This window comes from Typopeltis vanoorti, chromosome 14, assembly GCF_054136105.1.
Source record: "Typopeltis vanoorti isolate ZY-2024b chromosome 14, IOZ_Tvanoo_1.0, whole genome shotgun sequence".
Taxonomy (NCBI): Eukaryota; Metazoa; Arthropoda; class Arachnida; order Uropygi; family Thelyphonidae; genus Typopeltis; species Typopeltis vanoorti.
The window spans coordinates 66071977-66303970 of record NC_143562.1 but is presented as its reverse complement, the minus strand read 5'-3'; the positions used below and the strand labels follow the sequence as shown (position 1 = coordinate 66303970).

Here is a 231994-nt window from a genome sequence, read left to right as displayed (position 1 = left end):
CACCTGGTTTTTTCAGTGTTTGATATGACGGTTTTGGTGGATGTAGGAATCTTTTACAAAAATCTACCTATATAAAAATTATTAAAATTCCTATATCTTTAATTTTCACCCATATAAAAATGACACCTCTGTTTCAAAAAAAAAAAAGATTTTATTCCATCTGGGAAATACATTTTATGCCAGACTGTTGTGACAAATGTGATAAAAAGTTTGGATACTGGTCTAACCCATGGGTTCACAGTGGAGTATCTCCTCTAGGAAAGCCTACTTTGATAATTCAAGGCAGCTTTCATAATTGGGTAAATTTATTAAAACTTTTTTAAATTGATATGTACATGACTTCTGCATATGAGTGGTTGTATACCTAAAGTGCAGTAGTAATATAGGTGGACTAAGAGATATTGAGGTATTTTTAAGCAGGGCCAGTTTGATGATAGATTGAGGTAGCTGCCTCAGTGTTATTTTTTAAGTGCCTAAAACCACGCTCTGCTACTAATTTTTCCAGCAGGGTTGGCTGAGTGGTTAGCGTATCTGCTCTCCAGTCAAAAGGATGTGGATTCGAATCCAGCCATGGGCATGGATGTTTGTGAAGGTCATTGAGTGGGCAGTAGATGATGATGATAGTTGCAGTTCACTGTAGTTGGTGGATTGAGTGGTGGAGACAGAGAGTTGTGGAGTAGGTGCCCTCCTTCGATAAGCCTTTGGACTCCTTGGAGGTGTCACATAATAATAATATTAACATTAATGGTATTTTATCCTGATTTTAATAACAATGATGATAAAATCAGAATAAAATACCATTAAAATTTTCATTAACACCATTGCTACATTTTGTAATACTCTTCTGCCTTCTTCCCAAAATAAATAAATCAATACGAGGGTAACACATTTGGGAACTAGGATAAAATTAATATCAAAAGAGATTGTCGTTGTTGTTTTACCTCTATACCAAAAAAATATGACTTGGCTAGATTTTAAAATTTTCTATTCATTTCCGGTTACTATTTGTGCAACAACATAAATATTATTATTATTATTATTATTACGGGCGATTCCAGGGAGTCCTTAGACTCATCGAGGGAGGCCCTAAACATCATGTCCACACAACTATATGACATTCTCACAGTATCTATCATGCCTTGCCTTGAACTCACTCACCATCATAGCACCCACAACAGACCCTGGCAGCTTATTCCACTCATTTACCACTCTAAAAGTAAAGAACCCAGCTCTTACACCCCTGCTAACCACACTTTTGCCCAGCTTCCATAGGTGTCCCCTAGTTCTCCCACCACCAGTCCTGATCTCAAAAATATCCTCTGAATTAATCCTATAGAAATCCTTTAGCAATTTGAATGTCTCAATCATATCGCCCCCTTTTCCGCCTATCAACCAATTTCTGCAACCCACAAATCTTCAACCTGTTCTCATATGGTTCATTCCATAGACCTGCTGTCATATTAGTCACCCACCTCTGGAACCTCTCCACCTCCTCCCCATCAAGAAGGAACCTAGGTGACCAAATCTGGGCACAGTAGTCGAGATGAGGTCTTATCAAGGCTCGGTACAGAGGTACAATAACTTGCTTGTCTCTGCTCGTCAAGTTATTTTTCAACAACAAAGTAAGTTGATGAGCTGATTTAGCTACTTTTGCAATGTTCCCCTAAACTTCATCTCCCTATCCACCAACACTCCCAAGTTCCTGGCCTCATCAATCTCCTGGAGTACAGTTCCACCAATGTGGTATATTGCTGCTAAATATTTCACCCCAAAATGCATAACATTACATTTTGTCATATTAAATTGACATCCATTCTCCTTAGCCCAGAACTCCGATCTATTCAAGTCGTGCTGCAAAATTTTGCAGGATGACTTGGATAGATTGCATTAACCATTGGCCTAGGTAGGGCAATGGTGAATGCAGAAGATTCATCTTCTGCATTCACCATTGCATCATCAGCGAACAAATGAACTGTTTCTCTTAGAACCTTTCCTATATCGTTAATGAACAAATTAAACAGCAGTGGTTCAAGAACAGAACCCTGTGGCACACCACTACTCACAGGCCGTCTTTTGGACTCTACCCATCAATAAGCTACTCTTTGATATCTCTCCATCACCCACCCACCTATCCATCTCACCAACCCTATATCCATTCCCACATGTTGTAGTTTACGGATTAGAATTCCATGTCGTATCCTGTCAAATGCCTTAGCTAGGTCCAGCAGTATCACTGTAAACCATTACCCTTATCCAGTTCAGCTGTCACTGTGTTATAAAACTTAAGCAAGTTACTGAGGCATGATCTACTCATCACAAAGCCATGCTGTTCCCAGTACAGTATCTCATTTTCATCAATCCATTCCTGTATTTTTCCCTTGACTACTTTCTCAAAGACCTTGACAACGACTCCTGATATGCTGATCGGTCGGTAATTTGCAACCGTAGTATTGGATCCTCCTTTATGCAGTTCAACTATTTTCCCCTCTTTCCACACCTTCGGGACTAAACCAGACCCGAGACTCAGATTAAACAACATAGTCAAGGGCACTGATAATTCTTTAGCCGCTTCACGCAAGACCCGTGCCGGTATACCATCCAATCCCACAGATGTATTCAGATTAAGGTTCTGTAATAGACTATTTACCTCCACTTCATTCATCACAATTCCTGCATAAACTAATCGTTCCTTCATTTTTTCAATGTCACCGCCTGGATGATATACTAATTGAGGAGTGGCTGCTTTTGCAATAAGCTATTTCTACATTTATACAGATTTTCAATACTCTATAGGCAGTTTTTTGCTCTCCCAGATGGAAGTAAAACTCTCCACTTTCTCTAAACATTTATAGTGAAAAGTGCAAACACATCACCTTTTAATAATTTACATTTCATTTGGACTTCTTTGTGGTATTTTAATGTACGCACACACTTCGTAGAGCTGACCTTGGCTTTGTGCCAAGAATAGTCAATTCATGCTGAAGGGAGAAAGAAATAAAGGATGTACGAATTGGTCACCAACACGCGAAATCACGTGCTTTATTCGTAAATTTTCCAACTGTTATACAAGCTGGATAGTTACCACTTTAAAAATTAGAATTTTCATAAAAGAAAAGCCAATTTTCCGACGTATAGTAATAAACAATCATCGCACGAAACGCATTGATTACCCTAATATCGGAATGGATTCTTCTTCTTTTGACATGTGCAGAAGTGTCGAAGGGTCTCGCATCTGTGGGCGTACAGTACTGTTGTTAATATTTTCTCCTGGATACCAGGTAAAGTCATATTCTGAATGTGCTAAAGCTTTGAGGTCTGCTTTGTTGTATAATTTTTACATGTTTTTTTTCTTCTTCTTCTTCTCTCTCTCTCTCTCTCTCAAAAAAAAAAAAAAAAAAGCCTACCGGTACTTATTTTATTTTTTTATTGGTTTTGGTTTTTCATTGGTATTCACACTGATTTGAAGCCGTTTCAGTTGCTTTATTTTGTTCTTCCATTATTGTAAATTAAGTATGCAAAATAAATACATAATGATAATAATTATTACAAAATGTAGTAAATAAACTGTGATAAAAAGTTTGGGGAGCCTGTGTAGCTCAGTGGATGTGGCGTTTGCACTCCACCGCGCTAGGCCGCACGAAGGAAGTCTTGGTTTCGAGTCTAGTCGGCGACTAGAGGAAATTTTTCTAAGCCTTTTTTCGACCGGTTCCCGAGTTAGTCGATCTCTGGCACGGGCAAGCAGGTTTTTCCTCCCGGAAACTCGGGTTTTTCGTCCTGTAAACTCAAGAAAATCGACCGTAGAACCCACATTATTTCAGACATTAAATATATTGTGTTAGGGTTAGAGACCACGAGATGGCGGCACATTTGAGCCGTCTCTCTTCACTGCGTACTGCTTAATTAGTGATAGCCTTGGGCCATCTGTCTCTGATTGGGTACCAGTGGAGATTGAACTGCCCACTCAGTCTCCAAAAGTTAGATAGGGATAAATGGCCTCGCCTACTCCCGTATATACGGGAATAAAAAGGCGTTAGCTGATTTTTTTTTTTTTAAAAAAAGTTTGGATACTGGTCTAACCCATGAGTTCACAGTGGAGAATCTCTTCTAAGAAAGCCTACTTGATAATTCAACGCAGCTTTCATAATTGGGTAAATTTATTCAATTTTTTTTTAAATTGATATATACATGACTTCTGCATATGAGTGGCTGTATTCCTAAAGTACAGTAGTAATGTAGGTGGGCTAAGAAATGTTGAGATATTTTTAAACAGGGCAAGTTTGATGATAGATTGAAGTAGCTACCTCAGTGTTATTTTTTTAAGTACCCAAAACCACATTCTGCTACTACTTTTTCCAGCAAAAAAGATAAAATATATCGTCATAGCAGGATTCGAACCCACAGCCTTTTGGCTGGTGAGCAGATACCAATTCTGCTGTGACTATATATTTATATATATATTATCTTTCTTGACATGGTATTTATTTGTTTGGATAACATCAGAAGTTGAGATTAGTGGCATGCATTTGATAAGTTTTTGAGATGCACATTAAGGTCTTCTTCAAGCTAGCCTTATAGTCTTTATAATGGTCACCAAAAGAGATTGCCATGTGAGAATACATCTAGGAGCATACATAATTAGGCTGTAGCTTTATATATATATATATATATTGGACCTCAAATTGGGCAGGCATTGTGCAATATACAGCCTCTCCCTGGTACTTATCCCAACACTTGGAAGTAAGTACATGTATCCAGCCTTTTTCAAAAAAGGAGATAAAAATACACTGTCAGATTTCTGACCAGTCATCATCGTCTCAGTCATTCACAGAATGATGGAGAAAATCATCAATAGTCAATATTGCCACTTACTAGATGCGCATCACTATGGATTCTGCCATTGAAGGGCCATGGCTGATCTCTTAGACCACATCAACCACTACTGAAGAAAGACATGCATTGGAAAGATTTGGAGAAATATGGGCTTTTGATCATCCATTATGCATTAATGCCTGAAGGCTCAGTTCTAGCATCTACCTGATTTCTTTTTTCCTATTTGCACTTTTGCAGATGATAATACATAGAACAAACTATGCAATGCAGATAATCCAAACTTCATCAGTACAGTGGTACAGAGATCAGTGCCTTAAACACTGATCTCTATACCATCCTTCAATGAGGCAAGGACAATCTGGTTACTTTTAATATCACCAAAATGTGGTGTTGCCTTTTCTCTCTCAAAATAGATCTCAGCTCACCTACACTTATCTTCAGTAATTTACATATCACCACACGGGATGAGACATCTCTGCTTGGACTAACATTTCCCTCCAGTCTCTTCTTGCTTAAAGCTATCTCATCAATCTACTGAGGAAGCTCATCTGTAGCTTTCACAGCACAAACCACAAGGCAATATCTTCTGCTAAAGGTGCTCTCTTACACCCACTCAGCTACTAACGCTATACAAATCCTAAATCTGCCCATCTTTAGAATACTGCCCACCTAAAATCTTCCAAAAAATTCTTGATGCTAAGAGCAATTCGTAGCATCAAGAATTTCAAGGATGATCATTCTTTTTCTCACGGTTCATTTCAACATCAACCTCAGATGTAATGTTTCACCTGTGTCTGTTCTACAGGTACGTACATGGTCGATCTTCCACCGAACTGGCAAAAATCATTCCTCCACTTTCTGGTGAGCCTGTTAAAACAAGAGCAGCAGCTGCTCAGCATCCTTTTTCATTGCAACTGCAAACACACTGAACCTACTTCTTGTTGTCTTTTATTTCATCTACCCTGTCTTCTGTAATAGCCTTCTTCATGATCTGTTGTGAAACAGCTACAACGCACAAGTCTCCAAGAAAAATGTCAATAGACGTCTTTCTCACTCCTCACATACGCTTTACACACGGCTCTGGTTTGTTGTGTATGGGATTAAATATGTATACTGTATATGACAATCCCATTCATGAAACTAAACCTTTAGTATATATATATATATGTATATATATATATATATATATATATATATATATATATATATATATATATATATATATATATATATATATATATACTAAAGTTTGTACACACACACACACACACACACACACACACACACACACACACACACACACACACACACACACACACACAATAACCAGGCCAGGCAAAATGGATTGAACAAATTACGAATGAATCTCAAGAACGAAAAATGGACCAACTGAAAATAGCAACGGAAATGGTTCAAAAGCAAGCTTAAAAAAATAAAAAATTTGTCAACATCCGGGAAGGATGAATTACGTGGTTACTGGTTGAAATATCTAACAGCCTTACATGAAAGACTTGCTAACCAATTTTATGATGTTTTAGAAGGAAAAAGCAAATAAAAGTGGCTCACAGCAGGGAAAACGTTTTTAATCATAAAGGATAAAGAAAAAGGTCCAAACCCAGAAAACTTCCGACCAATAACCTGCCTGTCAACAACTTTTAAGCAACTCACAGGCATACTAGCTGATAAAATATACATCTATCTTAAAGCAAATTCTCTTCTCCCGATTGAACAAAAAGGTAACAGCAAAAATTCAAGAGGCACAAAAAACCAATTGCTGATTGATAAAATGATTCTTAAAAATTGCAAACGTAGAAAAACCAACTTCCATAATATGGCTTGGATAGATTTTAAAAAAGCGTTTGATTCAGTGCCTCATAGCTGGATTTTAAAATGCACAGAACTATTCGGTATTAGCGAAAACGTGCAAAACGTTTTGCAATCCAGCATGAAAAACTGGAAAACAATGTTGGTTATAAATAGAGAAGAAATTGGAGAGGTAAACATAAAAAGGGGCATCTTTCAAGGAGACTCATTATCTCCTCTATTGTTTATATTGTCATTGATCCCCTTAACTAGAATTTTAAATAAAACTGCTCATGGTTATCAAACTGCGCAGAGTGCAAAGATATCTCACCTTTTATACATGGACGATCTGAAGTTGTATGTGCAAAATCAGAGAATGAACTCGGATCGTTGCTTAACACTGTACACATATTCAGTCATGATATATCAATGGATTTTGGCTTAGACAAATGTGCAATTGCTGGAATAACAAGAGGAAAGTTTGAAGATATGAACGAAATCGTGCTGCTCAATGGTGAAATAATCAAGGCAATAAAATTCGAAGACAGCTATAAATATTTGGGGATTTTAGAAACATCACAAATTCTGCACAATAAGATCAAAGAAAGAACTAGAGCAGAATACATAAGACGATTAATAAAACTCCTTAAGTCAATGCTTAATGATGGAAATTTGATAAAAGCAATTAATACCTAGGCCATACCTGTTCTGAGATATTTAGCAGGCATTGTTGAATGGACCCAGCTAGAGATGGAAGATTTAGATCGAAAAACTCGAAAATTAATGACAATACACTATGCCCTCAATCCTCGCAATGACATTGATAGGCTATATCTACCACGCAAAAAAGGAGGTAGAGGATTATTATAAGTGAAGCAAGTTATTGAAGAAGAAAAACGAAATTTGAATGATTACCTGCAGCAAACAACGGAAAATTTTATAATTGAGGTAAGGAAAGAGGGTTTATTTAAGCCCATGCAGACAAAATTGGAATATAGAACCAACCAAGTAAAAGTGAGAACTGAAAGATGGAAAAATAAGGCATTGCATAGAAAATACCTTCACAGCATAGAGGACAGCGCTGACAGCAACTTGACCTGGCAATGATTGAGAAATGGAGCACTAAAGAAAGAAACAGAATCGGTAATTTTTGCAGCACAAGAACAGGCCATTAAAACCAACGTTATGAAGGCAAAAACATAAAAAAATTCAAGAAGACAGTAAATGTAGATTGTACAAAGAAAAGGAAGAAACGGTAGACCACATTATAAGTGGATGCAGCAAAATCGCACAAATTGAGCACCGTAAAAGTCATGATAACGTAGCTAAGATAATCCACTGGCATTTATGTAAAAAGTATGGGTTTGAAGTATCTAAATACTATTGGAAGCATAAAGTTCACCAAGAAAGTGGTTGAGAATATAAAAAGCTAAAATACTCTGGGATTTCAAAATCCAGACTGACAAAAGCTTTTAATGTAATACACCCGATATCACAGTGGTTGAAAGAAGTGTAAACAAGGGTGTTACGTTTATCGATATATCAGTACCAGGAGATAGTCGCATTGACAACAAAGAAAATGAAAAAATTACAAAACATCGCGATTTCCAAATCGAAGTTGAACGATTTTGGCAAAAGAAAACGAAAGTTGTTCCCATAATAATAGGTGCTTTTGGCGCCATCCCTAAAACATTGAAAAAACATCTAGAAGCACTCGAGTTAGATGGATTAAAAATTGGACAGCTGCAAAAGCCCGCTTTGTTCAGCACAGCTTTCATTTTCAGAAAGTATTTCCACAACTTATAGGCCCTTAGGTAGGGCTCGAATTAGTGCAATATGACCAGCCTTTTCTTAAGACCGAGGAATATATATATATATATATATATATATATATATATATATATATATATATATATATATATATATATATATATATATATATATATATATATATATATACATATATATATGTTATTCCCATTCACGAAGCTAAACCTTTAGTACATAAGTGAATTTTCGATTAGATAATTTGAGAATCTGATAGACAAACAACAAAGAGCAATATAGTGTCATGAAAACCTTAGCAAATCATGCTGGAAACATTTGCTGTGACCACACTTCTCTCCACAGAAATCAACAGAACTCTTTGCTCATCTTCTAAAGACAATCCTCTCCTCCCAAAAATTTAGAATACAAAAATTCTATTGTCATTCTCTATATCTGGAACACCTCAGAAAGAATTTCATCTAAAAACCATAATATATACAGACCTCGTTCAAGCCTTACCAAAAACTACTCGTATCTGCTCACCAAAATATCATATTCTTCTAGACTGTTTTGGGTTTTACTCTATCCCTTGCTCCTGCAAACTATCTTTGGACTGACACGAAGAACAGCTATTATCTACCTAGAACAGAATGTACATTACCTACACTTCAGGATTTGGATTACCAAATTTTTTTGGATAAAAAAGCTCTCTCCAGAGCCTGTGTGGCTCAGTGGATGTGGCGTTTGCCAACCACGGCGTTTGGCCGCACGAAGGGAGACTTGGTTTCGAGTCTAGTCGGCGACTAGAGGAAATTTTTCTAAGCCTTTTTTCGACCGGTTCCCGAGTTAGTCGATCTCTGGCACGGGCAAGCAGGTTTTACCTCCCGGAAACTAGGGTTTTTCGTCCTGTAAATTCAAGAAAATCGACCGTAGAACCCACATTATTTCAGACATTAAATATATTGTGTTAGGGTTAGGGACCACGAGATGGCGGCACATTTGAGCCCTCTCTCTTCACTGAGAACAGCTTAATTAGTGATAGCCTTGGGCCATCTATCTCTGATTGTTACCAGTGGAGATTGAACTGCCCACTCAGTCTCCAAAAGTTAGATAGGGCTAAATGGCCTCGCCTACTCCCCGTATACGGGAATAAAAAGGCGTTAGCTGATTTTTTTTTGATTAGCTGAAAAGCTCTCTCCTGGAGAAGATATAAATCTGGGAGACTTTTCCTATAATCTGCTTCAGCGTTACAATATTTGCCAAGCCTTAAGAAATTCAACCTTCTCACTGTACCAAAAATCTGAAGACTGTCATCATGAGATTTTCAGCAAGTTTATATCATCACTAATTAGGACTGTAGAATCTGGTCATTCATTCTCTGTATTTGCTTTCTTGTCAGTGTCCCTGCATGCACAGGCTTAATTTATCTCGTTGTGTCCATCACTTCTTGACCAAAGTGATATATTTGTGTAATAATTTATTAACTAAATGAATTTAGTTCTGATTGTATATAGATGTGAGTTTATTCCACTAAACATTAACAGGACTGATAATCAACATCCAAACATCCACACAAGATGGATGACATCCTAGCTGATATAATATTTTACCAGGGCATGCTTTGATTTTTTGCTTATGGTTTAAACCATTGCAGAATGCAGTGTCCCAAATTGCCAGTCGATTTTTTCAACATTCAGGTAGATACCTCATAACAGAGCATGTTACAAGAAAGTGAGGTGATATTGGGCCAAACTCTTGGTTGGTTCTCTACATTTCTTACAGTCTATTTCGTGGTTTCCTCTTAATTATCTAGCATTGACCCCCTAAATGACCTAAAACCTATTAAATAAACTAGATATTTGCACAGGATTCATTGACAAGGTATATTGCAGTAGTCAAATTTCTACAATTGCATAGTGTACACATATACACTGAGCAGCCACTTTATCAAGAACAGCATTTAATAATGAGTGGCGATTTTTGGTCGATCTCTTGTATATTCCTCCTTACTTACAAATTTGTTTAAAACTGAAAACATAATATTTTATTTATCATTATTTTGTATTATTTTTAATTCGCTTTAAGTGTATTGCTATTGTTTATTTTTCGTTAAAATTGTCAAATCAGTAATTTTCTTATAAGTCCGGGTAAATGAATTAATTTGGATCAGTGGAAGTCAAACAGCGAGCTGAGTGAATACGATTTTAAGCAAAGTGTAAAAACTCGATTGTAGTTTATACTTAGGTTAAGTCCCATGTGAATATTGTAAAAAAATAAACTTTGTTTCTCTCGGTATAGTTTGTATTAGATGTTTTTGTAAATAACTCCTTTGAAGCTAAATGTATATACTGCTTTAATAAGAATATGTAAGAGTAAGAACTTTTATTGTTAAAAGACCATAAGATTTAATGATTAAAAATACAAAGAGCCAACAAGTTTCACTAGCCACTGTCTAACATTTTCAAGCCTGTACTGATGTGAAAAAAATGCATCAAGTTACATGAAAACATACACTTTAGTAACTGCTTGTCCGTTATATTCAGGGCCGCATTTAGACTTGCTGAGACCCTAAGCTATACAAAACCCAGAGGCACCCTACTGTTTTAAATTACATCAGCTGGTCTCTGAAAAATTTAAAATATATACGCTTTTTAATATATGAAAATATATTGTTTTTTAATTTTTATTAAAAAAATAATAAATTATGCGTTTACAAAATCACAGAAATAATTATATTATTAAAGGGTATTAAAAACTACAAATAAGGCTCATAGAACAGAAAGTTTTCAATTAAAATAGGAAAATAAAAAGTAAAAATTAAATTAATATAACAACATAATTGGTAGTATATAAAAAATTAATCTTTTATTCAGGTGAAAATTTGACAGTAGACATTATAGAATTGGGTACCCAAAATTCCAAATAATACAGGTACATATATATATATATATATATATATATATATATATATATATATATATATATATATATATATATATATATATATATATATATATATATATATATATATATATATATATATATAAATTAATATTGAAAATATGGAGTGGATAAATTGTTATAATACAACAATATTTAATAGAAATAATTATATTATATAATTCTCTAAAAGGCTCTAAGATATAACTTAAAACATTTTCTTTCTTGATTTCCCAAAAGCAAAATTATTAATTATGTCATCAAAAGATATGCTATGTAACTTATTGCTTTCTATACAGATGATGCTAAGTGCAGACAATATTTCTTGAGACATAGTTGCCCTCAGTTCATTTTTTATTCTCTTTAGCTGTGAAAATGAACTTTCTCCTGAACAATTTATTACCATTAAATACAGGAATAGTCGTAATATTGCTTCCACATTAGGGAAAACTAACTCAATCTTATCTTGAAAAATGATTTGATACAAATCTTTGTGTTGAAAATGTTCTTTTTCGGGATAATTCTGCTTGACATACTCATGGAAGTGCCTCAGTTCACTCATGAGATTAATATCAATATTACTATTATTATCACTATTATTACGGCGACTCCAGGGAGTCCTTAGACTCATCGAGGGAGGCCCTAAACATCATGTCTACACAACTATACGACATTCTCACAGTATCTGTCATACCTTGCCTTGAACTCGCTCACCGTCATGCATCCACAACAGACTCTGGCAGCTTATTCCACTCATTTACCACTCTAAAAGTAAAGAACCCAGCTCTAACACCCCTGCTAACCACACTCTTGCCCAGCTTCCATAGGTGTCCCCTAGTTCTCCCACCACCAGTCCTGATCTCAAAAATATCCTCTGAATTAATCCTATAGAAATCCTTTAGCAATTTGAATGTCTCAACCATATCCCCCCCTTTTCCGCCTATCAACTAATTTCTGCAACCCACAAATCTTCAACCTGTTCTCATATGGTTCATTCCATAGACCTGCTATCATCTTAGTCACTTGCCTCTGGATCCTCTCCACCTCCTTCCCATCAAGAAGGAACCTAGGTGACCAAATATGGGCACAGTAGTCGAGATGAGGTCTTATCAAGGCTCGGTACAGATGTACAATAACTTGCTTGTCTCTGCTCGTCAAAGCATTCTTCATTATCCAAGTGATTTGATGAGCTGATTTAGCCACTTTTGCAATCTGCCCCTTAAACTCCATCTCCCTGTCCACCAACACTCCCAAGTCCCTGGTCTCATCAATCTCCTGGAGTACAGTTCGATCAATGGGGTATACTGCTGCTAATCTTTCCACCCCAAAATGCATAACCTTACATTTTGTCACATTAAATTGACATCCATTCTCCTTAGCCCTGAACTTTAATCTATCCAAGTCGTCCTGTGGATATCGTGTGGATACTCTTATTAACGTATCTACTGCTTTTCGTAGCTGTACCTCTGAAACTTCTAAATCAACTAAAGATGAAAATTTATTTGCAGCATAATTGTAGACTGTTGTTTTTCTCGTGAAATTTGCTTCAATGATGTCTATGATATGAATGAAGGAATTCACTCGAAATTTGTCTCTTGGAGAAAGCTGTTCATTAGCATCAGGTGCATCTCCATCATTGGCTTGTTTGTTTCTCATCCTCTTTCTTTTTAGTGTAGACTTATATTCTACATGAGGCAATCTAGATTTAACTTCTTCAAAATCATCAAAATTTTCTCGAATGTTTTTAACATTGTCAGAAAATTATTTGTACAGATTTTCACATGTGGTAAGTGCAATCTTTCGATCCTGGACAGCCATACTGGTTTTGTGAAACTCTGCCAGCAAATTATTCCATAAATGTAGCATAAAAACAAACTCTAGTTCCTCCATTGTTTCTAGAAGAGTACCAGCTTCTAGTCTTTTAGCTCCGTTTTCATTCTTATCATCATAAATGTGACTTAGAGCACCTATGAAAGGCTTATAACTCACATTTATGGCTGACATTTGCTTTGACATTTGCTTCCCACCTAGTGTAAGACAGTCTTTTTAGTACTCTCGTATCTCAGTCTGTTTTCAAGGAAGATAACATCACAGACCAACTCTTTGTAGAAGATGAAAAGAAAGTGTATATTTCTTGAACAACAGAAAAAAAGTTTACTGCATCTAACCAGCAATCTACAGCAGCACGGCCGACAAGATTTAGTATATGACCGAGACACAGAATATATATAGCATGCTTGTTTAACTCAAGTATTTTTTATTGCATTCCCTTCTATTTGCCAGCCATATTCGCTGCATTATTATATGACTGTCCTCGGCATTTGCTGAAATCAACTTTGCAGTCCTTACTTAGATAATCCACCACCATACCTGCCATACATTCACCACTGTGATTTTCCAACTCCAGGAAAGTCAGAAAACGTTCAACAGGTAAACCATCACCAGGTGATACATACCTTACTTAGTTGATCCACATGGGAAAGATTTGGCGTAGAGTCCACTGACAAAGTGAAGTTACCTGCCTTTCTCAGAACATCCAAAATTGATTTTCTTACTTTATTAGACATAAGCTGGATCAATTCATCAGATACTGTGTTTGACAAATAAGGAGTCCCAGATCATCTGTTTCCATGTTGTTTTATGTGATTGGAAAGAAATGGATCAAACTTAGCAATCAATTCTAACAAACCAAGGTAGTTGCCATTATTTCGCGATTCAAAAGTTTCATTGTCTCCCCTAAAATTCAGACCACGTTCTGCTAATGTGCATATCATTCAACAACACGCTCAAGCACATTCCTTCAATTAAGCTGTTCTTCTTTTATTTGTTTTGCTAGTTCCGAATCTAAGGTTTGACCACGCTTTCTTGTCAAGTATGTAAGCAAAGCTCTTCTATGATTTTCAGAGTGTTCATGACTTTGAATTGCAATGGGATTTCGCCAGTCAGAAAATCCATCAGAAGCTAGTGCTGCAGTTGATGTTGAAAACAGTTTGCAGACAAAGCAATAAATACAACCTGTTGTTGGCGAGTACACAAGCCATTCCCGATCGTCTACTTCACCATTAACCTTCCTATTCTGAAAAAGACCTTTTGAACAATATCTAACCTGATTTTTGAATGAACGCTTAGAGTTTTCAAATGGACCATTCCAGTGCGGACACTCTGATGGACCTTATAAGATCCAGTATGAGAGTTCATCCTGTGTGAGGACACCCCATTGACCAATATCACTGAGTTTCGTGAATTTTTTTTGTTTCAACTGTAGATGTCGGTTCTCCAACAGCAGCAACGCTCACACTGGGATCAGTTACAATATTTCCATCAGCTGAGATTCCAGACTCTATGATCTCAGAGACAATAGGCTGTTGTTGTGGAATTGGCTGCTCTCCCTAGATCTGTGGATCATTTTTCGTTGCTGCGGTGAAATATATATCAAATTTTGTTGCTTTTTTGAATTCGTCTTCAAGCTGCTGCTTTCTTTTTCTTTTCTGGCATCCAATTACAAATGTTCGCTTCATTGTATGGTTGGAAATGGAATAGCAAAAGTAAATGCTAGAAAATAAAAGATTACAAACATTTTCTAAATAATGATTTTAAAAATTATTTAGGTATTGAAGATAAAAAATTTTAATTAATACGTTTTGAGAGGGGAAAATACTTCCTGAACAAGATCTCTTCCGTGCAATCAGCCAGATTTTTTATCAATCAACTCTACATGTCTCGCCCCCAAGATTAGGGCCACCCCCTGGCTAGGGGAGAGCATGCCAAACCTTTGTTAGTAATTATAAATGCATATTTTTATTTCATATCGATTTTAATGATGTTTCATTCTTGGGGTGGGGGAGGGAGTAAAATAATATTACATACACATACACTTACCTTTTCAAAATGTATTTTTCTTTTTCAATTTGTTTTTTTAATAAATTTTAACTTCTCTTGAGAAGACACAGAGAAACAGAGAGGAAAAGAATTAGTTGTCGTTCACAACAGAATTTAACATTTTAAACTTTTAAAATGTATTATATTTATTTTTCTGTTTTGGAACTTTGCAGTTTTAATGTTAAAAAGAATGTAATCTTTAATTCTTTTGTATTGTTCTATTATTCCCCTGGGGGATTTTCTCAGTTAAAGTAGGGAAAGCGGAAATGAACTTGGGGCAACCCTACTTGGAAGGACTATTTAAGATTAAGAGTGGTCAAAAATTATTAGATAGATACCCTTTGAAGTAAGCCGACATTTTAAAAACTCTCAAATAAATGCTTTTGAAAAAAAAGAAAGAAAATATCTCAATCACTTTTACAATGCGCCAAAATTATTTTAACGTTATATTTTATGTATTTAAAATGATTTAGAAATTATCATCGTGATATGTCTGACTTCATTTCAGTGATTTTTCTACGAATCTTTTTTTTTTTATCAATTTTTATATTTTTTGTTTTTTTTATTTGAGGCCCCGGCAGATTGCGAGGTCCTAAGCTGTAGCTTTTTTAGCTTATACGTAAATCCGGCACTGGTTATATTTCATAATTCGTGTTTGATGGCGTGCATGCGTTCGATTGCTTCAGTCAGAATCCGGTACATGACCACGTGTTGTGTGAAAGTGGCTAGTGAAACTTGTTGGCTCTTAGTATTTTTAATCATTTAAATCTTATGGTCTTTTAACAACAAAAGTTATTAGTTTTAACAATTTAGACCAAATATGAACAATTTAACTTCAAGTATGTTAATGTTAAAAACAAAGGCAATGTTTTTGTCGCTGAAGAAATGCCCTGCAACGGCGGTTATTTGAATTACAAGCAGATGATGATAGGGAACTTCTGTTGTACAATAATGTTCGCTGGCTCAGCAGAAGTCAATTTTTAGAAAGATTTGTTGTATTAATTAACGATATAAAATTTTTTCTTGATGAAAAAGGAGATATTTATCCACAATTGAGTGATGAAAGATGGTTGCTACACTTATCATTTTTAGTAGATTTCTGTACGAAATTAAGCAATTTAAATTTAGAGTTACAAGATAGAGATAAAAATTTAATTGACATGTTAAGTTCAATAAATTTAATTGACATGTTAAGTTCAATAAATTTAATTGACATGTTAAGTTCAATAAATTTAATTGACATGTTAAGTTCAATAAATTTAATTGACATGTTAAGTTCAATAAAAACTTTCCAACAATACTTACTTTTATTAAAGAAAAATATAAATGACCGCGAATTTAGACATCTCACATATTTATTAAAATTTTTTGAACAAAATCAAGAAATGCTTCGCTATGATTTAAAAGAATTTATTCGTGAAATAGAATTAGTTGAGGAAGAAATAAATTCAAGATTTAAAGATTTTAATAAAACAGAAATGATTGTATTTTTTATCAATAATCCATTTCAAGAAGACTTGAACATCACAGAAATTTCAAATAAAATTAGTGGGCTGTTTGATATATATCAAGCTGAAGTAGAACTTGAGATAATAAACATTCAGAATAATTTACATTTAAAATCAATAAACAATGAAGTCATTTGGGAAGTTAATATTGGGAAATCAATAAACAATGAAGTTAATATTGGGAATTTTTCAATGAACTCATGAAAAATTCCCAATATTAACTGATATTGCGCGAAAAATTCTGTCGTGTTTCGGATCGACATATTGTCAGAATCTGCTTTTTCAAATATGACCGTCATAAAAAATCAATTAAGTAACCACATTACAAATCATCATTTGGATGATTGTCTGCTATTGGCCACTTCTTTATATCAGCTTGACTATGAAAATATTGCAAGGTCCAAACAATGCCAAATATCACATTAACATTTTTTTTTTTAATCAACCAGCATTTCCTGTAACGTGTGAGTTTCTAATCAATCTGTTGTTTTTTCTAACTTTGCTTTTCCAAAATAGAGAAATAAATATTTAAATAAATAAATAAATCAGCTAACGCCTTTTATTCCCTTATAGGGAGTAGGCGAGGCCTTTTAACCCTATCTAGCTTTGTTGTATTAAAATAATTAAAAGTGATAAATAAATTTTTAAATACACAAATAAAGTTTTTAGTTGTGTATTTTTTTTTTAGTTGTTTATTTGTGCGTAATCAGATATCATGTTTGGGGAAGGTGATCTATATAAGAAAGTAGATCGCCGAATAACTGATATATGAGAGTAGATTGCCGAATAACTTATATATGAGAGTAGATTGCCGAATAACTTTTTATAGAAAAGTTGCTCGCGTAGTAAAAAAGGTTGAACACCACTGCTCTATGGCATTGATTCAACTAATTGTCCAAAATGTTCCTCTGGTTGGGATAGTGACATGTTGCTGCTAAAAACTGCTCGTTCTACCTCATCCCTTAGATGCCCTAGTGGGTTCAGATCTGGGGACTAAGCTGGCCATTAAAGTAAAGGAAACTCACTGTCATGTACTTCAAACTACTTCAACATGCTATGTGCTTTGTGGCATGGCACATTGTTTTGCTGGAAGCACCCATTTGACAATGGCTTAACTTCAGCCATGAATGGGTGAACATGATCAGCCACGATGTGAAGAATGGCTGTGGCATTGAGGATGTGTTCAACTGGTATCAGAGAACCTAACATGTGCAAAAAAAAAAAAATTTCCTGCCCCATTACACCATCAGCCTGATCTGTTGCTACTTGGCAAGAAGGGTCCATGGCTTCATGTTGTTGCCACTATATTTTCCGCCATCAGCATAATACAGTACAAACCAGGACTTTTCAGACCAAGTGACATTTTTTTCAGCTGTCCATGTCCGTGATCACGTACCCACTGAAGCTACATATTTCTGTTTTTAGCTGATGGTTGTTTGTTCCTATATCTCATTTGTGAGAGCATGAAACAAACTGTGCACTCTGAGATGATGTTCTGACCATCACTGCTATATTGACCTGTGATTTGACTGGGTTGCCCTCCTGTCATGTTTCAAAATAATCATTACAATTCTTCTCCGACCTTGTATGTCAATGAACTGTTTCTGTTCACAGCACTGCCATTGGCTCGAAGTTGTTTGATTACTACACCACTCCTGGTACATCTCTAAGCACTGTTGTGCATTGATACACTATGCACAACAAGTAGGCATTTGTGTGATACTGGCACCAACAATCATACCACACTCATTTGCTTAAGGCATGCTTTCTAACCATTCTGATTCACCAAACAGAAGTTTTTGATGCCTGTCTACCTGATTTATATAGCATACTGTGGCCACATGAATCAAAACTCTTGAGGAATGATCTATTTTCCTAAATGGGAAGATGTTTTTAATAAAGTGTTCAGTGTATAACACCAAGGAATTCCACTATAATTAAATGAAAAAGAATATGGAAATCATCCTTCAGTGAATTCAAAATTAGAAAAAAAAATTTCCTCAAACCTTACAAGTATTACAGCCCACATTCTATAGCTTCTTTCCTCTCTTTGGGCAAATCAAATTTCACAAACCTTTTTCCAGATTAGGGTTTCCAGATTATCTAACCTGGAAATTCTACTCGAGAGCCCAAACATAGCACTTTTCTTTTTCAAGCCACTTCAGGTCTCCAGTAAGCCGGATAGTAATTTCACCAAGTCATGAACTTCACCTTCCAGCTAGAGATGCATACAGCCTGTGATGGGATTTAGATCCCTTACAAATCTCAAGAGATTATGTACCATTTATATTTGACTCCCTCTCTCTCTCTCTCTCTCTTTCTCTCTCACAATTTATCCATGTGTGTGTGTGTGTGTATATATATATATATATATATATAATTAGTACTATTAACTCGGGGTTGGGATATGTTCATTTTTCTAAATTAACTGACTTAAAACCCGAGAATTATAACACAATGACATTTATTTGAAAAAACGCAACATGTTTCGTCAAGAACGACTTCATCAGGCGATAAGACCATAGAAAGATATTAAAAGACACGAAATTAACATTGAAACACTCTAAAGCTATACAATTATAAAGCCATAATATTCGACTGTAAATTACAGTTATTATGAGCTTGAACTACAGTCCGAGCATGGTACTGAGAATCTTCACAAGTTTCTCGACCACTTAAACAACCGCCATCAAGATATAAAATTGACTATGGAGATTGAAGAAAATAGTTCCATCTGTTTCCTAGATGTTAAACTCACCAAGACGCCTGAATCAATTAAAGTCTCTATATTTAGAAAGCCAACTCATACAGACAGATGTTTGCATGCGTCGTCCCATCACCATCCAGCCCAAAAGTTGGGTATTATATCAACTCTAGCGAATCGTGCAAGATCTGTACTGTCAGATGAAGAAGAACTGAAAAAGGAACTACAACATCTTAAATGGACCTTTAAAAACAATGGCTACTCTCTAAAAAATATTAACAACCAATTATCCCACCGTCAACGTAGCAACGTAGAGACACAGGACGACTCCAAAGGTCATATCATCTTGCCATATATCAGCACACTATCCAAAAAGCTGAGTGGAATTCTAAAGAAGTTTAACATAAAAACGTGCTTCTCGACTATGCCAAAAATAAGATCACGCTTCAACAACTATAAACAACCTCACAACCTTCTACAATTCCCAGGTGTATACAAGGTCACTTGTGAATGCGGAAAGCCTTACTATGGGCAGACAGAGAAATCTATCTTACAACGTCTCAAAGAGCACCAGCGAGACATTGCTTATAAAAGAACCAGAGCAACTGCTCTGTCAAGCCATGTCCTGTTTTCAATAAACACGAACAACGAAAGCCACCAACATGAAATAAACTGGACATCAACTTCAAACCTACACATCTGCCATGATGAAGTAGAGCGCCGCATTGTCGAGTCAAAAGAAATCACCTTGGACCCTTTTCACATGAATAACATGTGAAATTTGCCTGACTCTTTCAACTCTACTATTAGATACTGAGATCGCGTGATTCCACACACGCACAGATGTACAACAATAGAACTTTAACTCGGACTGTAGTTCAAGCTCATAATAACTGTAATTTACAGTCGAATATTATGGCTTTATAATTGTATAGCTTTAGAGTGTGCCAATGTTCATTTCGTGTCTTTTAATATCTTTCTATGTTCTTATCGCCTGATGAAGTCGTTCTTGACGAAACATGTTGCGTTTTTTCAAATAAATGTCATTGTGTTATAATTCTCGGGTTTTAAGTCAGTTAATTTAGAAAAATGTATATATATATATATATATATATATATATATACATTGCTTGGAAAAAAAAGTCAACAGACACCTTAGTGTAGGACCTATTTTCACTGCATTGACTGCAGCAATACTAAGGGGCATACTTTCCACGAGCATACAAACGCGATCAATGGGAATTTTGGGCCATTCTTCTTGTAGGTATGCCAACCAGGCCAGCAGTAAGCGGGGAAACCCCATACGAATAAATAAAAATATAACTTGACCTGCACTCAATGTACTAATTTACCTGTGCATGTTTTCCAGATCAATCCTGGAACTCCCTAGCCTATAACAACTGCGAACTGTATATTCTGTCTTACTGGCCTTGATCTCACACTAGTCTGCTTCAAATGAACAGCCACTCTCCTATCTCCTATTGTTGTTGGCTGCAATTCATCTGCTATCATCAGCAGTACCCCTCCCCCATCCTATCTTCCCTGAAAATACTAAACCACCTAACATTCTATCCCTAACTATATCTGCTGTTATCCAAGTCTCACTAATGCCTATAATTTTTGGAGAGATGTAGAAAGTTTTTTACTTGGGTATATACTATGTTAATGATACCAAGCAATTTTACTAATAAAAATGCCAAAGATAAAGTAATGCAGAGCTTATAAATTTTACCTAAACAAGTTGCCACAAGGTGCTTTGACCTTATTAACTAAAAATCTCAGGATAAGAGTAAGAAGTAGAATGTTTTTTTTATCTTGGGTGTATACCATGTTAAAGATACCAAGTAATTTTATAACCTAGGTTTTAATCCTTTTTCCCAAGTAAGCAAACAGACAAGTAAGTCAAGTTTGCCCTGCACATAGTGCAAGTCTGAACAACTCGTGGTAAAGGTGGAGTAAACTCCGATCACTTTCCTTAGTATTTTCCCCTAATGCAAAGCACATCCCCTTGCGGAGATGTATAATGCTATGCATTAAAGGCAAGGGCCACTCAGACCGGTTTCGACCTTTATTGAGGTATCATCAGTGGGAGCCAGAACTAAAAATATCTTACCTTGGCATTTTTATGTTAGGCTCCCACTGACGAGACCACAATACAGATCGAAACCGGTATGGGTAGTGGCCCTTGCCTTTAATGCAAAGCATCATGCATCTCTGCAAGGGGATGTGCTTTGCATTAGGGGAAAATACTAAATAAAGTGATCTGAGCTTACTCCACCTTTACCACGAGTTGCCTCAGACTTGCGCTAGTGCATGCACAAACTTGACTTACTTGGGAAAAAAGTATTAAAAATTAGCTTATAAAATTGCTTGGTATCTTTAACTTTTGGAGAGGTTGCATTAACCAATGTCAAAAACTCCTCTCTCTTGTTCCTTTAAGATTCCAATCATCCTTAATTCTGGAATTTACTACCTATTTAATATATTTGCTTGAAAGACTAGATTCTGCACTCGGTCATTCTCACACTCACTTTCCTCATGGGTGCCTTCACGCACGCACACACATTTCCCTGATTTTGCACTTTAGCATGTTTGGTGAACAAAGCTCTCTAGACACCTAACGCCAAAATCATTTAGTTGAAGTCCATCAGTATCATATAAATCCTTTCCATCAAAATAAACCACAGATCCACAAATTCTGCATTATTCTTTCTGCACAACTTATATATTAATTTATTGATTATGAATGCCTTCCTCCTCAGTTATCCTCTATCATAGCATGGTAGGAGACTTACAATCGTCACATTCTCAATCTTCATGTTTGCTTCCTCTAACAACACCTTTACATCTCCCCTCATAGAGTAATCCTCGCCTCTCTAATCATTAGTGCCAAACAAAACAATTCATTTTTTCGCCTTCCATTTTTTACATCCGATTGGCATAACTCGCTCCAGGAAACACGATTTTGCTACACTTTCATTAAGTACCCCCCCCCCTCCGATCATTGAGTCTCCCTACATAACTTTCTCGTTTAGTTCGCCCACCGATTTGAGGTCCCTCGAAACTACTGCGCATGTCAGAAAAAGGAGAATCCATTCTGATAATAGGGTAATCAGTCTGTCTTATGGGATGTAATAATAAACAAACTGAGTTTGTTTATTATTACAGGTCGGAAAATTTAGCTTTTCTTTTACGAACATTGCTGTTTTTAAAGTGTAACTATTTTGCTTGTATAACAGTTGGAAAAATGTACGTAGAATGTTAATACGTGCAAATACTGCGTTCTACATAAAACAATGTCACTTCGCTCCATGATAAGTTTCCTTTTATTCTGGGACTTTTTAAAACAAAATCCGATTTCATGAAGTATTTTCCTTAAAGTTTCTATTTTCCAAGGAAAATTAATTTTTTCTTTAAGCACAGGAATCAATTTCGGAACAGTTGGCACTCTTTTCTCGAATACGTAAAATTCGTGAATAGTTCTTCTTATAACGTCTACATCAAAATCATTCAAAGCTACGTTTCGATGGTTTTCTTTACTCTGTGGTATTTTTTTTTTTTAGGAGATTTAAATTTTGGCTTACCTTCACCTTTTGATTCCCTACGAATTCTTTTAACAGTCGACCCCGATACGCCCGCAATTGCACTTTTTATGACTTGAGAAAGGGGAACAAGAAGACGGCCTTCTGACGATTCTTTTTCTCAGAATGTCAGCACATTATTCAATATTCTTTTGCAAGAGCTACTGAAACGTGTAACAATAGAACTTCTTGACTGTACTGGATCCATCATACAAATTAATAATAAAAAAATAATGCAAAAAGAGAACAAAAATCAAGCTAGTACTAGTGCAGCGACAGACAAGAAAGCACGTGATTTCGCATGTTGGCGACCAATTCGTACATCCTTCATTTCTTTCTCCCCTTCAGCATGAATCGACTATTCTTGGCAAAATTCCAAGGAGAGACCTGAAAACGGTGGGCGAACTATACTTGCATGCTTCCGATTCTTATTTCGGGCCACCTGCTTCTTTCTCTTCTCAGCATTGCTAATCTCTTGCCGCTTTGTCCTGTGAAGGAAATCATTCGAGCATGCCATTTCTTTATGACCATTTCCTTCTGTATTTCCACCGCCACACGTTCGACATTTTAATTATCATTTAATTTAATTTGAAATGCATTTTTATCGTTTGCTGTGGTCAGCTATTTTAGCATTTTAAACATATAAAATTCGTTTCGCATATAAATATTATTATTAGAAGACCTGTATAGGTCAGTGGAAGTGTCGTTTGCGTCCTATGCGCATGGCCGCTCGAAGTTAGACCTAGGTTCAAGTCTAATCGCCAACTAGAGGAACTTTTTCTAAGCCTCTCTTCGACCGATCTCTGGCACTGGCAAATGGGTTTTTCCTCAAGAAAATTGACCGTAGTACCCACATTATTTCAGACAATAACATATCCTGTTAGCGTTAGGCACCAGGAGATGGCAGCACTTGTTTACTGGTCTCTTCATCATTAGCTGTTTATAATTAGTGATAGACATGGGCCAGCTATCTTTGACTGGCTACCGGTGGAGATTGAACTGCCCACTCAGTCTCCAAAAAGCTAGACAGAGTATAAAGACCTCGGCTACTCCCTATTATGGAATAAGAGGCGTTAGGTGATTTATTGATATTATTATTATTATTATTATTATTATGATTATTATAATAACGGTGTTTCCAAGTTGTAAAACGACGCTAGAGACCCTACATTGACATTAACAGAAGCATTCACAACCACTGGTAAATTTATTAATTATTATTATTATTATTATTATTATTAAAAGAGACCTCCAGGGAGTCAGGGACTCATCAAGGTAGGCCACATCCCACACGCACTAGCTACCACACTTATTCTCGAATTCATTCATACTGTTTGCACTTACAACATCCAATCTCAATCCATTCCAATCATGCACCACCCCCCTGTCAGAATATAATCTAGCCCTCACCTGTCTTCTTAGTGGCATTCATTCTTAGCTTTCAAGGATGCCCTCTCGTTCTTTCCCCACCCTCCATAAATTGAAAATTTTCATCATTTTAAATCCTGTATGACCTTTTCAGAAGTTTTTAGGCCTCAATCATATCACGCCTCTTTCTCCTGTTTGCTAGTGTCTACAACTTCTCAATCTAACTTCATAATTAGTATTCCACAATCCTGATATCATTTTTCACCAGTGGCGGTTCGTGGCTTGAAATCGTCGGGGGGGGGGGTACTGCAACTTTCGAAATATACATACACACTGTAAGTACAGTGTACATGTTTGGATAAAATAACCAAATTATGGCAAAAATTAAAAAAAAAAAATTAAACATGAAACAATATTGTTTATTATCGATAAAATTGTACAGTTTACTATAATTCAAAATTACTTAAAAATAAAATATATTCTTCTTGTTTTGTTTCATGAAAAAATATTGTTTATTATTGATAATATTAAACAGTTTAGTATAATTCAAAATTAATTAAAAATTAAAGCCATTATCATAACCCAAATAATGTTCTAAAAGAAAAACTATAACAAATGTTATGTCTTTAATTGTCATGTCCAAATATTTAAAGAGACGGAGTAAACACTATAAGCACTACGAACACGCTACTCTTTGTGCAAACAGCATACGAACAACAGTGGAACTGCGCGACGGACAGTGCCGCATTACGCTAATAGATCGCATCTCACTATGACGAGCATATGCTTGCGCGCTCGTAACACAGTGCTGCTAGCGTCCTTCGCCCTCCTAAGTGCTCCAAGATGGATTTTTTATTTTTTATATAAGAGAATTGTAAAGGATTGGTGATGAAAGAGCCTGTGTATGTGTCGTTTACACACCACGGCGCTTAACCGCACGAAGGAAGACTTGCTTTTGAATCTAGTCAGCGACTAGAGGAAGTTTTTATGTCTTTTTTCGACCGAATCCCGAGTTAGTCGATTTCTGGCATGGCAAGTGAATGTTTTCTCCTGGAAACTCAAGAAAATGGAACATAGAACCCACATTATTTCAGACATTAAAGATATCGTGTTAGGGACCACGAGATGGCGATACTTGTTGAGCTGTCTCTCTTTACTGTGTGCTGCTTAATTAGTGATAGCTTTGGGCCAGCTATCTCTGATTGGGTATCAGTGGAGAGTGAACTGGTACCCAATCAGTCTCCAAAAGTTAGATAGGGCTAAAAACGGCCTCTCTTACTCCCTATACGGGAATAAAAAGGCGTTCGCTGATTTTTTTTTATTATTGTTGATGATAAAATTAAATATTACAGGCAAATATAAATAATTAATAAATATATTTATATATCGAGAAAAGTTCGGGATGCTGCAGTTCCGCAGTGCCTATGCACGAGCCTCCCCTGTTTTTAACACTCTCCTTTGCACTCGCTCCAGTATATGAGAATCACAACGGAAGCCAGGAGACCAGACCTGTGCACAACAGTCCAAGTGAGGTCTTATCGAGGCCTTGTAAAGGAACAAAATAGCATCCTTGTCTTTACATGTGAATATTCGTTTCAGCATTGCAATTATCTTTTCAGTTGTATTTCCAATCTTTGCTACCTGACCACTAAACTTCAACTTCCTATCTGCTAACACTCCAAGATACTTAGCCTCGTCAGTTTCTTCTAACAAAATCCGAGCAATATAATACAGCATTGGATATCTTTTCACGCCGAAGAGAATGACTTTACATTTACTGACATCCATTTCCCAATTTCCCACATTTCCAGCCTATTCAAATCATTCTGCTGGTACTCCATATCAGAAGCATTCCTGATTACCCTTCCTATATTTGCATCATCAAATAGCTGTATGTCGCTTGTCAAATCCTTCCCAATATCATTAACGTACAGAAAGAATAACAGTGGACCAAGCACTGATCCTTGTCATACACCAGATATTACCATAAACCTTGCAGACTGACATCTCCCACATACCACTTTTTGATATCTGTTGGTCAGCCGTCTTCTTATCCATGCTAATATTCTGTAATCCAAACCCATATTCTCCAATTTTTGCAACAGTCTATCAAGCTGTATTCTGTCAAAAGCCTTAGCAAAATTCAATAATATCATGGTGTATGAATTCCCCTTGTGTAGTTCAATGGTAACATTGTTATAAGATGTTAGCAAGTTGCTAGAACATGATCTTCCCTTAATAAACCCATGTTGCTCATTGTAAGGTAGAGATTCTCTATCAACTCATTTCTGAATGTGAGTCCTAATTTCGAAAATCTTCACCATCAAATCTGATATACTGATTGATCATTTGCTGGTTACCTCGGTCTTTGTACCACCCTTGTGCAATGGAATTACCATACATTCTTACCATTCCTGCGGAATCTTTCCTGTACTGAGACTTATATTAAACAGCCTGATGAAAGGAATAGCCAGTTCAGCGAACACTGTTTTAGCACACGTGCTGAAATTCCATCAGTCCCTGTTGTTGAATTCTTATTGAGATTGTGCCACAGCTCTAATACCTCATCCTCATACATTTGAGTTTCTTCATCCAGTGAAGAGGTAGCAGTGAGCTCAATCGCATCGTGTACACCAAGTTGATAGCTTTTAACAAAATGGGTACTCATTAGTTGAACAACCTCTTCTGCTTCTGCAACCCTCATGCCATCTGCATTTAGAAGAGTTATTCTTTCATGTTTGTGATTGTCTGTGAAAAATACTAGTAATGGGGGGGGTGGAAGGTAGATGGCGTTGGTGTAGTTTGTGGACTGAGTGGTGGAAACAGAGAGCTGTAGAATAGGTGACCTACCTCGATGAGTCTTTGGACTCCCTGGAGGTGTCAGTAATAATAATAGTAATAATAATAATAATAGTAATGTTCATTCTTTCTTTTACTTGCAGCATATCGATAAAATTCTTTTGGGTTGTCTTTATCATGCAGAGCCAGTTTCCTTTCATACTCAGACTTTGCTTTCCATACAACAGTTGTGACTATCCAGGCCTGCTGCTTATAATTTTCGTAGCGGACATCATCCTTATGCAGACGGTATTCCTTCCATATCATCCTTTTCTTACGAATCTCTTGATTTATACGATTAGACATTCATTTAACTCCTGCCCTATTTATTCTTCGAACCCTCGGGACACATTCTGATATCGCATCAGTTAAGTATTGTTTAACTGCTTCCCATGCAGTGTCGATATTTTTCCCATCCAGCAGCCGATCCTATTCCACTGAACTCGGTATACTCCTCAGTTGGTCATAATTTCCTGCTTTGTGGTTCATCGTGTAACCTATTCTGAATGGAAATTATTTATATATACTATTAACTCTTTATTTACTTCTGGTAAATAAAGAGTAACCTTTCCTAAATGGATTAAACATGAATTAATCTCGCTGAGGTATTGGCGCGCCTGTGGTGATTCATTATCTCCGTGATTAGAGGCTGATGAAGCAGGTGTCGGACCTGGCGACCGCCGGGGACTCCGAACTGTGTGGAAAAATTAAAAGAGATCTACAAGAACGATATAGATATTACGGATTTTGATGATGAATTGGAACAGTTTCTACTATTTTTAAAAGAAGATGAAGACAAATTCAACACTGCCAGATAAGTATACTAGGCTGCAAGAGAAATGTCAGCATTTCCAAATGTAGAAATTTTGGGGGTTCCGTAAATTTTCCACCAGAGGTCTTTAGCCCGCTTAATGCGCCCCTGTTCATGATATTCCCACTTTGACGCTTCCTGCTTTCTAAGATATCTCTTTATACTATGTAAGTGTGCAATACATTGCCCATGTTTCGATTAGCATTTAATAAAGCAATTTATGAGACCCTAGGTAACATTTCTAAACCATCTACCCACGAAACCATTTCGGAAGCTGGTAACCAAAACAGGAAATTTGAAATTTGCTGGCTTAATAATAGAAAATGAAAAATGTATCCGTAATATCACTAATTCGTTTAAAAGTTTTAATATCAATGAATAGAACTGAAAATTTTCTGTAAATAGGCTTCGCTGTAATTCAACATATTTTATTAAAATTTTAATTAAAAATATAATTAACAATTTTCTGTAAATCACGGTTTAAAAATATTCTTATTGCGTCCATGTTAGATATCCTCGCACCGCTGTTTTTTTGACACGGTAGTGGTACATGTGTAGTAAGTATCGTTTGTGTTAAGATAGGTATGTGATTTCATTGAGTTGTGCTAACGACAGTAGTTAACAAGGAAAACTTAACTTTAGAAAGCTTACACTTATTTGTTCAGAAACTTGGAATGTAGGGCCAGTGTTATGTAAAAAATAATGGTGTTAAATGCAAGAATACGCGAGTGCCTATTTTCTGTTATGTTTTCAAGATTGTCTATATACGTGTAGGTTATATACTACTATATACATAAATATGTATCCTATGTTAACGCTGAAACGTGTCTCTGAAAACAGGAGGGAGCGTGATCATTGACCGGAGTATTGGTTGCGCATACTTTTGCTCGGTATGCTGAAGATACCCCCCCCCCCCCCCACACACATGATATGGGTTTACTACATCTTCACATGAAATTCTGGGTACGAATCCCAGGAGTCGTCCCCAGTTCTTTCCAAACGAAGGGTATTGTCATTACTGACTGAGCTACCGCTGAAGTGTAGTAGAGAACCAGCTATTAACTTTCTGACGAATACCGGCTTAACAGTTTTTACAGAATGGAGTGACCAGAGATCACAGATTTCGTTCCTTGCCTTGCAATTTGCCCGGTTTTTTTTTTTTTTTTTTTTTTTTTTTTTTTTTTTTTTTTTTTTTTTTTAATGCAGCCGATACCAAAATTTTGATATATCTGTTTTAATCATCAACTTAAGTTATTGACATGTGTGTGGTTTTTGGTTGTTAATGAAAAAGAATTAGCAACTACTATACAATAGTATAACATATGGGTTCACAGGATTGCCTTCTCTATGGAAGCTTGCTGGATAATTCAGGGAATCTTTCTAAAGGTCAGTTTTATATATATGAATCTTGCACATGAAAGGTCATAAGCCTGTAATACATTAATAATGTGGAGGTGGGCTAAGAGACTCTGAGAGGTATTTTTAATCAGGGCAAGTGATAGGGTGAAGCAGTTGGTTCAGCGGTGTTTTTTAGAGGCATTTAAAATTAGGATAAAATTCCATTGAAATTTTAGTTGCATAATCTCCATTTATAGTTTTGCAAGTCTTCCCTTTCCTCCCTAAAATAAATCTATAAAGAGAAATAAGGTGACGCAATTGAGAACGATGAAAATGAATACCAAAGCAGTTGTTGCTTTACCTTGCCTTATGTGTCCCCCCCCCCCCCCCCAAAAAAATGGCTCAACTAGGATTTAAACTTTCCATTTATTTCCAGTTAGTATTTTGTATCAACATAAACAACAAAATATGATATGCAGTATCATATTTTGCAATAAAATTTGTAATAAGATATGCAGATGACAAGGCATTATTATCAAATACCAAAACAGGACTACAACATCTGTTGAACAGATTACTGGAATCCTGTATCAATTATGGAATGAAAATTAACATAAGAAAAACAAAGGTAATGAAAATAGCTAGGAAAGAGGCAAATGTGGATATCAGAATAAATGGGGGAAAATTGAATCAAGTAAAGACATTTAAATATCTAGGAAGTGTTATTAGCAGTGATGGAAGATGTAAAAGTGGCATAAAAGCAAGAATAGCGATGGGAAGAGATGCCTTTAATAGAAAAGGGAATTTATTCAGAAGTAAAATGGATAGAAACTTAAAGAAAAGACTAATAAAATGTTATGTGTGGAGTGTTGCCCTCTATGCAGCTGAAATTGGACATTGAAGAAAGCAGAAATTAAGATTTTTAAAAGCTTTGAGATGTGGATTTGGAGAAGGATGGAAAAAGCCAAATGGACAGATAAAATAACTAATGAAGAGGTCTTAAAAAGAGTAGAAGAAGAAAGAAGTCTGTTAATGAGGATAAAAAGAAGCAAGGGAAACTGAATCGGACATATTCTGAGAGGGAATGGAATCGTCGGAGATGCCATCGAAGGAAAAATAGACGAAAAAAGACCCAGAGGAAGAGTAAGAAAAACAATGCCAGATGACATGCTGAATGGAGCCAGGTACACAACCTTAAAAGAGAAGGCTCAGAACAGAAGAGAGTGGAAGGAAAGTTTCTGCTACTAAAAGAAGAACCTGCTCAATTGCAGAATACTCAAGAGAGAAGAGAGAAACAACAAAATACTAATAATTATCATTATATATTTAAATCTTCCTAAAATAAATCTGAAGTGACTATATATTTATTATTTATGTATATTTTATATCCCTCCCCTGATTTTTATTCTCTGGATAATTTGAGCAGTTGAATTTTGTGGCATATATTTGAAAATTTGAAGAGTGCATTAGGTTTTAAGTTTTTCTTCAAGCCATCCTTAACATTATAGTCTTTATTATGGTCACCACCAAAAGATATTGCCATGAGAGAAAATATACAGATTCAGCTTCAGTTTTTATGTGTGTGTTGCATGTAAACTCTGCCAGTACATGGGTAAATATAACAGTTTATAATGCATGAAACTAGAATTCGATAGAAATAATTACCTTAATCAAAAACACAGTGTTTTTGTCTTACTGGGTGAATTGATATAGTAAGAAGTACCTTCAGAAATATAACATCTCATAACATTGGAGTTTTGACAGATGACATTTGGAGGAAAATTGTCGATAGGAAGTTAGTAATATGTCACTTTTTGATATGTACCTGTGAGGATACATATCAGGAATTTGATGATAATGATGCAAGTTGAATAAATGTAAATATTCATTTTAACCAACTTTTTTTTATTTTTATTTTTTTTTAATTTTATATTCATTTATTAAAAGGCCTAGTGAAATGAATGCAGTAAGTTTTTCTGGAAGTTTTTTGTATACACTAACTTATTATGCATATGTGAATGCTTTTATTTCATTTTTATTTTATTATGATTATCATTATTTGCAAGTAAAAGGAAAAATGCTCATGGTAGAATGATCTTAAAAAATGCTGAGGGTAGGGAGGTAACCGAATCAGTCGATATTGTGGAATTACTGAGCGAGCACTTTGCAAGAGTATATCATCCAGGTGGTGACTTTGCAGGAATGGAAGAACCAACAGCTTATACTGGAATTGTGATGAATGAAGTAGAGGTAACTAGTCTATTACAGAACCTCAATGTCAATACATCTGTGGGATTGGATGGTATACCAGCTCGTGTCGTACGTGAAGCAGCCAAAGAATTGTCAATGCCCTTGACCATTTTGTTTAATTTGAGCCTCAGGACTGGGTCAGTCCCAAGGGGGTGGAAAGAGGGGAAAATAGTTCCACTGCACAAAGGTGGTTCCAAGGCTGCTGTTGAAAATTACCGGCCAATCAGCATAACAGGAATCATTATCAAGGTCTTAGAGAAAATAGTCGAGGAAAATACAAGATTGGATAGAAGAAAATGGGATACTGTATCGGGGACAGCATGGTTTTGTGAAGGGTAGGTCATGCCTCAGTAACTTGCTCACATATTCAGTAACCGTCACATACAGTGACGGCTGAACTGGATAAGGGTATTGGGTTTACAGTGATTCTACTGGACCTTGCTAAGGCCTTTGACAGGATACCACATGGAATTCAAATCAGTAAATTGCAGCATATGGGAATGGACATAGGGTTGGTGAGATGGATAGGAGAGTGGTTGACGGAGAGATATCAGAGAGTGGTTTACTCAGGAGTAGAGTCCACAAGACGGCCTGTGACTAGTGGTGTGCCGCAAGGATCTGTTCTTGGACCACTGCTGTTTAATTTGTTCATAAATGATATAGGAAAGGATCTGAGAGGAACAGTTCATTTGTTTGCGGATGATGCGAAGTTGGGTAGGGCAATAGTGAATGCAGATGACGTCAAAATTTTGCAGGATGATTTGGATAGATTGGAGGTCTGGGCTAAGGAGAATGGATGTCAATTTAATGTGGCAAAATGTAAGGTTATGCATTTTGGGGTGAAAAGATTGGCGGCAGTTTTTACTGCATTGGTGGAGCCGTGCTCCAGGAAATTGATGAGGCATGAGATTTAGGAGTGCTGGTGGATAAGGAATTGAAATTTAGGGGTCACATTGCAAAAGTGGCCAAATCAGCTCATCAAATCACTTGGTTGCTGAAGAATACGTTGACAAGCAGGTTATTGTTCCTCTGTATCGAGCCTTGATAAGACCCCATCTCGACTACTGTGCTCAGATTTGGTCACCTAGGTTTCTTCTTGATGGGGAGGAGGTGGAGAGGATCCAGAGGCGGGTGACTAATGTGATAGCAGGTCTATGGAATGAACCATATGAGAACAGGTTGAGGATTTGTGGGTTGCAAAAATTGGTTGATAGGCGGAGGAGGGGAGATATGATTGAGACATTCAAATTACTGAAGGGTTTCTATAAAATTAATTCAGAAGATATTTTTGAGAACAGGGCTGGTTGTGGGAGGACTAGGGGACATCCATGGAAACCTGGCAAAAGTGTGGTTAGTAAAGGTGTTAGAGCTGGGTTGTTTACTTTTAGAGTAGTGAATGAGTGGAATGCGCTCCCTGAGTCTGTGGTGGATGCTGTTACAGTGAATGAGTTTAAGGCGAGGTATGATAGATACTGTATGAATGTCGAATAGTTGTGATGAATATGATTTGGGGCCTCCCTCGATGAGTCTAATGACTCCCTGGAGTAGCCTGTAGTAATAGTAATAATAATAGTAATTATGTGATATCTCCACTCTACTTGTCCCACCATATACTACTTTAAATCTCTGTCTACAATGTATCATTTATACACAGCGTCACTAACAGTATTTTTGTATGTGAATTTCATGTATTCTAGGTCTGATTTTCATGAATGTAAATGCGTGATGCAAATGCCAAGTTTCCAGTAGGGAAAAAACCCTGCTACCTCCATACGATCAGCTGACTTACCTTTAATTGAAAAAGTTCATTAAAATATTCCTCTCATCATGGTGAGAATTAAACCCAGGGCTTTCTGCTCAAAGAATGTCCTGTTGTCCTCCCAGCAGAAATTCTTATTTACTTTTGAACATTTGAAGTTGGTTCAGCGATATTTTTTTTAGAGGTATTCAAAATTGGGATAAAATTCCATTGAAATTTTAGTTGCATTATCTCCATTTATAGTTTTTCAAGTCTTCTCTCTCCTCTCTAAAATCTATAAAGAGAAGTTCCTTTCTACTCCATAATTTATTTCATGAAATTGTCGAGTGAATTTGTGTATGTGTACTAGGATTGCATTTCGGCAGCCAACTTTAGTCGCCAACCCCCCCACTGCTCGGTGTATGCACCAGTAGGATGTCCACACACACTTGCCATTAGCAGCTGAAAAAGTATATGTGGAAAACTTATGTTTTTTGGTAGTGAAGGAAATTATAAGTTTAGTGATTATTTAAAAATCAAATTTCTATGATGCAGGTTATATAAATTTTTCAACAATTGATGGAGTAGAAAGGAACTCCAGGTTCTTTGTTAGCCCATAAAGCCCAGGTTGGTCACGTGGCTAGTTTTCTTAATTCAACATGTGTTATTTTTTTCCAGAAAACATCAACATTAATGACATAAATGTGGTTGTTGTCATCATGTGAGAAGATTTACTTGAAATAGCATACATCACTTTTATTTTATCAATACTTTAGAAAACTAATAATTTATTTCTATTTTATTTTTAGTATTGACTTTGTGGTCTGTGCCTTATGATCAGATGTTAGGATCAGTAGTGTATAGTTCATCTTCTGATGATCATTCCATAGATAGTAACGAGGAAGAAGATGATGAAGATGTGGTTGATAGTGAAACAGAAAATTTACTATACAGTCAGCTGCATCACCAAGAGCATTCATGGTATGAACATAGTAATGAAGAATCAATACCTATTGAATCCACGAATGGCAGAAGTTCTGTGAATCATAATTATTCCATAGAAACAACGTATATTGATGATGGTAATCAAAAACATGAAATTGTTTCATTATCACAAACTGATAATTCTACTTGTCACTCAGAACATTCAAGTGTGAGAAATTTAGGAAAAAATAAAAATAAGCCAAACAAAATTTCTGATTATTTACCAGCATTTTTAGATAGAACCATATCTGAACTGATTCCATCAAACTCTCCCGCTTTCAAATTAAAGAAACCTTTTATTTCAGTAACCAAAGAGAATGATGTGCCGAGTACATTGTTATTAACAAAAAATAAAATAACAGAATCTTTCTTGCCATTTAAGGAGTTAACTAGTAAAGAAGAACTGCTTACTCATTCACAAACTGCTTTAACAAGTAATTTCATTGAGCTTGTCAAGAAATGTGAAAGGAAACAGACAAATGTAAATAGTCACTCTAATTGCAGCAGTAGCAGTGAAGAAAGTGTAATTTGCCTTAATACCACCTCAGATCTTTTATTGAATGTAAAGAAAAATTTGTTACCATCAGAAACAAACTCAGAAAAAATCAAAATAAAATCCAAATCATCTTATATGAAATCTAGCTCACCTTTTATAGAGGATCAAGATGAGAGCATTGATTCTTTTAATCTACCCGCAGATCTGAAAAGGAAGCTGGCAAAATCTGATGGCAGTATTTCTTCCAAAATTCAGAATGGGCAAGAGAAAGGTAAGATAATTTTTTTTAAAATTAAAAATAAGACTTTGTTTAGAATATCAAATGTTTAGCCTTCATTGCAAAAAAAAAAGGAAATATGACTCAATTCAGAATATATATCTTTGAATTCAGTTATTTCCTTTTTTTTTATAATGGCAATATTGCATTCATTAACATATTTGTCTGTTAGTCAGAATAAAATCGGAATAAGTGAAACATGGTTGAATAAATATAATAACCTAATGGGAATAGAAATGGAAGGGTATAGTGTTTTTTGCGAGGATAGGAATGACAAGAAGGAAAGGAGAGTGCTGCCGATGATAGCAATGGAAATTTGTCCACATAAGGTAGACATGAAAGAGGGAAATAGTGGCAATGGTTTTGAGGCAGCGAGGTGGACATTGACAGGAAGACAATTGGATATTGCTACAGGCCAGGGAATGTGGAGGATGGTGATGATGATGTATAAACAACTTGGGTTAGTGAACAAAGTTAATTATGACAGCATAGATTGGAATGAAGAGATAGCATTTGGGAATAAGGAAAATAATTTTCTTGAGTTCTGTATTTATTTATTGATTTGTGTGGGATTTCTCCCCCATTCATCGACTGTCCCTTAGGACTGGTTGAGTCCTTCTCCTAGTGAGGGATTAAGTATGTATTTTTTTTATAACTGTAACTCCATGTGTGTTTACAGGCTGGTTTGTCTGTTCTGTGGGATGAAAAACCAGAGTTTCCAGGTGAAAAAACTCTGTCTCCATATTAAATCAGCTAACTCACCTTTAGTCAAAAGAAATCGGATAAAGGTTCCTCGCAGGAATTGATCCAGTTTTTTCTACCAGAGGGCTTCGTCTATACCGACTGAGCTATGGAGGCTTTCTTGAGAGACAACTATCTCAGACAGCATCTAAAGGAGGACATGTGAGGATCAAGAGGTGTAGATTTTATCATTTTATCAGAGGATGTAATTGTGAGGGGGGGGGGTTTCACTTCCCTCTAGTTGGTGAGGGTAATCACCTAGGTCAGTGGTTCCCAAACTGTGCACCACAGTGCCCTTGGTTGCTGTGAAATATTTCAATATTTTCACTGAAATGACACTTAGCCCACGTGGTTTTAGAATCGGACCATCAATGTGTTGATGTGATGATAGGAAGGACATCTAATGGACACTGTACAAACCATTAACTGTTTTACTTTTAGTAATATTAGATGGTTCACTATCTTAATTTTTAATCTTAATACCATTTATGACATCATATTTGTGTGAAGCTGGGTTTTTAGCAGTCACTGTGATAAAAAGTAAGTATTATGCGAAAATGAACATGCAACAGGAAATGAGGTTGGCTGTGTCCAGTTCGATTCCAAGATTTAAGATGTGCATTGAACAACAGGCTCACCCATCGCACTAATTACAATTTATTTATTCAGTGATAGGCAAAAAAAAAATGTGCCTTGGAAGATAGAAATGTAAGATCTGATAATGTTAGAGTCAGGTAACAGACTGATTTGGAGGAAAATTAGATAGATAGGAAGTTAGTAATGATGTAAATTTTTCATATAGTACTATCATATCTTGTACCCCTTGAGGGTACATGGCAGGAATTTGATGATGATTATTCAATGATTTGATTGTTTCAAAATATGCACTTATTTAATACTTTTTACATAAATTGTTTATGAATTTGAAATATGCGTTTCATTTATTTTTTTAATTTAACCAGCTGAACCACGCTAACTGCACACTGCAGCTGTTAGGTAGGCCTATTTTCTGACTTTCGGCGCCATGGAAAAATCCTGATGCACTAAGGGCACTGTTAACTGAAAAAGTTTGGGAACCACTGATCCAGGTTATGTGATCACTTTTGTGAGGAAAGAGTATATGTTGAAGTACAAGGCTAGTGATTATGACAGGTATAGGAGATAGCTTGAAGCTATAGCATGGAATGAAGAGTTGAGCAGTAAGGAAATAAATGCTGCTTTGGAATTGATGAAGAAATACATAACAACATCAATACCACATGCACCAGCTATCATACTTATTCTTGAATTCATTCACATTGCTTGCACTCATAACATCCAATGGCAATCCATTCTAATCACGCACCACCCTCTGAGAGAAAAATCTAGTCACCTTCATTCTCAGCTTCCAAGGATGCCCTCTTGTCCTTTCCTCACCCTCCATAAATTGAAAATTTTCATCAGTTTAAATCCTGTATGACCTTTTCAGAAGTTTGTTAGTCTCAATCATATCTTCCCCTCTTTCTCCTGTTTGCTAGTGTCTGCAGTCTACAAATTCTCAATCTGTGTTCATAATCAGTATTCCACAATCCTGATATCATTTTTAACACTCTCTTCACTATCAGAATCACAACGGAGACCAGACCTGCACACAATAGTCCAAGTGAGATCTTATCAAGGCCTTGTAAAGAGGCAAAATATCATCCTTATCTTTACATGTGAACGTTTGTTTCAGCATTGCAATTATCTTTTGAGTTGTATTTGCAATCTTTGCCACATAACCCATGAACTTCAACTTCCTATCTATTGACATTCCAAGATTCCTAGCATCATCAGTTTCTTCTAGCCTAATCCCACCAATGTAATACGACATTGGATATCTAATCATGCCAAAGTGAATGACTTTACATTTACTGACATTGAACTGATACCCATTTTCCCAGCCCACAATTCCAGCCTATTCAAATCATTCTGCAAGTACTGCATATCAGCAGCATTTCTGATTACCCTGCCTATCTTTGTATCTTCAGCAAATAGCTGTATGTTGCTTGTCAAATCCTTCCCAATAACATTGATGTACAGATTGAATAACAGTGGACCAAGCACTGATCCTTGTGGTATACCACTAGTTACTTTAAATCTTGCAAACTCACATACCCCATATATAGGCTGACCATAATAAATTTAGTTTAATCCTTTATCCAAGTGTATGCAAACAAAGTTTGCACCTGAAGTATCTTCAGGACTGAGGCAACTCATAGTAAAGGTGGACCAAGCTCTCATCACTCCTTGTCTCAGTATCTCCCATAATGCAAAGCACATCTCCTTGCAGACATGTATACTGCTATGCATTAAGGGAAGGGCCACTATCCAGACCGGTTTCGATTTTTATTGAGGTCTCGTCAGTGGGAGGCAGACCCAAACGTGAAGATACTAAGGCAGAAGCAATAGGAGAGGTCATATTTACCTATACGAGTTGCCAATAGGTGTACCACCTTATTATTGAATTACTCTGGATTTAGAGAGAGATGTTGGAAGTTTATTTTGTTTGGGGTAACGTAGTACAACACCGGCAACTCGTAGCAAAGGTGGACCAAACTAACATCACTCCTATCTGAGTATCTCCCATAATGCAAAACACATCTCCTTGCGGATATGTATAATGTTATGCATTAAGGGAAGGGCCACTACCCAGTCACTTGGTTAGACTATAATAAATTTAGTTTAATCCTTTATCCAAGTGTAAGCAAACAAAGTTTGTGTCTAAAGTATCTTCAGGATTGAAGCAACTCGTAGTAAAGGTGGACCAAGCTCTCATCACTCCTTGTCTCAGTATCTCCCATAATGCAAAGCACATCTCTTTGCAGACATGTATGATGCTATGCATTAAGGGAAGGGCCACTACCCAGACCGGTTTCGACTTTTATTGGGGTCTTGTCAGTGGGAGTCCTGAAGATTCTTTGTGCAAACTTTGTTTGCTTACACTTGGATAAAGGATTAAACTAAGTTTATTATAGTCTAACCAAGTGGAAAATAAACTTCCAATATAGGCTGACCATATTTCCTTGAGACAAAAACGGGACATTGGGATGGCAAAAACAGGACGGGGTTATGTAATATTCTGCTTTCATGAAAAAGTAAGATGATAAAAAAAGTTTTATTACATAAACATATTGAGCTTACCATTATTCTTCAGTGACAGAACCCATACAAAAATTTAGATAGACGTGGATGGAGACTGTATTTTATCATGATTTTACCATGAATATTTCTCCGATGAAGTGATCTTACTCAGCAAATTTCGGTCTTTCAACATCTTATCATAAACTTCTCGGACTCCATGACACAATTTTGTCTTACAACTAACATAGCCCTCGTTGTCTCAACACTTAATCTAGATTTCTCCTTTGACCACATACTGTTCATAACAGAAAATATTCTTTCAACAGGTGCTGTGCTTCCTGGAAGACAAAGAATAAACTACAATATTACAAAAGTCTTGAAAGTGTAGGTGTTTTTCGCTCATTTCAGAAACAATCTGTACTTTTGTTCCATCACTTGTACACTGCTTGTCCAGTTAAATGAATTTGAATTCTTTGTGGAGATCGTCATTAAAACTGCAGTTTCGCCTCTTGAACATTGCAAGGATAGACCTAAAGCTTTAAAAAATATGAAATTTAAACTATCAGCATTGAATAACCGGTTAGCATACAGGCAAAACAAAAACTAAAACACAGCAGAACAGACACCGTGTCTGAGATGCACAAGTGTTACCAACATGTATTTTTTATTTTCTCTGAATAAATCACTGCAGATATCGATGTTTAGTATCTAATAATGCGACTCCATGGTTATACAAATTACTGGTATCGATGATATTGATATGCAATTGTAGGTTATGAATAATAATTTATGATTATTATTCTTAAATTCATATTGTCCTGTACATTATGAAAGTATGGGACAAATTGACATTTTTAATAAAACAGCCAGAAAATATGAAAAAAAAAAGGTACTGTCCTATTCGAAACGGTACTTATGGTCAGCCTACCCATATACCACTTTTTGATATCTGTCAGTCAGCCATCCTCTTATCCATGCTCATATTCTATAACCCAAACCCATTTTCTCCAATTTTTGCAAAAGTCTGCCATGCTGTATTCTGTCAAAAGCCTTAGCAAAATTCAAAAGTATCATGGTGTATCCATTCACCTTGTCTAGTTCAATGGTAAGATTGTTATAGAATGTGAGCAAGTTGCTAAAACATGACCTTCCCTTAGTGAGACAGATATATGAAGAATATATAGGAAGAATAATTCAGACATACATTTATAGGATGTTGCTGGTTTCTTCTTATTCAGTGACATATGGTGATATACATTTATCTGCTGTTGAAGTATGACTGAATGGAATGGGGGAGGGGGGGTTGGAAATGTGGGAATAGAGAGATGTGGGAGAATTATTAGTGAGGCAAGAGGTATGTGAATTTTAAAAACCTGGGTTTTTAAAATGTAAAATATTCTTCTCCTTCCCCAAAAATTTCTATTTTTGAGTATGATGGAATAAGATCAAGGATAAGATCCCATCATATCCTTCTCCTTCCCCAAATTTTATCTTTCACCTCCTGCCCAAAGAATTCTCTGCCCACCCTTAAAAAACCTGGGTGTTTAAAATTCACACACCTCTTGCCTCACCAATAATTCTTCCACATATTCCCCCTTCCTTTCAGTCATACTTCAACAGCAGATAAATGTATACTGCCATATGCCGGATGCCACTGAATAAGAAGACAACCAGCAAAGGTATGTCGAATTTATTCTTTCATATATTCTTCATATATCTGCCTTTAAAACATCAGCAATGCCCTAAAAATTGAGTAAAAAGCCAATGACATTATTAAAAAGGGGTACTACTTCTAAACAAAAATAGACTAAATAGCCATAAAAATAATATTTACTTAGAGGAGTAACATGGGAATTTTTCTAGAAATGATACCTATAGAGTAGAGATTTTTCCCAACAGACTAGGAAAGAGAGAGAGGAGGCACGATTAGTGCATTTTGCTGTTAACAAAGTCTGCTCTAGATTTACTTTTTTTGCATTATAAACTGAGTGAGAAGTTGGAGTTTTTAACTTGAGCCATTGAGTGTATGCTGCATTTTTTAGCTTGGACTGCTTTGGTACATATGTTGGAAAACTAACAAACAAGACAAAACATGTTGGTAAAGGATCTTTTGATCCTTTACCTACACTATAAAATGTAGACATAAATGAAATTTTTCAGCTCTCATGGTAGGTGATAATATTGATAGTATATACACATGAGAACAGACTTATGCCCATGTGGAGAATTCATGGTTATTTCTGAAAACCGAGTAAGATTGGTTAGAAAACATAAGGTCCAGATTCTTTTCATAACACGTGGTGGACTACCAATGTATGTTTTGAATGCATCTTTGGTGAATGCTTTTAAATTAAGATTTGGAAGGTATTTAGCCATATAGAGGTCATCTCAGGAAGAGCTTGCATAATAAAGTTTGATTTTTTTGATAAAATTACTCCAAAAAAAAAATTGTTTTATATTTACATAGAATTTTTCCTTTATTTTCTTGTTTTATTCCAAATTGTTTAAATATCTGTAATGTATCATTAGCAATCCTGATAACCTAAGAAATTTTTTTAACAGTCCCATGGCATATTGATATTAGAGATGCCTATGCCCATTTAGACAAAGGATTACGTTATCATCGAAATAACTCAATGAGAATTGTCTGTAACAACTGTCAAGGAAATGGCCATATAGCAAAAGAATGCACACAGCCCCGAGTAAGTATTATTGTGCACTTTTTTTTATTTTTGTCACTCATTATGTGAGAAACATAATATTTTTTTATAAATTATTTAAAACATTTTTAGTTTTTAAGAAATATGTAATTTACTTTTACATTTATGTCATCTTAATAATCAGATGACAGTAAAGAGCTGGTGACTAGATATAACTCGTGAGTTTAGTTGATGTGTAGATTGCTCTGGCCACATAGATCAGAATTATAGATTAAATGTTAGCTGCTACTGCCTCTTCCCCAGATTCTATCGGGACCATCAAGAGTCTGTAAATGCTTTCAGTTGGTTTTCCTTATCCTTGCTATTAGTTATAGTTCAGCAAAACTTCTCACATTCCATTAAAGTCAATCTCCTCCATGTATTTTTAGAATAGCCAGGTGTTCTCTTTCCTTATGGATTCTATTCCAGAGTTGCATGACAGATTTCTTGATGATCTTTCCTAAGTATATGTCCAATCCATCTAAATTTTCGTTTTCTGATTTCAAGTTTCTTTTTTGCAAATTAGTTATTTTCTGGAAGTCTTCAGTAGCAATAATTTGTGTCCACCAAATTCGAAGTATACTTTGCAGACATCAGTTTATGAATGTTTGTAGCTTTCTTTGTGTTTCCTTTGAAACAGCCATGTTTTGCATCCATATAAAAACTGATTTAATGCATGCATTAAATAATTTTTGTATCCATGTGAATATTTTTCATTTTCTATACTCTACTAAAAGGGTGCTTAAGGGTCAAAACTGTATAACTGAGAGGAGACCTCCACATAGCCTTTAAAGGAATGCGGAGAACCGACCAGGGCTTCTGACCTAATGTCCACTCCTCACCTTCTTGTGGTGCACCCTGTTGGGTATCTGCTTGGATACCGAACGAACGAGGATGGGCTGGCAATTTGGGATTTAGCCGACCAAATTGTATTTTCTTATTGGTTAAACCAAAATAAAAAAATGATGGTATGACATGACAAAATTTCATGCCGGCTGGGGCGTCGGCCGGTTAAACAAGGCCCCCGTTGTTTTCATCAGGGAACCAGGGCGAACAGCGAAAAGTCAGCTAGTGGAACAAATCTGAAAACAAACCCCAACTCAACATCACCAGAGTTAAAGATCGGTACTATCAACATAAGAAACCTGAATGGCAAAGAAATGGAGCTAGCGGAGGAATTAGATAAGTACCAGATCGACATAATAGGGGTGACTGAAACAAAAAAGACCAAAACTGGTGAGATCTTTCTGAGCAATAAATACAAAATGTTATATTCAGGAAATGACAAACAAGGAAAAGAAGGAGTAGCCATAGTATTCAACACAAAATACAACGCTAATCTTCTTGAATGGCAGTCAGTCTCAAGTAGGGTAATGTGGGCAAATATGAGAATGGGGAACTGGACAATGAGACTTATTTGTGCCTATGGTCCGACAGAAGGTAGAAGTGGATGAATTTTTTGAGGCTTTAGAAAAAGCAACTGACACAATGAAAAAGGAAAAGTTGGTTCTTGTTGGGGATCTAAATAGCAGAGTAGGAAATGATTGTGAGACATACAAAAATATTTTGGGAAAATTTGGAGAAAAGAGCAAAGCTAATAATAATGGCAAATATCTGTTGGATTTCTGCTCAAGACATGGACTGGTTATTACTAACACCATGTTCCAACATAAAAATGTGTGCAAATTTACATGGAGAGAAGAGGCTAGGAATAAGAAAAGTCTCATTGACTATGTTATTGTTGATAGATGTTTTTTCCCTGGTGCAGGACACCAGAGTGTACAGAGGATTTGAAATTGGAAGTGATCACTATTTAGTCTTGAGCAGGATAAAATTGAATTTCATATTGAAAAGAATAACATGTAAGAAAGTTTTAAAGCGAATAAAAGTTGAGCAGCTCTCAGATGTGAACTGTAGACTAAAATACACAAAGATTATTGAAGAAAAAATGAAAGAGTTTGAGAAGAGGAATCAAACCTTGTAGATTCAGTGGCAAACTCTGAATAAAACATTGATTGATTCTGCCAGAGAGGCATGTGGTGAATTTGTCTGTAAGGATAAAAAAATCAGAACTCCCTGGTGGACACAGGAAGTTAAAGAGGCAGTGAAGGAAAAGAAGAAAGCTATCAAATGTTCCTGTCAAATAAGTCAGCTTGTGCTCTTAGAGAACACAGAGACAAATGCAAGAATGTTAAACATTGTGTAAAACTAGCTAAACAAAACTCATGGGAGAACTTTGGCAAGAATATAGAAAATAAATATCAAGAAGGTGGCATAATATTCTGGAGGTTGTTGAAGAAGCTTAGGAATGGGGGAACAAGTGCTGTAAAAGGAGTTAGAGATGATAAAGGTGACATGAAAATGGGAGAAAAAGATATCCATGAAGTATAGAGTAATTACTTTGAAAAACTGCTAAATGAAATAAGCAGTGATGAGAGCACAGTGGTTAGAAACACTGACCAGGCATGCAGTCAGGAATACATATCCATACTTGAAGTAGAAAAAGCCATCAAAGGCTTGAAATGTGGAAAGGCAGCAGGAGTAGATGATATTTGACCAGAAATGCTGAAGTATGGTGGTATAAGAGTCTTATAGTGGCTGCACTGCATAGTTCAGAAAGCCTGGACAGAGGGACGAATTCCCGATGATTGGAGTAGAGCTCTCATAGTACCCATATATAAAAAGGGAAATAAAACTGAATGTGAGAATTACAGAGGTATTTCCCTACTGAGTGTTCCTGGCAAGATATATGCAAGTATACTTGAGAAACGGTCGAGAACAATTGTGGAAGAAAGCTTGGTAAAGAACAAGCTGGATTCAGGCCAAATAGAGGCTGTCAGGATCAGATCTTCACTTTATGACAAATAGTTGAGAAAGCATGGGAACATAACAGAGATCTGTATTTAAGTTTTGTCGATTTGGAAAAGGCATATGACAAGATGCCAAGAGAGAAGCTATTCAATACGCTACAGTTATATGGTGTCAATGGGGCATTATATCAAGCAATACTTAGTCTTTATTTGAGTTGTAAATCAGCAGTTAGAATTGAAGGATGTAAAAAAAGATGATTTAATGTTAATTCTGGAGTGAGACAAGGATGTACATTATTCCCTCTGTTATTCATTATCTATATGGACCACATTATGAAGGAAAGTGGTATTAAATATGATATCAGAATTGGAGATGTTAATGTCAGCTCTTTGCTTAATGCGGACGATGTTATACTTCTAAATAAATCCGCTACAAGTTTGCAAGATTCCCTGACTAAATTGAATAGATGTTGTAATAGATATGGTATGAAGGTCAGCAATAAAAAGACAAAGACAATGAAAATTGGCAGAATCATTGAAAATGTCAACTGTGTTGTGAATGGAGAACCTGTTGAACAAGTGAAACATTTCAGCTACTTAGGCACGATTTTTAGTGAAGATGGTAAATTAAATATGGAAATAGACAACAGAATCAATAAAGCTGGTATGGTAGGAAGTCAATTGAATAAATTCATATGGAATAAGAGAGAAATTAGTTGGAACACTAAATTAGCTGTATACAAGACAGTGTTCAAACCAGTTATAACTTATAGATCTGAGAGCTGGGTCAGAAGTAAAACACTTGATCAAAGACTAGAGACCGCAGATATGAGAGTCCTGAGAAAGATTAGAGGCGTGAACAGATGGCATCAATGGCAATATCATATTAAAAACGAGGATATTAGGAAAGAATTTGACATTGTCATCATCCAGGAATGCATTAGCAGAGCTAATGTCAGGTGGTATGGTCACTTAAACAGAATGTGCGAAGAAAGATTAGCAAAACAAGTGTTCTCTGCCAGGTTGGCAGGAAAACGACCCAGAGGAAACCAAGATATAGGTGAATTGATACGGTACAAGTGCCTTAGACGATAGAAATATAAGATCTGATAATGTTGGAGTCTTGACAAGTAACAGACTGATTTGGAGGAAAATTTTAGATGGGAAGTTAGTAATGATGTAATTTTTTTTCATGTAGTACTATCATATTCTGTACACCCCCTTGAGGGTACATGGCAGGAATTTGATGATGATGATGATACTCTACGAAATTTAGCATATGCATTTCTTGCTTTTTTGAATCCTTATATGAACATGTCTGTTACTCCTTCATCTGCAGATAAAACACTGCTGACTTATGTAAAATTTGAAACAATTTTAATTTTTCCATTTTAAATTTCACTTGGTGCCTTATTGTTCACATTACTTCTCATTTCTTTTGTTTGGTTTGTATTTATTTTCAAACTAACTTTTTGTGACTCTTCTTGTAATGGGGGTTAATTTATTTTGTATATCTGCATGTCAGTGTGCAATTAAACATGCATTATCTATATAGTCTAGATCAGGGTTTCTCAAACTTTTCCTATAATGGAACACTTCACAAATCTTGAAATTTTAATGAAACACCTTGGCTATAATTGAGTATCATTGATCTTGTATTCAATGTAAAGCTAAGCACACACTATCGCTGCAGCAGGCTGTATTGCATTGCAAAAATGTAACAGCGTGCCACAGCACACTACAGGCGTGCTGGGCCCCAGCGCATTGCATTGCATTGACCTTGCTTGTGACCGTATGTTTCCTAGAATAGATACTTCCATACTTCACTTGCGCTTGGAGGTGTCGACAACCTCTGGCAGCTGAGTCAAGGCCAGCATGCGCTGGCCTTGACTCAGCTGCCAGTGGTTGTCGACACCTCCACACCTTAATAGAACAATCCACATACAAAGTGAGGAGTGCCTAATTTTCAAACATGTTTGAACTTGTCACAGCATTTAAAACCATTCTAGGCTCATATTAATTTTGATAATTTTTCACGGAACACTTATTCACTTTCTGTAGAACATAGTTTGGGAAACACTGGTCTAGATCATCCAAAGTTTTATTTTCCATGATATTCCTTTGACATGTTTTATTGTGGTTTGTTCTAGAACATGATCTAACACCAGTATAAATAATAAGGGAGATAGTAGACATCCTTGTTGTACTCCAGATACATTTTGAAAGGACTGTGACAAATATCCAACATGTAGCATTGGAATTTGTTATATCCTTCCTTTATGAGGTTATTTATTTATTTAGCGTATGGCTCACACATGGAAAGTTACATTACATTAATCCTTAATATATATGGACATAGTAATATACATATGTACAATAAGAAGACATAATACCGTCATAAAAGAGACACTCAAAAATCAAGAATAGGCTACAACTGAATGTCTAGGTTGATTATCCAATCGACTGCACTTGGTGTAGCATGGATGAAGTCTGACAGGTTTCCACTGTATGCACGTAGGACACATTCTGCTATAATATGATTAATTGTCTGGCAGGGTGATCCACAGTCACACCTGGGTGAGGCAATTATGCCCCATTTGTAAAGGTGGTCTGCACATCTGCCATGGTTGGTGCGGATTCAGTTAAGGGCAGACCAAGTTTTCAGAGGTAGGTCAGAACCTGAAGGTATCTGTGTTGGGTCCACTAATTCATGGAAGATCTCTGTTGAAATGTTACACCAGGACTCTTTCCACTTCTCCTTCATGTTGAAGCTTGTCTCTGCAAGATTTTTTACTGTTAAGATTGGAGGATGTCTTGACTTTAGCCTGTTTATTTCTAGGGGTGGGATGTCTTCATGGATTGGAAGATTTTGGATTTCCATGATTTTGCTGTATTCATGTAGAAGACAGTTGGATCTGCAGATGTGTGGAGGCAGGATGTTGTTTAGCACTGGGAGCCAGTAGGTTGGGGTTGATTTTACAGTTCCAGAAATAAGGCGCATAGTGGTGTTAAGCTGGGCATCAACCAAATACACATGGGTGCTGTTCAGCCATACGGGTGAACAGTATTCAGCTGTAGAGTAAACGAGGCCAAGAGCAGTGCAGTGAAGCGTTGTTGCTGAGGCACCCCAAGTTGTTCCACATAGTTTTTGCAGTATATTGTTTCTTATTTTTAGCTTGGATGCTGTGTTAATGAGATGTGGTTTAAAAGATAGTGTTCTATCTAGAGTGACGCCCAGATATTTCGGGAATCTGTTGTAGTGTAGCAGTTTGTGGTTGAAGTAGACCATGAGTTCTTTGTTAGCCTGGTTATTGTTCAGGTGGAAACATGAAACTTGTCTTTTGTTAGGATTCGGGCATAATCTCCATTTGCTGAAGTATTCATCTAGGACTGCAAGGTCGTTTGTTAGTGTATCTTCCATTGTAATAAAATTGGTGCGTCTGGTGGCTAGAGCAATGCCATCAGCATAGCAAAACTTCTTAGAGGCTGTATGAGGCATAAAGCGATGCATAAGTTAAAAAGGAGGGGAGCCAGAACTGACCCTTGTGGTAATCCATTATCCAGTGTTCTTTGTTTGCTTTTGTTCTCGTCCATACACACTTGGAACAGGCAGTTGCTTAGCATGTTATCAATTAGTTTTGCTACTGTTTTGCATGGGACTGCACAGAGCAACTTGCAGACTGCGCCATGCCTCCAGGTTGTGTCATACGGTGCAGTAAGATCTACAAAAGCTACAGCTTTTCCGGCATTGTTGGTAGCCCTCCTCTATATGTGTGGTGAGTGACAGAACCTGATCACAGCAGCTTCGTTTATGTCTGAATCCAATCTGTTCCACTGGGACTTGTTCTATTATCTTAGGGGCAATTCTATTAAGGATGAGCCTTTCTAGGAGCTTATAGCAGATGCTAAGCAGGGCAATTGGTCGGTAGTTTTCTGGTTTGTTGTTCGTTTTTCATGGTTTTAAGATAGGGATAATTTTTGTCCTCTTAAACTCTTTTGGAAGTCTACCAGTCTGGAGGATGTCAGAGAAAAAGCAAGCCAACCACTGTCAAGCTTTTTGGCCTGTCTTCAACAGGAAATTAGGATGAATTCCATCTAAACCTGGAGCCTTGCCTGGTTTCATATCAATTAGAGCAGTGTTAATATCTTCAAGAGTGAACGGCTGTGAGTATAGAGGGTCTGATGGTCTGTTATTTTTCAAATATGTAAGTTCTATTTTTATTTGAAGAGTGTGTTGTTTGTCCTTGCTGGTATATCTTGACGTGTTGACAATATGTGATGCATATTGGTTAGGAGAAACAGCCGATTGTTCCTGGACAGTCAGGGTGCCACTACCTAGTTTTCTTAGAAGGCTCCACGCTTTTCTACTGGAGTGCCGAAAATCGAGTCTTTCTACTGTTTCAATCCATTTCTTCTGTCGGTTGGTGTCAAGGCTGTGAATGAGTTCATCTGCAATGTCAGGATCGCTACACTCTAGATATTCTTGATACAGTTTATTACTATCATCATCCCATCCAGGGATATACTCCTTCCGGAAGCCTCTTGGTATGGTCTTCTTATCTACAGCTAAGACAGCTCCTGCCAATCTCTTGTAATTACTGCTTGTTGGAGGGATCCAACGGACATATTTGTCAAGACAGGCAGCAAATGTATCCCAGTCAGCTTTCTGGAAGTTCCAATGGGGACGTTGGATGGATCTGACAAGGGGTACCTGCAGACCTACCTCTAATATAATTGGTCTATGTTGGCTTCGTGGAAAGTTGGAGAGAACTCTTCTCGATGTAGGTAACGGTCGTCCACTGTTGTCTTGAGTGATGAAGCAGAGGTTGGGGGTTGTACCCCCCTGTTCCAAGCTGCTGACCTGAAGGAAGATCTATCTTTTGCATCGAAAATTAGGTGCATGTTATGAATTTCTGCCCATTCAGTCAAAGTTTCTCTGCATTCATTGTTGAAAGCATATTTCCATGGGGTGCGGTGGCTGTTAAAGTCGCCTATATGCATTGCAGGGTGGTTGTGCACTGGTAGAACTTGTGGGGGCCACAAGAGGGCAGGGGGTTTATATATGTTATTAATGGTTATGTTCCCTATCATAGTTGTTATCAGATGAATGCCACCGACAATGCTGGTTGTAACGAGGTGGCAATCTTCTAGGGTATTACGTACATAGGTGGCAAGGCCATGTGCATGATGGTAAGTGGCTCCAATGATAATGTAACCAGGAATTCTTTATGAGATATTATCTTCTGTGGCATTCCTTTGTTTTGAAATGCATTCCACACAATCTCTAACATGGAAATGAAGGCTTGTTTTTTTTTTTATAATCCACAGATTCTTGAAAAAATGATTTTGCAGAAAATTTTGCTAATGACACATAGCAGGCATATGCCTCTTCAATTATTACAATTTCCTATTTTTTAGTGTTACATGGTGATTGGCATTTATTTTGGTAAATGATGGAGTCTACAAACGTGTTAGGAATTTCAACCTTCATATTAAGGTCATCATCTGGAGTACACACACACAAAGACAAGCTATGTTACATTTCAAACAGTATGCCAAAGTGACAATGATTTGACCAACCATTATTCTATTGGCCTGACCTCTAGTGGGGGAAAAACTATATCAAAGCTATATTCTATTTATAACATCAGAGAACAAATTCATATAAATTCTATTTAAATTAAGGGGATATTAAATCCCACATTATTTCAAAACCGCTTTGAAATAATTTGAGATTTAATATCCCCTTAATTTAAATAATGTTACATCGCCAAAGTGAAGCCTATTGGCTCTTTATTTTTAGATACAATGAAATTGCTGGCCTATTCAATAATTTGACATAAATGTTTGCTATATTAAAGCTAAGATCCTAGATTACTACAGTCCTAATTATAATTAACTCTTAGCCCAAAGGTAATTAAAAGAAATTCATTATTCCTAACATAGTAATCTCCATAATTTACTGAAAATAATTACAATTTCTTAAGTCTCCTTTCTTGGTATTTTTATTGTTATTCCAATCCCTAGGGAATGTCTCTTTTTCCCAAATATCTTGGAATAATGTCCTGTCACTTTCCCATTTTTCATTTTTTTAACAGCCTTGCATTGTATGCATCCAGAAGTGCGTTAGCAGAGCTTATATCAGGTGGTCATTTAAACAGAATGGGAGAGGAAAGATTAGTAAAACAAGTATTCTCTGTCAGGTTGTCAGAAAAAAGACCTAGAGGAAGGCCAAGATAGGTGGATTGATACAGTAAAATGTGCCTTAGAAGACAGACATTTAAGATCTGATAATTTTGGAGTCTTGACATATAACAGATTGATTTGGAGGAAAATTGTTGATAGCAAGTTAGTAATGATATGTCTTTCATGTAGTACTATCATAATATCCTGTACACTCCTTGAGTGTACATGTCAGGAATTTGATGATGATAATAGCCTTTTTTATCTCTAATTTATTTGGTGGGGTGGTATCAATTTATAATTCATCTCTTTTTTTTTATTTCTGTTTGTATTGTATCATTGCTGTTGTTCAAGATTTGACTAAACAAGATTTGATTTGTCTCTACCTTTCTGGTTGTCAACTAGAATTTTTCCATTTTGATCCTTCACTAGGCATGACTTTTGCATGGCTTCTCCAGAGAGTCTAATTATGATAGTATGTTGTGCAATCAATGCCAGTTCTTCAAGCCATTGCTGTTTATCTTTTTTAGCACTTCTCTTGACTCTTTTTTATTTTAAAATCTTGTATTTATCTTTAAGTTTGTTTTACTTCTTGGGAGTATTTCTTGCACGTTATTTTCAGCTTTATTTTTTTCCTTTTTTCCACTAGTCTCCAAATTTCCACTGATAACCATTCTATCTTTCTTTTAATATATACTAAAGCATGTTCTCTATATCATTAAGGACACTCTTTTTTTTTTTACCTTTTCCCATTTAGGCTCTATATCGTCATCATCATCATCGAATTCCTGCCATGTACACTTAAGGGGTTGTACAGGATATGATAGTACTACATGAAAAATGTACATCATTACTAATTTCCTATCTACAATTTTCCTCCAAATCAGTCTGTTACTTGTCAAGACTCCAACACTATCAAATCTTATATTTCTATCGTCTAAGGCACTTTGTACAATATCAATCCACCTATATCTTGGTCTTCCTCTGGGTCAATTTCCTACCAACTTGGCAGAGAACATTTGTTTTGCTAATCTTTCTTCTCCCATTCTGTTCAGGTGACCATACCACCTGAGATTGGCTCTACTAACACATTCCTGGATGCTGACAAGTTCTTTCCTTCTAATATTCTCGTTTTTAATATGATATTGCCATTGATGCCATCTGTTCACGCCTCCAATCTTTCTCGGGACTCTCATATCTGCGGTCTCTAGTCTTTGGTCAAGTGTTTTACTTCTGACCCAGCTCTCAGATCCATAAGTTAAAACTGGTTTGAACACTGTCTTGTATACAGCTAATTTAGTGTGTCGACTAATTTCTCTCTTATTCCATATGAATTTATTTAATTGACTTCCTACCATACCAGCTTTGTTGATTCTGTTTATTTCCATATTTAATTTACCATCTTCATTAAAAACTGTGCCTAAGTAGCTGTGAAATGTTTTACTTGTTCCACAGCTTCTCCATTCACAACGCACTCTATATTTTCAGTGATTCTGCTTATTTTCATTGTCTTTGTCTTGTTATTGCTGACCTTCGTACCATATCTATTACAACAGTTATTCAATTTAGTCAGGGAATCTTGCAGACTTGTAGCAGATTTATTTAGAAGAATAACATATCTGTATAAAGCAAAGAGCTGACATTAACATCTCCAATTTTGATATCACGTTTAATACCACTTTCCTTCATAATGTGATCCATACAGATAATGAATAACAGAGGGGATAATGCACATCCTTGTCTCACACCAGATTTAACATTAAATCATCTTCCTGTACTTTCTTCAATTCTAACTGCTGATTTGCAACTCAAATAAAGACTAAGTATTGCTTGATATAATGCTCCATTGACACTATATAAGTGTAGCATATTGAATGGCTTTTCTCTTGGCCCCTTGTCATATGCCTTTTCCAGATCTACAGAACTTAAATACAGATCTTTGTTATATTCCCATGATTTCTCCACTATTTCTCGTAAAGTGAAGATCTGATCATGACAGCCTCTATTTGACCTGAATCCAGCTTGTTCTTCACCAAGCTTTGCTTCCACAATTCTTCTCAACCGTTTCTCAAGTATACTTGCATATATCTTGCCAGGAACACTCAATAGGGACACACCTCTGTAATTCTCACATTCAGTTTTATTTCCCTTTTTATATATGGGTACTATGAGAGCTCTACTCCAATCATCGGGAATTCGTTCCTCTGTCCAGGCCTTCTGAACCATGCAGTGCAGCCACTGTAAGACTTTTATACCTCCATAAGTCAGCATTTCTGGTCAAATATCATCTACTCCTGCTGCCTTTCCACATTTCAAGCCTTTGCTTTTTTTACTTCAAGTATGGATATGTATTTCTGACTGTATGCCTGTTGAGTGTTTTTTACTACTGTGTTATCACTGCTTGTTTCATTTAGCAATTTTTTGAAGTAAATTACTCCATACTTCAAGGATATCTTTTTCTCCTGTTTTCATGTCACCTTTATCATCTCTAATTCCTTTTACAACACTCTTTCCTCCATTTCTAAGCTTCTTCAACAACCTCCAGAATATCTTGCCACCTTGATATTTATTTTCTGTGTTCTTACGAAAGTCTTAGTCTTCCCATGACTTTTGTTTAGTTAATTTTGCACGGTGTTTAGCTTTCTTACATTTGTCTCTGTATTCTGTAAGAGTCTTATTTGCCAGGAACTTTTGAAACGCTTTCTTTTTTTCCTTCACTGCCTCTTTAACTTCCTGTGTCCACCATGGAGTTCTGATTTTTCTATCCTTGCAGGCAACCTCACGATATACCTCTCTGGCTGAATCAATCATGGTTTTCTTCAAGGCTTGCCACTTAATCTCCAATGTTTGGTTCCTGTTCTCAAACTCTTTCATTTTTTCTTCAATAAGTTTTGTGTATTTTAGTCTACAGTTCACATCTGAAAGCTGCTCAACTTTTATTTGCTTTAAAACTTTCTTACATGTTATTCTTTTTAATATGAAATTCAGTTTTATCCTGCTCAAGACTAAATAGTGATCACTTTTAATTTAAAATCCTCTGTACACTGGTGTCTTTCACCAGGGAGAAAACATCACTATCGACAATAACATAGTCAATGAGACTTTTCTTATTCCTTGCCTCCTCTCTCCATGTGAATTTGTGCACATTTTTATGTTGGAACATGGTGTTAGTAATAACCAGTCCACATCCCGAGCAGAAATCCAACAGGTATTCGCCATTATTATTAGTTTTGATCTTTTCTCCAAATTTTGCAAAATATTTTTGTATGTCTGACAATCATTTCGTACTCTGCTATTTAGATCCCCAACAAGATCCAACTTTTCCTTTTTCATTTTGTCAGTTGCTTTCTCTAAACCCTCAAAAAAATTCCTCCACTTCTACCTTAGTAGAACCTTCTGTGGGACCATAGGCTCAAATAAGTCTCATTGTCCAGTTCCCCATTCTGATAATTGGCCACATCACTCTACTTGACACTGCCTGCCATTCAAGAAGATTAGCGTTGTATTTTGTGTTGAATACTATGGCTACTCCTTCTTTTCCTTGATTGTCATTGCCCGAATATGACCCGTTGGTCCTTGTTGGGGATCTAAATAGCAGAGTAGGAAATGATTGTCAGACATACAAAAATATTTTGGGAAAATTTGGAGAAAAGAGCAAAGCTAATAATAATGGCAAATACCTGTTGGAATTCTGCTCAGGACATGGACTGGTTATTACTAACACCATGTTCCAGCATAGGTTTATCTATGCCGATGACTATTAGTAGCTTTACTTAAACCAGGAAAGGAAACTACAGAGTCAAAGAATTTTTGCCCTGTTTCTCTCCTCTGCCACTTGTATTATTCTTTCCAGAATCATTGAACGAATGATTCTGGCAAGAATAACAGCAAACATTGACGAGAAACTTATACCCGAACAAGCTGGTTTCCGTCCTGGAAAGTCCTGCTGTGACCAAATTCTGAATCTCGTGCAGCACATCGAAGATGGTTATGAGAAGAAGCTTGTGACTGGAGCAGCTTTTATTGATCTTTCAGCAGCATATGATACTGTTAATCACAAGAAACTGTTGGTCAAGCTGTACCAAATAACGAAAGATTTTCACCTCGTGAATGTAGTTAAAACCATGCTCCAGAATCGACGATTCTATGTGACTTTCCAAGGAAAGAGGAGTAGATGGAGAAATCAGAAGAATGGTTTACCTCAAGGCAACATATTGGCCCTGATGCTGTACAATGTTTATACTAACAATCAGCAACCCACCCACAAGTGAGAAGGTTTATCTGTGCCGACGACACAGCTATATGCATTTAAGCAAGGAGTTTTGAAGAAATTTAGAAGAGGTTGACAGAAGCCTTAGAAATACTCTCCAATTACTATGAGACCAATTGCCTGAAGCCTAACCCAAACAAGACTCAGGTATGCGCTTTCCATCTGCGCAACAGGGAAGCTTAGTGCCAGTTAAACATTGTCTGGAGAGGAAAACGTCTCGAACACTGCAGCAATCCCAAATATCTTGGAGTTAAGCTGGATCATACCTTGTCATATAAGGTACATGCCAGGAACTAAAAGGAAAAATCTATGCAAGAAATAACATCATAAAAAAAAAATGACTGGCGCAACTTGGGGAGCTCAACCAGAGGTACTTCATTCGACGGCTTTGCCATTGTATTTTGCTGCAGGGGAGTATGTTGCCCCAGTGTGGGAGGCATCCGCCCATGCGAAACACGTGGATGTGGCTTTAAATGATACCATTAAGATCATAACCAGATGCATAAGACCAACCCCAGTCAACAAGCTGTATCCCTTAGCAGGCATAGTGCCACTAGGCATAAGACGTCAAGTGGCCGGTGAGATGGAGAAAAAAAAGCAGATGACGGACGAAAGACATCCAATGTACGGCCATATCATCACGGCTTCTCAACTCAAATCAAAGTATAGTTTTATGCAAAGAACTAAACCATTGATCCATAAACCTGAGGAGCGACGCCTTGTTTTATGGAGGGAATCGGTTCAACTTCAAGAAGCCCCCATAATTAAGGAAGAGTTAACGAAGGGATATCACATACCCTATAGCACCTGAAGGACTCTGAATCATCTTAGAGTGGGAGTGTCCAGATGCAGAAGTAACCTGATAAAATGGGGTTATGCAGATGATGACAGCTGTGACTGCAGAGATGTCCAAACTGACGAACATCTTTTATGTTGCCCAGATCTAATCGATGTGTGCTCCACAGATGACATTCTGATGGTCAATGACAAGGCGATACAAGCCGCTGTTTTTTGGATGGATAGGATATGATTTGTGTTCCAGACTCGGAAAGTAAAGTAAGTATTGCCCGAATATAACATTTTGTATTTATTGCTCAGAAAAATCTCACCAGTTTTTGTCTTTTTTGTTTCAGTCACACCTATTATGTCGATCTGGTACTTATCTAATTCCTCAGTAGCTCCATTTCTTTGCCATTCAGGCTTCTTCTTATGTTGATAGTACTGATCTTTAACTCTGGGGATGTTGAGTTGGGGTGTGTTTTAGGATTTGTTCCAGTAGCTGACTTTTCGCTGTTTGCCCTGGTTCCCTGGCGAAAACAACGGGGGCCTTGTTTAACCGGGCAACTGCCCAGCCGTCATGAAATTCTGTCATGTTGTACCCTTAATTTGTAATTTGGTTTAAGCCAATAAGAATACAATTTGGTCGGGTAAATCTCAAACTGCCAGCCCATCCTCGTTTGTTCAGTATTCAGGTAGCTATCCAACAGGGTTCACCACGAGAAGGTGAGGATTGGACATTAGGTCAGATGCCCTGGTCGGTTCTCCGTATTCCTTTAAAGGTTATGTGGAGGTCTCCTCTCAGTTATACAGCTTTGACCCTTAAGCACCCCAGGCTCTATATCATCATTCCTTATATCCTCTTCTCCATCAAAATTACTATCCATATTTTCCCTTAACTGTATTTTAAACTCATTACAGACCAGCATTCAAAGGATGCATTTTCAGTTAGGGCATAGCACTGAACACCTCTTAGCCTCACAAATTTAGTTTTAAGATTTACTGTTGTTATTCATACTGAAATTGGTTCCCACCTAATCATTGCTTGACTAAATCTTTTGCTCATGAGAATTCCAACTCCATTTTAATTTATATCATTATAGTAGGAATTTCCCAATCGGAATGTATTTCTTTATTCCCTGAATAAAGAAATACATTCCTATTGGGAAAATTTATTCTATCAATACCATTCCATCTTATTTTGCTAGCCTTCAATTACTCAGTTGTATATTTTCCATCTCCTTTCTTAGTTGTGCTAGCTTTCCAATTTGATAGTCATTCCATTGGCCAATTAATTTGGGTTATGAGGTAGGGCTGCTACCTCAGCATCCAGATATTCGTTTTATACACAAACATTTACTCTTGTGCAGATGTTATACTGCTGATACCCAGTCACCAGAGCCTTGTTTGTGAGGGTTCTGCCACAAGAAGGCCAGAGTGGGAGATGCTATGTGTTATATATCATAAAGTCAAGGACTTCATGATATTATGCAGTCACCACTTCTTAGAACTCACATGTTAGCTTATAACCCATCAAAAAATGATTAAATTGCTTTTTACAGAATAAAATTAGAAATTCTTGTATTCAGATAACGAAAACATCGTCAATGTATCTGAGCCAAACTGTAGATTTTAGAGTAAAGGAATCAAGAGCATGTTGCCCAAATGCTTTCATATAAAAGTTAGCAATTGGGAGGTGGGGGGGTGAGCCCATGGCCTTACCTTTGTTTTGCAGGTAAAATTTATTTTGCATCACGAAGTAATCGGAACGTAGTACTTGGACAAAGAGAGCTGTAATGTCGGGTGGAAATTTGTTCTGTAGGAGAAGAATTGTGATTGGGACATTTGTTAAAAGGGCAGAAATACATCAAAACTGACTAATAAATCATCTTTGCCGAGTGTTATGTTTTTAATTTTGTTTATTAAGTGTTGTGTATTCTTTATATAGGAGGGGAAATGACCTACATCTCCTTGAGTTTTGACACTAATTTCTTGGCTAGGTGATAATCAGGGCTATCTATTCCCTCATAGTTCCTAATATTGTTTGTAATAACTGTACTGATGATGTCTTAAGATACTTAAAATGAAATATCTACATATTATTAAAATTTAATTACTGTGGTTTATGTGTAAATTTTTAGTTAACACTTACAGATGATCCAGTTGTATTCTTACTTAATTTACCACTACAACGATTATCTCTATTCTCATGAGATTTATCATAGCAAAACCTAGACATATGGTCCAATTTACAACAGCTCTAGCTCAAGTTTTGTTTTATCACAAGCAAAAGAATTTAACAAGTAAGAGTATGATTATCAATGTTTCTGTGTGAAAATTCTTTCCTTCTAATCTCTCTCCACTTTGAGATGCTTAACAGTAAGGAAATAAGATGTTCTTCGTCTAATTAATTCAGCATGCTTTGGTACTCCTAGTGTTTATGCTTGATGCTTTGGTACCGAATCACTAAAGTCCAAATCCTTTATCTTTTTCTGATTAGTTAATGTCAACGTTAGAGGTATAAGGTTCAACTAAGCTGATAACTTTAACTGAAGAAGGATTCACGCTTTGCAATAAACTCTCCTCACTTTGAGCCATTTCTAATGCCTGTGCAATATACAGCACTTCTTTTTCATATACAGATCTCCTAAGTTCTGTATATGTTGTGCAAAATTCAAAGAGAGCTTCCTAGCCCTCTTTTATTTTTGCACAATCCATCCCTGAATTGAAAAAATATATCATCGAAAACTGTATAATTTTCATCAGACTTAATATACACAAGGCTGGCCAATCTGTCATATAGTACTGAGAGTTTTCTTATCATTTTGAATACAAGCATGAAATTTCTGTGAATTGGGTCAAACTTTCTGGAATATTCATTTATCAAAATTTTGATTATGAAGCATAATCAAAGAGAAATCATAATCAACTATGCAAAACTCAAAGAGAGCTTCCCTAGCTCTCTTTGAGTTTTGAACAAAAACACAGCCTTTCCCTGCAATTTAGACCTCAGTAATATCAGCAGATTTTCATCAGACCATCTCCCTAAGTTTTTAATAGCTTCACCTGACCTAAAGAAGATTTCTATATTTTCCAAATTTTCTCCACTAAAATTCTGTATAATATGAGCCAAGTTTATACACTTCATAAATGCTTCATTTTGCAAGCAAGCTGCTGAGTCACCACTACAAGTGGCCATATTAAGTATTTAGGCAAAATACAAAAATAATGATATAAAGAAAAACAGTATGTATTGGAAGTTTATTTTCCACTTGGTTAGACTATAATAAATTGAGTTTAATCCTTTATCCAAGTGTAGGCAAACAAGCTTGCACCTGAAGTAGTTCAGGACTGAAGCAACTCAAAGTAAAGGTGGACCAAGCTCTCATCACTCCTTGTCTCAGTATCCCCCATAATGCAAAGCACATCTCCTTGCAGACATGTATAAAGCTATGCATTAAGAGAAGGGCCGCTACCCAGACTGGTTTCGACCCTTATTGAGGTCTCGTCAGTGGGAGGCAGACCCACAAGTGGTGATACTAAAGCAGAAGCAATGGAGAGGTCATATTTACTTATACGAGTTTCCAAAAGGTTTATCACCTTATTATTAATTTACTCTGGATTTAGAGAAAGATGCTGGAAGTTTATTTTCCACTTGGTTAGACTATAATAAATTTAGTTTAACCTTTACCCAAGTGTAGGCAAACAAAGTTGCGCCTGAAGTAAATATGACCTCTCCATTGCTTCTGCCTTAGTATCACCACTTGTGGGTCTGCCTCCCACTGACGAGACCTCAATAAGGGTCGAAACCGGTCTGGGTAGTGGCCCTTCCCTTAATGTATAGCTTTATACATGTCTGCAAGGAGAGGTGCTTTGCATTATGGGAGATACTGAGACAAGGAGTGATGAGAGCTTGGTCCACCTTTACTACGAGTTGCCTCAGTTCTAAACTACTTCAGGCGCAAACTTTGTTTGCCTGCACTTGGGTAAAGGATTAAACTAAATTTATTAAAAACGGTATGTATGTTTTTTCATTTAAAACAGCGATTCCAAAAATCTTGAGATGTGATTGTGCCGTTGTTAGTAATTAGTCTGTGGCTATATATATATATTCATCGTCCTGATGATTTGCAACATTTGTCTTGGTATCGAAAAAAATAGTATTCTATATAAAATGTTTTCTTCATATCAAATTTCTACAAATGAAGATTCTGTTTAGTAAAATACTGGGGGAAAAAAAAAAGAAATGGTATTCAGAGATACAACTTAGGAACAGTTTATCAAGTGGAAGTTTTTTTTTTTTTTTTACAGGGTAGCCCAAAATCATGAAACGTCATGGAAAGGGCCTATCTTTGTGAAGCCTAAAATGAAGGCATTTATGTGATGTGGTTTTCCATAACTAATAAATAAAAAAAACTGGTGCTAAAAAGTTTATACAGCTACTTCACAAAAACTGCCCATTTCTGTGGCATGTTCCATGACTTATGGGCCATGCTGTACAAATCAAGTCAGAATTCTGTGCCAGGGTTTTTATGAATGCTTCCTGAAGCAAGGAAAATTTGTGGCGAAACCTTTATACTGAAGTTTGTTGAAGTTGATGTTTATACCCCCACCCCAAGTTAAGAGTCTTATTTTGAAGATGGATGCTGGTTTTGAATTAAATGATTCTCGTGTGAAATGACTGTAGTGGAGAACTAAAAAGTTAACAGGCCTAAAAAAAATTTAAAAGGCTTTTGTTAACCAGAAGTTGCATGTGAAAGAGAGAAGATATATTTCTTATGAATTTTTTAAATAAATTTTTATATAAATAATTATATTTGTATAATTATATATTTTAATGTTAATTAAGCAATGTTTAGTTTTCTTTGTATTACAGCCTTATCTTATTTTATTTATTTATTTATTTTTTGCTTTATGTATTTCATTCACTTATCTTAGTAAAAAAAATGATTTGTTTAAGATAGTATACTAATAGCTTAATATTTGTTTATAATAAATAAATTTTTAGATACTGGAAAGAAACTAATTACTCATGGTACAAATCTATTAGGAGCTGTAAGAAAAATAGAAATGTATATAAATATAAATTTTCTTCCTGTATTTTTAAATGCTGTCATCATCGGGAGTATTTCATAACTCCCACCACTTTGTCAGTTGTATGGATTTTTTCTAGCACTTCTTTGATCACTAAGAAATCTAGTCAACCAAATCTATGTGCACAAAGAAATTAAGAGGTATAAGATTAAGGATATGATATGTAAACAGCTAAACTAGTAATGTAGCTCACATGTTCAATGTTTATTTTGGTAAAGAAACAAATTTTTATTCACATTTGTATAAATGGTTCGGTCTTAGTCACATTTTTACACAACTTTGTCTGTAAATAGTGTACAGCATTACTACAGTAACTGTTTTTATAATTTTAGAAACATTTATATTGCTTCCTCTGTGGTGAAATAGGCCACATGGGAAGAAGATGTCAAAGTGCAGTTTGTGCAAAATGCATGAGATATGGACATCATAGTCATATGTGTGGTGCTGGCCAAGGTGAAATACCCCAGGAATGTTCCCTGTGTTTTATGCCAGGACATTATAAAGAGGTAAGTATTTGTTATTATAAATCATCTTGTCTACTTTTATAATTAAAGAATTAATTGCTGCTTGGTCAATAAAGGACTCTTGTACAAAAAAAAAAGCTGTATGATTACAATAGATTGAGAAAATTTCTTTTTCTATTCACTATAAAAGGTTAATAATTAATTGTATTTTAAACAAGACAGTAAATCACAAATGATCTCAGTTATTAATTTTCAGTTGATTGCCTCTTAGAATATGTTCTATTTAAGAGAATATTGATTGCTATTAGCAGCATTCCAAAATCCACTCGCCACAGATGAGTTATCTGAGACAAGAAGTGAATGAATATTCAGCCTCATTCTAAATGTTCAGAATATTCATCATCTTCATCATCAAATTCCTCACATGTACCCTAAAGGGGTGTACAGAATATGATAGTACTACATGAAAAATTTACATCATTACTAACTTCCTATCAACAATTTTCCTCCAAATCAGTCTGCTACTTGTCAAGACTCCAACATTACCAGATCTTATATTTCTATCGTCTAAGGCACTTTGTACCGTATCAATCCACCTATATCTTGGTCTTCCTATGGGTCGTTTTCCTGCCAACTTGGCAGAGAACACTTGTTTTGCTAATCTTTCCTCGCCCATTCTGTTTAAGTGACCATACCACCTAAGATTAGCTCTGCTAACGCATTCCTGGATGCTGACAATGTCAAGTTCTTTTTTAATATGATATTGCCATTAATGCTATCTGTTTACACCTCTAATCTTTCTCAGGACTTCATATCTGCGGTCTCTAGTCTTTGGTCAAGTGTTTTACTTCTGACCGAGCTCTTAAAACTGGTTTGAAAACTGTCTTGTATACAGCTAATTTAGTGTTCCGACTAATTTCTCTCTTATTCCATATGAATTTATTCAATTGACTTCCTACCATACCAGCTTTGTTGATTCTGTTGTCTATTTCCATATTTAATTACCATCTTCACTAAAAATCGTGCCTAAGTAGCTGAAATGTTTTACTTGTTCCACAGGTTCTCCATTCACAACACAGTTGACGTTTTCAATGATTCTGTCTATTTTCATTGTCTTTGTCTTTTTAATGCTGACCTTCATGCCATATCTATTACAACATTTATTCAATTTAGTCAGGGAATCTTGCAAACTTGTAGTGGATTTATTTAGAAGTATAACATCGTCCGCATAAAGCAAAGAGCTGACATTAACATCTCCAATTCCGATATCATTTTTAATACCACTTTCCTTCATAATGTGATCCATATCTTCTTCTTATTATTATTGTGCTATCTTCTATCGAAGGTCAGCGACCATCTTGGCGAACAAACTGCACTCTTGTGCTAATCTGAGCAGTTGTGCACTGCTCTTTCCTGTCCATGTCTTGATGTTTTCAAACCATGATATTCTTTTTCTTCCTCTAGTTCCTTTGCCACCAATTTTTCCTATCAAAATAGTTTGTAGAAGTTGGTATTTGCTGAGCAGTTGTGCACTGCTCTTTCCTGTCCATGTCTTGATGTTTTCAAACCATGATATTCTTTTTCTTCCTCTAGTTCCTTTGCCACCAATTTTTCCTATCAAAATAGTTTGTAGAAGTTGGTATTTGCTGTTTCTCATGATGTGACCAAGATATGATGTTTTTCATTTCTTGATTATTTGTACAAGATGTTTAGCTTTGCCAATGGATTTTAAGACATCTTCATTGATAATTTTTTCTGTCCATGATATCTTTAGCATTCTTCTGTATAGCCACATCTCAAAGGCTTCGATTTTCTTGATGGTTGTCGCCTTCAATGTCCATGTTTCAACTCCATAGAGCAGAATAGACCACACGTAGCATTTCAGCATTTGGCATCTGACTTCCATGTTTAGGTCTTTATTGCAGAATAGTGTTCTCATTTTCATGAAGGACTGCCGTGCAACTTCAATCCTTGTCTTTATATCTATTTCTGGATCCCACCGTTCATTAAGCCAACAACCAAGATATTTATATCTTGACACTTGATCAATATTTTTCCCATTGAGTGTCAGTTTCATTGATGAGGCTGGATGTTTGCTGATGATCATGTATCTTGTCTTGTTGAAGTTTATATTTTTTCCCATTCTTTGGCTTTCTGTGTATACTCTGTCAATGAGTTTTTGGAGTGATCCATATAGATAATGAATAACAGAGGGGATAATGTACATCCTTGTCTCACACCAGATTTAACATTAAATCATCTTCCTGTACTTCCTTCAATTCTAACGGCTGACTTACAACTCAAATAAAGACTAAGTATTGCTTGCTATAATGCCCCATTGACACCATATAACTGTAGCATATTGAATAGCTTCTCTCTCTCTTTGCACCTTGTCATATGCTTTTCCAAGTCAACAAAACTTAAATACAGATTTTTGTTATATTCCCATGCTTTCTCAACTATTTATCGTAAAGTGAAGATCTGATCCTGACAGCCTCTATTTGGCCTGAATCCAACTTGTTCTTCACCAAGCTTTTCTTCCACAATTGTTCTCAACCGTTTCTCAAGTATACTTGCATAGATCTTGCCAGGAACACTCAGTAGGGAAATACCTCTGTAATTCTCACATTCAGTTTTATTTCCCTTTTTATATATGGGTACTATGAGAGCTCTACTCCAATCATCAGGAATTCGTCCTTCTGTCCAGGCTTTCTGAACTATACAGTGCAGCCACTGCAAGACTTTTATACCACCATACTTCAGCATTTCTGGTCAAATATCATCTACTCCTGCTGCCTTTCCACATTTCAAGCCTTTGATGGCTTTTTCTACTTCAAGTATGGATATGAATTCCTGACTGTATGCCTATTGAGTTTTTTTTACCACTGTGCTATCACTGCTTGTTTCATTTAGAAATTTTTCGAAGTAATTACTCCATACTTCAAGGATATCTTTTTCTCCCGTTTTCGTCACACCTTCATCATCTCTAACTCCTTTTACAGCACTCTTTCCTCCATTTCTAAGCTTCTTCAACAACCTCCAGAATATCTTACCACCTTCTTGATATTTATTTTCTATGTTCTTGCCAAAGTCTTCCCATGACTTTTGTTTAGCTATTTTACACAGTGTTTCGCTTTTTTACATTTGTCTCTGTATTCTTTGAGAACACAAGCTGACTTATTTGACAGGAACTTTTGATATGCTTTCTACTTTTCCTTCACTGCCTCTTTAACTTCCTGTGTCCACCATGGAGTTCTGATTTTTGTATCCTTGCAGACAACCTCACCACATGCCTCTCTGACTGAAATAATCAGGATTTTTCTTCAAGGCTTGCCACTAAATTTCGAAGTTTTGGTTCCTGTTCTCAAACTCTTTCCTTTTTTGTTCAATAATCTTTATGTATTTTAGTCTACAGTTCACATCTGAGAGCTGCTCAACTTTTATTCGCTTTAAAACTTTCTTACATGTTATTCTTTATAATATGAAATTCAATTTTATCTTGCTCTAGACTAAATAGTGATCACTTCCAATTTAAAATCCTCTGTGCACTCTGGTGTCCTGCACCAGAGAGAAAACATCATTATCAACAATAACATAGTCAATGAGACTTTTCTTATTCCTTGCCTCTTCTCTCCATGTGAATTTGTGCATATTTTTATGTTGGAACATGGTGTTCAGAATATTTTCTTCATATAATTTACATATTTCTTTTTTCATTTTAAAATATCATCTCATTCATTGGTTAATATCACTTAGTTATTTGATCGTAAGGTGGCTGCCAACAAATTATTAAATAAGTTTTATTTCCAGAGAGTTGGAATAATACTTCTGGATCTGAAATCTTTAATTCAAACATAACAGTGTTACCTTTTAAAGAATCACCAAAACACTTTCAATTTTAATTGCCAGTTTTCTCTAAAAGCCTGAAAGAAAGAATACGAGGAAATGAATAGTCATTAAAAGCTCAGGATTATCATTTCCAATAAATAAATTCTATAATCAAATCAATGCATTCCTTTAGCTGATTATTAACTTTAGATGAATATATACAGTATGCATAACACACACACATATATATATATGTAATAGATGTTTAGCTTAGATTTCTTGATTTAATTAATGTATTACATTGAATACGTGAAGTTTTTTACTTTATTCATGGAAATTAGCGATAATGTTATGCATCATTTTATAAGCTATTCCCCCCCCCCCCAGAACTGGAGTGTTGATAATTATGTATCTATTAAATACTTCAGTTGTAAAAGAAAGTTCAGTTATGATTCTTAAACTAAACTTTTCATGCTTTGGCAAAATCAGTGAGTATTCCTGCTGCAAAGGAATGCTCTGAGATACAGGGTGTCCCATAAGTTCTGAAATATTTCAATAATTCATAAAAATCAGAAAAATTGATATATTAGAGTGTGGTTTGCACAAAAGTGAATCACAAGAAGGGGATTTTTTTTTTTTTTTTTTTTTTTTGGTGGGGAGAAAAAAAATGGTTCAAATTTTCACTAGTAGAGAGTATTGTACCACATGCCTTATTGTGAATACATGCAAATGAGAACTCTATAAAATGTGGTATGTACTGCTGGCAGCTCATAATGAATGCTTGCGAATTCCAAGTCATTCAGGTGAACAGAATTGTTTTTGTGAAAAGAAAAATTTGTTTTATGTAAGTGAGGAATCGGTAGCCAAAGCTTTATGAAAGTTTCGAACACAGAAAAGAATGAACATTATTCTTGTTGAGAGGCTTATACGCTGGTTAGACATGATAACTACTATTTAAGGAATTTACAGCGTATACTGGAAATATAGATTAAATAAACTTTAATATACACTTTCCGATATTTCGGCGAACGTCACGTTGCCATCTTCTTGGGAACTTACTAAAAAGACACGTGCACACAAGTACTAGTAACAGCAAATGAGACTGAAGCTAGGAAGCTAGCGTTTTCCTAAAGTCCTGATGGTGCACCCTGGCGGGCTATTGGTAGTTCTTCGCCTTTGGGCTGAAGTTCTTCTGATAAAAGTTTCCCAAATTTGGGGCAGTTTCATGCATCCAAATTTGTTGAGGTTTGGCATGTTCCTAAGGGCCGAGGCTGATTCCATGAATAGTCTTTCATACTTGAACTTGCTGCGGTGTATTACTGTGGCTTTCTTCCATCTTATTCTGTGGCGAGTATCCAGAGCGTGGTCTGCAAGCCCAGAGTGGCTGTACTGGTGAAATCGGATGTAATCCTTGTGTTCTGAGATTCTGATATTTGCTGTCCTGCCTGTTTGGCCAAAGTAGGACAGTTTACAGCTGCAAGGGACCTGGTATACACCAGGTAGGTCTAGGGGAAGTGGTTGGTCTTTGGTGGAGCGGATAAGGGATGCCAGTTTTCTGTGTGGTTTGTAACAAGTGGTCAAGTCATGTTTTTTTAAGATTTTATTGATTTTTTCCGAGGTGCCTCTGATGTAGGGAATAGTGATGGATTTAGAGTAATCTTTTTTGTGAAGGGGAGGGGGTGGTGGGTTGTGGATAACTGGGTTAAGTATTTTATGGATTTTTTGGAGGGGGTAGCCGTTGGCTGAGAAAGTGTCACGGATGTGATTTAGTTCAGTGGTTAGGGCTTGATCATTAGAACAGATTATTTTTGCCCTGTTGAATAATGTTTTAATAACTCCATATTGTTGTGAGGGGGATTGGTGGGATTGTTGGTGAATGCATCTGCCTGTATGGGTGGGTTTTCTATAAACTGAGAAAACCAAGGTTCCATCAGGTTGGCGGGTGACTAGTGTGTCTAGGAAGGGGAGGTTATTGTTTTCCTCTTTTTCCAGGGTGAATTTGATTCTAGGGTGTTGGTTGTTCAAGTGTGTTAGGAAGGAGAGGAGTGAATCCGGGCCATGTGGCCAAATAGCGAAAACATCATCAACGTAGCGAAGCCATATGGTAGGTTTTTGTGGGGCTGAGTTTAAGGCTTTCTCTTCAAACATCTCCATGAAGAAGTTGGCCAAGGGTGGGGAAAGTGGTGAACCCATGGCTGTCCCCTCTATCTGTTTGTAGAATTTTTCCTGCCAAACGAAATAGCCTGAGTTCATTGTAAACTGAAATAGGGCTGAGATATCGGGAGGAAATTTAGCTTGGATTAGCTCTAAGGTTTCTTTGAGGGGGACATTCGTGAATAGGGAGGAGACATCAAAACTGACCATTATGTCATTATGTTGGAGTGTACGGTTTTCTATACTGGCTTTGAAGTGGCTGAGTTTTTTTATGTGTGATGGTGTATTGCCAGTATAGTGTGAGAGCGCTTTGGCTAAATGCTTGGCTAGTTTGTAAGTGGGGGAATTAATGCCATCCACTATGCGACGTAATGGCACATTTTCTTTGTGTATTTTTGGGAGCCCATATATGCGGGGGGGGTCTAGAGTTGTAGGGTTTTAGTCTGTTGGTAATCTCCACAGGCCAAGAAGTGACCTTCTTAAGGAGCCTATGGAGTTTTCTAATTTGTGAGTTGGTGGGATTGTAATCAATGGGGAGGTAAGTGGAACGATCTAATAATAAAGCCTTGAGCTTACCTGTGTAGTCTTTAAGATTGAGTATCACAGTGGCGTTCCCCTTATCCGTTTTGGTGATCACTATTTTTTTGTTTCTCTTCAATTCTTGTAGTGCCTTGTATTCACTAATGGATATGTTGGATTTTGGAGGTTTTGCTTTATTGAGAACACAGGCTACATCCAATCTAATGTCGTTGGCAAATCCCGCGTTCAATTTGAATCATTAATTCCTCGGCCGGTAATTTCCTAGGAGCAATGGCGAAGTTGTGACCACGTGACAGAGCGTGGAGTGCTTCTGGCTTTAAGGTAGCTGACGATAGGTTAACAACAGTGTTGGTTTGTAGTTTGGACGCCGAGTTCTTTGTTAATTTATCAAACTTGTTGATATGGACATATCAACAAGTTTGATAATATCCTTCCTAACACACTTGAACAACCAACACCCTAGAATCAAATTCATCCTGGAAAAAGAGGAAAACAATAACCTCCCCTTCCTAGACACACTAGTCACCCGCCAACCTGATGGAACCTTGGTTTTCTCAGTTTATAGAAAACCCACCCATACAGGCAGATACATTCACCAACAATCCCCCCCCCCCCCCTCACAACAATATGGAGTTATTAAAACATTATTCAACAGGGCAAAAATAATCTGTTCTAATGATCAAGCCCTAACCACTGAACTAAATCACATCCGTGACACTTTCTCAGCCAACGGCTACCCCCTCCAAAAAATACTTAACCCAGTTATCCACAACCCACCACCCCCTCCCCTTCACAAAAAAGATTACTCTAAATCCATCACTATTCCCTACATCAGAGGCACCTCGGAAAAAATCAATAAAATCTTAAAAAAACATGACTTGACCACTTGTTACAAACCACACAGAAAACTGGCATCCCTTATCTGCTCCACCAAAGACCAACCACTTCCCCTAGACCTACCTGGTGTATACCAGGTCCCTTGCAGCTGTAAACTGTCCTACTTTGGCCAAACAGGCAGGACAGCAAATATCAGAATCTCAGAACACAAGGATTACATCCGATTTCACCAGTACAGCCACTCTGGGCTTGCAGACCACGCTCTGGATACTCGCCACAGAATAAGATGGAAGAAAGCCACAGTAATACACCGCAGCAAGTTCAAGTATGAAAGACTATTCATGGAATCAGCCTCGGCCCTTAGGAACATGCCAAACCTCAACAAATTTGGATGCATGAAACTGCCCCAAATTTGGGAAACTTTTATCAGAAGAACTTCAGCCCAAAGGCCAAGAACTACCAATATAGCCCGCCAGGGGGGCACCATCAGGACTTTAGGAAAACACTAGCTTCCTAGCTTCAGTCTCATTTGCTGTTACTAGTACTTGTGTGCACGTGTCTTTTTAGTAAGTTCCCAAGAAGATGGCAACGTGACGTTCGCTGAAATATCGGAAAGTGTATATTAAAGTTTATTTAATCTATATTTCCAGTATACGCTGTAAATTCCTTAAATAGTAGTTATCAAGAAAAGAATGAAGAAAGGTCTATGTCCTATCACTCCTGCCAGACTACAGTCTCTAACACTCCATTTTGAGGAAACTGGAAATTTGTCAGATCGCCCTTGCACTGGAAAACAAGTTATCCAAAGCCCATATTAGCATTGTGGTATCACAAATGAATTCCCATAGTGGCACAATCAACAAGTGGTGTAAGCAGTGCACGGGAAGCCGCAAGAATCGCCATCACAGTCATAGCGAAAATGTCCTTATTCTGCATTCTTCATGGTGTGTTAAACTTGTATCCATCCAAGCTGCAATCTCTTCACCAGCTGTTACCAAGTAATACCACTAAAAGGGAGGAATTCGCAACGTGGGCTCAGCTAAAAGTCACAGAAGATCCAGGTTTCGTTGTGTACCACACAACGAAAAATGTGCTTGTGATGTTCATTTTTCATTGTGTGGTACAGCTGGTGAAGAGTTTGCGGCTTGCATTGATACTAGTTTAACACACCATGAAAGATGTGGAATACAGATATTTTTGCTATGCCTGTGATTCATGCAGCTTCCCATTTCATTTTCACAGCAGGAGTTCGACTTACTTCTACCCTGCCCCAATTTTCTTCATGCAGTGTATTCTTCAAGGACATCCTAAACTTGCTTTGAGACACAAAACTGTCTTCGTTTCTGGTGGTTATCATGTGGCATCACTACATTTACTGATGTATACCCTCAAAATGGAGAATGTTTTGGATCTCAAAGTGTGTTTAGCATGTCCTTAAAGAGTATACTCATGCTCATTCAGAAGGTTTTCAAGTCAGTTGCCGCATAATTCCAATGTCACATACTCTGCCAGATCATTTCTGGAGAGAAGTTTAAATAGTGGTATGCAGGAGGTATCGTTAAGGTTACATCATAGTATGGTGACTGATCGCTCTCTGTATAAGTGTCATGTCCAAGAGTCTTTCCTCTTATTGCATGTCCCCGCTATATCCTTTCATCTAACCATAACAAACCAATAATGAAATGCTCAAACATTGACAGTGACACTGCAACTAAAACAAATCTCACTCAAAAACCAATCTTCCCAACAAAAGTTGAACTAAGCACAATATACAAAACATGTCAGAATCCCTAGGGAAAAAAATCTCATCTTCACATCCACTTTACACCTATAGAATAAACACCAACATAAATGAATTCAACACTTGCAGTCATCTAAACCAGACCTACTCTCGACAGAGTAGTAGGTCTGAACTGGATGTTGAAAAACATCAACATCCAAAACAAACAGCAACATCAACTACTATCCACCTTCTATATACAAATTACACACCACACTAGTTCTTTGCTTTGAAGTCTCACTTGTGCCTTTGTGAGATCTAACATCGCTTGCCAGAGTTTAGAATCCCCTGCTTTTGACTTCCTGTCACCCAAGGTTTCCCTTGCTCCATTTAATAATATTCATTTGCATTATTTACTCATATCCAAACTCTTGAAACCACTCTGACCTCTTCACCTTCCTCTCTATGAAGCTTGACTTTTTGCAATCCACCTAACCATATAGTGAGGTCATCTTGCCAAGTGATCTTAATGTCAACAATTCCACCTGGCTCTTCCAACTCCATTGACTAAACTGGATAAGATACAGAAGTTCTTTTGTATAAGTAATGATGTAATGTAAATCATATATTACATACCTAAATTTTTGATAATCCCCCCCACTACCTTTTTAACTATAGAAGTTTGCCTTCTATATACATAGTAGAGGTCACCTCTCCTCTTAGTAATTCAGATCACAATCTTGTGCAAGTCTTCCTCCAGCCACTCATCCTTGTGTCCTTTAGCACTACAAAGGTACCATGTGGGATGACATCCGACGCTTCTTTTACATGGTCTGGCAATTGCTTCTGCTCTTCTGACCCAAACATCCAAACTCTTGTTCACTTTCTAAGCCATGGTTTACTGTAGGCAGCTTTCATCAAGAACTCCAGTTTCATACTCAGTCTGTGCCAAAGCACGTAATAAATGCAGACCAACCATTAGCAAATTTAAATTTGACTTCATAAACGCCAACAGCATATGGAGACCTGAAGTGGCTTGAAAAAGTTCTATATTTGGTCTCTAGAGCAGGGTTTCCAGACTATGTAAAAAAAAAGTATAAAATTGATAAAAATAGAAAAAATATCTTTAACTATATCTTCTGGTTATAAAGACAATTGAGTGCAAATTCTGCTCACCATTACTCACCTAAAGATAAATCTGACCCTTCCATACTAGAATCTGAGCAATGTATGCATCGTGGGGTTTTTTAGAAAAAAAATAACAATAGAAGAATACTGACACAAAAAAGTCTTCTGGTCCAGATGACATCTCTCCAATTATTCCCAACCATTGTGCTCTAGACTTAATACTTGTCTCGTACTGTCTCTTCAATCTACTATACATAGCTAGCACTCATCCCAACATATGGAAGCAAGAAGTCGACTGTCAGACTACTAGTCAATCATCATCATCTCAATCCTTTCCAAAATAATGGAAAAAGTCATCAATCATCCTTCTCTGCTTATCTGAAGGCAGAGGTCTTAACTGTGGACCATTTAATCATAGTCCACAGCTGATCTCAGCCTATATCACCTACTACTGGACATGTGATGGAAAATTTTGGGAAAATGTACTGTTGCTCTTGACATCCAGTGCTTTTGGCTACACTTGACATCAGGGCTTGCTAAGCAAATTGTAACTTGGTCTACCTGATGATTTTTGTAATTGGATCAGCTTTCTTCCTGGTTGTTCATTGTTTGTTGTGGTTGATGACTCCATCTCTTTGAGCTTTGTCACCATTTGCAGAAGTGCCTTGGGCCATGTTCTATCTATTTCCTATCCTCCATCCTGCACATAAATGACCTGCTCTCAATCACTACTAATCCTATTCACAGTTTTATTGGCAATAGTACTTCATTCCTCCTACTCATTTGACAAACCATACAGTGTTCAGACATCCTGAACACTGCAGAATTATCTTCAACTGGTGCCTTAAACATTGATCTACATACATCTGACAATGTGGCAAGGACAGTATGGTCACCTCCAATGTCATCAAAATGCAGTCTTGCCTTTTCTCTTGCAAAAGGATCTCAGCTCACTTACTCTTAATAATACACAAATAACCAGATAGGATCACATCTCTATGTTTGGACTGACATTTACCTCTAGCCTCTCCTAGCATAAACACATCAATAACTTCTTCAGCATCTGAAAAAAATTAGGCATGCTCTTTCACTCAAGATGCTATTTTTCACCTATCTTTGAGCAACATTCTAAGGATGGGTAGATTTAAGATTGGTGAAAAATAGTATCTTGAGTGATGAAAGAGTATGCCTAATTTTTTTCAGATGAGTATGCCTAATTCATTCTAAAGAAGCTATTGTTTGGGATGGGTGTTACAGGGCAGACGTTTAACACCCATCTCTTCACATCCTTCCATAACAGCTGCAGCTTAGTGGCATGGGGCATTGTTGTCTTAATAGTAACATGGGTTTGTTCCATAAAAACTCCACAGTCTAGGCAGCACCTGCTTATCCAGAATATCAAGGTACTGAGCTGCCTTCATTGAACCACAGACAACGACTGGTGGCCTCACTCGAAACCAGCTGAATGCACCTCACACCACTATTCCTCCAACCACCAAACTTGACTGTGGATATAACACACTGTGGTAACAAGTGTTCACCAGGTTGCCTCCACACCCACACCCTGCCATCAGACTGGGAAACAGGTGAACCTTGATTCATCACTCCAGAGTACTGTTTTCCACTGGTTAGTTGTCCAGTTCACATACTCTTTGCACTAGTCCAACGAGCCACCTTGTTCATTGTTGTGACGTTTGGCTTGTGTGCCACTGCTCTTCTGTGGTAAACTCATTAAATGGAATTCTATTCTTTTCATGCAGTATTAGCGCTTTGCTATGGTGCTACTAGTGCTCTGGAACTCATCACAGATGGTCTGCTGATTGTAGCCGGTTTTTGCATGCTACCCATTTTAACACCCTCTTGTCTCTGTCAGTCATTTTCAGCAGCCACCTTTGGTGTTTTCCTGCACTAGTGATACCAGAACATCTCCATTTGTTGATCACATTGCCAACTGTTGATTTTGGATTCTCCAGTTGAGTGGCAGTGGCACATATGGACATGCCACTAATGTGACACCTCTCTCGAAGTCACTGAGTTCACATTGTGTTGCCATACCACCTGTATTCAACTGCTACGATGAAATACTGCTTCCTATTATCTGTACATTGGTTTTTATGTTATTAACAAACCTTGAATATTCCATAACTTCAAATAACAAGGGTGTCCGAACAATTATTGGTAGACAGTGTATATTGCTCTGTATAATGTTCCATTTACATTTATATAATTGTAGAATTTTGAAAAGCTTTTCTCTGCACCTTGTCAATATGTCTTTTTTACAGATCTCTAAAACTTTAGATCCTTGTTATATTCTCATGATTTTTCAAGTATTTGTTGTAAAATGAAAATCTGATCTTGAAAACCTCTGTCTTCCCTGAACCCAGCTTGTTCTTCTCCAAGTTTCTGTTCCAAAACAGGTTTAGTTTCCATTGTGATTCTGATACAGTGAAGAGCATACAAAGGAGAGTGTTTAAAAATTATATCAGGATTGTGGAATACTGATTATGAAGATAGATTGAGAATTTGTGGACTGCAGACACTAACAAACTGGAGTAAGTGTGGTTATATGATTGAGTCAAGTTTCTGAAAGGGTCATACAGGATTTCAATTGATGAAATTTTTCATTTCATGGAGGGCAGGGAAAGGATGAGAGGGTATCCTTGCTAGCTGAGAATGAATACCACCAAGAAGGGGGTGAGATCTAGATTTTTGTCTCATAGAGTGGTGCATGATTGAAACGGATTGCCGTTGGATGTTGTGTGTGCAAGCAGTGTCAATAAATTCAGGAACAAGTATGACAGCTGGTGCATGTAGTATGGACTTCTCTCAATGAGTCTCTCTTAATAATAATAATAATTACAGAACTATAATTGAAATCATTACTATGCAGAATATTTATAATACCACTCTGAGATTTAAACTTGCAGATCATTTCTATCTGTGTCTCATAATGCATGGTCTGTTGTCTTTCTTCTTAATATACTTTTACTAAATAAACAGGAGACAGCACTTTTTCCTGCTGTACTGTAAACTTTTATTCAAATATAAAATATTTTATTTATTTTTCAGACCTGTCCTGACATATGGAGAAGATGCCATTTGACAGTATGTAATTTTGACAATTTTTTAAAATAAAAATTGTTATAAAAATTAGTTTCATTAATAATTTCATTAAAATCAATTTAATAGTTTCATTAAATTTATGAATATCATGTAATTCATAAATTTCCCTTATTTCTAGAAAGATTCTGTAAAAACTTGTTTCTGTAATCTGTCCATTTTTTTCTCCTCCACGATGTATTATACCATATTATTGATAATATATTTTATTAATGTTATAGTAATCTCTTTAACTACTCCTATATAAATTAGTGTTGCTATTTCAAGTTGGTGTAGATATCCTCTTCTGTGGAGTCTCTTATAAAAATCATTCCCAACTTACACTCCAGTCTTCTGAATTTAATACTTTCCTAACTCTGAACACTGAAATGATCCTTACTAGAGTGAAATTTTCATTCTATTTGGAACTCTTCCTTTTATCAAAATCTTGCTATGATTTTTTTTTTATGTGGATCCAATCCACAAGATAAGTTCCCACAAAATGGGAACTTATCTTACATTTTAGTACTTTGGTGAGGTAAGGGTGAGATTATCTCAGAACTTTGTGAGACCAAACCTATTGCTTTTCAAGACATTTCAGTCCTCCAATAAATGAAATAGTGGTCTTGCACCAGGTGAAGGGAGCCACGAAGACAAAGAAATCACCCTAAGACTTGCACAAGAAAGCCATATAACAGATACAAACCCATAGCCTGGATTGTAGAGCACATGTCAGCCAACCAGACTAGATTTACTCTTTACCTCATCCTAACCAAGTAGCTAAAATCAATCCACATTCTTATTAGTGAAATAATAATGATTGATTTGCTGTGTACAGTGCTTTTAGCAAGATTTAGGTGTTTACTTTTATTTGTTGCAGGAACCTTTTTCATGGTATTCAGTAGTTTATATAAATGAAGGTTGATTGATTAACATTTCTGCAATAATTTTTGCTAGTTTTTTCAAATATTCTTTTAAGATAATATAGTCAACTCTGACTGTAGCATACTCATAGGTAGCACAGGAATAATTCACTATAGTGATTTTTTTTTTTTTTTTTAGTTAGAAAAATAGTATGTCTGTGGGATTTTACTTAGAACTTTTGTTAGTTTGTTATAGTGGGTGGGGAGTAAATATAATCATTTGAGTAAAATTCATTTAATTTATATTGGAATTTTTAAAAATATAATATAGTAGATGCTTGCTAGAGTGAATCTCTAGTTTATTATAGTGCATGGTGTGGTATAGTGAATTTAGAGAAAAAATACTGACTACATTCTCTTGAAACAAAAGAAAATTGCTAGAAACAGAATTAAAGAAATGCAGGAAAGTCTACATTTATGATAGAACAAAAAGGATTGTCAGGAACAGTATGTAAAGCACACTAAATTGACAATATGAAAAAGTACAAATGTAAACAGTGATGGGAGATATAAGAAAGAATCAAAAGAGGAAGAAACTATAAAAATGAAAATTTCAAATTAATGTTTAAATTTTGAAATGTTATATTAGCTTAAACTGATCAATGGATAAACTTATTTATTTAACATAGCAATTATGATATACATTTCAGGTTTAATAATGCTTAATTTGCATCTTTCAGTAAATGCGCAGTATATTGGAAGTGATTATATAATGACTGTTATACAATAGCACTTATTGTATAACAATCATTATATGATTTTATCCCCTTCTCATGAGATGATATAATGAGTTATACCATTTGAAAACATAGGAAAGAGAATTTTTATTATTTGTTAAGATGAGAAAGGTTTGCCACTGAATCTCCAAACACTTCTAGATTTAGTGGAGATTTCGTGTAGAAGGCAGTGTTCAAGCCAGTTTTAACTTATGGATCTCAGGATTGGTTAGAAATAATTAATGACTAGAGACCACATATATGAGTTCTGAGAAAGATTAGGAGAGTGAACATATGGCATCAATGGTAGTATCATATTGAAAATGAGGATATGAAGAAAGAACTTGACTTGGCATTCAGGAATGTGTTAGGAGAGTTTATCTCAGGTGGTATAATCACTTAAACAGAATGAGAAAGGAAAGGTTAGCAAATGTTCTTTGCCAGGATGACAGGAAAAATACCCAGAAGAAGATCATGATATACAGGGTGTTCGGGATAAATTTGACAGTTTCGTAAGGAAAAAGAAAATCTTCTTTGTATCTATTAAATTTAATGAATTGACACAAAAACATTACAGGCAGAGTTAATTACAATACTATCAACAAGATTTACTCAAAATAACCACCATTAGCATCGATCACAGCTTCAATTCTGCTTCGGAACCTCGAACAAGCTGATGCTACAGTCTCCCTGGGAAGGGCCGCAAAAACTGTTTTAATTTTATCCATTAACTGGGCTTTTGTATTACTGGAAGTGCGATTGGTGTCTTTTTCAACTGCGCCCCATACAAAATAATCCATGGGGTTAAGGTCTGGGGAGTTTGGAGGCCAAACATTTGGACTGGTGAAGTCGTAGAAATTTTCAGACAACCATTTTTGACTTTTCCCAGAGGTGTGGCAAGGGGCCGAATCCTGCTGCCATACATACGGCCTACCATTGGCTACCCTTGTTATCCAGGGCTTGACTACAGTTAGCAACTCCACGAACAAAGCCCGAATTCCAATGCCAGGGTTCTTCAACACCTGTTCCTGCAGATTTGCGAGGAATTCTGCTGTACGAACGCAATCAGATCGTCTGCTAGGGATCTTTCTTCTTGCTACATCCTCGTAGTCACCATTGCAAGTCTCTAGTTCATGCCTGATTGTTTTTACTGTATTCAGGGAGCATTGGGCAGCAGTCGTAATATCCTTATTTTGATGGCGGGCACGAATCATCATGATACAAGTTATTCTCTTCCATGATTCAGGTGGGTTCCAGCTATCCATCCTTTCTGACATCTTGTATATGAATGAAGAAGGGTCCAAACTTTTAAATGAAGAGAAGTGTGTGTTAATACATGTAACTTACGGAAAAATATAATTAATTATAAATATGTCAAATTTATCCCGAACACCCTGTAGATGGATTGAACTAAAAAGTGCTTTAAAAGACAGGGGGTGGGGGAAAGATGACAATAATATTGGCATTTTCACAGATAACAGATTAAGTTGTAGGGAAACTGTTTGGAAGTTAGTGCTGATGTAACTTTTTTTAATACAGTATTATAATATCCTGTGCTCCCCTCCTCTCCAGGATACATATCAGGAATTTGATGATGATAAGATAGATAAAGCAGCACTCACAACATCCTGTCTTGTGACCTTCTTTTTATCTCTTCATAACTCTTAGCACCAGTTAGCATCATTATGTTATTTATATATGAAATTCTTGATCTGCCTTGTGGCCTCTTTCCTACTACAGTCCCCTCCATTATTTCTGTAATCAGTCCCCCATGCCTCAAATGGTGTCCAATTAAGCTTTTTCTTCTCTTATTGATGTGTTTCATTAATGACTGCTCTTGATGAACTATATTTAGAACTTCTTCATTACTTTTCCTTTCTGTGCAATTAATTTTCATCATCTTTCCTCAACACCAAAGTTCAAATGCCTCCAACTTTTTCATGTCTTGTTTTGTTAGAATCCAGGCCTCACAACCATATAATGCAATGCTCCATTGTGAGTTCTGCTATATTTACCAATCTCCGAATTGATGCATCAAAGAGAAGGTAAGATAGATAAATATAAAAACAGTTGCAAAAAAAAAAAAAAAAACTATTTTTTGAGTGCTGTGAAATATGCAAATATATAGTTTCTGTATATTTTGGGTAGTTAACTTTCAGATTTGGTTTGTTGGTTTGCTTTCAGATGGTGGAGAGGTTAGCTGATGATGATCTCTGTGGTTTTTGAAAGGACTGACTGAATTTTTGAATATTGGTTTGTTTCCGTGCAACAGAATACCTGCTGGTTTAATAAGAAAGACTGAAAAGATGACATAATATTAGTTTGAATATAAGATTGAAAAGATGACATAATATAATGTTAGTTTGGGATCTCAAGTTTTTAGCAAAATATTGGAAATACCCTCAGAACCAGATTTTTTGTTAGCATCCAAATTGCTGAAATTTCTTTTGATTTCTTTCTTTTGGAAAACTAGGAGTGGTGTGGAGTGAGCAGTTCTTTGGAAAGTGAGAGAAACTGTGCTTCAGTCATTGGAAGACTGATGCTAATAGGTTTGCCTCATCTTTTGGTGGTGATACTTTAGTAATATTTTGATGTGACATTGGTGGAAACATGATGGACAAAGATTGCTACAAAATTGCTCAGGTGAAGGACCAGAAGGCTTGATTGCCATATGGTCAGGGGATAAATTAGCAGTATTGGGCCTTTTCAAAATCTGATTTGTATTAGTTGATGAGGTTTTTTTGCAGTTGTTACAAAGTGCAATCTAGGCTGAATGTGATGTCGAATTTTTGTTTTCAAGGCACTCTTGGTACATTAAATTGTTTTTTAACACTGCCTTGGTACACCTTTTTTTTGGAGAAAGCAGTTTGGAAGTTTAAGTGGAATGAGAGATGAAAGTCTGGTTATTTTATTTAGCACCTTTTGCCAAAGGACTTAAGACTGAGAATTGTTGGATGAAGGTTGTTCCATGGTGAAGGAAACTTGGGTCAGGTTACAATTGAAGTTACTGAGAGGAAAACTGACATTTATAGTGTATTTGGAAGGAGCTTGATAAGAAGAGGCAAAGAGTGTTAGCAAGATGATATGGGTTATCTATTATTCTGAGATGGGCTGTCTGTGTTAGGTCATTGCTAATAGCGAATACATTGGCATCTCTACCTGCTTGAACAGTGTAGTTGGAGAAGAGAAGCCAGTTTGAGTTGTAAACATTGAAACCTTCAAGGAAAATGGCCTCCATATTTGGGGACTTCATCTGCAGAAAATCGAGCTTTAGAGATAGTCACAGATGTCAGAGCGGTCATAAGAAGTTTTAGCGCAATAGATTTGAATGCAATATTTTGATTTGATATTTTGCATTCTCTGGAATGGGATATAAGTTCAATTGAATGCGCAAGTTGAAGTTTTATGGTTAAGTCTGGTTGTAATAATAAGTTTTGTTAGTTTTTTTTTTTTTTTAAATCTTTGGGAAGCTGCATATGATCTGCAGTAAAACTGTTTCATTAATTTCTCCTTCATTATGTGTGGAAAGGAAGAGATAAATAAAGAATAAGGGAAGGTGAGAAACTTGTTCACCACCCACACAGAGGATACCCAGTCTGTTTGTCATTGTAATTGCATTATAAAGACACCTTTCTTGCCCCCACCCCCCCTTAAAAATTTATAAAACATCTGATAGGTTGAGATGTTTAAAGTGCATTCATATTTTTCAGACCACTGTTGAAGGAATATTTCAAAAATCGTTAGAGAAAAGGAACATAAAAATATACTGTTATAACTGTGGACATAAAGAGCATTATGGGCATGTAAGTTCTTAATTAAAAAATTAAATTAATTTTTTTTATTTAAAATTAATTTTTTAACAATGTGCTATATTGATTTATCTTCAAAGTGTGCATTGTTTAAATGTAGGTTCTTTAAAACCATGCCAATTTCTATTGAAGACAATGATGTCTGTCTTCATACCAGACTTCAATTTTACCAACAATCACTTCCAAACCACCCATGGAGACAGCTGACATGTGCCACACACCACTGTTGCCTTTTTTGATTGTTGCTATTCTAATGGTTTTATTTGAGTATTTATTTATTTATTTTTATTTTTTTATTATTATTTTTTCAACTACTATTCTCCAGAAACCACTCAATGTAAGTTTGCAAAACTATTCAGTGAATTATGTCAATGTAAATTATTATTATTACATGAAACCTCCAGTGACTCATTGCAGGAGGGCACTCTACTCTACTCTGCTACACACATCTCATTGTCTCCCCTACCACTTAATTTTCCAACTACACATGACACACATTTGTGTGTTCATGGCTGATTTGCCTGTACATGGGATGAAAAATCCAAGTTTTTGGGAGAAAAAACCCAGCTACCTCTGTATGAGATTGGCTACTCACATTCAATTGAAAAAGGCCCATTCTATAAGGATTAGAGAATGAACACAGGTCTTTTCAAATCAACGGGTGCAATGTTCCATTGTACTTCCAACTGTGCTATGGAGGTGCTTATTATAATGATTATTTAAAAAAAAAAAGAACTTGTATTTATATATTTAAAATAGATAGGACTTTTTCCTGAATTTCATTTGTGATTATGATTTTGTCAGTTTATGAACAGTTCTTTTTCAGTATGGTTATTCTTTTATTCCTTTTTTGTTTTCAGTTCTGGCATAATCTCCAAGACGTTTGTTCCTCCTTTCATAGCCTGGTTGCTGGAAACAATAATCTGACCATGGAAAGGAGTTTGGGAACATGTTACATAAATTATCCATGTTGGAATTAGAGTTCACGTTACTCTCAGATTTTTCTTCTAATGAAGATGTTCCTCAGAGCTCTGTTACATCACCCCCCCCCCTCCTCATATACAGAAATGACCTTTGTTGTACTGGTTTATCTCTTTCTAATTTTTATCATGTCAATTCTTTATCTAATTTTATAATTCTGTCTATAATTTCTCTTAAACCCTTTTAAAATATTTTACTTTTTTTAGTTTAAAAATCTCCAACCGTCCCTCAGACTTGAAGACATAAGTTGCAGTCAAAACTTATAAAGTGTGAGGATAGACTTATCAGAATTTAGTAAGATAACAGTCATTAATCTTAACTATTGCTCTAGGTTCTCATCAATTACTATAATCCTTTGTCAACATAGAGAAATTTATTTGTCTCTGCACCACTCTATGATTAGAAATTATCAGACATATTTTCTAGGAGTAAGTAACTGCTAAGCACTATTTCACACTGGACAAAGATCTCTTAATTCTCTCTAGACTTCTTTCTTACAGAAGTGACTGAGGTTAATACACTTTTAACTTCAATATTTAGATTTCCCGCTAAGGCTCAAAAATTTTTATGATAGGTACAATGAATAGAATTCAGGCAGGCATTTGAACATATGTATACAAAACATTTATTATTCCAATCAAAATCAAGGTACATGAATTTCACAGCTAATTAAAGGAAAGACAAAAAATATCCAATAATACGTCTTGGTTCTAGGCCAACTTAAGTAAAATATAAGGGAATCTGAATCAATGCAAGTATCTAAAGTTTACCACATTAAAACATACAAAGGTCATATAATACACTGTCTTATATCCATAACACATTAAGAATAAAGTTTATGCCCTTTCACGTAAATTTTTAAGTTCCCTCTTCCTTAGGGCAACCATTTGATCAAAACACAATCTTTTATCTAAACATTTGCAATAAGCCCTTCAATTATTTAATGCAATTATCACGATTTATTCCATTCACATGGAAAATTATGCTCTCTAGTATACAATTCTTAATGACAATCAGAATTCCTTAGCATTTTTATCAAGACATATAATTCTAATTACAGTAATGTCCCATTCCAAGTTAACTTCATGTCAACTTAACTCGTTCATAAGGAACTAACATTTCTTATTTACCCTCCTTTATATAAATTCCTGGGGACCATAAATATTCTAATTTATAAGGCACTGTTTTCTCTACAGATCTCAGTATTACATGGTTTTCAAGATATCTAGTCTTCTGACAAATTCTTTATATATATTTTTTTTTAATAGATACATTTGCATCGAACAAAACTAAGTCTCTTGAAGTCCCCCCTTTTTCTAGAGTCCTAATTCACGGCACATTTTCCCAGTCATGATAACATCAAAGGGAAGGAACAAATTTTTCTTACCATTTGCAGACGACATTCATCAAAATTCGGTAACTAACTGATTCGGTAAATCCGTTCGGACGATTCTATGTCCGAGCGGATTTCATCTGCTCAGACATAGAATCTTTATGTTGAAGAGCTGTTGCAGATGATTCAACACTAAGTCCTGTAGCATGAGATCCCTATCCGAGTTTCTGACATTAGTGACACATCTGGGAAAAAAAATTAGTCAAGAAGTTCTGGAACAAGAGAGTGTGTCTAGAATCAGTAATAATTGTTATATTTCCCTCTCAGTCACTTTCATTGGATCAGTTCACACAACAAATCATCTATCATACCATAAGCCACTAGCACCAAAAGGTACTCTTGCGGTCGGAAATGTAACTGTACTGAAAATAGCGCTACAGATGCGTTTGGCGGACAACTTTATTGTCGGAATCGTGACTTGCACATTTCATTTTATGTGCGTTGCCGAAGGCAGACTTTCATGTTAATAGGATTAAACCCCAGGAAACATGTCTAGACCCAATTGTATTTTACAATATATATGGAAACTTTTATCACACAATTTACAGATTTGACTTACAGGTTGGGGTGCTTAAGGATCAAAGCTGTATAACTGAGAGAAAACCTCTACATAGCCTTTAAAGGAATGTGGAGAACTGACCAGGGCTTCTGACCTAATGTCCAATCCTCACCTTCTCGTGGTGCACCCTGTTGGGTATCTACTTGGATGCTGAACGAACGAGGATGGGCTGGCAATTTGGGATTTAGCCGACCAAATTGTATTCTTATTGGCTTAAACCAGACAAAATGATGGTACAACATGATAAAATTTCATGCCTGCTGGGGCGTTGCCCGGTTAAACAAGCCCCCTGTTGTCTTCGCCAGGGAACCAGGCCAAACAGTGAAAAGTCAGCTACCGGAACAAATCTGAAAGCACACCCCCAACTCAACATCACCAGAGTTAAAGATCGGTATTATTCAACATAAGAAGCCTGAATGGCAAAGAAATGGAGCTAGCGGAGGAATTAGATAAGTAGCAGATCGACATAATAGGGGTGACTGAAACAAAAAAGACAAAAACTGGTGAGATCTTTCTGAGCAAAAAATACAAAATGTTATATTCAGGAAATGATCATCAAGGAATAGCCATAGTTTTCAACACAAAATACAAAGCTAATCTTCTTGAATGGAAGGCAGTCTCAAGTAGAGTGATGTGGGAAAATATCAGACTGAGGAATTGGGCACCGAGACTTATTTATGCCTATGGTCCCACAGAAGGTTCTGCTAAGGTAGAAGTGGAGCAATTTTTCGATGCTTTAGAAAGAGCAACTAACACAATGAAAAAGGAAAAGTTGGTCCTTGTTGGAGATCTAAATAGCAGAGTAGGAAATGATGGTCAGACATACAAAAATATTTTGGGAAAATTTGGAGAAAAGAGCAAAGCTAATAATAATGGCAAATACCTGTTGGATTTCTGCTCAGGACATGGACTGGTTATTACTAACACCATATTCGAACATAAAGATGTGCACAAATTTACATGGAGAGAAGAGGTAAGGAATAAGAAAAGTCTCACTGACTATGTTATTGTTGATAGTGATGTTTTCTCCCTGGTGCAGGACACCAGAGTGCACAGAGGATTTGAAATTGGAAGTGATCACTATTTAGTGTCTTATGCAGGATAAAATTGAATTTCACATTGAAAAGAATAACATGTAAGAAAGTTTTAAAGCGAATAAAAGTTGAGCAGCCTCTCGGATGTGAACTGTAGACTAAAATACACAACGATTATTGAAGAAAAAATGAAAGAATTTGAGAACAGGAACCAAACATTGGAGATTAAGTGGCAAGACTTGAAGAAAACCCTGATTGACTCAGCCAGAGAAGAATGTGGTGAGGTTGTTTGCAAGGATAGAAAAATCAAAACTCCATGGTGGACACAGGAAGTTAAAGAGGCAGTGAAGGAAAAGAAGAAAGCATATCACAAGTTCCTGGCAAATGAGTTAGCTTTTGCTCTTAGATAATAAAGAGACGAATGTAAGAAAGTGAAACGCTGTGTAAAACTAGCTAAACAAAAGTCATGGGAGGACATTGGCAAGAACATAGAAGATAAATATCAAGGTGGTAAGATATTCTGGAGGTTGTTGAAGAAGCTTAGAAATGGAGGAAAATGTGCTATAAAAGGAGTTAGAGATGATAAAGGTGACATGAAAACAGGAGAAAAAGATATCCTTGAAGTATGGAGTAATTACTTTGAAAAATTGCTAAATGAAACAAGCAGTGATAGCACAGTGGTAAAAAACACTCAACAGGCATACAGTCAGGAATACATATCCATACTTGAAGTAGAAAAAGCCATCAAAGGCTTGAAATGTGGAAAGGCAGCAGGAGTAGATGATATTCAACCAGAAATGCTGAAGTATGGTGGCATAAAAGTCTTACAGTGGCTACACTGCATAGTTCAGAAAGCCTGGACACAGGGACGAATTGCCGTTGATTGGAGTAGAGCTCTAATAGTACCCATATATAAAAAGGGAAATAAAACAATGTGAGAATTACAGAGGTATTTCCCTACTGAGTGTTCCTGGCAATATCTATGCAAGTATACTTGAGAAACGGTTGAGAAAGATTGTGGAAGAGAAGCTTGGTGAAGAACAAGCTGGATTCAGGCCAAATAGAGGCTGTCAGGATCAGATCTTCACTTTACGACAAATAGTTGAGAAAGCATGGGAATATAATAAAGATCTGTATTTAAGTTTTGTCGATCTGGAAAAGGCATATGACAAGGTGCCAAGAGAGTGAGAAGCTATTCAATACGCTACAGTTATATGGTGTCAATGGGGCATTATATCAAGCAATACTTAGTCTTTATTTGAGTTGCAAGTCAGCAGTTAGAATTGAAGGAAGTACAGGAAGATGGTTTAATGTTAAATCCTGTGTGAGACAAGGATGTACATTATCCCCTCTGTTATTCATTATCTATATGGATCACATTATGAAGGAAAGTGGTATTAAACATGATATCAGAATTGGAGATGTTAATGTCAGCTCTTTGCTTTATGCGAACGATGTTATACTTCTAAATAAATCCGTAACACGTTTTCAAGATTCCCTGACTAAATTGAATAACTCTTGTAATAGATATAGTATGAAGGTGAGCATTAAAAAGACAATGAAAATAGGTAGGATTGTTGAAAATGTCAAGGGGAACCTGTGGAACGAGTAAAACATTTCAGCTACTTATACACGATTTTTAGTGAAGATGGTAAATTAAATATCGAAATAGACAACGGAATCAACAAAGCTGGTATGGAAGGCAGTCAATTGAATAAATTCACATGGAATAAGAGAGAAATTAGTCGGAACACTAAATTAGCTGTTTACAAGACAGTGTTCAAACCAGTTTTAACTTATGGATCTGAGAGCTGGGTCAGAAGTAAAACACTTGACCAAAGACTAAAGACTGCATATATGAGAGTCCTGAGAAAGATTAGAGGTGTGAACAGTAGGCATCAATGGCAATATCATAATAAAAACGAGGATATTAGGAAAGTACTTGACATTGTCATCATCCAGGAATGTTAGCAGAGCAAATTTCAAGTGGTATTGTCACTTGAACAGAATGGGCGAGGAAAGATTAGCAAAACAAGTGTTCTCTGCCAGGTTGGGAGGAAAACTGCCCAGAGGAAGTCCAAGATATAGGTGGATTGATATGGTACAAAGTGCCTTAGACGATAGAAATATAAGTTCTGATAATGTTGGAGCCTTGACAAGTAATAGACTGATTTGGAAGAAAATTGTAGATAGGAAGTTAGTGATGATGTAAATTTTTCATCTAGTACTATCATATCCTGTACACCCCCCTTGAGGGTACATGTCAGGAATTTGATGATGACGATGCACAGGTTAAATAAACTTAGAATTAGAGTATTTACAACAGTATTTTTCTATAGAAGTATATTTTCTGAATATCACTTTAACCTTGGGGAAATGGTAGATATGTTAAATCCTGATTGAGCATAATTTACTTCAAATTTTTCTCAAACAGAATTTAACACCTTCTCTTGCTAAACTCAGTACATGTTAACAATTTTTCTCCAAACCATCCTTCAGATTGCAGTGATGACACCTTATGAACTTTCAATGCCCCCAAAACACAATTTTTTTTTTTTTTTTTTTTTTTTTTTAATCTTATAAAAAAACACTTTTTTGTGAGACTGACACTCTGGCACTTATATCTAGCCTTTCCTGGCTCCAATATATTACTTATCACAAATCCCAAATCTGTTGACACTGGAAATACTGATTTTGCATTTAGCATGGTGCACCAAAAATGTCTTGGAACATTTTTGATGTTTCCAGAAGAGAGAAGTTTAGTTAATTGAGTCCACTCTTGCAGACTCTCCAGCCACTGTCTCACAGATTATTAGTTTCCGCACTGTCTTTTCTGTGGATGCCATTTGAGAAAACTGTCATCAGTGATTCTCTCATTTCTGCTGAATATACATGTGCAGCTGCTATCTAATATCCCTTTATAGCTGAGTTTCTAACCCACCGGCTACTTCTACCTTATTCATATGGTCTCGCAGTTCTCTGGAATAGAACCTTTTGCATGATGTATTCTCAAAAGACTACAACCTCAGCCTTTCAGAAAGAATATTAACAAATACTTTACTCTTACTTCATGTCTTCTAACCCACCGGCTACTTCTACCATTATTCATATGGTCTCTCAGTTCTCTGGAATAGAACCTTTTGCATGATGTATTCTCAAAAGACTGCAACCTCAGCCTTTCAGAAAGAATATTAACAAATACTTTTCTCTTACTTCATGTCTACACGCACAATGCTGATTTGTTGTAAATTTCAGCCTTTTATGGGCATGCGTGATATTAAAAAAAAATGTGTATGTGTGCGTATACACTTCCACACATTAGAGATTGCATGACCTAGAGCATAGGTTCCCAAACTTTTTCAGGCCACTGCCCACTTTGCAAGACATAAATTTTGTAACCCCCCCCCATTATAACAGTTTTCCGTGTTCAAGCTGTTTGATATTTTTGACGTAAATAGCAACTAATGATACATTACTGCATATGCCATTAAATTTTTAAAAAGAAGTGGGCAATATGTGCTTCATCTTGAACACAGTTATTGCTATACCGATTTTGGTGAAACGTAGCCCATATGTAAAGATTGTAAAATGTATGCTCGAATAACATTATGCACAGTTTCATACAATGGTTTAAATATGAAAATGTGGAATACAATTAAGAGATTGCATTGCATTGCATTAGTAAGAATCTTATTGTAATAATTAAAACACCATTAAATATATTACAAAATTGTTTATTTCTAACTTATAAAATAAAAATACAAAGCAAAAATAACAAATTAATGTGAAGTTTCATACAATGGTTTAAATATGAAAATTCGGAATACATATTAGGAGATTGCATTACATTAGCAAGAATCTTATTGTAATAATTAAAACACCATCAAATGTATTAGATGGTTTATTTCGAACTTACAAAGTAAAAATACAAAGAAAAAATAGCAAATTAATGTGAAGAATATGAGCAGGATAAAATTGAATTTCATATTGAAAAGAATAACATGTAAGAAAGTTCTAAAGCGAATAAAAGTTGAGCAGCTCTCAGATGTGAACTGTAGACTAAAATACAGAAAGATTATTGAAAAGAAAATGAAAGAGTTTGAGAACAGGAATCAAATCTTGGAGATTCAGTGGCAAACTCTGAAGAAAACATTGATTGATTCTGCCAGAGAGGCATGTGGTGAGGTTGTGTGCAAGGATAAAAAAATCGGAACTCCCTGGTGGACACAGGAAGTTAAAGAGGCAGTGAAGGAAAAGAAGAAAGCATATCAAAAGTTCCTGGCAAATAAGTCAGCTTTTAATCTTAGAGAATACAGAGACAAATGTAAGAAAGCTAAACAGTGTGTAAAACTAGCTAAACAAAAGTCATGGGAGGACTTTGGCAAGAATATAGAAAATAAATATCAAGAAGGCGGCAAAATATTCTGGAGGTTGTTGAAGAAGCTTAGGAATGGAGGAAAGAGTGCTGTAAAAGGAGTTAGAGATGATAAAGGTGACATGAAAAGAGGAGAAAAAGATATCCTTGAAGTATGGAGTAATTACTTTGAAAAACTGCTAAATGAAACAAGCAGTGATGACAGCACAGTGATAAAAAAAACACTGACCAGGCATGCAGTCAGGAATACATATCCATACTTGAAGTAGAAAAAGCTATCAAAGGCTTGAAATGTGGAAAAGCAGCAGGAGTAGATGATATTCGACCAGAAATGCTAAAGTATGGTGGTATAAGAGTCTTACAGTGGCTGCACTGCATAGTTCAGAAAGCCTGGACAGAGGGACAAATTCCCGATGATTGGAGTAGAGCTCTCATAGTACCCATATATAAAAAGGGAAATAAAACTGAATGTGAGAATTACAGAGGTATTTCCCTACTGAGTGTTCCTGGCAAGATCTATGCAAGTATACTTGAGAAACGGTTGAGAAGAATTGTGGAAGAAAAGCTTGGTGAAGAACAAGTTGGATTCAGGCCAAATAGAGGCTGTCAGGATCAGATCTTCACTTTACGACAAATAGTTGAGAAAGCATGGGAATATAACAAAGATCTGTATTTAAGTTTTGTCGATCTGGAAAAGGCATATGACAAGGTGCAAAGAGAGAGACAAGCTATTCAATATGCTACAGTTATATGGTGTCAATGGGGCATTATATCAAGCAATACTTAGTCTTTATTTGAGTTGCAAGTCAGCAGTTAGAATTGAAGGAAGTACAGGAAGATGGTTTAATGTTAAATCTGGTGTGAGACAAGGATGTACATTATCCCCTCTGTTATTCATTATCTATATGGATCACATTATGAAGGAAAGTGGTATTAAACCTGATATCAAAATTGGAGATGTTAATGTCAGCTCTTTGCTTTATGCAGATGATGTTATACTTCTAAATAAATCCACTACAAGTCTGCAAGATTCTCTGACTAAATTGAATAGCTGTTGTAATAGATATGATATGAAGGTCAGCAATAAAAAGACAAAGACAATGAAAATAGGCAGAATCATTGAAAATGTCAACTGTGTTGTGAATGGAGAACCTGTGGAACAAGTAAAACATTTCAGCTACTTAGGCACGATTTTTACTGAAGATGGTAAATTAAATATGGAAATAGACAACAGAATCAGCAAAGCTAGTATGGTGGGAAGTCAATTGAATAAATTCATATGGAATAAGAGAGAAATTAGTCGGAACACTAAATTAGCTGTATACAAGATAGTGTTCAAACCAGTTTGAGAGCTGGGTCAGAAGTAAAACATTTGACCAAAGACTAGAGACTACAGATATGAGAGTCCTGAGAAAGATTAGAGGCATGAACAGATGGCATCAATGGCAATATCATATTAAAAATGAGGATATTAGGAAAGAACTTGACATTGTCAGCATCCAGGAATGCGTTAGCAGAGCTAATCTCAGGTGGTATGGTCACTTAAATAGAATGGGAGAGGAAAGATTAGCAAAACAAGTGTTCTCTGCCAGGTTTGCAGGAAAACGACCCAGAGGAAGACCAAGATATAGGTGGATTGATACGATACAAAGTGCGTTAGACGATAGAAATATAAGATCTGATAATGTTGGAGTCTTGACAAGTAACAGACTGATTTGGAGGAAAATTGTAGATAGAAAGTTAGTAATGATGTAAATTTTTCATGTAGTACTGTCATATCCTGTACACCCCTTGAGGATATACATGGCAGGAATTTGATGATGATGTGAAGAATGAGCCTGGTGCATTTTTAAAAGTTTGTTAATATCAGGTTCAACTTTTGTTAAAAACAGTTGTAAATCACCACACTCAGTTATATGCAATTGGTTCCTTTTCTTAGATAGTAAATTCACTACAGCACTAAACCCACGCTCAGCCAAATAAGAAGATGGAAATGCAATTAAAAATTTCTGCACTATTTCCCATAATCCAGGATACAGTGTCAGTATTGATTTTTGAAGCCAGAACTTTTGGTATCCAGTTTTGAATTTTATTTTTAGTTCTTCATTTGTTGAGTTCTATGAGTTCCACTTCTAAATTTGATGATCCTGCTGTGCTTACATGTGAGAAAGGATCTAGAACCCAGTTTGGTATATTCATGTTTAGAATATCCTTGAATCGCTCATTGAAATCAGCATGGAGAACCTCCAAGTGTTGGCAGTATGTAAGTAAATCTTCCTTTTTGAGAGACACTGCTGATAAATTTGAAAAGTGGCTATATTCCCCTCGGTCCATATTCCGCTTGAACATAAGAAGTTTCCCTACAAAAGTGGCAATAACGTTTTTTGTTTTAATTAAATTCAATTCATCACCTTGTAGTTGTAGATTGACTTCATTAAATATTTTATAGCGGTCTGTCAAATAAGCGATGTCATTTTAGGATGTAATCAGGTTGGACCGCAATCCGTCGTCTCTGTTTTCTAGGAACTCTAGTACTGAATCAAACAAATTATAAAATCGATTCAGACAAATACCTTTTGAAAGCCAGCGAACTTCTGTGTGAAGCAGCAGACGATTGAAATCGTCATCGTTTTCACTACAAAGTTGGTTAAACAATCTGTAACTCAGTGAATTGCTTCTAATCTTGTTGACTACTCTAATAACATAATGGAGCGATGTGTGCAGGCATTCACTTAAATTTTTCGCAACCAAATGTTGACAATGAAGAACATAATGTATAGTAAGTAGATTTGGTACTGCTTGTTTCAAATGTGCTATGAAACCCTTGTGGCGCCCTGTCATTGCTGGAGCACCATTAGTAGCAGCAGACAAAATATTACGAATAGGTATGTCTTTCTCTTGAAAAAAACTTTTTCATGATATTAAACATAGATTCTCCCTTTGTATCTGCTTCCAAGTTTTTCGCAAATAATAATTCTTGACAAACTTTTTCTTCTTTTATGAATCGTACGTATGATAAGAGTAGTGGTTTATTATTTGGGAGAGTTGATTCATCGAGTTGAATGGAAAATTGGCATGTCTTCAATAATCGCACAACGTCTTCAGCCATTTCATCGATTCTTCTTTGCACTGAATTATTGCTGAAAGGAATTTTCCTGATGATATCTGACGCTAGCTTATGAAGCACAGTGTTTATTACTTCTTTTACTGCCAGCAAGATTAATTCCTCACCAATTGTGTGTGGTTTTCCCGCTTTTGCGATTAGTAATGAAATATTATAAGAAGCTTGTAGTCTGTCATTATCTTGTTTAGTGGACGACGTAAAAAGTTTTGATATAGTTAGATGTTTAAAACATTTTTCTTCTAGTACTTGAAAATAGAACAAATCTTTATCCTTTTTGTCAGCATGCATTTTAGTCAAATGCTCTTGTAGCCTAGAAGGCTTCATTGCTTCATTTGAAAACACTTTTTGGCAAATCAAGCACATGGGTAATAATTGGTTCGTAAGAGACTGAATAAAACCATATTTCAAATACTTAATACTGTACTGTCGACAATTCTTTTTATATTCAGACATAATGAAGTAATAAAATTTGCAAAAATATTCACAAAATAAATGATTTAATTTACACTTTGTATGACTTCACTTATCTATCACACTTTCGACTGATGATTGTTGGCAAAGCACACAAAAAATAATGAAACTTATTTCTAAACCACTGGTATTTATAGATTTGAAATCTAGCCTGAATCGACTTGCATGCATTGATTTGTTTGCAATACCATCGTACTCGGGCTTTGAACAAGTCACTGCAAGCACCCATATTCCTGTCAAAACATGCTGAATTGAGTGAATTACCTATGTAATAGTTGACTGACATACTGCTAGTTAAGACTCGTCTGCTGCGTGGATAGACTGAAGCCTGTATGTTACGATCAATTTTTGCAATAGCAAAAAATTAATAAATTTTTTAAGTATATAAAAAATAGAAGTTAAAATATCCTGTATGACACGTTCAATTTTTTATTTTGCACGCAAGCTCATTTTGTTCGTCCGACCACAACATTGTCCGAATAATTATAAATAATAATTAATTAATAAAATAATTACACAAGATATAAACAACAAACCTACAAAACGTAACCGCAGAAAACAGTATAATAAGTTTCAAATAATATTTGCTTTGTTTTTTCCCTCTAGTTAGCAATATAAGTTAGTGCTAACTAAAATTTGCGATTTTCTTTCTTTCTTGCCATTATTATTTTTAATAATGTAATATTCGTAATATTAAATTATATAAAATTGGGTTTATTTTTGTACAAATCAATTAGAAAAGTGGTTTTATATATTTTATATATATTTTTAAATGAAATATAATGAATATATTTGCTACTGTAAACATAACCTATTATACACACATATATACATGCTCTATTTTCTTATTGACATAGAAAATTGACATCTATTTCTATCTGACATGGTAAATTTTCAAATGATTAAATAATTGAAATAGAAAATTGATAAAAAAAATTGATCATGTAAGATGGGCATAAGATGAATTAAAATGCAATATTTAAATTTTAAATGATTATCTAATTGCAAAATCAAGAAAATAATTAATTTTTAAATATATATTATTAATTTCTTCTATAAAGAACCACTGACCCCTAGACCGCCTGAACACCCCCAAATGCTTCTGATCCCACTATCTGCGGGCTGTTTTGTTACCTTTCATACATGAGAATAATTGTTGTTTTGTCCCTTGAAGAGTCTTAGATATTTCCATGTGCTCCTTGAACTGCTTTGGCTATGTCGATGATTTTGTTTGTATAGAGCTGTTGTTCAGGATTAGGATCTATTTCTTGCAAGGCTGCTGTAACTGCTGGACAGGTAATGATGAGAGTGGGTGTCAGTTCGGTAGTGGGGCAGTTGTTGCAGTTTCTATATGTTCTCGTATCATCTGTATTGATCTTCATTCCTCTATAATGTCCTGTTCGTAGTCTTGCTATCATGGTGGAGGTCTTTCTGCCAGCATTGATTTCGGGAATTTGATGTTGTGTCACTGATTTCAGTGGAATTAGTTTAGCTTTTGCTAGTGCGTTAGCATCAGCAAGAGTTATCATGTGAGTTTCTTGGTTGAGTTCTTTGGCCTCTTTTGCTAATTTATCAGCTGCTTCATTGCAATCAATGCCTACATGAGCAGGAATCCATTGTAAAATGCAACTTTTTCCTAAACACTTTAGTTGATTTAAGAGTTTATGGATGTCTTGTGTGAGCTTGGTATTGCCATTTTGATTGCCTCCAAAGCTCTGATCTAGAGCCACTGTAAATTATATTTCCCTCAGATTGTTGAGATGATGATAATTTTAAGTAGGCTTCGAGTGCTTTATTGCATAAAGTTGTGGTAAAATTTTCCCAGATCCAACTTTTATTGAAAGTTTTTCACCTTTCGGGAGTAGAAGGAGAACACCAACACCTCCATTAATCATATTGGTGTCTGATGATCCATTGGTATAACAAATAACCTGTTTGGAGGATGAAAGAAGGTTGATAATATTTAGGCCTTTTTCTTTGAGCATTTCTTTTGATTCTTTTTTTGTACAGAGTTTGGTAAGGTTTAGATTTATGGTGATATTTGGAGGAAAAGGACTGGAAAATAGAGGTTCTTTGTTTATGTGTGCATGTAGCTGATCAAGACCTATTTCCTTCCTGATAGTGTCATCATATTGTAAAGTTGATGATCTATGAAGTCTGCATTTTTGATTCCAATGTTCATAAGTTTTTAGGCAGATATGATTGCTTTGGTAGCTTCTGATATTATTATGAATTTTATGGTGGCAAATTTTCATCCCTCCAGCAGGTCAAGCCCACATTCCTGTTGGGCTCTGATGTTGTTAGTGGATGAGACTGCACCAATGATAATCTTTGATGCGTTTGCTTGTATTTTGTCTAATTTTTCCTTTACTGATGAGGCCGAAGGTGACCAGATAGGTGCTACATATTCCATTATCGGTCTTATTAGTGTAGTGTAAGTAGTTTTGAGGATTTCTGGCTTTGTGCCCCAATTTGTTCCACAAAGCCTTTTCAGTATATTTAATTTTTTTAGAGCTCTGTTGGAAGTGTTAGAGATGTGTTGTGCAAAACGTAATTCCTGATCAAGTGTAATACCAAGTTATTTTGAATTTATGACTTTTTCAATTAACTTGTTGTTGATCATGACTTTGGAATTATAGGAATGTCTATTTTTCCTGTCTGTACTAAAGGTGCTTAGTTTAGTTTTGTCTGGGTTGATTTTGAGTTTAAGTTTATCTGACCATTTTTCTAATCCGCTCATGGATTTGTTTAGAATCTCCTCTGATTCTTTGATTTTAGCACTAGTATGCCAGATGGCTATATCATCTGCATATCAAGCTACTTTTGTGTCTTCTGTAAAGTAGGGATGAATGTTATTGACATATAGAAGGAATAGTAAGGTACTGAGCCCTGGGGAACACCAGCCAAGGTTGTCTTCTCTCTTGATATTGCTGACCTTGATCTTGATAATTGTTCACATAAATAATTGCTTCCAAAATAACATAGAATATTTGCTGCAAACTTTTTTATTTCCGAATATTTTTGACCTAAATAAGTATATATTTTTGGAATACTGATTTCTTGGTAGTTTTCTTTTAGAATGGAATTATTTTGCAAATCAGTAAGTTCCATTTGAATACAAATAGGAGCTTTTTAAAAATTAAAGAAAAAAGGGCTTGTAAAAAGCAAAAAAACTTCTTCATGCTCCTTAACATCTATAAATCACTTATCAAATTCTTCTTTAATCTTCTCTAGTTTAGGACAGTATTGAAAAAAGGTAAAACTTTGATTCTTATTGTTCAAGAGAATATCAACATTCTTAGTCGATGTTCTCTTTTAAATGATTTTGAAACAAAACCAATTTACATCTAAAACTTGCCAGTGCATCATACGTATGTGTTATTAACTGATCGTTTCCCTGAAGTTTGACATTTAAATCATTCAAATGTCCTGTAATATCAACTACAAATGCTAAATCTTATGATCAGACATGAGTATAAGAAATGCAACATCATGATTTTTCATTTCTAGGAACAGTTTTATCTCCTCTAAAAGTAGAAAAAAGCTTTTTAGAACCTTATGACAAAATAACAAATGAATCTCTGTGCAATAAGTTAGCCCTTCAAATTCACTCTCCAAGTCTTTAAGAAATTGTGCAAACTGTGAACTTCATCCGATCCAGAATCCTCAATAGGCCTCTGGATTGGATGAAGTTCACAGTATTTGTCACAGGCTTGAGTACGCTTCTCATTTCCAATACTTTGGAGTACAGGACCTGTTGATGAATAATGCAGTGGAAAGATTACAGTTTTGGAATGTCTGAATACATTAACTTTGCTACAAGTTTGTCTGTGAAGTGTTTGGTGTGAAGTTTGTCCACCTTTGCCACGAGTTTCCCTAGTCCTGAAGATACTTCAGGTGCAAACTTTGTTTGCTTACACTTGGATAAAGGATTAAACTAAATATATAATTTATAGTCTAACCAATGAAAAAAACTTCCAACATTGTTCTCTAATCCAGAGTAATTTATTAATAAGGTGTAACACCTTTTGGCAACTCGTATAGGTAAATATGACTTCCTCATTGCTTCAACCTTGGTATCAGCTCTGGGTCTGTCTCCCACTGAAGAGACCTCAATAAAGGCCGAAACCCTTTCCATAATGCATAGCATTATACATGTCTGCAAGGAGATGTGCTTTGCATTATGGGATACTGAGGCAAGTGATGTGAAGTTTGTCCACCTTTGCCACAAGTTGCCCCAGTGCAAACTTTGTTTGCTTTACACTTGGATAAAGGATAAAACTAAACATAACTTAATCTTATCGATGTTGTATAGAACTAAGTGAAGTTCATCTGCATAAAATGTATTTTGTCAGTGATTGGTTCTAATTGAATTCCAGTGTTATATACACCATGCCATTCTTTTAATATATCATTTTTATATATTAAGAAGGACAGACAAGTTATACCACTGCCTTTCTGTAGATGTTTCATTGGTTTTTACTGTTACAGCATTATTTTTGTATATATTGCCAACCAATTTTATTAATTAATGAAAATGATTCGTTTTAACTAATATTTCAAACAGGTTTGTTTACTAAATCAGATTTTTTTTTTTTCATATTCTGTGAATAAGATATGAGTTGTTTATGTTGAATTCTCTTTGTTTTTCAATTAGCTGTTTTAAAGTAAAGGCTGAATCAATACATGAATGACTTTCTAAATTCAATTTGCTCTTCTAATAAACGTTTTTCTATATAGTTTATTATTTTATTTTTCAATATTGTTATACATGTTAAAAGTTTTTTCGCTTGATTATACTATAAATTAAAGATGGCAAGAAATTATATCTTGGTTTAATCCTTTCTCCAAGTGAAAGCAAACAATGTTCGTGTGTGAAGTATCTTCACGACCAGACTACTTGCATATAGAGGTAATGGAGAAATGACTTCACATCACTTGCCTCAGTATCCCATAATGCAATGCACATATCCTTTCAGACGAGTATAATGCTATGCATTATGGGAAGATCCACTACCCAGACCTGTTTCAAACTTTATTCAGGTCTCATCAGTGGGAGCCAGACCAAAAAGAGATCCAACGTTGAAGTAATGCAGAAGTCATTATTATTCATATATGGATAATATATGACTTCTGCATTACTTCAACCTTGGTATCTCTTCTGAGTCTGGCTCCCACTGATAACATTTATTAATGTTTGTCTGTGGGTTTTCTTGCTTCCTGGGGAATAGAGAGACTCCGTGGTGGGTTTTTGCCTGTCACTGAGTGGAATCATCATTGAGTTTCCTGTCTTGGAGTGATTCAGGTCAGGAGTGACAAGTTTAGAGTGATCTGTAGGGCACTCAGTTTGCATAAGTGAGATTAAAAGTGATCTTGTTGATCAGCTTTTTCGGAGAGGTATTCCTGCAGTTTAACATACTCGATAAAGGTCAAAACTGGTCTAAGTATTGGCCCTTCCCATGATGCATAGCATTATACACATCTGAAAGGGTGTATGTGTGTGTTTTGCATTATGGGATACTAAGAAATAGCACATTTATGTTGTGTCCTTCACGGGACAAAATGGGAACTATAGTGACTGGAGAAATGATTGTCATGTGGTACATCAGATGGGAGAATGCAAAAATAAAGAAGTGAATTTGGAAAGTATGAAAGTGTGAGGAACTGCAAATAAGGATACAGTATTGTATGGAGATTTGATGATAAGAGGTATATTTAATGAGCAAGTGATGGAAGCATTTTTCTCAAGTGCAAAAATCAAGGATGTTAGTTTGCAGAAGGAAGAAGTGAAACAGATGATTGTTATGGCAGGAACAAATGACTTGAAAGGGGAGAAATATGCAATGAGGAAAGATATGAAAGAGTTGTTGCAAGTTGAAATTGTGAGTCTTCTGCCTTGATATGATAGGACAGAGTTAAGAAGAGGGGTCATGATTGCTAATAAGTCTATGAGAAGATTGTGTGCAGGAGGAATGCAGTTTTATTGATGTATGGAGTGAATTTGATGGACAAAAGGACTTATATATGCCTGAATGGATTACATTTAAATGGTTGTGGAGTTTGTTGTTTAGTGAGAGATTAGAAGTGTAAAACCTGGGAAGATCCACTTCCCAGGTTTTACTAGATCCTTCCTAATACTAGAGATATTAGGAAGGATGCAATCAAACATGTGTCTGGCAACCCCTGCAATAAATGAGCATGTGTACAGAAATGATTATGTAATGCTGAACGAGATTTCACAGGTTTCCGATTCAAATCAGTTAGTAATGACATTATACAAGGGTAATTGTGGGCACAATGGGATGCTAAAATGCATGTACATGGATGCAAGAAGTATCAGGAATAAGGGAGAATAGTTTTGGGCTTTGGTCAGCTTGACTGGCCAAACATTATACGCATCAGTGAGACCTGTTTGATAGAAAATGATATAGAAAATTTTTTACCTTGGTTATATATTATGTTAAAGATACCAAGCAATTTTATAAGCTAGGTTTTTTAATCCTTTTTCCCAAGTAAGCAAACAGACAAGTAAGTCAAGTTTGCGGCTGCACGTAGTGCAACTCGTTGTAAAGGTGGTGTTAGCTCCGATCACTTTCCTTAGAATTTTCCCCTAATGCAAAGCACATTTCCTTGTGGAGATGTATGATGCTATGCATTAAGGTAATGGTCACTCCCCATACTGGTTTCGACCTTTATTGAGGTCTCGTAAGTGGGAGCCAGAACTAAAAAAAATGGCAAGGGTGAAGTAATACAGAGCTTATAAATATTTTACCTAAACAAGTTGCCATAAGGTACTTTGACCTCATTAAATAAAAATCTCAGGATGAAAGTAAGGTGTGGAAAGTTTTTTACCTTGGTTATATATTATATTAAAGATACCAAGCAATTTTATAAGCTAGGTTTTTTTTAATTCTTTTTCCCAAGTAAGCAAATAGACAAGTAGTGAAGTTTGTGGCTGATAAATTTGCTTGGTATCTTTAACAGAAAATTATATAGTTAGAGGGATAGAATGGGAGACTAACTATAGGACATAGACTGGAAGGAAGAGAGGGGGCATAGCAAGATGGAAGTGGAATTTATACAGTTGCTAAGGGATAATTACAGGAAACAACATATAAAGGGGGACAAGGGGCTTGATAGTGTTAGATCTGATAATAGCATTTGGAGATATGCCCACAACCAAAGTAGAAACGCTGCCTCCAGTTGGAGAGAGAGAGTGACCATGCATTCTTGTTTGCAAACATGTGGAGTTTTCTCTCAAGAAAGGGATTGTTGAACTCTAAAGCTGGTAATTATGACAAACTTAGGAGTCTTCCTGGAGCAGTGCCATGGCTTGATAAGCTACCAAGAAAGAAACAATGTTAGTAGTGCATGAGAAGTGGTCAGAGATTGTTTGAGAGAAGCAGTATGAGACTATATTAGCAATATCATGCTCAAGGTCAGGAGGATAAACCAAGGGGAAATTAAGTGGATGAGTAGCTAAGCAGGCTACTCATCCAAAATAAACCCAAAAGAATTTTTTTATTAATGTAGCAAGTAAGAGGAAAAATGACTATGGTGGGATGAATTTAAACAATGCTGATGGTAGGAAGGTGACAGAGGAGAAAGAAATAGTTGAGTTGCTGAGTGATCATTTTGCAAAGGTGTATTATCCATGTGGAGATTTTGCAGTTCATGTGTAAATGTGCAAGAGAATTGGCATTGCCTCCAGTGAAGTTGTTCAATCTAAGTCTCAGCTCTGCAGGGTTTCAGGGAGTGTTGAAATAGGGTAAGATAGTTCCATTGCATAAAGGTGGCTCCAAGACAGAGGTAGCAAACTACACACCAATTAATATATCAGGAGTAGTTGTTAAATTATTAGAAAAGTTGGTTAAAAGTAAAATCCAACATTGGGTGGATAGGGATGTATTACTCTATAGTAGGCAGCATGACTTTTAAAAGGTAGGCCCTGTCTTAGTAATTCATTCATGCTTTATAATAAAGTGACAGTACAATTGGATAAAGGAAATGGTGTAGCAAGAAATTGGAACAAGCAGAAATGGATATGAACCTTCTAGCCCAGATAAGGGGGTGGCTGAGACAGACACCAGAGGGTAGTGTATGGTGAAGTGGAATCTAGGAGAATGAGGGTGATTAGTGGAGTAACTTAGGGTTCTTTACTAGGGCCACTACTCTAATTTGTTTTATTTTATTTTTTAATTCTGACAGACACCAGGGAGTAGTGTATGGTGAAGTGGAATCTAGGAGAATAATAGTGACTAGCAGAGTACTTCGTTCTTCTGTTTTAGGGCCACTGTTTAATTTGTATATCAGTGATATAGAGAAAGATTTAGGACATATATTCAATTATTGTTTGCTGATGATGCAAAACTAGGGAGAGCAATAGTAGATAAAGGTGATGTAGATTTAAATAAATTGGCATTGTGGGCAAACGATAATGATTGTCAATTTAATTTGCAAAATATAAGGTTATGCACTTTGGAGTTGCATATGGTGTATTGTATTGATGGTAACGATTTGCAGGAAATTTATGAAATTTATGAGGCTAAGGAGTTGGTAGACAAAGAATTTAAGTTCAGAGAGCATTCTTGCAAAAGTTGGTAAAATGGATTACTTGTAAAGATAAAGAAGTTATTATCCCTCTTTATAATGCTGTGATTCAGCTGCATTTTGACTACTATGCACAAATTTGGTCACCTAGATTTCCTGGGACCAGGAAGTGGTAGAGAAGATTCAGAGACAAGTGACTAAGCTGGTGATAGGCCTGTGGAATGCGCCCTATGAGGATAGGTTGAAAGTTAGTGGGTTACAAAGTTTAGTTGATAAGCAGAAAAGAGGGGACATGATAGAAACTTTTAAGATATTAAAGGGGATTTATAAAATTGATGCAAAGGAAATTTTCAATATATGACAAATAGAGAACTAGTGGCCATATATGGAAGTTATGTAAGTGTGATAAGTAGAGGTGTGCATACCAGATTTTTTACATGGAGAATGGTGAATGAGCGGAATGGATTGCCAGAATTAATTGCGAGTTCTCTGAATGATAGGTTTTGTGCATATAATAGTTTGGGTCTCCCCGATCTCCGGACACCACTGAGATATTGTATTATAATAGTAATATGAAGGCAATTGATGCAGTGGTGTAGCTAGAGCGTTTGCCACCCTCTCAATACACACCAAAAATACCACAAAAAGTCAAAATGACATGTAGGGAAATATAAATTAAAACACTGTTTATTTTTGAAGTAAAACTTTAATTCCAACATTCTAAAATGTTATTTTTCTTGCTTTTCTGTTAGCAAAATCATCGATGGCATTAGTGAAGTCTATTTCATAGTGATATAGGTAATTCTTAATCAATTTAGAAAAACTCCTCTCACAACTAGCAACACTTACAGCAATTGTGAAGAAAATTCGCAGTAGCGTTACAATATTTGGAAATGAGTTCTCAAGACAGTATTTTAGAATTAACTACAAAAGTTCAAAAACGTTCAAAGTGCTACCTAGAAAACCGCCCTCCCTCTAGCTACGCCTCTGAATTGATGTGATGTCATTAGCCTCTATATAAAGTAGCCCAATTATGAAGATAATTCATGCACAAACATTATTTGCTTATGCTTGGAGGAGGGATTAAACCAAGAATATAATTTCTTGGCATTAATTTTTTTTTTTGAAAATAAGGCAAAATAATGATTTAATAATGTCTTATGCAATCTGAAGCTAACATTTATATAGTCCCATATTTATTCCTTCATTTTCTGGTTCTCTCTTGTTTGTTCCTTTTTTTTTTTTTTTTTTTAGAATTTGAGTTAATTTTATAGCTTCTAATTTATTTCTATTACTTATTATATGTTAAGAGTGCTAAAATCATTGTCTTTCCATAACTTTTCATAATAATTACTCCATTCCTTCTTGGTCATATTATTTTGTTTTGCAAGAATTTTATATGTAATTTAATTGTGTTCTGTTTAACTCTATTTTTTTTTTTTTTAGCTATAACATTCTTTCTTTTATAATTTAGTTTATTTTCAACAGTATCAGAAGATAACCATTTTCCATATGCTTCATTTTTCTCTTTTATTTCTGCATGTTCGTTCCAGTTTCTGGTGCCCCTTCAGCCCTGCCCTGCCATTTCCCTTAGGCCATCATCAGCTGCTTTATTATCATCATCATCAAATTCCTGCCATGTATCCTCAAGGGAGTGTACAGGATATGATACTACTACATGAAAAAATTAAATCATTACTAACTTCCTATCTACAATTTTCCCCCAAAACAGTCTGTTACTTGTCAAGACTCCAACATTACTAGAACTTATATTTCTGTTATCTAAAGCATTTTGTACCGTATCAATCCACCTATATCTTGGTCTTCCTCTGGGTCGTTTTCCTGCCAACTTGGCAGAGAACACTTGTTTTGCTAATCTTTCCTTGCCCATGCCCATTCTGTGACCATACCACCTGAGATTAGCTCTGCTAACGCATTCCTGGATGCTGACAATATCAAGTTCTTTCCTAATATTCTCTTTTTTAACATGATATTGCCATTGATGCCATCTGTTCACACCTCTAAACTTTCTCAGGACTCTCATATCTGCGGTCTCTAGTCTTTGGTCAAGTGTTTTACTTCTGACCCAGCCCTCAGATCCATAAGTTAAAACTGGTTTGAACACTGTCTTGTATACAGCTAAGTTAGTGTTCCGACTAATTTCTTTCTTATTCCATATGAATTTATTTAATTGACTTCCTAAGATACCAGCTTTTGATTCTGTTGTCTATTTCCATATTTAATTTACCATCATCATCATCATCATCAAATTCCTGCCATGTACCCTCAAGGGGTGTACAGGATATGACAGTACTACATGAAAAAATTACATCATTACTAACTTCCTATCTACAATTTTCCTCCAAATCAGTCTGTTACTTGTCAAGACTCCAACACTATCAGATCTTATATTTCTATCGTCTAAGGCACTTTGTACCGTATCAATCCACCTATATCTTGATCTTCCTCTGGGTCGTTTTCCTGCCAACCTGGCAGAGAACACTTGTTTTGCTAATCTTTCCTCTCCCATTCTATTTAAGTGACCATACCATCTGAGATTAGCTCTGCTAACGCATTCCTGGATGCTGACAATGTCAAGTTCTTTCCTAATATCCTCATTTTTAATATGATATTGCCATTGATGCCATCTGTTCACGCCTCTAATCTTTCTCAGGACTCTCATATCTGCGGTCTCTAGTCTTTGGTCAAGTGTTTTACTTCTGACCCAGCTCTCAGATCCATAAGTTAAAATTGGTTTGAACACAGTCTTGTATACAGCTAATTTAGTGTTCCGACTAATTTCTTTCTTATTCCATATGAATTTATTCAATTGACTTCCCACGATACCAGCTTTGCTGATTCTGTTGTCTATTTCTATATTTAGTTAACCATCTTCACTAAAAATTGTGCCTAAGTAGCTGAAATGCTTTACTTGTTCCACAGGTTCTCCATTCACAACACAGTTGACATTTTCAGTGATTCTGCCTATTTTCATTGTTTTTGTCTTTTTATTGCTGACCTTCATATCATATCTATTACAACAGTTATTCAATTTAGTCAGAGAATCTTGCAGACTTGTGGCGGATTTATTTAGAAGTATAACATCATCTGCATAAAGCAAAGAGCTGACATTAACATCTCCAATTTTGATATCATGTTTAATACCACTTCCCTTCATAATGTGACCCATATAAATAATGAATAACAAAGGGGATAATGTACATCCTTGCCTCACACCAGATTTAACATTAAATCATCTTCCTGTACTTCCTTCAATTCTAACTGCTGACTTGCAACTCAAATAAAGACTAAGTATTGCTTGATATAATGCCCCATTGACACCATATAACTGTAGCGTATTGTATAGCTTCTTTCTTTCTTGGCACCTTGTCATATGCCTTTTCCAAATCGACAAAACTTAAATACAGATCTTTGTTATATTCCCATGATTTCTCGACTATTTGTCGTAAAGTGAAGATCTGATCCTGACAGCCTCTATTTGGCCTGAATCCAGCTTGTTCTTCACCAAGCTTTTCTTCCACAATTGTTCTCAACCGTTTCTCAAGTATACTTGCATATATCTTGCCAGGAAAACTCAGTAGGGAAATACCTCTGTAATTCTCACATTCAGTTTTATTTCCCTTTTTATATATGGGTACTATTAGAGCTCTACTCCAATCATCGGGAATTCGTCCCTCTGTCCAGACTTTCTGAACTATGCAGTGCAGCCACAGTAAGACTCTTATACCACCATACTTAAGCATTTCTGGTCGAATATCATCTACTCCTGCCGCCTTTCCACATTTCAAGGTTCTTTGATGGCTTTTTCTACTTCAAGTATGGATATGTATTCCTGACTGTATGCCTGTGGAGTGTTTTTTTACCACTGTGCTATCACTGCTTGTTTCATTTAGCAATTTTTCAAAGTAATTACTCCATACTTCAAGGATATCTTTTTCTCCTGTTTGCATGTCACCTTTATCATCTCTAACTCCTTTAATAGCACACTTTCCTCCATTTCTAAGCTACTTCAACAACCTCCATAATATCTTACCACCTTCTTGATATTTATTTTTTATGTTCTTGCCAAAGTCCACCCATGACTTTTGTTTAGCTAATTTTACACACTGTTTAGCTTTCTTACATTTGTCTCTGTATTCTCTAAGAGCACAAGCTGACTTATTTGTCAAGAACTTTTGATATGCTTTCTTCTTTTCCTTCACTGCCTCTTTAACTTCCTGTGTCCACCATGGAGTTCTAATTTTTCTATCCTTGCTGACAACTTCACTACATGCCTCTGTAGCTGAATCAATCAAGGTTTTCTTCAAGGCTTGCCACTGAATCTCCAAGGTTTGGTTCCTGTTCTCAAACTCTTTTATTTTTCCTTCAATAATCTTTCTGTATTTTAGTCTACAGTTCACATCTGAGAGCTGCTGAACTTTTATTCGCTTTAAAACTTTCTTACATGTTATTCTTTTCAATATGAAATTCAATTTTATCCTGCTCAAGACTAAATAGTGATCACTTCCAATTTCAAATCCTCTGTACACTCTGGTGTCCTGCACCAGGGAGAAAACATCACTATCAACAATAACATAGTCAATGAGACTTTTCTTATTCCTAGCCTCTTCTCTCCATGTGAATTTGTGCACATTTTTATGTTGGAACATGGTGATAGTAATAACCAGTCCATGTCCTGAGCAGAAATCCAACAGATATTTGCCATTATTATTAGCTTTGCTCTTTTCTCCAAATTTTCCCAAAATATTTTTGTATGTCTCACAATCACTTCCTACTCTGCTATTTAGAACCCCAACAAGGACGAACTTTTCCTCTTTCATTGTGTCAGTAGCTTTCTCTAGAGCCTCAAAAAATTCCTCCACTTCTACCTTAGTAGAACCTTCTGTGGGGACATCGGCACAAATAAGTCTCATTGTTCAGTTCCCCATTCTGATATTTGCCCAAATCACTCTACTTGACACTGCCTGCCATTCAATAAGATTAGCCTCGTATTTTATGTTGAATACTATGGCTTTTCCTTCTTTTCCTTGATTGTGATTGCCTGAATATAACGTTTTGTATTTTTTGCTCAGAAAGATCTCACCAGTTTTTGTCTTTTTTGTTTCAGTCACCCTTATTATGTCGATCTGGTACTTATCTAATTCCTCCGCTAGCTCCATTTCTTTGCCATTCAGGCTTCTTATGTTGATAGTACCGATCTTTAACTGTGGTGATATTGAGTTGGGGTGTGTTTTCAGATTTGTTCCAGTAGCTGACTTTTTGCTGTTCACCCTGGTTCCCTGGCAAAAAGAATGGGGCCTTGTTTAACCGGGCGACGCTCCAGCATACATGAAATTTTGTCATGTTGTACCATCATTTTGTATTTTGGTTTAACCAATAGGAATACAATTTGGTTGGCTAAATCCCAAATTGCCAGCCCATCCTCGTTCGTTCAGTATCCTGGTAGATACCGAACAGGGTGCACAATGAGAAGATGAGGATTGGACATTAGGTCAGAACCCCTGGTTAGTTCTCTGCATTCCTTTAAAGGCTATGTGGAGGTCTCCTCTCAGTTATACAGCTTTGACCCTTAAGCATCTCCCACTTGTTTTCATTATTTTCATTTACCTCTATCTCTAGTAAATTCTCTTCTGATCTTCTCTGTATGGTTTTCTGATATTTTCTTTATGTAAGAATTTCATTCTAAAGACAATTTTTTTTTTTAATTATTTTTTTAGCCATTTTAGAAGTATTGATATGTTTTCAATAACTGAACAATCTGTGTCTAATGTTAAGCTTCTTTAAACTCTTGCATCTGTAATGGCTACTTATTATTTTTTAAATTTCTTTGTTATGAAATCTAAATTTAAAATCTCTTGCTTCCTACGTGTATTTGTGTGTGCTTCTTTATGCCTATAAAAGGAATTTGTTATTTTCAAATTATTGATTAAGACAAAATTAATTAATCTTATTTTGATAGGGTAGTTCCTCATTATATCTGACAGTCTTTTATTTTTATTTTTTTACTCACTCTTGCATTTAGAACACTTATGTAGTCCTTTCATGAAATTTTTCATAAAATTCCTCTGATTCTTTTTCTTTATTTTCTTCAGCAGCATAAATACTGACTATTGTCATGTTTTCTCTTTATATTTTTAACTTTGCTTCTGTTTTCTTTCATCATCATCATTCGTATCAAGGATTTAGACCTAGCATGGCCTGTTCTGGCCTTAGAAGTCATCATTGAATCATTTAAGAGGACGTCCTGGTTTTCTTTTTCCTAATGGCTTGTACTTTAAGGCTTGTTTTGGTAATCTTTCTGTTTTCATTCTTTTAATGTGTTCCTTCCATTTATGTTTATATTTTTCAATTTTTTTCTATTACTGGTTCTTGGTTTAATTCTTTCATAATTTCTTCATTTCTACTGTTGTTAATCTTTGTCTTTTTGTTTTATTTTCCAGATTTTGCTTCCATACATTAAGACTGGTAAGGCTAATGTATTGTATACTTTTAGTCTGGTTTGTTTTTGAACTAGGTTTGGTTTAAATATAGAGTTAATTACATCTGTTATTTTTAAATATTTTGCAATTTTTGCATTTATATCTTTTTCATTTTCATATGTGATCATGCATTCTAGGTAGTTAAATGAATTCACCTGTTCTAAGATCTTGTTATCTATTACTATTTTAGTTCTTACTGGATCTTGTCCTTTAAAGGCCATAGTTTTCGATTTTTTTTGTTGATATTATCATACCATAATCTTTGGCTTCTTATTTAGATCTAAAATAGCTTTCTGTAAGTTATCTTATCTTCAGAATTTGTAATTATTATTTGGTCTTCGGCAAAGAGGAGAGTGTTTAAGTTTACTGTAGGAGAAAATTTAATTTCTTAATGTAAATTTTTATTCCATTTTATTATTATTTCATTTAAGTAGATATTAAAAAGAGTTGCTGAGAGGGGACATCCCTGTTGGACCCCTTGGTTTATCTCTCTCGTATATTATAGCTCGTGATTTAATCTTATTTGTATTTGATTATTTTTATATATACTTGTGATCAATGGTGAACTATGGAAATTTTAAGAAATGGCTTGCATCGTCGAGCAAAAAAAAAAAAAAAAAAATAAAAAATGCCATATTTCACACAAAAACTTTTATTAATGCAGCTTGTGTGTACAAATTCCAATCAAAAAGTATGAGAGGACATTCAACCTTTAAAGACTATAATTTTTAAACAAATATTTCATGATCTAAACATGAAAGATTTGCATACGATCAACTGTGTTAATTTATCTTACATAAGAAAAACGTTTTTTAACTATCAAAATATAATAAGAATGAAAACTTTTATAATCTTTTATAAAACATTTGATTGGCTACTGGTTTTACCATACGATTGACTATCAGAAGGGAGAAGGATAAAGTTAGCACATGCACTTATATTATTTTTAAAATTCGGCACATTCATTATAGAGGAGTTGAAACAATAATATATATTAATATATATATAATATATGTTTATATATATATTACTGAAAAAAAAAAAAACCCGGATTTTTCTAATTTAATTCTCCCAAATTGCCTCCGCCCCCCCCCCCCCCCCCACACACACACTCAGTAGTTTTCGGACATCGCAGAAAGAAGAAAAGCCGCAACACCCAGAAAAAGGTATGTGTAAATTTCTCTTCCTTATGCTACATATACTTTTTGGTAAATTTACATCTACAATGCCCGAATAATACAAGAATATTTTGGGAAAATTTGGAGAAAAGAGCAAAGCTAATAATAATGGCAAATATCTGTTGGATTTCTGCTCAGGACATGGACTGGTTATTACTAACACCATGTTCCAACATAAAAATGTGCACAAATTCACATGGAGAGAAGAGGCTAGGAATAAGAAAAGTCTCATTGACTATGTTATTGTTGATAGTGATGTTTTCTCCCTGGTGCAGGACACCAGAGTGTACAGAGGATTTGAAATTGGAAGTGATCACTATTTAGTCTTGAGCAGGATAAAATTGAATTTCATATTGAAAAGAATAACATGTAAGAAAGTTTTAAAGCGAATAAAAGTTGAGCAGCTCTCAGATGTGAACTGTAGACTAAAATACAGAAATATTATTGAAAAGAAAATGAAAGAGTTTGAGAACAGGAATCAAACCTTGGAGATTCAGTGGCAAACTCTGAAGGAAACATTGATTGATTCTGCCAGAGAGGCATGTGGTGAGGTTGTGTGCAAAGATAAAAAAATCAGAACTCCCTGGTGGACACAGGAAGTTAAAGAGGCAGTGAAGGAAAAGAAGAAAGCATATCAAAAGTTCCTGGCAAATAAGTCAGCTTTTACTCTTACAGAATACAGAGACAAATGTAAGAAAGCTAAACAGTGTGTAAAACTAGCTAAACAAAAGTCATGGGAGGACTTTGGCAAGAATATAGAAAATAAATATCAAGAAGGTGACAAAATATTCTGGAGGTTGTTGAAGAAGCTTAGGAATGGAGGAAAGAGTGCTGTAAAAGGAATTAGAGATGATAAAGGTGAAATGAAAACAGGAGAAAAAGATATCCTTGAAGTATGGAGTAATTACTTTGAAAAACTGCTAAATGAAACAAGCAGTGATGACAGCACAGTGATAAAAAACACCGACCAGGCATGCAGTCAGGAATACATATCCATACTTGAAGTAGAAAAAGCCATCAAAGGCTTGAAATGTGGAAAGGCAGCAGGAGTAGATGATATTCGACCAGAAATGCTAAAGTATGGTGGTATAAGAGTCTTACAGTGGCTGCACTGCATAGTTCAGAAAGCATGGACAGAGGGACGAATTCCCGATGATTGGAGTAGAGCTCTCATAGTACCCATATATAAAAAGGGAAATAAAACTGCATGTGAGAATTACAGAGGTATTTCCCTACTGAGTGTTCCTGGCAAGATCTATGCAAGTATACTTGAGAAACGGTTGAGAAGAATTGTGGAAGAAAAGCTTGGTGAAGAACAAGCGGGATTCAGGCCAAATAGAGGCTGTCAGGATCAGATCTTCACTTTACGACAAATAGTCGAGAAAGCATGGGAATATAACAAAGATCTGTATTTAAGTTTTGTCGATTTTGAAAAGGCATATGACAAGGTGCCAAGAGAGAAGCTATTCAATACGCTGCAGTTATATGGTGTCAATGGGGCATTATATCAAGCAATACTTAGTCTTTATTTGAGTTGTGAGTCAGCAGTTAGAATTGAAGGAAGTACAGGAAGATGGTTTAATGTTAAATCTGGTGTGAGACAAGGATGTACATTATCCCCTCTGTTATTCATTATCTATATGGATCACATTATGAAGGAATGTGCTATTAAACCTGATATCAAAATTGGAGATGTTAATGTCAGCTCTTTGCTTTATGCGGATGATGTTATACTTCTAAATAAATCCGCTACAAGTCTGCAAGATTCTCTGACTAAATTGAATAGCTGTTGTAATAGATATGGTATGAAGGTCAGCAATAAAAAGACAAAGACAATGAAAATAGGCAGAATCATTGAAAATGTCAACTGTGTTGTGAATGGAGAACCTGTGGAACAAGTAAAACATTTCAGCTACTTAGGCACAATTTTTACTGAAGATGGTAAACTAAATATAGAAATTGACAACAGAATCAGCAAAGCTGGTATCGTGGGAAGTCAATTGAATAAATTCATATGGAATAAGAAAGAAATTAGTCGGAACACTAAATTAGCTGTATACAAGACTGTGTTCAAACCAATTTTAACTTATGGATCTGAGAGCTATGTCAGAGGTAAAACACTTGACCAAAGACTAGAGACCGCAGATATGAGAGTCCTGAGAAAGATTAGAGGGGTGAACAGATGGCATCAATGGCAATATCATATTAAAAATGAGGATATTAGGACAGAACTTGACATTGTCATCCAGGAATGCGTTAGCAGAGCTAATCTCAGATGGTATGGTCACTTAAATAGAATGGGAGAGGAAAGATCAGGAAAACGACCCAGAGGAAGACCAAGATATAGGTGGATTGATACGGTTCAAAGTGCCTTAGACAATAGAAATATAAGATCTGATAATGTTGGAGTCTTGCAAGTAACAGACTGATTTGGAGGAAAATTGTAGATAGGAAGTTAGTAACGATGTAATTTTTTCATGTAGTACTGTCATATCCTGTACAACCCTTGAGGGTACATGGCAGGAATTTGATGATGATGCCCGAATAATCCATGAGTAAATAGCCAATGACATTTAAACAGGGGCACTCCTAAACTGAAGCAGGCAAAATAGCCGTAATTATAATAGTTTATTAAGAGGAGTAACATGGGAGTTTTCCCAGAAATAATATACATAGTTAAATAATGTTTCTTTTAACTTTGTCAAATGCTTTTTCAAAGTCAATAAATGCAATATGTATTTCTGAATTGTATTCTCTTCTTTTCTCTATTATTAATTTTAGGCAGAAGGTCAGGTCTATATATGATCGTCCTTTTCTAAATTTTTCTATTTTCTTTCATTTCAGTATTTATAGCTAATAATTTTATTTTTCCAATCTTTAGATATCCGTAGTATTTTTCTTGTATTTGCTTTTTCAGATTTCTTTCTTCCACTGTATGTTTCAGTTTAGTTTTTTAATCCCCCTTTTTTCTTTATTTTTTCTATGGCGGCTATCGTACTGTTTTAGTATTTGAAAATTTTATAGTGATAAATATTTTTTTCACATAATTTATCCATTTCATTAGTTTAATTCTTCTATGTCTACTTATATTGTTACTCTTAAACAGATGTAAGAAAATTGCATGAGATAGCTTGAGCAAACAGAAGATTTGAAGATCCGATTAGAAAAATAAGAGTTAAAGCACACAATGATCTGAAATAGCTGGAATAAGGCTCAGCATTTTTTTTTTTTTAAATAACGAAACCTGTGGTGCGTTCATAATTAGAAGAAACACACGTATAACCAACAGTGAAAATTATTTAATTGTAAATATTTCATCCTAAGTATCTTAGGACATCATCATCAGTACAGTATTTAAACAAAAATTAGGAATAACATACAGTTAGGGCGCATGATTACAATAGAATCTCATGAAAACATGCATAACGTGCTAAAGTAGTACAAAATAAAAAAAAAAACGTTAATTATTTAACACAGTTTTGTATGATAATTTCCCATACTTTAGGAATAGTAAGAACGTCGTTGCGGTTTAGGTTTGGTCTGTGTAATAGGGCTTCAGAACTTTCTTTGTATAAACGTTCATGTTTAAATAAAGATCTATGTAAAAGTTTAGCCTTTTCCCAATGGATCCTATGGTTTGGATTTTCAATTCCGTGTTGAGAGAGGCCAGATTTCTGCGGTTTAAGAAGACGAATGTGGTCTTGATGTTCCGAGACGTGTTTCTGAACAGACCTACCTGTCTGTCCAAAGTAAGATAATTTGCATGAGCATGGAATCTCAAATACCAGGTAACATCAAGGGTGAGAATTTGTCCTTAGGAGAAGGTAATAAGTTGTAAATTTGGTTGATAGGTTTGTAAGTAGTGGCAAAATTGTATTTCTTCATAATTTTAGAAACACGTTCTGAGATGTCTTGAACGTAAGGTATGGGAATCCTATGCATTTCTTCCTGTCTGGTTTGATGTATGCAGAAGTGACTGATGATTTTTTGAGTTGTTTTGGAATTATATCCATTTAGGATGGCTGTATTTTTGATAACTTCTAATTCCTGGTTTAAAGATTCTTCAGAGGAGCAGAATTTGTGTGCTCTGGAAACTAGTGATTTAATAATGCCAGATTTCTGAGATGGATGATGAGCAGAAGAATTGTGAATGTGAATGTAATTAAATCACTAGTTTCCAGATCACACAAATTCTATAAAGATTCTATGCATCCTAGGCAGGATTCAAATCTTTCCAATCACAGAGCATCTTTCCAAGATGCCCTGTGATTGGAAAGACTTAGATTTGAATCCTGCCTAGAAGGACGTAACAGAACAAATTTTATTGTACAGTATTGCTTAAACTACACATACAGTACAGTAGTATAGAATAATTAAATGGCATGCTAGCTCAGACACAGGCCAATTAAAGGTTCAACAATATTTTTGAATGGAACAGCAATTATAGAAATAGCAGGTTGATATAATTACTATTTCTGAAACGGAGAAGACTAAAATGTGTAAGATTCTTCTAAATAATAATAATTATAGAATTACTTCTCTGAAACAGAGGAGACTAAAATGTGTAAGATTCTTCTAAATAATAACCATGAGGTGATATATTACAGAAACCAAACTAGCTTAACAACATATTCTAAATACAGATTTTCAACAAGAAAAAAAATATGGTAATGCATTCTTGCTGACCAATGACCTTTTTAATATGACTAGTTTTAAGATACCTTTCATTGGAATCTAACTCCATCAATGAAATTTCATTAATGATTTTTTTAGATATAAACAACGCTGTCATGAGTTATTTTATATTCATAACAGTGAATATTTTTTTTATTAATAGCATTTGATATTTATTAAGAAATGGTTAATAATATGTAGTTTTTCCTCTAGGATTGTAAAGAACACAGAATGAATGCCTATTCTTATCCAACTTGGCCTTTTATTGTCAGTTATAATGATTTCTCTGCCTCTGAACCCAAAAAGAAGTCAAAAAAGAGTATGTATTTTTATTGTTCATTTTGGTAAAAAAAAAAATAAATAAAAAAAATTAGACACCAAAGATTTATTTATTTTTTAATAAATAAATCTTTGGTGACAATGTAATGACAGTATCTGTCATTACATTACTGATTAGTTGCTGCAATGTAGATGCTTTTATTTATCGTTTTTATTTTTAATTCCTCAGATTAAACAAAGTACAAAGAAAGATAAAATTGCTTTTTATCTTTTCTCATTATCATCATCAAATTCCTGCTATGTACTGCTGTATTCCTGCCTCAGGGAGTGTCAAGGATATTATGATGGTAGTACATGGAAGTTTAAATCATTACTAACTTTTTTATCATCAGTTTTCCTGCATTTAATCTGTCAGGAATCCAGTATTCTCAGATCTCATATTTCAGTCTTCTAAAGTACTTCTTACTACATTAATCCACTTAGATCTTGGTAGATTCCTTCCCTCTCCCATTCTATTTAATTATACCACCCATGATTTGCTCTGCTTACATATTCCTGAATACTAACAACATCAAGTTCTTTCCTGATATCCTCATTTTTAATATGATACTGCTGTGGATGCCATCTGTGGACTCCCCTAATCTTTCTCAGAACTAATTTCTGTGGTCTCTAGTCTTTGATGGAGTGTTTTATTTCTAACCTAGCTCTCAGATCGATAAGTTAAAATTTATTTGAACACTCTCTTGCATACAGCTAGGCATTTTGACTAATTTCTCTCTTATTCCATATAAATTTATTTAGTTGACTTCTTACTATATGAACTTTATTATTTCTGCTGTCTATTTCCAAATTAATTGCCATTTTCACTAAAAAATTCTGCCTAAAACACTGAAATGTTTTATTTGTTCTATCGGTTATCCATTCGGGATGCAGTTTATGTTTTCGATGTTTCTGCCTATTTTCATTGCTGATTTTCATACCAAATTTATTACAACAGTTATTCGGTTTAGTCAGGATATCTTGCAGACTTGTACTGGATTTATTTAGAAGTGTAACATCTTCTGCAATAAAGTAAAGAGCTGAGACCAACATCTCCAATCTTGATATCATGATTTTTAATATCACTTTCCTTCATAATGTGATCAATATAGATGATGAATCACAGTGGAGATAATGCCACCCTTGTCTCACATCTGAATTAACACTGAATCATCTTCCTGTACCTCCTTCAATTCTAACTGCTGACTTACAACTGAAATGTAGATATAATGTCCCATTTACACAGTGTAATCGTGGTGTTTTTGAAAGGCTTTTTTCTTAGCACCTTTTCCAGATCTACAAGTCTTAAATACAGATCCCTTTTATATTCTTCTGATTCAGACAACCTCTATTTGGCCTTCTGAATTATGCATATAGCCACTGTAAAACTTTTATACTTCCATATTGGAGTATTTCTTGTCACATAACTCCAGCTGTCTTTCTACGTTTCAGGTTTTTGATGGCTTTTCTACCACCATGTTGATGCTCCTTGTTTCATTTAATAACTGTTCAAAGTAATTACTCTAGACACCTAGAATATCTATAGCCACTGTAAAACTTTTATACTTCCATATTGGAGTATTTCTTGTCACATAACTCCAGCTGTCTTTCTACGTTTCAGGTTTTTGATGGCTTTTCTACCACCATGTTGATGCTCCTTGTTTCATTTAATAACTGTTCAAAGTAATTACTCTAGACACCTAGAATATCTATCTTCAGTTTTTCTATCACCTTTATCATCTCGTATTCCTTTTAAAGTCTTCCTTTCTTGTTTCTAAACTTTTTTTGCTAGCCTCCAGAATATTGTGCCACCTTCCTGATATTTATTTTTTATATTATTAAAATCTTGCATGACTCAGTTAGCTTGTTTTGCATAGTGCTTCGCTTTCTTACATTTTCTCTCTCTCTGTATTTTCTCAGAGCACAAGCTGACTTACTTGCCAGGAACTTTTGATGCACTTTCTCCTTTTTCTTGACTACCTCTTTAACTTCATGAGTCAACTATGGCGATGTGATTTTTCTATCTTTGCAGACACTCTTAGCACATGCCTCTCTGGATTAATCAATGTTTTCTTTAGTTTGCCATCAAGACTCCAAAGTTTGGTTTTTGTTTTCAAACTTTTTCATTTTTCTTGAGTCTACAGTTCATCTATACAAGCTGTTGAAGTTTTATTCTTTTAAAACTTACACAGTTTCCTTTTCAATATGATATTCAGTTTTATCCTGCTCAAAACTAAATAATAATCGCTTACTGTTTCAAAAATCCTCTTTATAATCCTGTATCCTGAACCAGTTCAAACAATAACAAAGTTATTGAAAATTTTCTTATTTCTTGTGTCTTCTCTCCATGTGAATTTGTGCATATCCTTATGTCAGAATGTGTTAGTAAAGACTATTCCATGTCCTGAACAGAAATCCATAAGGTACTTACAATTATTATTAGCTTTGCTAATTTTTTTAGAAATTTTCCTTTTGTTTATGTGTGATTATCATTTTAGAAAAGGATCAACTTTTCCTTTGTGTCAGCTGCCTTCTCTGATTCCTCAGAAAATTCCTCTACTTCTTCCTTGGTCTCACAGAGCTCTTTTGTGAACTCAATGCACAAATTAGTGTTGTTCAATTCCCCATTTTGATATTTGCCTATATCACTCTACTTGATATTGCCTGCCATTCAAGATTTTCCCTCATATTTAGTGTTGATTACCATAGGTAATCCTTCTTTTCCCTGATCATCATTGCTAATTATAACATCTTGTGTTATCGCTTAGAAGAGTCTCATCTGTTTTTGTCTTTTTTTGGTAACTTACTCCTATTATGTCAATTTAGTACTTATCCATTTCTTCTACTAGTTCTAGTTCTTTTCCAGTGCTTCTTATGTTAATTCAGTATCAGCACAGGCTGATATTGAATTGGGGTTTGTTCCAGTAGCTGACTGTTTTGCTGATTACCCTGGTTCCTGACAAAAATAGTAGGGGATCTTGTTTAATGACACACTGCCTGAGCCAACATAAAATTCTCTCATGTTGTACCATTTTATTTTGGTTTAAGCCAATAAGAATACGATTTGGCTGGCTAAATCCCAAATACCTACTACCGGAAAACCTTGTTTAATGCGATTAATTAATCCATCAATTAATGTGGGCTAAGCGAATGCAATAAACAATAAGAATAATTATAATTCATCCATCAGTTTGCGTATATCTGAAAAAAAAATTAGTGTAATTTATAGTGAAAAATTAAATTTGAGGATAAAATCATCAAATTTGATAAAAAATCAATTGCTTAAATTTTTATTTCATGTCTAAACATTTGATTGAGCTACTTTTTTTTACCAAAAAAAAATTAAGTAAAGATATTTGAATAGTGCTTGACTTTTTCATCTGGTGATCACTTCATCAAGATTTCAGCAGACTTTGAAGCTTCATTCCATATCAGGATCAGCATCAAACAAAATTTCCTTAGCATGCTCAATGTGATGGAAATCTAGCTAAAGTTCTTTTAAAGTTAGCTTCTTAGTCGTAACATTCTCTTCTTGTTTGCACTCCTTATTTTCTTCTTCATACACATGCTGTTTTTCTAGTTGAGGGAGATCATTCTTGCTAACTATTCTAAATAGGAATCGAGCAAGTTTATCACATCTTTATTATCTAGGTCATTAAATCCATGTTCTTTTCACATTTGTGCTGGTTTCTTCAATAATATTAGATCTTGATTTTGGCAATAATGATAAACTAATATAGGCTTCAGTTCAAAGTCGCCTTCAGCATTGCCTCCTAATAAAAATGTAAGACAATCTGTAGGTACTTTGTATCCTGGTTGAGATACTTCAGTTTTAGCTAGGAAAGTTTTTGGTTGTATATGCTTCCAAAAAAAGACCAATTTCGTCAACGTTGAATATTTGCCAATCGTCATAATCGCCCTCCTTCATTACTTTGCAATTCTTCAGGAAACTTGGCTGCAGAATCTTTATTAGCACTAGCAGATTCCCAATTATTCTTATGTTTTGCAGTCCAGCTCGATTTTTAAAATGGTCAAATCATCCTAAACTTGCAGTAAAACTTTCACATTCTTCTTGAAATTAGGTCTCTTTCAATGATGTACAAATATTGAGAGCTTTTTTGACTGCATATTCCTTGTACTTTTAGCAGTAGCAACTTTTCATTGTTCTTTGTATTCTTTGCTTTAATTTAATATAGTCCAAACTGTAGACTTGCTTTTTTTTAGATGTTCGCCTTAAGCATGAAAAAAGGTTTTCCTTCCATTATTGTAAACCAAGTTTCACTCAACAACATATAATATATATGTATACACACATATATCAATTTTCAGCTTGTCATCAGTCCCAAAAATATGAAATAATTAAATCCCTGGTGTCAGGAGTCCACAAGAAATAGAAATTATCAAGCAAACACCTTTCTCAATGGTTATATCCCAAACAATTATTGACAATTTCTCTCCAGATGAAGAGAAAATAATCACAGTTTGATTTTGAATATGTTTGCTGAGATTCTCAGGAAATTTCAGTTACTGCAACCTTCAAACCTATCAACCAAATCTGCAAACTGTTATCTTCTCCTAAAGACAAAGTCCTTTACTATAACCTAGTATATCTTCTCCTAAAGACAAAGTCCTTTACTATAACCTAGTATATATCAGTATCAAATTCCAGTATTTTGCAACTAGTTTTACTTTGGTTAAACAGGCATATAAGATAAATTAAAGATGCCAAGAAATTATATTCTTGTTTAATCCTTTATTCAAGTATAAGCAAACAAAGTTTGCACATAAAGTAATAAAGGTCTGGTCTGGGTAGTGGCCCTTCCCATAATAATTGCATTAAACACACCTGAAAGGATGTGTGTTTTGCATTGTGGGATACTATGGAAATTAATGTGAAGTCATTGGCCTCTATATACAAGTAGCCTAATCATACTCAAGCTTTGTTTGCTTACACTTGAGCAGATCATGTGAAAAACATTTCTGAACATCAGAGCTGTATTTCAGAAATCTAGACTTCATGGAATTGACACTACCCATGGGCTCCATTAGAGCAACATAAAATTACTGCATTTATAAATATGAAAGCTTATTTAAAGGTGATGTTGGGGCCCTACCACATTGCCCGACCTCACTTACAGTGTTAGTCTATCCATTCCCATAGTTTGGGAAATTGGGATTTGTAACTATATTAAATAATTTGTGTGTACCCAGTGTAATATATGAGAAAAATTGTTTGTATAACTTGCTTGATATAGTAGTGATTTATTTTTGACTTCTGTTTTAAATTTATTATTTATTTTATTTTTTTTTGAATTCTTGCAGAGAAAAAAGCAGTGAAATACAATCACAGGCAAGGTTTTATCCAAGCAAAGAAGGTTGCAGCAGACGAGGATGAAATACAAATTGTATATGAAGCACTTTCTTCCAAAAGTAAATCTAAAAGACTTAAAAATTATAAAAATAAAAGGTCACAATTTAAGGAAAAACAGTTAATCAAAAAGAAAGATATTCAAGTAAAGCAAAGTATTCGTAAAAAGAAAAGAAGACGAAAGAAGAAACAAAACAAAGAATTAGTTTAGATAAAACTTGTCTTAAGCAGGATTTTGAAACGCCTACTGTACTTTAATCTGATTACTAGCAAAAATTATTAAAACACATCATGCATTTTGCATGCAAGATATTTGACTGCATCTTGTGGTTTGTTTTAAAAAAAAAAAAAAAAGAAAGAAACCACATTTCAAAGGTAAGAAATTGACATAAATGGCCTGTTTCCATGCAACATTACAAAAGCATTAATCAGAAAAGGATAAGAGTAGTAACTATTAGAGAACTTTTCTCTAATAGTTACTACTCTTATCCTTTTCAGTGATACATTTGGAAATTATTTGTTACATCTTAAAAAGTTGCATTTTGCAGCTTTCATATAATGACGTTGACCATTGGATTATTTTTTTTATGGAATCGATATTTAAAAATATTTATTCAAAATATTTTTAAATTATTTTCTTTCAATGGGGTGTGTGGCTCAATCTTCATTCAGCCAGAAAATTTGTCTGTTACGTAATACTTTGTTGGAGATCCAGGATTTTTACAAGAAGCCACTCTTGCCTACATAATTTGCTAACTGTGCTATATTTATGTGTGTTAATTCCATTCTCTGACCAGTTGGCCATAAATTCTGTGTGTGGCATTTTAGTAAGTTGCCAACTAACTTAATGTTTTTCATTGCTGGTGTGAAAAGCTATTCCATATTTATATGCCCATTTTTTCTCTATATCTCTGACATGTTCTTTTTGTTGGATTTCTCCAGATTTTCCTGTCCATTGAACGTAACAAATTCCACAATTACAAAAGATTTTGCATACTCCTGGTCGCTTCATATTTTTAAGTTATGTTGTTGTTGTTGTAGGATTTTTGCTGTTTTCTCTGTAACATTCTTGATATAAGGTAAGGAAACTGTGCCTTTTTAGTCATGCTGTCTTGGAGCATGACTGGTTCATTCAAGATGCTATTGACAGTTCTGATGTAAAAATTTTTATTATTACATTTGATAGGGATGTGAGGAACAATCAATTTGTTAATATTTTTTTTTTTTGTCATTGTAACCATCAGGCAGAAAGTGCTTGCAAATAAAGGAGAGCTTAGCTGAAAGAAAACTAGGTAGGACAGAGGTTGGACGATCTGTTCAGAGTTTTGACAACATTGTATTGGGGGGGGGGGGATTGATTGAAAGTTTATATAATATATATGTAACTATTTGTATGGGTCGGTTTTCTGTAAACTGAGAAAAAGGATGTCATCCGGAAGATGTGATTTAGAGGACTAGAAAAAAGTAGGCTATTATATTATTTTCTTTTTCTGTAGTGTATGATTCTGGGGTGCTGGCTGTAGAGGTGGAAGGAGTCTATGTCTGAGCCATATGGCCACATCGGTTTGAGAACTTTTCAAAATGTTACATATAGAAATTCCCTAGAGGATGAGAGTCCACAGTTGTCCTGTTTATATTTATTATAAGTAGCCAATATGGATGGCAGAATTTGAAAATGATATAAAGGGAGAGACATTTTTAAGCAAAGCTAAAGTATCAGAAAGGAAATATTGGTAAATAATGAGCTGACATCAAAGTTCACTATATTATTTAAAATTGAATTTTGGATTAAAGATTTATATTAAAAATTCCACTTATTTTAAGACAAAGTATCAGTAAGTGGGGTTAAAAGATTTAGGTGTTAGGCTAACTTAAGAGGTGGAGTCGGTATAATCCACTATGGAACAGAGGAATATTAGGTTTCTCTTCCTCCCTCTCAAATAATATGGTATTTTCAAAACCTTTGTCAACAAAGCCTCAACTTCTGTGACTTCAAAGAATCCACTTCCTCTCCTTTGTTCTAAGTGTTTTCAAGGTTCCTTGTTCTGCAAAATTATCTTATGGCCAAATTATTGGGAGATCTGCTTAAAAGAATATAAGAAATACATCAGCTCTTATAGCTATAGTCAGTCAGATGTAGCTGACCATGCCTTGGATACCTTATATTAATCAAATGTAAGGCAAGAAAAACGCTACTATGCTTCACTGTAACAAATATAAACTTGAAAGATTTTTTCTTTTAATCAGCAGCAGGTTTCAGAAATCATCCTAATCTTAATATGGTTTTGTTAAACTTCCCAAACTTTGAGAAACTAATTCTTAGGCTAGCTAACACACTCAGAGAGTACCCCCCCCCCCCCTCACAGGACTTCATCCGGGATGGAATCTTATAAACCCTGATATGTCGGTAACTGAAATGGATCCATTCCATTGAACCTAATATTAGTTTAAACCAGCACATAAGCTTAAATACTCAACTTTAAATTAATCATAGCTTATTTCGTTCTGGATTGTCCTATTTCTGATTTTATTTATTTTTACTGCCACTTTTAATGTTAAGATGGCAACAACCTAATTTATGCATTTTTGAGTATTTTACCTTGTAGATCCAAAATCATCTTGAAGCATTTCTTTAATGCAAAAAAATTGACACCTTTGAGGTATTAGTTTGAATCTAATCATTCAAACTATTTTCTTTTCACCCAACCCTACAGTATATAGTAGTTTGATTTTTTTTTTTTTTTTTGTTCGTTTGTGTTATTACCAAATGAATTCTTGTCATCTTTACTTCTGTGTCAAGCCTTTTGTGGATCATCAAAAATTAAAAGTTACATTGAAACTGTATAATTTTGTATTTTGATGAAAGTGAGTTTAGTTACCTTATCTTTCAGATAGAAAATATTTTTTAAAGATATTTTTCTGGCATCTTGTTAATTACTAGTGATCATTTTGTTTGATGGATACACAGAATATCTATAATTGCAGTTTTTTTTTTTTAATTTAATCTGCTTATTTCCAGATTGTCCAGTTTGTGATTTCTTTACTGCAATTTTAATATTCAAGGTGTGGGTGTGTAAATATGGATGTTGCTTACGTTAATTTACTTTCACAAAATTTTCAGCCAAATTTCATAACCATTTTCAGTACAGTAGAAAAAGATAATCTGTATTTATTGTTATTCTAATGTCTTATACTTGCATTTCAAAATTCATGTGTGTGTACTTTGATTTCTTTTTTTGCATTTTCAAGATGGCAGGTACTTGCTTTCAGTGAAAAGTGCTCTTTTCCCCATTTTGTACTCTACCCCATCGGCAGGCTGAATCTACAAGTCTGATTTTTGTTTCATTTATACATGTAGTGAAATATGAATGCCCCAAATCACCTTGACTGCAGTTTTCTTGTATGAAAATTAATTTCCTTAAGTTTTTAAAAAATTAAAAACAGCTGACTTTGAGAACAAATAAAAATCTGAATTTTTTTGAGAGACTTGATAGCTGGAAGAAAATGTTTTTATCCCTTTTGAAAATGGAACAAAAGTATTGCAGTTTTCTTAATCTCTCAGCATAATTTAGTACATCCACTTATCAAGGGATTACTTAAATGTCAAAGCCAAATAACTGGGAAGAGATCTCCACATCACCTTCAAGAACTGCAGAGAACCAAGTAGGGCTTCTGAACTAATGTCCAATCCACACTTTCATTTAGTGCACCCCATTAGCGAATGCAGTGGGCTAGTAATTTGGGAATTAGTCCATCAAATTGTACTCTCTATTGGCTTAAACCAGAAATACATATGATAGTACAACATGAGATTTTGTAGCTGCTGGACTGTCGTCTAGTTAAACAAGTCTATAATCAGTTATCAATATCCATCAACTTTGACATGGAGACATTCAGATATTTACAAAAAGAAATTTTCCTTTGTTAAAAATAAGTGGTTCTAAATTCCTGTAAATACAGATGGTAATTGATAATTATTTGAAGACAAATTTTCTGGCTATGTTAATACCAGACATCCAAAATTTCGGAATATATATATAAAAAGTATGATATATAGAGGAACAAAATAAATACAGGAACAGTCTTGTTCCTCTATTTCCAGTGTATCTAGAATACACTGCTGCGCATTTGTTTGGGAGAGGTGGTGTAGCTTGGGTCCCAGCATACTCTTTGGGTACTGCATGCTTTGTTTACATCTGCTCTCTCACTTTTGTGTTTGTGTTTTTTTTTTTACCCTTCAATATGGCTCCCAAACGTAAGGCAGACTCTTCCGATGGCAGTGTGTCAAAGAAAAGGAAAGCCATTACATTAGAAATGAAATTAGACATTATTAAAAGGGAGAAACGCCAACGAACATCGGCCGCACGTTGAACTTAAGTCGTACCACAGTCGGGACTATTATCAAGGATAAAGTTCGCATCCTTGAACACATGAAAGGATTGGTGCCCATGAAATCGACTGTGATTACAAAAAAATGTAGTAGGCTCATGATTGAGATGGAAAGGCTTCTTGTTCTTTGCTGGAAGACCAGCATCAACGCCATATCTCAATCAGGTGCTGGTACCTCAACTGTCTCTTCAGTTCCTCTTCCAGCCTCTCCATCTTCTTCAGTTGCACCTTCTGCAGCCTGTCCTAACTCTCCAGCCTCCTCCTTCCATTAAGACAACTCTCCCTTCTTGCAACGCCCCTTCTAGTGTGCAAGCCAACCACAAGATAAAAGGTAAAGAATTGTTTTCATTTTTGTTTTTTTAATCACCTGTACAGAATGTACAGTTTCATTTGTCATTTTTATGTTTGTTTTTTTTTATTAGTTTCATTTTTCTGTACTATGCAGTAATTATGTTCTCCCTTTCATTTTCCTATGGCCTAGTTCTGTTTCTTGATATATACGTATGACTTTAGGGTGTTTTAGGTTAGGTAAGTAACTTAAGTTATGGTAATTCCGACTTGCGTCAAAAATTGCCTTGCGTCGGTCCGTAGGAACGGATCTCCGACGTAACTTGAGAATCCCTTGTATTGCACTTTATTCTGTGTAAATAAATGTTTCTATCAGGTAAACAAAAAAGTTCATTCAGTTTTCAGTGAAGTTTGCTGCAATGACTTGTTTTGTTTTGTAGTGGTTTGCAGGCAGAGTGCAATTTTTAATGTGTGTCATAAGATTCAGATATGTATCAGCACTCTAACTTGGTATGTACTCTTTTTCTGTAAGTTTTAACCCTTTTAAAAGGTGTTAAACCTAGTGCAATTTTGGTTTACAAATTTACACTCAGTTCAAAGGCTTCAGCAGTGTTCCGTAAGATATGTGCGACGTTTGGAAAAGATGAGCCTACTGCACCAAAATAGTTTTAAAAATTTGTTTCTGGTGATGAATCACTTGAAGATGCACTGCGTTCAGGAAGATCCTCCATTATTGATAATGAAGAATTACGTGCCACTGTTGAAAATAATTCTACGTTAACATGTCAAGAACTTTCACAAATGTTTAACGTGAGTGGTAAACAATTAGTTTGCACGTGCATCAACTGGGAAAATCATGGAAGTTAAGCAAATGGGTCCCACATGCATTATCAGATGACAAACTTCAAAGGGTAGCAGTTCTTCACTTCTTTCACATCATAAAAACGAGCCGTTTTTGAATTACTTGCTTGTGATGAAAAAATGGATCTTGTACTCAACAGGAAGCAAACCTATCATTGATTGTCACCAAACAATCCAGTACTGCACACTTCAAAGGCACTGCTTCACCCCCAGAAGACTATGCTTTGTGTGTAGTAGACTGGAGCCGGTATTGTCCACCGAGTTTCTCACTGCAGGCCAAACAATTACAGCCGAGATCTACTTGATGCAACTCGAGCGTGTGCAAGATGCATTGCTTCTGAAAGAGCCAGGATAAATCAGAAAAAAAGTGCTATTCTTACAGGACAATGCAAAACTTACCCGTGAGAAAATTTGTGCTTTAGGATAGGAGATACTCCCTCATCCTCCTGACATTTCTCCAAGCGATTATATATATATATATATATTTTTTTTTTTTTTGGTGCTTGACAATCACATGCAAAATAGACAGTTCCACAATAAAACAGATGTTCCTAGGTTTATTACTTCTAAAGACAAAACGTTTTATAAAAGGGGAATTGGGAAAGAGTCATAGGTTGTGAAACATTTTATGAAAATTTCTGCAGTTTAATTTTTATTATGAAAAACTGCATGAACTTTTTTTGGTTACCTGATAATTTATTTTATTTATTATTATTTTTTTCATTTAATGAGGCAGCTGTAAAAATAAACAGATCATGTTCTTCCCAGGATGTGTCTTGTGCTGCACCAGGTGTGAGAGAGAGCCCAGCAAGAACATGTTAACATATGAGATTGTTTGATAATAATAATAAAAAAAAAACTATTCAAGTTCTTTCTCATTCCATTTTACAGTTTCATTAAACCTGTTTGCGAGCAGAATGAATCATTGGTTGTTTATGCACAACTCGTTTTGTGTGTATGTGAGAATTATGCATAACACACACACACTTCCTCTTCCCTTCTGAGAGGAACTGTCTTTCACGGAAGAACTACACATTAATATAAACTGAATCTTTCATTACTCTTCTTTACAGTATTCTTTCTCATCTTAATATTTTTATATTGTCTCATCTCTACAACAGTTTTTCATATAGACTTCATGGAAGCAGATGTTAAGTTCTTTGTTTGTGTCCCTATTTGGTTTTATTCCCTATCTAACCTTAAAAAAGCATTATTAAAACTTCATAACTGATTCAAAGTGAACTTTCCTGACTGACTAAGAGAAGATCAACAAAAGTAACTAGCTTTTTGTTGATTAGCTGTATAGATGATTGGTTGTATTTAGTTAGTGGGATTTTTGTGAAGTCGACTTTAGGTGACTAACAGTCTGTGTGTCCCTATCCCCATGCCACAGGGAAGAGCATTTAAAATGGGCTATGTTCTATTTTAATTGAACAAGTAGCAGGGCTTGGTAATGCTACAGACAAGTTCTGATTTGTTCTAAAAAGTGATACCAAGCATGCTCTGATCTAGAGAAAACCAGGGATATTTATTATTTCTTGACATCTCCAAGGAGTCCAAAGACTCATCTCATCGAGGGAGGGCACCTACTCAAATCTCTGTCTCCACCAAACCACCAATAGCATCTACTGCCCACAACAACTACTAGCATTTTTTCTCTTAAATTGCATGTTTGGAAGGCCAATTTGTCTATGTGGGATGAAATACAGAGTTTCTGGGGGGGGGGGGGTAAAACTCTGCTATCTCTGTATAAGATCAGCTAACTCACCTTCAATTGAAAAATACCCAAATAAAGATTCCCCTTATCGTGGCAAGAATTGAACTCAGGCCTTTAATCAATTGAAGGGCACAAACCAATTGCGCTAGGGTGGAGGCATCCTCATTAAGTAGATGCCTCAACCTGTATGTGCTTCCTTGCACAACCATGAGTGCTCGAAATAGAAATGAAGTGCTCGATCTCTGTTTGTCCATATGTAGGGGAGATATTTAACCTACAAGATGATAATGCTTTTTCTCATTGAGAAAAGCTTATGGATTAGTATCTTCAAGAAGAGACTATGCACATAGACTGACCAGCCAGGTCTCCCGACCTTAATGCTAATGACCCTGTTTGGCCAACCTTTTATAGTTCGTGCATCAATTTTTTTCATTTTTTAGTTAAGATGCACCATACAAACTTAAACCACTGTTCAGGCCTTTTAAAATATGGTAATATGGATATATTTAACAGTTACGCATAAAATGATTTATTATATATATATGGTAATATAGACACTTAACAGTTTTAAATAAAATGATTTCATATAAAGACAAGATAAACATTATTTTATTGAGGCTTTTGCTAAGCATGTAATGTTTGGAGTTAAATCAGTCAGACGCAACCATAGTTTGTTCTTAATCATTTTCATTGATGAAAATGCTCGTTCATATCTGTATGTAGTAATGAAACGGACATTTACTCAGTTCTGGAAAATGTTCACGGGCAATGATCACCAGAAATTAATTATATCAGAAGCATCTGTGAGTGATGGAAGTTCATTAAATTTCATTTTCAATGAGGAATTGGTTTTGAGATCAATAATCTGAGTTTCTCAGTATATTCTGTAAAGGTGCCATTATCTTCAACAGATTCACTATGTTCTTTTAAATGTGGAAATTGACTTAAATCCCCATTTTCTAACTGGTAGATGAACAGTTTTAATTTCATTTTGAATGCACTGATGTCATTTATTAAGCTAGAAAACAATTTGCTCTTGCCCTGCAGTTTCAAATTTAGATCACTGAGGTGGCTGCTAACATCAACTAAAAATGCTAAATCAAATAGCCATTTCTCATCACGCAACAGGGCTTTTTTCTCATGCAGCTCATCCTTCTCTTCCAGAAAATTGCGAACACTTTCTTTCAGTTTCCACAATCTACTGAGAACTTGTCCTTTACTTGCTATTGCCTTCTGCTTTTCTTTTGCAAAGTAATGGGTAACTGACTGTAAAAAAAAAAATTATTTCAAAAAGTAAAGCTTATTATTTAAATAATTTATGGAAATTATTTTATCGTTTTAAACATTATGACATTCAAAAACAGTTCTACAAGTTTAAGATAAGATTCCTGTTTTCATGAAGGCCTAATACAGTTCTATAAGTTTAAAAATCATATAGATATTTTTTTTCATAGAGAGTTTTCGTCTCTCTCGTAATATATTATGTCCAATGAAATAAGAGATTGCCTCCTGCCATAAAACAGTCGATCAGCTGGCAATCACACGCACAACCCAAACATCCTCATTATGAAAGCTTTGCTGATGATCAGTTAAATTTTAGGAATAAACCCTATACGTAAATAAAAAGGAAAGATACTGTATGAGAAAACATACAAATACACCAAATAATTGCAGGTTTCAGTAATCAGCAAATTGGGGGGGGGGGAGGCAGGCAAGAACTTGACATACGCGTTCAAAATGCAAAAATTTATTTTTAAATTTACAGAACTATATTAAGCCTTCATGAGAACAGAAATCTTATCTTAAACTTAAAGAACTGTTAATGAAAACACAGAATTTTTCACTCGCATCGAATCAGAAGTTCATCAAACGTTATGACATGAGAGTTAGCTGTAACCTGATTGAGTAACTGGTGACACATGCCAGCATTTGCCAGTGCCTTCAAGATCAAACAAGTATAATAAGTGAGCACTTTAGAATTCAGTGGTAGGTTAATTGTTTATATATATATATATATAAACAGTATACAAAATTTTTTTAAATTTTTCTCTGGGGTTCAGTGCGCCACTTCTAATCATGCAATGCACCACTTTTGGCGCATGTGCCATAGGTTGCCAAACTTTTTTGGGCCACCGCCCACTTTGCAAGACAAATTTTGTAACGCCCCCATTATAACAGTTTGAATAAAACCATATTTCAAATACTCAATACTGTACTGTCGACATTTCTTCTTATATTCAGACATAATGAAGTAATAAAATTTGCAAAAATATTCACAAAATAAAAGATTTAATTTACACTTTGTATGACTCCACTTATCTATCACACTTTCAACTGATGATTGTTGGCAAAGCACTAAAAAAAATAATGAAACTTATTCCTAAACCACTGGTATTCATAGATTTGAAATCTAGCCTGAATTGACTTGTTTGCGATACCATCGTGCTTGTGCTTTGAACAAGTCACTGCAAGCACCCATATTCCTGTAAAAACATGCTGAATTGAGTGAATTACCTACGTAATAGTTGACCAATGTACTACTAGTTAAGACTCGTCTGCTGCATGGATAGACTAAAGCCTGTATGGCACGTTCAATTTTCTCATTGACATCTATTTCTATCTGACATGGTAAATTTTCAAATGAATAGAAAATTGATCGTGTAAGACGGGCATAAGATGAATTAAAATTCAATATTTAAATGATTATCTAATCGCAAAATCACGAAATAGTTAATTTTTAAATATATATTAATTTCTTCTATAAAGAGCCCTAGACCGCCTGAACACCCCCAAATGCTTCTGATCCCACTTCTCCCTAAAACCTTAAGAAACTTAGAACTCTGCAGAAGCAATGGTTGTTATTACCAACTGAACTCCTGGACACCATTATAAACAGTATGAAACATCATTGTGCTGTATTGTGAAGAGTGACCACATGAGGCACTTAGATAATTTCATTTTGATCTTGTTTCTAACTATTGTCTTCATGTACCCATTTGATATTGAATTTAACTATTTACTTACAATTTTTTGGGGAGATACTGCTTTTCACCAAATTGCATAAGAATTCATCATATGATTTTTGTGTCTGTTCCTTAATTTATGCACACACAATATTCTATTCTATTCCCTCAGCCATACGGCTGGTGGGACTATATGCTACCATATTAGGGAAATAATTATGAGCAAGGTGGTTTCCCGTTGCTTCCTTGCCGTACTATATATCTTATGACTAATCTGTGTGTTCATGGGGCCGGTTTGCCTGCTTGTGGAATGGAAAAAACCCTGCTGTCCATGGCCAAGACGGCTAACTTGGCTGTCTGAGAAAGATCCTAAGCTCCTCATGTCAGCGACGGGAATCAAACCCAGGACACTCCTTTCCCAGGCATATGGTTGTGAAGCGCATAGCCACTCAGCTAACCACATGGACTGTACTTCACCTGGACATTTCCAAAAATGCTTACAAGAATCCATTAACTAATGGAAGGGTCACTGAAACTGCCACATAGAATCAGTGGATTGTACTTTTGAAAGAGATAACTCAATAATTTGTACGTGCCTTAATTTCTCTACATAAACTTCTATCCCAGTTTTCATATGCACAAACCCCAGATAATGTGAGCTTAACAATGCTTGTTAGGCTTACATCATCTGTGTTAGAAAAAAAAAGTTTTTCAATCACAAAACTTAATATATCTCGAGCACCAATTATTTTTTGCGTGTGTAACAATAAATAAATAATTGTTGCTCAAGATGTATTGATATTGAGTTTTGTGATGGAAAATTTTTTTTTTCTAACATTTCCTGAAAGCAAATGACATTAATGTCGTCATGCTGTTTTGACATCCTCTGAATCATATCAACTACATACATGGTTTGAAAATGACATATCCACACACACATGCAAACAAAGATATTACACAAATTTCAAGAGGTACTACAGCTTGATGTTCAATGTGATTGACTAAAATATCATAACTCGACAATGAAATACAGTAGAAGGCATTCCAAATAAGTCGTCTTTCACCACCCTGATCTGTGCAATAACACATACAGGGACTTTCGCAGCAGTTGTCTTCATTATTTTATAACCCAGGTCTATCTACTGGAGATGTATTATTAATAAATGAACAATTCTCTCTCTCTAAGATAAAAAGCCAAACGGCTATTTTTTCTGACAAAGTTAATTAAATTAAGGGGATAAAAATCCTTTATTGTTTTACAGCCAGTATGCGAAACTCTGAGATAAAAAACTACTATATTAGAGTTTCATGCCGAAGAACTATCAGTGAATCCAAGCGTAAGTGAACACCTGTTAGTACAACACCAAGGCAACTTGAAGCAAAGGTGGAGCAAGCTCCCTCACTATCCTTGATATTTTCTCATAATGTAAAACACAGCTCTTAGGAGATGTAATACTGCCTTACATTATGAGGAGAGGTCACTACCCAGACCGGTTTCAACCTTTTTTGAGGTCTCGTCAGTGAGTAGGTAGACCTGGATGATATCAAAGTTTCAGTGAAAAGATTTAAGTTATAATATAATATATGGTATGGGCATTTCTGGTATTCGTATAGTGAAGGTATGCAAGTTCTTTTCACTCAAATTTTGATATCATCCAGGTCTACCTACTCACTGACGAGACCTCAAAAAAGGTTGAAACCGGTCTGGGTAGTGACCTCTCATAATGTAATGTAAGGCAATATTACGTCTCCTAAGAGCTGTGTTTTACATTATGAGAAAATATCAAGGATAGTGAGGGAGCTTGCTCCACCTTTGCTTCGAGTTGTACTAACAGGTGTTCGTTTACGCTTGGATTCCCCGATAGTTCTTCGGTATGAAACTCTTATATCGTAGTTTTCGATCTCAGAGTTTCACATACTGGCTGTAAAATAATAAGGGATTTTTATCCCTTTAATTTAATTCTCTCTCTCAATGAATAATGTGCATCACAAAATCATTATAGCCAAGCTAGCTTTAGTATATAGATATACATATTTATCTCATGCTTTTGTATCAACACAGTCATTGTTCAAGGTACCCATTCTTTGTTACAGATTTAGTACTATCTTACATGGTTTGGACCAAAACAACTAGCCATTTCAAAAGTGCATGATAAAGGTCACTGAGAGAGAATGAAATTACTTGGCATGTATTTAGGAAAATATATATTCTTAATCAATAAGATAAGTTTCCTAAAAAGGAGTGGAGTTGATGATCTACATAGCAAATAACAGAACTTTGACATTATTTTTCATAAATAATCTTCACACTATATACTGGGATTAAGTTAAAAATTATTTTCCATGAAGAGGTAGTATAGTCCATCCACAGAAACGAGACCTCTCATTGGCAGACTGCCAAGAAGAGTCAATTCATGTTGAAGGGGAGAAAGAAATAAGGCACTGTATGAATTGGTCATCAACACATGAAATCACGTGCTTTATACGTAAAATTTTCCAACTGTTATACAAGCAAAATAGGTATCACTTTAAGAACTACAATGATCATAAAAGAGACATTAATTTTCCGACTAATAATACACACTCATCCTGCAATATGATTGATTATCGGAATGGATTCTCCTTCTTTTGACAAGAACAGAAGTGTCGAGGGGTCTTGTATCTGTAGGCGTACTATAAATTATATAATAAATACCAATGGAAGATATTTGAGATTTTTTTTTTTTCAAAGATAAACTGCTCTGAAAAATATGAAGGTACAAGATTGCATGTGAAATGTTTTGTATGTGAACTGGTTTAAACAGCTAAATGTAAAAAAAATAAATAAAATGTTTGAAAATAAACTATCTACAATGGAAATTGTGCTTTAGTACAGATCTTTTGAATATCAATTCAGGAGAAATTGACATGATACTGCAATAGAGAGCTCAGACATTTTAGCTGATAAACCTTTGACCATACTTCTTTGTTCACTTCAGATGCACATAATGCCACTTATCCACTGAAAAGAAATAAAATCATAATATCAACATGCTAGAAAATGAATTTAAATAGTACATCATATCAATGATTAAACTGCCAGGCTTTATTTTATTATTTTTATCTCATAAAATATAGATTTACATTATGTGTTATGTTTTCAGAAGCACAGTCGAAATTATGCGAACTGGACTTTTTTTTTTTATACCTTGTATGTCCTAAAGTGGAACATAACCAGGGTCCAATTTTTTAACTGAACAAAATGAGTTAACTTCCAAAGTAATACCCTTGTGGTTCTTCTTACCATGTAAGATGAACCACAAGGGTATTCTGATGAACATTTTGTTGTTGTGAAAACAAGGTGTTTAGTCCAGTAGATATGCCAAATATAATCCAATAATAGAATGAGTCAGAAAATGAATGATTTTGATATTTTTGGATAAAAAAAATCTCTGAAGTGTAGATTTATTTTAGAAGGCCTGGGATCCAGTTAGTTTTGTAATTATTTATGTAATGTTATTTAAATGTATATAACTTTTATTTGGTCTTGAGTCAGTGATTTTCTGGATTCTTAAAGAAATAGAGTTAAAAGTCATTGCACCAATCCAAATGAACTTGTAATTACTTAACACTTGGAGTAAAAATATCTTTATAGAGACGAAAAAAAATAACAATAGGTTTCCTGCATATCTTTCATTGGAAAGCTAGTTGTTTCCAATGGAAGATCTGGCTTTCATTCAAATCAACTTGGTTAAATGTTTCATCATTCTTTTAATCACACTATACAGGTGTTGCATATTGTAAGCAATATAAATAAGAATAGTACTATGGAATGTGAAAACAAACAAGATTTTAACAAAAAAAAAAAAAAAAAAAAACACAATGGAAGACTTATTTAATACACATTAGTACCTTAGATGGCTTAGTGTTATACACAGCTAGGTGCTGTGCTATTTGACATAATTCCCCAGAGTCTAAACGGTTGTGATAAGTGTCTCTCTGTTCACACAAAATTAAGCAAATAACATAATTGGAAAAAAAAACTAGCCACTGTTTTTTTTTTTTTTTTTTTTAATTCAAATAAAATTACTGAGTTTAAAAGGTAAATAAGATTGTTATTTACTATATTTAAGAGAGAATCAGTTAAGAAAAAAAAAAAACTTTTTTTTTCTTTACTACAGTGTGTTTCTTTCCATGTTAATAGGAGAAAAAAAGGAAATAATATGTCAGGTATATGATTACCACATGCCATTTGCTTGCAACTGGTGTGTTGTATTTGTACAAATCTTTTTTTTTTTTTTTTGGTGAAAGGGATGGTACACTAATGTGTATCATCCCTTCGGTGGTTCATTGTACCAGCACTTTTATTAATAGTGATGTGTGAGTCATAAGATGTGATACATTTAGAAATTTATCTTTTTTTTTTCTTTTTTTTTTTTTTTTTTTTAACACATTTCAAATAAGCTTGGTTATTTAATGAATTTGCATTTTTCACATCTGCTGGAGATATTTGATATATACAATTTTATAACCATTTTTAGAATTTTAAAGTTTCTTTTTGGATAGAGGGGAAAAAAAAAAGGAATTAACATGTTAGGTATATGATTACCACATGCCATTTGTGTTACTATTGCAACCAGTGTTCTGTATTTGTACAAATACTTGTGTTTGAGCCATTTCAATTACTTTCATGATTATGACTTATAAAATACAGCATTACATTATATACCAGGCTGTGTCTTGTGTGAGTATTGTGTCAGGAAACTTGCCTGATGGCATATCATGTTCCTTCCGCATCAGGCAGACACATTTCTACAAACTGTCAAATATAATACAGGTATCCCTTGCTTAATGCAGGATTTGATTAACGCAGCGAAATTAATTGCGGCACGAGTTTTGATTAATGCGCATTTAACCCTGCATTAATCAAATCAGCCGAAACTTTTGTAGTTTCTGTATTCAGCTATGAAATAATATTGAATTCAATATCCATTTAATTTGTACCATCATGTATTATATTTGCAGTGTTTTTTCTTTGTTTTATTGCTTGTTATCATAGAATTTATGCTGATAAGAAAAAAACAAACTGTTCAAATAAAATCTCAGGATGAGAGATGTAGAAAGTTTTTTACCTTGGGTATAATATGTACTACTTTACGGGTCACCTAGACTTGCAATACATGCAGTCACAAACTTGACTTATTTGTCTGTTTGCTTACTTGGGAAATGGAGTAAAACCAGGTTTAAAATAGCTTGGCATCTTTAACATATATTATACCCAAGGTAAAAAACTTTCTACATCTATCTCTCATCCTGAGATTTTATTTAATAAGGTCAAAGCACCTTATGGTAACTTGTTTTGGTAAATTACTTATAAGCTCCGTATTACTAAACCGTGGTATTTCTAAGCCTAGCTCCCACTGATGAGACCTCAATAAAGGTCGAAACCGGTCTGGGTAGTGGCCCCTTGCCTTTAATGCATAGCATCATACATCTTCTCAAGGAGATGGGCTTTGGATTAAGGGTAAATATTAAGAATAGTGATCAGAGCTTATTCCACCTTTACGATGAGTTGCCTTGATTTGTACTACTTTACGGGTCACCTAGATTTGCAATACTTGCAGGCGCAAACTTGACTTATTTGTCTGTTTGCTTACTTGGGAAATGGAGTAAAACCAGGTTTAAAATAGCTTGGCATCTTTAACATATATTAATATATTATACCCAAGGTAAAAAACTTTCTACATATATATATATAGCATGCCAGTTTATTTTATTTTATTTTTTTGGTAGACTATAAAATTGGTATTTTTGAAATGTCTTAATGTCAAAATCTAGCATTTTTAAACCGTAAAAAATTATTTTCTCTTAAAAATTTGCATTACATAAATTGGTTGGTTTCTGTATCTAGTAAAATACATCAGAATGAATAAATTTCCATTTATATATATACATATATTTTTTTTTTTTGGAAAATTTATTAGCACATTGCTATTGTCTGTTTTATACTTATGGTTCTTATTCTAAAAGCATTATCATACTATATATATATTTTTTGTTTTCATCTCATACACTTAATTTTCAAATTCTCAGCTAATAAAGAATGAGTACTAGCACTCCCCCCTTTTTTTTAATACAAAAAAGCACTGCTTGAGATAAATGAAACAAAAGTAAAACTTATCTACTATACACATACCATTGGAATCGATAGCTGCTGGTGGACCACATTCTGCATTCTTTTTTACAATTATTTCTGCATCAGCAGCTCCTATCTTAAAAGGACTATTCTGCACTGTTACCGAAGAACTAAATAAATTAAAAAAATATATATATATTCAACAAACAATAATAGATACCAACATTATAATAACAGATTTTACAGATTTTATAAATGGTATAATCTTCCAGTAGACTATTTTTTCACAAATATTGTACCAATATTTAAAAATGCTTCAAGGTTTTTAAGGATTACAATCTTTTATACTCAACTAAGATTTTTCTCAATTAGGCATGTTTCACAAAATGTGTTAAGCGGCTTTAAGAATCATTTTATCCATATTAGTGTGTATTTGGGAACACTGAATGGATTTTAATCAAGTTTGGAATATGGAATCCTTCCAAAAACTTGAGCCATTTCAATTCCCTTTTTTTTCTTTAAAATTCAGTATTAGGGTTTCTATTAAAATCTTTTGAATCATTTCACTTTTGCTTGCAGTTGAACTCTAACCATTCGTCATTGCAAAATTAGACAAAAAAATTATAGTATATGTCTGTTTCTCTGGTAACACCACTTGTAATTCTATGAATTAGAAGTAGACAGAAATATCAAAGATCAAAAATTCAATTCTAGCTAATACAATACTGTATTGTATATAAATAATCATTTATAAGGCACGATAACCTCAATGTCAATGCAGCAGAACTGATGTTATGGGGTAGTTTTTTTTATTTTAATCTAGTCCTTGGTGTAGGGCTGCTTAAGTTTCTCCCTGCTCCCCAAATATATTCTATTTTTACTTAAATATAAAGAGCCAACAGACTTTATTTCGGCGATATAAACATTAATTAAATTAAGGGGATATTAGATCCCACATTGTTTTAAAACCGAATAAGAAACTCAAAGATTGGAATCAGAGAATTTCATGTTGACTATAGTATAAAAAACTATAAAAGTATCGGCGAATACTAGCGTGAGCTAAATGCAAGTAGTCCTAGAACGTAGCACAAACACGGGCAACTCGTTGCAAAGGTGGGGAAAGTTCTGATCGCTATTCTTGGTATTTTCCATAATGTAAAAACACATTTCCTAGGAAATGTACGCTGTTATTACATTATGGTGGGAGGTCACTACCCAGACCGGTTTCAGCCTTTATTGAGGCTTCATCAGTGAGTAGCTAGACCAAATTAATACCAAAGGGTATAGCGAAAAGAACTTATATACTCTGCTATATGAGTTGTCCAAAAGGTGCACCCATTAAGTTACTTAAATATAAAGAGCCAACAGGCTTCATTTCGGCAATATAAACATTAATTAAATTACGGGGATATTTGGTTTTAAAACAATGTGGGAGCTAATATCCCCTTAATTTAATTAATTTCTATTTTTACTTTTTTTTTTGTTTTTTAGAGTTATTATCAGAGATCTCTGGAAAGTAGTTGGGAACTCAAAGGTCATACATCAGTAATGGTCAACCTTTTTAACTACACGAGCTACTTTTCTATAAAGTTACTCGCCGATCTACTCTATTATAAGTTATTCGGCAATCTACTCTCTTATATAGATCACGTTCCCCCAACCTGATATACACACAAATAAACAACTAAAAAAAATACACAACTAAAAACTTTGTGTATTTAAAAATGTATTTATCACTTTTAATTATTTTAATACAACAAAAAAAAAAAAAAAATACTTAGTCTTTATTTGAGTTGTAAGTCAGCAGTTAGAAGTGAAGGAAGTACAAGAAGATGGTTTAATGTTAAATCTGGTCTGAGACAAGGATGTACATTATTCCCTCTGTTATTATCTATATGGATCACATTATGAAGTTAAGTGGTATTAAACCTGATATCAAAATTGGAGATGTTAATATCAGCTCTTTGCTTTATGCAGACGATGTTATACTTCTAAATAAATCCTCTACAAGTCTGCAAGATTCTCTGACTAATAACTGTTGTAATAGATATGGTATGAAGGTCAGCAATAAAAAGACAAAGACAATGAAAATAGGTAGAATCATTGAAAATGTCAACTGTGTTGTGAATGGAGAACCTGTGGAACAAGCAAAACATTTCAGCTACTTAGGCACAGTTTTTAGTGAAGATGGTAAATTAAATATGGAAATAGACAACAGAATCAACAAAGCTGGTATGGTAGGAAGTCAATTGAATAAATTCATATGGAATAAGAGAGAAATTAGTTGGAACACTGAATTAGCTAATTAGCTGTATACAAGACTGTTCAAACCAGTTTTAGCTTATGGATCTGAGAGCTGGGTCAGAAGTAAAACACTTGACAAAATACTAGAGACTGCAGATATGAGAGTCCTGAGAAAGATTAGAGGCGTGAACAGATGGCATCAATAGCAATATCATATTAAAAACAGGATATTAGGAAAGAACTTGACATTGTCAGCATCCAGGAATACGTTAGCAGAGCTAATCTCAGGTGATATGGTCACTTGAACAGAATGGGAGAGGAAAGATTAGCAAAAGAAGTATTCTCTACCAGGTTGGCAGCAAAACAACCCAGAGGAAGACCAAGATATAGGTGGATTGATACGGTACGAAGTGTCTTAGATGATAGAAACATAAGATCTGATAATGTTGAAGTCATGACAAGTAACAGACTGATTTGTAGGAAAATTGTAGATAGGAAGTTAGTAATGATGTAAATTTTTCATGTAGTACTATCATATCCTGTACAGCCCTTGAGGGTACATGTCAGTAATTTGATGATGATATACAGTCTCTTTACAGAGATACGAGGTGTGTCCAGAAATAAGATCCATCCAGAATTTATTGTCAAATAAGATATGAGAGAGGGGGTATCACACAAGCATGGTAGCATAGCGACTCATTAGCTAGCTGTTGACCATTTTACTTTCACCATGTTATCATTTGTTGTCTTCTATGAATAATTTATAATGAGTGCTGTGATAAAAAAATTCTGCCATTTGTAAGGGCCATGGTTGTGATACAGTTTTTATTGGCAGAAAACAAAAGTGCTGCAGAAATTCAGCATTGTATAATGTTTATGGGCATAAAACGTAATGAGTGCCAATAAGGTTAGGAATGGTATCATTCATTTAAAGGGGCACAACAATGTTCATGATGAAGAGTGCAGTGGCCAGCCACGTGTGGTGATAGGTGATTTGGTGAAAAAGAGTGAACATGAAAATTTGTGAGAATCATTGTTTCACAATTAGAGAAGTTTCATGCTGGGGTATAAAGAAACTGTGTATTATATGGATCCAAAAAAGCCTGAGTGATGTGCATAAATAGCAATGAGTGGAATTAACTCAATTTTTGGAGTGTTATAAAAACGAAGGTGGTGAACTTTTTTCTCATATTGTCTCTGGCGATGAAACGTGAATTTCATACACAAACGTCAAGTCAAAACAATAATCAATGCAGCAGCATCATCTCTGAAAGCAAAAAAAAATCAAACAGGCACACTATCAGTCAGAAAAAAAAATTACCGCTGTCTTCTGAGAATATCAGTTAAAATTCATCAAATATTTTTTAAAAAATTATTCAAACATCAGAAAAATATTTGAACAATATAAAGATTTAAAATATCAGCCTTACCATATAAGTCCACTTGGATCTGCTTCATTTGATACAAGTTCTTTCCAATATTTATGTGTCTCTTCTATTATTTTTTCAGCAAATTCCTACACATAAAAATAAAAATGCAACTATCTTTCTTGTATGAGACCTGTGGGGTATTCATTATTATAGAATCACATATACACCAAAGTAAAACTTGATTTATTATACAGATATTTTGTCTTTAGTAGCAAGGCACTGGTAATTAGTTTACGGAATTAACAACGCATATAAAGTATATTAATTAAAGGTAACTTTAATGAATAACTTCTATATTTCGGCAAAGTCACATTGCCATCTTCAGGAACATAAAGATATGGTATGTGCAACGCAGGCACTAACACAAAGCAAATGAGGAAGAAAGCAAGAAACTAATATTGTTCCTGAAGTCCTAATGGTGCCCTCTTGCGGCTAATTTGGTAGTCTTGGCAGTTGGGATGAAGTTCTCATAATGTAAGTCTCCCAAATTTGGGGTAGTTTCATGCACCCAAATTTGTTGAGGTTAGGAACGTTTTTTTAGAGCTGCTGAAGATTCTTTGAATAATCATTCGTATTTAAACTTGCTGCGATGAATTATTTTTGTTTTCTTCCAACGAATTTTATGGTGGGTATCTAAGGCATGGTCTGCCAGCCCAGAGCAGCTGTACTGGTGAAACCGGATATAGTCTTTGTGTTCTGAAATCCTGATATTTGTTGTTCTGCCTGTTTGGCCAAAGTAGGACAATTTGCTGAGAAAATAAACCAATATCCTCAAAAAATATGACCTTACTTCCTGTTATAAACCATATAAAAAGTTGGCATCCCTTATCCGCTCTACCAAAGACCAACCACTTCCCCTAGACCTACCTGGTGTATACCAGGTCCCTTGCAGCTGCAAATTGTCCTACTTTGGCCAAACAGGCAGAACAACAAATATCAGGATTTCAGAACACAAAGACTACATCCGGTTTCACCAGTACAGCCGCTCTGGGCTGGCAGACTATGCCTTAGATATCCACCATAAAATTCGTTGGAAGAAAACAAAAATAATTCATCGCAGCAAGTTTAAATACGAAAGATTATTCAAAGAATCTTCAGCAGCTCTAAAAAACGTTCCTAACCTCAACAAATTTGGGAGACTTACATTATGAGAACTTCATCCCAACTGCCAAGACTACCAAATTAGCAAGCAAGAGGGCACCATTAGGACTTTAGGAACAATATTAGTTTCTTGCTTTCTTCCTCATTTGCTTTGTGTTAGTACCTGCGTGCCACATACCATATCTTTATGTTCCTGAAGATGGCAATGTGACTTTGCCGAAATATAGAAGTTATTCATTAAAGTTACCTTTAATTAATATACTTTATATGCGTTGTTAATTCCGTAAACTAATTACCAGATATTTTGTCTTATGCATCGTAAGATATCAGTGTGGATAGAGAACTAGGAATATGAATAAAAGAAACAATAGAATTATGCATTTACATTGGAATCCCTCTATATAAACAGTCTGTGTTTATATAGAGGGATTATATGTTCATTGGCTACAAACTAATGCTGAAAATAAAGTTAAATAATTTTCAGTTAAAAAAAAGACGAAGTACAAACCATGAAAATTAAATCAATCACTATGCCAACTTAATGAGAAAGACAGTTCGAAATATAGAAAATATTAGTGATGGTCATGCATGATAAACAAAGAAACCCAGACCATGCATAACAGTCACTAATGCTTTTTTTTTTTTTTTTTTTTTTGTGTTGTTGTTTAATATATGTATAAAAAATTCTTAACTTCTTCACTTAACTGGAAGCAAATCCTACTGCAGTATGTATGTTTATGAAAGTCTTTAGGTAGTAAATGATTACCACTGACCAGCATAAGACTATTATCTTACCATTTAACTTCTCTTAGAAGTGGTAAGGAATGAGATTATTAATTAAATTTATAAATTAACTTAATTTTTAATATGATTACTAGTTGCTAAATGGATGTCACTCACCTCTACTACTGAATTATACTTCTAAACAAACAATTCATCATATCACCACAGCATGTAGCCTCTGTGCTTATCAAGGTGACTTCATCCAACTTTCTCCAAGCTATATCATCGGCACTCAACTTATATTTGCAATTATCGTTTTTATACTTATGAACACGTGTTTTTATTGTTTCCTTGTATTGCATGAGCCAAATGCTAAATAATAAATATATATTGAAATTACAAACTGAGTTTCAATTTCATTATGATAAAACATCTATAATCTTTCACCTAGTATGACACCAAAATCCTGCTTACTGAAAGCTTGAAAGGTACTGGGTTTGATCTCTAGAGTGGAACTTCTGGATTTTTAATCCTTAGTCCAACAACAGTTCTGTACTATAGATTTACAACATTGTAGATGACACTCTCATTGGGGGAAGGGGGAAATGTTTTATTATTATTATTAAGAGACCTTAATAATAATAATACTCACTGAGGAAGACCACATATTACCCACAGCACTGGTGCAGGTAATATGTGGCCTTCTTCAGTGAGTTATCTGTTCTTGAATTCATTCAAACTACCTGCACCACCTCCAATGTCATTCCAATTATGCACCACTCTACGAAAGAAAAATCTAGTTCTCATCTGCTTCTTGACAGCTTTCATCCTCAACTTCCAACAATGCTTTCTTGTCCTTTTCTCACCCTCCATAAAATGAAAAAGTTCATTTACTGATATCTTGTATGATCCTCTCAAAAGTTTGCAAATCTCAATCACATTACCCCTCTTTCTCCAGTTTGCTTGTAAGCTGCAGTCCACAAATTCTCAATCTGTCTTCATAATCTGTGTTCAGCAATTCTAATATCATTTTTTGACACACTCCAATGGAAACTACAAGAGGAGACCTGATTGCAACAGTCCAAGAGAGGTTTTATCAAGGCCTTGTAAATAAGCAAAATGGCTTCCTTATCTTTAAATGTCAAGGTTTGTTTCAGCCTTGCAATTATCCTCTGAGTTGTATTTGCAATCTTTGCTACATGACCTGAATTTCAACTTCCTATCTACTAAAACTCTGAGATCCTTAGTCCTGATCAAGTTCTTTTAGTATAATCCTACTGGATATCTCATCACATCAAAGTGCGTGACTTTACATTTGCTAACACTGAACTGATAGCCATTTTCACAATTCCAGCCTATTCAAATCACTCTGCAAGTATTGCATATCAGCTACATTCCTGATTACCCTGCGTATCTTTGCATCATCCACATATAGCTGTATGCTACCTGTCAAATTCTTTCCCATTGCCATTAATGTACAGATTGAATAACAATGGACCAATGTCTGATCCTTGTTGTACACCACTGGTTACCTTAAATCTTGCAGCCTCACATTCCTATATACCACTTTTTGATATGTCAGTCTGTCATCTTCTTATCCATGCTATTTTTATAATCCAATCAAATATTCTTCAATTCATGGAGCAGTCATCCATATTGTACTTTTTGTCAAAAGCCATAGCAAAGGTCAAAAGTATCATGATGTATCCATTCTTGTCTAACTCAATGGTAACATTATTATAGAATGTGAAAAGTTGCTCAAACACAACTTTCCTTTAGTAAACCAATGCTATTCATTGCAAAGTATAGATTCTGTCAACCCATTTCTGTATGCAAGCCCTTACCAACTTTTCCAAAATCTTTACCACACTCCAGAGATACTGACAAAGCAATTGAGTTTGATTTGATTTTTATGTGGTAAACAGTAAGACAATCACAAACATATACCATGCCCTTGGTGGAAATCGAACCAACAGCCTCTTGGCTGAAGAGTGGATATGCTAACCACTCTACCAACTAGGCCAGCTGATAGATTAATAGTAGGATACATCAGTTTTTGCATTGCATCACCCTCTGTCCTGAGACTCAGCCTGGTTAAAGGAATAGCCAGTTCAGCTGAACACTTAGCATCCATGCTGATATCCAATCACTCATTATTGCTAAGGACTGATTCATGCAACAGCTCTAGTACCTCCTCCTCATACCCTGAAGAGGTAGCAGTAAGTTCAATGATGCATACACTAGGTTGATACTTTTAACAAAAATGGCACTCATTAGAATAATATATGAATACTAATCATATATTATTCATATACGAATAACTTCATATTCACACATAACGATAGAAATCTTTTGGGTTGTCTTTAGCGTTCAGAGGCAGCTTCTTTTCGTACTCAGACTTAACTTTCCGTACAACAGTTGTCGTTTCCTTGGAAATGGCTAAAATAAGAAATAACAATAATAGACAAAATTCAAGAAAGAAGACTGCGATGGTTTGGCCATGTGACCAGAATAGGAACAGAAAGATTACCAACTAAAGCCCTGTATGCAACGATGGAAGGTAAAAGATCCAAAGGGCAGCCCAGAATTAGATGGATAGACAAAATAACAGATGACCTGGAAAACAAATCACAACAAGCGACACCAAACTGGACAGAATTGTTCGGACTCCCCAGGGACAGACAGAAGTTGAAAGAGTTCATTTGGCCTCATCATCATCCACACAGATGATGGAAGAGAGAAGAAGACAACAGTTGTAACTCTTCTGTCCTGCTCCTTATAATTTCATAACTGACATCCTTATGCACATGGTATTATTCCTTCCACATCATATCTTTTTCTTATGAATCTCTTGCTTAAATGGATGCTACACATCCATTTCACTCCTACCCCATTTATTCTTCAATAACATTTCCCATGCACTGTTCTATTCAACAACTGATACAATGCCACAGAACCAGCTTCTTAGTTGATCATAATTTCCTGCTTTGTAGTTCAGCATATAACCTCTCTCTCTATTACTGGTGTTTGCTCAACAAACACTTTCGACAAGTATGTTCTCTAGTTTCATTCTCTTTCAATAAATATTTTGTTCTGCGAATGCCATACATTTCACACATGCCAGAGTGAACCAACATCCTTAATCTTAGATAATCCAGCACATTAAAATCACCTGCCACTTTTTGTACAACAGTGACATGACATGCAACACAATCCATAAGAAAACAAATATAAACCTTTGAAAATCAGAAAATTAAGCACACTACCCTATAGTTAAACACTCATAAACATAATGATGCAAAAAAAGACTAAATTGTCTCTAAATACTTCCAAAAAGAAGTTTTCTTTCAGCACTGAAATTCGCTGTATATCCCCCCCCCCCCCCACAGCAAACAAAAAACTGTTTTGTAGTTCTCAAAAGATGGTCATGGATTGGAAGGATTGAGATTATTATTTAATTTTAAAAATTCTGTGGGAACTATAGCCATTGGATAGGAATGTGTTGTGTGTATATGGTTGAGTTCTGTTGAAAGAGAGACTTCACTGGAATAAAGATTGTAGGTGCTACTGGTTAGTTTTAATGATGCCATATTGTCCAGTGGCAGAGAGCGTGATGGGAAAGTTTGTGAATATATCTGCCTGTATGAGTAGATTTACTGTGAATAAGAGGTTACCATTAGCAAGTTGTGTTACTAAAGTATCTAGGAAGAATAAAATATCATTAGTTTCCTATTAAGGCGTGACAGAAGGAAAAGTGTATGGACCATGAATCAAATAGAAAAAAAAAATGTTGTCTATATATATATATATATATATATATATATATCTTAATGAAATAGAAGTTCTGAAGAGGCTGAGTCTAGAGTTTGTTTTTCAAAATTTTCCATGTAAAAATTGGCAAGTAGAAGTGGGGCAGGAATCCATAGCAGTTCCCTCTATCTGTTTGTAAAGTTTGCTCTTCCTTTTGGAAGAACTAACCAAGATACAGGGTGTCCAGGTCAGAGGTATCCAAAAATAATGTGAGAACCACTTATATTTTCTCAAGCTAAAGCTCAGTCAAGAGGAAATCTTTCCAAGATTTGTTTTGTCAGGTCACTAATGCAATGTGCAAGAACGGTATGAACAAGACATTTCCTGGATGTTGGATCAGAAGTGGAGGCCCAACTGCCTGGCCACCTAGATCTTCATGGACTCCATTGGACTTTTTTTGCATGGGTCTTTATTAAAGACTGCATGTACCCAAGAAAAGTTAGAGATTTGGATGATTTGAAACAGTGTATCATTGCAGCAATTGCTCTAATAATGTCTCAGATGCTGGAAAAACTTTACAAGAGCTACAAAAGGTGCCCACATTGAACTTGACTAACCTTCATAAAAACTTTGCGAGTTACTCTGTATAATAACAAAAAATTACTTTATTAAACCTTGTGCATTTTTGGATGCCTCTATCTGAGATACTCTGTATCTCTATTATTTAATGTTAGGTTCTCAACAGAAGTTTTAAAATGGCTATTTATTTATTTATTTTTTTTTTTTATTTTTTAAATATAAGATGTAGTATGGCAAGTGAACGGGAGAGGGTAACAGAGCCCAATAAATGTTTGATAATTTATATCAAGAGGGATCAGTGGCATCTATTATAGGTTTTAGGAGGAAATGGGTTTTTGGATTTTTAGTGAGCTGTATATCTGGGGGGGGGGGATGAATCCATGTCGGATGCAAAAAACCTTTATCAGGCTCATTCACTGGAAGTAGGTTAGCAGTCTCATACGGAGGTTTTTGGGTTTTCCCATCCAGAACCTTCATTTTTTTTTTTTTTTTTTTTTTTTTTTACAGTTAAGAAATCTAAGGATACTTGGATTTCTTAACTTAAGCATTTAAGTGCCTGTTAGAATCACTGATGATGATATCAAATATCTGAGGTTTTTTGTGATATTGGGAGGCTAGAGAGAGATATACTTTTTTTTTTTTGACTTATTCATTTTTTAATCTGCATTGTAGTGGGATCAAAATCCAATGGGATGTAGGTAGCATGGGCTCAGAGAGTAATCCATTTTACAATTGTATTCACTACCCTAATCTCCTCTGGTGATAACTATACTATTATCTTTTTGTAGCCTTCTGAGAACAGGAAGTTGTCCAGAAGATGAATTTCTTTTTCAGAAGAAAAGAATAACAAAGAATATTAGTGAAGTTAAGTCTGATTTCCTCTGTCATATCAATAGTCAACATCCAGGAATCCAGTTTATGATGGGAAAGGAAACCAACAATAGTCTTCCAACCCTTCCTAGACAACTTTAGTAACATGCCTAATGGTAATCTTTCCTTTACAGTACACACAATACCAACTCACACAGGCATTTGTTCTAGTGAAGCCTTTCTTTCAACAGAATTCAACCATCTATACGACACCTTCCTATCCAATGGCTACTATAATTCTTCATACACACATTGATGGCTAGAACAAACTAATCATCTGAATGAAGTAAATGACAGATTTAGGAGTAGTCAGCATAAATCTCTTCAGTTGTGAGGCTAACTGGTATAATAATTAAATTATTGTCTCTACTGCAACTATCAGGCTAACATTAATTTTCTGAATAAATACATGTGGTTGAATACTGCTACTACAGCTGGTATTACTTAATCAGTCGAATAATTTAATCTTAAAAAAAAAATAAATAGTTCAGAGTACCAGTTATTTGTTTTATAAAACCGCTTACTTTATTCTTGGGTTCTCCATTGAAGGCAAATTTGTTTTCTGGACTCCCCCCAGGCATTTTGTAGATACGGAACCACTCATTGGTTGCCTGCAATTAAGTCGATAACAAAAAGATAAATGCTATGCTCTACTATATAATCATGAAGAACAAATGCTTTTTTTTTTTCTTTTTTTTTTTTGGCAAAAAAAAAAGCATTTTATTTTTAATGAAATAAAAATCAAAGTTTAAAAATAACATTTCTTTGAAAAGAAATGTCCTTAAAAATAAGGACACTTCTTTTTAAAGAATTTATCCAATTTAAGATCATATTAAGCTTAAAAATATGCAGTTTATAAAATGTCACATACAATATAAATAATTTTCCTCAAAATTATTATTATACCAAAGAATCCAATTCTCCTTAGCTCAGTTGATAACAATGATACCCTTCACTGAAAAGAATTCATTCAAATCCTAGACAGGATTGAAATTTTTTCAAAAGTTTCAAATCCTGTTTCATATGATGAGAAACTTTTTTTATGAAGGTTTTTCAAATGAAGGTGAGCTAGCCAGTATCATGCAAAGGTAGGGAGGGTTTTCTTCTTGGAAACTCAGAGAATTTAGTGAAAGGAATGCTTGTTAAAATTTCACTGGTTTCACTTAGCTAGTTACTTTTAGATAAATTGTTTAAAACAAGTGAATGGGAAAAAGTAAATAAATGAAATATATTAGATTTGCTCTGATTAACAATTTGAGAATTGCTCTGATTATCCATTGAGACCTGTTGATATTAAATTATCAACAGGTCTCAATGTTAATAAAATCAATAACACCCTCTACATTTATCTTCTGGACTCATGGATTCACAGGTTCATGTTGGGCAGGGATAAATTGTCTTGCTGCACACAAGAATTTGTCTCTTACTTCTTGTTTGTATATGAGGTAGGCAATGCAGGAAATCATGGCATGTGCTTCAACTGAACACAAAACTATAAATATAAAATTAATAACGGAAAAAGTCATGTAAAAAGATTATTTAACAGTATAATTTTCGCCTGTGTGTCACAGGCATCTTCAGTACATTTTAAGCTCAAATTAAACAATAACTGACAATTCCAAAAAGTGCCACTTAAGTAGCTAGTGTAAGATAACTAAATAGGTAATAAGATAACTAAAAAAAAAAAAAAATATATATATATATATATATATATATATATATATATATATATACAATAAAAAAGTTAGTACTTTATAAATCAGCTAATCTTTCCTATCTCCCATAAAGGGGATAGACGTAAACCATTGGATCTGTTTAAGTTAGGAGAGTGAAGTTTCACATGTTCAAAAAAATCTCCACCTTTCTCACTTCTCCTAAGGACAAGCTTCCACATCTTAATTATCCAGTTGTCTACCAGATTCCTTGCTCTTGTGGATTATCTTATTTCGGACAAACAGGAAGATCAGACTCTATTCAGATAGAAGAACACCAGAACATCTTATATTCAATACATTGAACCTGAACAGTCTGGACTCGCAGAACATGCCATCATCACTAGACAGAGTTCATTGGGAAAAGACAAGTCCTCACAAAAGTTGGTTCCTCATGGAACGGCTTTATAAAGAAACATGTGAAACTTTATTTCACTCTCCTAACTTAAACAGATCCGATGGTTTACGTCTATCCCCCTTATGGGAGATAGTACTTTATAAATCAGCTAATCTTTCCTAACTTTTTATTGTGTGTATATATATATATATACATATATATATACAATAAAAAGTTTATAAATATATTTATAAATAAATATACATATATTTATATATATATATATTTTTTTTTGTTAAGAAATTTATTGACCTTTTTAGTTATCTTACACTAGCTACTTAGGTGGTGCTTTTTAGAATTGTCAGTTATTGTTTAATTTGAGCTTAAAATGTACTGAAGATGCCTGTGACACACAGGCGAAAATTATACTATTAAATAATCTTTTTACGTGAGTTTTTCCACAAAACTATGTAAAGGGGAGAGGAGAATGTGTTTGTTTCAGGATATATTAGAAACAAATAATTAAAAAGAAATCCTATATTTAGTTAATATATTTAAAGTTATAAGAGTTATAGGGAAGGAATAAGTGTGAATAGTAAATTACTAATAATTAAATTCTGTGGTATATTTGCATATCCAATAAGTTGCTGAGGGTAGAATAAATTACATGTCATTCTGTAATCTCTAGATGTGCATGATAGACAAACTTAAAGTGTGTGAGAGGGGGGGATTTGTTTGCAAAATATAAATAACTAGCCAATGATAAACAACTTGTATACACTTAGCTAATAATACTATAAAGCATGGCATGAATTACGTGTTGATTAAGCACTAAGTGGGCAAACTATCCTATGTAAATGAAAGAGAGCTGAGATATCAGGAGATAATACTGCTTGAATTAGAATAAGGAGGAGACACTGAAACTATAATATGAAATACACCAACACAAGACATGGTGCTGGTGTATTGGTGATTAAACAACTATTCAATATGAAAATCTCATCTGTGAAGAGGATATCTCTGTGTCTGTTGTTTGCGTACTGCTGGAGAAGTGCCTTTGATTTTTGATTCAAGACACGAGCACCATGCCTTGATACACTTCAGTGAGGTTTTGACCCTTTCTCACAGAAATGCAACTTGGATATCCCCCTCCCCCGATACGTCACCCCAACTAAACTATCACTAACGTGGGGTGATGACCCTCTAAATCCTGGGTGCTATGGCATGTGCTGTGTAACTATCCAATCATTTTAGTGGTTAAACAACTATTCAATATGATTTTCAGCAAGCTGAAAATCTCATCTGTGAAGAGGATATCTCTATGTCTGTTGTTTGCGTACTGCTGGAGAAGTGCCTTTGATTTTATCACCCTCATAAGTTGCAATGTTAGGAAGTGTCCAGTAGAACAACAATAGGCTCTCACCCCAGGTCATTAGTGCATGTGACATTGTTCTCCATGAAACGTTCATCTCTTGTAACATCACTTTCTGTGTTCTTATAGGGTTATGGTGGAGGTGTGCCTTCACAACTCTCACAAGCTGTTGTTTCCTAACACAGCATGGTCAACTTCTGACTTCTTAGGTAGTCAGATGTGTCTTCTGTATCATTATAATGGTCAATAATCTCATACACAAACATCCTTCTGGTCCAGTGTTTTTAGAATGCTGAAAATAACAGGTGGCTGCATTCCAACCTTGTGAAGTGTTATTACAGCTACAGGTTCTCAAAATCTCTCCATTGCATGTTAACTCATATAGTTAGACAGCTCTCACTACCAATAAACATGCAAATGCTGGCTGTGCACAGTTTAATAGAACCAGGCTTGTGCAGTTCTGTGGGTGCCACTAGGGTGTGGGAAAGATGTAACAGTGTGGCAAGACTGTTTGTGTGTGTTGTGTGTGTGTGTTATATCCAACCAAAGAAAATAGGTGGCATAATTGTAAGATTATATTCCTCCCTGTATATCTCCTGTTATTTCTCATTTACTGAAATGTGACTGTGCACAAGTGCATTAATCCCTGAAGACAACAATTTAACTTTGGAAAAATATTGGAAACAAGTAAAATTTTGTTATTATTTATTCTACATTGTCAATTTCCTGAAACATCTATTGCAGTTGTAATTTGCTGAACTTTTAGTTAGTTTAAGGAACATGTAGATTGTTGTATTTAGTGGAACCTGGCTCTACCAGAGGACATGATAAAAATATACTCAAGAAGAGTGAAAATATGTGGAACAGTCTTCACCATTAGACCACAGAGAAGTAACTTCTGTAATCCATTGTTGAAGAATTAGCTGTGGCCAGATGATAGCTTAATTAAAACTGATGTGTAATGATATGTAATTTAGTACTGTTGAGCATGCCAATATTGTTATGCATTTGTGTATAAATTTACACAAAAAAATAAACTTAAAAGGAAATCTTATTATAACCCAATGATTATCTGTCATAGAATAAAAATCTGGTCTTGGACATCTAACTGGAATAAATGCTAGTCTCTTTCATTTTGTTCCTTCAATAATTTTTCTTAGCTTTTCTCAAGCATGTCTGCATAAATCTTTCCTAGAATATTCAGTAAGAAAATTTCTGTTAATTAACACATTCAATTTTATTTCCTTTTAATTAAAGGGCACGATGAGAGCTCAACTGTAGTCACCTGTGATTTGACCTTCTCAAGGATTCTGAATTATACCGCAAAGTCACTGCAAAGCTTTTATAACAGCAAATTTCAGCATTTCAGGTCAAATATCATCTACTTTATCTTGTCTGGAAATCTGGATATTATCAAAACATGATGGAAGGGGAAGTGACATCTTTATATTTTTTTTTTGTAAGAAATAAAGCAGAAATAAGTTTTAGTAGTGCTGAAGTGAACAAGTTGTCCTCACCCTATTGAAGAATGACACAGAAATCATTGTATAAGGCACTGATAATGGAAGATCTTCAAGCTTGAAACACTAGTGCAGTATTTGGTGAATGAAGAGGAATGAAGTGTATACCATGAATAGGATTTAAGGTCGCTGAGGGATGTTATGTGTTGTCTTCAGCAAAACTATGGATAAATCACATACAGATCATTAAGGAAGGGAGTACGTAAAAATATGGAACCCTGAGATACTTCAACATGGAATGGAAATCTGAAGATAGAAAACCATTTGCCATAATGTAATGTAATAAATAACCAGTGGAAAGCAGAGACCATAATATAGCAGCCTAATAAGTAGGTCTTTTGATAAGAGCCCATGAAATGTTCTTCTTCTTGTTCGTCTTTTTACTTTATCAAATGCTTTTTCATAATCTATATACAAAAGGTCATCATCATCATCAAATTCTTGCCATGTACCCTCAAGGGGTGTACAGGATATGATAGTACTACATGAAAAAAATTACATCATTATTAATTTCCTATCTACAATTTTCCTCCAAATCAGTCTGTTACTTGTCAAGACTCCAACATTATCAGATCTTATATTTCTATCGTCTAAGGCACTTTGTACCGTATCAATCCACCTATATCTTGGTCTTCTCTGGGTCATTTTGCTGCCAACCTGGCAGAGAACACTTGTTTTGCTAATCTATCCTCGCCCATTCTGTTTAAGTGACCATACCATCTGAGATTAGCTCTGCTAACGCATTCCTGGATGCTGACAATGTCAAGTTCTTTCCTAATATCCTCGTTTTTAATATGATATTGCCATTGATGCCATCTGTTCATGCCTATAATCTTTCTCAGGACTCTCATATCTGTGGTCTCTAGTCTTTGGTCAAGTGTTTTACTTCTGACCCAGCTCTCAGATCCATAAGCTAAAACTGGTTTGAACACTGTCTTGTATACAGCTAATTTAGTGTTCCGACTAATTTCTCTCTTATTCCATAAGAATTTATTCAATTGACTTCCCACCATACCAGCTTTGCTGATTCTGTTGTCTATTTCTATATTTAATTTACCATCCTCAGTAAAAATCGTGCCTAAATAGCTGAAATGTTTTACTTGTTCCACAGGTTCTCCATTCACAACACAGTTGACATTTTCATGATTCTGCCTATTTTCATTGTCTTTGTCTTTTTACTGCTGACCTTCATACCATATCTATTACAACAGCTATTCAATTTAGTCAGAGAATCTTGCAGACTTGTAGCAGATTTATTTAGAAGTATAATATCATCCGCATAAAGCAAAGAGCTGACATTAACATCTCCAATTTTGATAGCATGTTTAATACTACTTTCCTTCATAACGTGATCCATATAGATAATGAATAACAGAGGGGATAATGTACATCCTTGTCGCACACCAGATTTAACATTAAACCATCTTCCTGTACTTCTTTCAATTCTAACTGCTGACTTACAACTCAAATAAAGACTAAGTATTGCTTGATATAATGCCCCACTGACACCACATAACTGCAGCGTATTGAATAGCTTCTCTCTTGGCACCTTGTCATATGCCTTTTCCAGATCGACAAAACTTAAATACAGATCTTTGTTATATTCCCATGCTTTCTTGACTATTTGTCGTAAAGTGAAGATCTGATTCTGACAGCCTCTATTTGGCCTGAATCCAACTTGTTCTTCACCAAGCTTTTCTTCCACAATTCCTCTCAACCGTTTCTCAAGTATACTTGCATAGATCTTGCCAGGAACACTCAGTAGGGAAATACCTCTGTAATTCTCACATACAGTTTTATTTCCCTTTTTATAAATGGGTACTATGAGAGCTCTACTCCAATCATCGGGAATTCGTCCCTCTGTCCAGGCTTTCTGAACTATGCAGTGCAGCCACTGTAAGACTCTTATACCACCATACTTCAGCATTTCTGGTCGAATATCATCTACTCCTGCTGCTTTTCCACATTTCAAGCCTTTGATGGCTTTTTCTACTTCAAGTATGGATATGTATTCCTGACTGCATGCCTGGTCAGTGTTTTTTACCACTGTGCTGTCATCACTGCTTGTTTCATTTAGCAGTTTTTCAAAGTAATTACTCCATACTTCAAGGATATCTTTTTCTCCCGTTTTCATGTCACCTTTATCATCTCTAATTCCTTTTACAGCACTCTTTCCTCCATTCTTAAGCTTCTTCAACAACCTCCAGAATATTTTGCCACCTTCTTGATATTTATTTTCTATATTCTTGCCAAAGTCCTCCCATGACTTTTGTTTATATTCTCTAAGAGCACAAGCTGACTTATTTGACAGGAACTTATGGTATGCTTTCTTCTTTTCCTTCACTGCCTCTTTAACTTCCTGTGTCCACCAGGGAGTTCTGATTTTTTTTATCCTTACAGACAACCTCACCACATGCCTCTCTGGCAGAATCAATCAATGTTTTCTTCAGAGTTTGCCACTGAATCTCCAAGGTTTGATTCCTGTTCTCAAACTCTTTCCTTTTTTCTTCAATAATCTTTGTGTATTTTAGTCTACAGTTCACATCTGAGAGCTGCTCAACTTTTATTCGCTTTAAAACTTTCATACATGTTATTCTTTTCAATATGAAATTCAATTTTATCCTGCTCAAGACTAAATAGTGATCACTTCCAATTTCAAATCCTCTGTACACTCTGGTGTCCTGCACCAGGGAGAAAACATCACTATCAACAATAACATAGTCAATGAGACTTTTCTTAATACTTGCCTCTTCTCTCCATGTGAATTTGTGCACATTTTTATGTTGGAACATGGTGTTAGTAATAACCAGTCCATGTCCTGAGCAGAAATCCAACAGATATTTGCCATTATTATTAGCTTTGCTCTTTTCTCCAAATTTTCCCAAAATATTTTTGTATGTCTCACAATCATTTCCTACTCTGCTATTTAGATCCCCAACAAGGACCAACTTTTCATTTTTTTTTGTGTCAGTTGCTTTTTCTAAAGCCTCAAAAAATTCCTCCACTTCTGCCTTAGTAGAACCTTCTGTGGGACCATAGGCACAAATAAGTCTCATTGTCCAGTTCCCCATTCTCATATTTGCCCACATTACTCTACTTGAGACTGACTGCCATTCAAGAAGATTAGCCTCATATTTTGTGTTGAATACTATGGCTACTCCTTCTTTTCCTTGATTGTCATTGCCTGAATATTACATTTTGTATTTATTGCTCAGAACGATCTCACCAGTTTTGGTCTTTTTTGTTTCAGTCACCCCTATTATGTCGATCTGGTACTTATCTAATTCCTCGGCTAGATCCATTTCTTTGCCATTCAGGCTTCTTACGTTGATAGTACTGACCTTTAACTCTGGTGATGTTGAGTTGGGGATTGTTTTTAGATTTGTTCCACTAGCTGACTTTTCGCTGTTCGCCCTGGTTCCCTGGCGAAAACAACGGGGGCCTTGCTTAACCGGGCGATGTCCCAGCCAGCATGAAATTTTGTCATGTTGTACCATCATTCTATAATTTGGTTTTAACCAATAAGAATACAATTTGGTCGGCTAAATCCTTTGTATATTAAATCCTCTTCTTTTCTCTACAAGTTGTTTGCAACAACAACAAAAAAGTTGCATTCATTGTAGAGCATCCTTTTCTAAATTCATTTTGATGCCCTAATAATATTTTTTCACTATACAGCAATCCCTCGATTAATGCGCTCTTTAAAACAGGCGCATTAATCGAAAATACAGTAATCGAATATAATAAACTATAGGAAAAAGTATAATTCGTTCCTCAAATTTCTTTTTTGACACTTAATTTTTTTTAAAATTTGTCTCAGGGCCTAGTTAAAGGAAAACTATGAAGCTGAAAGACATTAAAACATATTCAGAATATATATTTATTATTCTGCTTCTTGACAAAGAATTCAGCTAATGTAGTTTGGCAGGCATTCCGTTTCTTTTTTTCATACAACTGACGGTATATCCCTATTGCCTCTATGTCTGCAAATTTTACTGCTTCTTTCTTTATCAAGGTCAGCCTCTAAGCATTGCTGCTTAAGAACTTCTGTTGCACAAAAAATATTTCAATTTTTTCTGTGAAATCTCTTTGGGTTTGTCGGTGATTAAATTTTCTTCATATTCTTTGGGATCTTCCTGCTGTGCATCTAAATTTAGCAGGTCGGAATCACTCAATTTCTCAGAATAAGATTTAATCGACTTAGATTCATTTGAAATGCCTCTAATTGTGGAAGAATGTGCTTCCAAACGGCTCGCATATTGCTCGCAGTAATTTCATTTGACTTTCCGACTTCATAACCAGGCTGAGATTTCCTCTGATTTGGCCAGAAATCAGAGGAAATCTAATTTTCTTTATGAAATGTTCAAACCACCCAGGACTAGCGTGGAGTTCTTCTTTTCCATCATTGATAGCCCTTTCTTTCAAGGATGCAAAGAGATGTAATTCTTTTGATTTAATAAGGTCAGTGGATCCGTTTTTGGTTATAATTTTCGATCTATGTAGAAAGACGTCTCTCTCTCTAATTCAATGATTATGATACTTTGATTTCGGGTTCATGCATGATGAACTTGAAGCAACCTTACCTTTGTCTATGTATTCAGCAGCTTTACTTAAAATTGCTTTTATAGTTGATTCACTCATTTTTGTGTTGTTGTCCTATCTTTGCTCTGGACTCGCTTCATTCATTTTCTTTATTATTTCAAGTTTTTCTTCCAACGAGATTACTTTTGGAATCATTTTCACACTTTCACATTTTTGCTCACTAATTCTTTTACTCATGATGAAAGATTGAGAAAATACTTTAAAATTAAAAAAAGGAAAACAATTGCAATCGAAGCAAGAGATATGATCATCAAAATGCTATGTAATTAGCAGACGACATTAATTAAGCATTAAATTTGGAACACAGTGTAGATAGAAATAATGTAGTATTCCATTAAAAAATAACTTTGTAAAATTTTTTTAATTGGTAGCTAAATTATTTCATCCTGGTGAGTGATTTTTTTTTAAAATTGTAGCCATAAAAAATGTATAGATAGAAAATTTTAAAATCGGTAACATTTATTTTTAAGATGTATATAGGCGCACTAATCGAATTTGAGTAAAGAAAAAAATTGCGCACTAATCGAATTTGAGTAAAGAAAAAAATTGCGCACTAATCGGGGGCGCATTAAACAAGGAATTGCTGTATATTTCCAATTTTTTCATTAAGTATTTTACTATATATTTTGTAGCATGTATTTAATAAACTAATACCTCTGTAATTAGCAAGTTTTCTTTTAAATATAGGTATTACTATACCTGTATTCCATTCTGCTGGTATTTGTCCATTTATATATATTTTATTTAAAAAATTTTAAGTCAACTTATTTATTTATCCTCAAGTTAGGATATCTTATTTACTTCAGACTGTAAAGTTGAGTGTGTATTTTTGTTTCAGAAATTTAATATGGGATATCATTTATAAAGATTTTTTTTTATGGCAATGATGTGTGCAAGGAAAATGGCGGCCAAGGCATCCTTGTTCATTGAGTTCAGCATGAGGGATTTTGTACAATGTAGTGTATGTTCTATGTATCCATAGCCAAGGGTAAATGGGTTATGGTATGAGAGTGAGAGTAACAAGTGAACATGCTGTAAATGTTTTGTGTACAAGTGCAAGAAATATGAAGTGATGAATATTAACAATATAAGGAAAGCAAAAGTGTTCTGGAAAATGTGTAAGTGAATACTAGTGCATGAAATATGAAAGAAGTGGTTGAAAGTAATGTGGATGATGAGGTGACAGTAAGAATAGAAATAGTGCACTTACCTGGTGCTCTTCACATGACAAAACAAGAGCTAAGAGCAATTGGAGAAGCAATTGACATGTGGTACAGCAGGTGGGAGAATAACAGAAAAAAAGTGAAATGAGGAAAGTACGAAATTGAGAAACTGGAAATAAGGAGAAGATATTGTATGGAGATTCAATAATAAGAGGTATACTAAATGAGAAAGTGATGAAAGCATGTTTCCCAGGTGTGAAGATCAAGGAGGTTAGTGAAGCAGTTAGTTTGCAGAAGTGAAAGAGTTGTTAAAAGAAGTGAAAATGAAGAGTAAGGAAGTAAAGATTGTGAGCCTGCTGCCTTGAAATAATAGGACAGAGTTGAGAAGGACCATGATTGCTAATGAGCCCATGAGAAGATTGTGCAGGAGGAATGGTGGGCATTTCATAGATGAACTGATTGAATTCTATGGGCAAAAGGAATTATACATGCTCGATGGACTAAAATTGAATGGTTTTGGAGTTAGACGTTTGGAGAAAGTGTTGTTTAGTGAGAGTTTAGAAATGCAAAACCAGGGATACTAGAGATATTAGGGAGGGGGATGCAATCAAGCAGGTGTCTCACCACCCCAGGGATAAATAAGTGTATGTACAGAAATTACCTATGCAATGCTGAATGCGATTACACAGGTTTCAGATTTGAGTGGGTTGGTAATGACATTACACAAGGGGATGCTGAAATGCATACATACAAATTCCAGAAAAAAAATATCAGAAATAAGGGAGGGGAGAGTTTTTGGCATTGGTCAGTTTGACTTGGCCAAAAATTATATGCTTCAGTAAGACCTAGTTGACAAAAAATGATATAGTTACAGTGACAGAATGTAAAAGGTATTGTATTTTCAGGAAGGGAAGAGAAGAGGAAATAGGACAGGTGGTGGGGTTCTGCTGATGACAGCTGAAGAACTACAACAAAATTAGAAATTAAAGAGGATGTTAAGTCTGGGTGAGATGGTTCATTTGAGGCAAAGAGGAAATATGACAGGCGGTGGGGTTCTGCTGATGACAGCTGAAGAACTACAACAAAATTAGAAATTAAAGAGGATGTTAAGTCTGGGTGAGATGGTTCATTTGAGGCCATCTGGTGTGAGATAAAGGCCATCAGGACAAAATATATTGTTGGTTGCTACTATAGACCAAGGGGTCCACATGAAGATACAGATGCCATGTATTGGCAGATTATCATGAGTGCAGGCCAAACAATTATTATGGAAGACTTCAACTATTCAGCATGGCAAGATGGAAATGGAATTTATATAGTTGCTACGGGATAATTACCTAAAACATGTTTCAGGATTAACATGTTTAAGGATTTGGGAGTGCTGAATCTGATAATAATAACATCAGAAGATATATCCATAAACTGATGGTCTACTACCATCAATGTAGAATTTTGTTTCTGTAAATTACTGTAAACTTAAATATTTTATCCTTTCTTTCATGCTTACATAGTGATCAGAATACATTACGAAAATTATGGATACAACTACTGTGTTAGAGTAAAACTTTAGTTTAATATAAACCAAAATATACACTCAATGTTTCGACCTTCGCATTAAGGTCATCTTCTGCACTATATGTATATATACAAAGAAACAAGCTGCACTACAATCTACATGGCATACTAAAGTTACAGATCAACCGTTAAAACTATTTGCCTGACCTCAGGTGTTTAAAAAAAAAAAACTCACTACATCAAAGCTAGAGTTCCTGTTGTTATTATTATCTATTACAAAGTTAATTAAGCTGGAGAGTAACATGTTCATACAGAAAATAATAGATGAATAAATAAACAGAAAATAAAATTACTTATAAGTATACAGTGATATCTCGCTAATCCGAACTAATAAAAGCCGTGATTGTTCGGATTAGCAAATTTTCCCCCCCAAGAGACAATAATAACTAGCGTTTAAGACAAAAATAATCAGATCTAATGTTACATAAATGAAGAAACTGACAGAAAAAAAGCTACTGTACTGTAATGTAAAACTTAAAAAATAATATAACACACAAGTTTATTTTCGTAAAAATTTAGTTTGTATGTACCTGTATTGTTGAGGATTTTGATTTAATAAAATTGCATAGTTCAGTACATAACTTAATTTGCTTAAGAAATATCACTTTCTTGTACACAACACAAAGTGGGTATCCCGAAAAAGTTTCACAAAATAACACAAAAAAAAGTTTTATTTCTTTGTAAAAAAATTCACTGTTTTTCTTTTGCTTCTCGGAAACTAAACTTTTTTCTAATGGTTCTTAAAAATGCTGTATTTTCAGAGCTGTATTAGCAATAAAATTTTGTGGAATGGCGTATCATTCTGCTTAGGCCATTCTGTACACACATATGAAAACTGTCAAATTGCCTCATCATGTTTTACTTTTATTCTTCGAGTCCTTTATCGTATCATCAGCATTGTCTTCTAATTCATTCTGTAGGGTCATATTTATATTTACAATTTCATCGTCTGATTTGATTTCGAATTCGCATTCAGTTCTACCTGTAATCCATTCCATAACATCTGTTTGTGAAATTTCAACATCTGGATTTATATTTTTAACCAAATTATGCACGTTTTGAATTTCCTCTTTTTGTGTATCACCGTAGTTATCTTGATAAATTCTAGAAGGCCACAGTTTCTTTCCATGACGCTCTAATTGTTTCAGGTTCGATGGCTTCCCAAGTAGCAGCATCTGACAATGCTACATCCTTAATTATTAACAGTACACAAAATAATAATACCTTAAAATAAACCTTTTTTTTTTCTTTCAAACCGCAGTTTGGATTACTGGAGGGTTCGGACTAAAGAGCTTCGGATTAACGAGATACCACTGTACATATAAATTGCAACTGGTATGGATAGTGGCCAATAAAAAATGAAAATTGCTTAGAGTCCTAAAAATAGGGTTTGCTGGAAACTAAGCAGGCTGAATGTGTGCCATTCAAATTCATGGGATTTTTAAGCCCCCATTATTATTAAGATTTAGAGTGGTTAATCAAGATTTCGAGGCTTCTTTAAATTTCTGTTCATAACAAGTTTTTGTATGATGCAAAGAACAAGTACTTTTTCAATCAATTCAATGCAGGGTGTTAAGAGAGTGATCTCAGACCTGGATTCACCAAAATTATTATATTTAATGTGTCTTTTTTCTTTTAAACAGATAGGGATTGTACGTCCAGTTTCCCTAATATAAGGTAAGTTACAGGTGCAATAAACTCCATGGTGTGACAATGGGGGGGGGGAAATCCTTAGAGTTGTTGAATATGCTTTTTAATTTTAGAAGGTGGTTTAAAAGTGGCATTAAGAGTATAATGATGTAGGATTCCATTAATTTTTTCTGATAACCCTTTAATGTATAGGAGTGTTATGGTTTTAGTGTAATCTATATTACTTTTTGATGAAGTTTCATGAAGAATTTTATTAATAGTATTTTTGCTATATTCGTTATTTCTAAATGTATTGCTAATAATTTTTAATTCTCATGTAAGAGCTTGTTCATTAGAGCAAATTGTTATAGCTCTGTTTTTGAAAGTGTTGATGACCCAAATTTTTGAGAAGTGTGGTGACATGAGTTAGCATGTATATATTGGCCGGTGTGTGTGTAGGCTTATGGTAAACAGTGAAGGATAGACTGCGAAGCGGAACGTTATGTTTGTGTACCTTGGGAACACCATATATTCTGGGAGAACGGGCATAATGGGGTATTAGTTTTTTAACAGTGTCTGATGGCCAAGAGGTGACAGACTTGAAAGTTTATTTTTCACTTGGTCAGAGTATAATAAATTTAGTTTAATCCTTTATCCAAGTGTGAGCAAACAAAGTTTGTGCCTGAAAGTATCTTCAGGACTGGGGTAAGGTGGTACAACACCAGGGCACTCCTTGCAAAGGTGGAGCAAGCTACCAACACTCCTATCTCAGTATCTCCCATAATGCAAAACACATCTTCTTGCGGATATGTCTAATGTTATCCATTAATGGAAGGGCCACAACCCTGTTTTGACCTTTATTGAAGTCTCTTCAGTGGGAGCCAGGCCCAAGTGGAGATACCAGGCAGAAGCATTAGCAGGTCATCTCTACCTATAGGAGTTGCCAAATGGTGTGCCACCCTTTTTTAATAAATTACTCTGGGTTTAGAGAAAGATGTTGAGTTTATTTTTCACTTGGTTAGCATATAATAAATTTAGTTTAATCCTTTATCCAAGTGTGAGCAAACAAAGTTTGCGCCTGAAAGTATCTTCAGGACTGGGGTAAGGTGGTACAACACCAGGGCACTCCTTGCAAAGGTGGAGCAAGCCCAGTCCTGAAGATACTTTCAGGCACAAACTTTGTTTGCTCACACTTGGATAAAGGATTAAACTAAATTTATTATACTCTAACCAAGTGAAAAATAAATTTTCAACATCTTTCTCTAAACCCAGAGTAATTTATTAAAAAAAGGGTGGCACACCATTTGGCAACTCCTATAGGTAGAGATGACCTGCTAATGCTTCTGCCTGGTATCTCCACTTGGGCCTGGCTCCCACTGAAGAGACCTCAATAAAGGTTGAAACTAGTCTGGGTTGTGGCCCTTCCCTTAATGGATAACATTAGACATATCCGCAAGGAGATGTGTTTTGCATTATGGGAGATACTGAGATAGGAGTGTTGGTAGCTTGCTCCACCTTTGCAAGGAGTGTCCTGGTGTTGTACCACCTTACCTCGGTCCTGAAGATACTTTCAGGCGCAAACTTTGTTTGCTCACACTTGGATAAAGGTGACAGACTTAAGTAATTTAACAGTTTTTTTCTTTATCCTATTGGTTGGATTATAGTTCACAAGCTGATATGCTGTTATTGGGGAGTAGTTGATTCATCTGATGAATATAAGTTGATCTGTCAAGGATGATCGTGGCATTACCTTTGTCCGATTGTTATATCTTGATTAGCTTTTAATGACTTAATTGCTGCTAGTTCTGTTTTTGTCAAATTGCTACACATGGTTTTCTTTTTATTCAAAACATTGGTTTCTAAATGAATTTTATCAGCTATATTATTTGGAAGAGATTTAATGCCTCTTTCTATGTGTATATAATATCCAGTTTATTAACAGTTCTAGGTGCTACTGCAAAGTTTAGGTCTTTATCAAGTAATGCAAGTTGACTGTTATTTAAGGCGTGGCTAGATAGGTTGGTCACATGAACATTGCTTGCATGTGGTTGGTCACTCCTCATCTCACTTGTTTGTTGTTCACTGTTGGAATTATTTGCCTGGGAAGCGAGATCCTGATTCCTTAGATTTGTATGTTTGACATTCAAATTTTGCCGTTGTTTTAAAATATGAAATTTGGCCTTAAGTTTTTCTTTATTACTTTCCAGAATATGTTTAGCTGAATTATCAGTGATTCTTTCAAGCACATTTAAAATATATGAATTCATATAACTAGAAAGTTCAGATTGTAAATTTAAAACTTGTTTTTGGGTATAGATTTCTGCAGCTGCTTGAATTTGTTCTCTAAGAATCGCTTTCTTTGTACATGCATAGATGTGAAGTGCTTTACCAGAAGTAAATTTCTTTTTCAGCTTGATGCAGTTAGGAATAAGACTGCCATCTCTAACCAATCAGGATCTGGTTTCCCCGGAAAATAACTCCAACAGTGAACAACAAACAAGGGAGACAAGGAGCGACTAACCACATGCAAGCAATGTTCATGTGATCAGCCTATCTAGCCATACCTTAAATAACGGTCAACTTGAATTACTTGATAAATGCCTAAACTTCACAGTAGTACCTAGAACTTTTATATACCACATAGAAAGAGGCATTAAATATCTTCCAAATAATATAGCTGATAAAATTCATTTAGAAACCAGCAAGGTTTTGAATAAAAAGAAAACCATATGTAGCAATTTGACAAAAACAGAATTAGCAGCAATCAAGTCATTAAAAGCTAATCAAGATATAATTATAACAAAATCAGACAAAAGTAATGCCACAGTCATTCTTGACAGATCAACTTATATTCATCAGATGAATCAACTAGTCTTCGATAACAGCCTATCAGCTTGTGAACTATAATCCGACCAACAGGATAAAGAAAAAAAAAAACTGTGAAATTACTTAAGTCTGTCACCTCTTGGCCATCAGACACCGTTAAAAAAAGTAATACCCCATTACCATATATTCTGGGAGAATGGGCTTATGCCCGTTCTCCCAGAATATATTGTTTTCCCAAGGTACACAAACATAACGTTCTGCTTCGGTCGATGATTGAGGGAATAGAGTCCTAATTATCACCTAGCCAAAAAATTAGCATCAACACTCAAGGAGTTGGTAGGTCACTTCCCCTCCTATATAAAGAACACACAACACTTCATAAGCAAAATTAAAAACATAACACTCAGCAAAAATGATTTATTAGTCAGTTTTGACGTTTCTGCCCTTTTCACAAATGTCCCAATCAATGACAATTCTTCTTCTACAGAAGAAATACCTGTCTGATATATTACGGCTTTCTTTGTCCACGTATACCAGTTACTTCGTGTGGCAAAATAAATTTTACCTACAAAAAGAATGTACGGCCATGCACTCACCACTATCCCCCCCCCCCCCCAATTGCTAATTTTTATATGAAACCTTTTGAGCAACGTGCTCTTGATTCCTGTACTCGAAAACCTACAGTTTGGCTTAGATATGTTGATGATGTTTTCATTATTTGGCCACACAGCCGCTAAATGTTAAGCACATTCCTTAGCCACCTGAACAAACACATGAGAACATACAATTTACTACTGAAATTGAATATGTTTTTTAATTAATCAGAACTCGTTCTCGTTCCTGGATACACTAGTCACACTTCTTCTCTCAGGCAGTCTATCCTTCGCTGTTTATCGTAAGCCTACACACACCAGCTAATATATACATGCTAACTCATATCACCACCCTTTGCAAAAATTTGGAGTCATCAACACCCTCAAAAACAGTTATAACAATTTGCTCTAGTGAACAAACTCAAACAAGAATTAAAAATTATTAACAATACATTTATAAATAATGGCTATAGCAAAAATACTATTAATAAAATTCTTCATAAAAACTTCATCAAAAAGTAATATAGATTACAGTAAAACCATAACATTCTAATACATTAAAGGATTATCGGAAAAAATTAATAAAATCCTACATCATTACAATCTTAATGCCACTTTTAAACCACCTTTAAAATTAAAAAACATATTCAACACCTCTAACGATCCTTTCCCTCATTGGCACACCCTGGAGTTTATTGCATCTATTGCTCCTGTAACTTATCTTATATTGGAGAAACTGGATATACAATCTCTATCCGTAGAAAAGAACATCATCATCATCATCAAATTCCTGCCATGTACCCTCAAGGGGTGTACAGGATATGATAGTACTACACGAAAAATTTACATCATTACTAACTTCCTATCTACAATTTTCCTCCAAATCAGTCTGTTACTTGTCAAGACTCCAACATTATCAGATCTTATATTTCTATCGTCTAAGGCACTTTGTACCGTATCAATCCACCTATATCTTGGTCTTCCTCTGGGTCGTTTTCCTGCCAACTTGGCAGAGAACGCTTGTTTTGCTAATCTTTCCCCACCCATTGTGTTTAAGTGACCATACCACCCGAGATTAGCTCTGCTAACATATTCCTGGATGCTGACAATGTCAAGGTCTTTCCTAATATTCTCGTTTTTAATATGATATTGCCATTGATGCCATCTGTTCATGCCTCTAATCTTTCTCAGGACTCTCATATCTGCGGTCTCTAGTCTTTGGTCAAGTGTTTTACTTCTGACCCAGCTCTCAGATCCATAAGTTAAAACTGGTTTGAACACTGTCTTGTATACAGCCAATGTAGTGTTCCGACTAATTTCTCTCTTATTCCATATGAATTTATTCAATTGGCTTCCTATTATACCAGCTTTATTGATTCTGTTGTCTATTTCTATATGTAATTTACCATCTTCACTAAAAATTGTGCCTAAGTAGGTGAAATGTTTTACTTGTTCTACAGGTTCACATCTGAGAGCTGCTCGACTTTTATTCACTTTAAAACTTTCTTACATGTCATTCTTTTCAATATGAAATTCAATTTTATCCTGCTCAAGACTAATTAGTGGTCACTTCCAATTTCAAATCCTCTGTACACTCTGGTGTCCTGCACCAGGTAGAGAACATCACTATCAACAATAACATAGTCAATGAGACTTTTCTTATTTCTTGCCTCTTCTCTCCATGTGAATTTGTGCACATTTTTATGTTGGAACATAGTGTTAGTAATAACCAGTCCATGTCCTGAGCAGAAATCCAACAGGTATTTGCCATTATTATTAGCTTTGCTCTTTTCAACAAATTTTCCCAAAACATTTTTGTATGTCTGACAATCACTTCCAACTCTATTTAGATACCCAACAAGGACCAACTTTTCCTTTTTCATTGTGTCAGTAGCTTTCTCTAGAGCCTCAAAAAATTCCTCCACTTCTACCTTAGTAGAACCTTCTGTGGGACCATAGGCACAAATAAGTCTCATTGTCCAGTTCCCCCATTCTGATATTTGCCCAAATCACTCTACTTGACACTACCTGCCATTCAAGAAGATGAGCCTCGTATTTTGTGTGGAATACTATGGCTACTCCTTCTTTTCCTTGATTGTTATTGCCTGAATATAACATTTTGTATTTATTGCTCAGAAAGATCTCACCAGTTTTTGTCTTTTTTGTTTCATTCACCCCTATTATTCCTCGGCTAGCTCCATTTCTTTTCCATTCAGGCAAAGAAATGGAGAAAAACATGGAAAAAGAAAAGACTGGTTGTTTACCAGTCTTGGAACATCCTTCTTATGCACACAGCCCCCAGTAATTTATCAACCGGTGTTTATTAAAAACCTACTCAAAAAATTGGTGTTATCAAGTCTTTAGTTAAAGAGCACATAATGTGTGCTCCTCTCCCTCAAGCTTACAACAAGAACTTCTCACTATCAAAACTTTAATGGAATTTAATGGTTACAAATCCATCAAATAACTGACTCCTATGTTCCAACACCTCAGGATTCTTCAACAGACCGCAGGGTTTCAATCCCTTATATTTCTGGTATCTCTGAACCGATTGGCAGAATTTTGAAGACGTATCACCTTATTTCGACATATTTCCTATCAACAAAATCTCTCATCTGTTGGCATCTACAAAAGACAAACTGTCACCTCTATCATTAGCTGGCATTTACCAGATACCTTGTGAAAGTAATTTGACATACTTTGGGCAGACAGGCTGTTCTGTGGAAAAAAGAATTAATGAACATCAATATTATATTGAATAAATAAAACCTCAAAAGTCTGGTGTGGCACAACATAATATTGACACTAAACACAGTATCCGGTGGAATGAAGCTCGTCTTCTCCATAGAGGCAGTTTTAAATATGAACATCTTTTCAAAGAAAATTGCGAAGCTCTTCTACACTGGCCAAATCTGAATCAGAACAACTGTCTCTCTCACTCTCTCAAAAGTTTGGGAGATTTTATGTAACCATCAAAAATAGTTTTAATATTATTTATTAATATATTTCTAGCAAGCAGCAACCATTTTTAATTGGTAAACTGATTGTTGTATGTACCCTGTATTCCTGTTTCTTTGATTTGCTAGTTCCTATGTACTGATGATGTACTGTTATTTTCAGTACAAAATATCTGTACTTTCATTTCATTAAAGTTAATTACTGTGGTTATCATGTAATTTGTTGTTTATAGTCATGCCACAGGTACTTTTAAAGATTAATCTCTCACTCTGTCCAAAATTTAATTCCAAAACCATTCAAATGCAGTTCATCAGGCATATAAAAGTCCTTTCATCCATAAAATTCACTCCATTCATCTATAAAACTGCATACCATTCCTCCTGCACAATCTTCTCATTCACTCATTAGCAATCATGGTCCTTCTCAATTTAGTTCTGTCATTCCAAGGCAGAAGACTCACAGGCTTGTCTTTACTTTCTCACTCTTGTTTTTTGCTTCTATCGGCTTTCATTTCTACTCTTTCACATCTTCTCTCATTGCATATTTCTCACCTTTCAAATCATTTGTGATTTGAAATTCTTTCACTTCTTTCCTCTGTAAACTTTCAGCTTCCCTAACTACCTTGATCTTTGTACCAAGGAGCTATGCTTTTGTCACTTTCTTACACCTCTTACCATTGAATCTCCATACAATACTTTGCCCTCACTCCCAGTTTTTCACATTTTCATACTTTCCCATTCACTTTTTCTTTCATTCTTCCTCCTGATGTATCACATCACGACTGTTTCTCCAGTGAAGTATGCCATGTAAGCGCACTATTTCATTCCTCACTGTCACATCATCATCCATTTCTTTCATACTCTCATTCACATTTCATGCACTATCGTTCACTCCTTTCACATTCTCTATCTTGATTAATCAAGACAGTGATTAATCATGATTAATACTAGTTACTTCATTCTCCCAGTTTCCACATGACTTGTGTTTCTTGCAATTAACAAATTAAATGTGTACCTCCAAACATTAAATTATTATTATTATTATCCCAAGACCTCATGGAGTTAAAGACTCATCTGGGAGGTCCTTTTATCACACACACAGCTCATCATACCATGCCTTGAACACATTCAAACTCCTTGCAGACACGACACACTCTCAGGCAAGGCATTCCAATCATTACACAGTTTCATTATGACATGCATCTGCATGTATCTGCATTTGGGTTGTGCAAACACAATCCAAATGCAGACTTGCAGCACTCAAAACCTCATATATCTGATCTAAACCTTATTCGTCACGTTAGCATAACATTTAACAAAAATTTAACAGGAACTCGTATATATACAAGTTCCTATTAAATTTTTCAGTGTTAATCAATTTTGTTTACAAAAGTAAGGTATTTAATATATTTGTATGAATCTGAATATTGTATCGCAATCATAATTCTGAAGGATTGTAAGGTTTCAAGATTCACATACAGGATGACTTTAAATTGATAATGTGTTTTTCTTTTTTTTTTTTTTCCTTTAAATTTAGCACAATGGCTTTCTAGAGCTAATTACTTAATATAATAACTCTCAAAGAAATCAGAATATACAATATCTGTTACATTGCCAGTAAAACATCCCAACATATTTGATCTTTCCATTATTAACAATTAATGCTGCTAGTGCTAATTGTTATCTGAAAAAGAAGTTTCCATGATTAGTAAAGCAATCTGAACTGTGCTACTGGCAGTAACACAGTTCAGATTGCTCTTATAAGAAGAGGCAAAAAATCTTGGAGAAATGAGGAACTAATCTCTGATGGTTAAATACCAAAACAACTTGTAATAATATAACATCACTTGTCCTTTACACGATGATCAGCATTCATTTTAGACAAATTATGACTCTACAACTGTGTTATAAATAACATGGTTGTAGAGTCTATAATTTGTCTAAAATGGACAACATTACTTGTAATTGACAACTAAAATGCACGAAAAGGACGATGAGCATCACAAGCACATACAAGTAAGATTTCCTGAATTTTGGCTATAAAAACATATAGTAGTGTGCACTTACTCAGATTCTTCTCATTGCTGCAACAATTTCTACTCGGCTGCTGGGTCTAGGAACATCTAAGGTACCAAACAAATGATTAAATAAAATAATTTTGGTGAGACATTCCACTCATATTATGCTCTTAACATCCTGCATTGAATTGATTGAAAAAGTACTTGTTCTTTGCATCATACAAAAACTTGGTATGAACGGAAATTTAAAGAAGCCTGTGAAATTTTGATTAACCACCCTAATCTTAATAATAATGGGGGCTTAAAAATCCCAAGAATTTGGATGGCACACATTCAGGCCACTTAGTTTCCAGTAAACCCTTACTTTAGGACTCTAAGCAATTTTCATTTTTTATTGGCCACTATCCATACCAGTTGCAATTTATATGCATACTTATAAGTAATTTTATTTTCTGTTTATTTATTCATCTATTATTTTCTGTATGAACATGTTACTCTCCAGCTTAATTAACTTTGTAATAGATAATAATAATAACAACAGGAACTCTAGCTTTGATGTAGTGAGTTTTTTTGTTTTGTTTTTTTAAAAACCAGAGGTCAGGCAAATAGTTTTAACGGTTGATCAGTAACTTTAGTATGCCATGTAGATTGTAGTGCAGCTTGTTTCTTTATATAGTCCAGAAGATTACCTTAATGTGAAGGTCAAAACGTCGAGTGTATATTTTGGTTTATATTAAACTAAAGTTTTACTCTAAACATTTTATTTCGAATCACCAGTTTCTGTTAATTCATTTATATGTGCAGAAAAGCACACATAAGTGAATATAAGTGAACTTCATGCCAGCTGGGGGTGCCATCAGGTTAAACAAGGCTTCCTAGTTGTTTTTTTCAGAGAACCAGGGTGAACTGTGAAAAGTCAGCTACTGGAACAAATCCCGCAACACTCTCAACTCAACATCAGCATTCAAGATTGGTACTATCAACATAAAAATCCTCGATTGGAAAGAAATGGAACTAACAGAACTGGATAAGCACTAGATCTATGTGTGACTGAAACAAAGAAGACAAAAACAGGCAAGATATTTTTAACAACAAACACAAAATGTTATATTCAGGCAATAACAATCAGGGAAAAGAAGGAGTAGCTATAGTATTGAACATTAAATATGAAGTCAATCTTGAATGGTAGGCAATATCAAGTAGAGTGATGTGGGCAAATATTAGAATGAGGAACTGGACAATGAAACTTATTTGTGCCTAAGGTTCTATTAAAGACATGGAGGAATTTTTTGGCAGCTGACACAATGAAAAAGGAAAAGTTGGTCTTTGTTGGAGATCTAAACAGCACAGTAGAAAATGATTACCTGACATAAAGGTGTTGGAAAAATTTGGAGAAAAAAGCTAAGTTAATAATTAATGGTAAGTATGTGTTGGATTTTTGCTTGGGACATAAACTAGTTATTAACTAACAATATGTTCCAAAATAAAAATGTGCACGAATTCACATGGAAAGAAGATGCAAGGAAGAAAAGTCTCACTGACATGCAATAGCTGATAGTGATGTTTTCCCCCTGGTTCAGGACAAAAGAGTATACAGAGAATTTGAAAAGTGATCACTATCTGGTTTTGAGGAGGATAAAATTGGATTTCATATTGAAAAGAAGAGTGTTTAAGAAAATATTAAAACAAACCTACATTCAGCAGCTTTCAGATATTTCAGGCTTAAATACACAAACATCTTTGAAGAAAAAAATGAAAGTTTCAAAACAGGAACCAAACTTTGGAGATTCAGTGGCAAACCCTGAAAAAAACATCTAGTGATTCAGCTAAAGAAGCATGTGGGGAGATAGTCTGAAAAATCAGAACTCCGTGGTAGACTCAGGAAGTTAAAGATGCAGTGATGGAAAAGAAGAAAGAATGTTGAAAGTTCCTGGTGAATAAGTCAGCTTGTGCTCTTAGAGATACAGAGACAAATGTAAGAAAGCTAAACACCGTAAAACTAGCTAAACAAGTCATGGGAAGATTTTGGTAAGAACATATGAAGTAATTTCTTTGAATAAGTTAAAGATACCAAGAAATTATATACTTGGTTTAATCCTTGATCCAAGTGTAAGCAAACAAAGTTTGCTTATACTTGAATCAAGGATTACTAATGACTTCACATCACTTGCCTTAGTATCCCATTGTTAAATCTTGAATAGAAGGAATTTTAGTAATATAATACCTATTGTTCAGCTTTAACAAGTATTAAAAATCCTGCTAAAATACTTGTCTGTTAATAAGAGAAATCGAGTGTAAATGAAATGACGTTAATGTCTTTTCCTTTAAATTTTGAATATTGTATTATCAAGTGTTTTGTATGAGAAAAATAGAAATTGTATATGTGGTGAATTGTGCATAAGTATACCAAGGTCAAGCTAAAGTTCCAGACAAAATAAGAGGATTAATTCGTGACCTGAGGCTAACACAAACGCAAAGGTCAATGTTGTGTAGGGGGTTTCCCATCGAAATGCAACAATATCGGGTGGACGATGATGTAAGAGCAGGAAGGTCATTGGAGCCGGATATATAGAAGTTTACGACACCGACCGAAAAGGGGATTTTTTTCCTGTTGTTTCCGGAGAGTCGAAGTTCCAGTACAGTCGAGAGTGGAGTGTTTGAAGTACTACCAAGGGTTAAGATTAGACAAGGGGCAAAACATAACATATAGGTAAATAACAAAATTAGCAGATTTTTTAAAGACGAAGCCGAACAAGAATCAATTATAAGATTTAACAGAAAACAAAAATTAAAAGTAACCTGTAGCGAAATTTTTTTACACCATAATGCAAAGAACATATCCTTATAGGTATGTATAATGCTATACATTATGGGAAGGGTCACTACCCAGACCGGTTTTAACCTTTGTTGAGGTCTTGTCAGTGGGAGCCAGACCCAGAGGTGATACTAAGGTTGAAGTAATGCCGAAGTCATATTTTCATATAAAGTTGCCAAAAGATGTATACTCTGGATTAGAGATAGTTGTTGGAAGTTTTTTCACTTGGTTATATATACTATAAGTTAAAGATACCAAGAAATTATATACTTGGTTTAATCCTTTATCCAAGTGTAAACAAATAAAGTTTGCACTGAAATATAATCAGGTCTTGATTATATTTCTTCAGCACTGCCCTGTCCTGATGAAGTTCAGGGATCATGTAGCAACAGTTGCAAATACAATTAAAAAAAAAAATTCAGAAATGAACTTTGACATGTAAAGATAAGGATGTCATTTTGACTCTTTACAGGCCTTGTAACCTCACTTGGACTATTGTGCACAGGTCTGGTCTCCTGGTTTCCGTTGTGATTCTGATACAATGGAGAGAGAGAGAGAGAGAGAGAGAGAGAGAGCATAAAGGAAAATGTTAAAAATTACATCAGGATTGTGGAATACTGATTATGAAGACAAATTGAGAATTTATAGACTGCCAACACTAGCAAACAGGAGAAAGAGAGGTGATATGATTGAGACTTACAAACTTCTGAAAGGGTCATACAGAATTTCAGTTGATGGAATTTATTTTATGGAGGGTGGGGAAAGAACAAGAAAGTGAGATTTAGAATTTTCTCTCATAGAATGGTGTATGATTGGAATGGATTGCCCATTTGATGTGTGTGCAAGCAGTGCAAATAAATTCAAGAACAAGTATGATAGCTGGGGCGTGTAGTATGTGGTCTCCCTCTCTGGAGGTCTCTCTTAATAACAACAACATTTAAAGGTTTTATAAAATTGACACAAAGGAAACTTTTTAAAATATGGCAAACAGAGAAATAGGGATCATCTGTGGAAGTTGTGTAAAGAACGTGGTTAGCAAGGGTGTGTGCAGACTAGACTTTTCGTGTCATGGTAAACAAGTGGAAGGGATTACCAGAATTAGTTGTAAGTGCCCTAACTGTGAATAAGTTTAAAGAGAAGTATGACAGGTTTTGCATGTATAAATGTTAGTGTGGGTTTCCCATGATGAGTCTGCCGATTTCACGGATACCGTATAATGATGATAATAATAATTCCAATAAGAATTATTTCATTTATTCAGTTGGAGAAGGTGTTTGGATGCAAAGAACAAAGATGATAGTTAGAAAGGAGAGGGGGGGGGGTTAAAATCACACAGATCATCCCATTAGGTACTAATGTCCAAGAATACAATGCTGAGATTGACTGTAAAAGCTATTCTGCAGGAAAGAAAACTTGGTTAAGTTGTCATCCAAATTACAAAGAGGAGAACTGACACCTGCAGTGTATTTATTAGGAAAGCTGGTTAAGAGATTAAGGGGTGGTGTTTGGAGGCGAGGAGTGGATTATCAGGAATTTGGATGGGTGGGTAGACAATTTGTCTGCCAGCTTAGTGGAGTTAAAGAAGGAATGCCCATTCTGAGTTATGAATGTTGAAATTCCCAAGACAGATCTCACTGTTTGATTTTTTTTTTTTGATGGTAGATGATCCAGATTCTCAGAACAAATAGTGTAAAATATCAGAGTGATTATCAGAATTTGGGGAGAAACATAGAAAGTAAATGGATTATTGAATGGAGCAAGAAAATTTTGAACCACAACAGACCTTAAAGGGGGAATTCATGGTTGTCACACTTCACAAATGTATGTCCCCACTCTATTCTTTCATCTAACGCAAAGCAAAAAATTCACATCAAGAATGACACTGACAAATAAATCTTCCTCAAAAATTAATCTCACCAGACATACCAAACCAAGCAAAATATGCAAACCATGCCAGAATCCCTTAAAAACTCTTTCACTTTACCAAACCTCCAGCTTTTGACAGAAATCCAAGTCTACCACATCAAGCACATCTTCAATGCCCAAATTACACACTTCATAATTCCTTAAGCAATAAGGAATCATGACCACTCTGATCTCTTCACCTTCCTATCCACGAAGTTTGACCTTCTGGAATTCAGCTATCCAAATGGAAAGGTCATCTTCCCAGATGACCTTAATGTCCATAACTTCAACTGACTTCCTTTTTCCAACCACTGACCAAGGTGAATGAGATGTGGGCATTTTGCTATAAGCAATGACTAATGCAAACTCTATACACCTACCCACCCAAATTACTGATAACCTTCTCCATTCTCCAGATATCCTTGATTTCATTTTAAGATGTCCATTTCAGGGAGAGATAAAAACTCTCACCGGGACCTTGATCTTCTGGTGGGGAGAGAGAAAATATCTCACGTTACCACAATTTTCTGTTTGTGTATTGGTGGATGTGCCATCATATGACAGAACCTTCAGGTGTGACCAAATCAGCATGGGAAGTGGGGGGGGGGGGGGGAAGAACATGTTTCAGGATATATTGGACAATGCTATATTTGTGTTAATTTTCTTGAACCAAAAAGTTCTGGAATGACTTTTAATGGGATTATATTGATCAAGTGCATATAATAAACAACTATGTTATACCAACTAAGCCTGTTGGCATCTTCAGGGTACATAACTGATTTAAGGCACTAAAAAGTAAAAAACTGTTACAAACCATAATCAACAGATTCCAATTATATTAAACAAAGAACAGAGCGCTCTGTTCTTTGTTTATGGTTTGTAACGGTTGATTATGGTTTGTAACAGTTTTTTACTTTTTAGTGCCTTACATCAGTTATGTACCCTGAAGATGCCAACAGGCTTAGTTGGTATAACATAGTTGTTTATTATATGCACTTGATCAATATAATCCCATTAAAAGTCATTCCAATGCTATATTTGGTTAGTATATCTGAATGACTGTCCACGCGGTTAGCCGAGTGGTTACGTGCTCTGCAACCATATGCCTGGGAAAGGAGTGTCCTGTGTTCAATTCTCGTCGCTGACGTGAGGAGCTAAGGCTCTTTCTCAGACATAGCCAAGTTAGCCGGTCTCGGATGTGGACTGCAGGATTTTTCTCCCCAGTTTATCTGGGGTTTTTCCTCCCACAAAGCAGGCAAACCAGTCTTAAGAACAACGCTTCACAGACAATTACACATGGTTAAGCATGGGGGTAACGACCCCACCTTGTAGTGAGTTATGAAACCCAAAAATGGGAGGTCAAGGCCCTACATGGGCTGTAGTGCCGAAGAAGAAGATATCTGAATGATTAAAGGTGCAAATATGTGAACCAACATAAATGAGTCAAATATTAATGGCAAATGAATTATTATTGTGATATTGTATGTTAGCAATGATTACTTTAATACAACAAAGACTTACTTTCATGAAACCTGGCATATGTTTTTCCACATCTTCTATATCTAGAAAAAAAATGAAATTGTGTTCAAATATTTCACTGGTTTTCCATTATTTGAAAGATACATTAAACACACATTTTTCTTTTATTTTTGCTGTTTTATTCCCTATATTTCAGCAATCACAGAGGAACCGCAAGGCATTTAATCTTAATAAGCAGAACAGAAGCTGAATATAATAAACTCACGGTCACACTATCTGACAAACAGATGTAATAAAAGGTTGATATTTGTAAAGTCAAGCCATCTAATTTCTTGTGACCTGTGACAATCTTCATGTTCAATTTTACTGTCAGACTGAATAACTGGTCTTGTTTATGTACTGTGATGTAAAACCTAACTCGTATATCCCATAAAGTTATGCTAGATAGAAGACAAAATACAACATAACTGTTGCTCCAAGTATTGTGCAGCATTTTTTTTTTTTTTGTAAAAATAGCTTCCTTAAAAAGGCATTTTATATTTTCTTTCACCATGGCGATGCATGATAGCTGGATCTCAGTTTATTTCATGTGACTTTTTAGCAGCATGCAAGAAAAGACAACAATGTTTCAGCTTTAAGTTTTTTTTTTAGCCTGATACATCCACAGTTCACCAAAGTATTGAACATAAAAGCAACAAATCATTTCCTACACATCCTGATACTTATGATTATCATACACTGAGAGAGACTCGTCAAGGAAGCCCCATTTCTTCTTCCAACAACTAACACACATATGCAAATCAAATTCTGAAAATAATGAAACATCTGCAATTTCTCTCTTAAAAAAAAAAATCTAGAAAGAGAACTTATATGTACGTGGGCTGTTCAATAAGTAATAAGACTAATTTTACTGTGGCGAAACCACTCATCACAATATTAATTTCTGTGGAATAAAGAAATGTCATCATCAAATTCCTGCCATGTACCCTCAAGAGGTGTACAGGTTATGATAGTACTACATGAAAAAAATTACATCATTACTAACTTCCAATCTACAATTTTCCTCCAAATCAGTCTGTTACTTGTCAAGACTCCAACATTATCAGATCTTATACTTCTATTGTCTAAGGCACTTTGTACCATATCAATCCACCTATATCTTGGTCTTCCTCTGGGTCCTTTTGCTGCCAACCCAGCAGAGAACACTCGTTTTGCTAATCTTTCTTCGCTCATTCTGTTTAAGTAACCATGCCACCTGAGATTAGCTCTGCTAATGCATTCCTGGATGTTGACAATGTCAAGTTCTTTCCTAATATCCTCGTTTTTAATATGATATTGCCATTGATGCCATCTGTTCACGCCTCTAATCTTTCTCAGGACTCTCATATCTGCGGTCTCTAGTCTTTGGTCAAGTGTTTTACTTCTGACCCAGCTCTCAGATCCATAAGTTAAAACTGGTTTGAACACTGTCTTGTATACAGCTAATTTAGTGTTCCGACTAATTTCTCTCTTATTCCATATGAATTTATTCAATTGGCTTCCCACCATACCAGCTTTGCTGATTCTGTTGTCTATTTCTATATTTAATTTACCATCTTCAGTAAAAATCGTGCCTAAGTAGCTGAAATGTTTTACTTGTTCCACAGGTTCTCCATTCACAACACAGTTGACATTTTCAATGATTCTGCCTATTTTCATTGTCTTTGTCTTTTTATTGCTGACCTTCATAGCATATCTATTACAACAGCTATTCAATTTAGTCAGAGAATCTTGCAGACTCGTAGTGGATTTATTTAGAAGTATAACAACATCCACATAAAGCAAAGAGCTGATATTAACATCTCCAATTTTGATATCATGTTTAATACCACTTTCCTTCATAATGTGATCCATATAGATAATGAATAACAGAGGGGATAATGTACATCCTTGTCTCACACCAGATTTAACATTAAACCATCTTCCTGTACTTCCTTCAATTCTAACTGCTGACTTACAACTCAAATAAAGACTAAGTATTGCTTGATATAATGCCCCATTGACACCATATAACTGTAGAGTATTGAATAGCTTCTCTCTTGGCACCTTGTCATATGCCTTTTCCAAATCAACAAAACTTAAATACAGATCTCTGTTATGTTCCCATGCTTTCTCGACTATTTGTCATAAAGTGAAGATCTGATCCTGACAGCCTCTATTTGGCCTGAATCCAGCTTGTTCTTCACCAAGTTTTTCTTCCACAATTCTTCTGAACCGTTTCTCGAGTATACTTGCATAGATCTTGCCAGGAACACTCAGTAGGGAAATACCTCTGTAATTCTCACATTCAGTTTTATTTCCCTTTTTATATATGGGTACTATGAGAGATCTACTAAAATCATTGGGAATTTGTACCTCTGTCCAGGCTTTCTGAACTATGCAATGCAGCCACTGTAAGACTCTTATACCACCATACTTCAGCATTTCTGGTTGAATATCATCTACTCCTGCTGCCTTTCCACATTTCAAGCCTTTGATGGCTTTTTCTACTTTAAGTATGGATATGTATTCCTGACTGCATGCCTGGTCAGTGTTTTTTACCACTGTGCTGTCATCACTGCTTGTTTCATTTAGCAGTTTTTCAAAGTAATTACTCCATACTTCAAAGATATCTTTTTCTCCCGTTTTCATGTCACCTTTATCATCTCTAACTCCTTTTACAGCACTCTTTCCCCCATTCCTAAGCTTCTTCAACAACCTCCAGAATATTTTGCCACCTTCTTGATATTTATTTTCTATATTCTTGCCAAAGTCCTCCCATGACTTTTGTATAGCTAGTTTTACACAGTGTTTAGCATTCTTGCATTTGTGTCTGTATTCTCTAAGAGCACAAGCTGACTTATTTGACAGGAACTTTTGATATGCTTTCTTCTTTTCCTTCACTGTCTCTTTAACTTCCTGTGTCCACCAGGGAGTTCTGATTTTTTTTTATCCTTGCAGACAACCTCACCACATGCCTCTCTGGCAGAATCAATCAATGTTTTCTTCAGAGTTTGCCACTGAATCTCCAAGGTTTGATTCCTGTTCTCAAACTCTTTCCTTTTTTCTTCAATAATCTTTGTGTATTTTAGTCTACAGTTCACATCTGAGAGCTGCTCAACTTTTATTCGCTTTAAAACTTTCATACATGTTATTCTTTTCAATATGAAATTCAATTTTATCCTGCTCAAGACTAAATAGTGATCACTTCCAATTTCAAATCCTCTGTACACTCTGGTGTCCTGCACGAGGGAGAAAACATCACTATCAACAATAACATAGTCAATGAGACTTTTCTTAATCCTTGCCTCTTCTCTCCATGTGAATTTGTGCACATTTTTATGTTGGAACATGGTGTTAGTAATAACCAGTCCATGTCTTGAGCAGAAATCCAACAGATATTTGCCATTATTATTAGCTTTGCTCTTTTCTCCAAATTTTCCCAAAATATTTTTGTATGTCTCACAATCATTTCCTACTCTGCTATTCAGATCCTCAACAAGGACCAACTTTTCATTTTTCATTGTGTCAGTTGCTTTTTCTAAAGCTTCAAAAAATTCCTCTACTTCTACCTTAGTAGAACCTTCTGTGGGACCATAGGCACAAATAAGTCTCATTGTCCAGTTCCCCATTCTCATATTTGCTCACATTACTCTACTTGAGACTGACTGCCATTCAAGAAGATTAGCCTCGTATTTTGTGTTGAATACTATGGCCACTCCTTCTTTTCCTTGATTGTCATTGCCTGAATATAACATTTTGTATTTATTGCTCAGAAAGATCTCACCAGTTTTGTCTTTTTTGTTTCTGTCACCCCTATTATGTCGATCTGGTACTTATCTAATTCCTCCGCTAGATCCATTTCTTTGCCATTCAGGCTTCTTATGTTGAAAGTACCGATCTTTAACTCTGGTGATGTTGAGTTGAAGTTTGTTTTCAGATTTGTTCCAGTAGCTGACTTTTCGCTGTTCACCCTGGTTCCCTGGCGAAAACAACAGGGGCCTTGTTAAGCGGGCGACACCCCAGCTGGCATGAAATTTTGTCATGTCATAGTAGATACCCAACAGGGTGCACCACAAGAAGGTGAGGATTGGACATTAGGTTAGAAGCCCTGGTCGGTTCTCTGCATTCCTTTAAAGGCTATGTGGAGGTTTCCTCTCAGTTATACAGCTTTGACCCTTAAGCACCCCCATAAAGAAATGTTGCTGTATGTATTAACAAAAGAGGTTGATAGATGGCGTATACGGGCTGATGTGCCAGAGTGTCACGTGACTAAACGCAAGTGCTCATCGGCGTGCGACCAGTCTTTGAAATGGAAGCATCTTTGGAACAGCGTTATGCGATTATATTTTGTGTGCGTTTGCAAAAATCGGCATCGGACATTTTTAACATGATACGCGAAGCTTTCCACGATGAAGCAATGTCGAGGGCAAGTGTTTTTTGCTGGCATAAAACTTTTAAGGAAGGAAGGCAAAATGTGGAAGATCTTGAACGTGAGGGAAGACCTTCAACGTCCATCACAGAGAAAATGATCAACACAACAGCGATTATCATCAAGCACGTCAAAAGGAAGCATCCATTGCTGAAGAATGGCTTCTTATTGCACCACGATAATGCAAGGCCACATATTGCTGGTTGCGTAGTGGACGTTTTGCAGAAGGACAATACAGATATCCTACCACACCCTCCATACAGTCCTGATCTCGCACCATGCGATTTCTGGCTGTTTCCTCAGCTCAAGAAACCACTAAGAGGCCGCCATTTCGAAAGCAACAAAGCATGTGTAAAAGATGTGGAGCCAGTTCTGAAAGAACTCTCAAAAAACGGACTCTCACGTGTTTAAGAAGTGGACGCAACGTTGGGACAAATGCATCACGTCTAACAGTAGTTACTTTTCGAAAAAGACCATGTAAATGATGACGATTAAAGGTAATCTGTTTTCTGTATAAATATAGTCTTATTACTTATTGAACAGCCTACGTATGACGTATGATAACGATTATAAATAAACACACTAATTACATATGTCACATTCAATTCTATTTTTTTTAATCTGATACTTAATACCCACAAAATTTGCACTGTGAAATAATTTTTCAGTAAGTATAGGTTAAATATGATTACATCTCAAGATGAGCATTTATGAGTAAATGAATATATCTATATCTTTATGCATACTATTTACATTAACATTATACAGATCTAGATCATTAAAAGTAAATTAAGGCATAAAGATGAATAATTAGGAGGAGAAAAACTGACAAGTTATTCCAGACTCAATGTCCAATCTTTAACTTTTTATTGAGTGGATATAGACATCCATTTAGATTCTTAACAAATGAGGATGAGATGAAAATTTGAGAATTTGACCAAATAGTATGCTATTATGATAAACAATCATATATCACACCATTTGGAAAAGTGTCTTGTTTCAAAAAGCTTGTTAATAAAAGTGAGATTTTTATATAGAGGATATTATCATAATATTAATCCTACCAGCTGTGCCATTGTTTAAATATAGGATTTTTAATTATTTAATATTATCCTGTACATAGAGATGATCTCTGTTCAACAATTATTATTTTTTTTTTTTATTCAGAGTGTACCTATATATGCACAAGGGTTCACTCCGATTGGCGCAATGACCTCCTTTTTTACTATTGCTCTCAGAATCCAAATAAATCACTGACTCAAGACCAAAATACAAAATAAACACATTTAATAAAACAAAAACAATATATATACACTTCAAACAATATTACATAACAAACTACAGAATTAATTGAATACAAGGCCTTTTTAAAATAAACTTATACTTACGACTAGACTAAACACTTTGTTAGCACAATGACAAAATGGTTCATAGGTGTCAAGGCCCTTTTCCGAAGATTATATGACGTTATTCTTCATTTTCACAGGATCCTTTCTCATCACTCATGTAGCACACATTAATTCTTCCTAACTCAATTCTCTCTTTTTCAGTAGAAATAATAGTTAGATCCGGCATCCTTAATACAGATGAAACTTCCTAATCAGAGTTTTCTCGGACATTCCTTTGGAACATAAATAGCAATTTCTTCTTTTATTCACTAATGTTTATTAACAGTCTCAACTCTTCCAGTTTAAAAAAATTCATAGTTCTACAATTCCCTTTTTGGAATCTACTATAAATCTTCCAATTAACGTTTCCTCCAATATTCCTTTTAAAACGCCTATAGCAATATTTCCCTTTTATTTATCAATACTTATTCCACTTTAAACTTCATAGTTCCACGATTCCTTTTTCGGAATACACTATTAATTTTCTTCTGACTGTCGCATAAAAAACTCAATTTCCTCCGAATCTAAATGTCTGCCGGCTTGTGTTCTAATTTCTTTCCAAACCTTGTTTACAGCCGTTTCCCTGATACCGAACGCTGTTCTTCTCAACTGTCAATCACACATCAAACTTCTCATCGAGCATGCGTACTCCTTGAAAGTGGCAAGCGAGAAACTAAGTATAATGGCTGACACACAGATTACGTTAGCGACAAGAGAATGTCTTCATAAAACATAAAACTTAATATTTTAAACTACAATAAATTTGTTTCAAGTAACACAACTATTCAAATCCGGTAAGTACATAAATTTTTTAACTGCTTTACATATCGCTTTTGACAAAACAATTTCAATAACAGGCACATCGCAAGTGCTAACAATGCGTGTTATGAAACTAAAACTAATAAACATACCAACATAAACAATAAGTAAAAATATTCAGAATTTTAAATTATGATTATTTTTACAAGCTCTTCCATTATATTTTTCAGAAACTCAACAAAATTGAATCTAGGCACCATCAACATCTCATCAATGGGCTACCATAGCCAAGTAACTAAACCGCTTAGGAACATGAATACTGCTTATGATAGACCAGCTAATCCTATCTGCATTGTCTGTAAATAATGTATGCACTTCTGGCTGGTTTTCCTGTTTTGCTGGTTTTTTGTGAAAAACCAGTTTCTGAGAGGCAAAAAAAACTCATCTCCACATGAGAACAGCTAAATCATTTTCTCTTGAAAAGATAAAAGTTCTTTGCATCCTAGACAGGTCAAAGCTAGGTCTTTTCTAGAAATCCTTCTAAATAATAGGAATACGAGAAAGGAGGGAACAAGCATAGTATTTAACACTAAAAATGAAAAACTTAGAACCAATCAAGTAGAATGACAAATTTCAAAATAGCAAATTCAGTGATGATTTATTTGTACCTTTAGTTGTTGAATGAATGTTCTAATAGAGAAGATGCATTTCAGAACTGATGTAAAGAAAAAGAGTTAGGGTCTTGTTGGAAACAAACAGCTGAGTAAGATATGAATTCCAGGCATATAAAAATGTTTTGGGAAAATTCAGAAAAAAAAATAGCAGGATTAAGTGCTACATTTTTTCCCTAGAAATCAACTAATCATTGCTAACGAGTTTTTTAACCAAAAATCTGCATACATTCACAGAAGAGAACACACACAAAAAAAAAGTCACTAGATTGATCCAAGATACAAGAATGAGTTTTAAAATAAGCAACTATGAGCAAGATAAAAATGAACAGTCCAATGAAAAGAAAAATACATACTAAAGTTTTAAAAAGAAAAAAAAGTCAAGCAATTCTAAGGTGTGAACCGTAGGCTCATATGTAAATATCTTTATATGCATTTCACTTATGAGATAACCTATTACATTTAGTACTGTAGGTTAGGGATTAGATGATCAGGGAACTCAGCTTTGGAGACTAAACAGACTCTTTTCAGGCAATGCCTCTAAAATAACCTGGGCAGTTGTTCTCAAACTGGGTGATGAAATTCATCCACTGTATTTCCTGCCAAGCCAGTTGGCTCAGTCAGGAAAATTGGATTTGTTTGCAAGGATAGAAAAATAAGTACTCCACGAAGAATTAAAACTTAACACATTCATGCAAGGCATCATACAAATCTTATTGTTTTGTTACTCTTCTATGGTGAAAGGGGAGTATACATGGCGAATCAGTACGTATGCTTTCTAGAGAAGCCAAAGTTATGTTAGAAGACTTTTTTTTTTTTTGCTTTCCAGTTATATAATTTGTTGATAATTAAGAGAAATTGTATAATTATTTATATTTTTAAATTTCTAAGTAGGTAATTATATTTCGATCTGCATACATCAAATATGAATCCTCTACATGTGACTGGTGGGGTGCTTAAGGGTCAAAGCTGTATAACTGAGAGGAGACCTCCACATAGCCTTTAAAGGAATGCGGAGAACCGACCAGGGCTTCTGACCTAATGCATAACATTATACATATCTGCAAGGAGATGTGTTTTGCGTTATGGGAGATACTGAGATAGGAGTGATGTTAGCTTGGTCCACCTTTGCTACGAGTTGCCCCGTGTTGTACTACCTTACCTCAGTCCTGAAGACATTTTCAGGCGCAAACCTTGTTTGCTCACACTTGGATGAAGAATTAAACTAAATTTATTATAGTCTAACCAAGTGAAAAATATAAACTTTCTACAAAGTGCCTTAGACGATAGAAATATAAGATCTGATAATGTTGGAGTCTTGACAAGTAACAGACTGATTTAGAGGAAAATTGTAGATAGGAAGTTAGTAATGATGTAAATTTTTCATGTAGTACTATCATATCCTGTACACCCCTTGAGGGTACATGTCAGGAATTTGATGATGATGACATGTGACTAGCATACCTAGAGAAAAGAATAAGTATGAATAAATAGGTTTGTTAAAAATCAAAGAAATATCCAAGACATTTACAGTTGTGATATTGTGGGTGTGCAATAAATTACATGTCATGCTATACTTTAGTTACACATGTACAAAAGTATGATAGACTTCATTTAGAAAAAAAAAATTGTAGTGGTTTGTTTTTTTAAAAAATTTCTAACCAATAATAAATAGTTTTGTACATATCATTAGCTTATTAATGACAAATGGAGAGGAAAGTTAGAAAAACTCATTGACTTGTAATAGCAGTGGAGTAATTCTACATAAATTTAGCATACCACCCTTTCCACCAATCAGCAATAATTACAAAACATCACCACAAAGAGTGCCACTGTCGCCTTCCATGCATGTGACTGTCCTTGTTCTGAAGATGATTGTAATTCTAGCCTCCAATGAATTACAATGAAGCTGGTAAATTGCCATATTGTTATTACAACAATAACAAGCCAAAAGGCTATTTTATTTGATGGAGCTTGCTCCACCTTTGCTCTGAGTTGCCCTGGTGTTGTACTACCCAAGTGATTACTTACACTTAGGCTCGCCGATAGTTTTTTCGGCATGAAACTCTAGGATTTCGATCCAAGTTTCATACCCGGCTGTAGAATAATACGGGATTTACCATCTCCCTTAAGCTTTACTTATTCAGTTATTAAATTAGCTATTTCGTTCATGTCTTTACATAGTTCATTCTAGAAATTCTAACATGAATCGCCATGACCAGAAATCTGAATATGGAAATACAAGTGTTTGTTCTGAATTTGATCTCATTACTGCAAGCCCTAAAATGTTCCCTTAACTGTTTCCATGTCTCTCCCAGCTCTTTGAATTCTCATTTAAATGAGTTTTCTCACATTTAACATGAATATTCTGAAGCAATTATATTAGCAATTTAGATAAGGACTGGCTCTCTGACTGAACCATTTTCACACATCCCCTTAATCCTAAGGTGGCAGCTAGATCAGTATGAGAGTTCAATCAGTGAGAATTATGTTCAAAACAACCAAGGCTGTAAGACTGTATTATTTCTATTAATTGCATGTGTTCTCTAGTTGGTTTGCAGGATGAACAGCCAGTTTTTGAAAAGAAACCCACTACCTCTATACGAAACTGGGTAATTCAGCTGAATATCATTTAAGTTACCAGTTGAAAGATTTGGTTTCCTGGCTTCATGAGGAAAGTTGATCTACTCTCCCATGTTGATTTAGTGCATCTTGAGAGACTGTTTTTGCATATCTGGTCCTCTATCATTTGACCAGGATGGTTAAGGTGGCTATACCAAGAGCTTCAAGCTCTTACCACTATAACTCTCCAAGTGGATTGGATTATAGCTTAATCAAAGCACAGTGGTGGCCTTTAAGGAGGTAAGATATTGAATAAAACTGAATTTGATGGACACCAGAAAAAGTGATTTCTGGTTGTTAGATCAGATTTGGAAAGGCTGGAATTGGGAGGTCAGATGCCTTATTTTCTAGCCAGTCTGTTTTGTGAAAGGGAATGGAGGAGAATGATCTGTTTCTGGGAATCAAAATCCATTTGTGCATGGCTAATCTAACCTTCATAATGCTGAACTGATAGTATTAACAATATGGAAACAAAAACTAAAAAAAGCGACGTTTAATAATTCTTAGCTCTACCAAGTTCTGCATGACTTATCATACACTTCAGGAGAAACCACATAGTGAAGAATTAATAAAGATCAGTTTTTAATATTTCCATGTAGTTAATATCAGCAATCTGTTGGCATAAATCCATACTACAGAAATATGAGAAATCTTATAACTGAACAGGTGGTTCAACTCTCTTTAGTACATAAAAGAACCTGCAGCCTCCATGCCATACCAAAGAGCAGCAATTCCAATAATCAATGAAGGCTCAACTTATTAGTGATTTTTTCCAATTGTTATTTTTGTTTGTCTGTTTAAAGAATAAATGAATGAATGAATCATAACAAATGAGTCCATTTTTTTACTTCATAAGAATTACAGGTTATGGACACTGATTGTTTCTGAAAAATGGCTACATGTACTACTACATTTATCACTAATAACAAGAAAGGAAAAATAATTCTCATCAGGTTCTTTGTGTATTTCACAGCACATACCAAATATATTATTATTCATTTATTTTATATATATATATATATATACTTTTTTTTTTTTTTTTACATATATTTACCATGTAGTTCTTCAGCCAAAGGGTCATTAACATCGATAGCAATAATTTTCCAATCTGTCTCACCTAAAATTGCAAAATAAAGATGGTTTTTACTACAAAAATAAATCAAAGTATAAATAGCTATGAAAAACATACAGAAAAGATATTACATTTAATATAAGGACTGATAGATAATATGAATTCTACTAAAAGTTCAGCATTCAGCAAACTATAATGATTAAGAGATTAAAGTTTCAACAGTTAAACATACCTTCATCTATCAAAGCAATTAATCCTAAAACTTTAACTTGCAAAACTTCACCACGTGTAGCCACCTGTAAGTACCACGAAGAATTATTCCAACTTGGATTATACTGTCCTATTTCCTTCTTAGAGTACACAAATCCTTAAGTAAACAGAAAACAAGATTTCCATATTGATGGGGAGAGGCCCTTATGGTAATTTTAAGGGCCCTTAATTTGACCCTTAAGGTTATTATTTTTCTCTATAGAACCACATATACAAAAAACAATTTTAGTCAAATGAAAATACTAACTTCAGTAAGTGTGCTAACTGATAGTTTCAGTAGTTTCAGAAAAGTGGCAATTTTAATATATTTACAAGGTAGGTTCTAAAAGTTTCCAGCCTGACATACAAAATTCATGCCATTTTTAAAACGGCATGAATGACAGACAGCACCATCTCTGAGGAGTTTAGTGTACCAGTTTCAACTCTCTACCTGTTTGTCATTCAGTTGAAGGCACTTGTTTGACTAATATGTAGCATGCCAAGTGGCTGTAACGTTAAAAATTGAGTACTGTACTGTGATAAAGTTTTTCCACCAAAGAAGAGCTTTCTCCAAGTGTTATCAAACAGTAATTCGATGGTGTTAATGAGGAAACTTCTCCTTCATATTCCACCATGAATGAATGGGCTAAATAGTTTTGCCCAGGAAGAAAGCACTGAAGATTATCCTCATGATGGTTAGCCTGTGGAAGTGATGACTGAAGCAAATGTCTCTTGTTGAGGAGGAACTGCTCAGTGACAGACAGATGAAGCTCAAAGAAATCTCAGCAAGGTTGGGACTTTCTATAACAACCATCAATCGCATCATTCACGAGAAGCTTCGCATGATGAAGGTCAGTGCAAGGTGGGTGCCCCAACTTCTTTCTTCAATTCAGAAGGAGCATCATGTGACCCATTCCCATGATGTTTTTAGAGCTTTGCTAAGGGAATCAGAGAAGTGCTGGAATCCATTGTCACCAGGGATGAAACCATGGTCCTTTATTATGATACTCTTTCCAAAAGGGAATTTTGCAAAAAACCAAGCAAAGCACTGCTGAGAAAAGCCAAGGTTACTTAGTCCACCAAGATCATGGCAACAATCTTTTGGGATTGACAAGAAATTCTCAATTGATTTCAAGGAAAGTCAACTGAGAATACCAATTGACTTTCCTTGGTTCACTCCTGCACAAACTTCGTGACGCCATAAAAGAGAAGACATGAGGAATGCTAGGTTATGGTGTTCACCTACTTCATGACAATGCTCCAGCCCATACGGCTATTGTTGCAAAGGACTGGCTTCCAGGAGATTGACCACCCACCCTATCTAGCACTGAGTGACTACTACCTCTTCTCAAAACTAAAGAAAGACCTTCGAGGAAGAAAATTTGCAGATGACAATGAGGTGAAAGATGCAGTTTTAGCCATTTTGCAGACAAAAGTACGGACTTTTTTTTTTTTTTTTTTTTCAAAGGCACAGAAATGTTAATTCGAAAATGTGAAAAGTGTGTCGAAGTAATGGGGGATTATGTTGAAAAGTGACACAGTTTTCTTCTTTCTATCACCTCTAAAAGTAAGTCAGGCTGGAAACTTATGGAACCACTCTCGTAAGTTATATCATGATATAACTATTATAATGCATCTTATGCAAAACAATAAAGGAAGATTTGATAATTTTGAATTATATAGATAATAATTCTTATTCATTATACAATAAAATTATTTTAATACATATAGTCAGTATTTATAAATGCTGAGATCAATCTGTCTGTTCTTCTAATCTTAAGTGTCCAGGTGGTATTTAAGTTAATTACTGGTTAAAGAAACTTCTGTGCACATGCCAGGGAAAGATTAAGAGGAACCCAAGCTACTGACATTTCTAGTATATGAAATCTAGCATAGAAGCACACTCCAGTCCCAAGGTCTCATTCCTTTTTGCAACCAGGTAAGTTTCTTTCCTCTTCTCTTTTCATGTCATGGTGAATGGTTTTCGTTCTTTGTTTGGACTTCCTCAAAAATGGACTATGTTATTTCATCTGCTCTTTCCCTGCCGTACACTAATCTCTTCCTTACTACATATCAGTCATGCTTTTACTGATAACACACTATACCTCATCTGAAAACCTTGCAAGGATGAAATAATCAAAATTAGAATCCAATGCCTTAAATGTTGATCTCCGAGTCATTCTTCAAGTGGAGGAAAATCCTGGCCAACTTCAAATGCCACAAAGCAGTACTGTTCTTGTTTCTCCAAAAAAATATACCCTTATTTACTAATCCTCACATAAAGCATCCTTGGAATAACATCTGATCACCAAACAACACACACACAGAAATGGCAATCACTGATCAGCATTTATTTCTAGATTTTTACTAATATTTCCTAACACAGATGTATTATATGTCTAGTTACCTTCAGAAAGAATTTTCTCTTTTTTTTTTTAACATCTAGAGGTAGGGCCGAGATCTGTGTTAGGGTACAATATAGACATAACCAGAGATAAGAAACCTAATCTAGTGCCTCTCCTCTTTTTTTGTATAGATAACGCATGTGTTATCTATACAAAAAGTCTACATTCGTTAAAAATGAACATGCGCAGTATACATCTGAAAGGTAAGAGGTAAATCAAATGTAATAACAAAACTAAGTTAGAAGTATTACTTAATATTTATTGTACATTACACTATTCAAATCCAAAAAATTCTTCATCAGACTCAATATTGAAAGAATCAATTGTGTTAAAAATTTCTCATTTAGTATTTCTTCAGCTTCATAATCATTGTCACCGGATACCACCGCATTCCCTTGTGCTTTAATGAAACCAATTCTAACACAGTTTTCACTTACAGCAGCCCAACTATCTACAATCCACGTAATTATAACTTTATACGACATTCTTTTCATCTGCCCTGTTTTGTTATATTCTTGGATGCCATTCATCATACAGCCATCCACTTAGCCTGCAAATTGTCTTTGAATGGTTTATTTACTGCAAGATCAAGGAGTTGGAGTTTTTTTGTTAAACCACCTGGAATGACAGCCAATTTGGAATACTTACAATTGTTTGAATTTCTGCTGTCGTGTATGCCCTACACAAATCCAACACTAACAAAGATTTTGGGTTGAAAAATGCCATTTTTCTCTTTCGCCACACATTCTCCAACCAAAATTTCATAACTTTGGAATTTATCCAACCTTTATCATTAGAAGTAACAATAATATCTTTGGAATCACAACCTTTTGGAACAGTCTTTCTTTTGAAAATCACCATCGGTAGCAGTTTGAAACCATCTGCAGTTACGCAGAAAACCACAGTAAAGTTAGATTTGAAGGGAGCAAAAGAGATTTCAGCTGCTACAACAGGGAACGAAAGGTCTAACTTTACTGTGGTTCTCTGCATAACTGCAGATGGTTCCAAACTGCCACCGATGATGATTTTCAAAAGAAAGACTGTTCCAAAACGTTGTGATTCCAAAGATATTATTGTTACTTCTAATGATAAAGGTTGGATAAATTCCAACCTTTATCATTAGAAATTTTGGTTGGAGAATGTGAGAATGTGTAACTAGTTGCAAAATTGTAAACTTTTGCAACAAGTTACAAAACTTACAGGAACCTCAACCATATTCCCAAAGTGACAAGCATCAACCCCCACACAAGTTTTCTCTCAGAAACAAACGAAATTTAGCTATTTTCACTTCTCAGTTGCATGGCAAATTTTGTCGTTTTGCACAATTCTTTTCGATTCCTGCAACACACGGACAGTAGATATTCTCATACCTTTAGCTCTTTCACTAACAACCCAATCAAACAGTTTTTTTTTTCCCTATGGTTGGCCACAAGCACCTAAACCTCATAGCACGTTTCCTCATATGTAAACATTTCAGGACTGTTTCAGCCTTTCGCCATTCATGAACACTACTTTCTCCAACACTGAACAATCTACCAGTTTCACAATTCCCTTTTTCGTTTGCTACTTCTACCACTTCAAGCTTGAACTGTGCTGTGTAGGATTTTCTCTGAGAGGTACTTCTGTCTTCTATGGGTAATTCAGATCTAATAACAAAATATAAATAAATAATGATTTATTTAATGAAATATTTTAAAACAGGATGTACGGAATAATGTAACTTCATAAAATACAAAAAATATACACCTACCTTTCAATTGTTGAGGCAACTAGTTACAAGAGAATGATGCAGTCCACACAAGTTATCTTTCGGGTCATATAAAAAGTCGTACTAATGTCATAGTGCTCCCCAATAATGTAAAAATTGTAAAATTTTGAATTAAAAAAAAAATCTACCACTGCTACTAGCAATGCACGTGCTTTTAAAGAATTCCTCCATCCTCTGTCTGTACTTCCTAACTCTACCGCTAGTTGGCGCATGCACGTTATCTATACAGCAAAAGAAGTGATGAAAATGTTGGGGGTGCGCGTTATTTATCATTAGTTATCTATCGAAAAATATGGTAAATGCTGTTACTGAAACAAAGAAGACAAAGTGAGTAAGATTTTTCTAAATAACTACAAGATGTTATGTTATATTCAGGCAATAATCATTAAAGAAAGGAAGGCATTGCTGTAGTATTCCACACTAAAGTCAAAAATAATAATCTAGATTGGCAAGCAATTTCAAGTAGTCATGTGGAGAAATATTAGAATGGAGAACAACTTATTTGTGCCTATGGTCCAATAAAAAGGTCTTACTAAGGAAGAAATACACAAAGAAAAAAGGAAAAGCTGGTTCAAGTTGGACATCTAAACAGCACAATAGGAAATTCTTATTCAGCCTCTATGGCTGAATAAGAATTCAGCAAGGAGGGCAGATGGGATATCAGTACTAATGCTAAGAGTTTTCAGTTGAACTGGTTGTACCTCTGACACCTTGCTGTATAATTCGAGTCTCAGCATAGGGAAGATTCCACATGAGTGAAAAGAATGTATGGTAGTTACAATGCACAAGGGTGATAAAAAGATTGATGCATAACTATATCTCTGAAGTAGTTGTGAAATTTTTGGAAAAGTTGATAAGAGATTATATACAGAAATGGGTTGGCAGAGAATCTATATTTTGCAATGAACAGCATGGTCATTTACTAAGGGAAGGTCATGTTTGACCAACTTGCTAACACATTATTATAATGTCAGTGTTGTGTTAGACGAGGGCAATGGATACGCCATGATACTTTTGGACTTTGCTAAGGCTTCTGACAGGATACAACATGGAAGACGTGCATAACCTGGAGGCAGTACCTACAGAATGATTTGAATGGGTCAGAACTATGGACATGTGAAAATGGCTATGTTCAATTAGTAAATGTAAAGTTATACACCAAGTTAGGGATAGGAAATCAGAGTTTGGGGACAATACAGCAAATACCATTCAGAAAGGATAATTGCAGGTGCTGAAATGAACACTGATATGTAAGTAAGTCATTTTGCCACTTTACAAGACTTCGATATGGCTTTATCTGGACTACTGTGCCCAGATCTAGTTTCCTGGTTTCTGAGGTGATGCAGAATAGAGTGTGAAGAGGAGAATATTGAAGATGATGGTGGGACTGTGGAAAATGATTATGATGCAATGAATTTAAGAGTCCTACAAACTTCTGAATGGGCATACAGGATGCCAAGCAGATGGGATTGTTATTTTATGGAGGATGGGTGGTGGTGGTGGTGGTGGTGGTGACAGAGCATCCATGGAAGTTGAGAATGAATACAGTCAAGAAAGGTGAAAGAGCTAATTTAATTCTGAGAGCAGTGCATGACTGGAGTGGCTTGTCATTGAATATGGTGAATGTAGATAGTATGAATGATTTCAAGAGAAGGAGGTATGATATGTAGCCTCCTTCAATGAGTCTCTCCCTGGATGTCTCTTGATGTTGTATTATTTCTCTTGATATAAATACATATTATTTACTCAAGCTTCCTTTTCACATTCAGGCTTTGATGAATGTTTCTACATCAAGTATTGATATATATTTTGATATGTTCCTGACTGCATCCCTCTTTCTATTACCATTTTGTCACTGCATGATAAAATGGTAGTAGTTTCATTTAAGAGTCTTTTGAAGTAATTACTTGAGATATCCAAAATACCTTTAGTTTCAGTTTATATATTACCTTTATCACCCCTGATTCCTTTTACCGTATTTCCTCCATTTCTAAGCACTAATATTTATCTTAAATATTCTTACTGAAGTCTTTCCATGATTTATTTATTTAGACTGCCTCTAATTTCTTGTATCCACTGTAGAGTTCGGATTTTTCACCTTATAGAAACATCCTTAAGATGACACAATGGTAATATCACCCAGATATCAAAGACCACCTTAAACTACCCTATGAAGAGTCCACTGAATGCCTTCTCTTATCTTTTGCAAAGACATCACAAAAAGTTTCCTGATCTAGATATCGGTCCTTCAGTTATATTCAAATTTTGTGCTCTTGAATTAACAACCATCTTTATATTGATATTACAAGTTGATATACTTTTTCTTGCAGTGACCTACGAGCATTTTTCTCACATTGCCCTTGTAATGGCATAGAAATAAAACAATTCCCTAAAAATGGGAGATACAGTTGTCCAATCTATTATTACACTGCCCTAACCTCAATCCTCTTGAAAATAATGAAGGAAGTCTGACAGATGCCATCTGTAATTACGAGGGTTGTTTGATAAGGCCTTGCATAAATGAAGAAACATATTTTTTTTGGGGGACAAACATTTTTTATTTTTCAACATAGTCTCCTTTGAGGTCTATACACTTAGTCCAATGACGCTCGAGTTTTTTGATCCCTTCTATATAGTATAATTTGTCCAACTCTTCAAAATAGGCAGCTGTTTCGGCATCACCTCATCGTTTGATGAAAATCTCTTTCCTGCCAGCCATTTTTTTTATGTTTGGAAATAGATAATAGTCCAAGGGAACCAAATCTGAAGAGTGGGGGGGGGGGGGGATGCGAAAGGACTTTGTAGCGTGAATCGAACAATTTGCAACAGTTCACACATTGATGCTTTTGATCCATGTGAGCAAACATGCCACCCATCTTGCGAATAGTTTCTCATATGCAAATGCTCGTGTAAAATATTATGTATGCGGTCATTTGAGATGCCCACAGCCTTAGCAATTTCACACACCTTCACTCTTCTATCATCCATCACCATATCATGGATTTTTTCAGTAATTTCTGGAACAGGGTGTTCAGAACACCCTGTTCCAGAAATTACTGAAATTACAGGGTGTTCAGAACGTTCAGTGTCACTTGTGCTCATATGGCCACTTCGAAAGTTACTAAACCATTTATAAACTGTTCTGATCGAAGGTGCAGACTCACCATAATGTTTATCGAGTTTAGCTTTGGTTTACTGAGCCGTTCTGCCTTTCAAGAAGTAATGTTTAATCACTACACGAAATTGTTTCTCATCTATTTTTCACAAATCACGGTACTTGATTGATTCAAATGAATGTCAAACACAGAGTAATAGAAATTTTCTGACTGAAACTTAGTGTGTGATCCTCCAACAGTTGCCAGCAACTAAAAATAACCTCGATACGTACTGGTGGCACCATCTCTTAGACTTTGCATGGACTTATCGAACAGCCCTCGTAGGTCAGTGGTTTTCTTTCAAGTCATTAACTATATGTCATAGTGGATGCTATCCTTATTTCTCTATCAAAGCTTGGATATTCTAGGACCACGTGATTTTGCCTATACTCTTCCTCTTACAACATTAATAGCCTTCTTTCAATGACTACAAATCCTGTCTATAGTTATGATGACAACATAAGCTGGTTCCTCTACTTAATTTGATAAATCTCAATTTACTTAAATGATTCGTGATTCAAATTCTTCCATAAGCAACATTTTAACATTTTATCAATCTCCAAAGGGAAGAGGATAACCTTGCAAACTTCAACTTTACCAAAACACTGTTCTGTCCTATATCTCTTCTAAGAGATTCATCCTATTCTCCTTACTTTTTATGACATTCAAATCTTCAGCCAAGATAAGATATTTCAGCCGATTATACCTCCAGCTTTTCCTGGCACAGACAAATCACACAGCCCAACAAAACTGCTCTCATCTGTTCAATACATTACTTCTCATCTCTACAACTCTTAACATTATGTAAATCACAAATTTCCCCAAACGTATATCAAATCTAGGGTAGTACAATGAAAATCTTCATAAAAATGCTTGATGCCATCCAGAAGAAGGCTTAATACATGACTCCAACCCCCTCTTTCTCTTATACATAGATTTTCCTTTTTCATTTTTCACCTATCCCCACTCTTTGGAAGAGCCTTCCACATACTGTTTTTGTCAAAGATTACAATTTCCAGCTGTTCAAGAAACACATCAGCAGATTCCTTCTTTCTCCCTGACTACTTGTGCTCAAAGTTTTGAAACCTGTCATGTGCAAAGCTAATATAAGAAAGCATGCATCATCCTAATTTCCCAACACCACCCACACATGGACTTGGCTGAATCAATATTTTCTTCATGTTTTGCCAGTGAGTCTCTCAGGTCTGGTTTTTGTTTTCAAACTGTCATTTTTTTTTTTCAACAATATAATGCATATTTATTTTGGTCCACAGTTCACCTCTGACAGCTTCTGAATGTCGATTCTTTTTAAATCTTAAATACACAAGTTTCTTTTCAGTGTGATACTAATTTGTATTCTACTTAAAAGTAATTGGTAATTCTTTTTTTTTTTTTGATTATTATTATTAGTTCTTAAATATAAAGAGCTAATAAGCTTCATTTTGGCAATGAAAACATTACTTAAAATAAGGGGATATTAAATCCCACATAGTTTTAAAACCGAATAAGAAACTCAAAGATTGGAATCGGAGAGTTTCTTGCCGAATATAGTAAACTATAAAGTATCGGTGACACTAGCGTTAGCAAATGCAAGTGATCCTAGTACGTAGTACAATACTGGGCAGCTCGTTGCAAAGGTGGAGAAGTTCAGATCACTATTCTTAGGTATTTTCCATAATGTAAAAACACATTTCCTAGGAAATGTATGCTGTTATTACATTATGGAGGGTGGTCACTACCCAGACCGGTTTCAGCCTTTTTTGAGGCTTCATCAGTGAGCAGCTAGACCTAATAATACCAAACTGTATAGCAAAAAGAACTTATATAGTCTGCGAACGAGTTATCCAAACAGGTGCAACCATTAAGTTACTTAAATATAAAGAGCTAATAAGCTTCATTTCGGCAATGAAAACATTACTTAAAATAAGGGGATATTAAATCCCACATAGTTTTAAAACTCAAAGATTGGAATCAGAGAGTTTCTTGCCGAATATAGTAAACTATAATGGGATTTAATATCCCCTTATTTTAAGTAATGTTTTCATTGCCGAAATGAAGCTTATTAGCTCTTTATATTTAAGTAACTTAATGGTTGCACCTGTTTGGATAACTCGTAGCAGAGTATATAAGTTCTTTTCGCTATACACTTTGGTATTATTAGGTCTACTTACTCACTGATGAAGCCTCAAAAAAGGCTGAAACCGGTCTGGGTAGTGACCTCCCTCCATAATGTAATAACAGCATACATTTCCTAGGAAATGTGTTTTTACATTATGGAAAATACCTAAGAATAGCGATCTGAACATCTCCACCTTTGTAACGAGCTGCCCAGTATTGTACTACGTACTAGGATCACTTGCATTTGCTAACGCTAGTGTCGCCGATACTTCATAGTTTACTATATTCGGCAAGAAACTCTCTGATTCCAATCTTTGAGTTTCTTATTCGGTTTTAAACTATGTGGGATTTAATATCCCCTTATTTTAAGTAATTATTAGTTCTATTTTTTTTTCTCCAAATTTTCCAGAAGCAATTTCTGAGTGTATGTGATTCATTTTGGAGACCTCTGCAGGTCTCTAAAAACCAGCTTTTCCTTTCTATCAGCTGCACTTTGTCATCTGTAACATATTATATACAGAAGTCTCATCTGCAAACAGGCTTAGGTTGGGTGTTATTCATGTTATTATTTTTTATACAGTATTACAATACAAAAAAAATAAATGTTGGTGTAATACCTGCTTTAGTAATCTTTACCTTGGTAAAATGAATTATGTTATGGTATTTCTGCAATCTGATAGTGCCACCTCTTTTACACTGATGTTTCTTTACACCAAGAACACAAAATTATAAGACAAGAAATTACATTCTTGTTTTAATCCTTTACCCATCATAAGTGAACTTAGTCTGCATGTGAAATATCTTCACAACTAGGCTACTTGTATACAGAAGGCCACTGAGTTCGCTATTGAACAATCTCCATAACTGCTTCTCTGTGCCATAAAAGTCATTTAAGCTGTTCTGAATAGATAGCCCAGAATTTTTGTTTTATTTTACAGATGTTGTTGCTAGTTCATTTCTTAAGGTTTTGTTATACTTTTCTTCAATAGATATGCTAAAAAGGCTTCTTTTTACTCTTTAAAGAGATATTCAAATCTAAAATGGCAAAGGTGTACTAAATGCATCTAGACCAACTCAATATGTTAGAACACTGTTTTCAGTTTTTCAAGATGATTTAGATTGATATTACTATAGTCTTTTCTCAACAGAAAATCTTGGACAAACAGGACATTCTGTTGAGATGACAATCAAGGATTTGGTAAACACCTAAGAAGGATAAGAGATCATTTATCTTGGTGGCAGATAAAGAGAGTTTGTTGACAGGAAAAACGTGGATGCTAAATTATATTTCTTGAGGACTTTGAAACAAGTTCAGAGATTCCACCACTATGAGGAACTAGGACTCTCTGTACAGGTTCAGGTTCTTAAGAATAGGCTTATAAGTGTTAAAGATCTGCTGAATCGTCTGTGGGAAGAAGAAGCCATTCTGTATAATATATTGGATGTTGTTAATACAGGCAGAAGATGAAAGCATAAAAAGGTGACAAAGAACAGGAGTCAATTTAGAATTTTCATTAAAATTTATCACATCAATTTTAGTTCTAATAGAATTATTTTTAACAAGCAAAATTAGGCAAAACAAAATTATCTATCATAACATGTTGTGATAATGAAAGTGTCACTATATGCAGTAATTTTTAAAATTATGTTTAAAATATATAAGTTTCTTTTAAACATCAAAAAGGTATAAGATTCATCTTTTTGATTTTATTGTACATTTAACATATATAAAAGAAAAATTCAAGAGTGTGTAACATATTTAGGAAATTAACCACTTATGTAACTATCATAACAAAAAAAAAAAAAAATTCAAATAATTTAAAAACACTAAGAAAACTGCTGATCAGATTCACAAAGCATGACAAAAAAAAAAAAAAAAAAACATGCAATGACATGGCCTCCTATATCAAATGGACTCAAGATTTAATTATTTCAATTGCAATAATAATGTAGTTTTGATTACCCACTGCTATTTTTAGATTTCCTCAAGAGTATTATTGATTACCATTGAATCTATTTTATTTATTTTATTTTTGTAATCAGCAAAAATAATCAAAGGCAGAAAAACTGTTCAGCGTAATTGTTGCTTTATTGACTAAAGATAATGTTATCACTTTTAAGGTGTCATATTCATTGACAATCAAAAAAATTCTTATACCAGAATATCATATCATAAAATACAGTAAATTAAAACAGGAATTTTTCATTCCATTCCCATTCATGTGCCATTTCCTATCTAGGAGGTTGACTACCATGATGTGATTCATAGTTAACTACAGGTGTAACGGCATGTGGTGAGGACCCATTCTCTTCCACATAATGTTGTAAATATTCATGACTATAATCCGTGTGTGTTCACGGGGCCAGTTTGCATGTTCTGAGGGACAAAAAAAAACAGTTTCCAGGTGAAAAAACCCTCCACCTCCATATGAGACCGGATAACTCACCTTTAGTCGAAAGAGACCAGATAAAGGTTTCTCACGTCGTTGACGGGAATCAAAACCAGGTCTTTCTGACCAAAGGGCTTCGTCTATACCGACTGAGCTATGGAGGCTCCAATTTTCATTACATAACTGTTTATTATTCTTCAAAGAAGATTGTGATTAAAATTTTCATATCAAATAAATCAGATGATCAAGCAATGATAAATTAATAGCATATACTTGAATATTCATTAACTACATTGATTATATCAATGCAATATCAATGGTATTACAATTTTAATGGGCACTTCGCATCCAAGGTAACTTTGACACGTATATACATCATGGTCGGTTGGATGGTTAAACTGTTTAGAAATTCTAGGTAAAAATGTACCTTAGTCCCCACACCCCCATCTGTGGGTTCACTATCCATGGTTTCAGTTATTTGCAGTCAATCCCAGTCCGAAGATATCAAATGGAAAATTCCAGAAATAAACAATTTATAATTACATCGGCAAGGCGGATATCAGATCCAACATTATTTCAAAGCTGAATGTTTGTAGAAACTATAAAAGTTTCTTAAGGTGACCTGAGAGCTTACGAGAATACAATCCTCAGCATCCCTGAGTTGCACTACCTACTTGACTTAAGTAACTGAGGGAACTTGGGGATGCCGATGATTGTATTCTCATAAGTTCTCAGGTCAACTTACGAAACTTTCATAGTTTCTACAAACATTTGGGCTTTGAAATAATGTTGGATCTAATATCCACTTTGCATATGTAAGTTTACATCACCAAAATGAAGCTGTATGGCTCTTTCTTTTAGTAATAGACAATTCAGCTGATCCCAGAGGTAGTCCAACACCAGGGCAACTCGTTGCAAAGGTGGAAAAGCTACATTCACCTTGCAGCCTTTTGGAAATCAGGAATGGCATGCTGTTTTGAGTAGTTCTTGGTTATCAGATCGATCGTCATAGAATCGCAGTGCTTGTGTTCGAGTAATCCTCAATTTTACTTAATAATGCCCTAAAGTGCAAGAGTAGTGATGCTGGCAATCGGATATACCAAAGAGAAGTCTAAAAAAATAAAACGTGTGCTGAGGTTGCTAAGATTCCATTCGCATTCAGATAACTTTATTACGGTATGTTGTTATAATCATTCTATTTTATTATTAGTTATTGTTGTTAATCTCTTACTGTGCCTAATTTATAAATTAAACTTTATCATAGATATGTATGTATAGGAAAAAACAGTGTATATAACAGTGTAAACAACATTCCAAGACATCCCATGGATAGTTCAGTACTATCCGTGGGATGTCTTGGAACATATCCCCTGCAGATAAGGGGAGACTACTGTATATACTGATTTTTTTTTTTCCTTGACCATTTATAACTGTGAATTGCAGAAGGTTCAAATATCGCATTATAAATACATACCCTATAGCCTATTTCACAAACATCAATAGGATCATTATCACCTTTAGCTCCTGTTGATTCATCTATATGGTGAGGATTTTCCCATGTCTGAAAGCAATGAAAATTGTAAGTTAGCATGCTATGCTCACTAAGGAGAATGAGAATTGCAAAATACAGTGAACTCTCACTACAGCTTATCAAAAGAGAAGAACAAAGGAATAGTATCTGAAGTTTGGCTACAATGAATTTCTTTTAAAAAAGAATACAGTACTGAATGTCAGGATTTTTACTGAAATTTTTCAGTAATTTTTTATAACGTGCAAATTCACTTAATAGCATTTGCTAGTGAAAGCTGACTACTTACATCCAGAAACTGCAAGTAACTATAAATTACTATTTATTCAATTAGCTATGAACAATTCTTAACGCTATCATCATCTTTCTTTTCCCTCTTTTACCTTGTGGTGTCAAGGGTTTATAAATCATCGGACCTCAAACCAGTCACAAGATAAGGTGATCAGCCCTACGCCCCGGTGTATCCTATGTTCGTAGTGTTGAGTTCTCAAGGCTGGTTTGCTTGCTTTGTGGGATGAAAAACCCCAGGATAAACTGAGGAAAAACCCTACTGTCCATGCCCAAGACCGGCTAACTTGGCTATGGCTGAGGAAGATCCTTCAGCTCCTCACATCACAGACAGGAATCGAACCTAGGACACTCCTTCCCCTGGCATATGGTTGTGAGGCACACAGCCACTAGGCTAACTGCACGGACACTATATAAATCCTAAATCCGCTCAACCTTAGAATTCTGTTCTTACATTTGGAATGGTGCATCAAAAACCAATCTTGATGCTATTCAGCTCTATTATCTCCTTAAAAGATTCTCTCTCTCACACACACATATGCTTTGTTTGTGCATCGAAGTATTCAATGGTATGGCTATTTGTATGGGCACTGTTCCACTGAACTGCCACTATCACCTTCCTCTAAACATTTAAAAACACAAGCAGATGCTGGTTAAATGTCCATATACAGTTCAGATGCAAACACAAATCAAACTGACTTCTCATCCTCCTCTTTTATTCTGTTTCTCCAGCTACGACCTTCAGCTGCTCAAGAACACACAGAGTTTCTTTTTAATTATCAACTACACACACAAGAGGTTTCACAACTCATCCTATGTTGAAGTTAATATAAAAAAATTTTTTTTTTTTTTTTAAAAACTGAGCCCACGAGGCCACTTTATTCCACAATTTATGCTTGCTTTTAACAAATGTAATGTTATCAGAACAGCAGATTCAGTTAATTCTTGATATAGCAAACACCATTTTAGTAAACTCATTCATTACAACAAACTACTGCAAAGTCCAGTCAAAACTCAATGCATGTACATTAAATTACTAAATACCTTGTGTTAATGATAATGTGTATCGAACTGTTTCATTTAAATTTAGTAATTATTCTTATCTGTTATTATAAAATATTTGTGAAAGATTAGCAAAAGAGCCTCTATATCTCAGTCAGTATTGACAATGTCCCTTGGTTAGAAAGATCTGGATTTAAATCCCATGTGGGATACAAAGAACCTTCATAAGGTCTTTTCAACTGAAGGCAAGGTAGCAGATCACACATGGAGGAAGGTTTTTTCCCCTTCTCATCCAGAAACTGGTTTTTCTGGATAAGCACAACTGACAGACATAGCAAAGTATGCAGATAGAATTAATTGCCGCATCAGACTGGTTGTGATTATTCACTCACTTTAACATCTTAAAGGAAGGCAAAGATTAGCATGAGCTGTGCTCAGTTTTGTTTTTGTATCCACAATTCTTCTTAATAACAGATCTCTGAACATACTACATTCAGTTGTGATCTTTTGTTGTAAATAAAAAAAAAAAAAAAAATTCTTAAAAGGCAAACTGAAACTGAAATTTGAATACAAGATACAATACTACACAGGTAACTTGTCTTTATGTGAATCCTACCAAAGAAAGTATATATAAAACATCAAAAATTACACCAATGGGGAGGCTAAAGGTTAGATGTTTCAGAGATCCAGCTCTAGAGACCAAATATGGAACATTTTCAAGCTAATTCAAGCTTTCAAATAAGAATGATGGAAGCAGTCTTACACCAGGCACTGAAATTCATAAAAAACATGTGCTCATAATGGGATAGGGTTTAGAATTCACAGCCTACTGGTTTGGGGTGCAGAAGTGCTCCAGAACAAACTAGGATTTTTAATTCTTACTAGGTTTTGGTTAGAATTAAACAAAGAGCTTATTATTATTACATGACACCTCCAAGGAGTCCAAAGACTCATCAAGGAAGGGCACCTACAACTCCAACTCTCCACCACTCAATCCACCAACTACAGCGAACCACATCACCAACATCAACACTATCTACTGTCCACTACTGGTATAAACATCAAATTGAATACAAGATACAATACTACACAGGTAACTTGTCTTTATGTGAATCCTACCAAAGAAAGTATATATAAAACATCAAAAATTACACCAATGGGGAGGCTAAAGGTTAGATGTTTCAGAGATCCAGCTCTAGAGACCAAATATGGAACATTTTCAAGCTAATTCAAGCTTTCAAATAAGAATGATGGAAGCAGTCTTACACCAGGCACTGAAATTCATAAAAAACATGTGCTCATAATGGGACAGGGTTTAGAATTCACAGCCTACTGGTTTGGGGTGCAGAAGTGCTCCAGATCAAACTAGGATTTTTAATTCTTACTAGGTTTTGGTTAGAATTAAACAAAGAGCTTATTATTATTACATGACACCTCCAAGGAGTCCAAAGACTCATCAAGGAAGGGCACCTACAACTCCAACTCTCCACCACTCAATCCACCAACTACAGCGAACCACATCACCAACATCAACACTATCTACTGTCCACTACTGGTATTTTCACAGGCAATCACAAACATTCATGCCCACAGCAGGATTCAAACCTGCAGCCTTTTGGTTAGAGAATGGATATGAGTTAGAGATATGAGTTGGTTAGAGAGTCTGGTTGGCCACTCGGCCAACCAGACCAGCAAATATGAGTTTAATAACTTATAAACATCAATATTTTAGTATCATGACACAACTTCAGAGTGAACTAATGATAGTTAACTCCAAAGCAATTAGGAATGAAACATAAAAATATATGGTTAGCTGCTCGATCATTGTCGAAGACAAATGACTAACACTATTAGATATACAAGCAACCCCCTGTATAACATAGTACTTCTACACTACAGTTTTGCTCTTGCATGGTCAAAGAATTGCAGCAATCCTCACAAAAGAAAGTACTTATATAACATGATTTTTCTCTAACAGAGAACAACTGCAATAGACCATTCATAACATGGTAATTTTCAGCTTTTGCAGGGAAAACCTTGCTATTATGTTGGAGATGTAATTTTTCAACATTTTTATTTTATTTTATTTTTTTTTTTTTTTATGAATCTCTGCTGTTGATTCTCTCTCAACATTATACAAAAAATCCTTAAAAAATTCCTGGAAAATCCTTATGTTATGTTCCTGTTGAATTTATGCTTCTTTGAGACCATTAAAAATTGTAACTTTGAAGCAGGCAGCATTACTTTTAAAGTTTTTGTAATATTTTGATTTTTATTTGATGGTTTATAAATTTTTCTGGGTATGTATTACTAAACTTTGTTCTTAAGAACCATATTGAAATAATTTCTTTGCTATGAATTAAATTCCAGGCCATAAAGAAATGTGGACCACACAGAAAAAAAGAACACAAAGTGAGCTGAAGTTGCTGCAGGATTTTCTATTTCTGCAAATATTACAGCTCATCCCTAAAAATGTATTACTGATATGCTTGAAAACAAAGAAAGCTTGGGTAACTTCTGATTCATTTAAAGAATGGTTTTAAATTATCGACAATTACTATTTTTAATAAAAATTAAGTTTTTGATAGCTATAAAAATGAAATGGTATATTTTTATTATTATTATTATTACATGACACCTCCAGGGAGTCCAAAGACTCATCGAGAGAGGGCACCTACACCACCACTCAATCCAACTACAATGAACGGCTATACTTTCATCATCTACACCAATGCCATCTACTGCCGATCACCACCATTCATGCCCACGGTGGGATTTAAACCCGCAGCTTTTTTTTTTTTTTTTTGGCTGTAGAGCAGAGACATTAACCACTCGGCCAACAGTTATATTTTGGAAAATTTAACCCCCTCCTTCTATTAGTGCTTTATAACACAGTTTTGCACTACACAAGATTTTCAGGAACTTAACTACTGAAGAAATCATACTGGAATTCGCATGTTCAGATCTTCAGATTTACTAGAGTCCAGTAAGAAGATTAGTGGTTTAGGAATCACATACATGACAAGTACATACTTCACAAAGAATCATTATATAATACACATATTTCTTCTGATAAATCACTCTCTTAAATGTAGCTTTGGTTCTGTGCAGATTAGTAATGCATGATCTTGGTAAGATGATTTTCTCCTCAATAATCACTCCTCACACAGATAAACATGCTGCTCAGAATGCATAAAATGAGAGAAAGAGAGAGAGAGAGAGAGAGAGAGAAACAGACTGGCACTGGAATTACAGTCACCTAAACTGAACTCAGGTGATAATTTGTGGGGTATTCTCTGGCTAGGTTTCATGTGTGTGTGCGTGCATGCACGCACACGCACATGAATGGGGGGGGGAGATAACTTTCTTTAACTGACAAACCCAGTTCCTTGCATCCCAGATACTGCTGACCAGAAGACATATGAAACATCTTTCTGGATGTACTATAGAAGTGCACTAGAGAGAGAGATTTTTGCTTTTAACTTCTAATAATTTAAGACAAAATAAATACAAGAATCACTCACTTTACATGGTTATGAAAAAAGATGCTTTTTTGAATGGACATGGTTAATAAACTGATACTACAGTTTATTTAATTACATGGATTAAAAATTCACTTAACATATTCTTTCAAACTCGTTCAGATGAAATTTCTCACTGATGTTGAGATGAGGTATAGCTTTATCATATCATGAAATACAGTATAGAGACAATTAGAGTCTATGTACTATTATGCTTGCCAAGAAATTATATTCTTGTTTAATCCTTTAACAAAGTGTATGCAAAAAGTCTGTATGTGAAGTTATGTTACTTGTACATAGAGGCTGATGACTTCATATTAACTGCCTTTTTATCCCATAATGTAAACCACACATCCCTCTAGATGTGCATAATGGTATACATTAAGGAAGGGTCATTACCAAGACTAGTTTTGACCTTTGAGGTCTCATCAGTAGTTTCAACCTTGATATCTTCTAGACCCAGGAAGATATCAAGGTTGAATTAATGCAGAAATCAACTATTTCTCATATACAAAGAAAAAAAAGTGCATCATCTTATTATGTAGTGACCCTCCCTTAATGCATAACATTATGCATGTCCATAAGGATGTGTGCTTGGCATTAAGAGTTACTAAGGCAATTGATGTCAAGTCATCAGCCTCAATATACAAGCCTAGTCATGAAGATATACAAAGTTTGCATATAAAGGATTAAAAAATATAATTTCTTAGCTAAGTGAATACCAAATGAAAAAAAAAAAAAAAAAAATCCTACATTTATATACTATATTTAGCAACAACTAGAAGGAAAATGACTTTTCATAATGAAAAACAACTTTCTTCCTAGACACTACTGCACACATGCAACAAAAAGTTTTATTGTAGAACCAAACAAAATATGTAACTAATGCACTGTCCTAACATCCTCTAATTTTCAGTTGCAGAAAATGTATGGTCATATCTGTTTATAATGTGGTTGCAGAAACCAAAATTTCTGTAAAGTAAATGAAGGTTTAGAAATGCATAACATGAAATCAAAATTGCATTTGATATCATTAAGGAAGCTTGAATGTTTTCAGTTAAGTTTTATCTGCAAACTAGTATGCTGTATATTAAAAACATAAAAATGTGACTGCCCTAAGTGGAAGGGCACAATAATACCATCAAGCAAATTTCTGCTTGAAGTAAAACATGCAAAGACACTGCTCTCCCATGAACTAATTCACTTAATTAGCAGTGGACCAATTCCATGTTTTTGCGAACAGTTGCTTTATAGTTTCAAATGATGTATGGACTTTGAAAATATGAATGTACATATTATGAACATAGTTAATATTGTCACTATAAATTAAGCCACCATTAAATAAGTGTGTAATGACTAACTATATACTGCATTACATAAAAATTTAAAAAATTTTTAATTTTAAAAACTATCCTTCAATACTGACTATGGACAAAAGGAAGAGTGAATCATTTTTTTTTTACCAATGGTAAAAAAAAAAGTGAAAAAGTTATCACTTCATCTTAACTGAATTAGGATATGCATGTGATAATAAAGTAAAAACTGCACATGATTTTGGACAATGAAGCAACTCTTGTCTCATTCAGTAAATGTTCAGGAATTATTAAACTCTCATTCATAACTGAGTGATAATTACCTCATTAAGATCAATATGTACAAAGAACAAGATGACTGAACAAATGCAGAAGAAAATGTACCCAATGAAGAACATCACTTTAAAAGAATACGAATCATAACTTTAAAAGAATATGAATCATTGTTTTGGAATGTTGAAACTTTAATACAACTCATGGATATTGACTCTAATCTTGAGTATGCAAGTTCACCAAAACAGATAAAGCTATGAGCTGTTACCACAAGATGTATACACAGAAAAAGAAACAAGAGTCAGTGCAAAATATCTGGCTAATATTTTTCACAATTTTCTTTTAAAATACATTTTATTTATTTTTAATTTTTAAAAACATTATCCATTATTGTTATATCGGCAGTAAAACTGGTAAAAACAAATGTACTCAAATTTGGTAAAGATTTTGAATACCCATGGATGAGTTAATTTTTTTTCAATGCTTATTATATCCAATTAATTAACACTGTAAAAATTTGATAAAACAAAAATAAATTTTATATAATGAACACATCGAGTTTTTACAGTTAGGCAGAACCCAAAACACCTGTAAATGGTCTTTTCTCTTAACATTTAGTATTGTATGTAACATGTGTACAGTCCAACAGGATTTAGCTATCTCTTTGAACAAAAGATGTAAAACTTTCAAGGCTAAGGGAAATGCTCTACAGTCAGAACGGTGTTTGAAATTTTGTTTACAAGTTTAACCCTAAGTGACCTCAAGGTCAATGAAAAAAGGGGGCAGCAAAAATTCAAACGGATGTTCGGCTGGCTGACTTAATGAGATTAGAACACGAAGACGGAAAAGAAAGGGCTTGTCGAAGGTTCCAGAAACCAGGAATCATATGACGATGTAAGGGGTTCGCGTAAGTGCATGGAGTTTAGAAAACTGAACCCAGGGTCTTAGAACTGATGGAATATAAGATGGGACGGGACTTCCAGACACGGGGGGAGTTTTTTTTTTTTTTTTGCACAGAGAAGAAAAGAGCATACGAGAAGATGATGTGATAGAAAGCCTTAGAGTAAAGTCCTGACGTGTCAAGGAGGAAGCCATGCCACGAGCCATCAGTTAGCCCAGAAGCGTAGATGACCAGGGGACAAATCAGCTGAGGAGCAGTCGAACTTGTCTATGAGCTGTTCTGCTTATCTAAGTCCGTGAAGGCCCTGACAATTTGTGACCCTTTGCCAGTGTATTAACGCGCCGATGAATTGGCACCCACATCCCGCAAGCCAACCTGATGAATGGCCGGTATCCCAAGGACCTGAAGGAGGAGAGATCAAAAACCTGAGATGAAGAAAAGGAAACATAGAAAGTCGCAGTAAACGGAATTGGATAGAAGACAGCCCATGTGAGTTAAAATATTGTTTTATTTAGACTGTGTGACACTGACACTATAAGAATAGGTTGTAGAACTGGAAAAATGCACATAAGAGGGACATTAATAGCCAGAATAACTTTTAGAGACTTGTTCTGTCTGGATTTTGATGATTGCATCTAAGAATGAGTATAGCTAATTCCTAGGAAATATTTTGGGTTATGATTTTTATCTAACGCCTGTATATAATCTTGTATGATTTTTCTTAACTAAGTTTACAATATGTTATATTAATCATAACATGTCCTTAACGCCGATTATTCAAGTATTAAGATGTTTGCTAATGATATTTCTTTAAGCCAGATAGATAACATGATGTGTGCCTTATATTAATTGAAAAGATATATATACAGGTATTAAGAAGTGTTTATTAAATGATAATTCTTTAAGCTAGATAGATAACATGATATGTGCCTTGTATTAATTGAAGAGAAATATATGCAGGTATTAAGAAGTTTGTTAAATGATAATTCGTTAAGCTAGATAGATAACATGATGTGTGCCTTGTATTAATTGAAGTAGAGATATATGCAAGTTTGTTTTTAGTTTTTTTTTTTGAGAATTACAGAGGATCACTCTCTGTCTTATAGTGTAAAATATATGCCTGTTTGTTGACTATTAAATCCTATGTTGCATTTTAAACGAAGTTTTGCCTGATCTTATTTTTAATTGCAAAGCATTGATCTTAAATAAAAATTGAACCTAAGCGGGAAACGTTGATATAAATAGTAAGTGAGAAAAGGGCCAGGACTGCAAAGCAAATTGATAACTTGGGGATGATAAAGAGATTTTGTTGTGAAAGATTTAATAACCTACTGGAAGTACTATATTTCTTGCACCATATCGAGGCATGGATGGCGCAGTGATAAATCTAAATAAATATTTCCATTGCTCTCAGGTAGAAGGAGTATAGAATACAGAAGGTAGGAATCTAGAGAATTAAAAGGGGAATGCAGAAAATTAAGTGCCAAGAATATTACACTGCCACAACATCACCTATATATATATATATATATATATATATATATATATATATATATATATATATATAAGTAAAGAAACCAGAATATAAAAGAAAGGAAACACAAAAGAAACTGCAATATATTACAACACGTTTTCACATTACATGTCATTTCCACCGGATACGTTAGTCATGCAAAGTGAGGTATTCTTGTAACTTTTATGATTATGTGAAACCAGCAACAATATTCAAAATGTTTTTCTTACCTGAGGCATAGCTCCATAATTCCATATATACCCATGATGAGGAAAACAGTTAGACACAAATCTAACCTTTCCTTTTTTTACATCCTGCTTAATAGGATTAAGTGGCTCCTTTGTTGCAATCTGAAATAAAGCAAAAGAAAATTCAATTCCTTATCAAGTAAGCTATATAACAAGTAATTTAATGCTCGTTACTGGTAGGTTTCCTTATGAAATGCAAAATCCAGTATTAAATCCAATGATATCACAAAATAAATGCCAAGTTAGCCTGAAAGAAATTACAGAATATGAGCTTAGAGCACCTAAGTCCCAACTTTTGTTGATAAGATTAGCAGAATAGCAATAAAAATAAAAATTAACTATTAATTATTCATTCAAAATACCACCTCTCACCTGTACAACTCGTACTGTATATTCATCCCAAATTGACCCAATTTTAGAACACTGTTTTTACATTTGGATTGATGTACTAAAAACTATTTACTTATACAGCTTACATGAAGAAAAAAATAAAAAAAACTCCAATGTACAGGGTGATCAAAATTAAAGTATCCTGTTTTAAGTCCTTGTGAAGTGCCATTCAGTGATCCAAACTTCTGCAGGAATACCTTGTGTCAAGCAGAAACAACATCTGAGAAAAAAAAATAGTTCCAAAATTCACCGCCAAGGGGTGTTGTAAACACTAATGCAAGAAATTTGCATATCATGCAACTCAGCAGGTGGTAGGAGGATTTAAAAAGATGGACGTGGGAATTTCCTCTTCATTCTGATTGTTAATACTGTCCACAGTCATGGCACTAACCTTGCCCCAATGTGCTTTGCTCATGGACTACACTTTGCAAATTTCTTCACCTGAACAAATATCGACAAGATCTACTATCTTCATGTGCTCTGCAATGAATGATTAGTTGTTTTGAAGAAACAGGATCATTGGGAGTTAGATCTAGCAGAGTTCGCAAACCAACCAGTTCACAAAAAGCGAATGCAGTTGCTGTTGTAGAGCAGGCCATGAATAGGCATGAGAGCAGTGGTTCCTGCAGTGCACATGATGTATCAAGACACATGGATGTGCCTTACACAACTGTTTCTCAAATTTTATGAAAGAGTCAGGTTGGTGTCGAGGCTAGCTGGTGAACGGTCGTGCTATCGGAGAGCTCCTGAGAGATTTGTGTTTTTTGTTGATTTATTGGTGTTTTGGATTCAATTTTTTTTGTTTTGGTGTTTTGGATTCAATAATTTTGGTATATTATTAGAGCTTTATTAACGTGGTTAGTGTACTAAGTGTTTTATAACATAATCTATGTCGGAAGTCGCCGCTAGATGAATTCGTAATGAGTAGTGTTCGTGCAAGCTCCAGATAAGATAAGTATCATTTTCAGTTATCGATACAAATTACTTAATATTGTGTAGTTTTGTTTTGTTTGCCTTGCGTATTTTAGTGCATCTATTTTTGGTGTGTTATAAAGTTTAATTTGACAAAACACGTTACAGATAAATATGGCACCTGTGCGTAGGAAAATGGCGGCCAGTAATGAAGGTTCGCCATCGTTATCTAAGAACGGTAGCATAAAAGAAATGAGTCAGTGTACTAGCTGTGAAATGTACGCTTTGCGGAGTGCGGTCGGAGTGTGGTTAGATGATGATAAAGGATTGAATGTGTGTAGAAAATGTAGGGAGAATGCGGAATTGAAGTGTATTTCGGATCGTGAGTGTGATATTTTTGTCAACCTTCAAAATGAAGGAAATAGGGATATGACAAGAAACGGCAAGGTTGTACATGAAAATTGTGAGAGTGTGAATGTAGAAAGTGTGAATGATAGTATAAATGGTTTCTCAGAGAACAAAAAAGATGAGATAGATGCATTGAGTGAGATCGCGTTGTTGAATAGTGCGATAGAAAGAGCAAAACAGCAGCTAGAGTGCATGAATAAAAGTAGACTGAATGAACCAACCAATAATAAAAGGTATGACAGGAAAAATAGACGTATGAATGTGAACATGAACAAAATGAAGGATAGAGTGCTGTATGGAGACTCGTTAGTACGAGGTGTGTTAGTAGAGGACTTGACAAAATCGTACCAACCTGGTGCGACCATAAAGGACATAACTGCGTCTATTAGAGAGCAAAAGGAAAGGGTGAAAGAAATGATTGTTGTGGCAGGTACGAATGATTTGAAAGGAGATAAAATGGAAATGATAGAAGACCTGAATGAATTGTTTGAGGTAGCAAAAGAAAAGAGTGAGAGAGTTAGAATGATTAGTCTTTTGCCACGGTATGACAATGAAATGTTTAAAAGGAGGGCTATAACTGCAAATGACTTTATGCGTGGGTTATGTATGACGAGTGGTGTGGAATTTGTGGATGTGTGGAGTGAGTTTGATGGGCGAAAGGATCTATATAAGATGGATGGCTTGCATTTGAATGGTTACGGTGTAAGAAGACTTGAGAAAGTGTTGCTGAATGTAGTGGATGTGCAAATTCAGGGAAACTAGATTTGTTAGGGGGGGTAGAGATACAGTCCTTAAGGAGGCAGTTGAATGTAAGAATGAATATAATATGCCAGAGCAAATAAGGACAACAAATCAGAGTGGGATAGTTAATATAAGGCATCAAGGTAGGGTTGGGGCTAATGGGGGTCTTAAATTCATGTACACTAATACTAGGAGTATTAGGAACAAGAAGGAAGAGATTTTGACCATGGTTGGCACTTCCAGACCACAGGTTATAGGTATTAGTGAAACATGGCTGACTGTAGATGATATAACTAGTGGGATTGAATGTGATGGATATAGTGTGTTCAGGAATGACAAAGAGAATAAAATGGGGGGAGGAGTATTGTTGATGATAGCTGATGAGCTCCAGCCAAGGAGAATAGAAGTTGAATTGCAGGATAGAGAAAAGAGCACATTTGAGGCCATTTGGTGTGAGATTGTGGCTAGCAGAACTAAATATACAATTGGATGCTGCTATAGACCAGGTGATGGAAAAGATGGTGGTGACAGTATGCACAAGCAAATAGAAGAAATGGGTGGAAGGAGGGTGATTATTATGGGAGATTTCAACTATGGTCGCATTGATTGGAGTGAGGAGAGGACACACGGGAGGAAGGAACTGGATTTTATGCGGTTATTAAGGGATAACTATCTGCGACAGCATGTAATGGAAAATACTAGGGGTCAGAGAGTGCTTGACCTAGTAATTACATCTGAGGATTTGGCTGTAACAAATATGACCACATTGCCACCAATCGGTGAGAGTGATCATAGGGTCTTAACTTGGGAGGTGGCTAAAGGTGTAGAATTTTCAATTAAGACAGGGTACATGTGGAATTATCGGGCGGGAAAGTACGACAAGCTTAGGAGTTTGATTGGTTCGGTGCCATGGCATGTACAACTGCAAGGACTAGAAGTTGATAGTGCATGGGAGGTAGTTAAGAAGTGCTTGCATGAAGCAATGGCTGACTGTATACCTAGAGTCCGAATAATAAATCAAGTAGGGGTTAAATGGATGAATAACACCATTAAGCTTGAGTTGCAAAAAAAGAAACAACTATGGAGGGAATTTAAGGAGAAGGGTGACCGACAGGCACATGAACGGTATAAAGCGCAGGCCAGAAGGGTGACGAGTGTGGTAAGAAAAGCAAAAAAGGATTACGAAAGAACATTGGCCATGCAGGCTAAAGAGAATCCTAAACAGTTTTTTAGATATGTAGCAAGTAAAAGGAAAAATGTACATGGCAGATTGATTTTAAAGAATGCCGATGGTAGGGAGGTAACTGAATCAGTTGAGATAGTTGAGTTACTGAGTGAGCACTTTGCAAAAGTATATCATCCAGGTGGTGACATTGCAGAAACGAATAAACCAGTAGATTATACGGGAATTGTGGTTAATGAAGTGGAGGTGAGTAGTCTATTGCATAACCTCAATGTCAATACATCTGTGGGATTGGATGGTATACCAGCTCGTGTTGTACGAGAAGCAGCTAAAGAATTGTCAGTACCCTTGACCATTTTGTTTAATTTGAGTCTCGGGTCTGGGTTAGTCCCGAGCGGGTGGAAAGAGGGGAAAATAGTTCCACTGCATAAAGGTGGTTCCAAGACTGCTGTTGTAAATTACTGACCGATTAGCATATCAGGAATCATTGTCAAGGTCTTAGAGAAAATAGTCAAGAGGAAAATACAAGATTGGATAGAAGAAAATGGGATACTGTATCGGGGACAGCATGGTTTTGTGAAGGGTAGGTCATGCCTCAGTAACTTGCTCACGTATTATAACACAGTGACGGCTGAACTGGATAAGGGTAATGGATTTACAGTGATTCTACTGGACCTTGCCAAGGCCTTTGACAGGATTCCACATGGAATTCTAATCAGTAAATTGCAGCATATGGGAATGGACATAGGGTTGGTGAGATGGATAGGAGGGTGGTTGACGGAGAGATATCAGAGAGTGGTTTACTCGGGAGTAGAGTCCACAAGATGGCCTGTGACTAGTGGTGTGCCACAAGGATCTGTTCTTGGACCACTGCTGTTTAATTTGTTCATAAATGATATAGGAAAGGATCTGAGAGGAACAGTTCATTTGTTTGCGGATGATGCGAAGTTGGGTAGGGCAATAGTGAATGCAGATGACGTCAAAATTTTGCAGGATGATTTGGATAGATTGGAGGTCTGGGCTAAGGAGAATGGATGTCAGTTTAATGTGGCAAAATGTAAGGTTATGCATTTTGGGGTGAAAAGATTGGCGGCAGTTTACTGCATTGGTGGAACCCAGCTCCAGGAAATTGATGAGGCATGAGATTTAGGAGTGTTGGTGGATAAGGAATTGAAATTTAGGGGACACATTGCAAAAGTGACCAAAACAGCTCATCAAATCACTTGGTTGCTGAAGAATACGTTGACAAGCAGAGACAAGCAGGTTATTGTTCCTCTCTATCGAGCCTTGATAAGCCCCCATCTCGACTACTGTGCTCAGATTTGGTCACCTAGGTTTCTTCTTGATGGGGAGGAGGTGGAGAGGATCCAGAGGCGAGTGACCAAGATGATAGCAGGTCTGTGGAATTAACCGTATGAGAACAGGTTGAGGATTTGTGGGTTGCAAAAATTGGTTGATAGGCGGAGGAGGGGAGATATGATTGAGACATTCAAATTACTGAAAGGTTTCTATAAAATTAATTCAGAAGATATTTTTGAGAACAGGGCTGGTTGTGGGAGGACTAGGGGACATCCATGGAAACTGGGCAAAAGTGTGGTTAGTAAAGGTGTTAGAGCTGGGTTCTTTACTTTTAGAGTAGTGAATGGGTGGAATGCGCTCCCTGAGTCTGTAGTGGATGCTGTGACAGTGAATGAGTTTAAGGCGAGGTATGATAGATACTGCATGAATGTCAGATAGTTGTGATGAATATGATTTGGGGCCTCCCTCGATGAGTCTAATGACTCCCTGGAGTTGCCCGTAATAATAGTAATAATAGTAATAGTCTGCATTTCTACCTATTCAAGATAACTCTGACACAGCTCTTGTACCTGCAGGACTTTGACAGTCAACTGACATTCACTTTAATATTCCTTGCTTGAGTGGAGTTGGATGCTGCATGTCCATGGATGATTTTGTAGGGGAGATGAGGCCTCACTTTCACCTGAATGGACTGTGAATACCTACAATTGCTTGGTGTGGGCTATGCAAAACCCACATGCAATCAAACAGATTCCTTTGCATTCATACTGTCTGGTATGGGTTTACAATTTTGTTTATCATTGGACCATTCTTTCTTTGAGGACATTCGCCAGTTGGGTCCTGTAACCTGCTCAGTTACTGCTGAGAGGTATCGCAATATGATAAACAATTTTATTGTGCCACAGTAGTGCTTGTGCTGTAGCTGTGGTACAACTACAGCCTTGTGTGTGTATGAAATATCTTCACAACCAGACTACTTTTATGCAGATACTGATGATTTCATATCAGTTGCCTTAGTATTCATTAATGAAAACACACTTCCTTCTAGATGTGCATGCCACTATGCATTATGTGAAGGATCACTACTTCTTTCCATAATGTGTAGCAATATACACATACCAAGGCAACTTATACAAGTCTGCCTTTATATACAAGTAGCTTAGTCGTGAATATATTTCACACACAAACTTTACCTATGCTGGGTATAGAATTAAAATAAGCATATAATTTCTTGTCTAATATAATCTAATTGCTGATAATATTAAACACACCACACAAAAAATTATGGAATGCAAACTTTATTCCTTAATATGGAGTTATATCACTATGTACTTTTAATTACAGCTTGGAGTTTTTTTTGGCATGCTGTCAATATGACTCATTATCATATGCATATCAAGTTTATTCCACCCCACACTTAAAAGATCCATTAATTCCACCAAATTGCAGGGTGTCGATGTTTCTTCTTTATGGCCATTTCTAAAATGTCACAGATTTTTTCAATAACATTCAGATCGTATGAACTTGCTGGCCAATTGAGATGTTCTTTCTCATGTTCAAACCAATCCAGCACAATTCTAGCTGGATGGACATGAGAGTTACCTTGAAATTCAGGATCCACTACTTGTCCTTTTTGTTCCAAAAACTGGACAAATGGCAATAGTTCATTATTCAAAAGTGTCAGATAATTGGGGTTTCCCAAAGCAGGCTCCATAACTGAAATTCTAGGGCTCTGCCAATCTTGTTTACAAACATTCACTTATTATTTTTTTTTAAATTAATGAATCGATAAGATATTCTGGGAGTTGTTCAACAAGCTTAGAAATTGAGGACAGAGTGCTGTAAAAGGAGTTAGAGATGATAAAGGTGAGAAAAAGATATCCTTGAAGTATGGAGTAATTACTACATGAAAACAGGAGAAAAAGATATCCTTGAAGTATGGAGTAATTACTACATGAAAACGGGAGAAAAAGATATCCTTGAAGTATGGAGTAATTACTACATGAAAACGGGAGAAAAAGATATCCTTGAAGTATGGAGTAATTACTTCGAAAAATTGCTAAATGAAACAACTATACATAAAAATATAACGGAAAAACTCACGTAGAAAAATTATTTAATGGTATAATTTTCGCCCGTGTGTCACAGGCATCTTCAGTACAATTAGGCACAAAAAATTAAACATTAACTGACAATTCCAAAAAGCGCCACCTAAGTAGCTGGTGTAGGATAACTAAAAAGGTCAATAACTTTCCTAAAAAAAAAAAAAAAAAAAAAAAAAAAAAAAAAAAAAAAAAATTAATACAATAAAAAGTTAGGAAAGATTAGCTGATTTGTAAAGTACTATCTCCCATAAAGGGGATAGACGTAAGCCGTCGGATCTGTTTAAGTTAGGAGAATGAAGTAGAGTTTCACATGCTTCTTTATAAAGGCGTTCCATGAGAAACTGACTTTTGTGAAGAACTCTTGTCTTTTTCCAATGAACTCTGTGTCTAGTGAAGATGGCATGTTCTGCAAGTCCAGACTTTTCAGGTTTAAAGTATTCAATATAAGATTGGTGTTCTTCTAGCCGAATGGAGGCAGATCTTCCCGTTTGTCCGAAATAACATAATCCACAAGAGCACGGAATCTGGTAGACACCTGGATGATTGAGATGTGGAAGCTTGTCCTTTGGAGAAGCGAGAAAGGTGGAGATTTTTCTAAACGGTCGAAAGGCAACAAAAATATTCAGTGGTTTTAAAATTTTTGCTATACGTTCACTGATGCCTTGTATATAAGGGATGGTAATGCGCGTTATTTCCTCTGTGTTTGAAGAGGGAGACATATTAAATCTACTCAAAGTTCTTTCAATGAAGCAATTCTTATAGCCATTAGATAGAAAGGAAGAAGTTATATATCGTATTTCTTTCTGTAAAAGATCGTCTGTAGAACAAAAGGAGTGGGCCAGATGAACCAGTGTTTTAATAGTTCCTGCCTTTTGACTGGGATGGTGATGAGATTCCGCATGGATATAATGGCCTGTATGAGTCTTCTTTCTATAAACTAAGAAATGTAGGTTACCATCTGGTTGGCGAAGAATTAGAAGATCTAAAAAGGCTAACTGCTTATTTGATTCTACTTCTAGGGTAAACTTGATCCTAGGATGAAATGCGTTTAACTTATTGAGAAATTGTTGAAGTTCATCAGAAGAGCCATTCCATACAGCAAAAATGTCATCGACATATCTGAACCAATGAGTAGGTCTGGGAGAAATATTGTCAAAGATACGTTGTTCAAAATGTTCCATAAAGAAATTGGAGATAGCAGGAGAGAGAGGATTACCCATTGCTGTTCCTTCAATTTGTTGATATAACTTATTTTTAAAAGAAAAATAACCAGAATTTATTACAAAATCAAATAAGTTTACAATGTCTGAAGGAAATTCCTGTTGTAGTAATTCAATACTTTCCGAAAGAGGCACATTTGTAAATAAAGAAACAACATCTAAACTGATCATGATATCAGAAACGTCCAAATGAAGATCTGAAATTTTATTTTTAAAATCCAAAGTATTTTTTATATAAGTATCAGTTCTTCTAGTTGAAGAGGAGAGTAAATTAGATAAAAATTTTGAGATTTTGTAAGTTGGGCAACCTATACAATCTACGACTGGTCTTAACGGAATGCCTGGTTTATGAACTTTTGGAAGACCATACAATCTAGGTGGACGACCGAAGAAGGTTTTAAGTTTTTTCTTTTGATCTTCATTCCATGTAGATACATTATCTATAAGAGAATTAAGTCTCTTCAATTGACTCCGGGTAGGATCCGACGTAAGAGGCCTATAAGTTGAATAGTCGCGAAGTAAAAGAGACATTTTTCTCTCATATTCCTTCCTATCTTAATCACTACAGCCTTCCCCTTATCAGCTTTCGTAATTATTAAATTATTGTTATTCTTCAGTGATTTCAATGCTTTAAATTCAGAGTAAGAAAGATTAGGACGAGGAGGCTTGGCATGAAAAAGAATTTGTGCACATTCAAAACGTAATCTGTTGGCTGTTTTTTGGGATAAGGATCGAATACCCCTGTCTATGTTATGAAAAAAATCCATAATAGGCACCTTATTCGGCGTAACAGCGAAATCATATCCTTTTGATAAAACAAAACGTTCACAGTCTGTTAGTGGACGTCCGGAAACATTTATGACTACTTTATCTATATCAATAGTATTATTACTGGATCTAGGTAAGCTGACTAGTGATTCAAATTTGCGTTTCAGCTTGTCACGAGAATCATTGAAAACCTTTAAGTAAGAACTCGAAGATATGCGCATTACAGTAGTAAAAGTTTCAACAGTTAAAATAGATTCCAGAGCAATTTTTATATCCATAATTTCTCTATTTAAGATGGCAAGAAATTTTTTAGCTTCGTGTAGCTGAATATTTAAAAGAGACTTACTAGCTTTGAAGTAGATCCGATGAGCTTTTGGGGACCTAAAAACTTCTTTTATTTTACAACAGGTTGGAATAACCTGGGCCATCTTACATCGTTTAAGGAATATTAATCTGTTAATGCATTTGGCCTTCTTTATCAATACTTTACCGTATCTAGCAGATTGTCTGGAAATAGACTCTCCGTGAAGTCTAGCAATAAGTTTTAAAAGATGCCTTTTTAGATCTTCTAATTCTTCGCCAACCAGATGGTAACCTACATTTCTCAGTTTATAGAAAGAAGACTCATACAGGCCATTATATCCATGGGGAATCTCATCACCATCCCAGTCAAAAGGCAGGAACTATTAAAACACTGGTTCATCGGGCCCACTCCTTTTGTTCTACAGACGATCTTTTACAGAAAGAAATACGATATATAACTTCTTCCTTTCTATCTAATGGCTATAAGAATTGCTTCATTAAAAGAACTTTGAGTAGATTTAATATGTCTCCCTCTTCAAACACAGAGGAAATAACGCGCATTACCATCCCTTATATACAAGGCATCAGTGAACGTATAGCAAAAATTTTAAAACCACTGAATATTTTTGTTGCCTTTCGACCGTTTAGAAAAATCTCCACCTTTCTCGCTTCTCCAAAGGACAAGCTTCCACATCTCAATCATCCAGGTGTCTACCAGATTCCGTGCTCTTGTGGATTATGTTATTTCGGACAAACGGGAAGATCTGCCTCCATTCGGCTAGAAGAACACCAATCTTATATTGAATACTTTAAATCTGAAAAGTCTGGACTTGCAGAACATGCCATCTTCACTAGACACAGAGTTCATTGGAAAAAGACAAGAGTTCTTCACAAAAGTCAGTTTCTCATGGAACGCCTTTATAAAGAAGCATGTGAAACTCTACTTCATTCTCCTAACTTAAACAGATCCGACGGCTTACGTCTATCCCCTTCATGGGAGATAGTACTTTACAAATCAGCTAATCTTTCCTAACTTTTTATTGTATTAATTTTTTTTTTTTTTTTTTTTTTTTTTTTTTTTTTTTTTTTTTTGGAAAGTTATTGACCTTTTTAGTTATCCTACACCAGCTACTTAGGTGGCGCTTTTTGGAATTGTCAGTTAATGTTTAATTTTTTGTGCCTAATTGTACTGAAGATGCCTGTGACACACGGGCGAAAATTATACCATTAAATAATTTTTCTACGTGAGTTTTTCCGTTATATTTTTATGTATAGTTATGTCTACTCACGGTTTACCTCTTTTAAAACTTAAATGAAACAAATAGTGATGACAGCACAGCACTATGACTGCAGAACAAATATATAATGCTGATGAGACTGGATTGTTATGGAAGTGCCTCCCCATGTCGGCTTGTGCGACGGAAGCTTCGTTGAAGGGCTTTAAGCAGAACAAAGACCACATAACTGTGGTGGTATAGTTCGCCCACCGATTTGAGGTCCCTCGACACTTCTGCGCATCTCAGAAAAAGAAGAATCCATTCCGATAATAGGGTAATCAGTCCGTATAGTGGGATGAGTTGTTTATTATTACCGGTCAGAAAATTAACTTCTCTTTTATGATTATTGTAGTTAACTATGTTGCTTGTATAACAGTTGGAAAATTTTACCTATAAAGCACGTGATTTCGCGTGTTGGAGACCAATTCGGACGTCCTTCATTTTTTTCTCCCCTTCAGCATGAATCGACTATTCTTGGAAAGACGCGAAGCAGGGACCTGGAAACGGTGGGCGAACTATATATGCCAATTCTGCAGGTACGCACAAAGAAAGATTGTCAGTGGTAGGCAAGTATCGCAATCCACAGTGCTTTAAAAATGTGAAAAATCTGCCTATCCATTATCAGGCACAAAAGAATGCATAGAATGGCACAAAAAAATACATGAACATATTCAAAGAATGGTTTCATAGAGTATTCATGCCCAGTGTAAAGGAGCATTTAAGAGAGAAGGGTTTACCACCAGACAGAAAAGCGATTCTTTTGTTGGACAATTGCCATGCCCATCCCCCAGATGACTTAAATGTGGTAACATTTGTATTATGTTTCTGCTGACCAGTGTAACAAGCCTTATCCAACCAATGGGCCAAGGAGTCATCAACTATATAAAGATGAACTACTGCTCCCTTTTTATGCATCGATGTGTGAACTTTTAAGGTAGTGTCCAAGATTTTCAGAAACTTCCCATTGAAAGACACCATATTTACTTTGTCTCTTGCCTGGAAGAAAGTAAAGAACATTGCTTTACATCGCTGTTGGCATAAATCGTGGCCAATGATCATGTTTGAAGATGACGAATCAAGTGATGAAGATTTTCGTGATTTTAAAACATGTCCCATGTCCGACATCTTGGATTTAGCAACACATTCGGAGAAGGTTATTGAAGAGGATGTGCAGGCCTGGGTGGATGTAGACAATTACGTTCCCATCTCTCTCTTGATGACGACAAAATAACTGAACATATACTGGGAACGGAAAAAGATGATGAGGACAATGGCACGTACACCAAGAACGTTACATGGAAAGAAACCGATGAAGGATTGCAGACTTTTGTAAGATTTGCCGAACAATATTCATCTATGTCAGCACATGATGTTATGAAACTCCATTGTATACACAGTGAATTTTTAAAGCTCCAGCGACAATCTTATTAGCAGGTAGTCATTTGAAGTTATGTCATGTCGTCACACTAAGAAATTCACAAGTTTCATGTGATAATATGTACTGTAATTTTTAAATGCTGTTTAAATTTGATTTTGTGAAATATAAAATTGTGTGTGTGTGTGTGTGTGTGTGTGTGTGTGTGTGTGTGTGTGTGTGTGTGTGTGTGTGTGTTTTAAATCTGAAAAAATCCACATGATTTTTGATGTTATTTATTTAATTATCGCTGGCAGATCAAAAAACATGACCAATGAACTTCACATGGTGTAATTTCTACAGATGGCATCACAAAACATGAACAGGTAAGTTCTCGAAATATATATTCACTTATCCGGCAAAATCTCGTATCTGGAATCGGCAAAGTCTCATTGTTGCCGGTTAAGAGAGATTCTACTGTAGTTAAAAATAACTACTAAATATCGACTAGAATGAGATTAATAGCATTATAACACATACATACACACACACACAGTAATATACTTTTTATCTAAATCTTCAAATACGGCAGGTTCGGATAAGTGAAAGGACGGACAATTGCAGTACTATTACATGGTGCACTACAGAGAAGTTCGTTAACATCTAAGAGTCAATTAACTGAAAGGTCATTGATTTGAAGGTCAGATCAGTGGTAGATTACTATATTACCAACACTTAATGGTAATCACTTCTTTGTCTAAAACAGTACAGATAACAAAAGCAAGGCACTAATAAAAACCAGGTAAGCAAATGAGAGGCAATTTGTTCTTAATAATAAGCAGAAAGGATGACAGTCTTTGAATATGTTTAAAGAAGATGAAATGTAGATTGCATATGTGAAGAGCTTGTGCTATCTGCTTCAGCATTCCTTTAAGGTAAGGTATGGTAACTCTTGAATTCTGACTGGGGTCTAGTTGAGGACCAATATTTATCAGAGATCTGCAAAGTGTTAGCCTAGTTAGCCCTTACCACTTAAAAGTGTTTTTTGTGTTTAGTTCATCTGAAGAAGACTCCTCCACTGAACCATTGTTTTGAAAAATCTACCTTCTGTGATAGAGGATGACTGGATCTGCAATCTGCAAACTTAGGTTTCCAGTAAACTGAAAAATTAAATGATGCCTATTTGTGTTGTTAACACTTTCAAGAAAGGAAGACATTTTTTTTACTTCTTGTTCATGAACTTAACTAAAATAACTACAAAAACATCGCCTCTCTGTCTATACAGTGAAGCTAACAAAACTATGAGAATATAATACCGAAGAGTACTGTACTGAGTTAATTTTCCAAATATTTTATGAAACAGTCTCCTAATAAAGAAGAGATAGGAGTACCAATCTGGAAGAATTTTCCCCAAGAATAATGACAATTGCAGTTCCTTCTAATTGTAAAAATCCAACAAAAAAAGTTCAAAAAATAATTAAATTAAATGAATAAGTTATTAGACAATACACATCTCTGGGCTACTTTCCTACATAGTCATTATGCTATAAATAAATTCCTTAAGGCACACAAAAAAAATCCATAAAAAATTTTCCCAAGTGCCAAATATATGTATGTATGTGTGTGTGTGTGTGTGTGTGTATATATATATATATATATATACACACACACACACACACACACACACACACTAGGGAGACTCTGCCCCCCCCCTTGAGTTCCAGACCGGTAGGCCGTTTCTCCTTGAATTCTGAAGACTCGAAAGGGATCCCCCCCCAGTGCCTACGCCCATTCCTCTCCCCCCCCCCCCCGAGTTCCATACTGGTAGGCCGGTTCTCCTTGAATTCTGATGACTCGACTCCACACCCAAGATTCTGCTGTCCACACCCAAGACTGGCTAACTTGGCTATGGCTGAGGAAGATCCTTAAGTTCCTCACGTCGTCGACGGGGAATTGAACCTAGGACACTCCTTTGCAGGCATATGGTTGCAAAGTGCATAGCCACTAGGGTAACCGCGTGAACAATTGTACAATAGAACAGCCCTTTGAAGGCTGAGGAGGCTATAGAATTATGTAAATATATATGCTTCCATAGCCAAGAAAAGCCAAACATGCAGGAGTCCAAGAAGGAAAATTGATTCTGGGTGCAGAGTTGGATAATAAAAAGAGTGAAGTTAGATCTGCTAATGAGAAATAAGACAGGGTTGTGTTGTAGCACTAAAGTTCATCAAATTTTTCTCACCACAATAGAGAATGGCAAGGAGATCACCATTTAAAGACACCTGCCATAGTCTGTTGAACTGAAAAGGAATAGTGTGCTATCATTTACAAAATTATGGATTGGATTTGTGGTCTCTGAGAGGTCATTAATATATAAGAAGAAGAGTATTGGCATGGGGTGCTTAAGGGTCATGGGGGGGGGGTGGGGGGGGGGGGGGGTGGGGGGGGGGGGGGGTGGGGGGGGGGGGGGGTGGGGGGGGGGGGGGGTGGGGGGGGGGGGGGGTGGGGGGGGGGGGGGGTGGGGGGGGGGGGGGGTGGGGGGGGGGGGGGGTGGGGGGGGGGGGGGGTGGGGGGGGGGGGGGGTGGGGGGGGGGGGGGGTGGGGGGGGGGGGGGGTGGGGGGGGGGGGGGGTGGGGGGGGGGGGGGGTGGGGGGGGGGGGGGGTGGGGGGGGGGGGGGGTGGGGGGGGGGGGGGGTGGGGGGGGGGGGGGGTGGGGGGGGGGGGGGGTGGGGGGGGGGGGGGGTGGGGGGGGGGGGGGGTGGGGGGGGGGGGGGGTGGGGGGGGGGGGGGGTGGGGGGGGGGGGGGGTGGGGGGGGGGGGGGGTGGGGGGGGGGGGGGGTGGGGGGGGGGGGGGGTGGGGGGGGGGGGGGGTGGGGGGGGGGGGGGGTGGGGGGGGGGGGGGGTGGGGGGGGGCTTTGTGTTGCTGCTACAATTTTGTTTAAGTACACCATGTTGTTTTAGTCTCGTGTATTGTGACAAACAGTGTTTTTGTGCTCTGAAGATGCTGGTTATAACACCAGCAAAATATCAGCATCAAGTTAATAAATTAATTATTTACTTAGTTTCTGTGTTCTATTATACCGTTAAAATAATAAACAACATTTAAATTTATTAATAATGTTTTTAAATGTATCTAAATAATAAGGATGTTTATATATGATATGATGGGCATATTAAATATGCCTGGTATGTATTTTAACTTCAAAATATGAGGAGGTGGGTTGAGCAACGCTTTTTTTTTTCTCTCTCTCTTAAAGTATGTTTGTTGCTGGTCTGTTTGACCAAGTGGTCAAAACAGGCCAGATCAACAAAATGTTAGCTGGGTGAAAATCTCTCAAATCAACAAAATGTCAGATGGTTGAAAAATTTCAGGATTTGTCTTTAGAACAGACTTTCTGGATTATCTAACTTGTGATATTTCATCTTAATTATTAGTTCATGTGAAATTTTGTTTATTTGTTCTATAATGTTTGGATCATATCTACTATCTTCTTTAGTCTCTTTCCATCTAATGCTGGACATAGCCTTCCTCCCCTTAACTGTTCTACTTTTTCTACATTTAGCTAATGTCTACCATCTCATGTCAAACCTTTGTATCATCTCTCCATCTTGTTCTTTGGCACCCTTTCCTTCTCTTGGTATCCACTCAGTGCTTAATTCTGTCCATTTTTCATCTGTTAATATGGCCAGCCCATCATACATGCTTTGCAATATTCATCTACTCCAGTTAGGCCTCTAATTCTATTATTTCTAATTCTCTCCCCTTTTATGTTGAACATTCTCTTTGGGCTACACAACAGTTATCTGTCATTTTTAGTTGTTTCTCTCACTTCCATAGGAAATACTTGAATAATCCACATATTAAATAATTTTGTTTTTTAAACACATAGATAAATCTAACAATCTTCATGCATCCAAAACAACTTGTTTCCTTGCGATTCTTCTATTTACAATATTTATCATGTTTTTCCTTAAATAACTGTCCAAAATAAATAGTTATCCTCAATTTCCATAGGATTATCTTCTAAAATTTAATTCAATTCGATTTGAATTTATCAATTTTGTTTCATTTACATTTTAGTTGAGGTTAACCTTGGGCATTTCCTCCAGTAAGTAAGGTGCAATTTTAAGGTGGCAATACTCTTCACTAGAACCTTGTTTTGGAAAGAGGACATGAAAAAGTGAGGTTAATTTTGCTGGGAAAGGCTACATGATGTGCAATCACTGTCCATAATGGCCAAAATTCCAAAAATTTTGAGATAACTACATATATATAAAGGCATTTTTATTATTATTGCATGACACCTCCAAGGAGTAATCATGGGAGAGCACTCCACTCTACTAATAACCAAATCTAAACAAAGACATTGTCCCCTGCTCTGCCCAGATTTGGTTACAATTAATTGATAAATTAACTTATTCAAAATTATCCTACAATTAATTGCATTAGAGCAATTAATATGGGGACTGATGTGCTATAAACTCTTAAAACGCAATTATACCGTCAAACCAATTTTGTAGCACAGGTTGCAAAAGCCACGACAGCACACCCAACCAAAATAGGCAGGCGAAGCCACTGGAAAGCACATATTTATGCTTAGAGGCAGATGCAGAACAGCCGCCAGGGGTGCCAATCCTGATATTATTATAAAGAAAAATTTATTACAATGTTTTGAAATAAAAATATTAAATCACATATCATGTGTTTAATTTTCTTTTTTTTTTTTGTTATAGTGAAGCCCTAGTTCTCTTTGTACATATAACCCTCCCCCTTTTTTTTAGGCCCTCAGCCGGCTTAATTTGCATCTGTTTATTGGGGTTTCCCCATGGCCTCATGTTTGGAGTGCAGACACACCCAACCAGATCCCCGCCCCCCAATAAATCAGCACCTATTTTTCTTTTGATTTGGGGTCCTTAGAACAATAATGTCAAAAGTCATGTAACATCTTCGGTACACTACCCCGATCTCTAAATACCTTCGAAAACAAAGTTTAGTTATTGCGTCCGGTTATTTCTTCTTTTACTTACCCCCTCCCACCAGTGCCTCATGTTTTTTTAAAGCATTGGTGATCAAATTCAAGTGTAAGTTCAATCGCGAATCTCATTATTGCTTTCCGCCAGCATGGTCCGTGGTGGTTCCCAGGAAATTTAAAAATTCAATGATATGTGACTTTCGTTAAAAAAATCGAACTATAAACGATAAAAAGTTATATTTAACAAAATTATGTACTTATTGTTGATTCGAGTTTAATAGCATGCGTACATTCAGACAGCAATAGTACAGTTAGTCCGGGTTCACTTCCCGACTCGATATCAGATCCAATATGTTATTATTATTCCTGGAACTGGAAAATCTTATTTGATTCAGCAAGCTGAATATCCAATTAGTGTGTATACGTGAGGGACCGAGAAAAAAAAAAATTGAAAAAACGGTTTTCCCAGCGAAGTAAAATCTGAGAAACGCAGCCGTGGAGGTCTCGAACGATGATAAATAACAACTAAAATACAGTATCTCGCTTCAAAGAAAAAAAATATTCATACATAATAACATCGTTTGGTATTTAATGCTTTTGTAATTATGCGATGCGATAAAATGGGCAGAACGATAGTCAAATTTATGTGTGGAGTAGCCAAAAAGATTTATTTATTAATAATTTACCTTTATAGCCTTTAAGAAGTTTTTCATTGAAAAACTTCTTAAAACTGTTTTTGACGAACAAGGTTCAAACTTTATTACAATACTTTTCTTCGATTAATCTAATTCTTTGTACATTATTTGTAGTAATAATGCATTGTTGTTAAACGATGAAATTAACCTATCTAAAAACGGGGGGAGAAAAACAAGCGAATTTTTATCTTAGCAATAACAATAAAGAAAAATCTCTACTTTTGACTTAATAAAAACTAAAGATTTATTCTTTTGTTAGCGTCATTTATTTTCAAATAATTGGTTAATAAACGGATAAACATTATATTATTTGAAATTTTACTCGCTCTTAAAGAGGAGGAAAAAAACTAAGTTCATTCGAGGAGCAATTTATTTATAAACAGCATTTACACGGTTTTACGAGTTCGACTAAATGCATTAATATTGAAGTTTTCACGTAAGTAGTCATCGGAATTACAATTACATATTATACATTATTTTGTTATAAAATATGCAGGAATTATAATACTATCCTTGAAAAGCTCAGTATTATATTATACAAATGAAATATATTCAACATATTGGCTTCCAACACTGTACACCCTTTTTTTAACTGCGCTAACTACCACTGCCTATAAAAGACAACTGCGCTAACTCACGATCAACGGAGACCACCTTAGGCTTGCCATCGAAGCTACTAACGGAGTCTTTATGACTACACGCATGCTTCGGGAAAAGTCCCCGGACCCTGGGTAGAAAGTACCGGGCTGTAATGGCCTCATCCCTTCATTATTCCCTGCATAAAAGCTGTGAAGGTGAATCCTGAGCTGCAGGGTGCGGGAGGGTGCTTGTCAAAGATGCATAGGGATGCAAGCGGCCTAAATTGTGCTTAGGCTACCAAAATGGGGCTTAATCAAGGCGGTCTTCTTTTTTTGCCACATTACTAACTGGTCTGACTTCCTTTACTTAAAGTCGATGCCTAAATTGACATTACGTATATGTCGACGTTAACAAAACGAGTTTATTTCACATGACCTCGTTTTTAAAAGCCACATTCCTGCAGCCACTTTACAAATGGTTAAATTTATGCTTTTGTAATCGTGCAATCTTATTTGCAAGGCCGTAGTGCGACAACCGGACTGGCGAATTCTTCTCCGTCTTCGTTAATGCCTGTATAAATAGTTTTTTGAAACTTCTTTGAAGCCATGCGGTTCCATACAGCAACAGCGCCAATATCACTTTATTATAACCTACACATGAAGGTAACCTTTATGAAATTCTAGACTGCTAGCTGGGGTTGGAAAGAGGGGGGAGGGTTATAGCAAGAATATTTCAAATATCTGTTTTGAAGATAAAACTAATGCTTTCGATAAGTACCATTATAACACTAACAAAACAAATTTTTATTTATGGCTAGAATTTTTTTTTTAATTTTTTATCAGTTACTCTTCTCGAAAAAATGCTGTTAACTATTTTCTTTTAATAACAAGCAATTTGTATTTAATTTCTTATATATATATATATATATAAAATCACTAATACAGCAGAAATTATGAGTTGGGAAAAAAAAAAAAAAAAGCTATGCCGGGCAGAAAAATCTGAAAAACATTTATATAAGTAAGGGAATATTTCTGATACAGAATCCATGCAGGGTGACGTGACTGATTCTATGGACAAATGTTAATGATCATCACTTTAATGCTGGCGAGTGCAATTTTGGACTGAAGACAATGTAGACAAATTATATAATAGGAACTTGCTGCAAGTAGCTGATGAACCTGGGAGTAATGATGGACGGTGAGTTAGGTTAGAAAATAACAATGCATCAGATGATAGCAACATTTGAAAGAATACTAACTTGTAGCAATAAAAATATTATTCCCTCACTTTACATGGCCTTGATAAGCCCACATCTAGACTAATTTCCTCAGATATAGTCAACCTGGGTTCCATGGAAATGAGAAAACAGGTAAAAAGGAGCACCAGTTCAAAGTCATATCTGGCTTGTGAAATTTTACAAGAATTATATTAAAGTTCTTTGGTATACGTGGAATTTGCAAATCATCAAAAAAAAAAACGGGGTTTATCTCTGCAAGGTGAATAAGAGTGGTGGGGGAAGAATGTAAAGTCTAGGTTTTTACATGGCATATAGTAGTAATTCCTAGGTAATTATCATACATCTCCTTAAACTTGCATTGTGTTTCAGTGAATGCTTTTATAAAAAGAGATATGATAGGCACCAAGGAATTACATCATCCAGGGCTGTGACTTCATAGAGGTGCCTAATTTTTTATTTATACACACACACACACACACATATCTACATACAGTGGTTCAAAATTCCACGTACAAACTTTGAGGGAAGGTGAGAACATCCAAAATCAACCATATTCACATAGGAAAGCATGACCGGAAGGTACCAACAGGGACACAAAGATAGAAATAACACAAGGCAGTAAGTAGTGTAAAAAAACTTAATTAGGCGTAACTGAACAGTTCAATAGTAGTTGGATACATAATATGGTTTCACATCAGGTGCTCAAAGTTACGACCATTAGCAGTGATGCATGCCGACGACGCATTGATTGCCGTACATTTTCGAAAATACCTGGAGTTTCCCTGATATTAGCAGCGGCGATGGCGAATCTTGCCACGATGTCGTACATGTCAGAGGCAACAGGCGTTTCGTATACCATGGCTTTAAGGGTCCCCCACAGAAAGAAATCAATGCTCGATAAATTAGGTGAGCGTGGGGGCCATGCGATGGGTCCACCACGCCCATTCCATCGAGCACCAAAGGACCTGTCCAAATACTAACGCACAGAAATGCCTAAATGGGCTGGAGCCCAGTCGTGTTGGAACCACATCTGCCGACGCAGAGTTATTGGAACATTGTTCAGTAAATCCAGCAGAACTTCTTCCAGAAAGGTCTAATATTTCTGGGAGTCCAGTCGGGTGGTAACAGGTATGGGCCGACTAAACGGTCAGCGACGATACCCGTCCATACATTAATGGACAAGCGTTGTTGTGCAGCGTGTGGGTTCTCGTGGGCCCACACATGAGCACTGTGGTGATTAAGACCCCTTCGCGAGTAAATGAAGCTTCATCCGTGAACAAAACACAAGTTGGAAAATCCGGGTCTATGTCACTTTTCTGCGCGAATTCCACACGTCGAAGATAATCTTCGGCCATCAGTAACTGGACCCGTTGCAGATGAAATGGATGTAAGGACCCAGAGTGCAAAACGCACAATACACTGGATCGAGATGCTCCTATAACAGAGGCAACAGCACATGTGCTTGTCTCTGGATTATTGTCCATCGCATGCAACACCCCCTCTTCCATGATGGGATTTCGCGTCGATCGTGGCCACCCACTATCATGCCTGCAATCCCTGAATGATCCATAGTCACACAAATTCTGATGCAAATGCACAAACATTTGATGTGGTACACAACTGTTTGGGTAGCTTTCGCGATACATTCGTACAGCGGCTCGTCCATTACTGTCAACTTACCCGTAAACGAGGTGCATGTCTACATCTCTGCATGTTGTATGAAGAACATGTGTCGTAAAACGACATGTTCTTCATACAACATCGAAAGCTTGAATGAAGAAGCACCAACTGCTCACCTGGAGCGCTGACGAACAGCGCCACCTATCACTTTCGGGTGGCGTTTACGGTCATGCGTTCCTATGTGAATATGGTTGATTTTGATGTTCTCTACCTCCCCTCATAGTTTGTATGTGGAATTTTGAACCACCCTATGTGTGTGTTTGTGTATATATATTACTCTCACACATGAGAGGAAGAAGGGCATACAGCAAATAAATGCTGTATGTAGGCAGGGGTTAAGGAGCAGAGTAATCTGATGACATTCATCTTAAACTGCTGGAGGTTGTAGTCCTTTGGAAATGCTGCACAAAGGAGGCTGTTCCACAGGATTGAGGTGGATGAAATGAAAAATTCAAATAGGGACTAGCAGGGTCAGTGACTATGCAATTCGACTGTAATGGAATGTTGAACAGTTGTTGCTTGAGTTCTTGTAGATCTGGCAGAAATAGGAGACAATGAATGCTAGTAGAGTCAATGCAGAAACTGATCTTCTATGAGAAAGTGGCTGAAGAGAATCTGTAAAAGATTTGTCATTAATCAACTGAACTGCCCTTTCTAAACAGCATTAAGAATTTTTAGAGAGGTCTTAGGCACACCACTTCAAACATGAGCAGTATTCTAAGTTGGCTGGATTTGAGCTTTATATAGAGGTAAGAAACTGGTCAGAAGAAAAGTTCCATCTTGAGAAGAAAAGGATGCCAAGTTTTTTGGAAGCAGATGATGATGATACTATAGAAGTATTATGATTATGCCAAGAAAGGTGTGGAGTAAGTCAGTCCTAGAAGAGATATCTGGTCTTGACTATTGAGCTGAGTATTATCAAAATAAGTAGAGAATTTTTTTTTTTTTTTGCAAGAAAGCAAGCAAAACTATGTTTTGGATGTAGTCCAAAAGCATCAAGTATACTGTGGAGATCAGTGTTTAGGGCACATAATCAAGATGATCTCGAAGATGTTTTAGCACTGCAAAACTTGTGTAAAATGAGTGGAGAGTACTATTATCAGCAAAACTAAGAATAAGGTTTGCAGTCAATGAAAGCAGATCATTTATACAAATCAGGAAGAGGGTGGATGAAATGATAGAGCCTCGAGGGACACCGGCATTAACAAACTTGCTTTAATGATGGTTTTACAAGTGTTACTGGCAACTGTGTAGGCTGGGAAGCAAGGTGTTTTGGTCTCGAGGAAAATTGGAAGAGAGAGAGAGGCAAACATCAACTACCATTACAAGCAAGGATCGATCTGAGAGAAAACAGGCAATCCATACAATAGTAATTTGCTAGAAGCCCTCAATGCCAGACCCCCATTAAAAATCTTGGAGATGTCAAGTGCATTGCACACAGGTTTCTTTAAACATCTTCCTGGGATGAATCAGGTAGTCTGTGATATAGGCCAGAGATCTCCTGTGGATCTAGATTGGTGAAATCCATACTGGTGGTCACTAATTAGATTGTGGTTTCCAAGTATTGATGACCTTCTCCATTACTTTGGGCAAAACTTAGATGAGATCAATATGTAGATATCTGATGGTGACATTTATTACTTTTTTTGGGAAGTGGTTGTATATAGGCTTGCTTCCATACTGTAGGATGGATGCCAGCTGAGTACAATTTAGTGTGCAGATGAAAAGAATCCAGAATGAGAGAGGACAAAAACTGATTGATTTCTGTAACAAGCATAGTCGCATCATAACTAACACTTATTTTGAGCTAAAACCAACAGCAAGATACACATGGGAAAGTCCAGATGGAAGATACAAAAATCAATTAGACTATATCGTGGTCAGTAAATGTTACTTCAATGGAATATGGAACTCAGAGGTGATGCCAAGTGCTGACTGTGGATCTGATCATAGACTGGTCTTAATGAAGATGAATATTTGCCTGAAAACAATAGAAACTAAAAGTCAACTCCTAAAATAGGATCTACAAATGGTACAAAATCCAATAGTAAAATCAAAATTTAATGAAAATGTGTCAGAACTGCTGTTTGCACAGTTGCAAACCAAAAATGAATCCTTTCAGTGGAATAAACTACAAGCAGCTATCATAACATCTGCTAAAAACCACATCAATAAACAAGAAGAAAGAAAGGAAAAAAACCATGGATAACACAAGAAACCTTATTGATGAAAGAAGAACATTGAAAAAAGGAGAAAACGAAGCATATGCAGAAGATTGAAAGAAAACTGGATAAATAGGCAGTGCACCGAGATAAGAGAATTACAAAATAGGAACAAAACCAGAGAAGCATTCCTGAAAGTGAAAAAACTTAATGGAAAAGCAAGATTATTGGGATCACAGAGATGTGGTTGACAGAAAATGATATAATAATAGGAATAGAAGTTGCTGGGTACAGTATTTTTCAGCAGGATAGGAAAGCATGGTAGTGGAGTACTGCTTATGATAAGTGACGACCTATGTCCTCTAAGAGTGGAGGCTTTCGAAGGCTGTGACACTAATGATTTTGAAAGCATATGGTGTGAGGTGGAAGTGGGCAAGACAGGATATTTAGTGGGGTGTTGCTACAGACCAAGGAGCACAGAAGAGCTTAGTTGAGCATGGCAAGTGCAAGAAGAACGATTGTTATGGGAGATTTTAACTACAGCAGTATAGATTGGGGAAAGGAAGATGCATGTAGCAATAAGGGAATGGAATTTCTAGAATTCTTGAGGGACAAATGTCTTAGGCAACATGTAACAGAGGGAACAAGAGGTTCAAGAGTTTTGGATTTGGTTATAGCATCATAAGAGCTGATGATAACTGAGATGACATCTCTCCCACCAGTTGGAGAGAGTGACCATATGGTTTTGACTTGGAAAATGAATAGACATGCAGGAGTATCAAAGAGACAGGAACGTAAGCGGAATTATAAAGCAGATGATTATAATAGTCATAGACGTCAACTAGGGGAAATTTCGTGGAGGGAGGAATTGGAAGGCCGGGTATCATTAGTGCTTGGGAAATTGTGATGGAATATTTGTTAGCAGCAATGGTAAGCTGTATTCCACGAGTGAAGAAGGGGACACAATTTGGAGTAAAGTGGATGACAAACAATATTAAACAGGAATTGCA

The 231994-nt window shown here is 35.5% G+C and overlaps 2 protein-coding genes and 1 non-coding gene across 5 annotated transcripts; 2 read left to right on the top strand and 1 right to left on the bottom strand.

Moving 5' to 3' along the window:
- The first annotated feature begins 28130 nt into the window (after positions 1-28130).
- Positions 28131-118841, top strand: LOC150099556 (uncharacterized). 3 transcript variants are annotated; one of them, XM_090403960.1, is made up of 8 exons: positions 28131-28196; positions 34165-35106; positions 41518-41657; positions 61121-61294; positions 74529-74564; positions 79908-80000; positions 113059-113164; positions 118486-118841. In XM_090403960.1, exons 2-8 carry the CDS (start codon positions 34197-34199, stop codon positions 118740-118742), a joined length of 1716 nt encoding a protein of 571 aa, XP_090260086.1. In that variant the 5' UTR covers positions 28131-28196; positions 34165-34196; the 3' UTR covers positions 118743-118841. The 3 variants fall into 3 exon arrangements, with proteins under 3 accessions (XP_090260086.1, XP_090260085.1, XP_090260084.1); XM_090403959.1 differs by lacking the exon at positions 28131-28196 and adding an exon at positions 28625-28799; XM_090403958.1 differs by lacking the exon at positions 28131-28196 and adding an exon at positions 29275-29415.
- A 12610-nt stretch (positions 118842-131451) lies between these two features.
- Nurf-38 (Inorganic pyrophosphatase Nurf-38) lies at positions 131452-207807 on the bottom strand. Its single transcript, XM_090403877.1, has 9 exons — positions 207681-207807; positions 198586-198672; positions 185259-185322; positions 185009-185071; positions 174107-174147; positions 146086-146172; positions 138539-138624; positions 134925-135034; positions 131452-131750 (listed from the first exon to the last, which is right to left on the bottom strand). The coding sequence occupies exons 1-9, from the start codon at positions 207687-207689 to the stop codon at positions 131719-131721; spliced, it is 579 nt and encodes a 192-aa protein (XP_090260003.1). The 5' UTR covers positions 207690-207807; the 3' UTR covers positions 131452-131718.
- Positions 207808-225972: 18165 nt separating this feature from the next.
- Positions 225973-226230, top strand: LOC150099554 (RNase MRP). The gene has a single exon (XR_016549430.1).
- Positions 226231-231994: the final 5764 nt, after the last annotated feature.

Bases quoted from the DNA above. Each gene is read 5' to 3' on its own strand.
- Nurf-38 (XM_090403877.1), bottom strand. The intron at 185,072-185,258 runs GTATGTTTAACT...TTGCAATTTTAG, and splicing joins AATTGCTTTGATAGATGAAG to GTGAGACAGATTGGAAAATT. The intron at 131,751-134,924 runs GTATGTGTATAG...ATTTCTTTTCAG, and splicing joins AGCAGCTATCGATTCCAATG to TGGATAAGTGGCATTATGTG.
- LOC150099556 (XM_090403958.1), top strand. From the start codon at position 29,352: ATGGGTTCACAGGATTGCCTTCTCTATGGAAGCTTGCTGGATAATTCA. The intron at 41,658-61,120 runs GTAAGTATTATT...TTATAATTTTAG, and splicing joins AAGAATGCACACAGCCCCGA to AAACATTTATATTGCTTCCT. The intron at 113,165-118,485 runs GTATGTATTTTT...GAATTCTTGCAG, and splicing joins CAAAAAGAAGTCAAAAAAGA to AGAAAAAAGCAGTGAAATAC.